General features: G+C 35.2%; 9 protein-coding genes, 1 long non-coding RNA gene, 1 other non-coding gene and 1 pseudogene across 15 annotated transcripts in view; 2 read left to right on the forward strand and 10 right to left on the reverse strand.

Annotated features, from left to right (window-relative positions):
* Positions 1 to 2,674, reverse strand: part of LOC109084186 (mitochondrial import receptor subunit TOM20 homolog) — a 3,375-nt gene extending 701 nt beyond the window's left edge. Inside the window, exons 1-4 of the mRNA XM_019098878.2 lie at positions 2,443 to 2,674; positions 2,000 to 2,046; positions 604 to 685; positions 372 to 514 (exon numbers count right to left, since the gene is read on the reverse strand). Of these exons, the coding sequence (XP_018954423.1) occupies positions 372 to 514; positions 604 to 685; positions 2,000 to 2,046; positions 2,443 to 2,566 (396 nt within the window). The 5' untranslated portion in view covers positions 2,567 to 2,674. The remainder of the gene's footprint in view (positions 1 to 371; positions 515 to 603; positions 686 to 1,999; positions 2,047 to 2,442) is intronic.
* LOC122147357 lies at positions 208 to 341 on the reverse strand. The gene has a single exon (XR_006161596.1). It is a non-coding gene; the product is annotated as a small nucleolar RNA SNORA14 (small nucleolar RNA).
* A 3,740-nt stretch (positions 2,675 to 6,414) lies between the features above and the next one.
* Positions 6,415 to 72,589, reverse strand: LOC109057750 (AT-rich interactive domain-containing protein 4B-like). The gene is made up of 25 exons (XM_042769537.1): positions 72,112 to 72,589; positions 65,350 to 65,409; positions 44,678 to 44,788; positions 41,838 to 41,903; positions 40,037 to 40,127; positions 38,294 to 38,373; positions 36,971 to 37,065; positions 32,990 to 33,131; positions 30,717 to 30,796; positions 28,280 to 28,356; positions 27,238 to 27,386; positions 25,202 to 25,274; positions 24,644 to 24,736; positions 24,608 to 24,611; positions 24,452 to 24,541; positions 22,883 to 23,096; positions 22,374 to 22,576; positions 16,733 to 16,915; positions 15,685 to 15,769; positions 14,937 to 15,141; positions 12,767 to 13,900; positions 11,540 to 11,650; positions 9,814 to 10,008; positions 9,170 to 9,316; positions 6,415 to 7,079 (listed from the first exon to the last, which is right to left on the reverse strand). The coding sequence occupies exons 2-25, from the start codon at positions 65,353 to 65,355 to the stop codon at positions 6,943 to 6,945; spliced, it is 3,771 nt and encodes a 1,256-aa protein (XP_042625471.1). The 5' UTR covers positions 65,356 to 65,409; positions 72,112 to 72,589; the 3' UTR covers positions 6,415 to 6,942.
* A 2,218-nt stretch (positions 72,590 to 74,807) lies between these two features.
* Positions 74,808 to 96,143, forward strand: LOC109105124 (geranylgeranyl pyrophosphate synthase). Its single transcript, XM_042769538.1, is given in 5 exon segments — positions 74,808 to 75,128; positions 78,553 to 78,650; positions 94,003 to 94,128; positions 94,130 to 94,198; positions 94,201 to 96,143. Coding segments are annotated over 3 exon segments (795 nt in total). The 5' UTR covers positions 74,808 to 75,128; positions 78,553 to 78,650; positions 94,003 to 94,023; the 3' UTR covers positions 94,822 to 96,143.
* LOC122147294 lies at positions 79,534 to 101,336 on the reverse strand. 2 transcript variants are annotated; one of them, XR_006161565.1, is made up of 4 exons: positions 101,109 to 101,336; positions 97,111 to 97,310; positions 89,196 to 89,391; positions 79,534 to 79,590 (listed from the first exon to the last, which is right to left on the reverse strand). It is a non-coding gene; the product is annotated as an uncharacterized LOC122147294 (long non-coding RNA). The 2 variants fall into 2 exon arrangements; XR_006161566.1 differs by lacking the exon at positions 79,534 to 79,590 and adding an exon at positions 87,090 to 87,128.
* A 3,074-nt stretch (positions 101,337 to 104,410) lies between these two features.
* LOC109096530 (guanine nucleotide-binding protein G(I)/G(S)/G(O) subunit gamma-4) lies at positions 104,411 to 115,710 on the reverse strand. 3 transcript variants are annotated; one of them, XM_042769540.1, is made up of 3 exons: positions 115,235 to 115,710; positions 113,704 to 113,811; positions 104,411 to 105,435 (listed from the first exon to the last, which is right to left on the reverse strand). In XM_042769540.1, exons 2-3 carry the CDS (start codon positions 113,800 to 113,802, stop codon positions 105,307 to 105,309), a joined length of 228 nt encoding a protein of 75 aa, XP_042625474.1. In that variant the 5' UTR covers positions 113,803 to 113,811; positions 115,235 to 115,710; the 3' UTR covers positions 104,411 to 105,306. The 3 variants fall into 3 exon arrangements, with proteins under 3 accessions (XP_042625474.1, XP_042625473.1, XP_042625475.1); XM_042769539.1 differs by having other exon boundaries at positions 115,258 to 115,696; XM_042769541.1 differs by lacking the exon at positions 115,235 to 115,710 and adding an exon at positions 114,761 to 115,214.
* A 574-nt stretch (positions 115,711 to 116,284) lies between these two features.
* Positions 116,285 to 196,564, reverse strand: LOC109112143 (lysosomal-trafficking regulator-like). The gene is given in 56 exon segments (XM_042769542.1): positions 116,285 to 117,925; positions 118,748 to 118,819; positions 119,049 to 119,205; positions 119,361 to 119,458; positions 119,675 to 119,814; positions 121,767 to 121,865; positions 124,379 to 124,499; positions 125,422 to 125,639; positions 125,801 to 126,031; positions 126,757 to 126,974; positions 127,973 to 128,113; positions 129,188 to 129,344; positions 129,645 to 129,711; positions 130,769 to 131,013; positions 131,154 to 131,306; positions 132,470 to 132,525; positions 132,616 to 132,677; positions 132,783 to 132,876; positions 133,657 to 133,802; positions 133,891 to 134,079; positions 134,163 to 134,239; positions 134,348 to 134,524; positions 135,822 to 136,011; positions 136,994 to 137,234; positions 137,448 to 137,639; positions 138,532 to 138,693; positions 139,750 to 139,902; positions 139,975 to 140,141; positions 140,227 to 140,457; positions 141,339 to 141,511; positions 142,344 to 142,524; positions 143,885 to 144,491; positions 145,048 to 145,155; positions 145,827 to 146,025; positions 146,585 to 146,722; positions 146,829 to 146,978; positions 148,006 to 148,209; positions 149,436 to 149,696; positions 150,258 to 150,448; positions 152,028 to 152,184; positions 152,309 to 152,486; positions 153,474 to 153,627; positions 154,388 to 154,754; positions 156,335 to 156,444; positions 157,158 to 157,224; positions 157,676 to 157,753; positions 161,629 to 161,777; positions 166,320 to 166,476; positions 168,386 to 168,547; positions 169,467 to 170,445; positions 171,100 to 173,188; positions 173,724 to 173,813; positions 177,446 to 177,633; positions 182,136 to 182,227; positions 195,796 to 196,028; positions 196,449 to 196,564. Coding segments are annotated over 55 exon segments (11,703 nt in total). The 5' UTR covers positions 195,877 to 196,028; positions 196,449 to 196,564; the 3' UTR covers positions 116,285 to 117,786.
* A 1,019-nt stretch (positions 196,565 to 197,583) lies between these two features.
* LOC109087167 (nidogen-1-like) lies at positions 197,584 to 228,549 on the reverse strand. 2 transcript variants are annotated; one of them, XM_042769543.1, is made up of 21 exons: positions 228,106 to 228,549; positions 223,415 to 223,723; positions 221,841 to 222,058; positions 220,298 to 220,578; positions 220,067 to 220,201; positions 218,953 to 219,204; positions 218,178 to 218,378; positions 216,815 to 217,048; positions 216,392 to 216,529; positions 215,886 to 216,014; positions 214,692 to 214,835; positions 213,524 to 213,643; positions 210,775 to 210,993; positions 209,523 to 209,561; positions 203,868 to 204,031; positions 202,318 to 202,444; positions 202,008 to 202,179; positions 200,288 to 200,445; positions 199,992 to 200,121; positions 198,194 to 198,306; positions 197,584 to 198,011 (listed from the first exon to the last, which is right to left on the reverse strand). In XM_042769543.1, the coding sequence occupies exons 1-21, from the start codon at positions 228,307 to 228,309 to the stop codon at positions 197,881 to 197,883; spliced, it is 3,618 nt and encodes a 1,205-aa protein (XP_042625477.1). In that variant the 5' UTR covers positions 228,310 to 228,549; the 3' UTR covers positions 197,584 to 197,880. The 2 variants fall into 2 exon arrangements, with proteins under 2 accessions (XP_042625477.1, XP_042625478.1); XM_042769544.1 differs by lacking the exon at positions 209,523 to 209,561 and having other exon boundaries at positions 228,106 to 228,548.
* A 4,222-nt stretch (positions 228,550 to 232,771) lies between these two features.
* LOC109067720 (G protein-coupled receptor 137Ba-like) lies at positions 232,772 to 243,281 on the forward strand. The gene is made up of 7 exons (XM_042769545.1): positions 232,772 to 233,622; positions 236,062 to 236,111; positions 237,020 to 237,245; positions 239,790 to 239,939; positions 241,038 to 241,166; positions 241,787 to 241,908; positions 242,455 to 243,281. Exons 1-7 carry the CDS (start codon positions 233,272 to 233,274, stop codon positions 242,558 to 242,560), a joined length of 1,134 nt encoding a protein of 377 aa, XP_042625479.1. The 5' UTR covers positions 232,772 to 233,271; the 3' UTR covers positions 242,561 to 243,281.
* Positions 243,282 to 246,463: 3,182 nt separating this feature from the next.
* Positions 246,464 to 260,246, reverse strand: LOC109057959 (interferon-induced, double-stranded RNA-activated protein kinase-like). The gene is made up of 8 exons (XM_019075182.2): positions 258,510 to 260,246; positions 258,371 to 258,397; positions 258,091 to 258,210; positions 247,916 to 248,096; positions 247,697 to 247,834; positions 247,474 to 247,575; positions 246,839 to 246,901; positions 246,464 to 246,729 (listed from the first exon to the last, which is right to left on the reverse strand). The coding sequence occupies exons 1-8, from the start codon at positions 259,055 to 259,057 to the stop codon at positions 246,601 to 246,603; spliced, it is 1,308 nt and encodes a 435-aa protein (XP_018930727.2). The 5' UTR covers positions 259,058 to 260,246; the 3' UTR covers positions 246,464 to 246,600.
* A 1,712-nt stretch (positions 260,247 to 261,958) lies between these two features.
* LOC109045255 (eukaryotic translation initiation factor 2-alpha kinase-like) lies at positions 261,959 to 266,809 on the reverse strand. Its single transcript, XM_042769546.1, is given in 12 exon segments — positions 261,959 to 262,258; positions 262,332 to 262,394; positions 262,535 to 262,636; positions 262,729 to 262,788; positions 262,790 to 262,870; positions 262,943 to 263,025; positions 263,028 to 263,116; positions 263,737 to 263,895; positions 263,970 to 264,080; positions 264,188 to 264,307; positions 266,032 to 266,073; positions 266,158 to 266,809. Coding segments are annotated over 12 exon segments (1,281 nt in total). The 5' UTR covers positions 266,403 to 266,809; the 3' UTR covers positions 261,959 to 262,132.
* A 1,635-nt stretch (positions 266,810 to 268,444) lies between these two features.
* On the reverse strand, positions 268,445 to 271,076 carry LOC122147315 (annotated as a pseudogene).
* Between the last annotated feature and the right edge of the window lie 1,423 nt (positions 271,077 to 272,499).

A 272,499-nucleotide genomic window follows, 5' to 3' on the forward strand; every position in this document is an offset into this window, starting at 1 on the left:
GGAGTTAGCATTATTATGGATTATGGACTTCACTTGTGGATTATTGTGATTTTATTCTGACGGCACCCATTCACATGCATTGGTGAGACAGTGATGCAATGCTGCATTTCTTCAAATCTGATGCATGACGCATCTCAGAGGGTAAATATTTTCAGGTTTGGGTGAACTATTTCTTTAATAACAGCATGTTGTCAGTGACATGTATGTCAATGTCCAAGAGGTGAAATAGCTAATAGTCACTGCGAAGAAGACATGTAGCTTTGGAAAGTTCTTGGCTTTCTCTTGCATTCCTTCTTGTCCCAGAAGCTACAGCAGCTCACGGGGGGTTTTAAGGACTGCGGTGATGGGTGTGGTGTGTATGTGGCGCTCACCTGACTGATCGTGGGCAGTTTGGTGAGCAGCATCTGGAAGACGGGTGGAGGCAGAGTCTGCTGGAGCACCTGCAGGAGCTGCTGTGGTTGGCCGCAGACGGCGATGGCGTTGGTCAGGTGATCAACACCCTTCTCATAGTCTCCTGAGGAACACGTATCACTTCCTAACTCTTCATGGCAGTCAGAGTAGAGCTAGAGACCTCGTGAAAAAGATACAGAGACAAACTCTCACCCTGCGCCAGCAGCTCCTCGCCCAGCTGGATCTCGTCCAGGAAGAACTTCTGCACGGCTGCTGCATCTTTAAGATCTGGCAGCTGAAAGATAAAGACTGACAATCTCCTGCATATGGCCACGCTTCATCGTCTTCATAAAGCTCTAGAGAAGCGTTCAAACTGAAATGCAGTGCTAGGACAGTTAGAGTAAAACATCTCAAAATAAATAACAATAAGATATGTCAAACTAAATCATTAGATTGGAAAAATTTTTTTTTAAAAAAAATTTATAAGATCTAGCTAAATTGTTAAATTAAAATAGATTAAAAATTATTAAAAGCAGAAAATGATTAAAAACTGATTACAATAACTAAATTAACAATAAGATCTAGCTAAGTTGTTAAAATAAAATATAAAAGTATTTAAATGAATAATTATTGAAAAAAAAATTCTAACTGTGATAAAAAATAATGAAAACTTAATACAATAAAACTAATTAAATAATAAACATTAAGACCTAAATAAATTTGATTAAAATAAATAAAAATTATTAAAATCAGAAAATGAATTAAAACTGATTAGAATAAACAAACAATAAGATCTAACTAAATTATTAAAATATAAAATGATTTAAATGAATAATTATTGAAATAAAAATGTAACTAAATGTGATAAAAAATAAAAAATTTATATGAGAAAATTAATACAATAAAACTGATTAAAATAAATCAACAGTAAGACCTAACTAAAATACATAAAAAAACTAAAAACAAAAAAAAAAATAAAACTAATTAAAACAAAAAATAATAAAAAACAAATATAAACAAAAAAAACAAACTAAAAAAAACAAAAAAAAACAAAATATAAAAAAATATAAAATAAAATAAAAAATTATAGAAACAAAAAAAATCTAACTATATTTGATTAAAATAAATGAAAAAACGAATGTGAGAAAATGAATACAATAAAACTGACTAAAATAAATAGACAATAAAACCTAACTATATTTGATTAAAATAAATGAAAAAAATAAATACAAATAAAAAACAAGATCTAACAAAATAAATTGCTTAAAATTAAATATATAAATAACAATTATAATAAAACAAATGCTTAAAGAATTACAGTAAAGTACGATAGTGATATAAAAATAAAACTATATAATAATGTAACAACAGAATCTAAATATTTTCTAAAGAATATTTTTCACACATTTATATACTTTTCTCATAGCATAAAGTGGGCCTTTATACATGAAAATATATAGCTTTCTTTTAAATTGAATTTTTTAAATTTTTAAGCATCATATTTGTGGGTCGGTGGTGTCTAAAAGCCTGAAAAGTACTGCTCTATAGGAACATCCATAATAATGACAAGAATCATAAACATCTAAAGGTGATCAGATGTTTGACCTACTTGAGCAAGTCCACATTTATTTTGAGCAGCTCTCTGTTTCTTCCTCCCTAAGAAAGAGAGAAGTAGCTGATTTGATTCAAATCTCGAATTGAACACATAAATCCAAGACACCAGACTGATTCGATTCAGCCAATATGATTCTTCATCATCTACAACACTTAAAATGAGGCGATATTTACACTTGGTGGCGACTGATCAGACAGCTTTGCGATTATGAAAGTATGAACACCTAACAGGTGAACCGTTCAAACGAACCGATTCAATGAATCATTCATACGCGCAGCCCATCGGGGGTCAAAATAGAGTTTATTATCTGAACGTGCCCGACCTGCTAGTTATTATCAATACACCGGGTTGTAATCTAAACACCAGCTGACTGCATTAAAACTAACCAGCGTTCTAGTAATGACCAGTGACCTAGTCTCGCCGATCACATGACTCACGTTCACGCAGTCTGGTTTTGAAGTTCGGATCGCTGCGTCGCTTTCTGTCGAAATAGATACAGTACCCGATGAAGAGCGCGCCGCAGACGCCCGCGGCGATCGCGCTCGGTTTGCCGCCCATCATCGCGGCGCCGTTAACGGAGATCTGCTGCCGCCGCCGCTCCTGGAGAACACGTGTTCACCGAGGAGACGAAGGACCCCTCTGATGACGAAAGCGCTGTGGGAGTGTTCGCTGCAGACGCCTGAAAGATTAAGATTTTACACGGAATACTCTAAATTGGGTAAAAAATGCTTTTATTTTTGTAGTTGCTTTTGTATTTTCCCTGTTCTTTTGTTCTGTTTAATTGTATAATATTCAATATTTGCATTGAACGAAAGTGCATGTGTAATGTTAATGTTTATTCAGTTTTATAGCATTTTATATGCAGAACACTAATAATAATAACAACATTATTACATCTAATGCTTCTCAGACCCTTTTCATTCACATAATTATTAGTGTTATAAAAATAAAACATCTTATTAATTTTTAATTTGAATTTCTATTAATTTATACGAACTTTCCAGGGTTCATGATTGCTTAGTTTTACAGTGATTCGTGTAAATATATTTCTATTTGTTAGAATTCTATTTTGTCTGACAGGAACCAAAGTGGACATTCGAGGTCACAAACTATGGCATTTATTTCAAAGGCTTTTCTGCTTACATTTGTACAATAAATTACACACGGTCCATCTTCTGATGAGCTTAATAAATATGACAGAACTTCCCGTTCAGCTTTGACACTCTCTCTCATGTTTACAAACATCTCTGAACATTCCTGTAAAGATCCATAAAACTTCACAGCTCGTGTACAGACTGGAAAACACCACGTTATAAAAAGAAAAGCACAGATTAACGGAAATGCACAAAGACGAGAACCAAAAAGTATGAAAAACTGAATCAAAACTAACTTCTATGCAAGAACGGATAAGAAAATGAACATGCTTCTACCTTCCGGAAGTACACGGACGCTACGGTAAAACTGTACAGAAAGGTACATGGTATTAACAGTGCAAGATATTAAATAGCTCGACTCAAACACACTTCTCAATATACAAATGTGTAAGAAAGGCACACAAGTGCCGACCTCCACAGACCTTCAGGTTATGATACAAGAGGGGGTCTATACAAAGATAACTCTGGAGACGTTTGAACACGTAAGCCTTCCCCTGGTCAGATCGCGCGGGACGAAACCACCGAGGTTTGGAGATGAGCGCGCGGACGATTTTAGAGTTAAGAGAGCCACATAAAAGATGTTTGATGGTCCTCATCGCTTCTCTTGGTGTTATGGTAGTAATTCAGCCCATAATGAACGAGTCATTCCTAACCACGCTGTTATTCTTCTGTGACGGTGATGCTGTGATATGGAAGCTTGTTTCTGCCGCTGAATACACGCAGAACTCTGAGATTAAAGCTCACAGTTCACGTTTATTTCCTGCAGTTGTGAGTTTACATCTAGCAATTACTGCCGTGTTTTGTCTCTCAGTTTTGTCTTTTTCCTCAGAATTGAGTTTGCAACTTGCAATTCTGACATTTCTGAGAAATCTAAATTTACGTCACAATTTTGACTTCGCATGGAGTCTACATTTAGCAGTTTTGCATTTTTTTCCCCTCAATTTTTAGTTTACATCTGGCAATTTCTTTAATTTCAGATTTATTAGTTTACATTGCACAATCCTGATATTTTTTTCTCAGAATTCTGATTTTAAATCTTGCAATTATGATATTTTTTCTCAGAATTCTGATTTTAAATGTTGCAATTATATTTTTTTTCTCAGAATTCTGATTTCAAATTTTGCAATTATTTTTTTTCTCAGAATTCTGATTTTAAATTTTGCAATTATATTTTTTTCTCAGAATTCTGATTTTAAATCTTGCAATTCTAACATTTTCTCTCAGAATTCTGATTTTAAATTTTACAATTCTAACATTTTTTTCTTAGAATTCTGAGTTAACATCGTAGCTTTTTTGAGGGTTTTTTCCCCCCTCAAAATTTTGAGTTTACATCTGCCAATTTTGACTTTAATCTCAGATTTATTAGTTTACATTACGCAATTCTGGCATATTTGTTTTCTCAGAATTCTGAGTTTAAATTTTGCAATTCTTACTTTTTCCCCCCTCAGAATTCTAAATTTACATCTCACAATTCTGACTTTTTACATAAATAAATATATATATATTATATATATATATGTATGTGTGTGTATATATATATATTATCCTGTGGTGGAAACAAGCTTCCACAGATAGATTTGTAAAATTGTTACGTTGTTTTTGGATATTGACAGTTCTGGAAATGTTGTTGTAGGGAAAACAAACATCTACTTTTGTGTTTGACAGGAAAATATCATCAAATGGTTATGGAACAACATAAATGTGTTTTCATTTCTAGGTGAACTATTGCACAAGCCACCAAACAGTGGCAATGAAGTTCTTTATAACTCGACATCCTACACTTACGGCACTGGAAAAAGAATTGGGAAATGGAAATAAGGAAGACAAACACACAAAGGCTTCGTACAGAACAGACCGGCATCTGTCATTGCACTTCTGAATACTGCCACATTAACCATTAAAACCCCACAGGGTCTGGATAGAATCAGTAGTAAAATACACTTAGAATCCTGGCTGCCAGAAAAAGTCATCAATTCTCAAATTGTCAACAATCATAATACATTTCACCTCCAGAGATACTGAACGCAAACTCTCTCCGTCTCCAAACGTGAGCGCGCGCCTCAATAGCCCTTATCCCGCCTCGCACCAAACTCATGAACAACCGGATCGAGCGGGGAACGCTGAAGATGACGGGCTGATCAATATATCTTTCATAAGGCTTTCTGAAATCATAAAAAATTGGGGTTTAACATTCATAAGGCGTGATCTGAACCAAAACATGTCCAGGTCAAATTTAACCCTAAAACTAAAGTTAAAACTTATCTTGCATAATGAAAGCTATTGGACTTTTTTCCAATAGTGAAATTAATTTAAATATATAATATATAATTATATACTCTCAATGGTGATTCTCATTACTGTAATATGTTTTTTTTTTTTATTTATTACATATTTAACAAATAATTATATACAAAACATTTCACAATGAAACCTGTTTTAGGGCCACTGAGATTTTCATTTTCATTTTGAAAATATTTATATATAATTATCAAAGGCGATTCTTGTTACTGTAACAGTGTTTTTGAAAACTGCATATTTAATAAATTATATATAAAAATGGCAATGTAAAGAACTGCACAATGAAACTCATTTTAAAGGCCATTAATATTCATTTTCTTTGTGAAATTATTTATATACAATTTTTATTAATTATACAATTCTAATTATTCCCAATGTTTTTGTAAAATTACTGTAACAGTTTAATAAGTATATAAAACATTTCATATTTAAAAAAAAAAAAAGAAACCTATTTTTTGGATCATTAAGATTTAGTTTTTTGTTTTAATGTGAAAGTTATAATTATTTATTAAATGTATAATTATTGTTGTCAGTGGTGATTTTCATTTCTTTTAAAAATTATATATTTAACCAATTATACATACAAATTCTACAATAAAAAAGCATAATGAAACCTGTTGAATCTTTCCATTCTCAGTGATTATCATAAATCACATTAATGTAATACAGTAATCACAATGTGAAATGCATTCACTGTGAAATTATTTACATATAATTATCTATTAAATTAATAATTCTCATTCTAATGAGAATACAGTAATTTAAAAAAAAAAATCAATAAATTACAATTACATAAAAAAAAAAAATCACAATTTAAAAAATGCAGTAATTATTTTAAAAATTGCTATAAAATCAATTATTGTTATGGCTTTGTTTTCTTTGAGCAAAAATTTATATATAATATTTTTTCTTTTAATTTTAGTGTGAAATATGACCTGGACAGACTCTTGATCCCTGTTATGATTAAAAAGAAAACCAGACATTCTCTTTAATGAGAGTTTGGGCTCTATGTTATGAAACACACATCTACCCTTCGATTACAGGTTACCCAGCATTCCTCACGAGTGCCCGAACCGTAAGGCACTGCAGCGTCGACTGACCCAGTGTTTCTAAACTCCAGCGGCTCCGGCCCGGGACCGACTTTACACCGGTGGTGGATCTGAGGGTGAATTACAGTGTTCAGCCACTGCAGATGAATTCATATTCAAAGACAGGATCAAATATTCATAATGGTAAAAAAAATGAAAGGGGTTGGTTTGGCTTGGTTTTGGTCTTTGTCCTGTTGTCAAACCCGACCCACCAGAAAAAAAGTGCACTTGAGTGCAATTAGCTTGCCAAGGAAACAGTTGTCGATATAAAATAGTGCTTGTTGCTGTCTGGTGGCTATGGTTTCGTCAGGTTTGCGCCCCGTGGCTGTGTCTGTCAGTGTCTCTGGGGCAGGTGCTGGTTAAGTGCTCTGTGCTGCTCGCCGGCGTCCCGCTGCTGTCACCTGCACTCCACGGACAGCCCCGAGGTCTGAGACGCGCCGGACACCGTGGGCTCGGCCAGCGTTAGCATGACCGCCGCCGTCAGAGAGCTGGAGGACGGCGAGGATGAGGACGAGGACGAGGCTGCCGCCGCACCTGCCGGGACACAAGAGGCTTCTGGGTTAGCTGTTTTTGAGGAACGTCTTGAAGTTATCATCAGAGGTTAGAAAGTCTTTTTAAAGATAGCTGTTCAAACTAGTCTCATACCTGCAGACTCCAGAGCAGCGTTGTTTTAGTATCTTTTTTTTCTTCATGTTTCCAATTTTCATTTTAATTTGAGGAATTTTTGTTGGGTTTTTTTCTAATTTTTTAGTTTTTGGAAATTGGAAACCAGCTGAAATTTTATTTCGGTTAACATTTATTTAAAGGGATAGTTCACCCAAAAATGAAAATTACCCCATGATTTGATCACCATCAAGCCATCCTAGTTGTGTATGACTTTCTTCTTTCAGACGAATCCAATCTGAGTTATATAATAAATGTCCTGGCTCTTCCAAGCTTTATAATGGAAGTGAATGGGTGTTATTTTTTCAATAGTCCAAAAGAAGTCCAATAAAGCGCATCCATAAAACATACTCATTTACCAAAACGACTCGGGAGTGAATAAAGTGCCTCCTGTAGCGAATCAATGCGTTTTTGTAATAAAATTATCCATATTTAAAACTTCATAAACCGTAATCTCTAGCTTCAGCTAACTGTCGTACACACGTTCGTTCATGATGGATGACGTAAGCTCCGGTGAGAATATGCTAGTCTCGCGAAAACCGACATTTGTTTAAAGGAGCAATGGAAGCAAAGTTTCTTACTATAGTCTCCCCAAATCCTACCTCAAAATCCTCCGTATTTGTCTTTACAAATCTTTGTTTTGTACTTTTAATTAGTGACTGGTGTTTTGTTTTGCTCTGAATGAATGCGCGTACAACAGTTAGGGGAAGCTAGAGATTACTGTTGATAAAGTTTTAAATGTGGATCATTTTATTTCATTTATGATGGATGGATGCACTTTATTGGACTGCTTTAATTCATGGGGTAATTTTCATTTCTGGGTTAATTATCTTTTTAAGTAACAAAATTGTTTTTTTTATGTTTTTTTGAAAAATGTATTGGAATCAGTTGAAATGAGAAAATTCTGATATTAGAATAGAACTAAATGTTGTTTGAATCCTAAACTGTAAAATGACTCCAAAAACTATGATTTAAAGAACTGTACAGGTTGAATAAGATTTGGCAAAAATAAAAAAAGTTTTATAAATTGATAAATCTCAGCCTAATAAATAAAATTTATATTGTATATAATTGGTCTGAATTGGTCCAAAAGGTGAAGTGTTTGCAGGTATGCAATCTATTTTTTTTTTCTATTTATTATATTTGTTGATTAAAAAAAAAATGGGCGCATTACTCTCCATATAAAGTAACAAATACTTTTTGTAAAAAATAATGCACCATTGTAACATGTCATTCCCCAATAACAGTGTTGTAATGTTTAAATAAAACGATTAAAAATTGTTTTCAGTATCTTAAAGAAAGAGTAAAATATAAAAATCAGATGAAGAACCTGGAACTTAAAAACTAAATTAAAAATGTTGCCATGGCAACTAACTGAAATAAGTTTAAGTACTAAAATTACTATAACTGAAATTAAAATAAAAGAAAAATATATTTTTTTTTTAGATTACAAAAGCAAATTAAATAAACATTAATAAAAAAAAATCTTGGCAACTAACAAATAAGATGAAGTTCTGAAATTACTAAAGCCAACAATGAAATAAAAATAAATGAAAGCTAAATAAATAAAATAAAATGACAGAAGTACATAACTAACTGAAACTAGATTTAAAAAAATACTAAAGCTAAAACTTAAAGAAAAATTAAAAAGCTAAAAATGAAAGCTAAATAAAAAAAATTTAAGTAAAACTAATAAAATGGCAAAAACACAACAAAATGATTCAAACTTAAAAAGGAAAAATGTTTCCTTGGCAACTAACTGGAATAAGTTGAAGTATTAAAATGACTAAAGAAAACCAAAAAACAAACAAACAAACAAACAAACCTGAAAAAGAAATAAATGCAAGCTAAATAGAAATAAAATAAGACACTCAAAATTTATAAATAGAAGTTAATTCAAAACGTTAATAAATCCTATAATAGTACATAAATGATACTATAATAAGGCTGCCCACACTCACTCTCTCTCTCTTTCTTCTTCATGCGCTTGCGTCTCCTGTCGATGGAGGCCACCTCAGATTTAAGCAGGAGGTAGTGATTCCTGATGTCCTGCAGTTTCTCCTGAAGGAACGCTATCCGCTCTAGACTGCTCATCTTTTCCAGGTCCGCTGGAGGGACAGAAGCAAAAGGCAATCAATGTCTTATCGATTCTTATTAAGGGGGTCATATGATGCGATTTCAATTTTTTCCTTTCTCTTTGGAGTGTTACAAGCTCTTGGTGCATAAAGAAGATCTGTAAAGTTGCAAAGATTACAGGACACACAGCCTGTAAGTACGTTTTCATATTTAAAGAATTTTAAAGGGGCGTAACATTTACGTCACACGCTTGAGGCATTCGGCCAATCACAACACTCTGGATAGCTGGCCAATCAGAGCACGCCTTGCTTTTCAGAACGATGAGCTTTGTAAAAATCAACGTGTTTCAGAAGGCGGGGCATAGAGGAGAAACAATAATGTACATTATGTGGAAAAAAAATGTGTTTTTTGAACCTTAAACCACATAAACACATTGCATTACACCAAATACATAAAATAATGTTCTTTTTAGCAACGTAAAATGTGACCCCTTTAAAAAGATAAGCTGCTGAGAATCTGAGGTACTTACACATCTGGAAGCTCCACTTGGTCGGGCCGTGGGAATGATCCGGGTCAGCGTGCTTGTGGTACTTGTGGCCTGAGGGGGGCGTCCGGCCGGAGCACTTGTGCGGGATGGCTGTCTTCAGCTCGCTGCTGCTTTTGGATGTGGGGGATTTGGCAGTGCTCTCACTCATACACTGGTCCTCACTGTCACTGCTGTGGGCTGCAGCGCCACCCGGAGGAGACAAGAGGCAAACACTGATCAACACGAACACAAAAACTTAGCTTACATGGTGCATTAAACATTTTACATTTGCCTTGTGGAAAGCAAAAGGCCAAATGCAGGGTTTCCCAAACTGGGGTTTGTGCTAATAATAATTCATAAAGCTAAGAAAAAGTAATTAATTAAAAATTAAACTAATAATTAATTTAAAATTTTATGTTGAACTTAAATAGTTCTAATAATTTTATTAAAATGTAATAATAAACTAATAATAACATTTTAAATAACATATAATAATTAAATTAAAATAATTAACATTTTATAAATAAAACAAATTTATAAATAAAAAATAGATCAAATATTTTATTTGTTAAATTCTTAAAATAATACATTAAAACTAGTTAGTGCTAGTTAAAGTAAATATTTTAGGTCAAACTTAAAGGACTTCCTTCAGTTTTCAGAAACCAGACTTTCTACCAATGCACTGAAAGTTGAAAAACTGCAGATTATACTACTATTGTATAAAGAAACAAACAAGAAATCATATTAATTAGGGCTACACGATCTTTGAAAATTAAAAAAAAAACATGCAATTTAAACTGCAATTAAAATACTTTTTTTGTTTTCTTAATTTTCTTTTTTTTTTTTACTTGTTTGTAGGCTTTATAGTAACAACAATAATAATAATAATAATAAATAATTGCTACTACTAATGAATAAAAATATACAAATTAGAAAATATTATAGTAGTATTTCATTGCATAATTAAAAATATAATCTGTATTTACAAAAAATAAACTACATTACAACCGTAAAATTTTGTTTTTCTCAACATTCTTTTTTTTTTAAAACATAACACCATCAAACTTTTATTTTGACAAAAAAACACAGGGAGCCCTTAAACCTTAAGTGCTTCTTCATTATAATTTTGGGAAGATGGTTGGAGCATGTTGCATTCTCAAATAATAATGCAACCCCAATTAAAAATAATCTAAACATAAAACAGTGTGCTGAGAGTTCACATTCATGTTCAGTTACAATGTGAACACAAAGAGAACTAGACTCTTACTCCACAAAGTTTATATTTGTGTCAACTGAAAGTGGTTTGAGAGGACTTAAGTGTTAAAAAAAACCTTGAGCAGTATCTGTTTTAACTGGCAGCTGAGAGTGAGCAAACCACAACTTAATTTGGAGACAAAAGCCATCACTTAAAGAGAGTTACTGAAGTCACTGAACTCCTACAGCTCTTCATCACAGCTGATTTACAGGATGCTGCTACACTGCTGCAATACACCCTCGAAACGCTAAAGAAATGGATGTGCAGAGACACTTGAACACGCTCGCATCCCTGCAGGAATAAAAGACTGGCAATCTGGAAGGACTAGAGAAAGACTGAATTACACAGGAGCTGTTTTATGTGGAAATAAAGCTCTTGAGTAATCGCGCTGAAGCTTATCAACGCTCCATTGACTTCTCTGAAAACATTAAAAGCGCTACACGAGCTCTTTAAGCAGATGCTGATTTCTGTTACCTGGTTTGCGGATCTTCTTGGGATGTAAGCTCAGGTTTTTATGACTGCGCTTGTGTTTCTTTGATGCTCCGCCGCCTTGAGACTCTTTGTGCCGCTTCTGACTGGATGAGGCTGAGATAGACGAGAACTCAGTGAGAACATGCGTTTCTTGGAATGATTATTATTATTTTTTAGACTTGAACCAGTCAAGGTTCAAAGAATATTCACATAATCAGTGAAACAAGCTGTTTTTACATTTAAAACCTCGATGCAGGGCACAGTTGAGTTATTAGCTGAAATGTAGGGTTGCTCGTTATAGCGCCACCTTGAGACTGATTTTCACAAAATTTGGTGCATGCATTTGTTTTACCATGATGTACAAATATATCCAATTTTATAATGGTAGGCCATTCAGATTCTATGTTATTAACTGCTGAAATTTAATTGTTTTTAGTTTTTTAATGTAGTCTAGTCATAACAGAGTATAAGGACGTCCAATATAGAATAGTCACACCAATTTTCACCTTCATGGATCATAAGGTTGTAGAATTATACCAAAATATTTTGTAGTTGTAGCGCCCCCTATTGGTGGAATTTTTAAAAACTTGGTGTGCATCCTCAGAATGTCCTGTTGTCTAAGTGTGTCAAGTTTTGTTAAGCTTGGACCCTGTGTTCAGCAGCTATGTAAAAATGGGCATCAAGTGGCCAATCAATCAACTAATATCTTTGCTACATTTTGACAAATTAAAATTATTTTTGTCATGAGTGTCTGGGCTTGATGCACGCTGAAGTTCTGGAAAAGCCAAAGGTCTAATAATAACATGTTTGTTTTTTTATTTTTAAGTTAAATGTCTTTAGTTAAACTTTGCTGTAAAAGAAGCAGGGAAAAATAATGTAAAAACATTCCTCTAACTTTGCTCCAAACCCAGTGAGCTTCCTCACTATCTACTCACACAGACATATTTTGATACTGAGCTTATCACAAAGCATTATTGTGGATAATCAAGATGTTTGCTGCTTGGCAGGTCAGAAATTATGAAGAATTAACCACATTAAATCATTTAAGAATTAATTTAGTTTATATATATTTAAAAAAAATTTAATAAATTAGAAATAAGTACTTTCAGAGACTTACACTGCGTTACGAATGTAAAGGACACATGCAACGTTGCCTCAGAATTGGAAAGAAACAAAACACAATCTCTGAAGCGTCAGGAATGTGCGTATGATGTAGACGATGATACGCACCTTTGGCTTTCTGCTCGCTCTCCTGCTGGCTGCTGTTGCTGAGCGTCAGGCTACAGTTGCTGTTACTGTTGCAGGACAGGTTTCCATCGAAGGCCTTGGAAGGGGAACCCGCCCCAACTTCTCGAGGAATCTCCTGGATTTCTCCGCCCAAGCTCTCCACCTCCACCGTGCTGCTGTCGGACTCGCTGCGCCCCCCCGCCTGCTCCTCCATCAGAGGTCCTGCCGGTGAAGAGACGGCTGGAGGACTGGCGGGCGGCGATGGCGCTCGGATCTCGACCAGAACCTCGGCGGGTCCTTCGCCCACGGCGGGCGACTCCGGCGACGTCGGAGGCGTGTTGAGGACAGAGTTGGTGCCGCTGCTGGGATGCTCCTGCAGCTTGTCCTCGGCGATCTCCTCGTCCCGGGAGGGTTCAACGCAGGGCTCGTCCGGAGCCGTTACGGCGGGTGGAGGCGAGTTGGCCGCCTCGGTATCCGAGTCCGAAAACAGCTCCTTTAGGGTCTTCTTGGGCCACTGAACTTGGATACTGGACCACACATCCTTCTGGCCTTTAGTACGACAGCCAGGTGACCTTTCTTCGATCGCTGTGGATACTTTGGCTCTTTTCTCCGGGATCTCCCAGAATCCCGAATGCCTGCTTTTATTCTTCTCCTTCACTCCGTTGTATTTCTTTGAAGGGGAGCCCTTGGTTTTGGGGTTTCCTCTTGGTTCTTCCTTGGTTTGTGGTTCTGTTGGAGGATCTACTTCGTCTTCAGAGCTGCTACACGACTGAGCGCCTCTATTCTCCAGCAGGCCTCGTTCCTCCAACTTTTTGGCCGAGCTACTTGGCAACCAATCGCCTCGGCTGCTGCTTCTAGTTTTGCCTTTCGCTGGGCTTTTCAAAGTGCGCTCGCCTTGACCGTCTCCTTTTTTTCTTCTGCCACCAGAACCTTCGACCTCCACCTCAAATTGGCCCTTTCTCTTGACCGTTTCTGGAGCGTCCTGGACGCTAGGCTCCTCGTCCACGACCGCGGGAGCTTTGAAGGCTTCAGACGGGCTCCCGCTCTCCCAGTGCTGTGGCGTATGCGGGCGCTCTTCGTCGTGATCAGCATCACCATCGTCTTCTTGCTCACTGTCGTCTGTGGAGCTCTCAGAGCCTGTGGGAAACAGAAGGATGGGCTTCAAACACAACTCTGCTGCAGTGCTAAATAAGACAACTGTAACAGGTTTCCCATTAGTGTTAATTTCATTAACGAAATCGATGGCGAAAATTGTTAGTCAACAAATTTTTTTCTCCTGACGAAAACGAGACGATAATAAGGTCATTAAATGATAACAGAGACTATATCAACATGCAATAGCTGTACAAGACTGTATTATGCGAGCATTCATTTCAATTTTTAACAAATATAAATAACACAAATCCCCCAATACACGATTTTTAATAAACTAACATTTTTTAAAAAGCGAAACATTAATGCAATTTGGAATTATGATATTTGAGAGTAGGTTTGTTACACCAGTTTTCATAACGTAGACCGAGCGAGTGTATATCTGAAGTGTTGGCGTTTATTTAGCCTCTAATTGATATCCTGATATTCTATTGATTTGTGCCTATTGGTGAAAGAGCAACTTCTGATGAAATGTGAAAATAAATTTTAATCACAATGCAATCACTGCAGTTAAATTTTTTTAATCATTTTAACCATTATACAGTAAAACGAAAATATGATGAAAATGTGTAAATTTCCACTGACTTAAACTACAGCGGTAACCAAGGAAACGCTGTATTATTGCTGTTCCATAAGCGCCCCCTGCTGGCAGAGAGTGAATCTGCGTCTCATTCAGCTAACCTTGTTCTATATAAAAAATTGTGCTATTGCTTGTAATCTGTTAATTTATTATTATTCTAAAATTTGTGTCATATAAGCTTATCTATTAGAATAAAATAATTTATTCCCAGCAAAAACATTGAAAATACAAACAAAAAAATTAAAAACATGAACCACCAAAAATATAAAAACAAAATATATATACACCATATATTATATTATACCATACTCTTCAGGAAGTCAACGTCCGGATGATTGACGTACAGTGAACACAAGAAAGCATTTTAGCATTGAAACACTGCACACTTCACCTTCAAGTAATATAGATCATAAGACTTAAGCAGTGTGAATATAAAGGTACCTGGGAGGCCGTTGAGAATAGAAGTGATCTCTAAGGGCTTGACGGGTGACTGCTGGCTTCCTTTATCACCACACTCCTCCATCTTGGAGTAAACATCACTGCCAGAGTTGGGTTTGGACAATCGACTGATGCGATTTTTGGATAAAGGAAGATCCTCTCTGTCTGTCAGTCGCTCTATTCGGTCTCTTTCTCGTTCTGCTTTATTCTGTTATTAAACAAAAACTTCACATTAATGGTGCAGCCCCTCTAAATATGCACTAATAAAAAAATACTTTTTTTTTACCTTTTATTCATCACCTATAAATCAAAATTAATAAAATAAAAATAAAAAAACATAAATAAAACCTCATATTCCTAAAAAAAACAAAAATAGTAAAAACAAAAATTGATCACTGTTTACACAAAAATATTGTGTTTTTAACATTGATAATAATCAGAAATGTTTCTTGAGCAGCAAATCATCATATTAGAATGATTTCTGAAGATCATGTGACACTGAAGACTGGAGTAATGATGCTGAAAATACAGCTTTGATCACAGGAATAAATTATATTTTGCAATATATTACAACAGAACACAGTTATTTGAAATTGTAAAAATATTTCAGAATTTTTACTGTATTATTGATTAAATAAATGCAGTCTTGGTGAGCAGAAGAGACTTCCAAAAACATTTAAAAAGTCTTACAGATCCCAAACTTTTGAAAAGCAAGTAAAGAGAAAACCTCCTTGAGGAAATCAGACTGTACCTTTATTTTTTTGCGGTGTTTTATTTTAGGGACGTTCTTATTGGCTGGTCTGACGATCTTATCGGCTTTGATCCACTCGTCATACCTGTTAAGAGAGACAGATCGGTCAACATTTACTAAATATAAAGCTCCAAAACTCATAAAACACTCTGTTTTGTTGCAATTGCGAGATGCAATGCAAAAATAACGAGATACTACATTGCAAAAGTCACAACTGCAAGATATAAAACACTGCAAAAGAGACAACATGACTACTGTAGTATAAAACCTCAAAGCTGCAACAAGGTTTTCAGAAGGTCCTGATGAGCTTCAGGATCAGAAATGTCCAATCAGAAATGTCCACACGACACACACTCAAATCCAAGCCTGGCTTTAAGGGCTGTTCATACTGACAGCGATTTGCAATGGCAAAGCAACCGAAATCATTCCTTTTCAACAAGAGTCGGAAGGAAAGAAGTACACCCCAGAAATGAAATGAAGATTGTGTACTTCAGTTTCATACGGCGGCTGAAAAACTGAAAAAACAGCAGCAGCGATGCATTTTTGTGTGCCGACCCGCAAGTTAGCGCCAACCTGGTTCCCTCCTCAAAAACCCAATAGGACTTTTCCATTGGCTCTTGGATTATAACACATTCAGCACATGCTAATCTTCACAAACGGACACATTGTAACGCCTCGGCGGGAGTAAAAAGCTAAACATAAGGTATAAACGAACTACACCATGGTTGCATCAACATCCCCTCCATTAAGCTTCAATAACTCCTTCAGTCTTTATTTAAACACATTCACCGGAAGTCCGAGTTGGAATAGTATGCAAGATCATAAACATGTGTAGATGAGTTTTCCTATGTGAAAATATCTTATAACCTGATTTCAGACATTTAACCAAAAACACTTCGACTTCAGGACGATGGAAGTGCTGAAAAATTCTACACAAACACGTCATCCCTGCAGACTTTCTGACTCCAGTGCCATAATCTGACTGGGGCTACCAGTGTCTTTGTAAATGCGAACGGATTAGGCGTGAGCTCCCAGGGTCCTGCCTTACCTGACGTTCCAGCCACAGTAGTGCACCAGGTAGAGCACCTCTCCCCCCTCCAGGTCTGACTCTTTCACAGTGGCTTCGTACGTCTTCTGATTGCGGCCTCGCCCATACCTCACCTGCACCTTCATCCCAGGAGGGTAACACTCAAACTCCTCCCCTTCCTCCCACTCCTGACTGCTGACATCCCTGCAAGAAAGACAATTCAGTACTTCCTGATTCCTGGCCCTAGACTCCCCCACCCTCCCCGAAAAACCCTCCCCAAAGTGATCTCGCTGTCTCAGCCTAGTGCTTCTGGAATCTAATTATCCTCATCTTTCCCTGTCGGATAAGTCTAGCAATCCTCCTGTTAGGATGAGATTATCGGAGGAAGACATTATGGGGTCATCAGCCGGCTGTCTGAACCTCAGCCTGGAATATACTGAGAACTACTGCCTGTTTAAAAGGAATGCTTCACCCAAGCATCTTTTACTCACCATCACGCTGTATTTCTTACGTGGAACATGTCAGAAGTTTTCCAAGCTGTTCTTTTCCACATAATGAAAGCATATGCTGACCAGTGGCTGTCAAGCTCTAAAAATACTGAAATAAATAAAAGTGCTCCATACAATATGTGCACTACATCCATGTATTTTAAAGTTGGAATAAGGGCTGTTGGAAATAAGCAACAACCATACTTTCTCAATTTAAATAAACATTTATTATTAACATAAACTGTAAGTGTCTTATGACAAATCTATATCTATATCTCTTATATATATATATATATATATATATATATATATAAATATATGATTATATAATATATATATATATATATAATACTCTGATTAAATAAAATAAATACTTGTATACTACTGAAACCTATTTATATTACTTTATTATATATAAAAATATTCTTAAGGATATATTATAAAATACTAAAATATTAAATCGTAATATTAATACAAATTATTATTATACAAAAATTAGTAAAAATAAAAATTACCACTATTAATCTTAAATAATTTATATAAGTAAATAATTGTATACTATATATATATATATATATATATATATATATATATACTATATATATATATATATATATATATATATATATGATCAGTTATTTAATTTATTATACATTAAAAATAATGTTAATTATTAAATAAAAAAAGGACAATCAATAAATAATTGTACACTAGTATTATAATATGTTATACAATAATGTTTCACTAATACCTAATTATGTATTCATTTATTTTTACAAATATATATATTATTTATTTTAAAAAGTTATAAAATAAATGAATAAATAACTGGAGACTGGTGAAACATCTACAATAATACAAACTGCAGAAAGTGCACAGCCACTTTAAACAGGTTATAAACGGAGAAAGATGCATTTTGCACCATTATGGTGTAGTTACGGCATCTACTAGTAAAGACTAACTATTCATACTAACCAACCAAACCCTGTACAAAATTCCTCAATAGACATAAAGCCCTTAAAATTACATATATGGTGTTTTTTCAGTCTTTTTGGAGCTTGACGGCCTGCGGTCATTATATGAACATGCAGCATGAACATTCTGCTAAACGTCTCCTTTAGTGTCCCACAGAAGTCAGACAGTCGTACGGCTTTGACGGTGAGTAAATGAGTTTTCTAACCTTTAAGATATTTCAAATGTGACTTTGAACTTGAGTTCAGGATGTGTGCGTGTGACAGGGAAAGGGTCAGAGTGCAGCGAGAGGCACAGCGAAGCTCAGCAAGGGGCAAATCACAATCACGTTAGAGAGCAGAGAGGAAGCCACGTTAGAGAGTTAGCACACCGAACCCTACAGCTCCGCCGTGTGTAAAGTCTACAGTGTGGACAGCTCTACCAAGACACAACCCTGGTTAATTAGCAGCAGACCACTCAACTAGTGATGCAACGACTGAGCTGGTGCTAGGCAGGACCCTGGTTCCACAGTTATTCGATTCACTCCGAGCAAAACAAAGAAGCATCACTGGAAAACCACCACTGGAGACGGAGGAGAAAAGCATCTATGAAGACCAGCTAACTCAAGAAGATTGGATTAGTTAGGCAGGTTTAATCTCAAAAGACAGTCAGATCAGAGTCAATGCAACCAGATTTAATTTATGGACCACAGACCAGCCGTTGAGGAGGGAGTCGTTAGAAATTCAATGACTGCGATTCCATTTTTAGTTCTGGTTCCTTAAAGGAGTAGTTCACCCAAAAATGAAAATGTACTGAAACTGTGCTCGACCTCAGAGCATCCGAGATCAGGATGAGTTTGTTTCTTCATCAGATTTGGAGATGTGCAGCACTGCATCACTTGCTCATCAATGGAGTGAATGGGTGCCGTCAGAATGAGAGACCAAACAGCTGATACAAAACATCACAATAATCCATCAGTTAATGACTTAAAAAGTGAAAAGATGCATGTTTGTAAAAAACCAATCCAATTTCAAACCGTTGCTTCCAGATAAAATATGAGTCCATAATCCATAATAACGCTTCATTAATAACTCTGCTGGACTGGAGTGCTGTGGATTATTTGTGGATTACTGTGATGTTTTTATCAGCTGTTTGGACTCTCATTCTGACGGCACCCATTCACTGCAGAGAAAGTGATGCAATGCTACATTTCTCCAAATCTGATGAAGAAACAAACTCATCCTAATCTCGCATGTAAATTATCAGCTCATTTTCATTTTTGGGTAAAACTGTTCCTTTAATGATTTCATGATTCTGTTAGTACTGTTGAGTTAGTTCAGAGTTCAACAGAGAGTAAACCATTAAACCAAATCAACTCTATAGCGTATGAGATCCATTAATGAACCAATAATGGCTTCTATAATTCCAGTACACTCTTAAAAATAAAAGGTTCTTCATTGACATCCATTGAATCCTTCCATTCCACAAAAGCTTCTTTAAAGTGTAAAAGTGTTCTTTAGATTATTAGAATCTTCTTCACACTAAGAAACTTTTAGGAACTGTTCACTGGAAGGTTCCAGAAATGGGTCCTTTACTTTTAAGAGTGTTTTTTTTTACTTTTTGGAAAACAGAACGGCTTCTTGAATCCCAACTCTAACCAGGCACAAATCTCCACATGATCTCAGCATCCACAGAACATCTCACAACACCACAGCAGAACACTGAAGGCATGATATGAGAGAGCAGAAGGCGTCAGGAAACATTTTAAACAGAGATAGAGCTCAACTAGTCAGTCCATCGCTTCAAAGTCACACCTGAAGAGTAAAAGACAAAACCTAAAACCCCCAAATCACAGATTTGACTAGAAAACAGGAATAATTCAGAACCAGCCTTGAGTAGAAACGTAGTCAGTTACATCTAATTTTTTTTTTTTTTTTTTTTTTTTTTAATTAATACTTTTATTCATCAAGGATGCATTCAATTAATCAAAGGTGACAGTAAATCTAAAATATTTATGTCACAAAAAAATTTATTTCAAATAAATGCTGTTCTTTTGAACTTTCTATTCATCTGTGAATCCTAAAAAATAAAATGTATCACAGTTTCCACAAAAATATTGTGCAGATCACCTGTTTTCAACATTGATAATAATCAGAAATGTTTCTTGAGCAGCAAATCAGCATATTAGAATGATTTCTGAAGATCATGTGACACTGATGACTGGAGTAATGATGCTGAAAATTCAGCTGCACATCACAGAAATAAATTACTTATTAAAAATATATTAAATCACAAAACAGTTCTTTTAAATTGTAATAATATTTCACAATTTTACTGTATTTTTGATCACATAAATGCAGCCTTGGTGAGCAGACGACACATCTTTAAAAGGTTTTGAATCTGATGAAATGTAATTATGGTCTTTTTCCGCCGCTGTGATGTAACAGCTGTGATGTGTTATATTATAGAAAACTCAGACGATACTTATTTAAATAAAATGATTTCAAACAGACGGGGGAGAAATAAATTGTCCAGCGCAATGGAAAACAAGAACTGAGGTTTTTTCGGCTGATACATTTTCAAGGTGCAACAACCTGCTGTTGAAAAAAAGTGGAAGAGAGAGAGAAAGCAAGCTAAAAAGAGTGGAAGCTTCGGCCAACGTGCAGTTTCCTGAAGTCCTGCTCATGCCAGACAACATCCACAAATAAAACCAGCGAGACATTTTCACAAGAACTGAGGTCATACAGTAATGAAGTGCTCGATAACAACTCCCTAACAACAACTTTTTGTTGATTTTTGCCTCCAGTCTGAAGAGCGGCTCTGATTTTTTATTCGTTTCTCACTCAGTCTTCTTCAGTTTTGTCTTCTGTAGAGCTGCTTATAGCTGATTTGAACTGGTTTCATAATCGATGAACTTCACAGCTACTGAACTGAATTGAGCTGAATAATGTTTTTAGAGCTGCTTCACAGTAAAATGTGTTTCATATTTGAAGATGTTTGCATCATTGATTTCTGTGAAGCTGCTTCCAAACACTCTGTATTGTTTAAAGCTAAATATACAGTACAGGTCAAAAGTTTGGAAACATTACTATTTTTAATGTTTTTGAAAGAAGTCTCTTCTGCTCATCAAGCCTGCATTTATTTGATCAAAAATACAGAAAAAACAGTAATATTGTTAAATATTATTACAACCTTAAAATAATAGTTTTCTATTTGAATATACTTTAAAAAAATAATTTATTCCTGTGATGCAAAGCTGAATTTTCAGCATCATTACTCCAGCCTTCAGTGTCACATGTAACATCCAGTCTATCACATGATCATTTAGAAATCATTCTAATATTCTGATTATTATGAGTGTTGGAAACAGTTCTGCTGTTCTAATATATTTGATGAATAAAAGGTAAAAAAGAACTGCATTTATTCAAATAAAAATAAAAATTCTAATAATATATATTCTAATAATATATTTTCTTTACTATCACTTTTTATCAATTTAACACATCCTTGCTGTATAAAAGTATTGATTTCTTATAAAAAAAAAAGAAAAAAGAAAGAAAAAAAAAAATTACTGACCCCAAATTACTGACCAGTAGTGTATATTGTTATTACAAAATATTTATATTTTAAAAAATAGCTTTTTTTTTTTTTTTTTTTATTGTTTTTTTTTTTACTTTTTATTCATCAAAGTATCCTAAAAAAGTATCACATGTTCTGAAAAAATATTAAGCAGCAGGAACTGTTTCCAACTTTGATAATGAATCATCATATTAGAATGATTTCTAAAGGATCATGTGATAATGATCCTAAAAATTCAGCTTTGCATCACAGAAATAAATGATAATTTAAAGTATAATAAATTTAAAACCAATTATTTTAAGTTGTAATAATATTTCACAATATTACTTTTTTTTTTCTGTATTTTTGATCAAATAAATGCAGGCTTGATGAGCAGAAGAAACTTATTTCAAAAACATTAAAAATAGTAATGTTTCCAAACTTTTGACCTGTACTGTATATATAAATGTGACTTGACTCTTCATCCCTCTTTTTTTCTGCACTCTCAGAATCTCTCCGTCTTCACCTCTCATGCACTGATCTCATTTCTGTCTCCGTTTCTCTCTCTCTCCCATGATAATCTCCTTCAGAGATCCACAGAGCCATGCACTGAAGCTCAGACAGGAAGCACTGATGCTCAGACAGGAAGTGAGGCGGATTCCTACCCTGAGAGATCTTTGTCGTGGGGTTCCTCACACGTTTCCTCCTCCACGCTCTCAGCGACGGGACTCTGCGCGGTCGGGATGCATTCTTTGGCCTCCTCTTTCGAATCGCTCTCCTCTTCATCAGCGTGGTCATCCTCCTCCTCATTCACACTGCTGATGTCCACTTTATCTTCACAAGGTGCGGTGGATTCTGCGTCCTCCTCCTGAGATCAAATAACACGTAATTTTCACTAATATGCTTTTGCTATAAATATTATCTGACCCTAATTAAACTCTGCTTTAGCTACATTTGTAAATGCATCATTGTTTGTGTTTCAGCAGCTTGTTCTGGGAAAAAAAAGCATGCTTTATGAATATACATGAGGTCAGACAGCCCTGCTGAGAGACTAAATGAACAGCTGAAGATACACTGCATATTTTGCCAAATGTAGTAGACAATGAGTGTATTGGATGCATGCAGCACAGATGCATTATGGGTAATATGAGTAGAGATGATGATGCTCCAGTACCTTGACCACATGTGGGCTGTTGGGGGTCTCAGGTTCTCCGAGGGCTCTCTGCTCCTCTCCAGCGCTGGATGTGCTTAAAGAGACAGTGTTGAGCGTTTCCTCCGCGTTCACCTCCTCGCTCTTTGAGCTCGTCTTCTCGCCCGTCTTATACGGCAGATCCATGCGGAACACGACCCCCGTGGAGGTGCAGTAGTCCTCAAAGCCATACAGGTACCTGCAGGAGGTCCAGCATCACAGATCAACATCCAGTAACCAGCTTCATGGTGTGCTTCCATGCTATCAGACGCTAATGGTCAGCTTATCATCGCTGCAGCATTAACCAACTAACTGCTAACAGCTGTGTCAATAATAACTCGACCAGAACGCTCTTCAGGTGATCTGATCCAAACAGAACAAAACTTTGAACTGCTGCTGGTGCTAATGAAACTTTGAACTGCTGCTGGTGCTATAGGCTTTGAGAGAGGCAGTGGTGTTTTAGCATTATTTATATACTACTGCAGTTTTTATTAATATTTTGAAATGGCTTTTACTTTATACTTTCATTTTAATTTGTTACATTTAGTAATTTACTTTTGCACTTTTGTCATTTTTTTTATTATTAGTAATGTTGATATTTAGATTTAATTAATTTTTTATATATTTTTTAATTATTTTATTTTATATTACTTTATAATTGTAATTTCATTTTTTGGTAATTTTAATATTTTTCTTTTTATTATTTTATTTTTTATCATTTTTAATTATAATCAGTATAAGTTTCCATTTCAAATAACATGAACTTTAAGTTTTTCATCAAAAAGGTTTTTGTTGTTGTTGTAAATGTATAATATTAAAATTTATTTATTTTTTTAATAAAATCAAACTAAATAATTAATTGTAAATTTATACTTTTTAAATAGTATTATTTATTTATTTTTTTACTATTCTCAGTTTTATTTTTTATTCTATGTTTATTTAGTAATTAGTTTACCAAGCAAAAAAAAAAACTAAAATTTTCATCTAATATAATTTGTTTTTATTATATAGTAGTATTTTATATATATATATAGATAGATAGATAGATGTTTAATATTAAATAAAATATTTATATTTTTATATATATATATAGATAGATAGATAGATGTATAGTAATCAGTGCTTTAACTTAAACTAAACAAACATTGTTTTTTTTTTCATCTAATATTTATATTTTTATTAAACGTTTTATGATTTTATTTTATTTTTATTTTTATTATTACCATTTTTTTTTTTTATGTCCAGTTAGTAATAAGTGCTTCTAAAAACTAAACAAAAATAATAAATGTTGTCTTGGCAAATAACTGAACTGAAGGTTTTCATATAATATTTACAGTTTGCTTTATTTTAAGCTTCAATTAATAAAACCGTTTTAATAGCAGTAAACAACAACAATAACCCTGGATAGAAGATGTGTGCCACATTTTACAGCAGCTCTGCGCTAACAGACAGAACAGAAGCATTCAGTGCTCGTTCTCTGAAACGCCAGCAGCTCACGGTTTACTCTCGCTGTCATCGTCTCTCTGTGAAAGGGCTTCTGAAGGATGTACGTACTTCCTGTAGGCGCACTTGACGTTGTAACCGGCTGCGGAGTTGAGCACGGGGATGCCCAGATCCTGATACACATACAGATCCGCTCTCGATCTGAAACACAGGGACAAACACATCAACACAAAGATACAAAACAACTTCACAACCCTCACACCCCACAGATCTAATCAGAAAAAAAAAAAAAAAAGCCAAAACCGTCAAATCCTCCGAGCTGATGCACCAGCCGGTAGAGTTTAAAAAGATTCAGGTTCCTGTAGCCCAGCACCGGTCGCTTATTGATAGGAGTTCCTGAGCAGAACAGCAAAGAGGCTAGTTAGCTTAAAAGTTAAAAACATTAATGCATCTGGCGACTTACATTACATCTCAAAACACCAATAACAAAAACTATTAACAAAACCAATTTTAGGAATAGGAATAGGAATAGGAATAAAATAAAATAAATTAAAATAAAATAAAACAAAGCAAAAAATAAAATAAAATATAAAATAAAATAAAAATAAAACAAAATAAAAAATAAAATAAATAAAAAATTAAAATGACTAAAACAATAAAATAAAATAAAAAATAAAATAAAAACTGAAAAAAGTTGAAGCATTAAAATGACTAAAACTATAAAAAAAAAAAAGACAAAAACACATAACAAAATCACCAAATAAACAAAAATTAAAACAAAAACAGAAAATCTAAAAATAAAAGCAAAATGTTAATAAATGCCACAATAGCATATAAAAATACTAAAATAACACTGTTCACCTCTGTCCTCCATAAATTTGTAAAGCTGCTGTAGGAAGTTGTCTTTCTCTTCTGGGAACGGCTCTACTTCCTCCTGCGTACAGGAAATACAAACACACAGAACTGGGTGTCATTCAGAGGCTTTTAAACAACTAGTTAGGCCACAATGAAAGCTGCTAATCAAAAGTAGTTAACTACACTGAAGCTATTTAAGGAGACAGTCTCTTCTGCTCACCAAGGCTGCATTTATTTGATCAAAAATACAGTAAAAATTGTGAAATATTATTACAATTTAAAACTGCAGTTTACTATGTGAATATCTGATAAAAATTAAATGAAGTGATTCACTTAAATGAATCGGACCTTCCAGTGCTTCATACACAAAAGTGACTGAATCGGACCTTTCAGTGCTTCATTTGCATGAGAGAGAACAGAGAGCTGATCGTTCGTAAAGCTGTGCACAACAGGAGATACACATTAGTCATGTAATGTTTGGTTGCTTCTTGTTACAGCACCGTTATGAAAACTGTCTGGCTGTGATGTGTTTTCCTCTGTGATCTGGTTTCTGTAACTATGACCGCTTTAACACAGGTCTGAGTAACAGAGAAACCTGCCATCACACGCACAAGCTGTTCATGAAGAAACCGGCCGCTCAGAGTCTGATAAAGGTGATATTTTGTGATTAATAAATCCAGGTAAACAGACAGCTGAGGCAGAGTTTTATAAAAGCCTGTTACCGCCAGGGAATCAAAAAATAAAAAAGTAATTGACTTTTATCTTAAAATGCAGACTTTTCCTCCTCAGAATTTGTAAAAATTACACATCTTCAAAAAAAAAATGTAAATTTTATTTAGTATCTAACCATACTGACTTACATTCATCACAAATAAATCATTTTCTTTTTTGTTTGTTTTTTTTTGTTTGTCTGACCCATAGACAAACAACAAAACAACAAAAAATTAAAATAACTAGAATTCTGAGTTTACATCTCACTATTGTTTTTTCATTTCTGCCACTAAATATAAAATAAAAACGGTCATTTCAATCACAATTCTGACTTTGGATACTCAGAATTCATTGTTTTTTATTGTTTCTGCCACAGAATAAAAACTAAAAAAGTAAATTGTGACTGTTTTCCCTCACAACTGCAGGTTTATATCTCACAAAAAGTTTTTATTTTACAATTCTTACTCGGAATTCCGAGTTCATATCTTCCAATTCTGACTTTTTCTTCTCAGAAGTTTCTTTGTTTCTGCCACATAATTAAAAATTAAAAGGCATTTGCTATTTTTGATCTCAACATTCAGAGTTTTTTCCTCAGAATTTTATGTTTATATCTCAGAATTCTGACTTTTTTCTTGCAGTTCTGATTTTAAATAACACAATTCTCTCTCTTTTTTTTGTTTCTGGCATGAAATAAATATAAAATGATAATTTCCAGTTTTTATTTCACTGGTTTTACTCACAACTGCTAGTTTATATCTTGCAATTCTGACTTTTTTCCTCGGAATCCATTCAGATTTTTATTTTTTATTTTTTTGGTTTCCGACACAATAAAACAAAGGTTTTTGAATCCGCATATCATTCGTTTATTTGATTTATGATTTAATATTGCAAACAGAAAAAGAAGAAAATTTTGCCCTTTTTGTTTTTCATTTGTTAATCAAAAAACAACTATTCTGCTTCATTTTTCGTTAAATTTTTCAAAAATTAATTTGTTAGTCTGGTCATTTGATGAGAAAGAGAAGAAATGTATTTGTCATAAACACTTTAAGAATCCATACAGCAGAGGACTTTTATTCTTTTATTTATAACGCAAAGCCAAAAAAAAATTGTTGTTTTTCAATTTTTTTTTTTTGAAGACGTGAAAAATGTAAAAGGTGCCGTTTTCTAAATTTTTTTTTTCAGTATAAACAAATGATACACAGATTTTTTTTTTTTTTGCTACTTTTTATCTCAAAATTCTGATTTTCTTTGTTCTCAGAATTCTAAGTTTACATCCTGCAATTCTGTTAGTTTTTTAGTTTTTACTCTTTTCTTGAGAGTTTATACCTCACCTCTTCCTCCTCGCTGCTGGCCTCTTCCTCTTGTTCCTCCTCCTCTTCCTCGTCATCATCCTCACTGCTGGAGCTTTCATCCTTCACCTCCGTCCTCCACGTGTTGGGCACAGTGCGGTCACGCTGGAAATCCCACGCTGCATCTAACGCTGTGTGAAACACACAAACAGCGACAACGGGATCACAATGTGCTCCGTGTGATTGGAAATTAGTTTTCTTTTTCATCGGCCCTTCAAACTTTAATCTGAAGCAAAAACATACAAGACATTAAATACAAGACAAAGTACAAAACCGCATTGTTGAGAGTGAAAAAAAAACAAACAAAAAAAACAGATAAGCTGCATCATTGTATGAGTGACATTACTACATTCAGAAATAACAAAGTGCAATGTAAATGAAACCAAAACATTATAAACATGTATTTCAGTTTCCCTTAAATTTTACAAATTCCAGAACACAACATGACTGAAAAATGCAAATATAAAACAAACATGAATTAAAGTGGCATTCATTGTAAACAATATTTATTATAAATGACGAGCCTAAACAGATTCATTTAAAGCCAAACTAGCGGCGTGTGGGAAATGCGATATACGAGTAACTTCTAAATGTGTGTTTAGCATGTGTTTTGTGTGCTTTATCCTAATTTCATTATATGAAACATTATATGATACATTAAAAAAATATATATATTGTTGTATTTTCTGTTTTCGTTTTAATTTTACTTAAAATTTTGGTCTTTTTTTTTTCATCTTTTAAATATGTTTTTTATTTATAAATATTAGTAAGTTTTTAAATATTTATATATTTTTAATTATTTTTTTAATTTGTAGTTTTAGTTGATTTAGTTTTAGTTATTTTAATACTTTAATTTAAACTAAACAAAAAATGAGAAATGTTGCCTTGGCAACTTGCTGAAATATCTTAAATATTATAATTATAATTATTTTATTTTATTTTATTATATATAACATTATGTTTTATAGTTTGTAATTATTCCCCTGCCCTGAATACACACCGAGTCCGTCACACTTGTCCTCACCTGGTTTGAGTGCTGCGTCCGCTTTAGGAGCTTTCTCTTCATCCAGCTCTCGAACGTCTTTCCGCAAAACTGTGTAACTAGAAGACAAAATACAACACTGTCAGACTCAGTAGAGAACACGTAATAAATCACCATCACCTCCGAGTCGATTACTGCTCATAATTCAACACACTGCCTGAAACAAATGCACCAAATTCACCAACAAAACCCTTATTCTGGGAACACAGCGGTTATGTAATCAAGCAACAGGCCATTTCTCAGCACCAGATATGAAGACTGGCTCTTTTTATTCAGGCAAAGCACCAAACAGTAAGTCTATCATCACTTACTTTTAAAGTATTTGGACTCCTAAAAATCACAGTTGAAATATCTACATGTCATTTATTACAGTATCTGTGCTGAAACAGTTTGATGAATTCCTCTTTAGTGAGTCATATACAGTACAGGTCAAAGTTGGAAACAGTAGCTCATCCAAGGGCCCCTGCATTTATTGTACAGTCTATTATTTCAATTTAAAATAAGTGGTTTTTAAATTTATTATACTTTAAATTATACATTTATTTACTGAATCAGCACATGATCCTGTAGAAATCATTATAATATGAGATGCATTGTATCAAAGTTGAGACAGGTTCTGCTCTTAATATGTTTTTCAGTAGAACATGTGATAACTGAATATTTGCATGAATAAAAAGTCTAGAGGGAAGCATGTTTTAAAATATAAATATTTTGTACAACTATATACACTGCTGGCTCAGTAATTTGGGGTTCAGTAATTTTTTTTTTCTTTCTTTGTTTTTTAAATAAAATCAATACTCTTTATTCAGCAAGGATTGTTAAATTGAATAAAAAAGTGATAGTAGAGACCAGACAATATATGCTATATTTAGTGTTTCTGTTATTTGATAAACAGTTACTTTTTAATCATTTTATACTTCTATATTAGACAGCCAGAACTGGTTTCAAACACTCATAATAAATCAGTGAATGATCAAATGCACCTCATTGGCCAGACATCGATGTTACACTAGAGGGACATGATGCTGAAGCTACGCTTTGCATGTAGGAATACTGTAACGATATTCAAATTAGATAACTTTGTATTCAGCTAACAATCTTACTGTTTTTGTTTTCCTGTATTTTTGATGCAAATAATTGATGTGAAGAGACTTCCCTTTCAAAAACATGTATAAAACTGTTGTACTGTAGTGATCTAATCTGAAGTTCCTAACAGTAAGAGAGCATGGTCATTATTAGCTACAGACATTTCTCATCATGCAATTCATACTTACAGAAACCCTGTGCAATTCACAAGCCTTTCACTGATACCTTACAAATATATTCAAAATTAAGACATATCAATACTCTAAAAAACCACAAACCAATAACTTTATACACCAAACAATCAACAAAACTACTAAAAATTAATACCTTTATCAGGCAAGGACATCAAATCAACATGTGACATGAAGACATGTACAATGTTACAAAAATCTTCTAAATTGAAAGGTAAATGCGTCTTTCTATTCCATCTGATGACATCCTGAACTGAGGAAATAAAATGCATCACAGTTTCCAGAGAAATATTGTGCAGCACAATTGTGTTTAACACTGATAATAATCAGAAATGTTTCTCGAGAAGAAAATCAGCATATTAGAATGATTTCTGAAGATCATGTGACACTGAAGACTCCTGAAAATTCAGCTGTGCATCACAGAAATAAATTACATTTTAATATAAATTCACTTAGAATATAAGTTATTTTAAATTTTAATAATATTTCACAATTTTACTGATTTTCCTGAATTTTAAATCAAATATATGCATCCTTGGTGAGCAAAACAGTCTTCAAGAAATCTTACCGACCCCAAACTTTTGATAAGTAGTGTAACAGTAGACTATACGCAAGGTTTAATGAGATTGATGAAGCGTGAGATATTAGCTCTGTTTGTTAAATAATGCACTACTTTTACAGCTGCTCATTAAAAAGAGAAACTCTAATATGACATATTAAACGTTTGCATGCAACGCAAACAAGAATCCCATAGAAATGCATTGAAGGAGGGACTATGCAACCACCCTAGCAACCCCAAACAAAGCACCTTAGCAACTGATTACCAGCATCCTGGCCATTAAGAGTTGGTTGTCAATCACATTAGAAATGTTTTTTTTTTTAGTTGTTGAATCTGCAGAAGCTTTAGTCGGTTCTCACATCTTCCATATCCCTAAAACAAAAACAAAAATCAGACATAAAAAACAAAAAGCGAGATATTCTCCGTCTATCCCTACTTTAGCATTCTGCTTTCTGTTTAATGGATGTTGTGAAAAAACACAGCTATAAAGCACACGTGACGCTTTCATAGCTTGACTTTTCTGCACCTCAAGAGCTTAAAGCAGAAGCACAGACAGAAATAACTTCATTTGAAAGTTACTCACAATTTTCCATCTTTGAAGGAGCGAACAAAAACGTTGTCTTTCTTCAAAGTCACATCGTCGTGACAGTCTGGAGAGATGACCCAGAAGATGAAGAGGAACAGAGGATGGATGAGCACGTCAATGAGAGTTCAGCACAGAAAACATCATCTGATGTCGCTTTAGTCACCAAGTCATTTGTGTCCATTTGCAAAGAAAAGTTTCACGCCTGAAGAAATGAATGCTAGACAAACTTTTAACTTCAAAATATTTAATTTATTATTATTATTATTATTATTATTATTATTATTATTGTAATAATAATAATAATAATAATGTGTAAACATATTACCTTTCCAGTTGTTTGTACTAATTAAGTTATAAAGAATAGTTAATATTTAAATGGCAGAAGTCTCTTTTTTCTTCACCAAGGCTACATTTATTTGATTAAAAATACAGTAAAAACTAAAAATATTTTTAAATATTATTACAATTTTAAAAAATAAATTTTCTATGTGAATATATATTAAAATGTAATTTATTCCTGTGATCAAATCTGTATTTTCAGCATCATTGCTCCAGTCTTCAGTGTCACATGATCTTCAGAAGCAAGCAAAGGCTGCTGAAAATTCAGCTTTGCATTACAGGAATAAATTACTTTTTAAAATATATTCACATGGAAAACAGTTATTTTAGATTATAATAATATTTCACAATTTTTTAACAAATAAATATAGCATTGGTGAGCAGAAGAGACTTCTGTCTAAAACATTAAAAGCATTAAAATTAATCCAAACTTTTGACCAGTAGTATAATATAGATAGATAGATAGATAGATAGATAGATAGATAGATAGATAGATAGATAGATAGATAGATAGATAGATAGATAGATAGATAGATAGATAGATAGATATTAATGTATTTTTCATGACTGCAGGAACCCATGACAATATTGTGAAACATACAAGCAAAAATGATTTGGTGCACCTTTAGCATCCACTAATAACAAAGCCTTAAAGACATTAGCATTCTGAAACGACTGATACACCCACGTCTTTCATCCGAAGTCACCTTTGACCTCAGTTGAGCAGCAGGATGGGCGTCACCGAACCCCTGGAGCACATGTCACAGCCATTCATTTGCTTTGTTTTCTTTCTGAATGCTGTGATTCTGGCCAGAGCCGTGAGGAGGAGCCAGAGAGCGACGCAAAACTGTACGCCAACAACAACACCACCTCACACAGAGCTAGCGGGGACATTTAAAGAGACAGCGTCTGGTTCGCCGTGACTCTGTGAAACATCAGCTACTGCATGCGAACGAGCGTCTGTTAGCAGTGAGGAACACATGCTAGTTCAGGAGAGAACATGACAAGACTCTCTCCTGATCGTGAGGTTTAGAGCTGAAGTATGTCATTTTCTGGAGGTTATAATAGTTTTTGAGGTGTCAGGTTACTGTAAGTCAGTCCTGAAAAGGGAAACACTGATCTGCTTCTGCCTCAGATAATGACGTGAGTTCTGGATGGGACTATATGGATGGCCAGTTAAAAATATAATGTAGCATAAACAGGCATGGAAAATACCAATACAATTACTAATAATAATAATATATTTTATTTTATGTGCAACAAACAAAGCAAAATTCAATATTATATGCAAGAAAAAAATTGAATAAAAATAAATAAATATACAGCACCATTTGAATTCAATTTTAAAAGTATATTTCAATTTCATTATTTTATATAAATATATATATATAATTTGTATATTTCAATTTTAATTTATAATATATATATAATATAAATTTCATTATTTTATATAAATATATATATATATATATATATAGAAATTGAAATATATTTTATAAATTGAATTCAAATGATGTTGTACATACCGGTAATATATTTATTATTTTAGTATAATTTTACATAATTATTACAATTTATAAATATTATTATATAATTTAATATTTTTAATTTTAAGTAACTTCTATACTATATGCAAGTAAAAATGTAAATATATATATATAAAATAAATATGTAAATTGAAATAAATGTATATGAATTATGTGTTTATGCACAAAAATAAGCCTGAAGAGGTTAACTATACTATATATATATTTTTACTACATCAACATTTCAGTTTTTATTTTTAATTAGAGTTATTTTTTTATTTAATATAGTTTAAAAAAATATATAATTTTAGAAATTTAAGTAATTAATTTTTATAATGTAAATATATTTTTTTTTACATAATATAGAATTTAGCTCCACCGAAAGGCTTGATGTTTGTGACTCACCAGCGCAGGATACCATGTGGTTCTCTTCTTGTCACTAGTGACGACTCCATCCACACACACCACTTTGCCGTAAAGCTCTTCGTTCTGTTGCTGATCGCCCTCCTCTTCCTCACTAGACGACGAAGATGACTCCTCTTCTTGACTGTAGAACAAGATCACGTTAATGTGAAATAAACCACAGACTAAAAGGTGTTTGAGTTCTAGCCTAGAAGACACAAGAACATATTTCAAATTCAGAGTGAGACATCGCTGCTGATAAACAAAGCAGAATCTGCCCTTTAAACAGCAAAAACGTGCCTCATTTACATTTATATATGAATTTAATGAAATCATGTTCAGGTCACATTTGACCAAAACCATTTTCCATACAAAAAAAATTACATATATGTTTAGGTAAATTAAGAATGATTGTATTATGACATTTTTTGCATGACAATTAAACAATTTATATTAAAAAATATTTTTTGTATTTTTGCTTTCAATAGTACAATACATTTTAATAAGTTATGAACTAACTCTGACTCAGCATATCATTAATTCGAAGGCAATTTAAAACGCAATTTTAAATTTTGAAACAATATTAAGTGTAATTAAAGGTTCTAAGCATTTTTAAAACATGGAAGCATAATGGTAATAACCAACAACATATTTCATTGATATTTAAGTCTTTCAGAGTTTCTCTCTTTCATCAAATGCATCTTGATTTGGCGTTTCGACTGAAGAACTGCTAACGGAAGAGAACATGCTGATCGTTTAGTTCTAGACTCTAACGAAGAGTCAGATAAAGCTAAACATGATTCAACCGATCCACTCACAAAAAGATAAGCATCACCTGTCTCCCAGCGGCTAACGAGCACGATAGAAGACGCTGCTTTTCTTTTCCCCACGTGTTCTGATGAAGATAATGAGTAATTAGGCTCTGTGAGCTGACGAGCGTCTCACTTGCCAATAATGGATATGGACTCGATTGCAGACACTCCAGCTCACCGCCAAAGAGAGATAATCTTGTTAGTGTTAAATGAGCCAATCAGCAGCCGGGATCACGAATAAACATGACCTGATAAACCACAGGGACTCCAAACACACGCCACTAATACATATTCACTGTTTTGTTTCAAGCTAAAACTTGATTATTGATTATTATATTATAAATGATGATAATATAATAATGATTATTATATTATAAAACTATAACGAAACTATAAAAACCTTTAAACTATTAGTAAAACTAAAATGACTGAAATCATTTACAGAAAATTAAAAATACAGCAAAAAAATAAAAAATATAAAGAAAAACATTAAAAACCTAAAAATTGAAATAATTAAATAAAAATTAAATAAAAGCTAAATATAAAAAAAAAAAAAAATAAAAAAAAAGCACAAAAGCAGATATTTAAATGACTAACGCTTAAACTAAAATTAAAATGAAAATATAAAAATAAAAGCAAATTCAAAATATGAATAAATACTATATTAGTATATAGATACTAAAATGACTAAAACTAAACTGAAATTTTTACAAAACCACATACACATTAATACTACTAAAAATAAAAAAAATACAAAAAAAAGCAAAACCAAAAAAAAAAAACCTAAATTGAAATATGAAAAAATAAAAAAAATAAAAAAAAAATAAAACAAAAAAAATAAAACCTAAACTAAAATAAAAAAAAATAATACAAATGACAAAAGCATACAACAAAATCACTAAAACTTCAACTAAAATTAAAATATAAAAATAAAATCAAATTCAAAATATGAATAAATACTATATTAGTATATAAATACTAAAATGACTAAAACTGAAAAAAAAAAAAAACTAAATAAAAATAAAAAACAAAAAAAATTAAAAAAATTGAAAAAAAAACCTGAAAATCTGAAATAAATAAAAAAAAATAAGTATAAGTAAAAATATTGCATGAAAAACCTGAAAATCTGAAATAAATAAGTATAGGTTGAACTAAAAAAAAAGAAAGCAATATGGAAAAATAAACTATGCAATTTATACAATTTGCTTCAAGCGATGTCATTTATTTAAAATAAAATATTAAAACTATTATTAGATTATAAAACTATTAGAAATCATTTATGATAACTGAAATAAAGTTGAAATAAAACTTAAATGCTGCAAAAAAAGCTTAAACATTTAAAATAATTTTAAGTTGAAGTAATAAAATGACTAAACCTTAAAAAAAAAAGCTATATGGGAAATTTTATAAAAACAACAAAACCATATAAAATTGCTAAAATTAAAATATACAAATAAATGCTCATTTAAAATATTAATAAACACTATAATCATAAATAAATACTAAAATTACTTAACTAAAACCAAAAAAAGAAAGAAAAACATAATACAAATGATAAAAGCACATAACAAAATTACTAAAACTTAAACTAAAATATGAATAAACTAATTCAAATGATTTATAAATACTATAATAGTATATAAATAAAACCCTACATTTCTCTCTAAATTTTTACTGCAAAATAGGCAAACATGCTTATTAAAGATCCACGATTATTTGATGTGCAGAACTAATTCAATCCCTTGTTAAAGTTCACGCGTGACCAGACAATTTAACAACTATAGACTAGTGTCATTAGTTTATGAATACAGAGCATCCCATGTCATAGTTTGTTAGACTCCTAAAATTGAGGGATACAAGGCAAAGTTTGAAACACTTTGTAAAACCCATAAAAAAAGCAGATAATAACTACCAAAACACACAAAAACTCCATGCAAAAACCAGTGACCCAAGATCCCAGAGGATCCCCGGAGCATCAGGACTATAACACACAAGTGCTTCATCCGTAATCAGTGACACTCACAGCGTGTCAAACCTGGGCTAAAGCTACAAAGATATGCTACTGACCAAAAAAAAAAATCTAAGCAACATCCATCCAACCTACCACCCATAAATAAACCAACAACTAAAATAAACACAAAAAAAAACCTACATAAAAAAAAAAAAAAAGATCATTTGTCTGACTTCATTAGCAGATATTTGTTCTCGTTTTAAGCATAAACTCACTTCATTTTGTTACTTTTCTCAGAAAACAGGACTTTATACGTTCATTTTACATCTCAGGAAAATGTGTCTTGATTTAAAGATGTTTAAATATTTGTAATGCAAAACAAGACTAAAATACTGATGTAGATATTTTTTGCAGCACATGCAATATTTAATACCATGACTTTATGAAATTATCTTCTCTCCTCACAGCACAAAAACTTAACACAAACACAAAAAAAAAAAAATTTCATCCCATTTTTTTTTTTTTAATTTAGTTTAAATTCAGTGTTACTTGCCAATGCTTTGTAATTATTTGTGACATTTACAAGCAATTTATGACTAAAAACTGTTTTGAAGTGAATGCTACACCAATTTCTTTCACTGTAAATCAGCCCCTTCAGGATTAATCCATTTTTATTGAGTTAATTATGTTTTTGTGCTATCAAAATGACTGCTTTTAGTGTTGTTAAATACAATAAATAAAACTATTATTATACCTTCCACCTATTATTAAAATTAAAACCATTAATAATTTAACTGAAAAGGTTGAAATAATATAAAATAAAATAAAATAAGTACTGCATGAACAACTCAAGCGAACATTTGAAATAAACAGGTTCTAATTAAGTACTAATTTCCAGAGTCTTGTAGACAATTTGCTATTATTTTCATAATTAGGGTGCCACATTTACCATATTATGTATTCCACAAGATGCTTCATAATAAACATACTTTGTTGTGGCTTACTGAGCTTCATAACTCTTATAACATCAAGCAAGACCCGAGCTTTATTTACTCACTCATGCATGTTTCTTTATCAGAGTAATGTCAATAACTTTAAGCAGTACTGTGCTTTTTGTGACTCAACGGTGAGATATGCACGATCACAAAAAAGACATTTTGTTGATTTGCATTGGGTTTGGCAGGTAAAAGCATGTTAATTTTTCCATGTAAAGACGCTCACATGGGGTTGGAGCGTCGGCCTCGGCGGTTTCCTTTTTTGCCGATGACAGGAGTGCCGAAGTGTTCGGGGTTTGTCAGAGGAAGCCTGTCGAGCGTCTGGAAGAGAAACACACCAGATTCACCAGACAGCACTACACTAATTACAATAAAAAAAAAAATCACACTTACTAAAAATTATAAAAAATAAAATTTAAAATTATCAAATGATTTCAAAATATTAATAAATTATAAAACCATCTCAATGATATTAAAATAACACTGTGCACCGAGCATTATTACAACACTAATATTTCTTATTTTGTCTAATTATTTATTTTAATGTAAACATAATGTACTAACAGCAAATTATTACAACACTAAAACTGAGAATTTACAAAAAGGATTTTGTCTAAAAGTTTATAGGTTCATTAAAACTTTAACCAAAAAAAATGTGCAAAAGTTTATAGGTTCATTAAAACTTTAACCAAAAAAAAAAAAAAGAAAATAATTTCTTCATTTTTTACTGCATTTTTTCTTCCAATGTTTACCTTTTTTTTATTATTATCAGATATTTCTCATTTTAGTTTGGTTTAACTTTCAGTACTAAAATAACTAAAAAAAATTAAATAAAAAATAAAATAAAATAAAAAACATGAAAATACACATTAAAAAAAAAAAAAAAAACTAGATTAAAATTAAATAAAAAATTAAAACTTAATTAAACATTAAATATACTTAATTAAAACATTAAAACCTCCACTAAAATTTAAGTGAAAACAGGACATATTAAAATAAAATCAAAATATTAACAAAAACTGTAAAAATATTTTAATGACACTAAATTACATACTTGTATAGAGTATGTTATAGGCCTTAAACTACTGACAATCTGTTTGAAATCATTTCCTAGCGCACTGTTTAGCAAACAGAGATGTGACACAGTTTCTAATAATTATCTGGGAATGAAACGCCTGCAATTTTGGGTCATTCCTACCACGCAGAAGAACAAACACATTATACTCAGGATGTCCTAATATACTGGATTAATTGCTAAACTCAAATAAAAAGCACAACAGTTGATAATTTCTTACTGTTTCAGTTTGAGCATGAAAAACACTTTTTTTCTTTCAAGTGAGAATGTTTTAAACAAAACACGTTTTCTTTGAAAACTGTTTTAATTAGCAGTAAATTGATCCTTAAGTTCTCAAGATCACCTGAGCGCATGTCTGAAAGTCTGCTAACCTTCAGTAAAAAAATCATCCTAAGTTATAAAGAGGCAAATTCACTTCCAGAACAGGATGAGATGTGAAAGAGTCGTGATTCTGAAATCAGAAAGCGGACTTGCCTCACTCTCGGCGAAGTGTCGCGCTCCTTTCAGGCAGAGAGACGAGCGCCTGAGGGTCTTCTCATCGCCATCATCAAACACTGAGCCGAGGAGAGAGAGAGAGAGAGAGAGAGAGAGAGAGATACACATAAGATCGGTCCTTTAAAAGAAGCTGCTCACTGCTCTTCAGCTTTAATGAGAAACTCACAGTGAAGGTGGAAAACCCACATGGGCCACCTCCTCGAGTGAAATATTAATCAGTTCTCTGATCCTTCATGGCTGAAGAGAGTCCGTATCACGTGTTTATGAACACTAAAACCTTCAGTAAATCACCAGTTGGCTGCATTAGGAGTCGCGACAGACAATATTGTTTAAACTGAACTGAAAGAACCACAGCGTCAGATCCAAACCATCTGCTGTGACTCACAGGTCTTCTGTCAGAAAGTGCATTTTCTCTCCATGTGCCGACACATATATGGACCATAATTCACATTAAGACAACAAATACGAAAAAATATGTTTTTGTGAGAGATGGAGACTGACGCATCTCATATGCTGCGAGTGACAAACTGTTGTTGTGTAGTGAGAACCTGTGATGCTGCTCGCTAACATGCATAAAACAAAACCATTCAAAAAATACTAATAAAAATATATAACTCACTATAATCAATATAAATATTTCACCAATACAATTAAAATCTGTGTCCCATTCACTGAGAGAGACACTATATGACAAAGTAAGGAGAACTCTACCATTTAAATGCTGTAATTTCACATATTTACATTGCATATAATAATGCATAATATTAGTACGTAATTAAATGTAATAGTAGCTTATGTAATTAAAATGAATTTCTATATATATATGCGCAAATGTATGCAGTGTTGGGAAGGTTACTTACAAGTTACCCTATTTAAAATGTAATAGTGCAACTTTTTCAATTACTAAAATAATGTAACTGATTACTTTTGACTACTTTCTGATTACTTTTCTAAATTTCTAATGAATGTTTATTTGCAACTGTTAATCATTTTCAACCATTTACACCATGCAGGGTTAACCTTACAATAGTGCTCAACACTGTCAGACTTTCACAATCATCACTTCATCACTTGAATTAAGATGATCAAACTTGAACACATCCACCACAAAAACATACTTTAGTACCTTTTACTTTGAGATCGATCTGAACTTCAATGTGTATGTGTGTGTCTCTGTGTGTGTATGTGTGTCTCTGTGTGTGTATGTGTGTGTCTCTGTGTGTGTGTGTGTGTGTGTGTGTGTGTCTGTGTGTGTGTGTTCACTGCTGTGTGCTGTGTGTGTGTGTGGTGTGTGTGTGTGTGTGTGTGTGTGAGTGTGTGTGTGTGTGTGTGTGTGTCTCTGTGTGTGTGTTTTTGTGTGTCTGTGTGTCTCTGTGTGTCTCTGTGTGTGTCTCTGTGTGTGTGTCTGTGTGTGTCTGTGTGTGAGTGTGTGTGTGTGTGTGTCTATTGATGTGTCTGTGTGTGTGTATGTGTGTGTCTCTGTGTGTGTGTGTGTGTGTTTGTGTGTCTCTGTATGTGTGTCTCTGTGTGTGTGTGTATTTTATTATCTTATTCTTGCGCCCTGAGATGAAGATTACCCAGCATCTCAGATTGACTGTCGCTCTCGCATATGATGCTATAAACTAAAGCAAAGCAAAGGTGTTTCGATCTCTGTCTCAGATACATGATCATCTGTCTGAAGAGATGTGCAGCGCTGGGTGAGATGAGACGAGATGGTCTTACCGACGGTGTACAAGCTAGCGTCGGTGAGTTTGGTGATGGTGGCCTCTTGATAGATCCCATCCTGGTTCCTGGCTTCGACCACAGCACCCACCTAAAGCACAGACACAAGCTCTCATCTTTACAGGGTTTCAGTGCTCCGGACCGGCTGGGACTGGATTCACACTCCAGCGGGTGTTAAAACACTAAAGCTGGAGATAAGCAGACTGGATTTATGTCTCTTCCCCATAATCACTGACATTACTCACGGAGGAACACCTGTGAGGGATTCTCAGGAGCCGTGTTACATTCATGGTAACGTGACGGTATCAGATGTTTCTAAATGATTAACAGATTCATATGAAGACGAGAACATGTCCAGGTCACACGTCATCAAATATCAAAAGAAATAAATTAAAATGCATGAAGAAAGTATGCTTATTTTAGCACCATTATGATTTTTTTGTAACATTTTCTTGACAATCAATCTGATTAATATGCAAAAAAACATATAAAAAAAATAGTATATTGCACAAAGAAATCAAGCTTATTTTAGCACTATTAAAAATGTTTTATATGCATTTTCATGACAATAAATCTGATTATTTTTTACAGCAATGCAAAATAAATAATTAAGTAAAACTATATACATTTCTATTGTATTTACATACATGGTAGTATCTGCTATACTGCCTTTAAATAAATTTCAATTATTTACATTAAGTAATTTGTAATAAGTGCTGATTTATTATAAAACACTTGTTTTATAATTAGATTATTCAATTAATGATTATTGCATTATTAAAAACACTATTAACAAGAATCAAATAAGAATTACCAAAGATAATTACAATGCAAAAATAAAATAAAATCAAATTAACACATACTTATGTAGATACACTGATCTTTTCTTTATGCAACATGATTTAATTTCTTCCTTTTCAGTCATTTGATTAACATGTTATGTTAAGCTTTAAGCCTTGACATATAGCATAGTTTTACCATAGTTTGCAAAAAAAAAATAAATAAAAAAATTGGCATTTTATTGCTTGTGTGCTCCAAGCGTAACGAATCTGATCTGTGACTAACCAATAAATAACTAGTTTTGTGCATTAGTCTAGTCTGAATCAGCCTCGTCCTCTTCAGATGAGCGTATCTGTTATTTATTCTCTCCGAAATGAATTATAAGTGCTTAAAGCAAACAGTTCTGCCAGACATTAGTGAGCTGTTTTCTGATGAGCTGATGGCAGGCGGCGGAGAACAATTACTGTCATATTCAGAGCCACAACTACAGAAGCAGCGGCTGCTTCGCCAGGAGACGTTCAAACAAATGACTGAGCTAAAAATAACTAATAAAAACAAACAACATCAGTATGAAACAGAGGATTATCCGGATGACTGGCATCAGAGGCACCATCAAACATCAACTCCAGAGTTTTCAATCTGAGCGATGTTTCTGAAGTCTGCTTTCATTGTATGCAAAAAGACTCTTTAACCCTACGGTATCATATTTGATATGCAGGCCTCCAAATGATTTACACTAGGGCTGAACGATTAGTCGACATTATCAACAACGTCGACAATTGTGGATTATTGTGATGTTTTTATCAGCTGTTTGGACTCTCATTCTGACGGCACCCATTCACTGCAGAGCAAGTGATGCAATGCTACATTTCTCCAAATCTGATGAAGAAACAAACTCATCCTAATCTCCGATGATCTGAGGGCGAGCACATCTTCAGCAAGTTCTACTATTCCTTTAAGAAGCAGTGTTTATAAACCATATAAATGTGCTCAAATATTTGTGCTGGTGTGCTCCTCTTACCTTCAGCGCTCCTCTGATGTGTTCATCGTGCACCTCCGCAGTGGACGAGCTGGGTTTGAAGGTGACCTGGAAAGAGCCACACACAGTCAGTGAGGATAGTAAACACAGAAGGGCTTTCCTAAAGGCCAAGACGCATCGATCGCTCATATCAGGCAGATGATCCCCACCAGAGAGAGCCGAACGTCCCTGTGCTGATATCAAAGCTAACGCACTGAAGACACACTGTGTCACCGAACAGAAGATAATTACACAGAAAGTGGGGCGGACAAAACATGCTGTGCAAGAGGATGGGATAAAAATGGAGGAACAAGATGTCATTTTTCCATAAATACCCACAACACTGCGAGACGCCAAAATTCAGAATTAAGACTCTGCGAATTCAACAAACCATCATGCAGGACGCTGAATTTGAATGACAGGAAGAATAATTACTGAATTGCAACTTGTAGAAATGCAAAACAACAACACAGACCAACACGAGTTTTGTGAATAAACATAAATAATGCATTCGCTAGCAACGCCAAGGTCACAGGTTCGATTCCCAGGAAATGCATGAACTGAAATGTGCATGTAACGCAAGTCGCTTTGATTAAAACATAAATGTATTAAAAATGTATAAATGTATTAAAAATGTATAAATGTATTAAAATGCATAAATGTAAAACTTAATCTATAATTAAAATTAATCAAATTATGCCAATTTATTCCTTAAGAAGAATGTATTTTTCTAAATTCACTAATACATTACATTTTTATAATAATTATTATTATATTATTTTAATTATTTAAAATTATATATTATTTCTCTATACTAAATTGATTATATTTACATTTATGCATTTAGTATAATAAATGCATAAAATTATAGCATATATTATTTTAGATTTTTTTTTATAGTTTTTATAAATTTATTACTTTACATGTATATTTTATTTCTCTAAACTAGATTTATTATATTATATATTTATGGATACATATGAAATTTATGGATTTAGTAGACACTTTTATAAATAATTTTTTATGCTTTTTTATTTATTTTTAAATAATTTTTATAATAACTTTTCTAATTATATTTTATTTACCTAAAATAACTTTATTATATTTACGCATTTAGCAGACACTTTCATAAATTATTTATGATTTGAATTTTTTATAATTTGTTTTTTATAAATTAATGAATAAAAAAAAACAAAAAATAAATCAAACAGCATCATAAAATGCCCAGTATTGTTCTAAGATAATCCCATATACAGAAATACTGACAAAACTTAAATACAGTGATTATATAATATACACAAATACACTAATAATATGAGAAAGTTCATAGTCCTCATAGTTCTCTCAGACGGCAGATGTCTGACACGACTGTTTCCGGGCCACACATCTATTTCTCCAGCTCAGCAGAGAGACGTGTGCACGCGTGTCTCGTTGTTTCAGGAGATAATGAGTCTCACACTTCAGCATGTCACGGCAGTCGTGTCTGATGAAGCTCTGAGCGCTCCACAGCGGGTCACACGCGGCCAACGCTGACCAAAAAACCTCCAATAACAGTCACTGTCTGGACACATGGAGGAGTCCGCAGAAAACTCCCAAACATCACCAGAATAAAAGACTAAATAAAGAACTGATGTGATGCACCGGGACATTAGTGGGACCGAAACGATGCGTATTTATTTGTTACATAAACACACACAAACATATATCGATCTATCTAAATAACAACTAAATAACATTATCTTGATGAGATATTTACATCAACAGAAATTGTAAAACATCACATTTCCATCTCGTTTTGCATTTGGCAGGCACTTCAATCCAAAATGATTTGTATATAAATAAATATATATATTAAATCAATTCATGCATTTCCTGGGAATCAAACCCATGACCTTGACATTTTTTGAGCTATAGAAACACAGAAAACCAAATATTGAAGTCTGGAAGACATAAAAAAAACATGCACTTGATCAGTGGATAGGAACATAAAACAAAAGCACGACGAGCTCCAATGCTCTGCTCTTATTTCTTTGACAATCTGAAAGTGTGAATGTGCCGCGTAAAAACCAATCTTTGACTAATGCATGAACACAGCTTCAGAGAGAGAGAGAGAGAGAGAGAGAGAGAGAGAGAGAGAGGCAATGATGTCATTAGTAGTACAACGGCAGGAATATGATTACAACCTTGAACAAGGTCTCTGGTTTGCGAGCAGGCAGCTAATCACATTTCAGGACTATGAGAGAGGAATTATAAAACATCAGAGAGCCATCAGGAGAAACACACGAGGAGACAGACTAGAGCAGACAGAGAGTGGGAAATATTTCATCAGGAACGAGGGCGATTCCTCGGAAGAGACATTCATTACGGGACTCCACTGGCTCTCGACTTCAAACATTTCAACACTGATGATAATCAGAAATGTTTCTCGAGCAGCATATGAGAATGATTTCTGAAGATCATGGCACTGAAGACTGGAGTAATGATGCTGAAAATTCAGCTGCGCATCACAGAAATAAATTACAGTGTAACAGATATTCACATAGAAAACAGCTGTTTTAAACTGTAATAATATTTCACATTTTTACAGTATTTTTGATCAAATAAATGCAGCCCTGGTGAGCATATATACATATTTAGAAACATCAGACTGACATTATTTACTTTCAGAAGTAGGGATGAACAATACATCAACAAACAAAATAAAGACCTCTCTTTTAATTTTTATTTACCATATTAATTTTTTGACACCTCAAACATGCATCAAAGTCTTCTCTAATCACTGACCATCTATACATTCAAAACATGTCTTCAAATGATCCCAAACAGCAGAAATAATGGCTCACCTTTGCTTTGACGAGTCTCTTGGCGGTCTTGATCTTGGCCTCACAGAACGCCCCTCTGTATTTGGCGCTCACATCAGTGCCAACGGTCAGGTAAGGGGGCTCCTCCAGTGTCTGAGCAACGACAAACACAGAATACATGCATGAGATTCACTGTAGATTAATGATAATATGGCGTAAGGGAGGAAAAAGCTAAGTCCATTTGTTTAAAGCATGGAAAGCCAGGCATAAGTGCTGAGAAATGAGTGTTTGGGACACTAAAGCACAGTAAAAAAACCTCTGCATGACTCCATTCACTTTACATAATACAACAACCGAATATGATGAAGTATGCATATCGCTGTAAACCTCTTAACATTGAACTGCTTCTAGGAAATAAAATGATTACAACAAGTAAAGTGAGACAGGTAAGAAAAATGAAGCCATAAGCAAGCACTGAGGGTGTAATAATGTAGCAACATCTGAATATGGAATATGGAAACTGTCTGACATTAAAATGCATCACGAGGAATCTGATTACAGCTAAAAAAAAAAAGAACAAAATTCTGAAGAAACTAAGAAAGTTGCTTGCCACGATATGAATTTTAATACAGCAGCAATAAGCGATTATCCTACTAAACACTCCTGAAGCTAAATAGCAACAAATGAGCATTATTTTATTTCTAAACAATTATTACATTTTATAAATAATTATGAATATTAAAACAATGACATGAAAAAATAAATAAAAATAGCAAGCATCTGAATAAACGTAAACAAGAAGTTCAAACAAAACTTGTTTTTTTTTTTTTAAGAAAACATCCAGAAAGTTAAAAACAAATACAAATACAAAAGTAATCAGATGTAAAATAACACTGCTTTGATTAAAAACAGAACTTTCAATAATATGTTTATTCACACTGTCATAATATTTTGAATATTGCATTAATAAATAAACAAACAAAATGAAATATATCTGAAAAGATGAGACTTTGTTTCTTATCAAAAGTAACAATATAAAAAACTGGAAGTTTCTAGCTGAGGTTAATTTTAGTTCAGTTCTAGTTAACTGAAATATATGTGTTCCTTTACACCACTAACGGTCGCAGATTCCAACATGTGTGCAAAGTTTCAACAGATTTTAAGAATGTTAAGGGCCCCAAAAGCCCCAGAAACCTTGAAAGAAAAATAACAATAATCCTTCGAAAAACAACAGGGTCCTGGGCCCTAATAAAGAAACAAATTACAAGCAATTAAACAAACATAAACAGCAAATTAAAGCAAATTAGCTGTTTTTCAAGTATCTATCAATTCAAGTAATACAGTAAACACTAAGAAAATAAAACAAAGTGATGTAATATAAAACTTTTTTTTTGCATAATGTTGAAATGTATGAAATTGTTGAATAAATATTATTTTAATATCACTGATATAGTCTTATAGTTTTTATTAATAGTTTATCAAAAGTTTGTATTTTTATATTTTTAATTTTCTGTTTTCATTTTAGTTAAAATTTTTTGTTATTTTAATTAGTTTTTGTTTTTTATTATGGTCTAATTTTTATTTCAGTTTTATTTTATTAATTTTTTTAAATCAAGTTAAACAAGAATTGTCACCTTGGCAACTAGCTGAAAAAATACACATTTTTATTTCTGTTAATGTTTGTGTGTGTGTGTGTGTCATTTTAATTAGTTTTTGTTTTTTAATTATGTCTAAATTTTATTTCAGTTTTAGTTTTTTTTTAAATCAAGTTAAACAAGAATTGTCACCTTGACAACGAGCTGAAAAAACACATACACATTTTTATTTCTGTTAATGTTTTGTGTGTGTGTGTGTGTGTGTTTGGCATTTTAATTAGTTTTTGTTGTTTATTATGTCTAAATTTTCTTCTGTTTTTTTTTTTTAATAAATAAAGTGCTTTTTTTAGTAAACAAAGTGCTGAAAATATTACACATTTTTATTTCTGTTATTTATTTATTTATTTTTTTCAGTTATGAATCACCAAATCAACTTTAAATTTAATTTACCCGAGTAAATTAACTGCACCATCTCACAGACTGCACTACACCATTAAGGCCACATATATGAGAAGAATAATCACAGATCATGTTAGAAACGCAGCAGCATTCATCTCCATGAAAACACAGCATTAATGCTCAAGTTATGGCGCTATCTCTGGCAATCTGTGATTACAGAATAATTGCACCTTACACATGACAGTCGGCCAGCACATTTCAGCTCTGAACACACAATAGTCTTGTTTTTTATTTATCTTCAGATGAGTGTAAGAGCGGGAGCAGCATGTGTAGGTGGAGCGGCTCGGTGTAGCTGAACCCTGATGACCCGTCTCTCTTGTTTGAAGAGTCTGTGCTTTACCAGCCAATAGACCGAGAGATAACCGACCCGCCCAACAGTTTCTGCAAACAAAAAGCTGGACTTTTCTTTAAGGGCTCCCAGGGCTACTGACTGTGTCATCCAGGTGTCTTCATTTGAAGTGTCAGTGATTAGGAATTTAGGATGATTGATTTCTGCAAACAAAAAGCTGGACTTTTCTTTAGAGCCAAGATTACATTTCTGACCAAAGAGTCAACAAACCTAAATAATGGACTGAATGATCAACACTGGAAAAATTCAAAAAAGGAGTAAAAAACTATTTTCACTAGTAAATTTATCTAGGCTTTTTTACTAGGCTATGCTTATTGAACAAAATTTTTCTTTATTTATTCTTAATCTTTAAAGTGCCCCATCATAATTACAGTTAAAATTAAACTAAAACAACCACAACTCAAAGTCAACTTTCACTCCCTGCAAAGTTTTAAATCTGAAAGTGCATTAAGTTATTGTCTTTCAAAAGAAAGAGTCGACTCTGAGTCATGAAAACGAGTCGTTTTTAAAACGAATCTTAAGCTGTTTCAAGTTGACGTCAAGCCAGTCATTAGCAAAATCAAATATAGCTGCAAGCAGCATTGACGGGCCCAAGCCTCCAGTGTCACCGCCACCCCGGGCATCAGGAAACAGACATTGCATAGAATATTTATGCTCGCCCACTTATTGCACGCGCAGACCCGGGAAAACTACAAAGTGAACATGCAAGGACGGTCAAACACCTTTTATTAAAAAAAAATAAAAAATAAAAAAATAAAGGTAAAGCAATGCTTTAGGACAATTTTGAAGTTGGAGGAGAAAAGTGTTGGGAGTTTTTAGACATACCCTGTCTTGAACTGTTGTACACAGACAGAGTACGCATGCGCCTCGCAGAGCTAGACAAGATGAGCGTTTGTGGTTAAAAAGCGTATAAATATTTTATGAAAATGACAGATCGTTTTGCTAGATAAGACCCTTATTCCTCGGCTGGGATCGTGTAGAGCCCTTTGAAACTGCATTTTTAACCTTTAATCCGTTGAGCACCACTGGAGACCACCATATGGAGAAAAATACTGTAATGTTTTCCTCAAAACCCTGAAATTCTCTGTGACTGAAGAAAGAGAGACGTGAACATCTTGGATGACATGGGGGTGAGAAATTATCAGGAAATTTTTATTCTGAAAGTGGAGTAATTCTTTTAAAAACTGTTGCTGTCGTACTCTGTACTGTAGCATGCAAAATACATAATTACCTGTGTGTTCTGTTTGCTCCACGCAGCTTGTAGGCCTCCGTCTTACTGGCTAACAGCAATATCTGTTCGCTCACAATGGTCTAGAAATGTGTCGATGAATAGTGAATGTTTGTCATTGTCATTATTTATAAGAAAAGAGTAATACGTTGGGTGTACAAACCTTGCATGCATGTAAACCTGTTGTTAGGGACTCCAAAAACCAAAATATGAACCTTTCATAACCCAAAATAGGGACACTTTAATTTTCGGGTTTGGTTTTTCTCATGCATCAACTAAAAACATCACATTAATCATCACGGTTTCGGTCAATGATTTCGGCCCTTCAAATTAATTTTCAGTCAAATATTTTGCCTCTCCACTAGAAAGAACTGCTGCATTTTTATTAACTAATGTTAAGAAAGATTAATAAACAATGCAACATATATATTGTTAAATGTTAGTTAAAACATTTGCATCCCTATGTCATTGCTGAAAAACTGCCATGCACGGAGAATTGCTTTGGACCTGTGAGGTGCTTCTACGTGTTACTAACTGTGAACAAATACTCAGTCTTTTTCATGCAACTGTTGCATTAACCTTCAGCAGAGAAAGTGAACAGTGAGAACAGAAAACCCCATCATACTAGCTCTAAAGCGTCAGTAAAATCAAGCCAGCTGCTCCATTTAAATTCCCAGCTTAAACAAACCCACGACGAACCACTGACTGCCAGACGACAAGAGCCTTACACCACAGAAGAGCTGATGATCACATGACGAACACCACGATAACATGTGCTTTCTGCTGTTAAACACAGCTGCACTAAATGCTCTGGAATAACCACAGAAGAAAAGACAGGAAAACCAAAATGGACGTCAAGCATTTCTACTAACGCCAGTCATTACATCGGGTCAACAAGAGGGTTTCCTTTACATAAAATTAGCCAAAGAAACACATAACGTACAGGTCTGATTCACACAGTCATCTAATACAAGAGAAACTTCACTGAATGTGGCTTACAACTGATAACAGAGCTGTGATTCTGAACACGTTAGCACTACAAAGAACTTAATACAGTGATGAATACCGTCATTTGTGTACAGTACTGTTGTAGAATTTCTGCAAAATTCAGTGTGAAACCATTTAAACACACAAAAAAATCCCTTGTCTTTCAATTAAATAAGTACTTGAATAGAAATAAAAAAGACTATTAATAAAAAAAATCTATAAAGTAGCAGCAATTAGATAGATAGATATTTAATATGTCAGCATAGTTTATATTAATTTTATTTCAGTTTTACTTTTTTTTACCGCATTAAGTTAAACTAAATGAAAATGAGAAATGTTGCCATGGCAACTACCTGTAATAACTAAAAAAAATAAATAAATAAATAAAAAAAAAATTGGTCATTGTATCAACATAATTCCAGAAACGTTACATCACTGACTCTGCTTATATGCCTATATATATATATATCTGACTAAATGTCATTAATTTTTATTTTAAAGTTATGTAAATTTAATTAATTTGTAAATAATTGAAACTCTTTTTTATTATTATTATTATTATTAAAAACAAAATATAATAAAATGAACAAAGTACCTTTAAAATTGGTGCAATCTATACAAACTACATAAAAATACTTGATTCATATAATGTGCATCATTGATTATACATGATATAACAGTGAAGACACTGATGCGCAGCTCAATAAGTGAGTCAGATTAATTCAATAACTGTTCTGATTGATTCAAGGGTCTTTGATTCACTAAAAAAAAGAAAAAAAGAAAAGTGTTGGGTACTATAATTGGTGATTAAGAAGCACTGAACAGCATGAAAATCATTTAGTTCTGGTTTTGTTAACAACCTTCTTCTGTAAAACTGAATGTTTTTAAAGTGAATTTTCAGTAAATATGCAGCTGATATTAAGTTGTACATACGATTCCCGTCAAATGCATGACATATTCCCACACTTCTCCGATGGTTTCTGTGCGATCGCCACAAACTCTCTCTCAGTCTCCAGAAGGAACGGCAGCGCTGCCAAAGAGTGAAGTACCCAGCATGCTCTGCCGCTGGCCCATCCTGTGGCTCTCAGCCTGACGGGGCACCAGCAGACACGCCACAGATGTTCATTAACATCACACAAACGGCCCTGACAATCTGCCATCAGTCCTCACGCGCTCCAGAGAAACAACGTGCGGCTCTACAGGCACGTCACTCTCCAGAGCAGCACCAAAACAACCACCAAACACATCTAACCGGAAGCGTGTCATTTTTATACTGTGCACAGACGCACCGTTTCATCTACTACACATACTGAAGCATGCGTGGTGCTCTTACTATACGAGGACATCTCCAGAGAGTCACTTTATCAGCATTTTTCCTTTTCATTTGACAAAAACTACTGTCATATCATATACACACAGAAACATACAGGTCTTCACTGCAGCCCATCAAAATAAAAGTCTGCTTTGAATTGAAATTGTGACAGAAATATTGCTACTTTACAGTATGTCTTAATGTAATAATACTAATAATAATACAATTATTTAAACAACTTAAGGAGTAGTCACACAATTTTTCTTCCATGTTTTAAATATAACAGTAAACCTCTGCTGTGCAGCACATTGTTTGCCAAAAAAAATGAAAGGGTTTAATTTATTTGATTAAAAGATAAATTAAATGCCTTTATTTGATTAGCAGAATAATTAAAATACACAATACAGAATTTCCAAAAAGAAAAAAAAAAATGAAAACAAACTAATAAATTAAATAAATTAATAAAAAAAATAAAATTGAACTAAAAAAATTATGGAACTCAAAAAAAATTTTAAAAGAAAAACAGAATTTCGTAAAAAATGAATTAAAAAATTACACAATTTCAGAATTTTTTTTTTACATTTCATAGGGCCCTAAATATGTAATTTTTAAAACACTTTTAATAAATATTTTTTAAATTGTATAGCTTCATGATTTTAATTCATTAGACTTGCTTTTTGATTAATAAACTTAAATTTAAAGAAATTCAGGGGGAAAAAAAATGCAAATTAAATAAATAAATAAATAAATAAATGTTTTTTTGGGGAAAAAAATAAAACCGATTTCATATGGTTTTACAAAATGTGCAATATACAAACATGCAACAACACAAAGCAATCCACTCAAAAACAACAATGAACTACTGTAATGATACTTATATGTTTAATCTCTACATAATTACTACCTACAACAGCTATAGACTTACATTTATTCACATTTAAAGATTTAGCACACTTTTATTCAAAAAGAGAAACAAACACAACAAGATTAGGAAGCAAGACAGAAGTACTTGTACTACTTAAAAATATAACCCTAGTACTGCAAATATAGCTAGTTGTTTCCATAATAAACTGGCATATGATGTAATTTAATAATTTACAACAGGAAAAACGTCACCGAGTATCAGATCAGGAGCGTTTGATTTAGTAAGCACTTACTAGGGCTTCATTTGTGGTGTTTAATAAATGATGGTTAGAGATGTTCAGCCTCAGAAACCCATTTCGGTGAATTTGGACACAGATGGTGACCAACTGGAGATGTGTGAGATCTGAAGGTCAGGAGGCTTACGCTGGAGCTTCTGGCTTCATATACTCAAAGCCCTTCAGGTGCTTTCAGCTCATGCCTAATGAGAGCGACCCTCCACTTCAAGAAGAGTTTATTTCAGCAGTTTTACTTTCACAAATCCTTTGAATCCCCTTCAGTGAGGTGTGCTGAAAAGAATGCATTGGCGTCGAGCATCTGAGTATCCAAAACCAGGTTTTTATGTGCATTATCTGATGAGTTCCTGAGCGTTACATCAGCTTTGAGTAACCAGTATGACTTTAATTTCTTTTAAACAAAACAAGAACAGCACCATGAAAGAAGTCAATAAGACTTGCAATATTCATCTGAAGTCATACAGTCATTCAATAGCTTTGCCTAAGAAATATAGTGCACAAATCAAATGCACTACTGTTATCTCCTTTTTAAAACTTTACAGATCAGACACTAGCCCAACTGTTGATGTATGGAAAATAACAGCTTGAGTTTGGGCTGCATGATATTGGAAAAAACTGATGATGTTTAGATTTTAAAGAAATACAGAAAAAAACAACAAAATTTTCACCAAGTGACTTAAATAGTCTTATTATCAAAACAATAAATAATTCTATAATTATTTTTGTAATTTCATCTACAAGAGAAATCAAAAAATAATTTAAAAAAAACTAATTAAAAAAAAAAAAAAAAAAAAAAAAAAAAAAAAAAAAAATAATATATAATATATATCTATATATATGCTATATAAGTATATATCTATATATATATATTATATATAATATATAAGTCATATATATATATATATATATATATATAATATATATAAAATGACTTTCCCTACCAAAAATTTTCAGTGGCCTTAACAAAAAAAAAATATATATTTTTTAAAAAATATTTTTTTAATTAAAAACAATTTAATAAAATTAAAAATAAATAAATAAAAAATAAATTGAATGAGCTTCCAAAATATATGAAAATAATCATTATTATTGGTGTTTTGACCAATGAAGTTTCTCAATTCTCGATTCCGATTTTGATTGCATAGCGCTCTAGTTTGGAACGGCAATGGATATTGAATAATCAAATGTAAAATAAAACCGCATATTCTTCATTGTAAAAACTGCACTAAACCCCATCACAATACCAATTTTATTTTGATCTCTCATGCAGCTCTAGTTTGGAACTACAAAATATAAAAAAGCCGCAATTAAAGCATTTATAAACCAATTAAACAAAAAAAAATGAAAAGTAAACTGAAAAAAGAACCGCAAAATGGTCAAACCGCAATTTATAGTGGTGCATTTTCTAAAAAAAAAAAAAATGTACTACTTTCATGCTTAGTTTTTAGAATGGCATGCACGAAAAAGATGCAATGGTCAAACACACCCATCTTGCACAAATATAAGCTATATCTTGTTCATACAAAAACAATGGAAAAGAGGCGAAGTGAAATACAAAAATGCATTGTGTGTTATCCAAACCTTCAACCACTTATACATATTAAATGCACCTGAGCTATAAGTGACTGAAAGCATACATTTATCATAAACAAATATAAAAATCATTTTGTGTAATCCAATTGAAAGAAGCATAAGACAGAACATCACAATCAAACCATTATGCATACTAGCTAATTTTTTCCAAAGATGACCAAAAATCAACCGCCCTAGCATGTCCAACAATCAGCAGTGGAGGTCATTTCCCGCCACACCTCACTGGGCCTTGGCTGTCGAACATAAACACTACAGAGGAGGCTACTGCAAAAACGTCAACCAGCAGTGATTACGCTTTATGTTAGAAACACAGAGCAATTTGAAGAAACGGAGTGAAACAAGCATAACAAACATAATGAGAAAGAACTTCAGTTAAGCAATTTGTTAGACAAATAAATGTAAAACGGAGTTGTTTACATCGTGCCGCATTAATAGGATTTATGCGTGCTCATGGCGACGCATGCATTCATCAGCGATTTCAGAACGAATGTTCCAATCAGAATTTCATTGGTTTTTACATTAGCTTTACTTTCACACATGATTACTGTAGCACTGAAGAACTGCATTCAACGAGTCACGTCTGTGAGCGTCATGGTAGGAGAGTAGGAGCTCTTTAGGTGAAGTATGTGGCTTTATTCATGGCAATTAGTCAATACTGGCAAATCAAGGCAGTGGAAGAGGGAGTCGCAGACACTTCATTCCAACATAAACACCATGTTTACATGACCATCCCTTGGCAATACGAGGCTGTGCTGGAATCGGTTCAGCTGTCTGTTCCCTAAACCCCTCACCTGCATTTTCACAAATCCCAACATACAATTTTCACACTGCCGAACTGAGACATGAGGAAAAGTTTGGGTTTGGCAAGATCTTCGAGACCAGAGCGGCCCGAACGAGTGACAAATCGACTGCGTTTTGCTACAAGAGCATTGGTTTGGTCTGGAACAAGAGTCGTAGGAACTCAAAAACCCTCCACTAACTCAAAAACCCCTCCACCTCTCTGCCTATAATTTTCCTATATTCCTTTATGTAATATGAGACTGTAACGGTAAGATGTGACATAACAAACATTCAATAACCCATTCAAAATCCATTGAATTCTAAAGAAGCAAATACAAAAGAAGTACTTTTAAGTGTCGTTCTGAAACATGAAAGGGCTTCGATGAATCTTTAAATAAATTGACCTTTCAAAACGCTTTCTAAATTATGAATCTTTAAATAAATTGACCTTTCAAAATGAAATTCAGATTAGGATGTCGGAAATGACAAATGGATATACCCTAGAAATTATTTTCACATAAACAAATCAAAAAATATTAATCCGTTATATAAAAATAAACAACAACATAACACACCTTAAGAATCACATATACTCAACTTACACTCAAAAACTGCTAGCTTGTGTATAAACATACGCCCACTTTGAAATTGAAGTATTATTTTATAACGTTCTGTGCTTTGTGGCTCAAGAAAAACGCTTAGTAAAATTTCAACAAATAATTACAACAAAATGGCAACCGGAACACACTGAATTAAGTTGTAAGAATGTTGTGAAGTAGAACGACTGAGAGACAGGAAAGGGTCTCTTTAGTAACACCATACTCCAATAAGCTTGTTTTTTTTTGATCCCTTCGTTTTTATACTGGTAAAAAGGTTTTTTTTGTAGCTTTTGGTTTTTTTTCAATTTAGTAGTATAGTTAAAAAAGAGAAGAGATGATAACCCCTAAAATAAAAAATGGATAAAAACCCGATTGGATACTTTTGATGTATTAAAGGGACAGTTGTCACACCCAAAGGAAAATGAAATTCTGCCATCGGTTTTTTTTACCCCCCAAAGCTGTCCCCAAACCCTGTAGCGCATTTGTTTTTTTTTTGGTCCTGATGAACACAAAAAAAGATGATTTTAATGAAGTTTGGTGATTCAAAACAAAACTGACCTTTTTGATTTCTTTATGGATACACTCCCAAGTTATAGCTGTTTTCCAAACCTGTACTAAGTTTTACTTCTCTATTCTTTTTCCCCCTTGTAATCAGATTACTTTTTTCATATTTTGAAGAAAACAGCTGACAAAAGCCATGGACTTCCATGGTATGGAAAAAAAAATACTACGACAGTCAATGGCTACCATTACAAGTAACATGAGTTATGTAATAAGATTACTTTTTTCAAGTTACTAGTAAAGCAATGCATTACTTTTTAAATAGTTCTAGACTAAATGTCAACATGCATTTATCATCTCGCTTGCACAAAAACAGATGCATTATTCTTCAAACTGAATAAAAACTGTGAAATGCAAACTCAGAATATAAAGCAAACCTGCAATAATTAAATGTTAAATATGCATTTAATCCAATTTTATTGACCAATGTCTTTGCTGCTGACCTTCAATGATTCAATTCAGCTGGAGGGTTTGTTTGAGCTGCGTCCTCTACTGTACAGATGTGAATTTACATTTCCTTCACTCCGAGGCTTAATCATTTCACTTTTGGTGTGAAAGGGCTTTTTACATTTGCCAAAAATAGAAAGTTTTTACATTAAAAATAAATATCAAGCCCAGCCCAGATTTAAAAAGTAAAACAAAAGTAACGCAATGCAATACTTTCCATAAAAAGTAACCAAGTTACGCAATTAGTTACTTTTTTAGGGAGTAATGCAATATTGTAATGAACATGCTTCAAAATATCTTCTTTTGTGCTCAAGGTTTGGAACAACTTGACAGTGAGTAAATGATGACAGAATGTTCATTTCTGGGTGAACTATCCCTTTAAAGAATTATCTAACTCTTACCTAATTTGTCTTAGTAATCACTTTGTTACTAACAAGTTGATAAATGACCCAACAGAGCAAATCTGTAATTCAATTGCCTTTGCTTTAAATGACAACATCAGCGTTGTTGCACTCTCATGAGTCACGCCTTTGCAGAGCGAGTATCCATTACTCTAGAACAGCTAACAAAGAACAGCACTCATGTATTTTCTGGATCGTGCAGCCAGACCGGCCTCAAAGGCAGGAGAGCGCGATTCCTCAGTGCTGCGATTTGCATTCAGGAACTTCGGCCAGCAGTGTAATGACTTCAAAATCCTGCACTGCGCTGCCAACGTTATTACAAACGCCGCTGAAGTGAAGGTTATATAACCTGAAACGCTGAAACGCCAGAAAAGCTATCGCAGTACTGGCGACTTCATGCATGGGGAAAACAGTTCCTCGCATTGGCTGTTTCACAGCTTTTTGATTCACCTACCTCTGCTGGGGTGGAAAAATCTTCCCTGCCGTCCACCGCCTGATTAAACACACGTGTGCGGATGGCCAGAGAAGATATCGAGCTGCTCTGTCCTCTGACACTGAGCATGTCAACAAAGGAAGAGCGAAGAGATACTGATAAAATAGAAGACACTGCACCAACATCATAATGTGGTGGACAGTTAACAAATATCAAATAAATAATAATAATATAAAAAATATAAAAAATGGGTTAAATAAACTAATTAAACCCAAAATAAACAAAAAAAAATAAAAAAAACAAACAAACAAAACATGGTACTTTCTTTAGTTTTTTTAAGTAACTGCAATAGAATTTAAACAATATATTAAATTATGAAACTTTGAAATCTGACTAGATGAGCCATGTTTGTAAAAAGCTTTTAACAAATGAGGGGGATCTGAATTTGAAGTCAAAAATAACTGAAGGTCATACTATTTATTATTATCATTTTGCTCATTGCGCCAACTGCAAATAAGTAAATGGCACTGATATAAATAAATGAATTAATGCATGAATAAATGAATGAAGGACCTTATATAAAGAGTGATGCAAGCAATAAATACAATTATTTTATTAACAGTAAATTATTTTTTTAATTATTAGATTATTAAACCGTTTATTAACCCAACCGCTGGGTCGCAAGAACATTCTGGGAAAAACGTGCATAGATATGACACTCTTATTTATTGAGCATTAATGATTGTTCTAATTATGCTGTATTTTTATTAGATTTTTTGGCAATATCGCCCCGTCCTACTGCTAAAAAAAATAATGCATACACACTTAAAATATATTTAAATGATTAACAATTAATATCAAGTTAATTGTTTTATTTATTAACATTTATGTTTATATTTATACTGTATGTGTCATTACAGTTCATTAGTTTAACTGTGGGTTGTCAACTTGAAAATAGAGTTTATTAATATATTATAGAATGTGCGTTTAAAGACTTTGAATAGTTCAGACAGTGAATGAACCAAAAAGTTCAATCACAAAATTCTGGACCTTGATTGTCCTTTTCTAAAGTCAGAAGTTCATGTGGCAAATCTTGAAAAGAGTAAAAGCATACTTTGTCGTGAACATGCGGGAACAGTGTTGAGCTGGTTCATTAATCCACAGTTTAGTTCAGTTAAGTCTGTTTCTGGCTTCAACATCAAACACAGTGATTAACAAGAACACAAGGCCAGCCAGCTTCCTCAGAACCACAAAATCTGTCAAACATGCCCCCCACCATCTCAACCAAACATAAAAATCTGTTCAGTTTCTGTGAATCACAACCTCTTCAGATGCTCTGTAGCTCCACGACACCTCATCACATGCATTCATCAGCGTTTGAAAAACAATACTTAAAAATTAACCAGGGCTAAAAAGACAAAAACACACAACTGACTAAAACACACACCAAACACACCAAATATTCAAATGTGGATAAAAAATTAGGTCCTACTCTAAATGAATACCTGCTTTTTTATCTGTAAGGCCATCCAAGATGTACATGAGTTTGTTTCTTCATCAGATTTGGAGAAATTAAGCATTGGATCGCTTGCTCACCAATGGATGTGAATGGGTGCCATCAGAATGAGAGTCCAAACAGCTGATAAAAACATCACAATAATCCACAAGTAATCCACAGCACTCCAGTCCATCAGTTAACATCTGGAGAAGACAAAAGATGAAACAAATCCAACATTAAGACGTTTTCAACTTCAATCCATTGCTTCTGGATAAATATGAGTCCATGATCCATAATTACACTTCCTCCAGTGAAATAGTCCATCTCCTGTTGTCTCTCAGATCAAAATCCACCCACATATTTGTTCGGAGCTCTCTACCAGACCACAAACTTCACTTTAACTTTAACCAATACCAACTCGTATTTATGCAAGAAGCAACGGATTGAAGTTAAAAATATCTTAATGCTGGATTTGTTTAGTCCCCCACCCAAAATATCTTAATTAAGGATTTGTTTCATCTTTTGTCCCCGTTTCAGAAAACCCCTGTTAACTGCGGAAAGTTTTTTAGAGTTTTAGTGCGTGTCCCTCCATTGATTACTTGTACCCGATTATTATAAACATGTTTTTATCAGCTGTTTGGACTCTCATTCTGACGGCACCCAAAAATAATCACTGCAGAGCAAGTGATGCAATGCGCTATTCATTTCTCCAAATCTGATGAACCCGGAAAGGGTTAAAGCATGAGTAATCCCGACACTGGAATTCCGTTTGAACGGTTCCGCAAATTGCTCATGCTTTATTAAAAACTTCATCAACCGGGTATGCAAACATATCTCAATTTTTTCCCTTTTCCTGTCGGACTTCACATTCCCCGGCAAATCAATAACTCAAAAAAAAAAAAAGCTGCACAACAAAAAGGCACAAAGTAAGCGACCAAATGAATCATGCATGGGTTTCCCCATGCGACAAAAAGTAAAAACTGGGATGAAATCTAACAACCGTAAAACAACAGCATGCTAATGTTTTTCCCCGAAAAGACAGAAACGTCCCCCATGCATTAATCAACCAACCAAAATAAACACTCCTTTAATAACTGAAAAATCAAACAAACATAGACAAACATGACCCCCATCACTTCAGAAAGCAACGCTAGCGGTCTTCTGTGTCATGCTTTATAAATAGAAACAGTCCCCGGAATCAGGTCATGCTGCCTGCGAAGGGCAAAAATAAACGCTAGCAGTCCCCAAAGTCTGTGTCCCCGCTTTAAAATAGAAAACACCCCCCCTAACGCCAAGAGATGTCCCCCCCACATGGCAAACTTACTTTTTTTGAAGAATTTTTTTTTTAACCGTCTCTCCACCCCCCCACACCATTCAACCCACCAGAAAAGCCTCCTCAAAACGAGTCATTATGTGGTTGCAAATAAAAAAACCCCGAAGCTAATCACGTAAGAGACAAACGGCGACACCGAACACAGAGACAAACCTCGCTGCTATTGCAATTTAAAGCAATCCTAACTGCAAACAATACTCTTATCTAACCATGACTGGGCTTATTCACCAAGCAAAGGACATGGAAAGAAATAAAATTTAAAACCTAACCTTTTAATCCTCTCTTTTGCTCAATAGTGAACTAAAACCATTTCAAACATAACTAATCATGAAATAAATAAGCATGCAATAATCTGGGTGAACTACAAAATTTTTTACTTGCTGACCTGTTCTCAGCCATCTTGAGGCAAAGCATTATTAAATTAAATATGAATTCAAACCTTTATTCAAAGAATATTATTAAATTAAATATGAATGCAATCTTTTATTTTAGGAGGTTTGCAGAGAATAACAGAGACAATTCAAGAATACCTTTGCTTTTAATTTTATTGTATATACAGTACAAGTCTTAAATTACAATTTTTGCCTGGTGAACAATAAAACAGGCAAATAATAAGAATAAGAATAATTCATAAAAGGACCTGAGCCGTATCTAGTTGTGTTGTTATTAAAATAAAAAAAAAATGTAAACAAACATTAAAAAATAAAAAAGAAACAAACATTAAATAACAAAAAAACAACAAAAAAAAAAAAAAAAAAAAGAAAATAAGATATAATTCATATATTTGGTGTTTTGGGTCCTTGAAATAAATACACGCTAAATTTCGTTCCTGAAAAATTAAAATATAAAAAATATAAAAAAATACAGATAGCTGCCAAGGCAACGTTTCTCATTTGAGTTTTAGTTTAACCTGATGTACTAAAAATAACTAAAACTAATAAAAAAAAAAAAACACTATATTAGAAATCTAAAAAAAAAAAAGACAAAAAAAAAAAAAAAAAAATAAAAAAAATAACACAAAAAAAAAAAAAAAACAGAAAAAAAAAAAAAAAAAAACAGAAAATCTAAAAATAAAAACTGATACAAAATATTAATAAAAACTATTTTAAAAAATGTATAAAAACTATTTAAACTAAAGTAAAACTACTAAAATATTTTTGTTAACATTTAATATTTTGTTAATTTAAATAAAGTGTGTAATGTAAATATTTACAATGGAAAAACTTTAAAAATGTTGCCTTGTCAATGCCAACTAAGTGAAATAAGTTGAAACTAAACGGGAAAAAAAAAGTGACAAAAGCACACAACAAAATTATGGATATGTTATATAATATAACAAAAATTAAAATAAAAACAAATAGTATAACAAAAGCTGATTAAAAATATAAATAAAAAAGCACACAACAAAATTAATAAAAATGTAAACAAAAATTAAAATAAAAACAAATAGTATAACAAAAGCTGATTCAAAATATGAATAAATACTACAATAGTATAGCTATAAATAATACTAAATTATAGAGAGTGGCCTCTTGTGATTAATAAAGAGACACCCTAGCAACTCCTTAGCAACGTCCAAACAACAACACTGATCACCTTAGCAACCACATAGCAATGCCCTAGCAACCACCCAGAACATCCTATAGCTTCACGACAATGCGTCCCAAATCGCGTACTTATGCACTATTCTGTCGTTTTGTAGTATAAATAATGCGAGTAGTGTTCACACTAAAAAAATCCAAAAAGAAAAAGTGCACTTTAAATACTCCGATGATGCATTAAAAAAAATCGAGTGTGAAATGTTGGACACTTCATGCACTCAAATGTCGCAGCTTTAATTACGTACCGAAGGGAGAGGGGCTATGAGACTCCGATTATGAATGTCAAAATAACCTTATATAATTCATACACTGCATGGTTGAGTACATAGTGCATAAGTATATAGTGCGTCATTTGGGACGCAGCTAATGTGACTTCTACAAACACTTACATTTTCTTTAAAAACACGAAACCTCTTATCACATTTCTGCTTAACAAATAGCTCGTCTTTATAGAGTCCACAGATGTGTTATTTACATTTTGAGAGCCAAGAACAGCAGATAAATGCTGATGTGCCGTCTTCATCCATCCACAGCGCTGCATGCAGTCACAGTAACGCTGAGGGAACTTCACTGTCAGCGTTTCTCACCACAAGGTGAAATGAAACGCCTCTCAGAATGGAGACGTCAACACATCCTGAGGGATGTTAACGCGTTCTGTGGAGTAGGGTGCCTTGTAAGGGCACTGTAAAGTGAGATAAACACCAGTCTTGTTGGACATTTCTCGTATTATTGTGTCAATCATCTCTTATGAACATCTTTAAATTAGCACACACACTGGCACTGCCGGTCTCCCTCACACCGCTCAAATGATTAAGCATGTGATTTAATGTCATATAATTACATGCCAAGACACTACAACAACTGGTGGTGCTCACTCAGCTGGCTAGAGATCTGATTGAGCTCTGGACAGTCTGGTGTCTGCTGCATACTGCATAGAAAAAAGGCAAGTGAAGACTGAAACCTGCAGCTATGCCACTTGCAGGAGATGCAACAATCGACCTGAAAATGACAAGGAACGAGGATGATTCAACGACTGAGGAAGAACCAGTGGCTGGATTTACCAAAGTTTTGTCAGGCGTCACATCTTTAAAAGACACTCAAATGCTGTTTGAGACTCTTAGTAGTTGGGTCGCCGGATTAATCGCATTTCAAGCACTAATGCAATTTTTGCTCCTCACGATCGTCAGCGATACTGGCTCACTGTTTATTTATCCTGAAAACACTGTTTTCAATTAACATGTGCATTATATTGCATTGCTAACAAGCCTCCGCAAGCTTTTATGCTTGCTGCATATTTGTTTCGATTAAATCTGCCAGCAAACCTTCTCTGAAAAACTGTAATAAATCCAATGAAAACAATCAGATTAAATCCACAATTATAGTCTATACAGTGTATAATGCAATTAATTACATCAGATGTAACTCAATTGTAATTTAATTACAGAAAAAGAGAGTAATCCCTTACTTTTACAAGGGAAAAGTATTTTAATTACAGTAATTAATTACTTAGTAATGCATTACACCCAACACTACTATAGCTAGTAAAATAAAACTGCATTATTATGCCTTTTCATGAAATATTCGGTTTTTGGTGTTACGTCTGAGAAATAATTTACTCAGTGCATTTGAATGAAGATTACAAAGTCTAATTTGGACCAACTTTTATCCCCAAACGGGCTCATTACAGTGATATATTTAATATAAAGCCATGATGACATGCAAAGACAAAACATTGCGTAACTGTTTCAATCCGTGTCAATCAGACAGACCTTTACCATTTAAGTGCCTGATTTATGGCCAGAATAAGATGCAAAGTGAACCAAAGTTTCTGCCGATAACAAGTCTGACAAATCTTTTACTTAACATAACATTGACTTAACATAATATTTATTTAAAAAATTACTTAAATAAAAATGTAAATCAAATAAAGCTACAAAACAAACAAATGACTACAAGTGTAAAAGAAACTACGAAATACTGACAAATCTAATGTTTAATAGATGTAGAGGCTTTGCACTGAAGTGGTTTGAACTTTTGCTGCGATGTACTGAGACATCTAGTGTTTAAGAATCTATGCAAGCGAGACTGTTCCAAAATGTAGTTATACCCAATGTAAGTAAATACCCAATGCTCTCACTAAAAGAGCAATACAAGCTCTCAGTCAAATGAGCAGCTTAATGAACAACATGAAGAGAGTCAAACTCTACAAAGACAGCCGTTAGTCAATGGAGCAGATGGGTAAATCTCATTGTACCACTTATGATCATTCAAATAACAGATAACAGAGAATCCGAGCGCCGCCACCGACCTGACCGCTAGTGCATGATGGATCTCTGTGATTATCTTCATGCTGGCCATGACCATATGTTACAGGGGTGGATGCAAAAAGTGTTGGAGTTTGCTAATGGAGCGTGACTCAGTGCCCACTTCTCCTCTATGAATTCTTATCATCTTCCCATTCACGGACTGACTTTGGTATCTTGCGCAAGTAGGCTCCGTTTACACTTATTAACATGCACTTTACGTTTCACATACATGCAATGACCAGATGCTTTACTTAATCTGATCACGGGTGCATGAAAAGCATGTTTAAACCAAGTGTGAATTAAGTCTTGCCCTCACAAAGCATGCTTTCGTTTCAATATTAGTTTCTGGATTACTCTCTTTCGCTGTACAGACATTTGCAATTTAACTTGGTTTAGTCAATAAAATATACATTAAGTGCACTTAGAATACCTCACTTTAAATCTACAGGTAACGATCTGGTCGCTAGTCACCATGGAAACAAAAGCAAAGCATAAATGCATTTCATTAAAAACAACTGCACAGCCAACTAGTATTACATTTTCTACGCTGATGATTTTATAGATAGAAACCGACCAAACGTCAAAGAAAACCGGGAAGCAGAGCAAAGTGTTCAAGTTTTCTGTACGGAGCACCAATCTAGAGTAAAGTTAAGCACCGGACAGCAGCACAATTGTAGGAAAATGTTTGCACTTCCAAGTTATCGTCATAAATTACTATGCAAAACTCAACAGTGTGACCATAAAATACCTGACTTGAATAAACAAAACCAACATTCAATAAAATACTACTTAAAGTACAAGTGTTTTTAGTTATAATCACCAAAGCAAACTTTAATACTAAGGCTTAAACTTTAAAAACAGACAATGAGCATCTAATAGATTCCATGAATTCACATTTGAAGGATGATGCATTCATCAAAAAAAAATCACCATAGCATAAATTTACACATTTGTCTTCCAACTCCTGGAAGACCAAGAATACTACTGCACTTACAAACCCAAAAACACAAATAGTGTAGTTTAATCAGAACATCTCTCCACAATTCAGACTGCAATCAAATGGCAATAGCAAATATCAAACCAAGGTTTTGTCTCAGTGTGACGTAACCCAACGTCTAGAGACATTTAAGTCTTTAATCATCTGCCCTACTTATGGCCCTATGAAATCCGTTTCATTTTTTTCCAAATTCCGTTACATTTTTTCTGGATTGCGTTTTTTTTCTTCTGTTTTTATTTTTCTGGCCTCCTTTTTAATGGTTAAATTAAATTTTATTAATCAAAAAGCATGTCTAATGAATTAAAATCATTAAACTTATGCTATTTGACATCAATATATTAAAAGTTTATCAAAAAATTACATTTTAGAGAACTATGAAATATTTTGTTTTTCTCACGTTCTGTTTTATTGCTACCAAATTCTGTGTTTAAGCATATCTAATTATCTGAATACAAAACAACGTAATTTATTACAATTTCTTTTTACAATAGCCCTATGCATTTTTTTGAAATTCTGTGTTGTGTATTTAAATTTTCAAATGAAGACATAAAAAGATACATTCAATTACTGTTTTATCAAATGAAATCAAACTTTATTTTTGGCAAACAAAGGGGGTTTAACTACTAAAATTAAAACATGGGAGAAATCAAAAGTATTATATGAGTATTATATAAAAAATATATTTCTGACAACATTCTACTGCACAATTATATATTTCTGACATAATTTATTTCAGTTAAACCAGACTTTTATTTTGACGTTTCCCCGAAAACACCTTCATCCTTCTGTATTTAATATAATAATATTATAACTCAAATCAAATTAAAAAATAAAAATCAAATGAAGCAAGCAGTTCTGGAGATGTTGTTCAAGTCCATGTCACGATTTGATTTAAGTGTAATGAACTACTTTTGATTAATGTATCCAAACTTCCGTGAAATTCCGTGTTATACAGTAAATTCCATTTTTATGACTGTATTCCACAAGTCTGTTCGCGTTTTCCACATCACAGAAATCATAGGGCCCTACCTACTCCACATCATCTCTATACAGCGGCTGTAAAGTTCAAGACCATTACCTTCATCTCCGTCCACGGTGACGGTGATCCTCTCGAGTGAACTCAGTTTCAGATCTTCAGCTGAAAGACAGGAAAACATATTTATAATGAAAACCAGAGCAAGATGCTGAACAGACGAGTGAAAAGATCGCTTTGCCGAGGTGTTGGATCTGACATTAAGTAGGACAGTTGTAGAAATCTCAGATGTAACCAGTTGAGTTGTTACAAAGTACACAGAAATAAAAAAATCTATTATATTTATCCATCACACTGGGCTTTTTGATACTAGGAAATGTGAAATACTCCAGATCTAAACAGAAACACGTGCCCAACAATATTCCCCAAAACTGTGCCCCAAATAGAAATGGTTCAGACTAAAAATATTTTAAATAACATGCGTACTGGCTGAAGATCTGGGTTGGTAATCAAATGGTTGAAAAGGTTCGTTTGTTAACTACAACCATTGTGCAATTCAATTCAGGTTTATTTACTCTTAATATCAGGTCACTGCAATAAGAGTACTGTATACTAGTTGGATAAAAGATCCCAAAAAATTACTAATGTTCCTGGTTCCAAAGAAATCTCCAGCTCGAGATATACATAATGCTGCTGGATGAAACCATTAAAGCTGTACGTTAGGGGTGTAATGATTAATCGATATGGATCAATACATCGATACGATGTCTGACGATACGATGCATCGATGCCACACGTATAATATCGATATCTGTAATATAAATAGGCAGCTTATTTGGCACTGTCTACATTTACAGTAATGTCCGTCTATGCATAACCGCCAACGCGTGCATTCTCGCTCAAACTCACGGATCAGGACTCGGTATTAGGACTGCTCAAAGGCACAAGACGCTCGGGATTTTTCGCGCACACAGACAGCCGCACCGCGCGAACACTAAATTGAGCTCTCTTCCACTTTTTTTTGTGCATGGATCAATAAATACATAATTACATCAAAATGCGCGTTTTGAGGAATTTCCTAGTAAACACAGTCGTTAGTCATATGTCTTAACGTAAACAGTTGAGAAAGAAAAGGCGTATGTGTATATTAAATCCGTGCTTGGTTCTTAAAGTGAAAGCAAACTAATAATAAATCTAATGCTGTCAAAGAAAAATACAAGTGCTCACTGCTCCTGACTAAGTAACCTTTGTAACATCAAAAATGATTAATCTATATTTAGTTTTATTTAAACAGTGAAGACTATGCAGTTATTTACATTTGATTACATTTCTGTAGCGTACCTTAACATGTATTTTAGACTGATCTGAAAACCTGAAAAGCAGTTTACTGAAGTTGTGTCTTTGTTGTATTGTATTTATTTCCTGTTATTGCTTATAATTTGGTTACCTGTCGAAAAGATTTTTTGCACTGAGCCCAAAGTAGCAACCAGAATTGTTTGTCCAATTGTTTATTTTCTTTATTTTATAAAAAAAAATTTAGTTTTTTGTGTTGTTGTGAATCTCCCAATTGAGGCACACGATGTGAAAATTTCAGATAAATGTTCATGTTATATACTTTGGTTGCATTTGTGAGTTAATAAAAATGTAGATGTATAATATCAAAATATCAATCGATATACTTCTGTATCAAATCGAATCGTATCGTAGAAATTTTTGAGGTATCGGCAAATATCGTATTGCTGGGTATGAGAATCGATACCGTATTGTATCGTGACGAACCATCTGATTTACACCCTTATTGTACGTGAGCAGTTTATAACACACTTTCATTCAGCCTCAAGATCTAATACATGATTAGATTAACATTTACATCTGCAGACAATAAAGACCAACAAGGAGCTTACAACAAGTCTACTGTGCTGCATAATATTTTCAAATTAGTTACAAAACTTGACAAGAGATTTATAGAAAGCCATGCAAAGTTAAAACAGTTTAAACGTTCAGAAAACACGTCATGAATTTGTGGAGGTTCATTCCTTTTTACTGCGTCTCATGTTTTTAAATGCAATCTGTGTGAATGTCCCTTCGGCTTTTTGGATAAAGCAAGGCATAAATACATGATGCCGTTTTGTTCATAATTGTTTATGTAATTTATATTTGATTTTTATGAGTTAATTTATACATAATGCACATTTTTTATAGAGTTACTTCCTTGCGTTGACAATTTGAATGCACTGCATCATTTTACTTATTACACCCTCCTGTGGCCTCGGGAGACAAGACAAAAGTTTCCGTAAGACCCATTTAATATAAATGGTTTTCGTTCTCATCAAAACGGTCTGTTGACTTCCTGGTTCTATGAAGCCCCTCCCTCAGAAATACACAATGGGCTCTGATTGGTTAGCTGGCTCAGTGTGTTGTGATTCGCTAACCTCCGAGTGCACGTTGTCCAGAAACGCCATGCCCCTTTACCATAACAGGTAGTTACATTTCCCAAAGGCAGGGTTCTAGACAACTCGAAATTCGGATTTTTCCCACCTCCTACTCGGAAATAACTTCTGGGATGCCGCTTTAATTCGGACATCTGACCTGTGAACTCAGGGCTGATCAATCAACCCCGACTTCAGCAAGACACGTCAGTGCTTGTAACGAGTATAGTGTGGAGCTACCTTATGTCAATCATTAAAACATAAAATAATTCCTTAATTTTTAGCTTTTTTCAAAACGAATGGCAGAATTTTATGTGTGAGGTTGAAAGTGGGACAATTAATATCAGATGTTCCCTCTTCGGACCTCGTCTGGAATGTGGCATTATTAATGCTGCATTCATGCCATGTTGTAATTACTGTGATTTCAAGATGAAAACACATGACTTCCTAGGCCTGCTCGATCATGGCACAAATCATAATCATGATTATTTGGTCAATATTGCAATCACGATTATTTAACATGATTATGACTGGGCCACATAACAAAAACTTTACACAAGTGATTTATTTAAAGATATATATCAAACATATATTTGCTGTAAATAAGGTTGCGATGACATGTACATTTTATAGACATTTAGACAAGTAAAAAACTAAACAATAAAAAATAGGAAAACTAATATAACTAAAAAAAGTAAAAAACTAAACAATTCCTCAAAAATGACTGAAAATAATTAAACCGTCAGTATAAAAAAAAGGAAAAATACAATTGCAAAAAGATACAAATGAAACAAAATGTGCTTTAAGTTTTTTTTATGCAAGTCTAAAGTATTCAGCTATAACAGTCTACTACAGAAATTGAATGTAAAATATAACAGCATAGTCTTCACTCTAAGAATTAAACTTCTTTTGTTTCTTATTAAAGCCTCAAAAGTCCTTCAGTCAAGAGAAATGAATGATTTTCTCTGTCTTTTGTTGTTTGATTAATATCAAGCACACAGTGAGCCTCAGGAATATTAGGCTGCTGTCACTTTAAGAGCCGCACAGATCCAATTTACTGTTATGCACATATTTTCATAATCAGATGTTTACATTCACTTATTTCATAAACGACGAGGGTTTATGTGAATAATCACCAAGCGCTGCATTTTGACATTTCTGCAATTATCGTTTTATCTTGATTATTGTATTTTCAGAATCTTAGGAGGCAGAAATTGAAAGCGAAACTGTATTTCGATTAATTGCACAGCTCTATAGTTGGAGCCGTTCACATCCCTGGACTCAGAACTATCCCACTATCAATGCGTAAACATAGCGCCTAATGAGTCTGAGGTGGTCAGGTGGTACAAGCTCTCAGAAAACTCCCAGTTTTAGTTTTACAAGGACGTGAACGCTCTTTACAAGTTGGTATTTCGTAATTACGGTAATTACGATATGGCGTGAATGCACTAGGGACTTGCCGGTAAGCCTTCGTTGCGAAACTGCACGGTATTATCATGGTATTGAAATTAAGTTTTAAAAGTGGTCATAATACAGCAAGGCGTACTTTTTTCTTATAAGAAAAATAAGAACATTTAAATACAATAAAGCATACAAAAATATATTTAAAGTTAAAAAAAATTTTACACCGATAAAGTGCATTTAAAGACGTATCACTTTACATAAGACTCATTAGTTACCTTAGATAATGCATTAACTTTCACAATGAGCACTTACATTGACAAAAGTTACTAAATCTTTGTTAAAAATACAAGTCTTAGCTCATGTAGCTCATTAAATAACAAAGTTGCAAATTCACTTCACATATGTGTGTTAAAAATTGAATACCTAAGATAGAAGACGTCATCCAGTTTGGTCACTATGAACCCTAATGTAAAGTGTTAAACAATAAAGAATCAAAACACTTTCAACACACAATATGGGCATGTTGTAGTCCAGATTAAAATGGAAAAAAAATTAGGGAAATATATAAATATTATTTTTATATATTTTAAATGTTGAGAAAGTAGCAGCTGCTTTTATTTATGGGGATTTCCAGGGTAGGGCTGGCATTTTCTGCAAGCTAGAGAGTGAATGTGCTTTTTCATTCAGTGGCATCCTCACGTGTTCCTCCATGTGCTTCCCTTGCGTGCTTGTTTACGTCAGGCAGTTCAGCGTTTTTAAAGTGGTGTTGTGCATTTTGACCAGTTTTATGGGAAAAGTATTCTTAAAATGCATTTCAAATTTCTGAATAATTTGTAATATATAATTATTCTCGGTATTTGGAAGTGCCCACGATAACAATATCGTACATATTCATTACCGCGATATATCGCATTACCGAATATCGGCACAAGTCTAGAATGCACCTTAAGCCTTCGACACACTGCACGATTTTAGCAATACTATAAGATAAGACATAGATCTGATAAATTTGGGTACGACATGCGTGCATACTCTACGATGTTGATGACACCTATTGACTCGTAGGCTACGACACACTTCACTAGTGAAGAATAAAACGTCATCAGCATATGCTAGTAGTAAACAAATCACAGTTTGGCAGTTGTAGTTTTTGTGTATGCTGGAAAAGAAAGTGGAAGCGGCAAAAGAGGAAGGGATAAGAGTTCGAGGTAAGATGTTTTAGCACTGTGTCGCATTTTTATTGGCTGTGGGTCGTAGCAGCAAACTCACACCGCGATGATCAAGCTGAATTTCTGACACTATCAGAAAACGATCGTAGGTCTTTGGTCGCAAGACCGTGTCTTTGAACCTCTCTCACCATACGACATAGGACCACCGCTTAGGAGCCACGATCACAGAAACCACGATTGTTTCACGATGTCAATCTTTCATCTGGGACAGCCGAAAATCGTGCAGTGTGTAGAAGGCTTTAAACATCGGGTTTAGTGACGTCGCAAACCCAGGAAGAAGCTCGCTGTAGTCCCTACCATGCTTTTTTTGTAGTCCTTGAACAGTGAAAAATCTTGATTTCTTCAAAATAAAATATCGCCCTTTGCATCGAACTTTGAGCGTCGACGTTGTTTATGCTCAAACAGCCACATTACACACTAACTAAAGTTAAAAAAAAAAAGTGAAATCATAATCAACCACCCCTTTAAGGCTTAAAAGTGACTATTTGCTCACGAACTAAACCAACCCCCATCTCTTTCCGAAACCCCGCCCTCCACAGGCATGCCAGCGATGTCACTTTCCGAAACCCCGCCCTCCACAGGCATGCCAGCGATGTCAATCATTGTCACAACATGATTGACAGGCAGAGCGCATTTCTAATTGGCTAAGACGAGGACGGGCCCCTCCCCCGTTTACAGAGCCTGTGGCCGTCTGTCACAGAGATTTGTGATTTGTAAAGACACCTATTAAGTGATAACACTCAGGTAATGGGGACATTTAATTTGTGGTGTTTGGAGGAAAATAGCTTACAGCACCTTTAGGCTGTAAGTGTTTAAGGCGTTTAAATGTAATGATCGCGAAGCTTTTCGCTGACACAGTTGAGGAGTGAGCATGACAATGGAGTAAAACTAGAGAAAGTTAAGCGTGGCGTTGATAAACTACAGTAGTTTGCGTCCGCGTAACGTCGACTGCGCTACAACATTATGACGCCATTTATGTGCCACACAAGTGCAGTCGCTTTGACATCGACATTCTTAACATTGCGACGTTCAGCGCTGCTTTGAACGTACAAAGGAACGAAATCCGCTCTTTATTACTGCGAGCCGCGTTGACTTCACGAAGTGAGACGACTGCGATTTCGAATGAAGCCAGACAGTCTGACGGTTAAAATCACAAAGAACTGACGCTGTTTAAATGCAGGCGACAGAGCTCGGCTACGAAACGCTTGCCACACAATGAACGATCCGAACAAGGTCAACCTAAAAGGGTTTGTACAACAATCGGACTTATTTGAGAGAATGGAAAACAAATGCGTCGCTGTGAGCCCTAGCGACAATGTCGCCTCAAACGATAACCGTCGCGTTCAGACGCTCTAACGTCGAAATAGAGACTTTAATCCTCGCAAACGCAACTGTCTTCGCTGACAACTAGAGATGAGATCGGCCAGCCATTTCTGCTCACGCTCAGAGATCCGCAGAAGAGACTCCCGAGATTTCAACGCTTGCGGTCGAAACATCGCTTTTCGATCGCACAAAGCCTTACGTAAGGCAGCGAGGAGAGAGTAACGTTAGCCGAGTCTCTCCGCGGATTCCAACACAACATCAGCTGGAGCCCAAAGTTGGCCAATCTGCTAATAAAGACGAACAAAAAGTCCCCCGCTGTTTGGACGCACGGCTACAAGGCTAGCGAGAACCTTAGATCGAGCGCGTCGCGGTGTCGCTGTCAAAACGCGCGAATAATAACGCGAACAAGTAGCTCGACGCGGCGCAGCGTTAGTTTTCGCTCGATCTCCGTCTCCATTATCTGATCAACACGACCGTCCTACCTGATATATATCCGGCAGGTCGCGGTCTTTCTGCGGTTAAATTAGTAATCCATTGGAGAACAGCGGGAAACCATCTACGGTCGGCGTTGGAAGCGTCGTCCGAGAATGTAGGAAAGGTGTCGGGATGCGAATCCGATGGAAAAATCGCTCTTCAATCGCACTCGGTTTCTGTGGTAATCCTCTCTCCGCTTCTGAAACGGACTGAAGGATACACAAACCAGGGTTGCCAGGTTTTCACAACAAAACCCGCCCAGTTGATCCTCAGAAGTAGCTCAGTCGCGTTTCGGGGGGGTTGCACCGGTGCACATCGCATTCAGGGGCGGGTAAACCAGCTACACGTTTTTAAGCGGGATTCTCCTTGTAAAATCCGCATTATCTAGTGGCTAGAAATCACGTTGTTAGGGTCGCTTCAACAAGCGAACATTAAAAAACGACCCGCGGCAACAGTGTGAAAACCGCGGATCTGGCAACACTGACACAAACCGCCCACTTTGGAAGCACCAACCGCCCCGTCCGTTTTCTATTGGAAGTTTAAATCGGAGCAAGAGTTCGTTAAAGCGCAAAGGCACATGGGACTTGTATGTTTTGAATGTGACTCTGTCACCGGGACAGTGGAACGCACAATGACGACGTGAACTACACTTCCCATAATTCAATAGTGAGTGGGGAAACATCGCCAGGCTCCGCCCACTTTCACGCGCCTGCTAATCATCTGATGATGAAAAGTCTAAATGTTTATTAGAATGAAAGAAATAAACAATCACTTGGTCGTTACTTAACGTTTAGCTATTTTCCTGAGGCCATAAAACGCAGCGTCATTTGTTGTCCTTAAAATAACTGTGCATTTTTTTAAATGTAACAACAACAACAACATCATTCAGTGTCAATCATTCTAAACAATATACTTTGTATTTTCTTCTAACACAGTGGTGAAGAAAAGCTCCCCAAATATCAAACTCCCCATCTTACATGGGTATTGATATTTTCTTTTAGAAATGAATGCTGAATTTTGTATTTTATTAGTTTTATTTTGCAGGGTTAGGGTTATAATAAACATTACTTACATACTCAAAGACATTAAACTGGGGTACTGTTTTCAAACCTTTACATTTGTGAATAAAGTATTTCAAAATAAACAATTTGCAACAAATTCTATACTGTTTCCCTTCCAAATTTACTCTAATTTTCACTGTGTCCCAAGTAACCGATGGAAAAAAACAGATATTCTTTGATTTATCCAGTTACATACTTGAAGTAACCAAATTATCATTATTACAGAATTGACAAATGTTGCAATCCACATTAAATCTTAATCACAGAAATTCCGTAGCAGGATAAATATCAAACATAATTTTAAAATGCACTTCTTTACATTTTGGTTTGAAGAGGACATCTGCTGAAAATTAAACCGTGTTAGATTTATTTTTTTATTTTATACTTTGTGTACCCTAATTCTACTCAAGTAGCCTCTAACTTGAGTAATACATTATATACATATATTTAAAAATATTAAATACATATGAAATATTTAGTAAAATATCTTATATTTTAATTAAATATACACACATACGTGTAGCTACATATATATTTTATAGGGCTGTCAAATGATTAATCACGATTAATCACATCCAAAATAAAGTTTTGTTTACATAATATATGTGTGTGTATACTGTGTATATTTATTATGTATATATAAATACACACACATGCATGTATATATTTAAGAAGAATATTGTTATGTTTATATATTAAATATATTTATATATAATATAAAATATAAGAATATAAATATATAAATGTATATACATGTAAATATTTTCTAAATATATAATTTATGTGTGTGTATTTATATATACATAATAAATATACCCTGTACACATACATATATTATGTAAACAAAACTTTTATTTTGGATGTGATTAATCGTGATTAATCATTTGACAGCCCTAATATTTTACTAAATATTATAGTATATTATTAAGATACATTAATATAAAAAAAATAATTTGCGCACATAACAAGAACAGTAGAGGATCAAAATGTTTTCAAATATTGTCAACTACATTCATAATAGCACCAAAGTAACATTTTCATAAGAATATAATTAAAAATTCTATGCATTCTTTCTGCTTTTTTATTTCTTAGATTTTTTAAGGCATCAATGTAATGCTTAATTTCAGTTTTAAATCATGTAATAGGTTTATTATTAGTTTTGTTTGTGTATATGGCATTACCCATACATAATTATTAAAATTAAATCATCAAATTTTGCTCAAAAACTCTTATTTTTATACAACAACAACAACAAAAAATATATTTATAGTCTTTAATTTTAAACATTTAAATGTTAGATATTCAATATAATTTGGGTATATACACAATCATAAAATAAGTGTTTTATGGATTCTTCCTCTAAATAAATAACTTTATATGTAACTTCTTTAATTTTATTGGTGAGACAGTATTGTCTGGGTCAATTCCATTCAATCTGATCATAACGAATTCCAAAAAGGGTTGCATTTAGTTGCAATATTGTGGTTCTGCATATTTTTTCATATAAAAAGTTATTAAATGTATAATTTTCACACCATTAATACTTAGCTTATTAGGGCTATATAAGGGGATAGGCTCAAAACAGAGAGGTTTCTTTAGGCTCCACCCACTTTCCGCGCCTGCGCGCTGTGGTCTCCGTGGCGTATTTAAGCGCCAGCAGCACGGACGAGTGAGCTTCCTGTCAAACCCAGACCTGACAGATCGACTCAAGGCTCTCTGGCGCGTCTTAAAAATCTATTTGACATTCATTTAACGGGATATTACAGTACTACGGATGATAATTCGCCGTTTCGATCGCGTATTAAATGAGCTGTGACTCGAAGTGGATTTAAATTGTCGTCTTTGGCTAACTGGCTAATGCTAGCGAGCTGGAATGGGAAACGCTGGGAAAAAATGAAAGCGGAAGAGTGACGTGTTGGATTACGAAAGCGGAAGTGCTGGAGTGCGGATTGTTGATCTGGAAGGTGGGTGGGGCAGCATTTTACTGTAACTTTACTGTCTGTTTTTTCTTAATACTAACATTATTATAATTAAATGTAAGCTTATAACAATAGTAACAATAAACATAATAGACATGATTGTAATTTATAATAATAATAATAATAAATGTAACAAAGACATTGTAATTATCTTGTTATAAATGTACATTTACAATAACAGTAGTAATACGTTTTTAATTTATATTATTAAATGATATTAATTTTAAATATTATATTTAATTATATTATTATTATTATTATTATTATAAATGTACAATAATAATAATAATAATTTTATTCAGTAAAAGTTATGTTAAAATTGTTATAGTTACCTGATATTGTAATTTGTTTTGTTAAAAATGTAAAAAAATAAAATATACAAATAAACAAAATAAAAATACACATATACAAACTAAAAAAAAAGAAAAAAAAAAGAAACCATTATCATTACAATTTGTTATTATTATTATTGTTATTGTTATCATTATAAGTGCACATTTAATGTTATTGTAGTTTATTAAATGTTTATTATAATAATTACACATTTGTGATTATTTAATTTTGCTAGGTGAAAAAAAATCAGTACAATTACATCATAAAAGCAAGTTTGATTATGAAGATCATCTTTTTTTATTTTTATTTTTTATTTTTATTTAGCACATAACACGTGATACACCTTTCCTTGGTAAAGAAGTGTCAGTGTGTATTTACTAATAATCCAGCATGAGGAAAATCCCATCTGAAAGCCATATGGAGATGCGTTTCTAGGTTTAAAACCGGTTTTGGGAAAGACTTCTGCTGTTCTAGACCAGAGACATGATCCTAGCATCATCCCCTTTCATCCTAGATCTCCAGTCCTTCACTGTGTTGAGAGTGAAAGCATCAAAGAAGCTGCTCGCCAGTGTTTTGTATTAGCTTCGTCTCTTTTCAACTTCAGGGATTAGGGAGTCAAGACTACATTTGTGTTCTCTGTATTTAAATGCCATCTTTGAGTTTATCATAACAGAACTGTGACACATTTTTGGGGTTTTATATAATTTGAATTTAGCGGTTGGCCCCAAATCACCCATACAAAAAAAAAAAAAAAAATAACACACACACATTTTTGGGCCCCAAATCACCAAAAAAAAAACAATCTATGCTTCTTTCACATAACAAAATAAAAAAAAAATAAAAAAAAAAAAATACAAATAAACAGGGTTTTTTTTTCAGTGTTGGTACGTTGGTTTAATTTTTCCTGAAAATTCAATCTTTTTTTCTGAATTGTGGAAAAAAGTCAGAATTGCGAGATTTAAAATAAGAATTGCGATAAAGGAAGTATGCGATTTCGGACGCGGCGCAAGTGTATCTGATTTTGTCCCGCAGTAGTACAACTCCCCTCCAAGTTACACCACTACACTTTACACTAGGGGTCGACCCATATGTGTTTTTCAGAGCCGATACTGATTATGCCAGATCAAGTAGACCGATAACCGATATATGTCTGGTGTAAAAATTAATAACAAAATTAAGAATAACAAGGGCTCTGACAAAAACAATCTTTAAATGCTTTGAAATTATTTTATCGGCAAATTGGTTTTGAAAATGACCGATACCGATAACCATAAAATGCTTAATATCTGCGGCGATAATCCGTCGAGCCCAACCTACAACGAAACAGCCGATTAGGGAATCGCCTAAAACATCACTTTCATCGCTTTTAAAGCTTCACTATCGCCACCTAATGATAGTTGCATAGCAGCTCACCAGACACCCCAAGTCCTCCTGTGTATTTGCCTCAGTTTCTAAAGTATTTTAATTATAAAACTCTATAGTAAATTAATTTTATGTAAGGAGTAGGGTTAGGTTTGGGGGTAGGTTTTTAGCTATGATTGCCATAGGTGTGTATCAATTTGATGATATTATTTTATGTTTAACTACTAGCTGTTATTTCACACTTTGTAAATTTCATCATTTGAAAGTGATACAAATAGCCTTGCAAACATTTCGTATATAAAACACAAGATAATTGACTTAAAAGGATTGTTTTAGTCAATAACATAACATCCATGCTTGTTTCTCAGCAGGAGGCGTAACTTGTAGTAGTAAGTTAGAGGGGGGTGAAAGGCCTGGAAGAGGCCGTGTCTGTTTGAGTGATGGGACGCGACTGAAGAATCATGTCACTGTTGTGTCCATGAAATTGTTTACGAGTCAAGCTCTGCAAATTGTTCCTAGTGATGCTTAAGCTTGCATCTACTGTTTAACTGTCACTCATATTACTCACTGAATGAAACGACTCCGTTAAATTTACTCTGAAGTTAGTAATCGCAATACTAGATCTGATGTTCTGCTCAGTTTGGTGAATTTTAGAGGTTGTAAGTAGTAATATAATCCAACTAATGCAAGTGCTGGTTTTGGATGTGCTTTAGTCATGCAGTGATTAAATAAGAATGACAATTAAACACCTGATGCTTTAAATAGCAACATTTTATCTGGTCACCATGTAGGGTGAGGATTATTCATTCAAAACAATGAGTCATTAATAAAGCAATAAGTCACTTGATTTGTATTGCTTTTATATAATGGCAGCACCAGCAATAAAACACACCAATATTCAATTAATAGTTAGATTTTAGTTATAATAATCAGAATAAACAAATAATTTCATGCATTTAAGCTTTAATGTTTTTTTTTTATACTTAAATAAATAAATTTTAAACAAAAACATTTCTATTGAAAAATATATCAGAAAAATACAAAAGATTTCTATTTCAAATAAATGCGGTTCTTTTGGATTTTCCATTCAAAGGATCCTGAAAAATCAAATGTGTCTCAGTTTTCACAAACATATAACCGTTTTCAGCATTGATAATAATCAGAAATGTTTCTTGAGCAGCAAATCATCATATTAGAATGATTTCTGAAGATCATGTGACACTGAAGACTGGAGTAATGATGCTGAAAATACAGCTGCGCATCACAGAAATAAAATACATTTGAACATGTATTCATAAAGAAAACAGCTGTTTAAAATTGTAATAATATTTGAGAATTTTTACTGTATTTTTGATCAAATAAATGCATCCCTGGTGAGCATCAGAAGAGAATTTAAAAAAATCTTACTGACCCCAGTAGTGTATTTAAAAATAGATTTTACATTTTGTAGACACTTGTACATTTCATGAATTCCTTTCAAGAGTTATTTAAATTGAGATCTACTAAAAATAGGTTTGTTCTGGAACAAATGGTAATGTTAGCAGTTTACCAGGAAGTAAAGCAAATCAAATTAATGACAACTTGACCAGAAATAATTGGCTGTTAGGAGCCACTGTGGCACGAATGCGTCGACCGTTTAGATACAAGAGAAAATACTGAGCGGTCACCTTCTGTGGAGGCTGTGTTTTTACTCTCGCTCTCGTTTCTCTCTCAGCAGGTTTCTTTGTAGAAACGGAGGGATGGACGGAGACGAAAGAGCAACTTCTGAAAGGATTCTTCTGGAACCGTACAAGTACTTGTTACAGCTGCCAGGTGAGAGCATCTGTAGCGCATTACACATTTATTTTTGGCTGCATGTACAGGAATAAATCACACAAAATACAAATTCATTTACTCACCATCATGTCATTCAGAAGCTGTGACTTTCTTCTGGTGAACACGAGGACAAGCTGACTTCGGCACGGACATAGACTGAATCTTAGGTTGTTGTTTGATAGTTTGAGACACAATTCAAACCGTTTTAAATATGCAAAATGAAGAATAAGATTATCAGTGAGTGATGGCTTCAGTTTTAGTTTTATATGAATGTTTGTTATGCTTTATTCAGAGAGAATACTATAGCTGTGGTCACCATTGTATGAAAGATCTATGTAAATATTCTTCAAATATTGCTTCTTTTACTGTTTTGTGTAGAGAGTAGACATTCATATGGGTTTGGAACAACTATAATTACATTTTTGAGTGAACGTTTGCTTTAATGTTGCTTGCATATCTTGCATATTAATAGTCTGGCTTGGTCTTGTCTAAAATGTAGGTTAAATGATATTTAAGGGATGGCATCGCTTTAGGAAAATCGCTTTATGGAGATGAAGGGGTTTTCAGTGGGATTTTATAATGAAATGAGTCTTGATCACTGAACTACGGTAATTTATTATAGAATTATGCAGCAGTGACGTTTGCTGAAATAGTGAAATACTTCCACATTTTGCATGACTTTATTTTGACCCGCACCATGCTGGAATAATTTAAAGGGATAGTTCACTCAAAAATGAAAATTAGCCCATGATTTACTCACCCTCAAGGCATCCTAGATGTAGATGACTTTCTTCTTTCAGACAAATCCAATCGGAGTTGTTTAAAAAAAAAAAATTAATGGGTGTTATTTTTTTAATAGTCCAAAAGAAGTCCAATAAAGTGCGTCCATCCATCATAAAAAGTGCCTCACACGGCTCCGGGGGTGAATAAAAGCCTCCTGTAATGTATATACATATGTACCAAAATGGTAAATATTATATAAATAACTTTCTTAATGTTAGTAAATTATAAATAAATATTATATTTTATTACACAATTAATTGTATTTTTCATTTAGTAGTAGTAGTAATTAACATGGAATCTCAGATGTGTACCATATTTATGCACCATGATCCAATGTTGTATCTTATACACATTTGTAAATTATAAACATTTTATTAAATGATGCGTTTTATTTTTCAATCGTTTAATAATAATTAACTTGAAAGCTCAAATGTTTGACCTTCTGTGTTTACCATATTTATGTGCCGTGATCCAATAGTGTGAATTATAAATGTTATATAAATTTGTAAATGATACATAAATATTATATTCTATTAAATAATGCATTTTATTTTTCATTTATTAGTAATAAATAACATGGAGTGACCTTCTGGGTTCACCGCATTTTATGTGTGATTACCAAACATGATGGAAAATTAAATCTGTCTGAACATTCTTTTTGAGTAAACGGTCCATGATACATTGTTGCATTTTTGCATTGTGGATCTATATAGTGACAGGATATATTGTTACAGCCCTATAAACAGTGATTTATATGTCACTGCTTGACATTTTGTGTCAGAAGCATCATGGTGCTACAAGTCACAGGAGCTCAGCAGCAGTCATGCAGGAAGTCTGCAGTCAGCACAATGCACAATAAATTACAATATATCATGTGTCTATTATTAGCTGCTACTGCTATCGCTTCATGAAGCATTTTATAAGCTGACGGGAATTAGTGAAAGGACAAATATTAGATTCTGTAAGTGTCACGTTTGGTGTTTAAGGTTTTGTTCCTCGTGGCTTATGTGCTTTTAGACATTTGAGTCGCTTGCATATTTAGAAGTAGCCCACTATCTAGTGATACGTCACTATGATGTCTTTTTGTGAGTTCATGTTATGTCATTTTTCAGTAAATTATAATGTCGTCCTTTACGGTCCACAGTTATTTTAGTATCATTGATAAACTACTATTGTTCAATATTTTGAATTTGAGTTTATTTTTATATTTTCCGTTTTCACTTTAATTTTAGCTAGTGATTTAAAATGGGTGAATGTTTTAAAAATGAATTTAATTATATTATTATTATTATTATTATTATTATTAAACGTTTAGTCTTCTCTCTTTTTTTAAAATTATAATACTTCAAAATAGATCAAATAAAATGTTTAAGTTTTTTTTCATATTCTCAATTTACATTTATATCAAGTAATGAAAATGTTTTTATGGTTTTATTTAACTTTAAATGTTTTAATAAATACTCCTTAAGATACTGCAGATTTTATTTTTATGTTTTCACTTTAATTTTAGTTTGTTGTTTGTCTTTTTTTCAGTGTATAACTAGTTTATTCATTTATTTATTAATTTAATTTATTTAGTCAGTTATTTAGTACTTCAAAATAGCTGAAATAAAATGCCTAGGTTTTTTTTTTCATATTTTATTTAATGTTTTTAATGTTAGTAATTTATTTACTTAGTTTACCACAATAACCCTGTTTAATAATAATTCCTTTTTTTTTTTTACATTTTCACTTCAATTTTGAATTCGTTTTATTTCTGTTAAATCTCCATATAATTTATTCTTTTTAATTTATTAGATTTCGTTTTAGAAACTAACTGAAAAGGTCTTATTATTATTTTTCATATTTTATTTTAAATAATGTTTTTCAAGATTTATTTGTATGGTTTTCGATTTAGTTTTATTTAACTATAATGAATGTTTTAATGAAAACTGCACACCCCCCCCCCCCATATTTTTACTATTTTTATTTCAGTTAACGTTTATTTCAAGTAACAGATTTGTTTTAATGATTTTAGTTAACTAACTGTTTGAATGTTTTAATTAAAACGTCTGAGATAAGATACTGCATATTTTTTTGTATTTTCTGTTTTCATTTTATTTTCAATTCGAGTTTTAGTAATTGTTTTTTGTAATTTTTATGTCTATATAGTTAAATTTTTATAGTTTTTTGTAATAGTGCTAATTTATTTTTAATAGTGTTATTAGTTAAATTTTTTATTTATTTAGTGGTTTATGTAATTAATATTAAATTTTTTATGTAGTAATAAGCCGTCTTGTTTTAATGAAACTTAGCTAAAATATATTTCCTAAGTTACCTTTTTTTTATTTATTTATTATTATTGGTAATTTTTATAATATTAATGTTTTTTGACTGGGAAAGGCTAAATAATTTTATGTAGCGATAATAACCTGGTCATCTCTCCCCCACTGTTTTGACATTCCGAAAACTTAAGATCCCACTTCAGCAAAGATGTGTGTTTATTTTTTTTATTATATTTTTACCTTAATTTTACCTCATTTTAGTAATTCTTAATTAAAAAAAAAATAATAAAATTTTTAATTTCAAAATAAAAATTATTAATAACTTAATCAAAAAAAAAACTAAATAAATAAATAATTCACAATAAAAACTTTTAATTACGTAAGGCTCAAATAATTTATAATTAAACACAACTCTATCTCTTCCCTCCGTTTTTAAACTAAAACAAATCCAAACGTCCGTGTTTGAGCTGCAGCTAATTTAGATTTCTGGTCATCTCTCGTGCTTTTCTCTGTTTTGACAGGAAAACAAGTCCCAAAGTGGGAAAAATGTCTTTTTTTTTCCAGCTTGAAATCTACAGTCACAAAGCGTTCAACCACTGGCATGGAGCATACGTCCCACTGAGGGCTCCTCCTACATGAGACTTCAGTAAGTTGTACTGTATACAATAAGCTTTTTGATGTTTAATTCATGTTCACTATGCATATAGTAGTTAGAGAAAGATTAATAAATGGTTCACTTGCCCTCTGAGGCGCTAAAGCGACCGTTTTTAAGGAGCGCCAAAACTGTATTGTTTGAATTTCGTTATGAATTCGGAATATTTTTAAAGCTGGTGTTTTTATTAAAAAGTTAGAGCTTTTTTGCGATTACTGTACGGCAACTTCAGTTTTCTTTGATCTTGTTTAGAAGAAGCTGTTAGTATCGAGAATTGTTAAATTATCTCTATTTGTTCAAGTTGAAAATAGCCGTGTGATTATTTTTCTTCCGTCTCCGCTCTTCGCTGAATCAGACTGTGTGCGTCAGCACTGAAAAAAGATGAGGACTGTCTGAAAACTAAAACTTTAATGCCATTCGTCCCAGTTTAATAAGCGTGAACATAACAAAAGATTTGTCGCAAAACATTAAAAAAAAGCTTAATTCACATTTTTAAGTTATAACAGCTGCATTTAGCAGATGCTTTTATCACATCGAGCATTCTGGCTGAAATCATCTCTTGAATTCAGTTTTTGAGAAGATCCAAAGCAAAAACTTTATGGCTGACAGACAGGTTATGGGCCGATCTCGGCTATTTTTGTAACACGCGGGCAGGTCACACTTCGTGTACTTTGTTTTATTAACCTTCGGCCCGAGTTCGTTTTATCACAGACGGGGCGCTGCTAAATGAAGCAAATCAGCCTGAGAAAACTTTTTATAGGTTAAATTGAGGTCGCTTTCGGCGGTAGTAGCCACTGGCGACCTCAGCAAAAACGTCACTCGCAAATTATATTTACTTAAATGCGACTGTTTTATCGCAGTTTGGAGCCCTTTTTAAAAAAGTTGTAATTACAAATATTTTATTTTTAAATATTTTTTATATTTATTTTATTTATTAATGTTATTACTTTTATATATTTTATATTTTTATTTTATTCTTTTATCTGATTTTGTTGTATTTAAACAGGCTTCTATAGATCTGTGCATGTTATTGACTGGTTTAGTTTAGATAGTGACTGTTCCTCGTGGTATCTTCTCTCTGCCATCTGAGGTTTCTGTTAGATTTACCATAATGTGCTTTGATTAAAGGGCAAAGTTTAAACAGACATAAAGCTGCAGATCTGTCACTTCTATTGTGCTCAAGAACTCACGACTTCAATCGGCTGCTTTATGAAAGTGTTTAACAACCCACTGTCTCAGTCGGCTAATTAAGAGAACAGATGTTCTCACGCAACATGCTCCTAATGTTAAATATGATTCATCAGATCATTTTCTGAATCGCTGCTGTACCTTTAAGCTTTTCTATGTTAATGCCCTGTTCGGATGTTGATGTGTGAATGTGATTGGTTACGGTGGTTGTGATGTCATAACCTCGATTTGCACGGCATGAGCATTGATTTCGAGTCATTTCATCAGTTTGCATGCTTACTTTTAAATGTCTGTCGATTGAGAGAGTTGCTTTGCGTGATGCATGGTGATGTAGTTACATCATCAGTCCACCCTTGGCAGGTTTTGGCTTTTTTTAGTATAGTTACGGTCTGTACAGAAGGCCCACGGTCATTCCTACACCCGGTTTGCACTCCAGTGACCTGTGCCGCTCTCACAGCCTAAAACTCCCATGCAAACCTTTTTTTGTGCAAACCGGCTATTTTCTGTTTTGTCTTGTTGTTTTTCTGCACTGGCATTGCAGGGACTGAAAATGATAAATGCAAGTAGATTTTAGCTCTCATCCATCACATTTTTTACTGTATTATAGTTTAAAATATTGTAATATGATTTTATGTGTGTGTGTATATGTATGTATGTGTATATATATATATTTTTTATATATATATATATATATAGTATATATATATATATATATATATATATATTATATATATAATATATATATATATATATGTATGTATGTATATATATATATATATATTTATAATTTTTTTTTTTTTTTTTTCTTTCAATTAATCTCAATTCATTTTTCTCAGTTTTATTAATATTATTGGTGTTATATAATCTTAATTATATAATTTTATAATAATAACAATAACAGCAATTTATTTTAATAAATTAATAATTTTATTATTTATATTATTTATAAAATGTATTATTAATAATTATTGCTGTGTAGAAATTAATACCGTATATATATATATACACATTTACATTTATATATTTGTGCATGTATAATTGTATATTTTTCTATTATATGACGATAATTACGATTAATACGGTGTTAAAAAAAATTTTTTTAAAAATTTTTAAAATAATATCACATTAAAATCACATAAAATAATCAAAAAAAAAACAATACAAAAAACAAAAAATAATAATTAAAATTATCATTATTATTATTATTATTGCAAAAAAAGAGTAAATCATAAAAGGAGTCTGTATGCCTCGGTTGCTTAAATCATGAAGTATGTTATCTTTGTGTGAGGAACAGATGGAAATTAAGTCTTTGAATGATGATCTTTTGCCACAGCTCTCAAATCTCACCCACACTTGTGTTCATTTAAAAAAATAGCCTTAATATGTCTTGCACCTGTTTGTGTCAGGTTTGATGCCATTTTCTCTGTCTGACCCAGCTGGACCATTAGTACAGAGGTATTATTGTGCTCCAGCTCAAGTATTTATATTTTTGTTAAATTGGACACTTTCTTTGCAAATGTTTTCAAGGTTTTTAATCGATCTGAAACCTTTGTAATATTGAGCCCTACTTTGGTTCTGACTCATGAATCATGATGCAGCAAGTTTAATAATGTATAATAATGCATCTTAAATGTGGGTCTGTTTCTCACACAAAGCTATTGTTTGCACGTACAGCACACAAGACAAGTGAATACGAGTCTGTATTGATTTGCTTGAGTTGTACAGCAGTTGTTTTTAAACAAATGTGATTGAATTACTTTTTAAATAGGTTAGATGACCAGATATGAGATCTGAATATCATCTAATGGCTGTTTTTGATCTTCACACACATGCAGCCTGTTAGCAGTGAGAATGTTTGGTGGGTTAAGTGTTTATGAAAAGGCAAAATCTCTTTAAAGCCCTTCATATAGTTATCTGTACTGCTGACTAGGAATCCCATTAACACAGCAGGACACTTTGCAGTGATTATTAGATGTTGTCAATGCCATATTGTTAGCGCAGGATTGAGTTGTGTTGGCGCAGAGGATACTTAATCAATAGAAAATCATTTGAGAACCACTGAAAAAAGTAAGGGCTGGACAATATGACCTAAAATCAAAAATCTCGATTGATTTAACATTTTACCTTGATTACGATTAATGAACGATTATTTTTTGTTTGTTTATTTTTGCCCACATAGTTCACTGACAAGGTTTGTACTATAAACATGCTCAACTATTAAAGGTGGGATATTAGTTTTTTTTTCTAATTATAGAGTGCATTTCTTATCTTTGTGATTTTTTTTTTTTTTTTTTTTTTTTTTTTAATTGAAGGAGAAACAAACTCTTTATGGTCATTTATTGAATATTTCAAACAATTGAAATCAAAGCAAACATTGCTTGAAATGAAAACGTCTTATGAAAAAAAACAAAGTTTCAGTTTTAATGTAAAATTCAAGTTTCCTAAAAAAAAAAAAAAAAAAATTAAAACAATTAATTAAAATGAATGATTTTAAATATTGCCATGTCAAAAGTAAAAAATAACCAGCCTCTTGTCATGCAAACAAAATGCATTTTAAATATTTTCATGTGAAAATTAGAAATCTCATTATTTTAAATAATGCAAAAAAGTGCTGCAGTGCTGCAAAAGACAAGCACGACGGTCATACGTGTCCATTAGTGGCTGTTCGACCGCTATCTTTTTATCCTGAATATTTGAGTAAAGCTCTTCAGACGGGGGAAAGTGCCAGTAACACTGTTTCACGAGGCTTGTCTTCTCCGTTTCCATGTTTATTTGATCTTGTGAATAGAAACTTGGATGTGTGTAATGCGGTCAGAGGCATAGTAGCTCTGCTTGAATTGTTATTATTCTTGTTTTATATCCGGTCCGTTTTACAGGGCTTTCATTTTTAATCATTCCAGCAAGCTTCACGTTCATAATGCAGGATTTTTTTATGCCTGTTGTGTTTGCAGTAACGCAGGCGGGAATCTTTTTCAAGACGTCCTTCAGAAGTCATTTGACGTGTTTCTAACGAAGCCGAGGATCATTCGTTTGTCTTCATTTTTGATTTGGAAGTAGTAATAAATATCTGGTCAAAAGTCAAGTCTGAAGCATTTAGCCTCAAATTGTCACTCATATCTGATACTTTTGAGTAATGATTAAATGATAAATATGCTTTAATGTGCCGTTTACTGGTTAAGTAATTAAGGGACGCATCTTGTCTTGGAAGTCACTAATAGGGCTTTTTTCTGCTTTTTGTGGTCAGATTGCTTGAACAATATGTGCACAGCTTTTTCATAGAGCAGCAGATCATTAATGTCTGTGGATGTTAAAGGGATAGTTCACCCAAAAATGAAAATGACCTCAAGCCATCCTAGTTGTGTATGACTTTCTTCTTTCAGACGAATCCAATCAGAGTTAAATGAAAATATGCCCTGGCTCTTCCAAGCTTTATAATGGAAGTGAATGGGTGTTGAGATTCAATAATATATAATACTGAAAATAAATTGTCAAAATTGTGCAGCACAGCAAATCCGCAATTTAATTTTTATCAGATTTTTATTTTTTTTTCCTCCCTCCAAATTGTTGTCAGTAATAAAAGATGTGACCCTGGAGCACAAAAGCAGTCTTAAGTCTCTGGGGTATATTTGTAGCAATAGCCAAAAATACATTGTATGGGTCAAAATTACAGATTTTTCTTTTATGCCAAAAATCATTAGAATATTAAGTAAAGATCATGTTCCATGAAGATATTTAGTAAATTTTCTACCATAAATATATCAAAACTTTTTGATTAGTAATATGCATTGCTAAGAACTTCATTTGAACAAATTTAAAGATGATTTTCTCAATATTTAGATTTTTTTTTTTTGCTCCCTCAGATTCCAGATTTTCAAATAGTTGCATCTCGAACAAATAATGTCCTCATAACAAACCATACATCAATGGAGAGATTATTTATTCAATAAAAAAATAATTCACAAAACAACAATTTAAACAATACCATTGTAACGACTTTGTTTGGTTAAACACTTTTAGGATTTACCATCCTAAAGATTTATTTAAACTTTTAAAGGAACATGAGCTGAAGACTGTTCTCATAATCAATCCTCCGAGTCTTTTCAGTTATATAATAACCAGATGATTTTCTGTTAAAGCAGTGATGATCAGTGGTCCTTCTGATCTGAACTTAGGGATATTTCTGTATGCTCTCAGTACACTGTAAAAAAATGGGACAAGCTATTTACTTTAAAAACAAAAATGAAGGTAACAATTTTTTTGAGTAGTTTTTCAGGCTTGATTTTTATTTTTTTTTTTTAATGGAATCTACCTGAATAAATCATGTGAAATCGCCTAAATTAATTAATCTATGACACAGTGAATTTAATATAATTAGTGAAATGTGCTCATTTATTTTAAGTCTGTGATTGAGTAATTTTGAGTTTATTTTATACATTTAAAAGACTGTATACAGCCAAACAGCTCAAGTAGGAAAATACTTGAGAAATACTAGAAAGTCCTGCACTAGTACTAGCAGAGCTACTGCTCTCTGAACGAGGCTTAGAGCCTTAGAGGAGTATTTTACATAACCATAAGCTCTACTCTTCTGCACAATGGTAACGATTGCAATGTGTAACAGAAACTCTTTCAAATGTCAAACATAATTAAACATTAAACATTAACTCTTTCTCCGCCATTGATGAGTTTTTACAGCTTTTTGTGTTTTCGCTGTTATACACTCGGGGGCGCTATTACACATCTTCTGAACAACTACAAAACCTCCTGAATTAAAACACATGTGAACAGGACAGAAAAACTAGTGAATCTTTTATGTAAAAGATGCATATTTAAATAATAATGCGCATCATCAGCACAGAGACAGCATATATAATGAAACTACATAAGTATGTTGATCCAGGAAGTGGTATATTTCTGTGCAAGCTTTGGAGGTGTTGATGGAAGCGATTTATGCTTTGATAATCATACTGAATATTGTCCAGATGTAGTTTTTGATAAAAATATGATTTTCTCACCTTTTTGCTCAAAATTATAAATTTTTATGAAACCTACCTATATTCAAGTGTTGAAAAAAATAAATAAAAGAATGCTTTAAGATAGAATTTAAAAAATTGTTTAAAAGTAGAGGTTTTGATCTTTATTTTGGTGTATTGCATATTCAAATATTCATACAGCGAAATATACTGTATGCCATCAAATTTGAGTGAAAATCATCAAAATCGCTGGCAGTGGCTGGCAACTTTCTCTTCACTCAAAAATGCTGGCGGGGAAAGAGTTAATAGATGCTTCTCTTCACTCAAAAACTTAAAATAGCATTTATTTTTAAAAAAGTTTACTCTCCATATCCAGCCATATGCAAAGCATGCTAGGAACTAATGATCACCTCTAAAATAAAACTGCAAAATTGAGCTTATTCTCTTAAAATAAATTTGTAGCCGCCTTTCCTTAATTAATATTATTATTTTTTAAATTTAATCAGATCCTCAATTCAAGTCCCAAAACTAAAGTTTCCTTTAAAAATAAAAAATTAAAACACATCTCTTGGTTTTATTAGTAAAAAGTCCTCTATATTTTCTATACAACACTGAATCACAATTTCTTTAATGAAATCTACACATTATTTTTAATCATCACCTTAATTTATTTAATGAAACTTACAAGAGCCATGAGTGTATGTGCACGCAGGGCTGCTTGATAGTCGAGTATTTCTCCCGGCGTGGTTTATCTGTCTGTGATCTGTTCTTGAGCCGTCAGCATGACCGCACATGCACTGAGCACATCATCACACGGCACGGACGCCTGCCAACAGATCGCTCCTCATCCACCGTTCACTTCAGCTCGCGTTCCACTGAATCTAAAAATATAAAGAGCGTGTTTGATATCAGCTCAGGAATCGGAAGAGCATTGAATAGTGTCGGTTTCCTCACAAGTGTTGATTTCCTGACCGTTCCCCACTGCCCCAGTTTCTCTTGTGTTTGTGTGTGTTTAGACTAGAGGGGTCAAAGTGGCAGGAATCCTGTTTTCCTGAGATGTTTTGGGAATGCTGGTGAATCGTAAGAGCTTGTGAGTTCAGTCAGAGAACAGAATGGAACCTTACAAAAAATGGGTGACCTCTTACAAAACAAGTTGTTGTTGTTGTTTTTTTTTAACCCAAAAAAGAAATAACGACTCGTTTTGCATAAAATAATTACTTGTTTATAAATTACTTAGGAATTTATTTTTGTATTTTTAATTTATTTGTTTATTTTATTTGACTATTTATATTTAAATATTTATATAAAATCATTGCATATGAGTCAGCATAAATTGGGACATCCTGAAACATCACAAATATTGACATAATAAATAATTACATTTATAAAATTTAAGTCAGCATAAATTGGGACATTGTGAAATGTTACATTTATTCAGTTAAAACGTATAAACATTGTTAAAATATATCATTTATATTCGCTTTATTATATTTAAGTGCATATAAAAATCATGGCACAGTTTAACTATTTGCTTCCATTTAAATAATTTAATGTATTCTTTCATTGTTTATACTGAAACACTTTGATGATGGATACTTTATTCTTTATTCATTTATTTTGCTTGCACACTACCAAAAAAAAAAAATCTTGTTCTTAATCAGTGTATTTGTCTTTATTTCATTACAAATATCTAAGCGTTCATCTGGAGAACAGTCCAGACATCTGAAAGCGAGCAACACTGTTGATGTCATCGCAGGATGATGTAATGTTTCTTGAAGGCAGACAGTTATGATCTTACTGTTTGTAAACTGCTTCTCAAGACTGAAGAATCAGTGCTCGTTCGTACAGATCTCACACTGATGAACAGAATCTCACTGTTTGCAGGATTGCGTGTGATTACAGGGTCTCTACAGGGGCAGAATCTCACTGTTTGCAGGATAAATAACGCCGGCTGGACTCCCAGCACACTATAACAGCTACAGTTTACCCTGAATGTCTTTAACTTCGGTGTGAGAGCATCTGATCCTCTTTTGTTGAGGTCAAACTTAGCAGTTCTTCAGTCTCTGAAATCTTCTTTCACTACACACACCATGTTTGAAGCGGATGCCAGCGCTGACGCCCCCTGCTGGTCGCTTCTTAGTTTTATAAATAATTCTTAAAAAAATAAACAATTAATGTATATAAAATAATTGTATTACAAAGTTTTAACATGAGGAAGAGAGTGAAACTGTTCATTGTGAAACACATTACATTTGAAACTATGAACATTGTGAAAATATGGCGTGTTAAAATTTCCATCAGTAATGTGTAATAAACATATGATTACACAGTTTTTTAACTATACAGGGTGGCTGTATCATAATATTCTATATTATATATATAATATAAATATATTAATATTATAAGGTTATATATATATACATATATATATATATATATATTAGATATACTTTTTTTTTTTTTATGAATAAAGTAGACATATATAAAGTACTAAAAATAACAAAAAATTATTTAACTTGACGTAATGAAATAAACTAAAATAAAAATGAATAAAGTAGACATATATAAAGTACCTTAAATAACAAAAAATTACTAAAATTCTTACTAAAATTAAAACAATGATATTAAAAACTGATTAAATATTAAATTCTCAATTATATTAAAATAAACTTAATTTGATGCATATTTGTCAGTTATACATAAATTAAATTTAACGATTTGCATCAATTTGCTTTCAATAAATGCATTTTGAAAATGATTCAAATCAGCATAAAACTAACAATCAATATAAAAAAATACAAATACACAATAAAAAAAAACTGGATTTATTCAGATATTGACAGTGAAAGTCCGTGACATGTGGCAATGGGTAACCCATATTTAATTGGTTCTGCATTAACCCATCCACGTGCAGGACCACTTGAAAAAACTGGAAAACCGTGAACACACACCCGCAGCATGGGCAGGCTATATATTGGATTCGGCTGTCATAATAAAATTATAATAATTAATCAACATTAAGGTTATTAGTTTGTTAAAATGCTTTTTTTTAGCATTATTGGGCTGTCATATTAAGATTTTATTACTGTTGCATTAAAATAACTTAAATTGGCATACACTTATTAGTATTAATGTAGTGTTTTAATTACAGTTGTTATATTTGAAATTATTATTATAAAATGAATTGCATTAGAAGAACTTTTAAATTGGACAACATATGATACAATTTTATTTTTCATTGAATAAAAATCTAATTCTAATAATTATATAGTATTTTAGTTATTAAAATTAATATTATAAATTATTATAAAATTAATTGCATTAAAATAACTTTTCAATTGGCCTGCATTGAGTTTGTTTGATGTTATGAAATAATATTTTATTATTTTAATTGATTGATTAAAATGTAATTCTAATGGTATTAATGTACTATTAGCATTCATTTATATTGGTCTACATTTATTATGTTTTTGATTTAATAAATAATATATAATAATTGTCAATTAATTTACCGTTTTAGTGGTACAATATAAATTACATTCATTCATTATTTTCAGTCTCTTATTTTCTCAGTATTACTAAAACAACTATAATCTACAAAAAAAAATCAAATAATAATCAAATATACTATTTGTGTGACAAACCTGAAAGTTTCTGTAGTTTTAGTCCAGCACCTTTTATCTACAATAATCAAGCTATTAATAATCAAAGATGCAGTTATGCACGTGCACCTTTGAAAAACTAGATGCATGATGCGTCTGCACAGAGCTTTACTAAATACTCAGATGTTCGTCTGCATTTCAGACACACCCTGATGGTAAACACTATCTAATGCACTGTGAGAAGCTGCTGCCCTCTGCAGGTCATCACATCCATTACAGTGCGTCTCTCTGCCTCTGTTTACATTACATCCAGTTAATATCTGTGAGTTTTTACATGACCTCGTACATCTCACACACTACAGCAGAAAGTTATTAATACACAAAGTAAATAAATAAATAAGGCACACTTGCTCCAGAATAGGCTTCACTGCATCCACATCCCTGATGTTCTGAGCAGAGTGCTTATTTTAGTTTTAACTGAACTTTAATATAATCTGTGCTACTGAGACGTTGATATCAGTCTTTCCATAATTGCAGACCTGTGCACGTGTATATTAAGGCTGTTTAATATTATTTATATATATATATATATATAGATATATTATATATATATATATATCGAATATATTATATATCTATATATATATTAGATACACACTATCCATATACAATACATAAGCCATATATATATAATATATATATATATATATATTAAGATATAGATTATATATATATATATATATATATGTATATGTATGTGTATATGTGTGTATATATATCATAATATATATATATATCATATACATATATATATATTATATACACACACACCACACATAATACATTGTATATGTATATATGTATGTATATATATATATATATGTATGTATGTATGTATGTATATTATATATATTATCTGTATATGCTGATATATATATTATACTATATATATATATATATATAATTATGTATATGTGTGTATATATATTATATATATATATATATATATATAATATATATTATATATATAATCTATATATATATATATAAGCAGTAGTGACAATCATAGTGTGTGTGTGTGTGTAATTCTAATAGTATTAATGTAATTGTAATTATTAAAATATAAATTTTAAGTGACGTAAATGAAGTTATAAATTAGCAGTAGTGACAATCATATTCAATATTTGAAATAAATGTTATTTAAATAGTATTGATGTAATTATCACAATATCCATTTTATTATAAAATATAAATTTAAGTGAGCACGAGTGACAATTACAACAGTATAATAATATAATTGTAATATTTTAATTGATTAAATGCAATTTGAATGGTATTAAATGTATAATAATAAAATTAAAACACAAAATACAATTGCACTATATATAGATATATATAGATATATATATACGGCCAAAATAAAAGCTTGTACATTTGCGCTTTTTTTTTTTTCTTTTTTCTTTTCTTTTTTTCAAGCAGTGGACTGGTCATATTAAGATTTGATTGTACGGATTTGATTTTATATATCACTTTACGTCTGTGATTTTAAATTGGTCTATATTTATTAAGACTATGTAATATTCTAAAATGATTTTAATTTAACTTCAGGTAACATCAGGCAGTTCAGATTTGATTTTATATATCACTTTACGTCTGTGTACTGTATTTATGCAGATAAAGTTTGACATGCATGATTTTATATAATTCTGTCTGTTCACAATACAAGTGCGATGCATTATATTATCAAAAAAATTGCAGTGCAATATATTATTGTCCAGCTTGAATCTGCTAAATGCATGTGTGCTTGTGTGATTTTGGACTCTGTAAAGCACCTTTAGACTGAATATCGGGGATCTGGTTTTCATAATGCTCTTCTGTTTGAATCCTCAGGTGATTATCGAGGAGACGGAGATGCTGCACAACGCCAGTCTGCTGATCGATGACATTGAAGACAGCTCCAAGCTGCGGCGCGGTTTCCCGGTGGCCCACAGCATCTACGGCGTGCCGTCGGTCATCAAACTCCGCCAACTACGTCTACTTCCTGGGCCTGGAGAAGGTGCTGACGCTAGAGCACCCCGAGGCCGTGCACGTCTCTTCACCCGTCAGCTGCTGGAGCTGCACCGCGGCCAGGGCCTGGACATCCACTGGAGGGACACCTACACCTGCCCCAGCGAGGACGAGTACCGCTGCATGGTGCTGCAGAAAACCGGCGGCCTCTTCGGCCTCGCCGTGGGCCTCATGCAGCTCTTCTCCCACTGGAAACCAGATCTGAAGCCGCTTTTTTGGACGCCCTGGGGCTCTTCTTCCCAGATCCGGGACGACTACGCCAACCTGAACTCGACGGAGCACAGCGAGAACAAGAGCTTCTGCGAGGATCTGACGGAGGGCAAGTTCTCCTTCCCCACAATCCACCCCATCTCGTCCCGAGACCAAGAACACGCACATAACATAACACCCCACCGCACCGAAAACAAAAATATCAAACCAAACTCCACTGACTATACTAACAAGATAAGCTCGTTCTCTTACACTTACACTCGTCAGACGCTGCTGGACCTGGAGGCCGAAGCCTATCGCTTGATCGCTGACCTCGGAGGGAATCCAGAACTGGAGGCTCTGCTGCAGCATCTGAGTCGCCTGTATAAAGAGCCCGGGGGCGGAGCTTCGGCCGGCCAATCGAAAGAGCTCAGGGGCGGAGCTTCACTGTGATTAAACTGTACTGTTACTTTGACTCCACTGCAAAGTGCCTTCAGTCCAAAGTCTGTTTTGTCTCGTTCATATTTCTGACACATCAAGTGTAACAGGAACTTTACTGGCCTCTTAGTCACAAATATTCAGTGTACTATAATTGGCATCTTATGGTGGACAGATGCTGCTCGTTTCATTTCATAAATGACAAACTTAAACAAACTGGCAGAGAAAAACACTGTTTAAATGTCTTATTTCACCAGAAAATCAAAAACATTATTTTGCTTTAAAAAAAAAAAATTTGTTGTTTTTTTTTGGTATTGTGACTATTTTCATGACCGATATTTGTAATACTACTACTACTAATAATAATAATAATTATAATTATAATCATTATTATTAAAACTGTCAGATGAAGCAACGTTTAATGTAATTTCACCACAAAATAAAAGCAAATACATTATTTTGCTTTAAGAAAATTATTATTTTGTATTGACTATTTTCATGACAGTTATTTGTAATACTAATATTACTACTTAAAATAATTATAATTATTAAAACTGTCAGATGAAAATTAAAGTTTTGTCATTTCAGCACAAAATCCAAACAAATACATTTTGCTTTAATGAAATGTTTTTTTTTTTATTGTACAATTATTTTCATATTAATAAGCGATTAATTTAAATGACATTATTATTATTAAGAAGCGTCTTTTGTACTGCCTTTAATAGAATTTAAATCAGCATCTAATATAGGTTACTGTAAAAGAGTGAAAATCTAATGATAATCACCACTGAGGCAGAATATTCTTAATTGGCATGATGTTCTCACAAGAAATAGATGTTGTTATTATTAATTTATAATTAATAATAATAATCTAATTTTTAATATTTTATTATATATATATATAATATATTATTGTTTTTTTTGTTTTTTTGCTTATGATTTTGGGGTGAATTCGACTTGGATTTTTTTTTTTTTTTTTTTCATTAAAATGTTATTAAATGAGAGCAGATTGCCTTCCCCATGTGATGAAGCGTGTGCTGATCAGCTGCAGTGACCGGGACGAGCTGTGCACGCTTTAACACTCCTCAAGTTCATGTCCTTCTCTATTTTAGCAGCTTTTGTTGTTTGTGACTGATATTTATGATGGGCAGAATCACAGACGGATCCATCACTTGATGCTCAGATAACTCTGAAATAGTGCATTCAGATGAGATCTTACGTGTTTGATGTATGACAGGTCACTGGGTTTTACCTTTGAACAAATATACTCTTATGTGCGTTTATCAGACTCGTCGTTGTTTTTTTATAACTGTTCTATGAATAAACACTTTCATACACTACAGTCTCCTGTGAGTGTGTTTTGTGCTGTTGTTATTCTCATGAACAGAAAATGGATATCTATTGCATGCATGAATGGATTTACTTCTGACAGTAGTTTTGCATTTACTGCTCCGATATGTATTGTGAGTGAAAAGTTGCTATTCTTGATACAGTAAATACAGTAATGTTTACTAATTTTGCATTTTCTGGTCTGATCTTTTTTTTTTCTTATGAAATGGCAGAATAGAATCAACCACATAGTGGTGCAAGAGACACAAAAGCAACAGCTAGAATGACTAGAACAGAGCGGAGCTGCAAATAGAGTTATTTCATGCTGCAAATAGAGTCAGGTTTTATTCATCTCATTACAGTTTTGCTTGTTTGTTCTTGGTCCTTTGCTGTGCTATTTCTGCAAGTTATATAAATGCCTTTTATTATTATTATTATTTTTTTTAAGCTATAATAAAAAAAATGTATATGATGGAAAAACAAAATCATACTTTTAAATCTGAAACTAAAACTGCCAGTAGGTGGCGCTAAGTCTTAATGAGCGAGTCATTTGAGTCATTCACTTGATCGATTCGTTCAAACACGCGATTCATTCAGTAATGAATCACCGCTGTTTACACTTTGTTTGTTTGGAACTACTTTCGATGACAAAATAGAGCAAAAACGTAAAATCTTGTGTCAAAAAATGTAATTAACTTAATATTAATCAGTTGTGATATTCACTTTATACAACATTTCGATTAAGATTTGCAATCCGTGTTGATATTCATACTCTTGCTTGTGTTTTATTGCTACACTGAAAAATACCACTTAAAAATGAAACAAACAAAATAAGTTATATTGACATTCAGCCTATTAAATAAACGGTGCTCCCTCACAAAATCGTGTGTGTCATGTTGGAGAGTTTCTACTAATGATGAGAGTGTTGATGATTATAGTGTTATTTAGGATTGGAGGTGTAATAGTGTTACTCACTGATTGTGAAGCGTGCAGTGATCCAGCATCAGCCTCTTCTCCTCTCCATCACACTCCTCAGCCCTCATGCTGAACACACACTGAAGCTGGTACATGTTTGAGGACTGCTGTGAAGATCCTCCTCGCTGCAGCTGCACATCTTCAGCTTCTGATTGGTGTGCTCATAAAGTCTCCAGCTCCTGAGCTTTCCACAAGATTGTCTTTTACAGAGCAGACAAAACGATAAAATTGCCCAAATGTGATCCCAAGTACAGACCCTGACCTCTACTGCAAATTAAAATCGTATGATTGTTTGATTTAAATGTTAACCTCATTAGAAATACACTCAGAAACTGCTGATCAGCCTCCTGCACACTACATACTCCAACCTTCAAATGACTTCAGAATTAAAACTCTATAAGGCTTCAAATGTGTAAGGAGTCTTTGTCAAGCAGATATAATAGGCCTTGAACTCCTAGATCTTCATTTTAGATTTAATATACACTGCCGTTCAAAAGTTTGGGATCAGTAAGATTTTTATTACTTTTTAAAGAAGTATCTTCTGCTCACCGAGGCTGCATTTATTTGATCAGAAATACAGAAAAAAACGTAAAATTGTTAGATGTTATTAAAATAACTGTTTTCTATGTGAATATATTGTAAAGTGTAATTTATTTCTGTGATACACAGCTGTATTTTCAGCATCATTACTCCAGTCTTCAGTGTCACATGATCTTCAGAAACCATTCTAATATAATGATTTATTATCAATGTTGGAAACAGTTTTGCTGCTTCTTTTTTTTTTTTTTTTTGGAACCTGTGATACTTTCTTTAAGATTCTTTGATCAATAAGTTAATTTAAAATGTTAATTAAATTTTATGTAAAATATAAATCTTCATTACCACCTTTTATCAATTTAACACATCCTTGCTGAATAAAAGTATTCATTTCTTTCAAAAATAGAAATAAAAAAATAAAAAATCTTCTGACCAAACCTTTTGAACGGTGGTGTATATTGTTACAAAAGATTCCTGTTTTTAATAAATGCTGTTCTTTTTATTTTAATTATTTTTTATCCTGAAAAAAGTATCATAGGGTTCCAAAAATATATATATATATATAAGTGGAGCAGCAAACTATTTCCAATATTGATAATAAATCAGTATATTAGAATGATTTCTGAAGATCATGTGACTCTGAAGACTGGAGTAATGATGCTGAAAATACAGCTGCGTATCACAGAAATAAATTACATTTTACTATATATTCACATAGAGAACAGTGATAATTTAACTGATCCAACTCTAAAATAATATCTCCAAATTTTATAGTTTTTTCTGTATTTCTGATCAAATAAATGCAGCCTTGACGAGCAGAAGAGACTTCTTTAAAAAACATGAAGATTCTTACTGATCCCACACTTTTGAACGGCAGTGTACTTTCAATGCATTTATAAATGTTGGAATTTAAAAACATGCCTGGATTGGTTTGGAATGAATTATGGGATTATATAATGTTGACTCCAGATGATCTGCATTAAGAGAAACTAGAGGCCCGTGTTGTCAAAAACTGTTTCTGGACGAGCTCTTCACGCTCTTCTCTCCATCCATTCACTAAAAGCACTGAGAATGATTTCACTCGGGTTATTTCCAGGTCCTTTCTTCAGCTGACATCATGAAAGAGACACCAGCAGCTGACCATCATGACTCATTTCAGTTTTGTTGACACCATGTGGAGAGAAACGATGAGAAATACCAGCGTGAACTGTGAGCTCGCTGCTGATATTTCCATGTTTGAGGTAAATCTGGATGCAGTGACGCATTAAAGATGAAACAAACCATATTACAGCATTTGATTTGGGCTCTGTAACCTCGTATCACCTCCTGCCAACATCCAAGAATCTTACAAAAATCCACAAATTGTTATTTAAAACACTTTTATTTATATATATATATATATTGTTTTTCATGCAATGGTCAATTTTGGGCATATATATATATATTATTATATACATATAGGCTATATATAATATATAATATATTATATATCTATATATATATTATATATATTATATACATATATATATATATACATATACATATATACTATACATATACATAATATATTATATACATATGTATATATGTATATATATATATATATGTATATATATATGTTTACCCTCATTTTCAGTGTCACTACAGACCAAAAATAAATAAACAAATAAACATTGTTTGTTCATGCAATGGTCAATTTTGGGCTATTGTGCTTTCGGACGAGTGGAAAGAAAACATCCAAAATACACCTTTAAGTGTTTCTGTTATTGCACGTTATCTGTTTGTGTCTGTAGATTTAAAACTTTTCCAAAATAAGCTGCTTACATCAGCAGCTACATTACATATACCAAACATTACCGTTTTATTCCTATCTATATTCTGAAGGATTTTAGAGGGGTTTGTACATATATCACTCACTTGATTTTATGTATCTCATTCATTAATAAAAAAACAAATCAATTGCAATACATAACATAGAAATTCTTTCATATATCAAAAAAAAAACCTTTCCAGTGATACTTGCACGTATTATTCCTATCTACAGTATATTCTGAATCGCTTTACAGAGCGGTTTGTTCATATATCACTCGCCTGATTTTATATCAAGTTTTATTCCTAATAAAAAAAAGTGTTTTTCTGCCTGTTTACAGTATTTTTACATTTATAGAACGATAAAAAAAGTGAACTCCAAAATTGCAAAACTTTAACTCTAAAAATCCAATAAGAATTTCAAACCTATTTTTTTCCGATGCTCAGATTTTTGTGCTAGAAGTGTATGCAAATGAGTGCATACTTAATTAGATAATGCATTATTTGCATATTTAAACAATCAACATCTTTTAGTGACTACCTTACTCACCTGTAGTGTCAGAAGAGGTTGCTATATGTCAGCACACAGACACATTTGCTTCCTGTTGTAATGTTTTATTGTTCATAAATGAATGTTTCAGTGCAACAGTTTTGGCTTCCAGCTAAGTTAAAAGCAGTGAAAAGGATTTGCGTGCTTTGCAATTTCAAGATCTCGCAGTAAAAGAGAACGCGAAGCGGCTGCGAAGTGACAAAGACACGCAACAAAAGGAAGAACAGGTGACGCTGTTTTATTATACGACCAATAACAGAGCAGGCTTAAGGCAAGTGATCACTCACAGCGATCCATCATTTGTCAGTGTTGAGTCCGGGCGCAGCCGCAGGGATCGCCACACTTCCTCTTCCTGTCCCAGAGCGAGCGCAGTTCCTGCGGCGAGTGCTGCGGTGACGACAGCATGTCCTCCAATGCATGCAGTCAACAATATAGTTCTATATGCACTGGGCATTATGTATTATATATATATATATATATATATATATATATATTATATATATATTATATAAGTATTCATTGTTCTATAAGAATTGAGTAATGCTTTATATATTATGGATCACTATAAATTATACTAAATGATATATATATATATATATATATATATATATAGATTCATGTGCAGACTATTAATACTGAATAATATATATATATATATATATATATATATATATATAGATAGATATATATATAGATTCATGTGCAGACTATTAATACTGAATGCATATGGAACTTTAATATATATAAAAAGTAACGTGCTCTATATAAAATGAGCATTAGTTTCTATATGCATTAATTTTCCTATAATAATGTATCATTAATGTCCTATGAGCGAACATTATTAATGTTATTTTTAAGCATTGATCATAATGCATTTATTTTTATGCATTGTACATGCATTCAGCGTTAAAATTCTATACACAACACACACAATAAAAATACACAATAAAAAAAATCTATACACAAAAATACACTATACACACACAACATCTGTAAAATATAGATCACACCCAAAAAACACCCTATATTCAGCACAAGCTGTCACGCCTGAAGATAACAGACTAACACAGAAGAACAGAGAGTAGCAGAAGTTGAGCGGTACCTGCGGAGCCGAAGCCCGACAGGAGCGCAGTTCTGTCCGTCCAGCCGAGCCAGTGGAGCAGCACCGCGACCACACATGGAACCAGCGCCGCCGCTGCGCTTCTCATGGACGGACGGCTGGATCCAGACACCGACGCTTAACGGGCTGCGCACACGACCGAATGCACTGGCGACCTAACGCGCATCGCGGAGCTGTGATGTGTGTCAAGCATAGACAGTAAAAGTCTAGCTGCACGCTGATGACGACGACACTCAGGCAGCCAATAGGAGTTGAGCGGTCGACACGCTATGCCTTCTGGGAAACGTAGTTCAATTAAGTTTCCTGTTGCCATGACGATCACGTCAAATTAGCGATTGATTATTCTTTTTAATAACAAAAAGTGCATTTGCGTTTAATCGGAATATTCTAAAACGTAAATAAATATCTTTTAGAATATTTTGATTTTTTTTGGTAAATAACTTACTGTTATCGGAACACTAATGTTCTGTTTTTATTTTTAATGGTGTAATTAATGTGCTAATTTTCTTGGGTCTCATTTCTGAAACAGGAGCTGAACGAATTTGTTAACTTACTTTTTGCTTTAAGTGTCAAAAAAAAAAAAGATTTACACGGTCAGAAATATACCATGTACTCATGAATTTGTCTCCTAATCATTTTAAAATCAAAAATACAGTATGCAATACTCTGTTGTACCGCTAGGTGTCTCCAGTGACCACACAATTTCACTACGCAATTCTATTTTAAACTTCATCAAAGATTTGTTAGTCAGAGCAAACATAAAATCAAGCACATCTTTCTTACAATGCAAGCACACTCGATATCGTTTTAAAATGTTTATTAATTTTTACAACTGCACAGATCTACACATTCAGACTTCTAAAAGAGAAAAGTGCAGAAAAGCACCAACAAATCCACACATTTAGGCATCGATTCCATTACAAGGTATCTCAAAGTTCTAATATTTAAACAGGGTAATCAGTCCATGCAAGTTATGTTTTTTTTTATAATCACATTATTAATAATAATCATAATATAATGTAAAAGATCATTTACATTTTGGGGATTAATTGTACAGTAATTCTGTAGAAATCAGCTGGACTCCACTGGCCTGGAAAACCAACAAACCCTCATTCTCCCTCACAACACATGGAGCATCAGCGCTGTTATAAAAGTAAATATCAAGCGTTTAGAACACAATATCATTTTCAATACACACTCTTGGCTTCCTCTGAATGTAAAGGCGATCTCGTGCAGCATCAGCATTTCAGATACACCTCTGTGCACTTTCTGAGGTGGATCTCCTGATATAAGATCCAGAAGACCCCCGTCCACCGTGGCACACTTTAAAGGGGCTTTAATACAGGTTACACAAGCAACACCTCAATCAGGAGCTGCGCATTAGATATAATAACACTTGGTTTCGTATAAATTAGCAAAGGTTAGACTAAAATTACAGCGATATAAAGAAAAACATTTGACATTGTGCTTTTTTTTGTTTTTGTTTTGAATAGGAAAGAGCCTGTGAAATAACAGTGTAGAGGACACGCCATAGTCACAGTACTTGGCACTCAGAAACCACCTCGACACACACACACACACACACACACACACACATATGCAGACTCTCCGTTTGGCATTTCAGTCAAAGGCCTTGCTGTTTAAATCAAAACACCTCTGAAACTATTGTGGAGCGTGTCAGTGTTAGTAAGGCTGTTCAGAAAGTGTGAAGAAATCCTCCTCATCAGTGGGATGCGATTTTAGGAACGAATCACTGGATTTTCACTGAATGAAAAGGTCATTTAAATCTAACTCAGACTGAATTTGAAGGTGGTGTGTGTCTTGTCTTTTATATTAACTGATTTAGTCACCCTCAGTTCATCTGAGATCAGGATGAGTTTGTTTCTTCATCAGATTTGGAGAAATGTAGCATTGCATCACTTGCTCTGCAGTGAATGGGTGCCGTCAGAATGAGAGTCCAAACAGCTGATAAAAACATCACAATAATCCACAAGTAATCCACAGCACTCCAGTCCATCAGTTAACATCTGGAGAAGACAAAAGATAAAACAAAAACAAGCACTTTTAACTAAAATACAAGTCTATAATCCATAATAACGCTGCTTTTGAGTGAAAAAGTGCATCTGCTGTTGTCTCTCACATCAAAATCCAGACACATATTTGTTTAGAGCTGTTTAAACGCTGCTTGATCTGTGCAGATTTCTCTCACTGATTCACACCAGAACACTTTTTCACTGGAGGAAGTGTTATTATGGATTATAGAACTCCTGTATTTTAGTTAAAAAAACATCTTAATGCTGGATTTTGTTTCATCTTTTGTCTTCTCCAGATGTTAACTGATGGACTGGAGTGCTGTGGATTACTTGTGGATTATTGTGGTGTTTTTTATCAGCTGTTTGGACTCTCATTCTGACGGCACCCATTCACTGCAGAGCAAGTGATGCAATGCTACATTTCTACAAATCTGATGAAGAAACAAACTCCTCTACATCTAGGAGCAGATTATAGGCATATGTTAATTTTAATATGAACTGTTTCTTTAAAATACCCATTTAACATGTAGACTAGGGTCACTTATAAGTGACTGTTTGTAGGTTGATTTCAGTGAAAAGACTGTGACTTTCCCGTTTGGGATACCTGTTTGAAGTGTTTGCAGTTGTGAAATGACCCACTTCAGCTTTGATTATCATGAAATATTGAAATAACTTTGTGATAAAGAGGAAAATAATGTGACCTCACAGTAATCGGCACAAACTCCTGTCCTGCTCGATTTTATATGCCAGATGGGGCAAAAACACATCTGAACGGTGGAGACCTCATACAGACGCACCACCTCGAGGGCAAACCAGCATGAAGATTACTGCTGAATGTTTGAGTTCAAACCGAACTGATTCAGATTTAATATCTCAGGTCTGAAGAGGTGGAAGCTGTTTTCAGATCACTAATGTTGAGAAGGCCTTTTCAGCGAGGAGAGACTGTATTTAATCACAATGCAATTTGGAAATTTCGCATAAGCTGATTAGAAATATCTCAAATATCACCATACCGGAAAACGGGGAGAGATGGGAAATGATCCAAATGAAAATGCATTACAGATACACTACAAGTCAAATGTCTGGACACTTCTGCTTGTTCTTTATTATGACTATTATTTCCTCTGCTCACCAAGGCTGCATTTATTTGATCAAAAAGCACAACAAAATAAAGTAAAAAAATATTAAAATTTAAAATAACAATACACTATTTGAATAAATTTAAAAATGTAATTTAAAACTCAAATTCAAAGCTGAATTTTCCGCAGCCATTGAAGGAGAAATTTAATGAAATGTGAATTTAAATCTAATTTAAATCTAAATTCAGATCAAAATCAAAAAATGTTTGGATGCATCTACTCAATCTTTATTATGACTAATATTCAAAAACAGAAAATAGTCATGAAACCTATGAAATACAGCAAATTTGAGCTGCTTCTCTCTTGCTTTGGACATTTAACAACCAAATTCAAGTTTTAGTTTTGTAAACAAATTCATACAAATCACAATTTGACATCAAAACTAATTTAAAACATGGAGAGAATATTTTTTTTAAATTAAATCTATAGATGGATAATTAATTGCAATAGCAAGAAAAATTGATTGTTTACAACTTCTTAACCACTGTATGATTTGACATACATTTCCATCGTTATAATTCATAATGAGTTCTGTTGTTTTTGTCCCTTAGTTTAAAGTAATATATATATATGATTTCAATTACTAATGTGTGTTTGTTTGAAGCCTCGCTCAAGTGTGTCCAAACATTTGACCAGTGATGCATATCAAATATAGAGCAAGTTTCTAAAAATGTCTAAATATATTACAAAACAGCCACCTGTTGGTGTTTCACATCCTCTGTGGCACGAGAAATGAGTCGAAACGAAACGAAAACACAAATCTCTCATCCCATAAGCAGTGAGAAAGGCTGTTCTCTAATTACGAAGCAATAACAAACCTATTTAACGAGACATGAGACGCTCTGACTGGGTTGCCAGTTAATTGACCCCCCCCCCAAAAAACCCCTCAGAGGCGTCCAGGAGGGATCGGACCGTCAACAGATGCGGCGGCTGCCACTCAAACACAGCTCAACGGCGGCAGCCAGAGACGCGGAAACCTCGCGGCAGAACCTGCAGCCCGGCCCGGCCTCAGAGGATGGTGCAGAAGAACTTCTTCTCCCGGAAGGGGTTTTCTGAGGCCGGGACAGGCACGATGAGCGGATCCTCTCGTATATGAGCGTCACAGTACGCCATCAGGTCCGCCGCGGCCTTGGACACCTGAGGACAGAGTTCGGGGTTTAGATTAGCCATAGATTTTGAAAGAAGTCTCTTCTGCTCACCTAGGCTGCATTTGATTCATTAAAAATACACTAAAAATTCTGAAATATTTTTACAATTTCAAATAACTGACATCTATTGTAATATAGGTCCAAAAGTTATTTATTTCTGTGATGCACAGCTGTATTTTCAGCATCATTACTCCAGTCTTCAGTGTCACATGATCTTCAGAAATCATTCTAATATGATGATTCGCTGCTCAAGAAACATTTCTGATTATTATCAATGTTGAATACAGTTGTGCTGCTTAATATTTTTGTGGCAATATTAATGAAAAGTTGGAATAGAAGTATTTTGTAGCATATAAATGTGGATAAAATGTGTCCTTGCTGAATAAATTAAGTTTTTTTTTCTTCTTTTAATTTTACTTTTTGAATGGTATTGTGTCATGGTTTCAAAAAAAAATAATTAATAAACTATCGTGTGACACTGAAGACTGGAGTAATGATGCTGATAATTAAATTAGTTTTGCATATATTCAAACTGGACATTTAATTGTTATACTGATATATTCAAACAAAACAAAACAACAACATATTTTGGATCAAATAAATGCAGCCTTGGTGAGCGGTCTCTAAAACATAAAAAAAAAAAATCTTATAACTTCCACCTTTGTTATCATAGGTAAACAACAAAACAAAACAACAATAATAATAATATTTTAATCTTACTTATTGTTTTCCCCACATCACATTACAATGCTTTGGATCATCCAGGACATTATAGTTCAGCAAACAGCCATGAACATAATCTGTGCTTAGCTCTACTGTATAACTGACCATCTCTATTCTAATAAAGAAATGAAAAGAAGAAATGAAAGAGGCGGATTTTATTCAGCAAATGTCACGCTGAATAAACACGCCAAAACATGACATTTATCACAGTCCATTATGTTCACTGCTATTTCTAGGCCCCTTTGTAGAATTCTGGCCTAAAACAGTGAAGCACACAAACATACTGCCTCTTTCTGATCTTAAAAAGTCTGATAAAAAATACAAACTATTAATTTCTTATTCATTTGTTCATTATTCAAATTATTCAATACTGTTTTGCCTATATATATATATATTACTTAATATATATATATATATATATATATATATTATATATATATATCATATATATATATATTAAAAAAAAAGATGAAATGTCCATACTTCCAACAGATATTAATATATACATTATTAATATATATATTATATATATATATATAATATATATATATATATATATATATATATATTACTTAAAATTAAAACGAAGGAGAAACATGAAAGTAAACTGGAGCTTGGAAAAGGACGACGGTGATTTTAGATGACCTTTCGGATGTATTTGATTATAAAGCCCTTCATAATCTATAATAACATTCAACTTATTTCATATTTTCTTTAAACCTTCTTGTATATCAAGACAGACACCCTGCAATTCTGGCAAAATTAAAGACACGTTGTGTGTGAATTTCCACAAGTTTTATTGTAAGCATCATTAATGACCCCTTGTGTTTAATAAAAAAAAAATGTATTAGAAATGAAAGAATGATTTAATAATATGAGAATGATTAGTAATTGTCTCTAGTTGGGCTGATTAGCTAAGCCTGCAAAACACTTCTTATTTATTTATATCCCTAAAATTGACCTTTGTAATGCCTTTATTTCAACTTTATTAAATGTGTCAACTTTTGGGTCAATTTTTTTTTATTTATAAACTTTTATCAAAAATTTTAAATTAAACAAACTTTTAATTAAAATAATAAGATAGAATCAGGAAGAATAAGTTACCAGTCAAATGAAATCAACATCGACAATTTATCTTTTGACCAGAAAGTGCACAGAACACAAATTAAGGAATATTTACAGACTGTGTAACGAGATTCAGAGGTGAATGTACTTAAATTCATAACAACAATGTTCTGAGATGTATGTTTGAAATATAAAGTTTTGAACATAGAAATATTAAAGGATTTAAATAACTCAATTTATAGTTTAAAAATGAAACCGCAGGTAGGTGGCAGCAGATCACTGTCTTTGTCACTAAATCATTCATTAAATCGATTCATTCAAGATTCATTTAGGAAGAAGTGAACTGTCCGAATGAATCAAACTAAATCACAAACCAGTTCAGACCCGTTTGAGTTATACAAAGAATCGATTCAAAAGAGTGAATCTGGAATCACTAGTTCTGATTCTAAACAGCTGATAGAAAAATGATTAGGTCGGTATAAGATTATTTATCAGTAATACAAAAATAATATGAGTAATATAAGTCGTATTTGATATTACTTAGAACAATATTTTCAATACAAGTAAGTCTAGGGATGCCACTAATGGCAAGACTGTTTTATGGTTCTTTTGGTTCTTTGAAGGTCAGTTCAAGTGAAATTTTATAAAAACTGATATGAACTTATAACTTGGCCAACAACCTGTCTGTTCAGAATGACGCAGTCAGTGGTATATATTTTATGAAAAGCTCATATTGTGTTGTTTGTCAGAGGATCACGAGCGCGTGTGTGGTCCAGTGAGAGACGCAGCCGTCGGATGGGAATCATGAGCTTCAGCGGTGTGTGTGATGCTCACAGCCAGATGGTACAAAAGTCACAAACACACAAACGTCACGCTGAACAAACACACTACATTTGCCTTCTCACGCACTGGAACACTTACATGAAAGAACCAAAATATAGCACAGTATTACTATGTTTTTGGACATGCACCATAATAATTCCTCGAAATACAGTACATTGGTGTACCAGACAGACAGATACATTTACATTTTTTACATTTATGCATTTAGCAGACACTTTTATCCAAAGCGACTTACAACACATCATACACTAAAACATTTTTTTAAGCAAACAAACATTCCCTCCCAATTAAACCAACAAACAACCTTTCTGCCAACTAACGCAATGCTCTACCACTGAGCCACAGGGACACTCAGCTAGACAGAGATATAGATAGATAGACAGATAGATAGACAGACAAACAGAGAGACCAAGACAGACAGACAGATAGACAGACAGATAGATAGATAGACAGACAGAGAGACCGAGACAGACAGACAGACAGACAGAGAGACAGATAGATAAACAGACAGAGAGACCGAGACAGACATACAGAGAGACAGACAGAGAGCAGACAAACAGAGAGACCGAGACAGTCAGATATCAGATAGACCGAGACAGACAGACAGATAGACAGATGAACAGACAGACAGACAGACAGACCAAGACAGAGACAGACAGTCAGACAGACAGAGAGACCGAAACAGAGACAGACAGACACAGACAGACAGACAGAGACAGACAGACAGACAGACAGACAGAGAGACAGATAGACAGACAGACAGACAGACAGATAGACCGAGACAAACAGACAGACAGACCGAGACAGACAGACAGAGAGACCGAGACAGACAGACAGACCGAGATAGACAGACAGAGAGACAGACAGACAGACAGACAGACAGACAGACAGACAGACAGACAGAGAGACCGAGACGACAGACAGACAGACAGACAGACAGAGAGACCGAGAAAGACAGACAGAGAGACAGAAAAACAGACAGACAGAGAGACCGAGACAGACAGACAAACAGAGAGACCGAGACAGACAGACAGACAGAAAGACAGACCGACCCAGACAGACAGACAGAGAGACCGAGACAGACAGACAGACCGAGATAGACAGACAGAGACAGACAGACAGACAGACAGACAGAGAGACCAAGACAGACAGACAGACAGATAAACAGACAGACAGATAGATAGACAGACAGACAGAGAGACCAAGACAGACAGACAGACAGACAGACAGACAGACAGAGAGACCAAGACAGACAGACAGACAGACAGACAGACCCGAGACAGACAGACAGAGAGACCGAGACAGACACAAACAGACAGAGAGACAAGACAGACAGACAGACAGACAGACAGACCGAGCAACAGAACGACAGACCGACAGACCGACAGAGAGACAGACCGATATGCTCACAATTTAAAATAACTTTTCTATTTGAATAAAATGTAAAATATATTTCAAAAAAAAAAAAATACACAAACATAAAGACAGACAGACAGACAGACAGACAGACAGACCAAGACAGACAGATAGATAGACAGGACAGACAGACAGACCAAGACAGACAGACAGACAGACAGACAGACAAACAGACAGACCGAGACAGACCGAGACAGACAGACAGACAGACAGACAGACAGACCGAGATAGACAGACAGAGACAGACAGAGAGACAGACAGACAGAGAGACCGAGACGACAGACAGACAGACAACAGACAGACAGACAGACAGACCGAGACAGACAGAAAGACAGACAGACAGAGAGACCCGAACAGACAGACAGACAGACAGACAGACAGACAGACCGACCGAGACAGACAGAGAGACAGACAGACAGAGACAGACAGACAGACCAGACAGACAAAGACAAAACAGAGACAGACAGACAGACAGACAGACAGAGAGACCGAGACGACAGACAGACAGACAGACAGACAGAGACATAAACCGAGACGACAGACAGACAGAGAGACAGAGAGACCAAGACAGACAGACAGACAGACAGACAGACAGACAGACAGACACAGACAGACAGACAGAATCACAATTTAAAATAACTTTTCTACTTGAATAAATTAAAAAATATATTTTAAAATATATAAAATATTCTAATATGCTGATTTTGTGCTCAGTTATTATCAATTATTATTATTTCTAAATAATAAAAAAATTTTTTGATGCTTAAAACAACAGTTCTTGATGCTTAATATTTTTATGTTAAAGGGATACGTTTACAGCATTCTTTAATGAATGCAAAGTTATAAAAAAAGAACAGCATTTATTAGAAATAGAAATCTTTTGTAACAATTTAATGCACTCTAGTTGAAAAATAGTATTTTTATTCTTAAAACTTTCAATGGTAGCGTATCAGTTTCCACTGAAATATTGTGCAGCACAACTGTTTTCAACATTGATAATAATCAGAAATGTTTCTTGAGCAGAAAATCATCATATTAGAATGATTTCTGAAGATCATGTGACACTGAAGACTGGAGTAATGATGCTGAAAACTCACAGGAATAAATTACATTTTACAATATATTCACATAGAAAACAGTCACTTTAGATTGTAATAATATTTCAGAATTTTTTACTGCATTTTTAATCAAATAAATAGAGACCTTTCAAAAACATTACTAAATATTAATCATTCAAAAAGGTTTACATGATTTAAAGTGTCATTTGTTCCTGTCCGTTTCATGGTAAAGCATGTAAATTTACAGCAGTAAGTGTCCCGTCGAGCTTTACGGACTGTTACAGTATTCTCATGAGCTGCGGTCGGGCCGCTGTGAGTCTGTAATTACAGCACAGCAGCCACTGATGAACGAGCCTCACTAATTAGCACATATCACATTCCACTGTGATTGAGAAATTAATGAACGCGCCGAACCTCCAATCAAACCGGCCACTCGCTCTCGCCCTTCTGATGAGCTCGTCCACACAGAAACATCTTAATATGATTTAGAGAGCCGCGACTTTCTCTTTAACTTTCTTTCTTCGTCTTTCACTGCTGCTGCGGAGTCTGGCGTCACTGACAGTTCATAAAGACCGCTGTAGGTCACTTCCCACAATCCCATTTAATCCTCCGCTTACTGCTCTGCGATAAAACAAGCTTTGTGAGGTTGAGTGAGACATAAAGGAGCTTCAGGACGAGACGCCGCGAGACACGAGCACATGAGACGCCTCACAGCAGTCAGATGATGAGAACGTTTCTACTGATTACTGACGACACGAGGAAGAAGAAGACCACTCACACAATCCTGACACGTATTTACAACCTACAATCACATGAATCAAGATTAACTCCATTTACATTCTTAGTTCATGTGCCTGGTCTTAATGTGAATGATTCATCAATGCAAGTTAAGTCCAGCTAACTAACTAAACAAACAAAATCACAACCTGCTTTACTTCTTATGTATTTTAGATATAATCAATTATTTAGAAATGTTATATGCATATATATGTGCACACTATCTGCACACAAACATACACACTATATACACATGCATGTATAAAAGACTATGAAATTATATATTAAATGTGTGTGTATCAGTATTCTTTTGATTTTTAGTTAGTCATTTATATATAGTTTTGGTTTTAGTTATTTTAGTATATCAAGTTACACCTCATGAAAATAATAAATATTGAAAAAATAAAATATTTAAAATATTTAATCAAATAAAATATGAAATAAGTATTTAATTTCAGTTAATGTTTAAGTAACAAAAAGTTTTTTTTAAAGGTTTTGGTTAACTATAATATCCCTAGAGTGTGTGTGTGTGTTTATGCGTGTGTGTGAATGTGTGTGCGTGTTTATTTGTGTGTGTGTGTGTGCATGTTTATGTGTGTGTGTGCGTGCGTGTGTGTTTATGTGTTAATGTGTGTGTGTCTGTGTGTGTGTGCATGTTTATGTGTGTGTGTGTGTGTGTGTGTGTGTGTATGTATCTGTGTGTGTGTGCATGTTTATGTGTGTGTGTGTGTGTGTGTGTGCGTGCTTGCGTGTGTCCATTTATGTGTGTGTGTGCATGTTTATGTGTGCGTGCGTGCGTCCATTTATGTGTGTGTGTGTGTGTGTGTGTGTGTGTGTGTGTGTGTGTGCGTGTCCGTTTATCTGTGTGTGTGTGTGTGTGCGCATGTTTATGTGTGTGTGTGTGTGTGTGTGTGTGTGTGTGTGTGTGCATGTGTCCGTTTATGTGTGTGTGTGTGTGTGCGTGCGTGCGTCCGTTTATGTGTGTGTGTGTGTGTGTGTGTGTACGCGTCCGTTTATGTGTGCGCATGCGTGGTGTGTGCGTGCGTGTCCCATTTAAGAATCAGTCTTCAATAAAGTATATGTGTGTGTGCGTGTGTCCGTTTATGTGTGTGTGTGTGTGTGTGTGTCAATAAAGAATCAGTCTTCCTATAGATTGCTTCGTGTGTGTGTCAATAAAGAATCAGTCTTCCTATAGATTGCTTCCCAAAATATTTCCCAGTGGTTAAAAGCCGAGGTCATATCTGATGTCAGTCAGAAAATATCTGCCATCTGCAGGAGGACGCTGAAGCACACAGATGAGAAACCTCTGCAGAATAGTCCAAATCCATCTTTCTTCACAGCTAAAGGCCACAGCTGAGCCCATGCTCCTCTAAACGCTTGCTCCGTCTCTCATCCCTCGGGTTTACTCTCAGCCAGACCGCACTTAACTACAGCTAATAGCCACATTACGCTTACTTAAAATGCTCACTTAGTCTTCTGGGCACATTAGAGCAGATAATGAAACAAATTCACTGCAAACATCTCCTAATGCTGCTCTCATCACACGTCATACATGATGGCATATGAAGTATGATTTACAGTAAACAGGCCATTGATTGAAATACAAATCTCCACCATAAATATAACTGTTTTAGAGGGTTAATGAAGAGACACTAGATGGGTTACAATAGTTGATCTGTTTGTTTGACTTGTCAAGCTCTGACTCAATCACGTGAGATTGGGGGCGGGACTAAGTGGACACATGACAGTCAAAAAATGACAGTCAACATGAAACATGAAGTGTTTTTACTTCCCTAGTCAGAGGTACTCTTAAGTGAAACAGGATATTCAACAAGAACAAAATAATATCCATCATGGGCTTCAGTGACATCAGCTAAAAAGGAAGGTCATGCTTGTTGTTTTAATGCATCGGTATGATTTTTTTCTTCATATAACATGCACTGATTAATTAATTAATTTATTATTTAATGCTAGATCAGCATCAAAGGCTATATTCATGGCAAACTAAAGAGTAATACAATTTAAAATAATCATAACAATAATACAGTACTTCAATGAATTGTATACAATACTTTTACAATCTTATCTTTGCAATAAAATAAATAAATAAATAACAACTGTGCACTGATTAATCATTCACAACTGTTTGTATTTTATTGCCATACCAGCTTCGCTGGCTATTTCGGGACAGAAATTAATCGAACATTTCTTAATGCAGTTACCACTGTTCCATACAAAAGGAAACTATAAAAGATTCATTAGTTGTACTTACAATAAAAATCATGTTTTTCTTGTGCTCATAACAGTGAAGTCAATGGCTGATTTTGACATTTTCACGGGTTGGATGCATTTAAAACAGAGAAACGCACACAGACCTTTATCCTGTCCATGCAGGCCTCCATCTTCAGCTGCTCCACGGCTTTCCGGGCCTGAGAGATGCTGGCGGTGCTGTTATTAGCCATTCCGTCCTTCATGATTGAGTCCTGCACACAAAACACACACAGAAGAGCTCCTGAGAGTCTGTGAGCTCAGGAAACCAACATGCTCCTGCCTCTGTATTATTACAGCACATCTGACCTGACACTAACACAAAACACTCCCTTTGTATTCTTATGAGTACCTTGGCGTGTGTGTGTATACACACACTATTAAAAATGTTGTGGTCATTAAGGTTTATTTATGCAAGAAATGAATACATTTATTCTGCAAGGATGCATTAACTTGATCAAAATTGACAGTAAAGACATTTATAATGTTACAAAAGATAACATTTCAAATAGATGCAATACAACTCTTTTCTTGAGCAGCAAATCAGCATATTAGAATGATTTCTGAAGATCATGTGACACTGAAGACTGGAGTAATGATGCTGAAAATACAGCTGCATATCACAGAAATAAATTACACTTTACAGAACATTACATTAAAAGTCCATTATTTCAAATTGTAAAAATATTTAGCAATTTTTACAGTATTTTTGATAAAATAAATGCAGCCTTGGTGAGCAGAATAAACTTTTAAAAACATTAAACATTCTCACTGACGGCAGTGTATGGATGTGTATATATATTCACTATAGAAATGTCCATGACTTATGATTTTATTTACATGTATTTCCATGCATTTTCCATAACTATAAACCTTTCACCATTTCTCAAGTCTATGCCAATGCTGTGATATAACAGCTCCAATAACACCAGTCAAAGAGCAGCTAAAAGGTTCATTTTGAGTCAGTTTTACACATTCATCACTACACAGCGTTCAAGTGAATCCCAACAGAACATAAGGGTTAAAAAGGCGTTTATGAAGCATCCATCGTGCTCCTGTGCATGCAGCGCCACACCAATGCTGAAGAAAGGCCAGAAGCACTGGAGCACTCGTGTGAATAACCTGCTTCATAATTCAGCATCACAGAAATAAACCAATATTCACCCGAAACCGTTTTAGTTTTCATATGTAATGCTCATCATCTGTAGGCGACCTGTGCTCAAAATCTAGAATCAGCAAAAAACCACACGAGGGTCGTGATTATGACTCCTCCATCCGTTCATTCAAGGCCATCTCGAGAATTATGACAGAGCTGCTGAAGCTGATCACTGAACGCTTCGCGCGTCTGGATCTTTACGATCCTCAAAGCCGAGCGTTTCGATATAAAGGCGCAATTCTAGCCCAAGCTTCCAGCATCATTCCCCCAAAATCCTGCGGGATCCATCCATCATCCCGCATCCCCTCACACTGGATCTACAGCAGCACAAGCGCGTTTAAATTCGACTGTAACACAACGAGCGCATCCGTCACCCGTGAAGCCGCGGTCGCGTCCGGAACGCTGGAATTTGTAACAATGTTGCAAAAACGCTCTGATGCAATAGAACAGGGAACGCGATTGAAGGCAATTCGCACAAATACCTGCTGCTGAAGTCAACACCCACCTGAAGTGTGTCACAGCTCAGGCTTCAGTATGTGGCTCGACTCCACCCGAACGCGACGAGGAAAAACCCGCAACACCTCGAACACGGTCACCGTCCGTCCGTCCGTTCGCTCGCGTTCATTCGCCGCACGTCGTTAAACGTCGAGTGTTTCCCCGCTTTCTGCTCCGGCGCTCGCGTCGGTGTCGGTTCACGAGATGTGAGGGGAACCTCGGTGTGACGCGAGGAGGACGCAGGTGTCGCTGCGCCTTTAAGAAGCCCGACGGACGCGCCGCGGCCAGAGCGCGCGTGTTAATGTCAGAAGACGCTCGGTGTCGGCGGCGCGTCGTTAGGGCTCGTTTTTGCGGGGCGCACCGTGAGGTTTCCCTGCTTAATGTGACATCACCGGGTCTCCCGGTCACCCAGATGACGTAAACGCCTCGCGCCGTGACGTAACACCGTGAAGAGTCTCTGTCGGTATTACAGCAAGTTTCACGAATTAAACAAAGACACAAATGCAGTTGGGAACTTGTGGTTCTGTAAAGAACTGAAAGATTATTTGGGGAACCAAAAATGGTGTGGCTATGAAATTCCTCTTTTGGATCCTTTCCAAGACTGAGCAATATAGAACAAAATAAAGGTTCTTTACTGGGATATGATTCCATGAATCAGGGTTACTGCAGATTTTATGAAGGCAAATGTAACTTTTTTTAAGATCTAGTGAAGAAAACTGAAGAAATAAAATGAAGGGAACCCAATACATCATGTTCTTTAAATCTAAAACATGACTTCATGTGTTCAATTTCCAACTCAAATAAATGCCTTGATCAAATTAAGACTTTTTAAGATCTGCAGAAACTGATGAAGAACCTTTAACATCCATCCAAAGGTGCTTCATAGTGGAAAAAGTTTTTTTTTAGATATTCAAAAGTTCTTCACACTAAGAAAAAAATGGTTCTTTTAAGATCACCGGATGCTTCTTCTACAGAATCTCTGTAAAAAGGGGAACCTTTATTTTTAACATTGTATAGAAGAAACAAGTCCAACAAACTCAATCAAAATGTTTTGAATATATTTATATTATATATATGTTTTACATTTTATTACATATTTCATAAATACAAAAAAAGAAAAAAAGGAATAAATGTCCCAGCCAGGCCTTGGTGAACATATCAATCTTAAATCACAGAAACCATTAATTCAACAACGATAACAATATGCCTTTTCATGATAGTTATGTCAAACAAATTCACACAATGACAGTAACATCAATCTCTTTCTGAGAAAACACAAACATGACAATACTGTGCATGATAATTAGGAGATAAATGTGATGCAAGCATGGAAAACAGATTCAAAAACAAAACACAAACACATAACCAGGGCTCTGTGAAGCTCTGCACTGACTGAATAACTGCATCTGAGGGTTGAAGCGATTCGTACGGTAGATATTTCTCAAAACAAAGGTGAACGCATTCCCTTTCTGGTAAACACTAAAATGTTAGATGAGATAATTCAATTAGATGTAATGGAAGACTCAAACTAACAGCAAACACAGAACAGGAAAAAACAAACACAAAGGCATACGGATCATGTTTAGTTGGTGCACTTCAATTATTCTTCCTCCACTTTTAAAGCTCGACACTTCTGACAATTCAGAATCTGAATGTACTGACATCAAACTGTAATTTTTTAGGGATATAGTGTCGTTTTCGTACAATTGACTAAACTTTATATTGTATCGCCAATGTTAGATACTGCTTAAGTGATCATAACATGCAACACATAAAACTAGAACAGAAAATAAGAAAGTAGCATGTTTTTAATGAACTATTATGAATGTGATGTTGTAACTGGGACGTGTGTGTCTGTTTAAGAAAGTCAGGCTGAAAAGCACAGGATAAATATTAGCACAGCCAACGATTCATGAGTGACACACCACCACCTCTGACATTCATAAGATCTCCCGATCATCCCGAGTGCATTTTATAATGAAGAACAGGGTTTGTGAATGCGGGATGAAGTTCGAGAAGGCATTGCGTGCACACATTCATTACGCCGCTGCATGTCACTCATGCACGAGTCACACATGCTGAAAATGTCCCGTTTAAAGCCTGCCGCGTGGATCAAGAATTCACTTTCAGCAGGAACACAGACGGACGGTAGTGTTCAGATGATTTCAGTCTGGTTTGGCTTCGAAAGCAGGATTTCTATTCTCAGGATGGCGACGGGTGGGTGAGATGAGGGACAAAAAGAAGGAAAGGCCTTCAAATGTTCAGTCTGGGCAGACCAGTTTGTAGCAGCTTTCAAAATCAAACATCACGAACTCAAAAACAAATACTACATGAATCATCAGTCATAACAGACGCTCGCTCCGCCTCACGACCCCCTGCTCTTTATGGTGCAGTAGCTTCAAGTGCCGTGCGTTCCGATGGCGTTTCAGAGGGAGGGGTCTGTGATGATTGTGGGCGGGGCTTTGTGCATGCTGGCTCCTCCTCTTCCTGGGTCAGCTCAGCGTCCGTCCTGTGTGGGTAACGGGCGGCGGACGCAGGATCAGCCTGCAGCGTAGCTGCTGAGGAACGAGTAAAACATGGGCAGCTTCATGCGCTGCTGGTCTCGGCGGCACCACGCGATCACTGTGCCCTCGCTGTTCGTCGTGTACAGGTGATGACCGTCACATGAGAACGTGAGACTGAGAGAATCCAGAGGGAAACATTATTAACCACGTGACACTTACATTACCAGTGATTTAAGTCTCTTCTGCTCACTGAAGCTGCATTTATTTGATCAAAAATACAGTAATATTATTGTAATGTAAAACAGCTGTTTTCTATGTGAATATATTGTAAACTGTAATGTATTTCTGTGATGCGCAGCTGTATTTTCAGCATCATTACTCCAGTCTTCAGTGTCACATGATCTTCAGAAATCATTCTAATATACTGATTTGCTGCTCAAGAAACATTTCTGATTATTATCAATGTTGAGCTGATGAATATTTTTCTGTAAACTGTGATACATTTTATTTTTCAGTATTCACAGATGAATAGAGAGTAAAAAAACAGCATTTGTTTGAAACAGAATCTTTTGTAACATTATAAATGTCTTTGCCGTCACTTTTAATCAATTTAATGCACCCTTGTTGAATGATAGTGTATCATGGTTTTCACCAAAAATATTTACCTTTGAATGGTAGTGTATCATGGTTTTCACCAAAAATATTTAAGATTTTATTTTCCAAAAATATCTTGATTTCTGAAGATCATGTGACACTGAAGACTGGAGAAAGGATGCTGAAAATACAGCTGCACATCACAGAAATACATTACATTTTTCTATATATTCTCATAAAAAACAGTTGTCAAACTGCAGTAATAAGTGTTTTTACTGTATTTTTTATCGAATAAATGCAGCCTTGGTGAGCCGTAGTGACCAGTAGTGTATAGGTGCATGTAACTTTTCTAATAAAGATATTAGATTAAATCCACGTGTCATGTGACGTAAAAGTGTGTACCTTCTGATAGGCCTGTTGGATTTTGGGAAGGTGATCTCTCTGACTGGCTTCAGGTCCCATGTGCTCCACAACCTGAAATATGAAGGCAGAGAAAAAGGATGGAAAGCATTGATGAGAGTTTTCTAAATATATGATGATATAACCACTGTTTTTTAACCCATTTTATAAGATGCGTTGGTGTAATATATATATTAATATACAGTATATAAACAGAGTTAAAAAAACTCTCTCTCTACTTTATTTGTAACCACTGTTTTTTAACCCATTTTATAAGATGCGTTGGTGTAGGTGTGTGTTTTACCTGACCACGCCGTTCTCCAGTCCGCCAGCGATCACGTTGACCGACATTCCCTCCGGCTGATTGGAGAAGGCCACCGAACAGATGATCTCTCGACAGTGAACATGACCAATCAGATCTCCGTTGATCGTCCACAGCCTCAGATCACTTCCTCCACCCACTGTACACACACACATATGAAGAAAACATGATTACAATTCTATACAAATTAATATTTGCAAATATTTTTTACCATCTTTAGCAGCCGGTTACACTGTAATTGAGAACTTATCAACAATAAAACAAGGATTTATAGTGACAGGAACAGCAGCACACCTGAATCACACACTGTGGCGATATCTCCGGTGGTCTCACTGGCTGACACGGCGTTCACCGGACTCTTGTGACCTGTGAGACTCTGAACGTAACACAACCTAACACAAAAGAAATCATCTTTATTTGATCATCATGAAGAAAATACCATATTAAAGTAATTTACTGCTACTTTGATGTAAAAGTACTTTAAATACACTCAACAAAAATGGGTGTAGGATTAACACGGAAACAACTTCCGCTCAGAAACTGCACAAATAATTATAAAGCAGGTCTGGTAAATACATAAATGTACTTGTGCTCTGAGAAGCACAGACCTGTTGAGGTCCCACAGGATGCAGGTCCCGTCTCGACTGACACTGATGAGGATGCTGTAGGGTTTACAGACGAACAGACCCGTGACCTCCGCCGTGTGACCGTACAGGTGAACCTGCGTCTCCACCTCCATCTCTGTCGGCTGAGGAATAACAGACTTACCATCATCACACGTCTCAATGGAGAACGACTGTAATCACACAGATCTAGAGGGTAATGGCCTCATCAGAGAAGGGATAATGGCCTCAATAAGCAGAAGTGAGCTGAAAGACTGCTTTAACAGACGATTCTGATCTGCTTTTATGGAGCAGAGTAAACAAACCAGCACATGGCTGTATGGAGAGTGTAGCAGCCAAAAATTCATATTCGCCACTTTTATGGTGCTTTTGACAAATTCTGGACTTGAAAAAAAGCTGTGAGAACAGTTTTTAGACTATCTTATTTCTCACTTTAATTTACTTTAACTTGATGTACATATATAACTAAAAAAAGAAATAAAAATTATAATTATTTACACACACACACACACATATATATATATAAGAAGGTCTTAAAGGGACATAAAGGGACAAAAATAAAAACTTTTCACATGTGCACACGTTACAATGTCTGATTTTTTTGTCTGAAAATAGTGTCACTACTATTTTTACTGTGAAGAGCTCGATGCACATTGCTCAAAAATGGGCTCTTCTACCTGTATCACAGCCTTGTGTCCACTTTAAAGCATCCTGAGACAGCCGCGCCTTGAAATGGGCTAATGGTGCAATACTGTGTGCATTTGCCAAGTTCAAGTCTAATATCATGGCCTTATGTCGCTTTAACACATCCTCTGTAACAGCAGACAAACCTCGTTGTGAAATGGGCTGATGCTGCAATACGGCTGCATGTATTGAGCTTTAATTATGGATTTCATTTGAGCAGTTCGTGGAGTCTGGGGCTGAATCCAGCTCCTTATTCGTTTGTTACTTACTGAAGCAAATTTATATAATGAGACGCTTTGTCCATATACAGCACTGTTCACAATATGCGCTGTTAGAACTGAATGAAGAAACTCAGCACTTCTCCACAATCTGAGAAGATGCATTAAATCCAACAAAGTGCTCAAACTAGGATATTTTGATCTTGTGAAATATATATCATATACTGTATATATTATAGCATTGAATATTCCTCAGAATACCTTATTTTAGTTCAGCTAGTTGCCAAGGCAACATTTCTCATTTTCATTCAAGTACTAAAATAACTAAAACTGAAATGAAAATTAAAAATAGACATAATAAAACAGACATAATTTAAAAAAAGACAAAAACACAACAAAATTGCTAAAAAAATTAAAACTAAAATATTCAAAATATTAATAAAAACTCAAAATATAAATAATAAATATAAATCTTGATACTAATTGTAATACTGTTTGATTGAACTGTAAATTAAACAATATTTCTAAATATATACTAAAATATTTAATCCTTTATATAAAATTATGTGCATTACAGTAACAAATTCTTGACTAATTAAAGTTAACTTTAACTTATATTAAAAAACTACATCAATTAAAGTTAACCCCAATAGATCTACTCCATCTACATTGGACGTTAGAGTTAAATCACTGAAAAATTTACATTTTCATCATTTTTATGATTTTGACAGCCGCTGGTCTTCAGAATATCTTCTTTTGCACTCCAACAACAAAAACTAAAAAACACATAACATAAAAAATACCAATATCTTCAGAATATCTTCTTTTGCACTCCTTGGACAACAAAGTGACACACGTTTGGAACAACATACATGAATGATGACAGAACTGAAATACTCCTAATATCAGAAAGATCCATTTAAACAAACGTGAGAAGCAGAACGGCACCTGCGTTATCAATGAGAGAGCCGTCTGACGCCCAGACTTCAGCCCACCTGTGGGCCGCAGGAAATGTGTTTCTAGGGCAACCAGGAGATGACTAACAAGGCCACTACAAACACTGTGTGTGTGTGTGTGTGTGTGTGTGTGTGTAGGTGCTCTACAGGGAGTGATAATGGACGTGGGCAGCCGCGTGGGTGGGGGAAGAGGGGGGCCGTGTTGCCATGGTTACGTACCATCGTGGTGGTGAAGCGGTTGCTGTAGGCGGTTATGACTCCACACTTACTGCCTGTAAACAGCTGACAACTGTCCGGCACCCAGGCACAACTAGTCACCTGAGGAGAGAGCAGAGGTTATAGAGAGGATAGCAGGAAATCATGGGTGAATCTCATTAAACCCATCAACACCATGTCTGCCTCATATTCTGAAGCACAGTATAAAAAACTTAAATGAGAAATATGATCAAAATTACAGAACACTTTTAGATACTGCCAAGTTATTGGTGTTAATCTGGTAACTGGTGCTAATTTCATTAATTATATGACTAATCTTCACTGAGATTGCTGGATGGGGGGTCGCTCTAAGGTGACTGAAAGCCTGAGACAGGAGGAGGTCCAGATGAAGGCCAAAGGGACGAACCTTTCAGCCGCTGCAAGAGAAGCTGGTCGTTCCAAATCTGTGATTTCTCGAGTATTGCAGCTTTACACAGACACTAATTCATTCAAGTCCCCCAAAAAGGCTGGTCGTCCACGTAAGACAAATGAAAGAGAGGACAGGATACTGAGACTCTCAATGAGGAATCGGTTCAGCACTGCAGCTGGAATTGCTCATCAGTTCAGCTCTGAACAGGGTCTGGATCTGTCTCGGTTGTTTAAGAGAAGTCAGACTGAAAGTGTACTCTGCAGTGATCAAGCCTCTCATCAGCAGAAAGAATCAAAAGACTAGACTCTCCTTTGCTGAGGAGCATGTTGTGTGGAGAGAGGAGAACTGGTCTAAAGTTCACTTTAGTGATGAGAGCAAGTTTAGTTTATTTGGGTCTGATGGAAACATTATGTTCAGCGTCAAACTGGAGAAAACTGAAGCTGAGTGTGTAAAGAAGTCAGTGAAAGCTGGAGGAGGAGGTGTGATGGTTTGGGGATGTTTTCTGCAGCAGGAGTTTGGTCTCTTATACAGATACACGGCAGGTGAAAGTTCTGGCTTAGAAACCCACTACAGTCTCTGAACTATAGAAGAGACTGGAAGAAGAGCGGAGCAAGATCACAGCAGCGCAGTGTGAGAAACTAGAGATGTGCTGAAGTCACTCAAAGCAGGGCCTCGACAATTCTACTGATTTCTGACAGCTGTGACCAGAGCCGGCCCAAGACATAAGCGGACTAAGCGGCTGCTTAGGGCCCCATAGCCACCAGGGGGCCCCCAAGAATACATGAAATGGCTTGATTTTTGTGCAAATAGAATAAGTGTTGGCAGAGGCTATTTACATGAACTCTGCCCACCAGTGTGTGAATCAGCTAGTGAACACTACAAAAGACAGCCATCACTCGGCAGCTCCTCATTTTGATGCGATCGAATCTGCCTTTTGGCGAACTTTTTTCTCCCTTTTCAAATTTCAAACCACATCAGCATTTATTTACAATGAAAATTAAGGAATTAATCAAAAAGTTAAAATTAAAGTTTCAGATAGTGTTAGGGTAGGTGTAGGGAGGGCTTTATTGTCTCAATAAGGTGGCATCCATTTAATAATCTGAATTAAAATTATCATTTACACTCAATCCGTTATTACTGCATACTGTTTTATAATGTACTACAATACTGAGGTGCAGGTAACTACCACTATTTGCAATAAGTTTTATAATTAGTTTTTGTCTACTGTGTAAAATAACTTTCCTGTATATATATTTTTTGTAATAAAACAAATCTGTTTAATAAACTTGGTACTGATAACAGTTTAACATTATTTACCTTTGCCTTCCTTTGGGGTCTTTGCTTGTATATTCCAGTATCATTATGCCTCAATCAGTCAGTTACAGATTAAGAGTTTTTTATGTACAGATGGCTTGCTGTGGTGTATAATAATTTATATTGTTAAAATAACATTCTTTTCCATAAATGCATTGCCTACTGGGTTATTTAGCTACTTTTCAGTACACCACATTATATACCACTTAGTACTGTAAGACTGAATGTTAAAGTGCAAAGTAACACCTGAGCAGTCTTGTGGGTTTGCTACTGTTACAATTAAAAAAATAAAAAAATCACAGAAGGGTAAAACACTGGTGTGATGTAAGCAACACAGCTACAACAAATAAAACTGATAATGGGTGAGTTAGATTTATAGCGTGCAAATAATCAAGCACTGACAATAATCAGTCGTATTGGTGACACCGAGGCGCCCCCAAATAAAATTCTGCTTAGAGCCGGCCCTATTTTTATGACTAGTATGATTATTGCATTGTGACATTATTTACATGACAATTAAAAACAATTGCTCAATTATGCAAAATGTCTTATTTCATCAAAACAAACAAACTATATATTAAAAATCATATGATGTGTATATATATGTTAGACCCATTGTGACAAAGCAAATGCACAATTATGCAAAATATAATGTCTTATTTTGTTCTTTTGATTTAGGGTGATAAATGGGGTATATTTAACCCAGATATGTTTTTGTGAGGTATGTCTTATGAGAGTAGTTTACAGTAGAGGGTGCTGTGGACGTCTACATATAGCAGATGACTGCCACAACACAAAATGCTGTACAAGCTGAAACGTCTCAGACACAGATTGATCTGAAAACTGTGCAAGCGTAGCCTGCAGGTGTGTGCGTGGTGTTTCTGGCTCTGACCTGGTGCAGTGGTGAGCACTGGATGAAGTTGATGGGCGGCTCGCTCTGTTTGCTCTTCAGACGCAGCATGTTGTCGGTGTAACCCCAGCTCAGAATAGCTGACCACTCAACATCACTTCCACTCAATCCCCATACACCCTAGAGATAAGGGGAAACACTTCATTCGTACTGTGACGGCACATTCAATCATTTTCATTTCCTCTGGTACAATGGGAACTGTGTTCATTCATGCGGATGATTGTGATAAGACACAAATGCAGATGCAATAAAAGCACTAGTAACTGATCATGGACCAAAACACAGTCAAGATTAGTAATTGGCTGATACACAGCTGTGCTGATTAATCATTCAATATTTTCATTTTCAAATTATGGCTGTTGTTTGATAAACTGTGCCTGCTTTTCCCATTAAACCAGAAAAATCTTGTTTTTTGTTTTGTTTACATCTGGCATTAACATCTGCTTTACTGAATAAAAACATCTGCTAATAAATGTATGAACACAGATAAATAAATGAAAATCTAAAATTCATAAACACTAGCATTCTTTTTTATTTTTGTTTTTGAACGAAGACATTATTTGATTTCTTATTATTTATGATTTAAAAAAAAATGCAGTGAAAACAGTAATATTGTCTAATATACTAATTTGCAAAATTTAATGTAAATATCTATTAAACTGTAATTTATTTCTGTGATGTGCAGCTGTATTTTCAGCATCATTACTCCAGTCTTCAGTGTCACATGATCTTCAGAAATCATTCTAATATACTGATTTGCTGCTCAAGAAACATTTCTGATTATAATCAATGTTGAAAACAGTTGTGCTGCACAATATTTTTGTGGAAACCGTGATACATGCTATTTTTCAGGATTAACAGATGAATTGAAAGTTATTTAAAAATAGGATTTTTTTCAAACATTTCTTCACTGTCACTTTTCACTGCATCCTTGTTAGAAGTATTAATTTCTTTCATAACAAAATCTTACTAAATACAGAGAGTTTATATCAGGTTTATAATTTCATATTTAAGCCTGATGAAGCGGTTTTGTGCGTGTGTGTTCTCCTTCACCTTGCTCTTTGCTGTAGATCATCATGAGGCAGAACTTGCGCGAGAGGCCGCAGATGGCACGCGTGGGCAGCGCCAGCAGGGAGCCGAAGTGTTCTCCGTGAGGTTGACTGAAACAGACCACGGGGTCCGGAGCACTGGGGGATCCCACATATTCGCCCCATTTCAAGCCCTTTATCCACGGCAGAGGACTCTAGAAGCAACTAAAGATATTACTTTAACCACAATCTTAAAAAAACAAATACATAATAACCCACCCATAATAAACAACAAATAGGCTAACACAAAATTTCATATGAATATTCCTTTAATGTCAATCTGAATAATAAGGTCAGCGCTGTATGTTTGCCGTACCGGGTAGACGGTGTCTTTGGGCTGCTCGCGGCTCTCTCTGAAGGCCAGCTGCACCAGGAGGCCCATGGCTGCGGGCAGCTCTGCCTCTGACAGGAGTTTGGTTCCGGCTCGGCTGATGTGCGAGGCGTTGAACAGCTGTCTGGGTGTTTGGCCGTACGTCTTGATCATAGTTTCTAGAGCCCGACGCTGCACAGGGTCTTCAACGGCAGATACGTCCATGCCAAAGTACGTCTAAAAAGAGAGGGAGAGGAAAAATCAGTCAGATACTAGCTGACAGGCCGAAGAGGATGGACGTGTCTGATATGGTTTAACAATATCTGCTGGATTAGAGAAACATACATTTCTGGCATCTACACTACCATTCAATAATCAGAAATGTTTCTTAAGCAACAAATCACCATATTAGAATAATTTCTGAAGATCGTGTGACACTGAAGACTGGAGTAATGATGCTGAAAATTCAGTTTTGATCACAGAAATAAATTACATTTTACAATATATTCACATAGAAAACAATTATTTTAATTTGTAATAACATTTTACAGTTTTTACTGTATTTTTGACCTAATAAATGCAGCCCTGAAAACACATTTTAAAAAAATCGTACTGTCCTTAAACATTTGAATGGTAGTTTTTGTAATCTAATGGTCATAAAATAATCTTTCTTAATTTTTTTTTCTTTTTCTGCCTACTCTTCTCTGTCTCTCTCTCTCTCTACTTTGGGTTGAAATATTATCCAGACATTTAGCTTTCAGGCTTTGAGCTCTCTCTCTTCTCTGTCTCTCTCTCTCTCTCTCTCTCTCTCTCTCTCTCTCTCTCTCTCTCTCTCTCTCTCTCTCTCTATATATATATATATATATATATATATATATATATACACCTAAATATATAATATATAATTTATTTATATCACTTGCAGTAAGTGTGCTGTAGCGGTACATAATAAGGAATCGTACTGCAGGATGAAAGACATTGATGGCGTGGACCGCAGCTTTGCCCTTTTGCTTGAGTCCAAACACCAGGTCAATCCACTGGCAGAGCGTCTGCGAGACTTGATCTGACTCCAGAGCCTGTCTGTGGATGAGGATGAAGAGTCGCGGGTCATTCCTGGCCCACGGCGGCAGATTCACGTGGTTCACCCGCTCGCTGTTCTGCCGCACGCCAAAGTCAAAACCTGCCAGAAGGGAAAGTGGGAAACATCAAGCGAACATTAGAAGAGGGAAGATGTGTTCAGATAATATGATTCTAATGTGCTGAACAAGAATGTTTTTACATTCATCTTGAAGATCTTGGTTACTTAGAGGTCATTTATCTTTTTTGATTTTGACAGGCATTTTTATGACAATAAGATTCACAGGCATTTTCATTTGCTAAAAACTATCGTCATATCAAATATATGAAGAAGCCTTCACGACAAAGGTCTTCAAAATAAAAGGTTGGTTTAACTTGAATAAATTATGACAAATATATTAGTATTGTATAGTAGCATGTACCTCTCAAAGAAATAATAATAATAATAAATTAAAAAATATAAAAAATTTTTTGTTAATGTTTATGTTTTATGCCTTCATTTGATAACCACTATTTTTATAATAAATTCATTTTAAATTGTGTATCCAGGCAAACACACAATTCCCAAAAAACAAACATTTCATAGGGACCCATTATAAAACAAAAACAATTAAGAAATTATTACATTGTTAAAGTTTTGTGAATTAATTTGATAAGAAATACTTCTTGACTATAACAAACTTTTAATAAACTGTTGTTAAATGATTTCAATGAATTAAATATTATTTATGATTACTAACCACTACCATTAAAATGCAATCCAGAAAAATTTAAATGGAATTTGGGAAAAAATAAAATAGAATCTTCAATCAATCAATAAAATTGATTTCTTATGGCCCTAAAATTTTAATTAATTTAATTTAATGTTAAACTTTTAATAATGATTTCTACTTATAAGACATGCTTTATGATTAATAAAATTTAATTTTAAACATTAAAACCTAATTTTATTTTAATTAAAATGGATTTTGGGAAAAAAAATAAAATGGAATTGGGGGGAAAAATGGATTTCCTAGATCCTACATTTTCGTCATTAGATCTCATGAGAAGTTGAGTGCTAGAAGAAAAGGTCAAGAAAACCAGGAGTATAAGAGCACACACCTTCTCTGTTGACCAGAAACTCTGGCAGGTAGAAGAACTCTGGGATGAGCTCTTTGACATCCGTCATGGACTCGTAGGACGACAGACGCCACGTGGTGTTCATGGAGTGGAACGTTCGGTCAGGAATATCAAAGCTCTGGTCTGTGAGGGACACAAAACCTTTCATTAGTTTCTCGTGTAACCTGATACGGATGAACCAACTGAACTAAAAATAGACTGAGAAAGAAGGAAAGATGAATAAAGAGGCTGGATGAAAGGCCTGATCATCTTTCTGAAGCTAATGCATGTAGCGTGAGACTTCAGAAAGACCCTTGTCAATGACAGCCTTTAAAAGCATCGCACTGACGTGTTTGAAGACCTTGCTGCAAACACAGGGAACGCAGGTGCTGTTAAATATTAAAAAACGGAGAGATGCAGAATCCTAATTATGATGCAGAATAAACTCGACGAGCTTCAGCTGTGCAAGCTGTGTGTCATTCGGCGTTCTGAACATGCATTCAGTCTTTATTAAGGGCAGCTGCATTAGATTTTAAGTATTTGATTTTAAGTTCCAGAGCTTCTGTTTTCTTGATTGTGCAAATTATAAACAATTAATCAAAATACAAAGTACAAAAAATACAATCAAAATGATAAAATTATGTAATAAGGTACAAGTATTCATGTTAAAGAATGATGTTATGCACACAGCTCAGTGATTTTTCATATATAAAAACATTTTAGTAAAACTATAAATAATAGATATTACTATTTATTAACCCTGTTAAAAGACTGCCAGAAGTAATGATAGTCCGAAGAATCTAATTTTTAATCCGTTAAAAAAATCAATCTATATCTCCAATAATCTGTCTTAGTAAGATGAGATGCTTAGTTAGTAATCAATCATATAATGCAATGCAATCTAATGATGGTTGAGAGATGAACAAATAAACGCTTCTCAGAAGCCTGATGATCAGATTGAGACACTGATTTTTCCACAAAATGACTGAAGTAAAGCCAAGCTGCTTCATTTGGAAATATTACCAACAGTATCAAAGATATTCTAACATTTACTTTATAAAATCAGTAAAGATTTGACAAAAAAAAAGACATGAAGCTCGAGCTGAATGTGGACGTTTGCACAATTATACTAAACTCAATTCTTACTGCTTTGGTTTTTACATTAAACATTTTGAATCTGCATGGAATAAGTTTGGACTAAAGTCAAGTCAAACGGACCTTGATAGGCCAGAAACATCTTGGTGAAGGGAGGCAGCCGGACGAGGAAGTGCAGGACGGTGCCGCTGTTGGAGTAGTGAGAGCCGTAGTGATAGGGCTGGACGGGGGGCATGGGGTCATCCTCTACCTTGCCTTTCTTATACTCCTCCTCCAGGTACTGTGGAGGAAATCAGTGTTAGATACACTTACACACACTAATGACACTAAACATGGACACTCATAAAGCAGTAATGCAATGCATTATGGATACAAATTATGCATGAAGCAGGCTGTGTTCCAAAACCTTGCTTATGTAGGCAGCTGTCTTCTAAGGTCGCATCCTAACTGAAATAGTGTCTTATAAATGACTAATGCATGGGACACTTGATTCACAAGCAGGTTTTGGAACAGGGCCACAATGTGATTGGTTAACAGGCGCTGCTGTAAACAGAAATTAAAGCCTGCAGTGCTGCAGTACCCTGTAATTGTCCACATAACGGTCTTCCTTCTCTTTAGACTGCACTGCAATGGGTTTGCTGAGGATCCTGTTACATCAAAAAGACAAACAGAAAGCAAAACTGAATGTCACTTTGTTAATTTGCATACATTTTCATTTCCTAATGGCAATACTAATATATCTATATTAAAAGCAATAATATAGAACAAGTGAAAGTACATAAATTCCATATTGATCAACTTCATCTTTTCACAACATAGAACTATAAAAATTACATATTTAAAAATAATCCAAAAATATTTTATGAATAATCTATTTCTTATATAAATATATTTTCAACAAAAACCTTTATTTAGTGGGAAACACAGTGATCAAAATCAGAGAACAGTAACCACTGTAGCAGGAAAGAAGATTACGACTAAGTCACAGCTGTCAGAAATCAGTAGGAATGTCGAGGCCCTGCTTTGAGTGACTTCAGCACATCTCTAGTTTCTCACACTGCGCTGCTGTGATCTTGCTCCGCTCTTCTTCCAGTCTCTTCTATAGTTCAGAGACTGTAGTGCGTTTCTAAACCAGAACTTTCACCTGCCGTGTATCTGTATAAGAGACCAAACTCCTGATACAGAAAACATCCTCAAACCATCACACCTCCTCCTCCAGCTTTCACTGATTCTTTACACACTCAGCTTCAGTCTTTCTCCAGTTTGATGCTGAACATAATGTTTCCATCAGACCCAAATAAACTAAACTTGCTCTCATCACTAAAGTGAACTTTAGACCAGTTCTCCTCTCTCCACACAACATGCTCCTCAGCAAAGCAGAGTCTAGTCTTTAGATTCTTTCTGCTGAAGAGAGGCTTGATCACTGCAGAGTACACTTTCAGTCTGACTTCTCTTAAACAAGCGAGACAGATCCAGACCCTGTTCAGAGCTGAACTGATGAGCAATTCCAGCTGCAGTGCTGAACCGATTCCTCATTGAGAGTCTCAGTATCCTGTCCTCTCTTTCATTTGTCTTACGTGGACGACCAGCCTTTTTGGGGGACTTGAATGAATTAGTGTCTGTGTAAAGCTAAAAAAAAACATAAAACACAGATTTGGAACGAGCAGCTTCTCTTGCAGCGGCTGAAAGGTTGTGGGTTCTGACCTGTAAATGGAGGTGTCCTGCAGGTCCAGCGTCTCACTGGTGTAGTCTCGCAGGATGAAGGGGAAGACGGGATACTGCATGAGGTCGTTGAAGGAGCGGCCCGCGTGCTTGTTGAGGTGGGTGAGGTACTCGAAGTTGGTTATCTGTCCTGAGCTCCACAGGTGTGTGAGGGCAGAGATGTTACCGTACTCCAGCAGGTTGGGCAGCTCTGAGCTCAGGATGTTGTGGTAGACGTCATCGCGGAACTGAGACGGAGACCAGAGAGAGGATCAACAGGAAGTTGGGCAGAATTGACATGGGAATGACAGGAAGAGGAATTTACTGAATCGCACATAAGAAGTCATTCAGCAGCTAATGCTCATGTGTTTGACAGCGATGTCGTTACCTTGGTGGTATCAAACGCGAGCAGCAGCGTCCTGCCGTTGGTGAGGAAGATCTCCATAGCATTGTCTCGGAGCTGCCACCAGCGCTTGTGTACCTCCTTTATCTCCTCATACGTCCAGGAGAAGGAGGCCGGCTCCGTCTCTCCATGAGGACTCTGGTGTGAAGACACATTATCAACCTCTAAAACATACATATGCCTCATCAAATCTATTAGGGGTGGTATGACCAAACTCTTATATCATGTTATGAGTAACTTCACAGTAGCAGAAAAATAAATAAAATCACTGTTAGTTACACTTGCACACACCTACTGACAGCTGCAACGCTATGCTTTATGGATACAAATGAATGATTAAAGAGTGTTATGCGTGTGTAGAATGAAACAGGCTTTGTTCCAGGCAGCTGTCTTCTAAGGTAGCATGCTAACTGAAACAGTGTCTTATAAATGACTAATGCATAGGACACTTGATTCACAACTGATTTTAACAGAGAAAAATAAATGACACTCCCACAAGCAGAAAAATACACAGTATATACTGTATATTGAGAACAATATTGAGTAATAGCGGAGTAAACGTTCAACAAATTTTATTAAAATCACATTATTCATTTATTTATTCATATTATAAATTATATATATATATATATTATGAATAAAATAATATATTTCAAAAAACATTATTTAGATATTTTTGCTGGGGGAAAAACAAAATTGGTTATTATTGAGTTATTATTGTTAACTAAAACTAAACAATGACTAAAAAAATAAACATTAACTGAAATAAACTAAAAAGCATAACTTATTTTATGTTGCCAAGGACATATTACAACCCCAATTCCAGAAAAGTTGGGACGTTGTAAAATGCAATAAAATCAAGAATCTGTCATTTGTTCATTCTCTTTAACTTTTATTTAATTAACAAAAGTACAAAGAAAGGGTTTCCAAAGTTTTCACTGACCAACTTAAATGTAGTTTGTAAATATAAATAAATGTAGATTTTGATGGCTGCAACACACTCCAAAAAAGTCAGGACGGAAGCTAAATAGAAGTGAAAAGGTTATAGAATATCCACGTTAAACTGTTTTGAAACAGTTCACAGTAAGCAGGGGAATTGGTAAAAGGTGAGGGTGTCATGTTTGGGTATAAAAGGAGAATCTCAGTCTCAGAAGTACTTCAGAAAACCACTGTCACTTAACACAGTCTGCCGCTGCATCAGTAAATGCATCCTGAATCTCTGTTACTCGAGGAGAAAGCTATACATCTATTCTATGCAATGATGCCGCAGACTAACCCTAACGTTTAGCAAAAGAACTTACTTGGTTATCAAATGTCTCTGCAACATTATCCTCCACAAAGTACATCCCAGATTTTCCTGCCGACCCATAAAACAAGATTTTAGCGTTCAGTGAAGACAATTAACAGCCAGCACAAGACCGGTGTTATGGATGAGGACGAGTCTTACCCAGCAACAGCTCTCCTGCCGTCTCTCTAGAGGGCGCCACACTTACACACTTTCTTGTAAACCTAAACAGAAAGAAAAAATGTTTTGGGTATTTTAATTCTTTGAAATTCTGCAGTGTGAGTCTGAAAACAGACTAGTGTGCAGTGAGACGCGAGTTGTGTCAGTACCTGATGGGCTCACTGGTGGCTTTGTCCTTCACTATGGATGAAGAGGAGTGAGTTTTGTCCTCAAACAGGAATGCCAGAGGAGCCTTGATGGCATCTGTGACAAACAAACCACATGCACGAGACCAATAAAACCAACAGCATCAAAAGTGTTAGAGTTTTTAAGTTCTGGTAAAGTTCTGGCTTTCCAGCAACCCCTTTCTGTACAGGCCGTACTGTGGTGCTATCATGGTACAATGATAACACTGTATGATAAAACAGTAATAAAAAATACTCATAAAACATCACTACAAAACATCACAAAAAATCACATGAAAATAACACCATTTTATAACATTTTTTTGAATCTCATATGCAACTGTCATATGCATTTGGTCATCTAGAAAGCATGTGCAGATCACATTTCAACCAAAACAATAAATAATAACAATTTATATTAACAAATTAATTAAATAATCATGTACAAATAATTACAAATAAATACATATAAATATTATCAAACCATTTTCAATTCGTTTTTTTTACTCATTAATTTACTTCATTTATTTATTTACTTACTAATTTATTACTTTATTTGCTTGGGTATATGTTTATTTATTTACTTAATTACTTATTAAATGTACTCATTTACTTGGTAATTTATTTATTTACTTATGTACTTATTCATTTGACTTTTATTTATTTATTTATTTATTTAGCAGTTAATATACTTCTACTGTATATATCTATTTACTTACTTGTCTGGGGTAAAAAATGACCCAAACATGTTCTTGAAAGATTTCCCATTTGTTTATGCTTTTGGTTAAACAAACTGGATCATGAAAGTGCTGAGCAGATGTTTTAAGTGCTTCCTCCAGTCAGAGGGCTGGAAGCTCACCGTCTAGTTTGTGTCGGTCTTTGAGCAGATATTTGTTAGGGATGGTCAGGTAGCAGCGCTGCAGGCGTCTCCGCTCTCGGTTGGGCCCCTCGGTGGGATCCAGCTGCCAGGAAGTGGGGTAAGATGACTGATCGTACCACACCGCCCTGTTCCATGGGAATAAACAACATCATACAACCTGAGGATGAATAAATGATGACATGAGTGAACTATTTTAGCTGTGGCGATGCTGACCGGTCGTGAGTGAGCTGCTGCACGAGCTCCTGCCAGTGACGGCTGGCGCTCAGGTCAGTTTTATAAAGGCCTCTGATGTGCTGCATGACCTTCTTGCGCTCCATGCCCTGCCTGAGAGACACGTTCTGAGTGACGTCAGCCGCGATCTTCGAGATGTCCTTCGACTTCCCATCTAGCCTCTGCAACAGGCTGGAACGCAGGACGAAAGAGCTCAGTAAAAAACCTAAAGCGTGTGTTATTTTGAGATTCTGTGTTTCTCTCGGAGCGCTCACCTCTTCTCAGTGTTAGCCAGCTTCTTTTCCCAGGCTCCTTTGCTGGTTCTTGCCTCTGACTCGTATTTCAGTTGCTCCTAAATAAGGAATAGTAAAACAGCTTCAGATGAACATTAATAAGATGCAAACACAACAGAGTAGCCAAACAGCGTATAACCTCAGAGAGTGTGTCTGGCCATGCGCACCTCTTTGATGGCTTTGAGGAGGTCTGGTTTGGCGGGAGCGCTGGGTGGGATGCAGCGGTGGCCGCAGAGTTTCAGCGCCGTCATGAAGGTGTTGGCAGCCGCCTGCTCTTCTTTGCTCAAGGCGTCTCTGTGATCATGTAACAGCTCGTACAGATACAGAGCCAGCTTGGGCCCGTGCTAATAATAAACAACACAAAAGGAAGGATTTTGAGGAAATCTAATTAGTGGTATACACAATATATCAGTTTAATTTCTGCTATTTATCCATTGAATATAAAAAAATCAACATAAATACATTTCCAAACCAGATTTCCCTTTATTTAACCACTGAAGTTATTTAACCATTCATTAGAGATTAAAGCCCTTTCTTTCAAATTTGCATTGGTGTAAAACTTAGAAATATGTAGCAAGATTGCAACAATAAGCATTTACGGTTGCAAAGTTTCACCACTATTTTTGATAAAGTACTGCAAATTTTGAATTCACAACACAGTTCAGCACACAGATGCATATATTTCAACCAGTACTTAAAAGAAATTGCACTATATTTTCATAAATTATGATATAAAAACATTTTTAATACAATAAATTTTTCACATCACGTAATTAAAATATACATATTATTCTTGCCTTTATTTTTTAAAATCATCATGATGTACATATTTTCTTAATTGTGTAATAATTAGATGTTTGTATTAAGTTTGATGTTTTTAACCAATCAAAAAGATCCATCTTTTAAGAGTGTTTCTGATTTAGCCTTTAATAGTAAAAATGGTCAGTTGGAAAGTTTGATTCATTTTCATGAACCGAATACATTATTATATCACTGAGAAAATAATGACAAAACAGCTCAGAAAATACCTTAAAATAAAAAAAGAATAGATTTTTATACCATTCAGTGAATAGACTCAAAAATAAAAGTTACAGAAAGACCCTTTATCAAACATTTCCGCAATGCTTAGAAAAAAGGCCTCAAATTTATATAAAAAACTTGTTCCAGAAGTGTTTTGTGTGATTGATCATTTGTCCCTTTAGCAAGCTGTGGCCATTAATAAAAAAAATTCCCACCAAAACTGCTGAAATTCCAAATTACAAACTACCATCAACTGTAATTTTTAGTTACCTACCCTCATTTAGTCAAAATTAGGTGTTAGTTAATTGCTTTATGCAAATGTTGCAGTTCTGTTATGCTGGGACTCTGAGGGTTAATGTCTGCAGTATAATGGAGAAAGGACGGCACTGCTGCTATGGAAACAGTATCATGAAAATGTTTCTGTGGGTTATTTACTGTATGTCAGAAGCAGAGCAGTGAAATGTCACTGTCTTCCTCCCAACAGAGGATGTGTGTATGTGGGCTGTGCTTTGATTGGATACACAAATCTGATCAGCAAATAACTAAAGCAAAATGTCACACCGTCTCTGGTCGGCATGTAAAAACAAAAAGCCATTTCTGTCAACATATCAGCGTCCTCACCTCGAGGCCGGGACTCAGGCTTTCTCTGAGGATCTCTGAGTAGCTCTGCTCGTGGACGAACTCTAGCGCCTCCTTCCTGTCCTCCAGGGGAACGGCGGGGCTGAGCGTGTGCACCAGCATGCGGCCGATCTGGACCCTGAACGTGTCACGGCAGGACCAGAGGATTCGCTTCCACACAAAAAATTCCCCTCTTAGGTGACTCTTGTCTGCCCTCATTATATCAACCATAAAAAAAAAAAAAACAAATAATTCACTCAACCGGGGGGCTTTTTTTGTTGTTGACATTTTTCAAAAATAAATAATTCTCTCAACCTTTATGTTTAATCATGCAGTGCATTTTTGTTTTTACAATGGGGCAACAGCTGCACAACAGCATACACACAGCACAAGCCTGAACTGGTGAGCTGTGTGAGGTGGCCTTATGTGTGTGCGCTCTGAGTGTGCATCAGCGCCGATCAAACTTCCCAAAGTGATCATCGGCCAATAGCGATCGGTAGCTGATCAATCGGAGCACCCCATTTATCAAAGTTTTTGCGTTTTTATTTGCCTATTAGGTATTGCAAAGACCATGTAAAATAAAATATGTAAAAATAAAATCTAATTCAAAATATGAACAAAAACTATAATAGTATATCAATCATACTAAAATAAGACCGCAACAGACTAGTTTCACAACCCTTTCTTGTCACAAGATTCAATTAATGTTTACTTTATTTCAACTAACAATTAAAGTTAAGTTTAAGTTAATGATAATAACACTGGTCTATTAACAGTCTTTGCGCCACCCAATGGCCAAATAAAAAAGCAAAAGACCTGAACATGTGATAAATGCATAGTTTTCATGGGTAAATGTATTTTTTATTTATTTAATTTAGTAATATATATATGTGTGTACTTGTGTGTGTGTAAATATCGCTGTTTATTAATTATAGGAATGTCAATAACTTTTTTTTTTTTAAATAATACATTTAATGAATTACACAATGCACTAATTAATTAATCAATTAATCATATATAATCATATATATTTGTTGAGAAAGGCCCACAAATGAAGACCATTAAAGGCAACGGTGTCATCAATTGTTGATTCAAAGGCAGAGTTAAACTAAAAGAGTTTAATCTGATTTATCTGAGTGCACTGAATCAAAAATAAACCCAGTAACAAAGTAAACAAAAGGGTAATTTGATGCCATGGTGATGTCTGCTGTAAGTTAATTACCAAGCCGATCTTTATGCCCTCCATCATTAGTTTGAGAATATCTTTCCGGAAGCTCTTGATGTTTCCCGGTGGGATCGGGGTGGACGGTGTGGAGTCGTTCTCATCAGTCGAGTGCTCGCAGGGTAACGGCACAGACATCGAGTGATCGGGAGACTCGGGAAAGTTCAGGAAGTCAAAGAAATCATGTTTGATGTCTGGAGAATAATGAATAAACTGTCAGCGTGGAACAAATTTATTCAGTCCGCATGGATTGTTTCTTGTTATCACTTATGAAAAAGAACGATGGTAGACTGCATATACGTTCAGAAGTATGTAATTGTATTCAAGTGTTTTGTAATGTGGCTCACAGCGGATGATAATGTTTATGAGCAGATATTAATCACAGATTTGATGTTTGTCTTCTGTACCTTGATAGATGAGTCTGTTAACGGCCAGAACCACGAGCCTCTGCAGTCTCTGGACCAGCTCCGTCTCGCTGGCTCTGATGGGGTTTTCTTGACTCATCCTGCGCTGCATCATCTGGTTAAGCTCATCGCTGGCCACCGAGCGCATTCTCGTCATCAGCGAGTCTGACTGGGCCACCGTGAACCGCCTCCGACCTGATGAAACACACAACATGCTTACTGAACTAAAGGAACTGTGTCTAAACAGCAGAGCATCATAAATCACACAAACACACAGAGATTGACAGACAGACAGACAGACAGATGCAGGTATTAACATCCGCCTTAAGTTATGATTAAGAGGTTAGCCTAGGCAGGTTATCATTTACACCTGAAACGCAACATGCATCCTAGTATAATTTTATTTTCTGCTCAAAAAAGCTGTATTTATTTGATCAAAAATACAATAAAATTGCAAAATATTATTACATTTTAAAATGACTGTTTTCTATTGTAATATCTGTTAAAGTGTAATTTATTTCTGTGATCCGCAGCTGTATTTTCAGCATCATTACTCCAGTCTTCAGTGTCACATGATCTTCAGAAATCATTCTAATATGCTGATTTGCTGCTCAAGAAACATTTTATTATTATTTTTGTGTTGAAAAAAGTTGTGATGAGGCAAATATTTTTGTGGAAACTGTGATACATTTTATTTTTCAGGATTCACAGATGAATAGAAAGTTTAAAAAGAACAGCATTTATTTGAAATGGAAATCTTTTATAACATTATAAATGTCATTACTGTCACTTTTGATCAATACAATGGATCCTTGCTGAATCAAAGCATTAATTTCTTTTACAAAAGTATGATGTTAATGCCAGGTGTAAATGAGAGAGAATGTGAATGATTAATCAACAGGCAGAGTTGCAGGAAGAGTCTTAGAGTCCTGGAGCAACTCTGAGTTCATTGAGGATAACACACACAGGCACCAGTAGTCCAGGACACTGGGCGGATCAGCAGCAGACACGCTTTAATCAGTTCACTGCACGCGCTCAACATCCCTGAGAGAGCCAGGATGTTGTCGCCTGTAGGATCGATGGCTACCTGCGTCTGAGGGGAACATGTAGGAGTTTGCTCCGGTAGGGGAGGGGAGGGGGGAATCCTGGGACAGGAAGCTGAACGGGGAGGGCAGAGGAATCAGGCCGTACGAGCTGAAGCGCTGCCGGGGAATACGGGGAATTATGGAGTCTTTCAGCCCCATTGAACCTTGGGAGTGTGAGGGGAGGTGATAATACAACAGAAACACATGAACGGTGAAGTGTAACATCCAGAGCTGATGGTTAAGACAAGATGAATGAGATATAACAGAAATATGGATATGGAAATACATCTTTTGTTTGTTTATAGTGTGTTACTACATGCATATTAAAATTTACCAACAAAACTCTGTACTAAAAAGTGTGTGAGTTATGGGAAAGAAATGTATTTTACATCACAATTTCAAACAAATCTAACTAATAGATAAAAAAAATAAAAATAAAAATAAATAATCAGCATAATTTAATGTATAAAGTCACCTGGATATAAAACGTGTAATATTTTAGTTTAAATGGTTATATCTCTTAATTAAAAAAAAAAAAAAGTCTGAAAATAAATAAATAAATTATTAATAATAATAAATTATGTGTATCTTGATCATTTTATTTAATTTTCAAAGTTTTTCCCATGATAAAATCTATGGATTTTTTTTTTTTATGTACTGCTTCCGGGTCAAAATGGACCCGAATGAAACGTTAACTAAAACCATCAAAAAACATTAACATTACTTTTTCAAAATAAGTTAAAAAGTATATATAGTGAATATAATGAAACTATAATAATAAATAAATATAATAAAATAAATAATAAAGGATAAATGTAACAAAAATAAAAAAAAAATAGCTTGGAGTCCTAAAATAACTAAAACTAAAACAAACAAAAATGAACAGAAACTAAACAGACATTTATATAGCTAAAAAATGCACAACAAGATTATTAAAACTGCAACTAAAACTAAACTTAAAAATGAAACGGAAAATACAAAAAGAAAAACAAATTCAAATACTAATTCAAAATATTAATAAAAACCATAATAGTATATTAATGATACTAAAATAACACTACTAAAATAACCCACTAAAATAAAATAACAACATTAGGGTGAGTAAATGATGACCAAAGTTTAATTTTAGGGTGAACTATGCTTCTGAAGGCATTTCAATAATCCGAACCATCACATAAATGAGACAAACACCAACTCCACTGAGCTCTAAAGCTCCTCACCTGCGATGCTTCTGCGTTTCGGCTGTAGAGCGTTATGCGGTGAAGTGGGCACGTGGACATAGCTGCTGGATTTCTGAGGGTCCTGATTGGCCGTGGTCTTAATGAAATCGATGGCTGCCTGGACCACGCGGAACTGCAGTGCTGTGGCCATTTCTGAAGCGACAACAGAGAGTTTGAATGACACGTCACATATCATTGCCACATAAAAACATTAGTTTTCTTTACCCTGTGTGCGCCGGACTTTGCTGGTCTGCATGTAGCCCAACAGGGTGATCAGGTCTTCAATGATGCGGAAGTACTGAGATCCCGAGGAGCTGCAGGAGTGGATGGTGACGGCCACCAGCAGCTGCTGAATGTCACACACCACCAGCTTGTAGTCATTCGGAGGAATCCTACAGAGCAACAACATCATGTAGACTGGCCAGATTCAGTTTCAAAGCAGTTTCCCCATCGCTGATGTTAAATATGGTGCATTACCCGTTCTCCAGGCCATTGAGGGTGGACAGTGTGTTGAAGAGCACGTAGAGCAGGCCGTGGTCCAGCAGGATGTCAGCCAGCTTCGGGCAGGCGTTGAGCAGCTGCAGCAGCAGACACAGACTGTTGTGCACGAGCGAGTTCTCATACAGAGAGTTCTCCAGCAGACCCAGCACAGGGATGATACAGCGCTTCCTGAACGGGGAGATGTTCTCCATATCCTCCAGATCCAGACTGAGACAAGAGGGAACAGTGGCTGTCATTAACAAGGACGCTGCTGGGTTCAGTTAGTAGAAATTAAGCAAGTTTCATGTAGCAGAAATCTTGCAGGAGCTTCTTGAATGTGTTTCTTCATTAACATAAATATTCAGCACCATTAAAACATTAAGAATCTTAGAAGAAAAAACAAACACTATTGTCAATGTGTCTTCACAAAAAGATAAATGAATAAATGAATAATATATATATTCTATATATATATATATATATATATAGATATATATATATATATATATACATATATATACCACAATACATATATATATATATAATTTAGTTTTGTTGTGAAGACACATTGTGCCATTTTAATTATTTTATATATTTTACTACTAATACTAATATATATTTTCAGGTTAATTTTAGTTAATGTTTTAGTAAACTTGTTATTTGTTTTTGTTATTAAAAATGTCTATTTAGTTTATCTATTTAAAACTTCAACTTAAAACTAAAATTAGAAATGTTTTAAACTAAATTAAAATAAGTGTAAGTTTTTTATATTATAAATAAGAAAACACACACAGACATACACATATATATAAATTATTATATTCTTATAATAATAATATAAATATTTAATATATTATTATTATATATTACTTAACAATATATTATATAATATATAACAATAATAATGTTATAATATAATACCAGATAAAACATTCTAATATTATTATTTATTTATTTTTTTGATTCCATTTTTTTTTTTATAAAAATAATACAAATTTCAATTTAATTTTGCAAATGAACAAAATAAAATAAACATTTATAGCTGGCATCTTATCAGGCTGTCAGCACTCAGGGTCATGTCTTCAGTTCTAGATGGTTGGCATACTCACTCTTCCTCGATCCCGACCGGTCGTCCCAACAGCATCTCCAGGAAACACTCCAGCAGACCCTGTGAGCCCTGGTGCAGGTACAGCCCATCAGCCAAAACCCAAAACCCATCATTAACCACTAACTCCTCCCTCTCCTATCTCTGATCAAGTAGGCTTAAATAGGCATCCACAAGCTGCAAGAATAAATGTACATGTTTGTGTATCCATGCATGTATGAGATAATACATAAAACCCATTACTCAAACTCCCATCTATCAGAGTGGACAATAAAACTGATCAATCAACTAACAAAGTATTTCCATATCAGCTTAAATAAACAAACCAAAGCAGCAGATGTGATAAACAGTAACGGAGAAACAGTGAAAGGCCAGTCCTAAAGGAAATAGTGTATCTTATATTTTCATAATTTGTCCATAAACAAAGTATTTACTCAAATTGCTTTTTAATTCTGAGAAATTTAAAAGATAAAATGTAAAAATTGCCCTACAGTGTGAGTGTGATGATCCTAATCATAAACAGTGTGAAATACAGAAATGTAACAAAATGTTAATAGAAATATTATTTACATTATCGAATACAATTTCAAAAACAACTGTTCATGAATTAATATACTCCCAAAAAGTAGGAAAATAAAAAAGTAGAGGGAGAGTTCTTTTTATACTAGGAATATTTAATTCTATTAAATACACACAGTGTATAATATTTGTGTGGAAGTATGATTCATGTTTATTGATTCAGTCCTGTCCTCATTATAGAAAGAGATTTTCCAAATTAATAAGCATTAAATAAATTGGTGTGGATGTAGTACACGGGAGTCTAACAGTTCAATTGAAAGTGTGATCTAAAACTTTACACAAGCACAAGTATTTTGCATTAAGTTTTCGTGAACTCATGTGGCTTTTTTTTTTAATACTTCTGTCATGCTGCAAGACCTTTAAAATGAACTGTTGAAAAACAGCCCTGTTCATTTGTCAACCACCCAAAGACAACTAAATGTGAGCGGACCTTCATGACGCCCTGCTGTATGAGAGGAGAAGAGTGGTTGACCAGGACAAGAAGAGCCTCCGGCTGGATGAGTTTGTCCATCACCTCCTCCAGCAGGAGGTCCGGCAGCAGGAGCAGAACTCCTCTCAGCAGATCGTACAGACCGCAGCAGATCAGAACCAGACAGTCTTCAGCACTGGACCTGAATGATTCAGAAAACACACACATGAAATCATCACTGTGGAGTGGACAAGCGTCAGATCTTCAGCGCTGACTCAGAGACTGTTAACCAGCATTTTTAGAATTGGATAAAAAAAGAAGCAAAGTGTTTCCCAACAAGATCTGTAAGGCCGAAATATGGTTTGTGGATTGGAATTTAGAGTTAAAGTGATTATTCAGTAGATGGGATTTATCTTTAGTTCAGGAAAGGCAATGACGAAGACAGGAGGCAATTACCCAGCAACCGTTGACTGAAAGAGCACATTAAAGAGATGATGTAACTTATAAATGAAGGCTAATATTACAAGTCATTCATCTCCAAAACTCAGCGGCAGAAATTAGCATAATTAAAGAGTGTTATTCATCACAAGGAATTTAAAAGAGCTCCCTGGATATATTACACACATCTAGAACAACTACACACACACACACCATGCAACGCATTTGAGAAAGGCTAAACGATTTTGAGGTGTCTCAATTTGCTCCCTAGTTCAGTAGTGAGCACACTACCTAGGGACTCTTCCATTTCTAGGGCTGTCCTTAAGTCAAAATGGTTTTTCTTACTGAAGAAAACTGTACATGAAACTGTTTTGCATGATTTTACTGTTAGTGCCTACTTTTCACAGACACACTAAATTAAAAAGCATTACAAACCATTTAAAAAGCTTATTGAAATGTTATTATTAAAAGTTATTTTTATTAGCTTAAACTAAAAACAACAGCAAAACACTTTGTTACTTGAAATAAACATATAAAAAAAAAATAAGAATGTTTTATTTCAGCTTGTTGCAACATTTTTCATTTTCTTTTAGTTTGTAAAATAAACTAAAATGAATAAATGAAAATTAAAAAATGAATGATAATAATAAAATTATTAATCATTTTAATTATTAAAATACTATATTAGTATAAAGTTAAAGTGAAAACAGAAAATAAAAAAATAAAATCTAATTCGGCATATTAGATGTAGACGAAAAAATTAAACTACAACAGCAACTACTAAAATAACACTGAAGTCTAATAATTTGGCCTGAAGTATTATCACGACAACCATGAATATAAAAAAAAATTATATTTTGGTTAATGCTGATTTTTCTCATGTTGCTTGATCATAATTACATTATGAGACATTTACTTCTTAAATCATCTGCTGTGATTAAACTCCACCCACATCTCAACATCCAATCATCAAATAATGCACAGAACTGAGGCACTACCCTACATTTTTCGCATATACAAAAAAAGATATTTCGCTTCTTCAGTTTTATCTTGTTTAATATGCTGGCTACAATTTTTTCACCTGTTTTTCAACAATATAAAATCCTCTGGTGTTTTCAGAGTACCTGTCCTTACTGGAGTCCGTCTTGCTGTGTCTGTCATACCCCGGAGAGTAGGTGTAACTCTCCCAGTCGTCCGGTGGAGCGGCACGGTCAGCCACGGTGGGCCAGCGAGCGATAGTCAGAGAGCCGTTCTGTGCGGGAAAAGCCAAACCCAGACTGGCCAGGTTACTGTGGCTCCTCTGGAAGGACTGGATTCCCTTCAGGCTGTCCGGTCGGCGTGGCGCTTCCTCGCTGGTCCAATCGAAATGGTCCTCCGAGTCCGGCGGGCTGCCCGCTGGGCCGTCGTGCTCCTCCTCTACGCTGATAGAGGGCGTTCGGGTTCCCGCGACGCTGCCCTCGTCATCGCCGCCCACATTCTGGGAATCACAAATGGTCTTCGCCGACTCACAGCTGCTGAGGAGCTCATCTCCTCCTCGCTTCAGGGTCTCCGTGCTGCCCAGGTCCTGCTGGGTACTCCAGGACGTCCCTTCTTCAGGCTCGGCGGTCCCTGTCACGCTTCCATGGGTCAGACGGGGCGTCAGGGCGGGAGAAGAGTGCAGAGACGGGCCCATGCTTGGGGGACGCAGTGACAGATCTTCATCTCCATGCTCGGGGGACGAAGCGTGGCGTACTGTGGGACAAAAAAAAAAAAACATCTAGTCAGAATGTACGTTTTCAGGACAAGTTTGACAATGACAAGTTTTCCGTGCATAATATACAACAATAATTTCCACAACACTATTTGTGACATTTTGAAATCATAAACATAAAAATAAAAAACAAAAACTAAATAAAAAAAAAAAAAAAAAATTGCATCAATAAATGGCATTTCCCTCAGCTATTTCAGTAAAAACTGATGCACTAAACTTCCTTCCCAAACAAATCCTTATAAACTTATAAAGCATGAAGATAAAATAAATATTAAAATCATGATTTTCTCTAAAGGTGCTTCAAATGAGGCATACTGTGAAAACCACAATATAAATGAATTTGATTTGTCTTGACAGGCAGGTCAGCGCTGTAATTGATTTGTATTTGTCAAAGGTCACGCGTCTCAAAGCTTAATAAGGCGCAGCAGCGCCATCCAGTCAGACGAGGACATTTTCAATGAATAATGCTTGTAAAGTGCGACAAAATGAGTAAGCATGACTATTTTTATTTTGACCTTCTCTTCAGTGATGCGTTACCTTCAGCGGGCGTCTCTGTGAAGACGGAGGGAGACAGTGAGAGCACAGAGCTGCTGGAGTGCCGCAGGTACATCATGGACTGGACCTTCTCCTGGTACAGCTTACCGTCTGAGGGATAACAACAAAACACATGCATGAACTAAAACGTTTTTGTTTACTATCAAATCTACACAGGATATCCAGCAAGAATGATTACTAATGAGGAAGAAAGAGCTGTAAGCTCGATGCTAGACTGCTGCGACCAGAAAATGAAAATAAATGCAGGTTAGCTTGCTTCTCTTGACATCAACATGATCTATGCATTTTGTTTCCTTTTGACTGTCAAAATAATATCAGTATTGCTATAAATGCTTTTAAATATGGTTCGAAACGATATCTGATTTAAATCAGAAGGACAGAAACATAGCGTCACGTGAAGCCAAATCACGATTCTGGTCTTTCCGTCCCCAAATTTAAGAGATCTTGAAATTAAGTCTTTCTTGTACTATTTAAGAATTTTTATGGCCTTAAAATTGACGCAACTAAATTTAAGACTTTTTAAAGACTTGCGGAAACCCTGAGTTAAGGTCAAAAAAGTTTTCTCTGTCTCAAAACCTGTATAATTTTTCTTCTTCTGTGGATCAAGAAGGCAAAAGCAGCATGAACATTCTGCTAATCATCTTCTTTTGTGTTCCACGGAAGAAATGAAGTCATACAGGTTTGGAAAAGCGCAAATGATGACAGAATGATCATAAACGACTCATTCTGATCAGACGGGGGTTTTCTGAAGGTTTGCTCACCGATGTGCAGAGAGAAGTAGAAGCTGGTGGGTGTGTGGCACACGTAAGTGTTGGTGGGGGGGTGAACGGCCAGCAGGAAATTATAGAGCAGCCGCAGCAGGTCCAGGTCTGGAGGAGACCCCAAAACCTCCTGGATGATTTTGACAAACGAGAGGCAGACCTCCTGCGGGATTGAGGTCAGGTACTCGTCCCGATGCTCCTGTGAGAATAATAAAGATGATGTTCCAGAACGAGCCACACACTGAACTATGATTGCTCTTCTTTCCTGCATTAATTACATCGTGAATAGCACTCGGTTGTGTTTCGTACTCTTTCTCTACGATGTTTCTAGTGATGCGCTGAAATCTATTTTTTATGAAACCTGAAAGTTTTCATTTAGCAGAAAATCAATTAATTCATTAAAACATTACCCTAATTTAACGACATACTCATAAATCCACATTAATGCCAGGCCACAATAAAGACAAAGCTACAGTAATGTCAGGCCACAATAAAGAGCATCAAAACCACATTTATTGTTCTGAATTATAAATAAAAAAGACTGAGACTGTTTCATATAAGAAATAACAAAGAACAGCGCTTATTGCAATAACTGGATAGTAGGAACACCAAAACTGTTTCGGCCAAAACTGAAATTTTGTGGCATCACGAGTGACTCATGAACAGCTGACAGAAAAGAAGACTCAAGACCACATTTCAAAAACTACAAGCTACACTCACTAGACCTCGTGTGTTTGTCTGTGTAATGAACGTCTCACCTGAAGCACCTGGCAGGCGAGCAGGAAGCGATGAACCACCTGCGCCTTGAGAAGCTGGCGTATGTTGAACATCTGCTGAGGATGATGCACGCGGATGAGGATCTCTAAAGCGGTCAGCAGCGTCTCCCACACGCCACACTATCACACACACACACACACACACACACATACAGCCACTACAATAAGCTCTCTTTAAAAATAACCAAACTCTATGGTATGTTCTCATTCAGATGTGAGTGTGTACCTGTGCTTTGGCCCATATCTTCCAGTCCAGCAGTATTTCAGAAAGCAGTCTGAGATCTTGCAGCACCACAGTGGATTCGGCATCCAGATGGAACTGACCGTCTTCTCCGATCGTCAGGATTGAGCCGCTGCAGCAGCCGTCCAACAGCGTCTATCACACCACACAGACACATATTTGCTGAACTGCAGTCTAAAATCAAACTCCAGCTGTTTTTCAGAAGGCTAAAACAGAGCTAGTATTTTTCAGACTCATTAATCTGAAGTATTTCAGAAAACAAGAATATACTGAGAGAGGGACAAAACATTCTCACTGTCAGTCTGCATTAAACATGACAACCAGCAGGGGGTGCTGTTTAGTATGACAACAGCACAAATGCACAGATTTATTAGTTAATTAAAACTAAAACCATTAAAAAAAAAAAAATATTTGCTACTTGAAATAAAAAAGTGAACTCAAATAAAATATAAAAAACTATATAGACATTTTTTTACATTACAAAAACATATAACAAAATTACTACAACTTTAACTAAAATTAAAATGAAAACAAAATCTAAAAGTAAAATATAAAGTTTTTTCATTCTCATTTTTATTTATTTTAAATTGAAGTACTACAATAAAATCACAACAAAAAAATAAAAACTATATAGACATGTTTTTTAAAAAATAATTACAAAAACAACAAAATTTAAACAGAAAAATGTAAATGTAAAATTAAATTAAAACTAAAAAAAAAAAAAAAATATAAAATTTAATTAAAACTAAATAAATTTAAAAAAAAAAAATAAAACATAAAAAAAAAAAATAAAACAAAAAAATATTAAAATAACTAGAGCTGGATCCGTATAAAAATAAAATATAATTAAACATGTAAACAAAGATTATAATAGTATATAAATTATATTAAAATAACTAGAGCTGGATCCGCTGATGTAGTAAAAAAAAAAAACTACACTTTAGTTTTTTTCAGCTAATTAATGCTATTTAATATTTATATATATATATATTTTTTTTTTTAATTAGGGTTTCTAGGAACCCTATAAAAAGCAGAATAAAATATTATTATTAAACTTCAAACCAACAAAAAAAAAAATATAAAAAATTAAATAATAAACACAAAAAATCGATCGTAAAAGATGCGATTTTTGAATCAATAAAAGAACATCCTTAAAACTCACCTTCAGAACGTGGTATCCCACGATGCACTTGGGCTTGATGAGAACCTGGTGAATCATGGAATAGCCGTGGTAACACATGATCATTCTGTGCAGGCGCTGCTATCACTCCATCTCATGAGTGCGATGCTGGTTGTTCTTAACCAGAGACAGCAGCAGCTGCAGCGCCAGAGCTTGAGTTTCCTCACAGTCGCTCAACTCCACCACCTACGAGAACCAACAGACAGACAGACAGAGTGATTCTGACGCTCCTGCTGCTAAAATCACTGTATGCGTGAAATACATCACATAGTGAAAATGAAGTGGGCTATCATTGTGCTTTCATGCTGACAATCTTAGATCTCAGTGTTATAACACACAGACCAGACGCCGCAGCGAACAACACTTGATTATTAATATTGCCTTCAAAACAAACATGATGAGCGCCAAACTAAACAACCTAACTCAATAGATCCATCTGCACTGAATTATTTAATCATTTAATAAATGTCAGTTATTTGGCATCATACCCAAGGATGAGCATCTGTTGCTTTTTTAATTAGCACTGCTCCTCAATTATTAAAAATAATTATTCTGGTCTCACTCAGCATGGTTCTCCCTTGTAAACTTGTAGCTGCTTTTCAGCATACATGGTTTAGATCATGTCAATATTTCTTTCATACTTGAAAGTATGGAGCAAATGCCACAAATTTCATGATTCTTTGCTAAATAGAAAGTTCAAAAGAGCAGCAGTTATTTGAAATGGAAATCTTTTGTAGCTTTGATTAAAAAGCACAGTCACCAGGTACAGTCAGAGCTTTTGGGAATCAGCATTCAAGAAGTTCACAGAAATGTAGTCAAAATTCCTGTATTTTTTTATGTGTATATGACATTGAAATGAAATAAAATATAGAAAAACAATCTTATTTTAATTCAAGTTGCAAAGGCAACAATTCTCATTTCTGAGCACTAAAATTACTAAAACTAAAATTAATAAATAAAAAAATTATAATAAAAAAAACTACATAGACATACTTAAAAAAACACTCAAACTTTCAAATTAAAATGAAAACAAAACAGAAAATATGAAAACAAAAAATTATTAAAAATATAAAAAATTATAATAGTACATCAATTATATTTAAATATCACCGTGTGGCACTGGTATAACTAATATAAATAATGTTTTAATAAAAAAAAAAAAAAAAATAGTATGAATGACTGATTCAGAGAGTAAGAAATACTTTCACCTGATCATATCTCTGATTATATGTTGAAACAAATACTGTTTTATTTTTTAAATCCCTCTTGTTAAAAAGCCTCAATAAAACTAAAAGATCTGGTCAAAACGCATAAGCAGTGTGTGTTTGTGTGCAGTAAAGCAGAAGTGACAGATAACTCATTCCACACGTTCCTGGTCTCTTCTGGTGACGAACATGCAGACAAACACATACCCGAGCGAACAGGAAGACAAACGCGCCGGTGCCTCCGATCTTGTGCAGGACGCTGTGTAGGCCGAGAGCCTGGCAGGGCATCATGCGTTTTTTTTTTGTCCTGAGGAAAGGAGGCTCCAGGATGGAGCTCTGGACCTCTTTGGCACTGAAGGGCCGCTGGGAAGCCATCGCTGACTTGGCCTGGCCCTTCAAACGGATCACCGGCTCATAAATGGTGTAGAGAGACGGCGTGCTGGGGGCATACACTACTGCTAAACTCTCCTGCAAAAACACAGATGCACATATGTTGAGATACAGGCAGAGGAAAAGTATTTTTCTTGTTCTGTTTGAAATTAAAATTCAATATTGCATGCAGGCTCTAACATAGCGGTCTAAAGGTCTGATCAGATTTACAGTGTGGGACTAAATGTGAGAGTTGTAAGTAGAAGCGAGTGGTTAATACTTTATATTAACACTAGATATTGTCAGAAAATATGTGAAAAAGAAGCATATTCATCCATGAGGAATGAAGGTTGAAATGACTTTTTCTGATGGCAGTAATTTCCGAGCATGTAATGCATTAGCATATGAACACCTGGTACATCATGCAGACACAAAAAAAACACGCAAAAAAAATATCACAGTGTAAAACAAAACAGAAAAGACAATTCAACAAAAAAAAAATCAAAAATGTACAAATGGACAAATAATGTTGGCTGCTTTTCAGTGGCAGTGAAGGAGATAAACAAGCTATTGAACTGTGTCACTGCCTGATACATTAGCATAAAAGCCTTCTGGTGAAATATGGGACATTTGGGAAAAAACTAAGGTGCAGTGGCTTACAATAAGAGGTGCGATGTCGACGTCTGTATTCCTCATGAGGAGCTCTCGTATCTGCTCACACTGAAGACCCTCCTGTGTCACGTACTTGGACAGTGTCCCATGAGGCTTGCCGTACTTGCAGGGCATGATGGAGGTGAGGTCAGGACCGCTGGCATACAGGTAAAAAGCCTCCGCAGTGTCAATTCTGGAGCCTAAAACAACCAATAACACGTTCACATGTAGGCAAATATCACTGTTTATTACTGTATGCTGTATTGTTGCATATAAATGAAATGATTAAATATCATTCTTCTGTGTTGTTTTATTTGAAAATACAGTTAGGGTGGAAAACATTCCTTGATTGATTTAAATGTGTCTGCATTTTAAAAAAAAATGAAGAATGTTTAAATGTTTTTTTTTTTTGTTACTATTATAATTATTTTTTTTTTAAATAGTCATTAGTTTATTTCATTTTTAAATATTAGTATTTAGATTTAATTTATTTGTATTAAGTTTATTAACTAACTTTCAAATTATACTTTAAATTAAACCCAATTTAAATTAAAACACAATTCACAACACTTCAAATTTTTGTTTAGTTTAGGTTTTGAATCTAACGTTTATATTTTACTGTATTTTATTTCAGCTTCATTTCAAATTATGCTTCTAATAGTTATAATAGTTGCCATATCAGCTTCAACAAATAATAAAGGAAATACAAACATTTCATGAAATTACATTTTGGAAAAAAAAGACAAACTAATTTGTTTATGCAACGCTAATAAAACTCTTATGATAAAAAAGTTTTTCTTTGTCCATTTTACAAAGTCATTCAAAGTTTGAAAATATAAAAACCGACAAAATAAAAAAAAAAAAAAAAAAAAAAAACAGACACAAAACATTAATAAAAACTGTGACCAAAAATAACAGACAGTCATTCATAAGAAAAGCTGTGACCTAAATAACCTCAGCACAGCACCATATAACCACAACAAAATTATACTCAATCTCAAGTTAACAACTGCACTACTCCCACCATTATAATATGATTAGTAGCAACAGAACGCCTATTCTGTTAAGAAAAGTGTGTTGTGTGGAGGGAATGTGGAGAATGTGTGTCTCACACACGGAAACTTCCAGCAGCAGGAACATCACTGCATACAAATAATCTTCCCAACCACACTCAGAATCATATCCTCGAAGCACTGATATTTCATTACTATTTATATACTATTATTGTTTTTTTTGTTAGCAACATTTGACAACATTATTTAATGCATTAGCTAACTATTTCTTACACCTTTTAATAATTTTTGCTTCACTTTCCACCACAATAAAAAAAAAATTTCTTTATTTTTAGGCAATTTTTGTAGGACTTTGAAATATAAACTGAAAATTCTGACTTTTTTTTTTTCACACAATTGCAAGTTTCTCTCTCGCGATTCTGACTTCTTTTTTTTTCTCAATGGAATAAAACATTTTTAAAAAAAGGTCATTGCAAGTTCAGAATTGCTAGAATAAAACAAAACAAAATCTGAATTGTGAGATAAAAAGACATAATTAACTCATTTCAGTTAGTTGCCAAGTCAACATTTCTAATTTTTGCTGAGTTTGGATTTTTCAGCTTTTTTCAGCAGTTTATTTTCAGCTTTATTTAATTTAATAAGTATGTTTTAGATTTAATCATTTTTTTTATATATACATATTTGATTGATCTGATGAAAACCACAAACATTTCAAAAGGGGAGATCATTATGCTGTAGGGAAGGTCTTTGAGAACTGGTTTCATACCATTAAAGAGCAGCAGTGTGCCTATATCCCAGCGTGCACTTGGGCTGGCCTGCTCCTCTGAGGAGTGCTGATAGTGTCCAAGCATACAGTAGGTCTTATTACTGTCCGATGACAAACTGGACTTCCTGGGCAGAGTGAAGTCTAGCGAGACGTCACACTATCGCAGTGGCAGACTCAACAAACACCTCACATGATTAAAACATTCTGACTGCATAAGAACGGACGTCTGCAGCCCTGGTTAAACTATTTAAATCATCCACCAACCAATCGCAGTGGCAGACTCACCGAATGCCGCCCACCCAGAGGGTCAGCTGACCGTGGATGTTCTTCTTGCCCTCGGGCTGCTGTGTGTACGTGAGAGCCAAGTGCTGCCACCTGCCTGACGTCAGCACACCGTCTCCAGACTCCGCCTGGGCCAGCAGACCCGCCTTCACCTCATCGTTTGGATCGATGCAGATCCTGAATTCATAAACAAAGAGTTACTTTAGAATTGATACTTTTTGGAGCTCATGCACAGAAACTACAAGCAGCAGCAGAAAGATGCCAACCTAGCAAATTAATCATTTTTCCAAAAGCACACACAATGACATTCTCAAGCCAGTGTTATTTTACTATTGTTTATATACTATTTTTTTTTTAAATAATTTATTATTTGAAATAGATTTTATCTTCATGTATTTATTTAGATTTTATTATTATTATTATTTTTAAATATAGGTTTAGTATTAGATAGTATGTTGGAAATCTAAAAAAGAAAATTAAAGTTGCACAGACTATTTTTTACCCAACACAAAACAGCATTCACAACCTATTTTCTTTCCAAAAAAAAAAAGATTACTGTAATTACATTTAAATGTATACATTTGAAAGACACCTTTATCCAAATTGACTTACACTGCATTCAAAATACACATTTTATCAGTTCATGCATTCCCTAAAATAATTGGTAACACTTTTATAATAAGGATGTACTAATAATAAGCAATATATTTTTACAGCAATTATTAACCTTTGTTAATTTAAGTTAATATAAATGTGCATGTTAGTTCACAGTGCATTAACTACTGCTAACAGATTCAACTTTTGATTTTAATAGTGCATTAGTAAATGTTGAGATTATTATTGCTGTATTTTTCATTGCTACTTCGTGTAGTTCATGTTTACAAATGGAGGCTTACTGTAAAGTGTTAACCTCACCGTTAAGTTTTATTATAATAATAGCTACAGGAATGCTATTAGGTATTCAACACGAGGAAAGAAATGTAGATTAATACTTAAATCTGTCCATCAGGAGTAGCTAAAATGATTCAAAGTAGTGTTTTATATTAAGGAGTTGATTGCAATTTGCAGTGGATTGTGTAAGATCTCCTTCCCTCCTGAAACAACACTGTGTTTGAGGGGAAAAATGTACTTGGTGCAACTTTAAAGTTTTGCCATGTCACTCACCTGAAGGTAAAGGCTCCGGTGGAGATGTTCACCCACACCTGAAGCATCAGCGCCTTAGAGCCCATGGAGAGGACATGAAGACATCTGTCTGTCTGCTGCTCCGTGACATGTGCGGGACCATGCAGGGCCTCCTCTGCCAGAGACGCCTCCTCTTCTGCAACACAGACAAACTAACTCCTCAAACCTCATCTTAGATATAGTGGGATGCTGTTCATGTTTCAGTGCTGTTATTGTTAACTAAAACTAAATCTATTCCAAAAAGATTTTTGGTAATTAGATTGAAGCTGAAACAAAATAAAACAAAAAACAAAATAAAAAAAACATAAAAATAAAAAAAAACAAAAAAAAAAAAAAATAAATAAATAAATAAAAAAATAAAAAATAAAAAAATAAAAAACAACAGAAGACCACATTACAATTAAATTAAATTAAATTAAATTGCTTTAATTTAATATAAAAAATTAATTAAAACTATTAAAATGTTGTTGCAATTGAATGAAATATTATATGAAAAACAAAATTTGCCTTGGTAAATAACTGAAAAATTATTTTAAGGACTAATATAACTAAAACCTAAATAAAAACAATTTAAAGAAAAAAAACTACTAATAAACACAAGTAACAACATTACTAAACCTTAAAATAAAAATAAAACTATGAAAAAATATTGTCCATAATTGGATTAAAGCTGAAGAGAAAGTTCAAGTATTAAAAGTATTAAAACTGAAAAAAAGAGATATCTGCCAAAAACAAAAACAAAAAAAAAAACACAATATTACTAAAATTAAAATGAAAAAAAAGAAAATGCAAAAAGAAAATAATTCAAAATATTAATAAATGCTATAATATACAAATAATGCTAATCTGCATTATACACTTATATAAAGCTCCAAAAATAATGCTCTTCTTCATACCGTTCTTGTAAGGCCCGTCCTCATCCTTCCCCGCTCGTACCCACAGCGAGGCGCTGAAGCCACTGGCCATGTGAGGCCAGCAGTTCTGTCCCACTAGGGGCAGGTGGAAGGGTGCCGTATGCCAGGGAGAGGTGCACAGATGACCGGTCCTGCTCAGGTCTGCTTCACCACGGCCCAGGGGTAATTTACCCCTTAAAAGAGTGTTTACTCCACCCTTACCACCAGCCGTCCCATGAGGCCTCATCCCAGGAGAGGAGCTCAAGCCAGGGACCCCTGCGCCGGGGAACATGGGAAAGGACATGAAGCAGAGCGGCTCTATGTCTGCATTAGCCTCCACAATCTGAAGCAAGCCTCTCAGCAAGATCTCCTGCGGGTGATGAAAACAAAATTTCTGCATTTCATGAAGAAAATATGAGCAGTGTTTGCTGAGCTTGCAAAATTGTAAATAACATATCCAAATCATATAAAATTCAAAAAATTATTAAAATCCAAATAAAAAAAAAAAATATATAAAAAAAAAAAATACTGTAAAAATTAAATAAAATATATATAGAATTTCCTTTACTTGTGAAGAAGTCTGATATACTGTGCAAATAAACTACAATTCAAGAGTTTAGGGTCAGTTGGACTTTTTTAATGCAAGAATGCATTAAATTAACCATCTAACCAGAATTAATGCATCTAACCAGAAGTGCAATAAGCAGTAAGTACAGAATATACAAGGTATATATTGTAGACCTTGTATATGGTCTCATGAGGCTCCAGGCACCACACTTAAAATACTAAACACATCACATAGGCCCAGTAAATCACATTAACACACACAATAAATTTCAATAAAATCTAACCTAATCTAAATTAATCCAAAGATTTTTATTTCAAATAAATGCTGTTTCATCTGTGAATCCTGAAAAATAAAATGTATCACAGTTTCCACAAATAAATGAAGCAGCACAACTGTTTTCAACATTGATAATAAATAGAAATGCTTCTTGAGCAGCAAATCATCATATTAGAATGATTTCTGAAGATCATGTGACACTGAAGACTGGAGTAATGATGCTGAAAATACAGCTGCGCATCACAGAAATAAATTACATTTTCAAATATATATATAAAAAATTAACTATTTTAGATATATAAAGGCAGCCTTGATGAGCTGAAAATACTTCTTTCAAAACTTGTAGAACACGAACAGCAATCCACAAATGTGCTGCCCAACGTAATGCAATCTGTAATGAATGAAATGAAATTTATACACTGATGACATTCACGCCCTTCACCGCTCTACACACGGGAGCATTTGAAAGCCGCGTCTATCAGCGGATCCCTAATATATCTGCTCATAGAGGGATCTGCTGACAGACGCAGCTAGACGACACTAACAGTAGGTGCCAAGAAAGAGCCTGGAAATACAAGGATTAGATACAGCAGTTAAACGTAAATCAAGAAAACACAAAATTCACTATGTTAAATGTCAAGGTAAAGGTCAGGATGAACACCTAGCTGACTAGTTGATCACTGAGATCATTATTCTAAAGCTTTATATCTAGATTTATAAAAATAGTCTTTGTGTTTTGCATCTTTAACCTAAAGTATGTAGAAACCAGATAAACCAGCAAATTAGGGTGTTAAAAACAGGAGTGAGAGGTGCTTAGAAGTAAAGGACTATCAAAAACAAAGAACAAAAAAAATAAATAAAAGAGATAAATAACGAACCATGCATACTCACACAAACAATCACAAACAAAACAAAGGCATTCATCATCAATCAACCCACTTACACACACTTAAAAAAAAAAAACCTTATATATAATTTGTTTGATCACACTAATCACATTTGTATTGTGTAGTTTCAAACCTTTTCCTCTTCTGTGGAAAAACATACAGATGAAGTGCTTTTGGTACACAATACCATATTTAAATGCGAAGTCGGGTTGCACTTACAGTGGGCGGAGTCTTCTCAAGGAAGAGGCGTGTCAATAGGGCAAGTTCCTCCGCTGTGATCCTGTCCCTCACCATGGCAACGAGCAGCTCCATCAGTATTGTCTGGCACTCTGCATAGAGCAATTAGACCAATGTTTAACTTGGGCTTATTAACATGATTGCTCTCAACAAAACAAAAATTTTTGATCACGATGAAAGCAAAATGGACAATTCTTTTTTTTTTTTTAATTGCACTATTTATTATAAATAATTTATCTGTGCACTTATTTTTTTTCATGTGCCCTCGTTATCAAAAACATTAACTTCCCAATAATCTCAACTATATATATATATATATATATATATATATATATATATATATATATATAATATATATATATATATATATATATATATATATATATATATAAATAAAATAAAAGTATGTATATGTGTGTATGTCTATATTTTAAATATTTATAAATTAATAAAAAACTGTATAATATATTTTAAGTAATATTCAATATTAAAAAGAAACACACATACATAATATATATATATATATAGGACCTTTCACACATAAATAAATAACATTTTAAAAATCTGTATAAATAATTTTTATTAGTTGTACTGCCTTTCATTAAACTGTGATTTTTTTTATTTTTTTTTTAATTCATTGTATTGCAGTATTTTTGTGCAGTAAATAGTAAAATACTGTAAGGAACCCATTGAGAATAATAAGAATTACGATTAAACTAAAAAATATAAACACAAAACATCAGGACACATTACAGTAATGATAATTTGAGGAAATATGCATAATTTCATTATAAATAATATACACCTTTGTAGGAGGCATCTGATTGGCTGAGAATATTCTGAAATCCGGTGAGAATGGCTTTCACACCCCCCTGACAAGAGAAAAAGAGCATGATGGGTCACATTTCCTCATAAATACAGTAAAGATGATTTAATCTGGCTGGTCACAGTATTCAAATCATTACTGACAATGGGACAAACCAGCAACACTAAATCACAATACTTTCATAAATCCTGTAAAGACTTGTCCCACATAAATTATAAAGTACCGTTAAAAATCCAGGATTCTCCTGTTTAGAGCTAAAATAACAAAAAATCTCAAATTACTAAAAGGCTGGCATAAGGTCATCTTGTTCCTGCTACGTAGATTCTTTGGTTTCAAGTATATTCTTTCAAATGGTTACTGGAACAAAACTTTCTACCAACTGAAGGTAGGTAACTTCGACAAAAGGTCTTCTGAAATAAGACATGTCACTGTGTAGCATCAATATGTAATAGCAGCATACATAACTAAATCAGTTTGGCATGAGATAAGAGTCTGACCTGCTGGTAGAGCAGCTTTGCATTGTTGTGGTGGCCTTTCACGGCGTCTAACAGACTCTGCAACACATGGCACAAAACCTCCAGGTCCGGAGAGCCGCTGGCTAACAGCTGCAGCTCCATCAAGCAGATCTCCGGGAACAGCAGACGGCCGCTGCCCGAGCCCTGAGGCACTCCTGCCATTCCTAACGTACATTCCCCAACGAGACTCCAGCCTCCACCTTTACCCCTTGTCACATGAAGACAGAAGACGGACTATAAGCAACACAATAATAAAATAATAAATGGTGGTGGTGCAAGAGTGCATACAGAAGGGACTGAGGAGCAAGTACTGTGTGTACAGAGAGCCGCTCACTGCGCTCCGAGCAAAATGAATTAAGCTGATGGAGGGTGCCACACACCGGAGAACCCGGCATGATTTAACTGTGGGACTACTCTGCAGCTCCTACGCAAGATCTGGGTGCTTTTCATTAGTGATGTTCTGCCTCACACACACACACAAACACAAACACAGAACAACACACAAAAAACATAAAAACACACAGACAGAAAGACAGATAGATAGATATATAGAAAGATAGAGACAATGTTACAGATAGATAAAAATAAAATAGAAAAAATGGAAAGACATTTAGAAACACATAGTGTTGTTGAAAGCACCGATGTCTGTACCAGCTGGTACTGAAATTTTAAAGACGTAATGATGCCAGCATTTCCCGCTACTGTATCGGTTTCCTGTGTGTATCTGTGTAAGCGCTCAGTGAACAGCATGAAGCGATGATCAGTGTAGGGCCAATCACAGACCATATCTGTTGAGCGCGTGAACCCAAAAGGCCAATGAGAGGGTGTTTGAGAAATGCTAGCCCAAGACATCGTCACTTTTTTAAAATTTCAGTACCGACATCTGTGCTTCTGACAACACTAGAAACATATATAGACAGACACAGCAAAAGAAAAGCGAACAAACGAACGATACACACAGTAAATAGATAAAACAATAGAAAGACAAACATGATAAACAAATAAAGACAGAGAAAGACGGATAAAACAATAGAGAGAGACAGACAGTAGACATGAGTGAGAGGCTTGTTTATTTGTCTAAATGAATGAAATTACAGTATTGTTACATCAGTGGATTAAAAAAGAACAGATTCATCAGATGCAGACACAGACCGGACACTTTGCCTTCAGTTCCCTCCATTATAAATTAGATCAACTACAAGCCCTCGTGTGAAAGTGAGTGAACTTACAAAATCATGCACATATCTGTGTACGTACTAGACTGGTCAGAACTGCTGCAGTCACAGACACGGCTCAACACGGCGGTCTTGACATCATAGCGAAGGAAAACAATGACACCATTATCAGGGCGAGGGCCAGCGCTGCAGTGACTAGAGAACAGACCACGTACGCGACCAGGACCAGAGGTTCACTCAAGCCTACCTGACACTGACCAGCTCAGAGCGGCTAACGCATTCTAGAAACTTCCCCTGCTATCAGTTACTATGCACTTCTCAGCCTGGCTAACTGTGATGATAATTAGTTTGCATTCTCATTTTCAGGATGTTAACGTGGGCTTTTAAAGCCAACAAACTACACAAGATACTTTTGGCTCTAGATAATATGCACATACACTCTACACAAGTCAGCACACAAATGACCAGCACAATGCATGTCAGTATAAATGGATGGTGTTACTACCTTCCTCCTGACGGGTGGAGTCCTCAGGGTTACTTTCACTGTCTGCGTCATAGCCTTCCTCTTCTCCCAGCGGTGAAGCGCCACTCACCTGAGCTTCATCCACCTCCTCTGACAGATCACCTGCTGGAGGAGCCACCTCTCCGCTGACTTGAGACTTCTGCGCAGAGGGACAGAAAGATCAGTACTACAAAGAAGGATGGATTATAATATAAAATAAAACAAACAGAAATTAAGAAATAATTAATATTATAATATAATAAAACACAACATTTATTAATATGATTACTAATATATAAATATACTCTATCTTAAATAACAACTAAATACTAGACTGAGAGAGCGATAATATAAAACAATATAAAGTAAATCTATAGTTAAAATATTAAATTTGATGATAAGAATATAATCTTCATTATTATACTACTACTACTACTTTACGAGAAATGGAGGGATGAACTTAAAATAATATAAAGAGAAACTAATTGAGAAAAAAAATTAACTGTTTAATTCAATCAATTAAGAAATAAAAATAAAATAAAACAATATTTGTAACACATAATATCATAAAAATATATCTTAATGAATTATAAAAAATATTAATAGTGTTATTAAAATTGTCATTATTATTATTGTTTTGGTTTGTTTGATCCTAATTTTCAAGATGACCGGAAATTTTATAATTTTTAGATCAATAGTGGCACCAAATAGAAACCCTCAGTATCCACACGTATGTTTGTATTGTGTCGTTTCAAACACCTTTTCCTCTTCTGTGGAAAAAGTGTTTTTTTGGTACACCATACCATCTTTAAAATGCGGAATTCGGGTTGCACTTACAGTGGCGGAGTCCTTCATCAAGGAAGAGGCCGTGGTCAATAGGGCAATTTCCTTCCGCTGTGAATCCTGTCCCCTTCCCATGGCACGAGCACTCCATCGTATTGTCTGGCACTATTCTGCAATAGAGCCAATTAACCAATGTTTACCTTGGCTTATTAACATCATTGCTCTCAACAAAACAAAACATTTTTGATCACCATGAACGCAAATGCCAATTTCCTTTTGTTTTTTTAATTGCACTATTAATTATAAATAATATCTGTGCACTTCATTTTTGTTTCATGTGCTTCATTATCAAAAACATTAACTTCCTCAATAATCCAACGATATATAATATATATATATATATATATATATAATATAGATTATATCTATATGATAATATATATATAGATATATATAAACTAAAAGGATGTTATATGTGTGTATGTTATATTTTAAAAAGGAAATATTTATAAAGAAAAAAACTGTATAATATATTTAAGTAATTTCAATATTAAAAGAAATATTATATAAACACAACACACATACAACAGAAAAAAAAAGTATATTATTTTATATATATATAAAAAACCAATTGAAATCGGTATAAATAATGTTTGTAAATTAGTGTGGACTGCCGTTCATTAAACTGGTGAATTTTTATTGTTTAATTCATTGTATTAGTAGTTTTTGTGCAGTAAATCGTAAAGACTGTAGGAGCCCATTAGAATAATAGAATTACGATTAAACTAAAAAATAAAGACAAACATCAGGACACATTACAGAATGGATAAAGGTGAGTAAAATAGCAGATTTCATTATAAATATTCACCTGGGTGTTAGGAGCATCTGATTGGCTGAAATATTCTGAATCCCGTGAGAATGGCGTTCACACCCCCCTGACAAGAGAAAAAGAGCATGATGGGGCACATTTTTTCCTCATAAATTCAGGAAGATGAGTTTAAAATCTGGCTGGTCACAGTATTCAAATCATTATTGACAATGGGACAAAGCAACACCAAGCAACAAGCTTCATAAATCCGGTAAAGACTTGTCCCCAGTAATTTTCAAGTACCGTTAAAATCCGACTCTCCCTGTTTAGAGCTAAAATAACAAAAAAGCTCAATTGCGAAAGGCGGCATAAGGAATCCTTGTTCCTGCGAACGGTAGATGCTTCGGTTTCAAGTATATTCTGTCAACGGGTTCGTGAAAAAAAAAACTTGCTACCAACTGAAGGTAGGTAACGTCGCAAAAGTCTCTTCTCAAAGTAAAGGTACCTGGGGGGGGGTGGAGCCATCAAGAGGTAATGCAGCAATACAGAACTAAATCAGTTTTGGGGCAGGAGATAAGAGTCTGACCGCGGGAGAGCAGCTTTTGCATTGGTTGCCGCTGCCCGAGCTCACGGCGTCTAACAGACTCTGCAACACATGGCACAAAACCTCCAGGTCCGGAGAGCCGCTGGCTAACAGCTGCAGCTCCATCAAGCAGATCTCCGGGAACAGCAGACGGCCGCTGCCCGAGCCCTGAGGCACTCCTGCCATTCCTAACGTACATTCCCCCAACGAGACTCCAGCCTCCACCTTTATCCCTTTCACATGAAGACAGAAGACGGACTATAAGCAACACAATAATAAAATAATAAATGGTGGTGGTGCAAGAGTGCATACAGAAGGACTGAGGAGCAAGTACTGTGTGTACAGATGCAGCTCACTGCGCTCCGAGCAAAATGAATTAAGCTGATGGAGGTGCCACACACCGGAGAACCCGCATGATTTAACTGTGGACTACTCTGCAGCTCCTACGCAAGATCTGGGTGCTTTTCATTAGTGATGTTCTGCCTCACACACACACACACACACACACACACACACACACACACACACACACACACACAGCACTCTGTCACAACATCACTACACACATAGCCTATATAAACAGACAGACAGAAAGACAGATAGATAGATATATAGAAAGATAGAGACAATGTTACAGATAGATAAAAATAAAATAGAAAGACATTTAGAAACACATTGTTGTTGAAAGCACCAATGTCGGTACCAGTTGGTACTGAAATTTTAAAAAGGCAGCTAATTACTTAGGCATTTTATCTGTCTACTGTATCGGTTTCCTGTGTGTATCTGTGTAAGCGCTCAGTGAACAGCATGAAGTGATGATCATTGTAGCCAATCACAGACATATCTGTTGAGCGCGTGAACCCAAAGGCCAATGAGAGGTGTTTGAGAAATGCTGGCATCGTCACTTTTTTAAATTTCCAGGCACTGACATCTGTAATTCTGACAACACTAGGAACATATATAGACAGACACAGCAAAAGAAAAGAAAACTGAACGTAGATACACACACAGCACATAGATAAACAATAGGCGCAAACATATACAATAAAGACAGAGAAATATGGATAAAACAATAGAGAGAGACAGACAGTAGACATGAGTGATAGTCACATCAATTTATCAAAATAAAAGATAAATCACATTATCATAAAAACACCGGACAAAAATAACTCAGTTCCCTCCATGCATTACAGACCGACACTTTGCCTCTCAGTTCCTCCATTATAAATGGACAACTACAAGCCTCGCGGTGAAAGTGAGTGAACTTACAAAATCGCGCACATATTCTGAAAGGTCGCATTTCAGACTGGTCAGAAGCTGCAGCCTCTTCACAAGACATCGCTCAAACAACGGCCGGCCTTTACATCATAGCCGGCGAAACAATGACACCATTATCAGGGCGAGGGCCAGCGCTGCATGTGACTGGAGAACAGGACCACGTACCGCTTGACCAGACGTTCACTCAGCCTACCTGACACTGACCAGCTCAGAGCGGCTAACGCATTCTAGAAACTTCCCCTGCTATCAGTTACTATGCACTTCTCAGCCTGGCGTAGTTTCAAACCTTTTTCTCTTCTGTGAAAACATATTAGATGCAGTGTTTTTGGTACACATACCATATTTAAATGCCAAGCATCGGGTTGGCACTTACAGTGGGGGGGGCAGTCGTCTGACTCAAGGAGAGCTTCCAATAGGCAAGTCCGCCGCTTGTCTCCTGTCACTCACCATGGCAAACGACAGCTGCCATCCAGTATGTCATGGGCCCACTTCTGCCATAGAGCCAGTAACCAATGGTTAACTGGGCACTTAGATAACAGGATTGCTCTCAACAAAAACAAAACAATGTTGTGGTATCACCATGAACGCAAAAATGCCAATTTCCTAGTGTGGTTTTTTAATTGCACCTCTGAGCTATAAATAATATCTGTGCACCTCATCTTTTGTTTTTTTTATTTTTTGTTTGTTTTTTCATGTGCCTTCCTCATTAATCAAAAACAGTCACTTAAACTTCCTGCCCATAATCTCACTATATATATATTATATAGATATATCATCTAACTGATAGATATATCTATAGATATATAGAAGACTAAAAGGATGTATACTAAAAAAACGTTGTAATCTGTATGTATGTTCTAAAAAGGAAAAAATAGTTATAATTAAATATAAAACAATAAAATATTTAAGTACCTGGGTAGAAAGATTAAAAGAATAGTCATTATATAAACAGAATATACATTACACACAGAAAAAAAAAGTATATTATATATCTATATATATATAAAAAAATTATTGAAATCGGTATAGAACCAATAATTGTAAATTAGTTGTACTGCCTTTCATTAAACTGTTGTGTTATTTTTTTTTTTTAATTCATTGTATTGCCCGTATTTTTGTGCAGTAAATCGTAAAATACTGTAAGGAGCCCAATTGAGAATAATAGAATTACGATTAAACTAAACCAAAATATTAAGACAAACATCAGGACACATTACAGAATGATAAAGGTGAGGAAATATGCATATTTCATTATAAATAATCGACAACAAATATGCACTTTGTAGGAGGCATCTGATTGGCTGAGATATTCTGAAATCCGTGAGAATGGCTTTCACACCCCCCTGACAAGAGAAAAAAGAGCATGATGGGTCACATTTCCTCATAAATACAGTAAAGATGATTTAATCTGGCTGGTCACAGTATTCAAATCATTACTGACAATGGGACAAAGCAACAATAAATCACAATACTTCATAAATCCTGTAAAGACTTCTCCCAAATAAATTATAAAGAACCGTTAAAATCCAGATTCTCCTGTTTAGAGCTAAAATAACAAAAAATCTCAAATTACTAAAAGGCTGGCATAAGGTCATCTTGTTCCTGCTACGTAGATTCTTTGGTTTCAAAGTATATTCGTTTCAAATGGTTCCTGGAACAAAAACTTTCTACCAACTGAAGGTAGGTAACTTCGACAAAAGGTCCTTCTGAAATAAATAGGTCACTGGTGTAGCATCAATAATGTAATAGCAGCATACATAACTAAATCAGTTTGCACTGAGATAAGAGTCTGACCGGCGGGTTAGAGCAGCTTTTGCATTGTTGTGGTGGCCTTTCACGGCGTCTAACAAGACTCTGCACACACATGGCACAAAACCTCCAGGTCCGGAGAGCCGCTGGCTAACAGCTGCAGCTCCATCAAGGCAGATCTCCGGGAACAGCAGACGGCCGCTGCCCGAGCCCGCGAGGCACTCCCTGCCATTCCTAACGTCATTCCCCCACGAGACTCCAGCCTCCACCTTATCCCTTTCACATGAAGACAGAAGACGGACTATAAGCAACACAATAATAAAATAATAAATGGTGGTGGTGCAAGAGTGCATACAGAAAGGACTGAGGAGCAAGTACTGTGTGTACAGATGCAGCTCACTGCGCTCCGCAAAATGCAAAAGCTGATGGGTAAGCGGGGGGGGAGGGTGCAACACACCGGAGAACCCGCATGATTTAACTGTGGACTACTCTGCAGCTCCTACGCAAGATCTGGGTGCTTTTCATTAATGATGTTCTGCCTCTCTCTCACACACACACACACACACACACAGCACTCTGTCACAACATCACTACACACATAGCCTATATAAACAGACAGACAGAAAGACAGATAGATAGATATATAGAAAGATAGAGACAATGTTACAGATAAAATAGAAAGACATTTAGAAACACATAGTGTTGTTGAAAGCACCGATGTCTGTACCAGCTGGTACTGAAACATTAAACACTAAATTATCCCATCACTTCCCGCAACTGTATAAGCTCCCAGTGAACAGCATGAAGCGATGATCAGTGTAGCCAATCACAGACATATCTGTTGAGCACGTGAACCCAACTGTTGACGCGTTGAACCCAAAGGCCAATGAGAGGTGTTTGAGAAATGCTGGCATCGTCACTTTTTTAAAATTTCAGTACCGACATCTGTGCTTCTGACAACACTAGAAACATATATAGACAGACACAGCAAAAGAAAAGCGAACAAACGAACGATACACTACCACAGTAAATAGATGAAACAATAGAAAGGCAAAACATGATAAACAAATAAAGACAGAGAAAGACGGATAAAACAATAGAGAGAGACAGACAGTAGACATGAGTGAGAGGCTTGTTTATTTGTCTAAATGAATGAAATTACAGTATTGTTACATCAGTGGATTATAAAATAACAGATTCATCAGATGCTGAAATCAGACACCAGACCGGACACTTTGCCTTCAGTTCCCGCCATTATAAATTAGATCAACTACAAGCCCTCGTGTGAAAGTGAGTGAACTTACAAAATCATGCACATATCTGTGTACGTACTAGACTGGTCAGAAGCTGCAGTCACAAGACACGGCTCAACACGGCCGTCTTACATCATAGCCGAAGGAAACAATGACACCATTATCAGGGCGAGGGCCAGCGCTGCATGTGACTGGAGAACAGGACCACGTACCGCTTGACCAGACGTTCACTCAGCCTACCTGACACTGACCAGCTCAGAGCGGCTAACGCATTCTAGAACCGTCCCCTGCTATCAGTTACTATGCACTTCTCAGCCTGGCTAACTGTGATGATAACACTCTCATTTTCAGGATGTTAACGTGGGCTTTTAAAGCCAACAAACTACACAAGACAATATACTCTCTACACAATATAACATACACATAAAAACTACACAAGTCAGCACACAAATGACCAGCACAATGCATGTCAGTATAAATGGATGGTGTTACTACCTTCCTCCTGACGGGTGGAGTCCTCAGGGTTACTTTCACTGTCTGCGTCATAGCCTTCCTCTTCTCCCAGCGGTGAAGCGCCACTCACCTGAGCTTCATCCACCTCCTCTGACAGATCACCTGCTGGAGGAGCCACCTCTCCGCTGACTTGAGACTTCTGCGCAGAGGGACAGAAAGACCACAAAAAAATAAAAATAATAATAAAAAAAAAAAAAAAAACAAAATAAAAAAAAAAAAAAATAATATTATAATATAATAAAACATAACATTTATTAATATGATTACTAAAATATAAATATACTCTATTAAATATCAACAATACTAGACTGAGAGATGATAATATAAAAACAATATAAATAAAACTATAGTTAAACATTAAATTATGATAAAATAAAATATACTTAATTATTATACTACTACTACTAGATGGAGAGAAAAATAAAAAAAAAAATTAAAATAATCAATTAAGAAATAAAATAAAACAGATAAAACAATATTATGTAACAAAAAAAAAAAAAAAAAAATATAAAAAAATATAAAAATTAACAATTAAAATATATAATAAAAAAAATTATATAATATAATGAAATATAAAAAAAAATATTAATATTGATTATTAAAATTGTATTATTATTATTGTTGTGGTTGTTTGATCATAAATTTTCAGTGACAGGAAATTTATAATTTTAGATCAATAGGTGGCACCAAATTTAGAAACCATCAAGTATCCAACTGTATGCAGCATTATCAGGGAATTGTGCCATACAAGCTTTATGTGGATATTCAAAACCTTTGCTCAGATACTGCCTCACTTCCTGTTTTGTCTTCACTTGCTCTTTCATTATGGTTTTTCTGAAGAATTGTGTAGAATAGATGAGAGAAGAACTGATTATGATTTGAGCCTTTTTTTATACAAATTTTGTAAGACCAGTGAAAATAGTGTGTAAAATGCTGCACAGCAATGATAAGCATCATCCTAAAAACACAAATCACACCAAATACAAAAAAATAAAAAATTCATAACAAAAAAAAACTACATAATATAAAAATAAATAAATAAAAAAAAAAAAAAAAAATAAATAAATAAATAAGACTGTGTTCATCAAAGTTAAAAATCACAAGCACACAAAGTAACCACTTCTCAATTTTAGAGCTTTCATTTCCCTACAGCACAACATATCAGAAGCCTAAAGAATAAATGAAAATAAATAAATAAAAAAACAACAGTAGCAAAGTAAATTAAAGCAAAGCAGGCAGCAGCGTCTTACCTTCTAGAAAACGAGCGCTTTTCAGAATAATGTACCGTTGCATTGCAAAAAATTTAAGTAAACAATCCTAATAACATCACTTCTGGTGTTGTATTTGTTAGAGAGACAAAGTTTGTGATTTCAAAAAGCTGGTAAAGTAAAAAAAAAAAAAACAAAAACTCAGTACTCATAGGATCACATCAGCTGACTGTTTCCACATAAAATATATCCCCATAGTTCACAAAACAAATCTACTTAAAGAACTAAAGAGCGCCAAAGTAAATCTTACTGTGTCCAAATGATAAGTTTTATTTGGGAATTATTTGGTGATGTGTTCCACTGCTGGCTGTCCAACGGAGCTCAACTAAGTAGTTTATTTGGGATATTATTTCGGAGGTGATGTATTCCACTCTCTTTTACAAGGGAAAGAAAAGCCCTTAACACAACTGAACAGTCACCCAAACGTACATTTTATTAACTTTCCTAAGTTTTTAAACAACTATCCAAATATAAGAAAACCATATGCATTTATAAGAAAAAAAAGTGGCTATGTGATAAGAAACAGACTCAAACCTGAGACAACCAAACTCAACAGAGAGAGGTTAAAGGGAAGTGGAAATTTGCCATATAGCTGGTTGTGTGCAGAAGTTTGGTATTTAGTCACAAAGTTTATTATTAGTACGTACAGCATGGATGTACAGGTCTGGAACACTACAGACAACCAAATTACCTTGTTGGTGAGGATCAGACTCAAACCTGAGTCACCCAAACGTACAGCATGGATGTACAGGTCTGGAACACTACAGACAATCAAATTACCTTGTCAGGTTTCTCCTGGATGTCATCTGGACTGACGAACATCTCAGCCAATGCCACATGTAGTAAGGAATCAAACAGAGGAACTGCTAGTTCAGAATTCACAACTCCAGATCGAGAGAGCTGATCCCTGACCTCACACAGCGTCTCCTCTATGGACTGAAGCTATGGGATAGAGCGTGGGAAAATTACATTAGTTGAGTATGAGAACAGGACATAACAGGACATTTTTGTGTGTCTGTGTGCATTAATTACTTTGTTAAACAAATGAGACAAAAGTACAACAAACTACTAAAGACGCAACAACATGAACCCACGTTTGTGACTGCTTATGGGGTTCAGAGACACCCACAACTGTAGTTTAAACGAGAACAAAGTCAGGTATTGCACGCTATCAAAGATAAACGAGAACAAAGTCATGTATAAAAGGTCAAAACTTCAAAGACACTGGATAAGGATGATGCTTTCTAGCATGCATGTGTTGAGCACCTGTGTTTGTGCATGCTATCAAAGAGAGTATACTTTAAAAGCCTATGCTTTCAGCTGTAAGTGTTCTCGTCAAATCTGAAGTATACTTTGGGCTTTAGGTAGGGTGACCATATGTCCTCCAGGCCGGGATTTCTAAATCATCTAAAACATCTGGGCTTTGGCTTTATTTTCCTATTGTTTTCATTCTTGCTGAAGATAATGACTGAAAAGTAGTTTGACCAAAAATGTACAGGCATTGTACAAGATAGACTAAACGTGGAGTGCAAGAAGGTGGGATCTACAGAAAATGGTCAAAGAAATGCAAATACATGCATGTATTATGTAGGAGGACTCTACAGAGAGTACGTCAATAGGAAAAAAAGTCAAAACGGAGACCTTTTAGGCAATCTAGAAATCCCGATCAGGACATGTCCAGGACAAAGAGGACGTATGGTCGCCCTACTTTAGGGGTTACGAGTTGTTAGCTTCGCAGCATGCTAATGTCACCTGTACAGAAATCATGGGCATTTAATTTGAGTATTGACCTGTTCACACAGGACTCGGTCCAGCCCCTCACTAGGGTTCGAAACAGAGCTAGCGTGTGTGTCCACTGTACCTGAAAGGAAAGGTCTGGTTCAAATCTCTGTAGGGCTGAACTGGCACTGTGGAGGCAGATTGCCAAAAGCGCCTCCAGCAGTCGGATGCTCTGGAGAGGCCATTCCTCTTCAAGCCTTTGCGTTGGGTCAACTGAGTTGCTCTCGGCCTGAGAGGGGCTGTGTGTGTCATGCAGGTGGGTTTCCTCTGTACCTGCAGCCGACGCTATATTGTCAAACTGTCCTGTAAGAGCTTGAGTGGGAGAGCCTACATGAGATGGACTGCTTTTGCCCTTACTCTCTCTCTTTTTCTTAAATTTACTGTCTTTGATTTTAGACGTGAGTTTCTGGATGACCATTGTCATTAGACGTGAACAGACGTCTAGTCCTCCCAGTCTAAAGAACTGCCTCTGGAATACTGGACTGGACATGTACACCCAACGGCATACTGACCAAACATCGGCAGCCCTCCTTATCTGTTCTTTAGAGGGAAGAGCCACACTGTCTGGGGAAAGGCAGGGCAGTCGGCCACCCAACGGCTCACTAGCCGTACTATCATAGCCTGAGGTGTCTTCAGAGTCATTAGCAGAGTCTCTGTCAGAGTCTGCCTCCTTGCTTACACATAGGAAGGCAACACACAGAAAAAAGTTGATTGTGTTTAAATGCGCCTCACCTCGGTTACGCCCTACTGCAGAAAATGCACTTTTGCCCTTTGGATGAGGGCATGCCTCTTTCAAGCCTTCATAAAACTTAGTGAGGCTCTGAGGTCCTTCACCAGCCCCACGTGAACTCAGTTCCTCAACAAGCCCAAGAACAGCTTCCCTCTCCTGCGCTTCGGCTCTTTCTGGCTCATGCACAGCAGAATCCACGTGATGGTGCCACGCATTCAAAATGAGTGTTTCGAACACTTTCAGTGCCCATAGACGAGTGCAATCCAAGTAGATCAACTCTGTGATCTGGTTCAGTCCGTTACAACTCAGGAACAGGTCACGTACCACCCGGCTGAGTTGGAATACAAAATCAGAAGTTATAAATTCAGTAAGGACATTGGAATCTCAGATTATTTTAAATGCTGATATAGGGGACTTTCACACTGGCACTTTAGTTCAAAATAGAGGTTGGGTTGCATGAAAAATTGTTAATGTGAGTTTTCATGCAGACCTGGGAGTGCACCACAGTATCGAACTGGAAACTACCTTTAGGAGGTGATCTGAGTTCAGCTGTAATGGAAATGAATGACACGGATACAAGTGAGAGTGAACATGCAGTGTAATCAGGCAGCGTGAGAGCAATCCAAGCAGCAAACGAGTGGCTCGCAAAAAAACAAAAAAAACTGTCTCCACAAAAGAGACTGTTTGCAAGTAGCAGAATGGCGTCTTCATGCGATGCACATACAGTAGGCACAAGCATTGTTCATTCTGTTGTGCATAACAGCACCTATTAATAAAAATATATTGACCCAGGTTGTGTTTTTGATCATGCGCAGTGAACATTTGCGATGGCATACGATGAACTCAAATGCACCAGGGTTCGACCGAATCAAGTGAGTCTGAAACCGGACCAACACTACAGAAGGTCTCACTCAGATTCGGACCGCAGTAAACATGCCAAGTGTCAAAGCCCCCTTAAAGAAAGAGAGAAAAAGCATGGTCATACCTTGACTTTAGCAGAGCAGGCAGGGTTTGAAGATAAACCAGTAGTACCTCAACCGGGAGGCAATTGGTATGGTAACTGCAGACTTGGCTACAAGTAGTTGACACACCAAGTTGCTGGGCATGATGGGTTAGTTCCACACCCCGCTGAAGTACTGGGTTAAAAATATGAGTGTAGAGTTGCCATTGCACTACTGCATTACCTCGTAAAGTCAACTGGCATACATGACTGGCAATTTGTTGACTCAAATGCCAGTCTTCCCCAAACACAATTTCTTGATAGGCCTCTAAAGCATCCCACTTCCATAGCATGTCTTCAGCCCCTCTACTGGGCAGAATACCTTGGGAACGATAAGAGGGAGATTGGGACGTGGATAAGTTCAATTCTTTCTTAGGTCCATAGCCCTGCAAAGTCTCTTCAAGGCCAGGTAACTGGCTACTATCCAAAGTGCAAATGTTGCAGGAGGAAAGCTTGGCCTTTTCAGAAGGTTGACCACCTCCAAGCTGTTCTAAGACTAGTCTACTAAGGACGCTCAACACATGGGACTGATAGCTCCGAAGTCCTGGAGCCTGAAATGCCTGGAGCATTGGTCCAATTATGGACCTTGGATCCATGCAGCAACAGATGCCAACAGCTTGTACTCCTGCTAGTACCTGCAGCACAGCAGGACCTGAGGGTGACAGGCGCTGGAAAAGATGCAAGCACTGGTGGACACAAGCTGCAAGGCAACAACAGCGTTCGGGGTAACGCACTTCCCCGTCATGACCCTCGGAGTCCTCTTCAAAGGGGTTACGTCGGGCTGCCTGCTTGAAAGTGGATACCGGCAATCCTGAGAGGTCACGGTGATGGTGCAAAAAATAGGAGTATTCGCAATGACGATGTCGACGACGTGCACAAACAGACTGGTGTAGCTGCTCTGACTTGGCCCTCTTGACAGCACTGATTATCTTAAGTACATTAGCTATAAGACAACGAAGATGCTCTGATGCATCACTACCGACTTCTGAATCTCGAGCTTCTGCTAAGGCCTCAAGGCGCAGAGCTGTTGCCTCGAAGAGCTCCAAGCCACGGTGTTGGACAAATTCATGAACTAACTCAAGAGACTGACTGAAAAAGAAAGGGTTGGGAGCAGAGGCCTGTAAACAGCCTAGTAGTAACTGCAGGACACCCTCCAAGAGTTCTGGCAGTAGCAAGGCCCGGTGACGGTACTTTGAAAAGGAAAAATCTTCTTGTATCTCCTGCAGAGTTTTCTTTGGCCTTGGTGCAAAAGGGTCAGCTTGCCTTTCTAAACAGGTACGAATCTTTAAAGTTGCTCTGAAGAGGTCAGTCAAGCTTCGACGCAGATTATCAGGAAGTGTCTCATTTTGACCCACGTCTACAAACATCAAGTGCAGAATTGTGCGTAAAAGCATCCTTTGAACAAGTGCAACTGGCTCCTCAGTCCAGCCTCCAGCTAGCTCATCGATCCCACCTCTACCACCACCACCGGGACCACAGCAGTCACCAAACTCTGTGAGTATCTCTGTGAGCGTGGGTACAACGCTGACCGCCAAGCCTGGGTTATGATTGATGGTCATGTCGAATTTGCAGACTTTTTCCAGAAGAGAGAGTAGAACATGGCAAAGGTCAAAAGGCGAGTTCTCCATGCGGTTGAAGATGGAGAGAGTGGTGGGGTCTGTTAGCATGTTAGGATCTAACGTGTGAGATCCAAACAGTCTGTGAGGTTGGGATGGCTCAATGGTGCTCATGGCATCAAGAGTGGGATGTTGCGATGCTGGCTGTGATGGATTGTTGGACTGGTGAAGCTGGCAACTAACACGAACGGCCGAACTGTGGAATCTGCGATGTTTGCTCCCAGTATTTGTGGTCTTATCATCCGAGTTGGCTTCAGAATCTGATGTGGAAAGCTGAGATTTGCGTGCATCCCTCACAGAGTATCGCTGAGCTGTTCTTCGTGAACGACGTGACTTCGAGGAGCCAGATAAACGCTTCCCAGAGTTCTGCACATCACATCTATTTTGCCCCGCCTTTTGAGGGATGGTCCTTCCCTCTTGGCATAGAAACACCTCTAGTAATGAAGGCAGGGTGAAATCTAAGATAAAAAAAGCAGAGTAGGAAATTTAAATTGATTAAAATGATTGTCCTGACTAGCATCAACCAGTTATACTAACTGGTTTCATCAGAGCAAGTCATAATGACCTCGAGAGGTCTGTTTACAACACAATTACAGAAACTAATAACTCAACAATGTGGAAAGGAGCTGCTGGAAATGATTAGCATGCCTGCACTAAATACCTAAGGTCTCAAGATCAATGAAAAGCCTTATCCTTTCCATCATCCTTTTACCGTACTGTTTCATAATTCAAGCCATCTCATGGTTTCACTTTGTTGTTCCTGCAGGCAGCTACTTAAAAATTCATGGCGTCCTTGTAAGATCACTGCCATCATATGCTTTATAAAAACAATTTTTTTAAAGGTATATCATCTTTCCAACTAAATGCAATCCCAGAATGTCATTTAATATTAGCATATAAGTATGGGTTACAGTATACCTCTAGTGCATTCTCAAAATTAAGACTGTTAATAGCATGCATTATTAAAGGGCTTTATAAAATGAAGTGACTCACCTGGGGCTTTATCCTCCTGAACAGGAATCTTCCAGACCAGAGGTAGCAGAGACAACAAGAGTGTAAGCAGCTCTTCCCGACAGGTCATTCAGTCCCTGCAAATCAAAACAAAAAAAGGATTTGAACTGAAGTCTTCACTCAGTCCCTGCAAATCCAGTCAAAATCCAGTCTCCTTGTGTTGATGACCACCTAGAAGCAGATTATTTTTCTCACTTCTGCTTCATAGTGCCCTTCCTCTCTCTTGCCAAACTAGTTTCCAGAGATACGCAAAAGGTGGACAATTGCAGACAACAAAAACAGTGGTATCTAGTGGTTTTCTTCCAAACGCTTAAGTCAAATGCAGGATATGCTGGACATGAGGTACGACAGCAAGCCTCTAAATTCTGGCTCCACCCTGAGCAAGAAAGCATTCCTCACAAGGAGAAGCAAAAGCACCCTGACACATGTGAATTAAAAGCAAATACAGGGGGCTGCGTGCCACAGAGCTGTGTGACCCCAGGTAAACAAGCATCTGGCAGCATACTCGTAAGCTAATTAGAAAAGTGGCTAGAGAGCCATATTGACCCACCACAATGCAAACACACAGGCGATTAAGGTTTTCAAATATATTTTAATTAATTAATTATTTCGGGTAAAAAAATATTTCATCTAACGTAGGCTTTTTTTATGGTTTTAGTTTGTTTTAGTTAACAACAATAATCCTTGTCTACACCGTAATATAAAGCAACAAACATCCCATTACAACAATTGAAGCCATCTGCATTTGCATACATGCAAAACAACACCACTCGCTAACTGAGTCTTTCAGTTTTGCTGTAACATTGTGTAGCTCTCTTGCAGTGTGTCTACAAATAAATGGATGTCTGTATTTAGGCCATCACTGCTCTAAGTAGGGGTGCTCCGATTGATTGGCTACCGACGACTATCGGCCAATAATCATGTTGGGATGTTTGATTGGTGGTCTCTATAAAGGCGGATCTAAGAAAAAAATGGTCTCAAGCTGATGCCGTGAGAGGTTTGGCACGACATGCAGCGGCACCGTCTCAATCTCTGTCTGGCATGGGTGAAATAATTATAATGCTGAAGGTGAGGTACTCACCCTCATATTTCTTCATTAAATAACTTAAAGTAATTTGAAAACCTTGTGTGAGACGTAATTTCACAAACAGCGTGAGTGAACCACCGCACGCTCTCACTGTCTTTCTCTCTCAAAATATGCAAATGACTTCAAATCACCACACATCGCGTCTGTCTATAAGCGAGCTGCACAGCTGACACAGGAATTGTCACTTGCACAGTCGAGGCAGTGTCACATTGTCACTAAAGTTTATAAATTGCATTTCTTTTTAATTCTTACCAGTGTTCAACCATTAAGCGCCCTGGAGACCGTACGCTCATGCACACTCGCAGCGCACACACATAACGCCACGTTCACATTACTCCATTTGCAGTGCATATGTGGTGCATATTTTTTCCGCGCTCATGTTAATGGATTAAAGCTTTCACTGAACATGGTGGCGGGCCGGGGCAGTGTGTTCAGGAGCGGTGCGTCTGCAGATCGTTTCCGCACCGAGTCTATTGCTGCGCTGCAAGCGCTGAATTAAAGTAACAGTGCATTGTCTGCAGTAAATATGAACACGGATTGACACAAAAATGTAGTAATTACACCATAAATGCATATTATTAAAGTCTGCTGTGTTTCACAGTCAACACATATGGCTTTTTGGCTAGGTTTAAAGGGAAAGAGCACTTTTAGATAAAGAATGCAATAGATGGCACTCGTGGAGGTAGAAAAACAAAGTTCTTTAGGAACCGCAGTATTGCTTGTAATAAAGATTTAAATGCAAAAGGAAAGACAGTAGAGCTGAGTATTTCTGTCAATGGTAAGTTTGTGATAACGTAAAAAAAGTAGTTTAGATGTTTTGCCAATTGCTTGAGCAACTTGATATATAAATCTAGAATTAAATGCAAAGTAAAAAGCATTGAATGATGTGTTGCTTATATTAATTGTGTTTAAACAGGTCTGTGAAAGATTGTATGACTGTACTGTGTAAAATAAGAATTGCAATGCATGCATAGAATTCTCAGTGACATGTTTTGGATTTGAAATCAAATAACGGAATGATTATCATGTTGGAATAAATGTTGTGTTTGTGGTAAATAACCACGGATCAGTAGCGGACTCTTCTGTGAAAGTACAGTCCGTGCTGCTTCCCCACACACAAGAGACACTTAAGAGGGGAAATCCCTCAATTTAAAAAAATGAAATTCAGGCCCTGAATAAATGTCTACAAATCCTGATTGGATTATCACTGTAAATAGTTATAAATGATAAAAGAAGGATTTAAAAAGATCGGTATCAGTGATCAGCCTCAAAAATCCTGATCGGAGCACCCCTTGCTCTAAGCAAAGACTTTCTAGATTTCCTTGTGTCTCAAAAAAGCAATGCATAGAAAAGACATAACAGCATGAACACAGATCTAATGTCAAGCTTCACTACAAAACAAACACATAACAAATAGAAAAGACATAACAGCATGAACACAGATCTAATGTCAAGCTTCACTGGCAATCATTTTTGTCATATAGAACTGAAAACTAAATATCTATAGGCAATTCATCAAAGCTCATTGAAATTTTGAGAGTTTAACGCATTGACACTTAAGTCACTGCTGAAGAAAGTACTTTTAAGGTCCACTGTATGCAGTATTTATGTAAATGCGTGAGGCATTCAGGAAGGTTGTTCAGCTCTGTTGTGACTGTGACATATCGCCATGCTATTTCTGAACAACGCCTGCATCTGGAAAGAAATTCATTCCCTAAATAACATGTGCTTTGACTAATACATTTCCATGACTTGTCCAGGAATCATCCAGTCATTTGTCCCAGAATAAATAAAAACGGACACATTCTGCACTGTATTTTTTTGAACTACTCTTGCTTCTCTGTCTATCACATGTGTAAATCACAAAATATCATGTGTATTGCTTTAACCCTGTAAAGCCTGACACATGAAATAATCTATTGTTATATGGAACAGTTTAATGAACCTTTAAAAAATCTAAAAAAGATCATCTAAAATAGTTAGAATATGGAGCTCATCTTCAAGGAGGAAACACCTCAGTTTTATTTTATTAGTGCAGATGCTGATATTTATATGCCCAAGAAATATGATGAAATTCTGACGCTTGTAATGTAAATAAATGAGATCAAGATAACAGTACAGCAATGACAAATTTCAGTCGTCACTCTATCTCCAATAATATGTCTTACTCCGATGATATTTAAATGATCAAAACATATAATGCAATGCAAGATGATGATGACTGAGAGATGAACAAATAAACGCTTCTCAAAATCTGATGATCATATTTGGGACTCACTAATTTTCTAAAATGATTCATGGAGAACTACGTAAAGCCAAAATGCTTCATCAGGAAATATTACTAACAATTTCAAAGTTATTCTTACATTTACTTTATAAAAATCAGTAAAGATTTGACAGCAAAAAGACACGTGAACCACGAGCTGAAGGTGGACGTTTGTACAATTATAGTAAAATACCTTTTACTTATTAAACAAACTATCAATCAGACGACAGAAGGCATGAGTAGATTGTGTGTGACAGGTTTTTCAGTAAAGTTTTGATCGTTTTGATAATCCAGATGCTTTAGTAGGGTTTATAGGGTTAAAATATCTTCAAATGAAGCTTCTTTGACTGACCTGGTCAATGACAAAGTCCAGGGTGCTGAGGAGCAGGAACCCGCGTCCGCGCACCAGATACTCTCCCAGCGCCACCATGTGACTCTCCTCCTCGTCCTCGGCCCGCTGGGCCACCGCACTACACAACTGGTGCACATCGGTCAGGAACTCCCGTGCCAGGGTGTTACTGGCCCCACTCATGTCCGAGCTGATGGAGGAGAGAAAGCAGGAGCATGAATACATGTAATCATCTGCTAGAACCAGCTAGAGCCCAGCTTTAGTTTCACCATCCTTACAGTTCTCTTTTTGTATAAATCAACAAGAAAATAAAACAAGTGAAACTGCTCAGGCGGTTTCATGTCCCATAAGTACCTTTATATAAACTGATTTAAATACAAGAAAATCTGCTATCCTTATAATCTAGTGTGCTTCTACTGTTTTTATATTTGCATGTAGTTAATTATGCACTCTGTCTATCTGTCAACAGCCTTTGCAGATCAGATGCTGCTCATTTAAGGAGCTTAATATTTAGCAAAAACACAGATTGACATTATTGACAATTTCATTTAGTATGTAGCAAAAACATACATTGGCATGTTACTGACAATTTCATTTATAGTATTAATGTATAATCATAAGGGTAACTGATCTCAGATCTTTTATTAGCACAGTTATTGCTCATTGAGTGAATCAATGAAGCCACCAGCACCTACTCTTCTGCACAATGGTAGCCTCAAAACTTTTTCTAATTTCCAAAACCCTCTTCTAAATGTTCAAAATAACTCACCATTACATGTACTGTACAAAACTCTAACATGTAATTTTCTTTCATTAAAAAAAACACTTAAAATGACAATTATTTTCACAACACAAAATGATTGACGTTCACTTAAACGTTTGCAAATTTAAGTGGATTGAACATAATGTAAAAATTGTTTCAAAATGTAGTTGTTTCTGATCATTTTAACCAAGTATTAAAAATCTTAAAGTATTACAACAAGTTCAATTAAACAAATAATGTTTTGTTGAACCAACTTAACATTATTTGTTTAACTGAACTTGTTTTAGTCTTGTTGTATGGACCTGAACTAATTCCGTTAAAAAAAGTTTTCCGTAATTTAATTAAGTTCTCTGAACAAGCTATTTATTTGAGTGTAGGTTTTGAAAAAGAAAAAGGGATCAACATCATAATATTTCACAAAGGCTGGCAGCCCATTTGACCCCACCCTCTCATTCATATCAATAATGCAGCTAACCAATCAAACTTGATCAGTGAAATGTAGGTTATGGTATGCACACACACTGTGATTATGTGAGGCCTGACAGGAACTACATTGAGGTTACACAACAAGATGTTAGGCTTCATGGACACGGACAGCAGATCCTGTCATCAGACACTGCTGCAGCGTACTGTATCACATCAACCAGTTTTCCATCCACCACATCAACCGCTGGACAGGATTTCAGCCGTCTCACTTTACCAAACCACAGACAGCAGGACAAACTCTCACAATAAGCTAACAATTCCCAGACACTGATTTAACCTCTTTTCTTCTGAGACATTAAGGATGATTGCACTAATTATCCATCAAATTAAACCCCAAAAATCTAAAGAAAAAAAGAAAAAAGATATTTTCACAAATTATATTTTATATAAAGACAATAATTATATGTAAATTAGGCTTGCATGAGTTGGAGAAAACAATCCAATTACAAAAAAAAATTGATATTTTAAATGCATTTTCTACAAAAAGAAAAAAAAATCCAGGCCAAAATTTTGTGATTATAAATATCAATATGACAATATTACTATTATTATTATTTATTATTACCATTAACAATAATAATAAATGTTATCATTTTTATATTAAACATCAAATATTAATACATTATATTCCATGGTTAATTAAGTGTATTTAAGAAAAATAATATAATAAAAATAATAATAATTGTATTTTACAGTACAAGTGTAAAATTACATAATTATGTCTTAATTTGTCTCTTCATTTTCAAACATTAAACCATAAATTGAAATTGTTATTTTTATATTTGAATGAAAACTGTGTATGTGTGTGTGTGTGTGTGTGTATGTATATATATATAAAATTGATCATTTATTTCTTATTTTAAATTATTATTATTTATTTTAAAAAAAGAGCAAAACATTTTCTATAAATAGTCTGCATGGTTATTTAATATGGCCATACTGGCCTCCCAAAGACACACATGCTCTCTGTTGCACAATGCTCAAATACACAATTTCAGCAGAAATTAAAATATGTTCCCTTTACATCACAGCAGCTCCAGCACACGTATCATAAATATACCCATACGGGTCTTTGAAGACACGCCTCCTTCAAAATCTACAATAATCTACAGTACCTCATATGAGCAAGCCAATAGTGGAACTCAAAATCTCCATCATCATCCGCAGTGTTTCAGCCACATATTCCACTCATGCTCGTAGTAACATCTCTGCATGAACCACAACGATCAAGCCTGCGTCCGCATGCCTCCACACTTCACTAATGACTCAATTTTCTGTCCTGCTCTGTAAATTTCATTAAATTGGAATTTCAGATGGAAGCTTTCCAGATTTTGAGTTGATCAGTGCATCACATGAAAGCATGTGATGTCACATGGTCACACAGAGGCAGGCTGGGAAGCAAACTTCTGGTCAGGTCTGGAGGTTACTCAGAGTAATTCGATTTTGTAGTAAAGCTTAGATGATGAACCTGCCATTTTCCAGATGCTGAAACAATCCTGTTATGTAAAAACAAATCTTACCCCTCAGCAAACCATTTAATCTTATTTTGCACAACCATGCTTGCATTTCTTTAAATGACTAAACCAGATTTTAGAAATGGACTCTTCTATGGACTTACATAGAAGGTATTTTGAAGACATAGTCGGGTTTGGAACAACAAAATCAAATTACGACAGGGCTGCACCGATTGTGACAAAAATCATAATTGTCGATTATTACCTTGAAACTGTAATTGCGATTATTAATTACGATTATCACAATTTACATCGAATGATGTTTATACCATTGTTTGATGCAACTGCATGCCATATTTTTATATGAAAATAAACAAGCTGAAAACACTCTAGCTGAAAAACTTTTAGTGCTTTTCCATAGAATAAAGCCTCAAATGCCAACTATACATTGGACTGGTTTCTTCTTTAAATTATAAAAAAGTGAAAATATGAATGGTATTATAATGTTCTACTAAAACTAAAATTAAAATAATGGGAAAAACCCATAAGATAACATGTAGAAAGAAAAAAAACGCAAATTAAACATTCAGAAAAAAATTGCCTAATCGCTTTGAATGATTACATAATTGTGGAATCCATAATTGTGATCGTGATAAATTCGCTTAATTGTGCAGCCCTACTTTAAAAAAAAACACACAAAAATTGAAAGTCAGTCGGGTTTGGAACAACATGAGCAAATGATGACCGAACATTAACATTAATGTTATTAACTAACATTAGTTAAAAATATAACTAGTCATTATTATTTCATGTTACAAATATTAAATAATAAAAATTAAAAATACAATAAAAAAAAAGATTTAACACAAACAAATACAAATAAACACGTTAGAAGTATTTCTCAGTGTTAGTTCATGTTAACTAATGTAGTTTACTAATGTTAACAAATGAAAACTTGTGAAGTGTTATTTCTTCATTTGGTCAAATCCAAATTAAGAAATATTAGTTACGTAGTAATTTTAGTCCAAGTAGGATTTTCATATTGGACAATAACAGATTATGAAAGCTTGTTCTGTTAGTTTAGGGCAGCTGTTGCACAAACCTTACACTGGGTGGTTGTCTAATAAATTTGTTAAACACTGCACATTTCATGAAATGTAAATACTCTGCACTGTGCAATACACACATGTAAATATCCTATATTATATATATGGCACTACACTCCCATTTTATTATCATTATAATTGCGATGCAAGTTAATAATAAACACTTTACCAGTGTCTCCCTGTCCCAGTTTGCCAATATGCCACTGGTAAAGTGGGACAAAGGAACAATGAATTAATATCCATGGAAAATAAGGAAATCAGACAAGTTTGCAACAACAAAAGATGTGAATAAAGACAAGTTTTTATTTCTGGGCGAACTATTGCTTCAACAAGTTAATTACTTTATTATCTCACTCAAAGCAGATAAAAGATTTGAAAGGGTTAAAGGGATTCATATGCATTCACATCGGAAAGGGTTGAAGCTTTTGCCAGTTCCTGTGTTTCGGCTAAAGTTCCAGGAACTGTACATGATCATGAGATAAAGATTAGGAGCTGAGAAAACACACTTAATTGAGCACACAGCACTGGGCCAGACAAAGAAAGCCTTTTATCACTCGCCTCAAACAATCAGCTTCTCTCAACACAATGCTAATTAACGTAAGCTCTAGTCACTGGCTGCTATGATTTTAGTTCATCTAAACAAGGTTCAACTGACTGAGGGCGGATCAGTAATTGAGTAAATTACACAAAAAACACTGATCAGGAACTGTGATCTGTGCTTAAAATATCTGACAAAGATGCAGCGAGTCAAAACAACAAAGATGTTATTCAAAATTCTGCTTGACAGTCGTGATCAAATGAAAAAATGATTTCCACAATTTTTGGGCAACTGTTTCTTTGAACACAGACTGTCAACTGAAACATGAAAAAGAAGATGGCTTACCAGAATTTGAGCGCATCCTTTGCTCTCGGGTCACTGAGTTGTCGCACACAGTGAAACGTGCACAGAAAACTCTCCAAGCACTGAAGACTGACCTGAAATCAGAAAAAAACAACAACATACATTTCTGTAATGAAGGAGATCTCACTGATGAACTACATGTTTGCATTTTCTGATGAAAGCACCGTTTGTAGCACAGGACGAGTCAGGACACTCGGTTAGGAGTCTGATCAAACATATAACTTTGAATGATAGTAATAATAGGGCTGATTTAATTTAGCAGGCACTAGGAAAAATGCTGTTGAAAGGGAGCTTTGCATTGTGAACTTGAATGTGTAATATTTCTACACTAACGTATCAAAATGAGACACGCATAGCCTTTGACCAGTAGGTCTTTCCCTTCATCCAGTCCACCAGTGAGCGTTTCTCCAATTACTGGAACAGACACAGAATAATCACATGACATGGAGCAACTTCCACTCACATGAGCGAGTGAGAACGAGGACAGATGCAGGGAAATATACTACAGCTGCTGCATCTACATGAGTGTGACTGTGCCTCAGATTACATGATAGCCAAAATAAATAAATAAATAAATAAAACAATATAAATAAATATTCTTCTTCATTCATTGTCATTATGATTATTTATTTATTTATTTTCAATATTGGGTTGAAACATGACCCTTGAATAATTCTTGGCAGATTTTGCGGGATTCATCCAAATTATTATGGATAATAATCACATGAAATCTGTCAAGATTTCCGTGAAGGGTTATAATTTAACCCAAAATGTAAAAAATACATGATACAAAATAATAACCATTTTATATTAAATACACTATTAAAACTTAAATACTTTTAAAAAAAGTTTATGAATCTCTGAAAAACCTGTCAAAAGATGGTCACGGATAATATTTGACAAAAACCTGATTCGATTACTGTTAATGATGCATTATTTTAATTATAAAATACGTATATATCAGAAATCACAGGCATGTCTGGAATGTGTAATCTTCCCAGGATTTCCATCTGCAGACGGCTGGTCACCTGACCTTTTTAACTAGTAACCATGGGGGATGTGTGTTAATGCGGTCACAGGCTCGACAGCAGCTTTGACTGATCCTCCAGCTGTCAGAAAGCTTCACTAATCCACAGCTTCCACAAAAGCATTTCACAAAAAAAAAAGATGCCTGAGATGCTTTAATCAATCTTTAAACTGCTGCACTGTCATGCTTCATCACCTACAAACTCTCATCACTGAACTGCTGAAATGATTATGTTTTGGTTAATAATCATGGCAAAATATACAACCAAACAGGAGCAGAAAATTTCCAGTAAATTTCTGGAAACTTTCCAAGGTTTCCAAACATGACCATAAAATCCTGAGAAGTTTCCCAAAATTCTGGAACCCTACACAGATTAGTAAATCATTTTTTTTTGTTACAAGTTAAGTGCCAAACCAATAAAAACTAAAAGTTATTATACCCACAGAATAAAATTATTCTGAACATTAATTATTAAACTTATTTAAATCACAAACATAATTTCCTTTCTGTGTGAATCTCAAAAATAACTGTCAAGAACACAACAAAGTTATCTTTCAGGCATAAAATAAGTTGTTGTGCATAAAATGTACATTTTACATTTTCTATTCTCTGCATTATTCAGGAGACATTGTGATAGAAATCATCAATCTTCTATGAAAATACTGTTAAATTATGTCTAGATCTTCAATGATTCAAGTCAGTGACTTAATTTCCTACAGACTAGACCTGTTTCCACAGCTCTGTACAAAAACAAAACACTTCCTAGTTTTCGTGTTCAGTCACCTCAAATGACCCCTCATAATAATTTTCACTTAAAGGAGTCATTTGACGTTGCTAAAAAGAACATTATTTTGTGTATTTGGAGTAATTTTCCACATAATGTACATAATTGTTCCTCCTCTATGCCCCGCCTTCTGAAACGCATAGATTTTTACAAAGCTCATCTGTCTGAAAGGCGAAGTGTGCTCTGATTGGCCAGCTATCCAATGTGTTGTGATTGGCTGAATACCTCAAGCGTGTGACGAAAATGTTACGCCACTTACCACAGCGGTTCTCAATTCCAGTCCTCGCGCCCCCCTGCTCTGCATATTTTGCATGTCTCTGCTAGTTAACACACCTGATTCATATAATCAGCTCGTTAGAAGAGGGCTACGTGCATGAACTGCGTTCCGATTGATATGATCCCTGCACTGTGTTCACTGCTCCCTACTCCCGGAGCAGGGGAAATCCGTTGGAGTTTACTTCACTTCTGAACATTTATTCATGGATTTGCGCTGCGTTGCTGCTTGCAGCGTCTTCACACACAAACGATTGTGACATCATATAAATAAATACATATTCCCCTCACCCAACAAATAAACAAACAAACAAACAAACAAACATGTATGAATTTCATGAAACCGATCGAGAACTTGTCAAGATTCATGTTTCAACCCAAAAATAGATGAAGTAAATGAAGAAAATATTCAAACAACAAATAAACAAGCAAAAAAATTAATAAATAATATTTATGAATCTCATAAAATCTATCAATAACTTGTCAAGGGTTATATTTTAACCCAAAAATAAAAGAAGGAAAATATACAATAAATAAACAACAAACAAATAAATAATTTGCATGAATCTCATAAACCCATCAAGAAATTGTCAAGGGTCAAATTTCATCCCAAAAATAAAAAAGGGAAATAAATACATACATACATACAACATGCATACAAACATTATGTAGAAAGAAAGAAAGAAAGAAAGAAAGAAAGAAAGAAAGAGAAAGCAAAGAAAGTGGATGTAACTCACAAAACAAGTCAAGAATTTGACATACTTAAATCCAACATAAATACACACAAAGGTGAGTAAACTATGACAGAATCTGCATTTTTAGATAAACTGTTCCCTTAAAATATTCTGAAATATCCCAAAAAGGCAAGTCAGAGAACACAAGCATCAGAATGTTTGAAACTCTTTAACTCAATTTGTTAGTAGTAACAAGGTTTCAAGGCAGGGTTATTGAAGGTGTCAGAGGTCATGACCTTCAGCAAGCTTCAGACACTCACCAGACAATCAGGGTCCCACTATCTGAATCAGAGCAGAAGATGATGTGAGGGACTCAATGGACAGCGAGAGGCTGGAAACACGGGACACAGGAGAGAAAGAGACAGACGGGATGAGACGAACAGAAGATGAACATGACAGGAAAACAAAAATTAAACAGAAGGACAGAGAAACATGAAGGCAAGGAGGATGCAGCTCTAACTAGTTTAAGAGAGAGAGAGAAGTTCATGCAGAATCAAAACAAGGTTCAATCTGACTGAACAAACAGATCATGGGATGCAAAGTTCCTCTGCTTACAGGGATCTGTTACTGCTAACAGACAGACACGCAGTTCCACACACAGATTTCTGAACCAATCACCTGAGCTGTAAATGTCATGTGACAAATCACTCTGGAGATGCAGGAAAATGAAGTCAACACTGAATGGCTCTCCACTAGAACAAACAGACTCAAACCCTCACTACAGTAACTACAGTAACATGAGCCGTGACATCAAATATAACAGAAAGTGAAATGTACTTTTAACACTTGTAAGAGCTCTTTAAACAAGTACTTACATTTAGCACCAGGTCCTGACTACTAAAACTTACCAGCCTAAACTAAAAACCCTGAGACAAATAATCTACAAATATTAGAGCATTAAAATATACACCAATAAACCACGGATTATAGTTATGCAGTACGTGCAAACTTCATTCATACTACATAGAACTTCCAGTAAATTTTACGGTCACAAAGCAAATGTTCAAACCAAATGTAGTACCTACTATACAGTATTTGACTTTGGATGCAGAAATAGTCTCATGACTGTAATGATTCAGACACTGCTACCCTTCACAAGTCTTAATTACAGTGTTTTCCAAGAGGTCACAACGGATCAAAATTTCCTAAATTTCATGTGACCCAAGAGCTGGGCTTCTCAAAGCACTGATAGAGAATCTCTGGATGGACACTGATGATATTGATGGAAATACATTTGATGCACAGACACACTTTTCTCAAATAAACAACATCATTCAAACTCAAATGTCTTTTAACAACCTCTAACAAGATAGTAGCTCATCTAAAAAAAAAAGTATCCTGTAATGAGTGTTCTTTAGAATTATGTAATATTGGAGTATTTAATAATATTTTTAATTAACTTTTGTTTTTACATTTCAAATTTTAGTTTGTTTTTGATAATTTTGTAATGTGCTTTTGTCTTTTTTTTTTTTTACATTTCTACTTTTTTATTTCAATTTTAAATTCTGATTTTAGCGATTTTAGCATTTCCACTTTCAGTGTAGTTCATTTTCAAAGTAAAATATAAAATTTTAGTTTAAGTTTTTGATATTTATATTTTATTTTATTTAAATGAACAAAACTATCTTTAATAGTTTTAGTTTAAAATAACACAGATTTCAACAGTTATTTCACATACCCCTAATTTATGCTCCATACTACATTTGATATTCATGATTTCAAATGCACATTTTCAAAGAACAGACCTTTTGGTGTTTTTCCTCAGCTCAGTATCTGGGTTTGAGTCATCTTAGCACTAGTTCATTAGTTGAGAGACTGCCGCGGATTGTATGTTTTCGTGAGCCTTGCAGGAATACTGGGCAGCATCTAATTAACACAGTGTTTCCCAGATTGATTTATTTGTGACGGCCCGCCACAGTATCAAATAGATTTTCCAGAAGGCTTTGACTTCATTAATTAAACATGAGCACTGCACGTTTCCAAATTGAAACCCAGTGCGGGTGTTTTTATATCACTGTATTTCTGAAGGAAACCAACTGTCTTCAGAATATTTTGCATGTCATTTTCATTTCATCTTGCATGTAATGTCTGAAAGTAGCGCTTGTGAGTGGATACGGAATATCCGCTAAACTGTTACTTGTATCTGATTTGGTAGATAATTTGTTTCTGAATAAAATGTTGACACAATGTAGAGTACTTGCTCTGGTCCTTGCTTTGGATGGAGGGGTGGTTGAACCACGTAGAAAGAAAGGATGGTCCCGCCAGTCTGTGTGGGTTCATGAGATTTTGGGCGCACTAAAACAGCTCGGTCAGTATCGTTTGGTCCAAGTGCTGAAGTTGGATGGAAGCCGGTTCAAGGAGTATTTGCCCCGCCCCTTCTGCACTCTGATTGGTTATCTGACTAGAAAGTGACAGCTAAGAGCCCAGAAAAAAATCAAAACCTAAAAAAAAATCAACTCTCGGCGAAAAAAAAAAAAAACGCTCAGCGATCAGCGCGAAAAAGACGCTCAGTGCTCGGCACGCTCCTGGCATTTTAAAAAACGTGGCGCTCCCATTGAGAACAACTGAAAAAATACGCTAGCCACGGGGGAAAACACTTTGGTGGACACAGGGACTTCTGGCTGGCAGAGAATAAATTTGCATATATTTGCCGCCACAAATAGAGTGTAAGTCTATGGGAAACACTGTAACACATAGCTCAGACACGCATGCTGTGCAGGAAGTCACACATGTTAGTGTTGACACTGTTAACTTAAGTCACTCGCAGTGTAAGTACAGTGGGTTTGCAGAAGTGTCATTTTCCTTCTGCTATTGCAAAAAGCAGATCTTGTTTTTGCTTGTAGTCTTTTGTAAATTAATATTAAACATTAAAAGAAAAGTTAACAGTCAACAGCATGTGCAGCGTGCAGAAACCAATTCAACCCTTAGTTCGCATGTACAGTAAAACAGAGTTTCAAAGAAATTTAAACATCATATTTTTGCCCTAAAATTAAGTATATTCTATAGGGCTGCACGATTATGACAAAAATCCTAATCATGACTTTGGTCAATATTGCGATCACGATTATTTACCAGGATTATTCACTGACTTTGGAAAAGTTATTTCTAAAACAAATCGTCTTTTTTTTTGTTGATTTCCTTGAACTTTAGCTCAACTGAAAAACTAATAAAATATATAATATAAAATTAATGTATAATTATATGCTTACTTTTTTAAATAAATAATTTAAAATACAAAATAAATTAGATCAAAAATAACTGTTTAAATTGCTTAATGTTGATTATCTCATTTTAATAATCGTTGGAATGCAAAACTTGCAATTGAATAAATAAAATTAAATTAATTGGCTATGCACCCCTTATATTAAGTGATCTGTAAAGTTGCCTAAATTGCCTAAACCTACTTCATAAGGTCAATAAATTTGTAAATCCAGCTGATTTGTGCCCCGTGATGGGGACAGCTATGAGAAGCGCTTCTGCCATATGACCCCGTTCTTACAGAGGATGACCGTTATGTAACGTTTTTCCGGTCATAACTGTCTGTGACTGATCTAATTTGGCCTTTGCTTTTATGATGAAAATCATGAGGAGATTTGAGTTCCACATTCCTCCAGGAACCAGGATTAAGAACTGCAGAAGTGAGAATGAATACCATAGAGATCCTACCAAAAACAAACAGGTGAGTTCATATGAGGGCTGTGCAGTATGATGGTACAGTACACACAGTATGGTGGTAAAATCTGTATCACAATCACTTCTTCTGACCACAAACTGCGTCTCAGTGACATCACTTTGGTATAGTGACTCGTATTTTGAATTATGCATGAAAATACAGCGGATTTGTGTTCAAAAATATTCAAAAGTAAGTTAATTTGGTGTATAAACTGAGTTAGTAACAGCATATACACACACAAAATCTGAAGTCATTTAAAGAAATGAAACCAAGAACAAGCAAAGGACTTTTCTGAACAACTAGTTGACCAGTTAAAATGAGTCGGAGCAACCTCTAGTTGAAAAAAAGCATCTATCACATCACAGCCATTGGTAGAAACGTGACTCAGCAGAGAGAAATTGAGAGAGATGAATTATGCAGAGCTGAGTCAATTAACTATTCTACTAAGCAAAACGTGCAATCTGGAGGTAAGTGGATAGTATAGAGCTCACACTAGAGTTCACAAAAGCAGAAACACAGGATGTGTAACCAAACATTTGCTTAAACGTCTGTGGCAGATTTAAGGATGAACTTCTATATTTAGCACTGCAGATGTTGATTTAAACATCCTGAGCAAAATAATACAGATGCATCAAAAGTTCGGACACACCAAATTGGTTTTCTTACAAGTCAGAACATAAATCATTTTTGGTGTGTGAAATGTCTGACTGGTGGTTTTTCAGAGAAAGATCTGATGAGATTGATCAGTTGATGCAAATATTAAAAACCCATGTTTCTAATTAACTCTGATGAACTGAGATGCTGGTGGAGTTTCATTGCACACTACAGGACATGTGACACTAAATGAACCACAGGACAGTTTACCCAAGTAAAGATCTGAAGTATTGGCTGGACAGAATATCATATTATCCCTCTAATCTCCAGCCAGTAGCTCCAATCTGGATCAAAACCCAGCCTAACATTCTGTGTGTCCTAAAATCACTGTTTGCAACAACGAGGGTGAGTACATGTAATGCCCTATGAAATTGGTATTTTTTTTTTCTTTTTCATTTTAATGGTTAAATAAAATTTTAATAATCAAGAATATCTAAGCCATTGAATTCATAAAACATTAACAATTTAGTCATTTTTATAATATATATTTGTCTAACATAATATTCAATAAAGCCTCATACTTTTTTTTTTCTCCAAATATTATTACGTCAATTAAATTTATTTCAACGATCTCAAGAAATCAAAACTGCTACTTCATCAGGACTCTTCACATTAACATCAGACGACCTCACGAAACCTTTAAACCACTACAAATGAGACTGAAACAAACATTTTAAATGACTAACTTACCCACAGTCGATTGATGTGATCATAGAACAAATCTTGTGGGAAATAAAAACTCTCTCCTCAGGTGTACGAACGAATCGCTACTCATACAGACAATAATACAGAAAGAAGCGAGAGTAGCAAGCATCCTGTCAGCGAACAACATCCCCCTGATCAAATCTAAAAACATCTCACGCAAACCTCAACTGATTTAAAGCAATACTGACATGCTGAAAGTCTCTTCCAATGAAACACCAGTCTGTATAGAGCAAAGGAGAAGTGTGTGGTTAGTATACCACATCTAGATAACGGCTGAACTTTTTCTCCAGAATTCAGTTTAACCAATCATCTCCACTGCACGCTCAGCATGGCTCAAATCTGAACTTTCAGACATAAAGGACCATTTACACCAAGGACAATAACTATAAATTATAATTATAAAGTTATAGCTAGTTAGAACAATAATAGCTATAACTCATAGTCATTCTAATTCTATGAGAACAGAAACCATCACAATACATAAAATCAAAATTTCGCTGGAATTACTTTCAGAATGATTCCTTTTTGGTTCGTGAACAATATAAACATTTGACAGCCAAATCAAAAACCATATGTCTTTAAAGAACTTGAGCATTTCAGGCGGCAAATGACAAAACTGCAGCATGCTTTTATAATAAACAGAACGTTATATTGTACATATTACTGCTAATATAGTTATCATTCTTGATTTGAATGGGCTTTGACTCTAAAACTAATCTTCATCTCTTACAAAGGCTCAAAATTTTACATCACACTGAAAATGAAATGGCAAACACATTGCATTATGGGATACAGTTTCCAGTGTAGTGTGCTTTGGCTGTATACTGCAAAAGCAAATGTAGTGGGTCATCTGTAAACAGAAAAATCTACGCATATACTTCAGTGTATCCCTCAGGATTTTGTGAGACTTGTGTCGGCAGATGATGTCACATTAATTAGCATATTTATGACGTCATGACGTCAGGTTTGCGCTCAGCACCTCGGATCTGTTCTACTCTGAACTTTCACATACTGAAAACAACTGAATGCTCAAAAAAGCCGTTCACATTTTTTCTGTTGTCATACATAAAACAAATATAAATACATTTTAATTTTATTAATATCCAGGAGTCACTCTCACTTTACTCCTTAAATCCTGATTTATAAGAGCGACATCATCTGATAAAATCCACATACCTCTAACTGTTACACTAAAGAGTGACTACATGCGGTAGGTTTGGCTAGATTACTTTTTTTGCCTCATGCAGCGCACTGCCTGCATCTGAGTAACAAACTGTGCACATTAACAGACGAACTATGTTCATGTTTATAAGCCCAGACAGTCAGTAAGAGACAGGTGCTTGGAAACACCCTTTCATACTCATTTACTGATGAGTCTGCTGCGGAACGGCCGGCTGAACGCGTGCTTCTCTCCCGCTCACTGCACAGAACAGACGCCGAGAGAGACGACACTGCGCTGGGGAAGTCAGACCTCGCGCTCGCGGGGCAACAATGGAGAAATCTTCCATCTGAACAGAACCATATCTAAGGTTTATCCAAAAAAGTCGCTAGGTTTGTCAATATGTACCTTTTATGGAAAAAAGTTGCTAAAAGGGTCTGAAAGTTGCAAAATATAGTGCCCTTATGTGTGTGAGACGTGGGAGCTGATGGCAGGGGCGGTGGTTATTTGTGTCAGTCAACGTGGATATTGTGGCGGGCCGCCACAAATAAATAAATGTATGGGAAACCCTGTACTTACTATAGAGTGTTTATTTCATTTCAGTAACCTGAATAAGATCAACTTCTTCACACGAACATTAATGAGCAGTATACCTGATGGGGGACGGTAAATAATTCAAAGGAAATTGGCTGAATGGATGAAAACAGTATCACAACGGGGAGGGAGACACAGTCTTCACACAGCGCTCACTCGTCAGCTGTCATCGTGGTGTAACCATATTGCAGGAAACTGAAAATGTGAAGCGCACAGCCACAAACACATGAACAGAAACATACCCACATGGTTACATAAATATGAAGACAAGCAGACCCTCTACAGTGGTGTACAGTGTGATAAACACACAAAACTGTTGGGGCGGGGCTATAGAGTTGCCCTATACTCTATCTAGATATTATATGGTAGTGATAGATTGCAGAAATGACGCACATTAAACCTCAAACTAGTTTAAATTTAGATTACAAAAGTGTCACAGAAGCCACCTCTGAGCAGCATTAAACACTCTGTGTCACAGATGCCTGAACGCCGCTTCTGTGCAGTGTACATTCAGCACAGAGACCCATCTTCAGGTGTCTCATGTTCAAGTTCAGGATTCAGTAAGAGGAAAGTCTGTCACAGTTCAATCTCAAAACCTAGTTAAGCCGGGTTGACAGGCTTTTAACCCTTTAATTCACTCCACCCAAACAACCAGAAGGGCTTTGACAGTCCAATCTGGATGTGTTTTAGCTGCTTGAGCCAAACACTCACACAGTGAAATTGAATTAACGTCCACCAACCCGTCCATCAAAATGAATTAGACGAAATGGCCACAGGCTGACCTCGGCCTAAATGCACTGAACCGTCAAATCTGACCAAATATGTTTCTGACACTTTGCTTATGCATCTAAAAATAAAATCACACATGAATTCACAGTTAACTCCACATCACACACCAACCTAGCAAAGTACAGTCAGAATCAGACTACACAATCCAAACTATTCTTGGCTGTCACTCCATGACAGCTGCTCTCAGCAGAGACGCATAAAGCAAATATGATTAAAAAGTGCTTTAGCAGGATATCTCGGTTTATTTATCAACATATTTATATATTTGTGTGTTCTTCAAATTGTTTCTTGCTGCATGATTTTAAAAAGCTTAAATTGCAGATGTAAATATTCACCATACGGATAAAACAGTCATCGCTATTAGGGCTGCAACTAACGATTATTTTGATAATCGATTAATCGGTCCGTGAGATATTATCGTGCATGGGTGGGTGGGGCAAGAGAGACTCTCTGTACTTGTCATCTGCTATTTCATAACTGTATGTTGTTTTAAAACCACGTGTGCTTGAGACAGCTAGCCTATGGAAGCACCAGTAATCGAAATAATATACTTTCAAACATACTGATAAACATTGTTAAATATAAAAATAATTGTAACAGCTAGTTTTATATTATGTGAAAATTTTGCTGCTTCAGCGCACGGAAGTTAAAAATCTAAAACAAATTTGCTGCTTCAGCGCACGGAAGTTATCAGTCTAAAACGTCTGCAAAATCAATCAACAGTGAAGATCAAAAGTAGATTTATTTTAAAGACCAACAGTTTAACACTAAATATTGGACATAAACAAACATGTTCAAAGTATTTAAAACAGTTAAGTTCATATATTTGATATACATATACATATATATAAGTTTATACATTGAGTGAAACGGATACATTGGTCATACAGCACTCCTCATTTGTGTGTGTGTGTGTGAAGTGTGGTGCTGAATAAAATAGTGGGGTAATTTGATAATAATAATAATAATAATAAAAGTAATTGAATACATTAATAGGAGAATGAGCCTGATACCGTCTTGAGTATCGACAAAGACATCTGCTGTCATGGATACACGATACTATCGTCTATCGGTACAACCCTAGGTTATACCATACAATTCTTTCAATTATTATTGAATACCATGAAAATCCATGGCAATCATTCAGCAGTACCATGGTAAAAATTTAAGTACCATGGTATCATAACCTCATGCAATCACTATACCATCAGAGTGCTACTTTAAATGGGAGTCCGGGAGGGTTGGTTGTAACTCATGATTCAACTGGAAATTTATCTAGTAACCCACACACCCTACTAAATCTAGATCTAGTGAATCAGAACTAGTTCATCTGTTTGTCTAATAGTAGCCCTGAACATCCTAGTAAAAGATCTAGTGAATCAGAACTAGTTAATCTGTTTGTCTAATAGTAGCCCTGAACATCCTAGTAAATATACAAATTTAAATCTACATTAGTAATTCAGAACTAGTTAATTTTGTCTAGTAACCCAGAGCACCCTAAATCTACAGATCTAGATAATCAGTACTAGTTAATCTGTTTGTCTAATAACCCAGAATACCCTAGTAAGTCTGCAGATTTAGGTCTAGTAAACCAGAACTAGTTAATCTTTTTGTCTAATAGTAACCCTGAACACCCTAGTAAATCTACATATTTAGGCCTAGTAAACCAGAATTGGTTAATCTGTTTGTTCTAGTAACCCAGAACACCCTAAATCTACAGATCTAGATCTAGTAAACCAGAACTAGTTAATATGTTTGTCTAATAGTAGCCCTGAACACCCTAGTAAGTCTGCAGATTTAGGTCTAGTAAACCAGAACTACTAAAGTTGTCTAGATCTAGTAAACCAGAACTAGTTAATCTGTTTGTCTAATAGTAACCCTGAACATCCTAGTAAATATACAAATTTAAATCTACATTAGTAATTCAGAACTAGTTAATTTTGTCTAGTAACCCAGAGCACCCTAAATCTACAGATCTAGATCTAGTAAATCAGAACTAGTTAATCTGTTTGTCTAAGGCCCCATTTACACTGCATGGTTCAAGTGACCCAATTCTGATTTTTTCCTCTCATGTGGCACAGATCAGATATGACCGGTGAACGTGCAAGCAGGAAAAAAAACGCATGGATTCCGATTTTCTCAGATCGGATTCAGGCCTCATTCATATGTGGTAATAAATCGGATATGAATCGGATACGTGCATTTGCGTGTGCCATGTAAGCAGACAAATCGGATATTCCCCAGTAAATGCGAGTCGTATGTCATTAAAAAAGTGACGTCAACTCAGGTGGACACCACCGAGATCACATGACTTATTATAGGTGCGATGGAGGATGAAGGATACACACAGTGGAGCAATGCGGAGGTTTCATGTCTTTTAAGTCTTTGGGGCGAAGAGACAGTGCAGGCTGATTTTTTTTGTTGACTTTTGTAAATTATTGTGGAAAGCAAAACACTGTATAATTTTATTTGCATCTGCATCCATTGTATTTCGTGCTGTTTTACTTCCTTTTCCGGGTCAGAACGTCTACGTTTGGTAGTTTCAGCAGTGAAAGTAAATGCAAAAATCGGATAAGGATCACTTTTAAAAGATGATGTAAGCGGGTCGTCAAAAAAATCGGATATAGTCAGAAAATCGGATTTGGGCATCAAGACCTGCAGTGTAAATGCAGCCTAGTAGCCCTGAACACCCTAGTAAGAAAGCATAAATATATCAATTAAACAACAACTAGTAATATGTTTGTCTATAGTAGCCCTGATTAGTACTATAATTCAGAATAGTAAACCAGAACTACTAAAGTTTATATCTATTAATTCTATATCTATTAAACCAGAACAAGTTAATCTGTTTGTCTAATAGCAACCCTGAACGCCCTAGTAAATATACAGATTGAGTACTATAATTCAGAACTAGTTAATTTTGTCTAGTAACCCAGAACACCCTAAATCTACAGATCTAGATCTAGTAAATCAGTACTAGTAAATCTGTATGTCTAGTAAGCCAGAACACCCTAGAAAATCTACATCTAATAGATCAGAACTGGTAAATCTGTTTGTCTAGTAACCGAGAGAAAGCACTAGTAAATACACAGACATATCTAGATCTTGTAAACAGAACTAACGTCAGTTTATCTGCTCGTCTAGCTTTCAAATTTAAGGTTTCCCTCCCGACTTCCAAGTAAATCTTTGACAAACCCACGTACAAAGTTTGCTCATCGTCTACTTAGTAACTAGCTCTCTCTCGGCTCACCTGCAGATCTGCGCCCTGCGCGCGGCAGTCCATGTAGTTGTCCCAGGCCTGGGACAGATCAGCCAGGTGTGAGCTGGCCATGTCCAGCTGACCGCCGCCGGCTCCGGTTCATCCACAGCAGTGACCTAAACTCTAGAATCCAGCGGTGAAATTCGAGCTGCGGGAACCGCACATCATTTCATTACGTGTCCGTCCGGATTAGAAGACGCGAAGTCCGTTAAATCCGTTACTGCCTAGAGATGAAATAACGTTAGAATTTTTGAATTCACGGCTGGCGCGAATTGGGCTCTGCGCTGGATCTACAAATGACAGTTAAGTCCGTTTATTCCAGTCTGGCTGACAGTAGCTGACAGTAGCTGTAAGTTGGGGCTTATATTAGCTTCGGCGTCAACATTAGCGTGAAAAACCAGCCAAACTGCATTAACTAAAAAAAATGGTTAGTATTTGCAGACAGAGACTTTATGTTTGCGTGAATCGGGATCATTTCACGCAGCGGCAGACGCAGAATCTCCCGCAGCACAGCTTAGGCTAGCACTCACTGAATTAGTTCTGTCAAATATGAGGTAGAACGAATGCCAACCAGACATGTTTAATCATCTTATCAATATTATACATTTGAACGCAAGGTCTGAATGCAATTACAGTATACGTACCTCGCCTCAGGTCTTTCTTCTAACATATACACAAGCAATTTAGAAAAAAAAATGAGATGCAAAAGAGTACAGGAAATAACGCCCACAAAACAGAATCCTTAGCGGGTATTGGTTGGATAGACTGTCATTCAAATCAGTGGCCTATGAGGACGCTTCTTCTCGCCAGTCATTTGGATGACGCCAATTGTGTCCCTTAGGCGCTTACGTTCTTGTTCCCGCTGTGGGCGGGGCTGACGTGATGACGCCACTGCGCAGCGGCAACGGGGAGCTCCAGTCACAGAGCGTCTCTTTTTGTGTCTCGTCAGATTCACACATTTCTCTTTATTGTGGGAATAAGAGGATGTTTGTGGGGCTGTTTTTAAAGCACACTACAGGAAATTATTCAGACGGATCTCTGATCAGATCTGAGCCACTGTTCCATGACGTCACAGCTCTTTTGTACCCATTCATTCATATATTTATTGCACATACAAGTCATATTCCTATTTTCTTCTGTAAATTTGCATGCAATTCTGTGTTATTGTATCTATTTTTTTTTACTCCTTAAACATTATGAAAATTATTTTTCAGTTTTACCTTTAATTATTTGAATTTCCCCATACTGTAAAACATAAATGTATAATATTATGAAAGGTATTTATCAAATTTTTCCATTTAAAAATATATTTGACTTTACATTTACAATTGAAATATACTTTTAAAGGTCGCAAACTGTTCTAAAGAAAACTTGTAAATGTTTTACTGATTTGATTTCTTATTTCTGTGTTTTTTAAAACATATTTGATAATTTCTGTCATTAATTAAAAAGTAATAAATTTCCTGTTACTATAGTAATATCTGCAGAAATATATGTATTTGATAGTGGCAAGAACACCTGATAACACAATAGTAATAAACATAATAATAATCATAATTATAATAACACATTTTTGAAAATGCTATGAAGAAATTAATGACCTATACAGAGTCATATGGTTTGTTCAGGGAGTGAAGAAAGACATTTTCAGATGATTTTTAGGCTGTTGCTGCGCTCTGGTGGTTATTATTTTCTGTGCACAAGGACTTTATCACAGCATGAGTCTAAGTAAGCACAAAAGAAGCACTATAAGAATATATAAAAAAAGGCAAGGCTAAATAAACAAAATATGATTTTATTGAAAAGATGTCAATTTATGTCACAAATGGTTATTTCACAATTGTATCATTTCTTTATCTTTTAAAAAGTATACTCTCAGTATTGGGGTAACAATGTTAGTTTTGCTAAAAAATAGTTTGAAAAGATATGAAGCTATATTTACAATGACCTCTTTAACATTTAATTGCTCTTTAAAACACCATGACCATATTTAAGGCACGGATGCATTTAAAAACTTTAAATAGTGAGTGCGGCTTTAGTGCATCTTTCAGACAAGACACGGTGTAACAGAAGCATTCAGAAGGACCTGCCATGCTCCACACAGCGCAGTCCCACAGCGTTATCTGGACACCTGCACGAGCGCCCAGCAGGTGTCGCAAGACATAAGTGAGAGCAGTCGCCGTTATTGCTGGAGCAGTAGTTCTGACCTGATGGGAAACAGTGAATATCTTACATTAGCTGCAGTAATGGTACAAATGTGTTTTGTTTCAGGCATTATGATAGCTTGAACTTTTGATCTGGGATCCAGTTGTTTACAAAAGTTAAACTACCATCATTTATGAAGAATTTAAGAATAAGAACCGAAGCACATGAGAGAGAGAAATCATACCAGACGGGCAGTGAGCGTGTGCCGTGGTGATCCCGTACAGACGTGTTCGTTTCTGGGGCTGGAACTGGTCCACCTCTCGCCTCGCATATCGATCGACTACAACTACTGCACCCCTGCTCAACACAAACACAAACACAAACACACACACCATCAGGAAAACACTAGGTGATACATATGCATGTCTGAAAAATTAAGTCTTCTGCTCATTCAAATCTGCTTTTATTTATTTTTTAAATACAGTAGAAACTGTAGAATATTTTTACTATTTAAAATAGAAAATTTAAAATTTAACAATAATATGCTAAAATGTAATTTTTTTCAGCATCATTACTCCAGTCTTCAGTGTCACATGATCTTCAGAAATCATTCTAATATGCTGATTTGCTGCTCAAGAAACATTTCTGATTATTATCAATGTTGAAAACAGTTGTGCTGCATAATATTTTTGTGGAAACCGTGATAGATTTTATTTTTCAGGATTCACAGATGAATAGAAAGTTCAAAAGAACAGCATTTATTTGAGATAGAAATCTTTTGTAACATAAATATAAATATCTTCACTGGCAACTTTGATCAGTGTGATGCGTACTTGATGCAGAAAAGTATTAGTTATATTATCATTATTATTTATTGACTAAATAATAATTAATATTTACAGGTTTGCATCACAGGAATAAATTACATATTACAATAAAAACACTCATTTTAAATTGTAATAATATTTCACAATATTACGTTTTTTACTGTATTTTTGATTAAATAAATGCAACCTTGGTGAGCAGAAGAGACTTCTTAAAAACACACACACACACACACACATTAATATATATATATGAACTATTAAGATTTTTTGCATAATTTTCATTATGCATATTTTCCTCCCAAATTCTTATTATTGTAGTGCATCCTGGGTTATCTGAGTGCTGCTCATTATTTTTAATTGCTATAACAGCTCCATTGTGATTCTCCACTAACAGAGAGCAAAAGACTGTAAGAAGATCAGAGAGAGACACTAGATGGCCCGTGAAATTACACACAGCTGCCACAAGCCTTTAAACAGGCCTCTTGACCTGACCGCCGCATAGCAAACACATTCAGGGCTAAAGCGCCAAATCATGCTGCTGTTGAGGAAACCCACGCTAGCAAACAGACACATCAAGGCCTTAGAACAGAGAGCTGCTGAGCTCACAGGTTTAGACTGAACCTTGACCTTGCTTTCCCATCCTAAACCACTACCAAACAACACGAGCAAGACCAGATGAAATCTTAATTAATTTATTAACTAAGTTAATTGGCATTTTCTGTGAATATCCAGACCCAGCAGTTATTATAACTATTATTCTGTTACAATACACTACCATTCAAAAATCTGCAGTCAGTATGAAATTAAATACTTTTATTCTTTAAGAATGCATTAAATTGATCTAAAGTGATCTCAAAACATTTATCATGTTATAAAAGATTACTATTTTGATTTATAATAATCAGAAATATTTCTTGAGCGGCAAATCAGCATATTAGAATGATTTCTGAAGGATCATGTGACACTGAAGACTGGAGTAATGATGCTAAAAATTCAGCTTTGATCACAGGAATAAATTATATTTTAACAGATACTCACATTGAAAACAGCTGTTTTAAATTGTAATAATATTTCACATTTTTACTGTATTTTTGATCAAATAAATGCCGCCCTGGTGAGCAGAGGAGGCTTCTTTCAAAACATCTGAAGGACCTGCCACTCAATAAATATCCTTTAACTTCTCATTAAAGTGTGATGTTGTTTAGGTGAAAGCACCTTGTCCAGTCCGTATAGTAGAGGTTCTTTCCATCAGTAGTCAGTCCGAAGGGATACTGAATTCCCTCCATAAGCTGCCTCCGACTCCGACGGCCCTGCTGCGGATTCATGCACTCCACTTTATGTGTACCTGCATCAGAAACACCAAACACCATCATTAACACTAAAGCTTCAACTAAATCAATTGTTTAATGGAGCTTGTGGCTTTAATGAGTTAAACAATGAGTTGTTTTCCCCCCCAAACAGCTGTGACATTATTGCACTTGTAAATGTTTCTCGGTGAACTGGAGCCATACCAGAATCCGCCCAGCACAGCAGAGACGTCTGAGGGTCGTAAGTTAAACCGTTGGGGAGGCCCAAATCATACTTGGCCAGGACTCTCCGGTTTGTGCCATCCATGTAAGCCATCTCAATTTTGGGGGCGGCCCTGTTCCAGTCAGCCCAGTAGATGTAGCTGGGGGAGAAACAGACCTTCAAAACACTGTGCAATAACTAACTCACTGCAGAAATGAAAGGTACTTCGGGAAGCACTCAAATTCTTAATCCCAAGGACGGGTATAAACATGGTTTTGTATACGAGTATATAAACGAAACTGTAATCTTTGTCTAAAACTAATGCAGGTGAAATGAGTAAATGCATGAATATCAGCAATGAAACTGTATTTTGCATTATTTTTAATATAACATTTTTTGTGATAAATCTTTACACAGCCTAATTAAGGCTGCACAGTGCCTGCTCGCAATTCAGTGTAAAGACATAATGCAGCATTAAAGCCAGATTAGATTATGCCTGCTCTGACCCACTTTTACCTCTTCTGTCACAGTATACAAATGCATTTATGCCACCTCTGAGAAGCATTAAACAGTCTTTGTAAAAACACATAAATGCCAATTCAGAAGTACTTCTGTGCCACATTTGCAGAGTAAATTTGGCATTGCACAGCAAAGGTGGCACAGAAGCGCTTCTAAACTGGAATTTATTTGTCTTTACACGATGAGTAAATGCAGCTCAGAAGTGGCATAAATGCATTTACACAGCAATATTGTGATACTAGGGACAGCGCAGGTATAATTTAGTCAGGCTTTTATGCAGAATTATGTATTTTGAGCTGCCACAAAGCAGCCTTAACTTATGTATTAGGCATGTTTACATAGCCGAGTTGAGGCTGCTCAGTGCCTGCTCAGTGTAAATACATAATGCAGCATAAAGTCCAGACTATATTATGCCTGCTCTGACTCACCTTAGCCCCTAGCATCACAGTACATAGTTGTGATTGTTGTATCAATGCATTTATGCCACCTCTGAACAGCATTAATCGATCTGTGTAAAAATACTTTACATGCCACTTCAGAAGCGCTTCTGTGCCACCTCTGAAGAGTAAAGTTGGCATTACACAGCAAAGGCTGCACAGAAGCGCTTCTGAACTGGAATTTACATGTCTTTACACAGACTGTTTAATGCTGCTCAGAGGCTGCATAAATGCATTGACAGCAATTTCAACTGTATAATGATACTAGGCTCAGAGCAGGCATAATTTAGTCTGGCTTTTATGCAGCATTATGTCTGTACACACAATTTTGAGCTAGCACGGAGCAGCCTTAATTCATCTGTAGGTGTCTTTACACAACCGAGTTAAGACTGCTCAGTGCCTGCTCAAAATTTAGTGTAAAAATGCAATGCTGCATAACAGCCAGATTAAGCATTAAACAATCTGTGTAAAAACACCTCTAAATTAATTAATCACACCACTAAGCAGCATTAAACAATCTGTGTAAAGACACTTAAATGCCACTTCAGATGCGCTTCTGTGCCACCTTTGTTGTGTAAATTTGGCATGTGTAAAAAAGCCTTTATTAATGAATCACATCACTTACAATCGTCAGATTTTCATTATTAACTCTTATCAATCTTATTGATTAAAGATGTATTATGTTGCATTTCTGTCCAACTATCTTTACTTGTCAAATCACTTGTTGTTAATTTTAGACGCTGGTTGTTTCTAGTTAGTCACGCACCCATTGGTGGGATCAGTGAGGATGGCTCTTGGGTTAACCAGGTCTGTGTTAATCAAGACACGGCGCTTCGATCCGTCTAATGAGGAAACTTCAATTCTGTCCTTCATGGAGTCTGTCCAGAACACGTTTCTGCCCAAATGGTCAATAGCGATGCCTTCAGGACTGCTGAGATCTGAAACAAAAATCAACTTCTTAAGATCCATTGCAATCAAAACTGATCTTTTGTGATCCACAGAAGATGGTGAATTAGTATGGAACGATGCAGTGAGTCTTTTTGGGTGATCTATTGGTTAAAACTGACTAAAACTACCTGATTTAACAATGTGGACAGGTTCTCCTCCTTGTAGACTAGCTTTGCTAATGGCAGGTGTGCTGATGTCTGTCCAATACACCATCTTCTCCACACAGTCAAAAGCAATTCCAATCACCACTTTCTCCTGCAAAAACCATAGAAAAGACTCACAAACATGCATGGAACTGTTTATGATGATGACAGCCGCCTTCAGGCATTCACATATCTGTCTTTCTGTGACTGGCTGTCTAGACAAGACATGAAACCACACATCCAGAATCTGAGCGAGTCAAATGACTCTCAGGCCAGTTTTGTTACTAACGCATGGTTGAATTTTCCCTTGGTTAATAAGCTTCACTGATGTTAGTCATTACAGTAAATGTTCGCATGTGAGCAGTAAATAAGAGCAGATGGGATGAAAAAGATTCATTCGGATTTATGATTTCCCACAGTACTGCACTCAACATACCTAAAAGTCCATTTCAGGAGTCCATAGATGAAAATATAAACCATGTGTATATGCTGCATGCCTAGCTAAACACAATCAATTGGCAGTAGAATCAGAAATAGTGAGAATCCATAATATTTACCAGAATATTTTGAGTCGGCTAGAATATTTTGAAAGAATCAAATCAGAAGTGACAGTAAAGACATTTATAATGTTACAAAAGATTTGAAATAAAAAACTTTCTGTTCATCAAAGAATCCTGAAAAATAAAATGTATCACAGTTTCCACAAAAAATATACAGCAGCACAACTGTGTTCAACATTGATAATAATCAGAAATGTTTCGTGAGCAGCAAATCAGCATATTAGAATGATTTCTGAAGATCATGTGACACTGCAGGCTGGAGTAATGATGCTGAAAACACAGAAACAAATCACAGAAAAAAATAAAATAACACAATAAAAACAAATATAAAACAGCAAAAATAAATCAAAATAATTACTCAATTTTTAATCAAAAACATTCATCGTGCAAACGCAGCCCTGGTGAGCAGAAGCTACTTCTTTAAAAAACATTAAAAAATCATACATTTTTATACTTAGGTAGCAGTTTAGTCGAACAGAAACCGCGTGTTAACATCATTTTCTTTTGTAAATATTCTGCTGTGTTTCTTCAGGAACCTCCTCACATACTTAGGGTTAAAGGCTGATGGAAGTTATGTAATCAGCAGAGGCAGCATATGGCTCTGATAAACAATTTCTCTCACAAATATTTCCAAGAGAAACAAAGTTAAGCAATCCTAAAATTCCCCAGCAATCCCCAAGCAGTTCTCTTGCTCGGTGTTATCCACGATTTAACCGTGAGAGACGAACTATGAGCAGAACACGAACCACAGTGACTCTGTGTGCTCTGTAATTACTAACATTACTAAACAGGCTCTGCATTAATGCATTCCAGAGCTTCAAAACAGCAGGGAAAAAATCAGAGCAAAGACCTCTGGATGAATCTACAGAACATAACACAATTTTGTGAGTGATTCAGCCTGAGACACTTCATAACAATTCATAACCAACACAAGTATGTGCTGCACTTTTGTGCATTATTGTAAACGATCTTTACCGGGAGGTGTAGTGCAGTCCTGGCTTTGTTCTTCTTCAGGTTGTGACCTTCCAGAGGAATATACTCAATCTTCCCGCTCTGTGCGAACAGGATGTGACTGCCAGGAGGCAAAGGATTGACGTTAGGATCGGGTGTCGGTCTAATCGGGCCGGGCACATCATGACCTGAAGAACAGAAGATGCATGAATATAAATGACTTCATTTATAATAAACTGTTTTATCCTGATTAAAGCTTTAATACAGTACGGCAACTGCACACGCGTCCATGTTTAATGCTTCTCATAGCTATGTGAAAATAAGTGTATAATTGTAACAGTTCATTGTTGGAGCTGAGCTGAATGAGAGAGAGAGAGAGAGAGAGAGAGCGAGAGAGAGATGCAGAGCGTGTGCACAGAAGGGGGACGTGTGGAACAATATTAAGAAACGCTGCTTTAGAACATTGATTTTGAACCTATTAGAATCCTTAGAAGACAGAATCGCGATTCATATATGACTAGATTTTTAGGTGCACCTCTAGTTTTCTCTTCCTCTTCTCTAAAGCAGCACAGCATGGCCTCGCCCCCTTTGCTGTCTTTTCCAGAATTTTAAAAGACAATATCTCTGTTTGCATTGAACTTTCAGCTTCATAACTTTGTATATATTGTTTATGCTCAGATAGCAACATTACACACTAACTAACGTTAAAAAAGTGAAAATGCAATGAACCACTCCTTTAAAAAACAGGATTGAAAAATCTAGATACATAAAAAAAATTATAAAAGTGTTATTTCTAGACCTGGAAAAGTCATGGAAATTGATAAGATGTTAAGAAGTCATGGAAATATTAGAAATGATAAGCTTTTCAGGTGGTGTCAAGCTTTAAAATATTTTAATTGGGTAAATTGGTATTAGCTTGTTTAAAAAAATTATTTAAAAAACCCTGGAATCATAATGACAAGATAGATAATATAATAGGTATCATAGGTATTAAAGTGTAAACCCTGAAAAACAATAAGTTCTTTAATCTTTTAGAATTTAGTTTTTTAAATTAATTATAATAAATGTAATTATTATAATATATTACCACTTCTAGTTTCTGTGAATATTTATAATATTAACAGAATTTTTATATATATATATATATATATAAATTCTGTTAATATTATAAATATTCATGATATTTATTTATAATTCTGTAAATTGTCACGACCGGCTCATAGCCGTGACAAATGATTGGATGACATACTCAGGTTGGTTTGGTTGCAACAAAAGAAATTATTTACATATATAAAAAAAAAAATAAAACAAGAAAACACAACCAAACACAATTTCTGTCAGACACATGATTAATCAAAGCATTAGACAGAACCACATTTAAGGTAATGGCAAAATTCAAAATAAACAAACAAAGACCAAAATCAAAACAAAAGCAACCAGGAGCAAGCCCCACCACCACACCAACAAAACCTAAGCTTTATAGACGGAAGAACAGGTAGACATTGTTCACTTGATGAGTCTCCCAAGCAGGGAGCAGGAAGAACAGGAGTGTACTCCAGAAAGCACGGTTAACTTACCGTCACCTATACCCTGAACTTTCGGTTGTTTAACCCCAAACCTTACTTACTCGAGGTACTGTAAGTGGTTCCAAAAACACATCCAGGAGTAAGTTAATTCAACTCATAGTATGTTCCTGGTTAAGACTCGAGACATTCTCAACAGAGCGGCGAATCGACGAGTCACTATGGAAACGGACGCTAAGAAAAAGCGTGCCATGCTGTTTCTTTCTTCTTCTTTTGTTCAATGGTCGTTTACATGCTTAGTGCATATCGCCACCTAATTAATGGTTTTACAATCATTTATATCAAATGCTACACATTCCAAAAAAGTTGGGACAGGTAGCAATAAGAGGCCGGAAAAGTTAAATGTACATATAAGGAACAGCTGGAGGACCAATTTGCAACTTATTAGGTCAACTGGCAACATGATTGGGTATAAAAAGAGCATCTCAGAGTGGCAGCGTCTCTCAGAAGTCAAGATGGGCAGAGGATCCCCAATTCCCCCAATGCTGCGGCACAAAATAGTGGCGCAATATCAGAAAGGAGTTTCTCAGAGAAAAATTGCAAAGAGTTTGAAGTTATCATCATCTACAGCGCATAATATCATCCAAAGGATTCAGAGAATCTGGAACAATCTCTGTGCGTAAGGGTCAAGGCCAGCAAAAAACCATACTGGATGCCCGTGATCTTCGGGCCCTTAGACGGCACTGCATCACATACAGGAATGCTACTGTAATGGAAATCACAACATGGGCTCAGGAATACTTCCAGAAAAACATTGTCTGTGAACACAATCCACCGTGCCACTCGCCGTTGCCGGCTAAAACTCTATAGGTCACAAAAAAAAGCCATATCTAAACATGATCCAAGAAGCGCAGGTGTGTTTTCTCCTGGCCGAGGCTTATTTAAAATGGACTGTGGCAAAGTGGAAAATGTCCTGTGGTCCAGACGAATCAAAATTTGAAGTTCTTTTTGGAAAATAATACTGGGACGCCATTTCATCCAGACTTAAGAGGACAAGGACAACCCAAGTTGTTATCAGCACTCAGTTCAGAAGCCTGCATCTCTGATGGTATGGGGTTGCATGAGTGCGTGGGGCATGGGCAAGCTTACACATCTGGAAAGGCAACCCATCAATGCTGAAAGGTATATCCAATTCTAGAACAAACATATGCTCCCATCCAGACTTCGTCTCTTTCAGGGAAGACCTTGCATTTTCCGACATGACAATGCCAGACCCACATACTGCATCAATTACAACATCATGGCTGCGTAGAAGAAGGATCCTGGTACTGAAATGGCCAGTCTGCAGTCCAGATCTTTCACTCATAGAAAACATTTGGTGCATCATAAAGAGGAAGAGGCGACAAAGAAGACCTAAGACAGTTGAGCAACTAGAAGCCTGTATTAGACAAGAATGGGGACACCATTACTATTCCTAAACTTGAGCAAACTTGTCTCCTCAGTCCCCAGACGTTTGCAGACTGTTATATAAAGAAGAGGGGATGCCACACAGTGGTAAACATGGCCTTGTCCCAACTTTTTGGAGATGTTGTTTGATGCCATGAAATTAAAAAATTCAACTTCTTTTTTTCCCTTAAAATGATACATTTTTCTCAGTTTAAACATTTGATATGTCATCTATGTTGTATTCTGAATAAAATATTGAAATTTCCACATCATTGCATTCTGTTTTTATTCATAATTTGTACAGTGTCCCTACTTTTTTGGAATCGGGTTTGTAGAATTTAGACATTATAGAAAATGCCGATCCATGTGTGAGATGACAATATAAAATGTAATAAATAAATATATATAATATAATAAATTAAAAATTGCCTTGTCATGGTGTTTTATAATTTATATAGATAACTGTTATATATGCCAATAAAATAAATATAATACCCATATTAGAATAATATATTACCTTATTTATTACTTATTATTAGCGCCTCATAATTAACATATCATGCATGCATATATATAGTAGAGAGTATAGTATATAATATTACGGTCCTTCTCGAGAAAATTAGCATTATTTTGAAAAAGGTTCAGTATTGTTCCATAAATGTAATAGAAGGCAATTAAATTACAAGCTTTCATATATTTTAGATTCATTCACCCAACCAAACGGAAATATTTCAGGTTCTTTATTATTGTTTTAAATACTGTATGATTTTGGCATACAGCGTCATGAAAACCCCAAAATTTTCCCTATCTCAAAAAAATTCTAGCCCATATTTCAATCCGAGCCAATAAAAGAAAAAGTTTTCTAATACATACAAAAAAAAGTGTCAACCTTCAAATAATTATGTTCAGTTATGCACTCAAACGTTGGTCGGGGGAATCTCTTTGTGCAGAAATGACTGCTGTCAACTGCGGCGTGCATGGAGGCGTATCAGCCTGTGGCACCTGCTGAGGTGTTATGGAGGCCCCACGATGCGTTTCGCTAGCCGCCTGTAAGCTCATCCAGAGTGTTGGGTCTTGCGTCTCTCCTCAACTTTCCTCATTCACAATATCCCACAGATTCTCTATGGGGTTCCGGTCAGGAGAAGTTGGCAGGCCAATTGAGACCAGTACGTACCCCTGGTCAGTAAAACCATTTTACCAGTGGTTTTTGGCACTGTGAGCAGGGTGCCAGGTCGTGCGTGAAAAACGAAATCTTCATCTCCATTAAGCTTTTCAGCAGATGGAAGCATGGAAGTGCTCCAAAATCTCCTGATAGCTAGCATGCATTGAACCCTGCCCTTGATAAAACACAGTTGGACCAACACCAGCAGCTGACAATGGATCACCCCGAGACCATCACTGAACGGTGGGTACTTGACCACTGGGGGGGGACGTCATGCCATTTTGGCAGTTTCCTTCTCCCCAGTCTTCCTCCGAGACTCTGGCACCTTGATTTCCGAATTGACATGCAAAATTTGCTTTCATCCGAAAAAGTTACTTGTGGACCACTGAGCAACAGTCCCAGTGCTGCTTTCTCTGTTAGCCCAGGCTCAGGCGCTTCTGGCCGCTGTTTTTCTGGTTCACAAGCACATGCTGTGCACGGTGGCTCTGATGTTTCTACCCAGACTCAGTCCACTGCTTCCGCAGGTCCCCAAGGTCTGGAATCGGTCCTTTCTCCACAATCTTCCCTCAGGTCCGGTCACCTCTTCTCGTTGTGCAGCGCTTTTTGCCACACTTTTCCTTCCCACAGACTTCCCACTGAGGTGCCTTGATACAGCACTCTGGGAACAGCCTATTCGTTCAGAAATTTCTTTCTGTGTCTTACCCTCTCGCTTGAGGGTGTCAATGATGGCCTTCTGACAGCAGTCAGGTCGGCAGTCTTACCCATGATTGCGGTTTTGAGTAATGAACCAGGCTGGGAGTTTTTAAAAGCCTCAGGAATCTTTTTTGCAGGTGTTTAGAGTTAATTAGTTGATTCAGATGATTAGGTTAATAGCTCGTTTAGAGAACCTTTTCATGATATGCTAATTTTTTTGAGATAGGAATTTTGGGTTTTCATGAGCTGTATGCCAAAAAATCATCAGTATTAAAACAATAAAAAGACCTGAAATATTTCAGTTGGTGTGCAATGAATCTAAAAAATATATGAAAGTTTAATTTTTTATCATTACATTATGGAAAATAATGAACTTTTTTTTTTCCACAATATGCTAATTTTTTGAGAAGGACCTGTATATAGTATATATATATATATATATATATATATATATATATATATATATATATATATATATATATATAAAAAATAGCCTATATTACATATTGTAATATTATATAATGTTGTGCGCTATCTGTCACGCCCACTGAAGGCTTGTTAGTAGATCACACGTACTGAAGTGAACTAACCCTGGAACAGAAGCTGCTCTGGAGCAGGTTATCTTCAGAGAGCAAGTTACTATGGTTACTTACATACCCTGAAAGTAACCTCCGATTTTGGAACCGAAAGATGAGGTTATCCGCTCGCTTATCCTCAAACATACCTAGATATGTCACATAACCTGCTTTTTGGAATACCCCCCAGGGGACCCATCACACACCCAAAATCAAAACGAAAGCAGCCAGGAGCAAGTCCCACCACCACATCAACAAAACACTTGATGAGTCTTCCTACCACACTCACTGGCTGGCCGCAGCAGGAAGAACGGGAGACCTGTCACAAAAGACAAAGATAATTCTGTTCTTTTGAACTTTCTATTCATCAAAGAACCCTGAAAAAATACAATTTCTCAGTATCTCAGTTTCCACAAAAATATCGGGCAGCACAACTCTTTTCAACATTGATAATAATCAGAAATGTTTCTTGAGTGTCAAATCATCATATCAGAATGATTTCTGAAGGATCATGTGACATGTTAGGTGTTTAAATAGGGATAGTACTGTCTGACATGATTTAACAGAGCCCAGTCACTCACCTGTGAATAAGAAGGCAGGGTGTGTGTGATGGGACGGGGAACAGAAGCGACACGCATGGGTTCATATCAGAGATTAACACACCTGTTACCTTTTATCATGCTCCTCTCACTTTTGGGATGAGAATTTGTTTTCATTTGCTTTGTGACTATCACCAACGCTGTGTTTTAAGAAAGTTAAAGAAAACTTGAACGAAAACTATATCCACGCTTGACACAGGAACACAAACTCGCCACTGCACGCAGGTGAGTGGCTTCTCTCTGGGCATTCATTATCTTAAAAAACAAAAACACACAAAAAAAAACACACATTCTGTATGAAAATTCAGCTTTGCATAAATTATATTTTAAAGTATATTAAAATAGAAAACCATTATTTTAAATTACAATAATATTTCACAAACAGTTTTTTTTCTGTATTTCTGATCAAATAAATGCAGCCTTGATGAGCAGAAGAGACTTCTTTAAAAAACATTACAAATCTTACTGATCCCAAACTTTTGAATGACAGTATAGAAAACAGCTATTTTAACTTGTAATAATATTTGTTGCAATTGCAATATTACATATTGTGTATATTTTGTACAGTGCATTTTATTATTTATTTTTATCTGTTGTATTTATTTTGTGTTGTATGGTTTATGTTTTGGCTGCTCATGCAAACCAAACTAATATCCTATCCTATTTCACAATATTATTATTTGTACTGTATTTTTGACCCAGCCTTGCTGAGCAGAAGAGATTTCTTTCAAAAGTATGTTAAAATATTTGTTCGTCCTTGGAGTCAAAAAGGTTGCGAACCTCTGTTTTCGGCAATCCTGCTCCTGACACCTGCTTCCTTCCAGAATGCATTGCAACAAGCAACATGTGTGTTTTATGTATTTTTATGCTTACAAGAATATTGCAACAAGTTTTTCAAATGATTCTGATGAGTAAAGCATGTGTAGGACTCACACACTGGAGAGCGTCCGGGTCCCGTTCGTGTCCCAGAGATCTCCAGTCCATCGCGGTCCACGCACCAGCACTGTCCACTGCTGGCGTGACACTGTATGGGGTCGTACTCGCCCTGGGCGTCACAGGTCGGCACATACTGACCGGGCACAGGACGGGGGCCACGGGGCCTAGAGCCCAGAACTCTCTCCCTGTGCAGCTGGCAGCGTGTCTTCGCACGTTCTGCACGGATACAAATACACACGCAGTTAACCCTATAAAGCCTACGGTATTATATTAGATATGCAAATGATCAACAATCATAACTTTGCTGTTACACCTGTCGCACACAATCATAACAAGTAAAAACTCTTTTAGTGTAGTTGTGCAAACGTCCACTTTCTGCTTGTGTTTTTCTGCTGTCAAATCAAAGCCATTCTCTATTTTGCAAAAGCTTTACATATCTTCACTGATTTAATAAGGTAAATGTAAGAATAACTTTGACATTGTTAGTAATATTTCCAGATGAAGCAGCTTGATTCTCCATGAAAAGTCTCAAATCTTTTGGAGAATGTTTATTTGTTCATCTCTCAGTCATCATTAGATTGCATTGCATTATATGTTTGGATCATTTAAATCTCATCTTACTAAGACATATTATTGGAGGTATAGAGCGATGACAGATATTTATATAATTTTATGTAAGTATCTGCTACTGTTATAAAGATCTCACTGATTCACGTTACACATTGTGGTCATATAAATATTAGCATGTGCACCAAAATTGCATGTTTTTGTTCAGTTTGAGTCTCTGAATAAAACTGAGCTGTTTTTTTCTCCATATTCTCATTATATCAGACTCTATGAGCTATAAACTAATAACTGTCTTTACTGTATTTTGATCAAATAAATGCAGCTTTGGTGAGCACAATATCATCAGACTTCTTCCAAAAAAAAATAAAAAATAATAAATATATATATAATGTGATTATATGATATATAGATATATATATATATATATAATTTTTTTTTTTGAAGAAGAAGAAGAAGTCTGATGATATTGTGCACCTGCTGCATTTATACTACTGAGTCCGTCTCTCCCATTTACGTAACTGATTTTTCATTAATTAATGTGGTGAATTATCATTGCATTGATGCATTTCATGTAGGCTAATCATCAGCATGTTTCAGTTCAAACACTGTCCTACATAAGACTCGATAACTGTTAACAAAAATTATACAAGCAAAATTCATGTCTAGATAAATTCATGTTAGAGCTAAACTGGGCAGTCTTCTTTCTTCAAACATTGTGCTCCGGAGAAATGTCTTGATCACTTTCAATTTCGAGAACAAACGATTAATTGCATGACAAAATCTGGTGACAAGTCGTAAGTGAACCGCTAAACCGTTTGCCATTGAAACAGAGAAGAGCAGCAGTGGACCAGGGCACAAAAACACATAAATATACATTCACATAAATCATTAACAGATTAAAAAAAATGAAAGGGGAAAAAAATTGTGATGAGTTTCTATTCATTATGAGGGGATCCACAGTTCAGGTAAAGGAAAATCAGGCGGAAAGCCATTCTCTATTTTGCAAAAGGGAAAACAATGCAGTGATTGTTCTTTCTTTCTTTATTATTATTTTGCCAAGGCGTTAGAGTGATGAATGATGTCTTGCTTGTATGATCAACCAGCGTTGGTATTTGATTAAATTATGATTAACAGTTGGGAAAACAATGCAGTGATTGTACTGGCGCCTCACTCGAGCACACATCATTTTTGCTACCTTGAAATCGCAGCCAGTTCATCACCAAAATATAATACATATAAAGAAACATATAAAAGTTACAATGCTCAATTGAAATAGTCCGTTGTTGCGTTCAGCTTGAACAGAGCATCACTGTGCTGTTATAGCCTTTGTGAAGGATGATGATTGACATCAATAATGCGAGTTAAGTGTAAAACCTATATGTAATTAATATTATTTTAGCATATGTCGCATATGGAAACATTTGTATTGGTGCCGAACGAGAGAAGGCTTCAGTTTGCCTTTAAATTAATTTGTTTTCGGCTTGAAGTTTACATAGCCTAAATACTGTTAACTTAGAGGATTTGTTGTGAAGGGAAGGGAATAAAATAGCCTGTGTTTATAATGTTTTGTTCATAACATTTTGATTTACCGGTATTTTAGTCTACATTATTTCTGAATGTAATTATAAAATGCGACATGTTTTTTCCTCTCAAAACACAATTTTATACAAGTAGCGTTATTTTTAACTATGCAGCAAACATTTTAAATATCTTGAAAAAAAATACTTTAATGTCTTTAAAGCCTTGACAGTTTTTTTTTTTTTTTTTTCGTTTAAAAACTTTGGCCAAAATCTAGAAGAGATGATGCTGGCTATGACTAAGCGCAATTTAGGCTATGAGATTTTTTTTTTTTTTTTGATTTGCAGATTTTGATTTACATTATTATTATTATTATTATTATTGGCAAAGACAAAGTTTAAAAGGCTGGGGCCCCCAAGCACAGCGGAGACTGCGGGGGTGTCCCGTACACCACAGTGCTTATGCAATGGTGCACAAATATTCTCCAAACCACACTGTCCAAAAACCAAATGAAATTCTCCAAATATGCCAGAAATTACTTTATTGGTATCTACCAGAACTATGAATAAACCAGCAAAGCAGTTTGTGGAGGTTATTGGTCTGAGTAAATGAGAACAAAACCTAAAGACACAACTGATGTTCATTTACAGCTAGAGTCTACCTGGAGAGCAGTGGAAACCGTCGCCATGGAAACCAGAGTTACACTGACAGGTGAAAGATCCAGGTGTGTTGAAGCAGACAGCGTTTTCATGACACGGATTCACCTGACACTCGTTCTTGTCTGTTTTCAAAATAAAAAAATCCCACTAATATTTATTGTTTTGAAAAAATGTTTTGAATATTTATTGTAAAAAAATGTTTTCAAAATAAAAAAATCCCACTAATATTTATTGTTTTGCAAAAAAAAAAAAAAATAAAAAAAAAAAAAAAAAAAAAAATATATATATATATATATATATATATATATATAGCTATATATATATATATATAGATATATATATATATATATATGCATTTAAATCATTCACAGTGCTTTGTATAGTGGAAAGAAAGAAAAGAAATGTAATTTTCCTTAGTGAAGATTTTCGAGATAATTTTTTGCATTTAAATGACAATTAAGCACAGTTAAATGTTTAATAAATCTAATAAATAAAATAAATTTTTAACACTTTTAAAAAGAAAATATATTATTATAAATTAAATAATTAAATAATAAATTTATTCTATTTAAATGATAAATATGTTTAAATATTTAAAAAATGTATTACATTTAAGTAATAAATAAAACTAAACATCAATGAAGTTAAATTTGTAAGTAAAGCAAGTACAAAAATACTGAAAAATGAATGAGTTGGGAAACAGAAATGAAAGCTGATCTCAACTCAGTGTCTGTTTTCCCTCTCGGCTAATAATCACACTGAGAGGTCAGATCTATTAACATCATGTCAAATCATTCACAGCAAAGGTCAAGTGCTCAGCCACATATTTTTCCGACAACTACTGAAGATTTGCAGATGTTAAAAATCCTGCATTTACAGTAGCGCCTGACCAGTAGGAGTTTTTATTGGCCAATATGCAAATGCAATTTAACAATAACCAAGATTTTTGAGAAAAAAATTGCTGTTTTCAAAAGAAATTAAAATTTAAAAATATTAATATTAAATATATCAAAAAGCACTATCCATTGACCAGACTGTTGAATAGAAACTAGGCAGAATCGGGAAAATTAACTGACCAAATATCAGCCTAGTGGACATTAAAATGGAGTGTATTCTTCTAATAAATCGTTTAAATGAAAGCATGTCTGTGACAGAGAGGCAGAGACCCACCCTGACAGCTGCGTCCATCTCCCATGAATCCCGGCAGGCAGGTGCAGATGTAGGACGATCCTCCGATGTAGCTGCAGCGAGCGCGTTCAGGGACGTCACAGTCATGAGTGCCGACGCGACACGGGTCCAAGGGACGCTGCACCTCTACATCACAGCACAACCCATTAAATAAAACCCTCACGATTATCATCTAACTGATGTGAAACACACAAGTCTGAATATCCCTGCAGCAGTGATACGTCACAAAAGAGATCTCTTAAATATCTCAATCTCAATTCTCCAGACAGAAATTAGAGTGAGACTTTTGATGAAGCCTATCGCTTGCTTCTCTGATCCCTCTAATCTGACACGAATCTGCTTTAGAGATCCTTTCCTTTGCAAACAGTGACTTACGAGTCACAAATCTCAGTATGACCTCAAACATGTGTCTATTGTATACACATATTATGGACATGATGTCAGATGAAAATCAAGTCTTCTGGTTTCTTTAGATTACGTTTAGTATTTTACACTAGCAGTGTTTTTACAAAGTGTTCATTTCAAACAGAGAAAGAAAGAAAGAAAGAAAGAAAGAAAGAAAGAAAGAAAGAAAGAAAGAAAGAAAGAAAGAAAGAAAGGAGACATAATACATCAAAGCAAAAGAAATTAATAACACATTAGTAAGAAACTTCACTGTTGGACTTTTTTTATTCTTCATTTAAATGACTATTAAGCACAGTTGAATGTTTAATAAATACATTTAACACATACATTTATTAAAATATTATTTTACATTTCTTAAATTTCAATAGCAAATATTTATTACATTTAAATAATTAAATAAATTAAATAATTGTACTACTACAAAATAAAAAAACTACCAAAATCTTAAATAAGGAACCACACCTAGGGTTTTTTTTTTCTCCTATAGTAACATCATATCCCAAATAACATCACAACCCAAACACAAGCTTTCCATTTAATCCCGATCTTTACTTGGAAAAGCAACTGAGATCTTAAAGATCTTTTTCTTAATGAAGACCAGACTAAACAAAGAATTTGAAGTCACTTTCTAAATTTCTCTCATGAAAATTGGATTTTAGATACTTTATCATGGAAACAGAAAGTGTTTAATTTTATCATCTAAGTAGCAGGATTTTGTCAACAAACACAAGCAGACATAAACACGTCGTGACTCATTAAACTCTGACGTACCAACACACGTCTGTCCATCGCTGGCGAACTGGAATCCGTCCTGACACTCGCAGCGATACGTTCCCGGGTGATTATTGCAGACGGCGTTCGGGCCGCAGATCTGAGGCGTTTCCCAGCACTCATCAATGTCTGATGAGAAAAGAGAAGCACACCAATCCTGAGGATTTCCTCTAGCTTTTTCAGACAGAGACGAACTGCTTTAATGCAGTCGTGAACAAAAAGACTTGCCAAGGTTTACTAACGATTGTCATAATTATAGCTTTTTAAGATAACATCTGTCCGATTTATGTGTAATTTCCTTGAAGCATTAAGGGATGGGTCACATCCTTAGAGGTCTGGTGGAATATTCAGACAAATTTGACGTCTGATTAGAAGATTTCTTTGGAAACGACCCCCCTAGGAAGCCGAGCTGTACTTTCCCTTTGGAAGGAAGCAGATTGGTGTATGGTTTTAATTGCAATGATGGACTGAGGATCGATTTAATTATGCAAAATATCTAATGGTACCATAGCAAGTGCGTCCGTCTCCAGTAAAGCCCGCGGCACATTCACACGTGTACTGGTTTCCTTGTCCGGGTCTGCAGATGGCGTTGGTGTCGCAGCTGTGTCTGCCAGTGAAGCAGGCGTTTTCTTCAGTTTGTCCACCTGCGGATGTGGTATAAGAACCATTACTACTTCCCCAGATGATGAAAATACATTAAAAGAGAAAAAAGAATAACAAAAGTAACTGCAATTTTTTAAGCACACAATTCAGACTTTCACATATAAGTCAAATTATGTTTAATTAATTGAGATACGCAGAAATTAATTAAATGAGTTACAAACATTTCCAGGATAAATAAGTCAAATTATGTTTAATTAATTGAGATATGCAAAAATCGTGGTCATGATTAAAATACTATCCATCGTGCAGCCCAGATCTGCCCTCACCATTGCCGTCTCCAATCTTGTTTCTCGTGGCATAACGCATGAGCTGTTCGTCAATATAGTACTTGACGAACACTTGGTCGACGCTGAGCACCTGTGTGGGCGGCATGGCTCTGACAGCTTCATCGTGCTGGCACCCCTGAAACGTGATGGTCTCTCTGAATTGGTAGCTTCGGCTTTGGGTAGAACCGTCCTGTAGACTGATCACATATTTCCGTGTGGATGAAGCGGTGATCACTGACAGAAGAGACATACATGAGTCAATAGGTTTTAGAATAGAATTTAAATGCCAAGCATGATACTTTATATGCATACTTTCTGCATCCTTATGCATGTTTTATAATGCATACTCATACATACTAATGCATGATTTATCATCCACATCCATGCATACCCATGCATTTTGTAAATGCATCGTCATGCATGTTTTATCATGCATACTCATGCATGTTTTATCATCAATATTAATGCATACTTATCAAATGTACTCACACATATTCATGCATGTTTTATAATCCATCCTTATGCATGTTTTTTATGCAAACTCTTACATACTCATGCATGTTTTATCATACATACACATATGCACACATTTTATAATGCATACTCATACAAATTTATAATGCATCTTCATATATACTCAAGCATGTTTTCACATAAATATTTTACAATGTATAATTATGCATGTTTTATGATGAATACTCATACATATTTTATAATGCATCTTCATATATACTCAAGCATGTTTTATTATGCATACTCATAAATACTCATATATAATAAAAAAATACATATACATACGTATACATTTTATAAAACATAATGAATACTCCTAAGTGCTCATATATATTTTATAATACATATTTCTATATACTCAAGTATGTTTTATGATGCATATGCATGCATACTATGCATGTTTTAAAATCTGATATATATTTTATAATCCATGTTTTATAATGAATACTCATACATACTGATATATATTTTATACATACATACTCATGCATGTTTTATGAATGTTTTATAATGAATACTCATATATATAATGCATACTTATCCATGTTTTATAATGAATACTCATACATACTGATATATATTTTATAATGCATATTCATATATACTCAAGCATGATTTATGATGCATTCTTATGCATGTATTATTATGCACAACAATATTTATAAATCACACTTATTAAAATTCAAAAATAAACACTCATATAATGAAAAATCATACACACACATATATAATAAATAATACACACCAATGCATAATCACGCATGTTTTATTCTTGCATACATTGTTGTTTTATCATGCACACTCATTATTGTTTTATGTGAGTATATATTTATATGATGGTTTGACTCACAGTTGGTGCTGTACTGGTAGATCTCTGTGTAAGGGTCGATCTGAACTGTGGCTCCCTGAGGAACCTCAGGAATTTGTCCTTCAAGTCTGGTGTCAACCATCAGGTGGTCGTGCTCATTAATGCCTTTGAACTCCTGAGAGATGGTCAAGCGTTCCCCGCCCGGCTGGAAGGTCACATCAGCCTCACGTCTGAACTCTCCGCCTGACAGACAGGTGAAAGTGGGAGTGTGAGGCTGGATTTCCATCACACAAACTGAATCACTGCACAGCAAACAACTCAAACTGATGCGTCAAAGCTGACACACACTGTTTTGAAAACACTGATTTTAAAAGGGATGGTTTGTTGCAAGACATACTTGCTGTATTCTGGCTCTTTCTGCAGCCTCACAACTCATCTAACAACTTCCTATACATCAGTCACTCCTTCATTAAATGTTTAAGCACTTTTACACCCAAATAACTGCTGCGAAAATTGTTCACATCTAATCTTACGTCTGCAATACATTTATGAGTAAAGCATGAGAAAAAAGCATTGCAGGATTTTATAAATTGCCAATTGATTAGATGGTGAAAATACTCTAAAAATCTTAATATAACAGGTGGATTAGAAATAAGGGGGATTGAAATTACAAAGAAAAGTATTAATAATACTACTACAGGCAATAGTAAATGTTTACAGCTCACAAAATTAAGTCGCACCGGCAGAAAAAATGGTTGCAAAATGCGCCTATTTGTTCGCAGTCTGAAGCCCTGTGTGAAATAGCTGAAAGTCTCACCGATGATGCTGAAGCCGTTCCTGAAGCCCGGCTGCTGAAGTGCAAACATCCAGCCGATGATTTCTCCGACGGACGACAGCGGCTGCAGAGAGAAGCCGATGATCGCTGGAATGTCGCTGATGGCCACATACGCTCTGCCGTCATTCAACACCACATACGTGTGGAGACTGTTGCTGATGAAGTCCACGGGCACCGGCGAGTCTCCCACGAACACCCTGCCGCTCACCTTACCATGCATCCTCTGAGGAACACCTGTGAAAGACACCATTCAGAATCCAATCTCCTGAGAAAAGCCACAGCTCAGAACCCAACACTGTACCAAAACTCTTCATTCTATGAAAGTAACAAAAATTTCATTAAACAGATTTCAAACATGAAATCTACTAGCATTACCATAATTGGCTTGAGCTCAACAATATGATTAAGGTAAGACAGACTGAAGATACTGAACTTTACCAGCTCAACATGGAACATTTTAGTCATATTCATTTTAGTCATATTATATTCAAATAAGACTTAATTTTTTTGTCCTGCAATACTATTAAGACACAGTCTTTGAGGTCAACAACAAATAAAATGTGAAACATTGTTTATTCTAATAAGTAGACTAATTAATTTAATCAGAAAACATATTTTAATAAGTAAATATTTTACATAATTGTAAATATTTGGCTTATTAAAAAGGTTTAATACAAACAAGTAAAAAATATTTAAAAAAAATTAAATAAATATATAGATTTTTAAATAATAAGAAATAACAATAAAACAACCAAAAATATATATATTTTTATTTATATGTCAGGAAGTCTATTAGTCTTTTTTCTGCTGTCCAAAATATATTTGATTACTTGAATTAAATATTGTGCACTTTATTATTTGCATTATAAATATATATACTTTTAAAAATCATAAATACCAACCATAAAACCCTTAATAAAAATATTTTTCATCCTCAAATCATGTGACCATTAATGTGTTTCTAAATGCATATTTACTATATTTATTATTATTTATTATTTTTCTCTGCTGTCAGTGATCATGACCCGCCATAAGAAAACACTTCTATAAAAGAAATGAAACAAGTAACAACTCGAGTCCATTATAGAGTTATTACCATCAGGTACACACTGAACTCCATTGCCGCTGTATCCAGGTGTACACCGGCAGCATCGTCCGCTCCGATAGCTCCTACATTCACCAAATCTTGAGCACTTCTGTCTGCCACATTCACCAGAGTTGTATGTAAATACTGCATGCAAAGAACAAGACAAAAAATAGGATCGTTTTGGCTCAAGAAAAGTATGAAGTTGTTAATTACTGTAGAAAATAAACCACTCATGCTGACCATTATCCTCGAAGTTCTCTTCATTTTCGATTTCCACGACCGCCGGTCGCTCGGGCCTGAACTGGACCGTGTGCACCTGGATGGGTGGAGGGTGTTCTGGACGATGGTAAACTTCATCCAGGTCAGGATACACCGGGTGTTGATGGCTGTGGCTTCCTGTGCTCCTGTGCAGGTGGGAATCCAAAGGAAAATCCGGCACTTCTCCAGGAGCGACGTCTGTGAAGTGAGGGAACGTCCCTATTTCATACACCCACACGCCACGCTTTCCGGAGTTAGTCTGCCTGGAAAAGACATCCAGCAGCATTGTGGGAAAACATGGGCGAAGTACACTGACACAAAAATGTTATTAGTTCACCTAAAAATTATTTGTTGCTCCAAACCACTATGCTGTTAATTTCTGTGGAACATAAATGAAAAATTCTTGATCTATATTTACATATTACATTTTCATTACAACAAAAATGCATAGTGAATGCATCTGTCAAGCCCCAAAAAGCAATAAAAATAGCTAAGCTGCAAAAAAAAAAAAAGTATATATATATATATATATATATATATATATATATATTATTTAGTATTTTTTTCACATTTTGCCTTCCATTATAAATATCAAAAAATTATAAAATCAAGATTTAAGAACATTTACTTGAGAAGGAAAATGACTTCAGATTTTAGATATAACGGGTTTAAAAATACATAAATCAATCAATAATAAATATTTACTTGAGAAGGAAAATTACCAGATATCAAGTCTTCTTTTCTGAAAAATGTATCAAAATTAAGTGAATATATGCTTAAAAAATTTAAAATATATTTTATCTTATTTATCAAACTCACTTAATTTTAATACATTTTTCAGAAAACAAGATTTAATATCTTAAGTCATTTTACTTGTCCAATAAATGTATCTTGAATGTTTATATAAAATACAGAAGAATATATATTTGCAGATCTCAAGAAAATATTTTAGATCAAAAAGGTTCAAGTCCATTTATTTTGTTTTCCTAAATATACTTTATTATTTGTAACAAACATTCATAAATCAATAAGAATTCTTAAAATCAAGATACATTAACTTGTTAAAAAGAAAATACTTTAGATATTAAGTTTTGTTTTCAGGAAAATGTATCCAAAAAAAAAGAATTTCTGTCAATGGCGAAATAAAAATAAACATGTTTTTGAATTAAGCATTTTAAGCATAAACTCATTTTTCAGAAAACAAGACTTAATATCTTAAGTATTTTAGCTTAATAAGTAAGTGTATCTTAGTTTGAAGTGCCCTTGTTATGCATTTCAAATACTGTCTTTCATGCGGTGTGTAATGTAGCTGTAAACAATCTTTAAAGTTGTAAAACCAAAAGTGCACAATAAATAAAGTTATTGTCTCCCAAAATAAAGAATTGACTCTGAACATCTGAAACGAGTCGCAAGCATTGCATAATACAAATGTGAACAACTTGGGTTTGGAGCATCATTAGTGTGAGTACATGATGACAATATTTCCATTTAGGTTAACTCCAACACTAACAGCAACCAAACTTACTCAGCTAATTTCTTGACAGACGCCTCGGTGTCGTCTGTGATGCGATAGTACGGTCCTTGCTTCTTAGAAAAGAAAAAGTGTGTCTCCTGTCCTTTACTAAAGCCGGCGTGCATCGTGTAGCTGCCGGTGCTCTGGAACTGCATCGCCTCTCTCGGGTAGAGAAGAATCGCAAAGGACATCGTCTCCAGAGAAGCGATGACCAGCTGAAACGTATTTCGCTGTAAGGATAAAGAACAGGATTCATTAACTCTTTAAGTGTATTTTATCCAATCAATTAAATCCACGACTCTTATAATTCACACATACAGCAAGATGCAATGATAAAGCCATCAGAACTTATTTCAGTTAGTTGCCATAGCAACATTTCTCTTTTTTTGTGTAGTTCAACAAAACTTAAACTGAATATTAATAAAAAAGTATTCAGACATATAAAAATTACTAAAAACTAAGTTCAAGTACTAAAATTACAATATATATATATATATAAAAAAAAAAAAAAAAACAAAAAAAAAAAACCAATTCAAAATATGAATAAAATGTAAAAATTATATTAAACATAAAAAACACTAGATTCATATGTAAAAGAAGTGAAAAGATCTTCCAGTGGAAAATATATTAACATATTTAAAACCTATGAAGCCTTAAAATATGATGCAATTATGCTTTAATTAAGTTAAATATAAACACACATATATATAAAATAATAATAAAAATGGGAAAAAAAATTACTAAAACCTTAACTAAAATTAAAATGAAAAAAAAAAATCTACAAATAAAAACTATATAATAATTTATATTATATATAACTTATAAATTATAATAGTTTATTAATTAAACTAAAACAAAACAGGATTTTTTCCCCAGTAGTTTTTAACTATTTTATAGTTAAAATAAATGAAAATGATCTGCCTATGCAAAATAATTAAACAAAATTATGTATATTAAGTATATAATATAACAAGATATATAAAAACAACAAAATGACTAAATTTGAGCTAAAATTAAAATTAAAACAGAATATTAAAAAAACTAATTCAAAACATTAATAAAAAAACTGTTATATATAAATTATACTAATGACACTGGATTTTTTCCCCACGTTTTTAACAAAATTGTATATTTAAAAAAGTAAGAAAAATAAATAAATAATAATAATAATAATAATAATAATAAATAAATCTGGCCCAGCAAAATACATTCTATTAATATATTCAAACTACAACCTATATGGAGCCTTAAAATTGTATGCAATTACTTTAATTTAACTTCTTTTTAGAATTTTTAGATATTTCAATCGGAAAATAAGGCAAAAATACTTGTTAGGAATATGATTTTTGTAGTGCAGGTGAGTTTGACACATGCATTTGATAATTGTGATATGATGCAGTTTTCTTATGCCTAAAACATATCCGAACACAGATGTTATGATTCGATTTTCAAAAGCTATGGTGTGTTATGCAGCCTACCAATAATGCAAAGCAACCAGCAGTAGAAAAGACCAACAGTACATCAATGAAAAATACATGCTGAAATCTCTGTATGTGTGAACGGCCCACAAATAAACTGAACCTCACTCTTCCCGGGTGCTCCAGTCCGTCTCCTCTGCTCTCAGTCCGATGGGACGCCACATCCACCCATGTGACCACCACAGCGTGGATGGGGTTCACCACGTCATCCTCAGGAAAAGCTCTGTTGATGTGATCGGCCGCCTGCTGTAGAAGAGCCGGACTGGAGTCCTGGCGGAAGAACACCTTTCCTTCACCGTCGCTGGTGTCCAGGTCGCCCTGCAGAGCAGCGATCATCCCAAAACTAGCCGGCATGTCGCCCAGATACTCGGATTCTCCTGTTGGCTCCTCCAGGGCAACAAACCCATTGGTGTTGATCTAAATGTGAGAGATGGTATATAGAGAAACAATAACTGCCAATGGGAATCAACAGCCATAACAAAAACACTACAATACATTTATTTTTAATGACATTCAGTTTGGTTTATTAAAAAATACACAACAACACCTCAAAACATTGTTTTATATTAATAATTAATCAAAAAAAATAATAATAGTGAAAAATAAATAAAATTAAATAATAAAAAATTAAATTAAATTAAAAATAAAAATTGATTTTAATGAGAGCCAGATTTGATTGAAAAACTAAACGAAAACAAGAAATTTTGTCTTGGCAACTTACTGAAATTAAATAATTAATACAAAATAACTATACAGACATATAAATATAAATAAATATAAAACAACTAATAAAAATTACAAAAACACACAACAGAATGACTAAAGCTTTAATTAAAACATTAAAAATATTAATTAAATCTAATTAATAAATAATATTAATAGTATTATATAAAATGTATTATATATTATTTATTATAAATATATTATAAATATAATATATATTTATTTCATTATATTTCAAATAAAAAATATAAAAATTAAATAAACAAATAAAATTAAATAAAATATGAAATAAATGCACATTTGTGTGTTGAAAAGAGCTACATTAGTTCCCTATCTTACTGAAACCTTGATATAAAAACAGAGGAAATACTCTTGAAATGTGCACTGAAATCAACAGAAACTGAGTTGGTGTTTGTAATGGTTTAGAGAATAAAGTCCATTGCCAAACACTCACATACAGTACATACACACACAAGTGTAAAAACACAGAAACTATCTTAAAAACTAAAAACAATACTGGTCAGGAACTTGCAATGCAATGCAAACATCAACAAAACATACACCTCAACTGCTGATTTTGACTTATTTTGTATATAACAACATATTAAAGAGGATAAAGCAACAAAGTCTCCACACTCTCAGAAAAAAAAGGTACAAAAGCTGTCACTTAACAGATGATTAAAACTAAACAGCTACAACTTGGACTGCAAAAGAAGGACTTTTTAAAGCAGATTTAACATGAACACAGCTTAGTGAAGAATGAATGAGGAAATGCTTCAGTGGTTTAATAAGGAATATCATGCACATTTTGATCGTTTGTACAATGACTGTTCAGCACTTCACTAACTAACAGCTGTGCACGCTTAGACTAAATTTACAGATGCTTTTCACTTGTATTCAGCAGGAGAACCTATAAATCCTGATGAAGGAAAGTTTCATTCTTTCTTGTGATGTTGTCACTCATTCAATCTAGAAACAATCTGCTCTTAAACACTGGCGCTATTTCGGCTTTACAAACAACAACAACACATCATGATACACAAACATACAGCCATGAATAGTTCTAAAATATTCCTGCCAAGAACCAAAACAAATCAAAAAAGGAAAAGGAAACTGGCAAAGGAGACCTGTGGGAAAGGAAGCATTCAAGGGATTGTAATTATGAATGTTATTGTTAGTGGAGTCCTCTCACAATATCCTACAGACAGACGTAAAAGTCCTAAAAACACATTTTCCTGTTGTGTCTGCGTCAGTCTGACCCTTCATCACTTTTTTAATTGGTTGAACTATTAATTTCCTCTTAAAATTTGTTGACTTTTTCTCATTTACGGTCATGAATGTGCATGCAAAGTTTAGACAGATAGATGTGTTTTGGAAAGGCTGTACAGAAATTGTTATGACCTCAAAGTGACCCTCATTGGTGTCCAAGCAATTTGCCAAAATCAACACTTTGAAAAACGCTCAAGAATCAGGTAAAAAAAAATTGTAACTTGTCAAAAACTAAAATATGAAATAGGGGTCGACCAATTATCGGCACCGATATTAAGCTTTTTTATGGTTATCGGTATCGGTCATTTTCAAAACTGATTCGCCAATAAACTTATTTAAATGCATTTAAAAAAAGTTTTTGTCAGAGCCCTTGTTATTCTTAATTTTGACATAAATTTTCATTTTTACACCAGACATATATATCTCTTCAAAATAGTGGTTATCGGTCTACTTGATCTGTAATAATCGGCCCTGAAAAACACATATCGGTCGACCCCTAATATGAAACACATTTATGAAATATAAGAATCAAAGTTTACTCAAAACTGAGACTTGTCTTCTGAATCATCCCCTGGAAAACATCGTCTTCATGTAGTTTCACAGTCTAAAAATCTGACAAAGGTTATTTTTTAATTATTTATTTATTTTTTCTAGCCTGTTTCAGCACTGAAAAGAAGTATGAGAAACCCATTTTACCCTGCCAAGACTTTGAGAAATAAACAAAAAGCCAGAGGAAGTACAAATATTTATACTAAACTGTAGTTTATACACATATAGTGTTGGTGCAGCTAATTTTGAACCTAAAAATATGTGGGTCAAACTGGCCCCTAACACAATAGAAATAACAAAAACTATAGGGAGTTATAAAGTTTCTGACATATTTAATATTCTTTAGTAACTGACAATCTATAACAGACGGTTTCCGTTTTTACACATATGATTTTTGCCTATTTGGTGATTTTTTTTTTTTTTTTTTTGCATGGAAACCAAAGGGTGTCTGTTTGACCCCAACACAAAAATAGTACTGGATTTCAAAACAACATGAGGGTTAAATCATCTGAACAGTCCAGGATCTGATTCACCCAATCAATACGCACTTATTCGGGAATGTGTCTGGAGTATTTCACTACAGGAGTCACTCAAAGTCAACATGAAAGCAAAACTGATGCTATACCTTTGTGATAAACATTCCCACACTAACTGTTAATGATTCATCAATCAATCAATCAATCAATCAATCAATCAAGCAATCAATCACAATGCCATTTCAAAACCTCTTCAAACAATACTCAATTAGTACTGGATCACAGCATTTCTATTTTAATAGAGTATAATGAGCAGTTTTGTCTGTGCTGCTGTAGTAACTGTGTCCAGTCAATCAGATGGGTGAAAAAACACAGCAAAACAAACCGCAGAGCATTTGCATTATGAAACCTATTCATCTTTCATTTCTGTTTATTTTAGAAAACACCCCCTGACAGAGACTAATCTAGTTTTAAATATGTTGGCATTAGGCAGGTGTTGGGAATTTCAGCTGTGCATCTCAATTAGACTCATCAGGTTTCAGTAATTCATTCTAAAGACACAAACATGCATATATGTGTGTATTTACAGTATGCTATAAAACGCTTTAAAGCCAGCTAACAAAAATATGTTCCAAGGACATTTTGCTTACATTCACATTAAGTTATGAAAACATTACTTCAAACTTCATTCATTCAAAACGTTTCAAAATGAATATTTTTTTCTTGGTTATGTTAACGTTGGAAAAAAATAATTGAGGGAGCACTCAATTTGATCATTTTGCAAACATTATGGGAACGTTACTTCGGAATGTTCCGAAGTAGTAACGTCCAACTAAAACGTTTCAGCAAAAAGTTCCATGACTGATGTATAAATTCTGCTAATGTCTCGATAACGTTATTAAAGACCAGATAACTCTGAACAGATGTTCTATTAACGTTACTGTAAGAATGTTTCTTCTTAACTTTGCCAGAACGTTCTGAGAATGTTCCCTTTCAGCTCAGAAAACTGTATGTTCTTCATAAATACTACTATGTACTAATATATTTGAACGTATATGTGGCACTGACCTTTGGCATTACTGAAGTGACCTAATAAAAAGTAGCCTATTTCAGAGTGTAACTAACGGTATACTTATATATTTAACAGACAGATCCAGCTTTTATAGTTATAAATCATTATTATAATAATATATAATATATATAATAAAAACACATCTCTTCCATCTTTATTTGACCCTCTAACTCCAGCACTCTCTTAACTCCTAGCACTCTCTATTCTACTTGCACTCTATTCATTAAGCAAAAAAGAACTCTAACACTAGAAAAACTTACACTAGCTTTCTAATCTTTTTGTATTCTATCGGTTTTCTTTTCATTTATTATGCAATTAACAAACGCAAAAAAGACCTCTAACACTAGCTTGCTCTATTCTTTTTCTATTCTATCTGTTTTCTATTTATTATACTTTTTAAAAAGCCCCTACGTATACTTCGTTTAAGCTTGTTATAGCACTTGTATATCATTGCTCTTTTGTTGATTTTGATTGCTTCTGTTGTCCTCATTTGTAAGTCGCTTTGGATAAAAGTGTCTGCTAAATGACTAAATGTAATGTAAATGTAAATACATCTTTTATAATCGCCTCACTATTCTGGACATGCACCGTGGTAAATTTCTCTTGGAGTGCATGACTATGGCTATAACTTTTTAACATTGTTGAGATCAAAGTTTGTCATGATATTATTACTGAAGCTATTGTATGTCACTAATAGCTGAAACACTCACGTAAATCTTGTCGAACTGTCCGTCGTAAAAAGCCAGTGGTTTCTCGAGCCTGAGCTCGTGAGTCTCGTCCTCTCCTTCATCCAGAGACTGGTCCCCTGCGGTTCTCCCGAACGGAAAAAGTTCCTGTCGTGTTATCCCGCTGACACACACTGACAATCCCAACAGTAAGATCCACACTGGCCATCTCTGCCCCTGCCGACCCATCTCCAGTCCAGACCCGACCCTGCAGCTGCCTGAGACTCACTGACCGACTGATGACCGGTGGAGGATAGTGACCGATTTAACCAGCAGCGCTCCTCCTCCCCTTCCCCTTCTAGCCTATTTCACATGAGGTCACTCAGCTTTTTTCATGTTTAAAAAATAAAATTTGTTAGAATAAAAATGAACCTGTTATTCCGCAAACGCGAAGTACACCTGTGCTTCTCCCTAACCCTCTGGTGTTGTTCAATTGGGGGTCACACCAGTGACGTCACGAGGGGGGTGGGGCTTAAGCCCCTGATGTTTTGTCAAAAGCCCTTGATCTTTAAGCTTGAACATGTTTCACTTACCAAATAAATTATGTTTAATAACTTGTATTAGAAATCCATGATAAATAGTGTAACGGTTCAACATCTGTGTGTGAGATCCATCCATCCAGGGGTTTTCCTCACCTGTGGCTCAAGACTCTGGGTTACGCTCCTTACAGAACTGGGCTGATAGTACTCAACATCACACTTATAAATGTTGCAGGGAAATCATTTCATAAAAACTTCAAAGGCCAAGACATATTTTAAAATTTACAGGACAAAATCAAGTTCAAAAAGTACAAAATCAAAATCATGTTTGGTGTAAAATCGATGAAATACAATGCAGAATTACAGTAAAATAATACTTTATAATCATAAGAAGATAACAGAAGATCATCATAATAAAAGTACAGCCTCATATTATAACCTCCTGAAGCACAAACACGTGTGAGATATTTCAGATTTGTCTGTAATTGTTCAGACACAAGAAGCACGAGTCCTTGAACATACAAAAATCACTTTGGTTGAACTCTTTTTACAGGTGTTTTACCAATCAGAGAGATAATAAAAGACAATACAATGTTTGTTTCAACATACTGACTAAAAAAAATTTAGTCAGACTTATTTCTTACTCTCTGACTCAACAAAAAGAAAAAAAAAGGAAAAAAAGGATTATAAATGCTTGCTTCAAAACATACGATTACATTACACAATAATACAAGTAGAAATACTAGTAATGTAGTATGCATGTACAATATGGTAGCAATATAAATAAAATACAGCAAAGACTGTAAATATTACTAAGGAAAGAAATCAGAAAAAAGAACAAACTTTACACCTTTTTTAACCAATCACTGCCATCTGTCAAGAAAACCAAATACAATTTATTTCCCTTTTTTTATGTACTCTGTGTCTTAAACAAACAGGGACGAGATAGAGAGGACAAAAACAGCTAGGGTCAAATGCAAAGGAGTGGTTACATAAATGGTTATTTATATACAAAAATCACCCTCTCTCCATCACAGTGTGAGTAAAACATCCCGTGTGACTCCAAACATCACAGTTCAAATAAAACACTTCAAATATGTGTGGTCACATCAGTTTTGTTTAATTAAGGTTGTCTTGTGGCTAAACCTAAACACATTCTCAAAACAACAAGTTTGGAAAGGCATGCAGTAAATTACAATTGCCTAGACCTAAACATTTTTTTAATAGATTAATTTAGTGCTTCAAAGAAAAAAAAATCATACAGGTTTGGAAAGGCATGCAGTAAATTACAATTTTCATTTTCATTTCATGACGTCACCAAAACATAAGGCTGATTAAGAATGGCTTAGCAACATTACTATATAGACAATATTAAACCGTACATTATGATGCTGATATACTTTGAAATTTTCATGTAGCTTTCAGTCAGCAAATCAGTTACTAGTGATAATCATTATGTTATAGAATTAATGCTCATGACAGAAATGTTCACTACTACATCATCAGAGCTTGTCTTTTTGATAGTATAGTATAATTAATCACCATCCTCAGAGCATGAGCTTGATTTTGGCACAATGTCTTTCCCTTTGAAACCGCACAATAATTGGCAATAATATCCTGAGTTGACTGTATTGTGTGCAAATGAACAGTGACATGAGAAGACTGAGAGATCACGGTTCAGTGTCAGCGGATAAATCTGAATGTAACTTTAGTTAATTAGGAGTTAGGGGTTAGTGTTAAACTACTAGATCAAGGGAAAACATCAACTAATGTAGTCTAGAGGTGCCTGTGTTGCTGTAATATTGAAGGACAGCGCCATCTACTGCTCAATCACTTCTCTACAACAACAGCAAGAATGACGTTTTGACATTTAAAGAGGTAATGAGCGAAGGGGATGCAGAATTGCATTTTTAAATTAAAATGGAATGAAAGAAAATCTTAATTTTTAAAAATTTAAATTTCTTTTTTATCAGTCATTTGTGCTATTTCTAGAAACATTAAATTATAATAACGCTCAGCATCTGAAATGACACTTTGTATTTAATAAAATTTGTATTTAGTTCAAATATATTTAACTATACACTCACATTTCTCAGAGACCGTGATGAAAGAATGCATAGTGTGGGTTTTCCAGATGGAAAGCTTGAAGAAAACACAGAGGACATCATCTGCTCTGGAACTTTTCAGTTGTTATGTTGAACTAATGACATTCTTCTGTTGGATGATCTTTAATTCAGCTTCCTGTGCGCTGTGGCCTGGATTGAAAGGGAGCCTGTTTTTAATTATGAATTTTTCTCAATCCTGCTACATGAGCTTTTAAGTATTGCAAAAGCATATTCGTGACTTAAATTCAAATAATAATGCAAGGATAGAGCTAATATATTTTATCATTAGAATTTACTGTCAATAATCAAGATCATGTCTACAATATGATATATTTCACCCGAAACATTTGTGAAAACATAATAAGAATGACATTAATTTGAACTTTTAAGAATGATTTGCTGCTCATTTATTTAAATTTTTATTTTTATTATCAATCAACATTTTTTTTTTTACAGTCAGTTTTTTACTGTCACTTTTAATCAATTTAATGCATATTTGCTGAATAAAAGCACATATCCATTTGAATGGAAGTATACTGTGGTTTCTGCACAAATATTAAGTACAACTGTTTTCAACACTGATAATAATCAGAAATGTTTCTCGAGCAGCAAATCAGCATATTAGAATGATTTCTGAAGATCACGTGACACTGAAGACTGGAGTAATGATGCTGAAAATACAGCTGCACATCACAGAAATAAATTACAGTTTAACAGATATTCACAGAGAAAACAGCTGTTTTAAATTGTAATTATATATCATTTTTTTCTGTATTTCTGATCAAATAAATGCAGCTTTGGTGAGCAGAAGAGACTACATTTACGTATAAAAATCATAATGTTTCCAAACCTTTAACAAGTAAAATATATAAATATGCATTTAATTCCCTAATAACCAGATCACATGACCTCTGAGTGATTATTATTGCACTTTTGATTGATTTGTCTCACAGCTGTCCTTTGCTGCCCTGTCTCAGAGTAGATGACGGCTTGACCTCTGACCTCTGGGCCATGTGAATGAGAACCTAAGCTGCAGCAGCAATAATTCACAAATACAGTCTCAGACACAGAGAGGTTCTCATGGCTAGAGGAGCGTGTTAAAACCTCAGCGACAAACAGTTATAAACCCTTCAGACCAGAGATTTCATCAGACTGTAATGAGATTATAGCAATAACTGGACTTCACACTTGGGGCTTCAAGTTTGTAGACTGGGTCCAACCGTATAACAGTAATACAGTAGGTAATACAGTATAAAGTTGCAATAGTTAAAGAAAGAGGTCCAACCGAAGGAAAATGATAAAGAAATTCCAAAAATTAAGATTAATAGCCTAATTAAGGGTATACAATACATAAAAAAATTAATCACCTAAGTTGAAGCATATAATATGTTATATATTATATTAAAAGTATTAAAATAATAAAAGCAAATAATCTGCTCTATTGAATCTTCAAGGTTGTAGACTATTATATATTATATATTTTAGTAAAATGATTAATACAATATTTATACAATAACTTACACAATAGTTAAGATTTAGGTCCAACTCAAATAAAATGAACGAATGAACAAATTAATAATAATATTAAAAAAGATTTATACTAATTTCAAAAATTTAATTTAAGATAAATGTCCTAATGAAGGAAAACACACACACACACACACACACACACACACACACACACACACACATACACAAAAGAAAATAAATAAATAAAAAGAAAGAAATTCTTTATACTAATTCCAAAAATTTTGATCTTGGTACTATTGAAGGAAACAAAAAACTGCAATTGCCCCTGGTTTATGTGAAAATTAAAAATAAAATAAAAAATATGATTAATTCTATATTTTAGTAAAAGGATTTATGCAATATTTAATAACTTTTTAAATAGTTAAGATTTAGGTCCAATTGAAGAAAAATGCAAACAAACAAACAAGTGAATGAACAAATCAATGAACATTAAAATGAAATAAAGATTTATACCAATTCCAGTCATTAAGATGTAAATAAAATGCAAATAAATAAATAAATACTCTAATTCCAAAAATTCAGATTTGGTCCTACTTGGGGGGATGGAAAAAGAAAGAAATTAAAATTGTCCCTGGCTTATACAGTATAAAGTTGCTTACATAAATATGTAAACTGTGTTTCATTATGTATTACATCTTCACACAAACCTGTAAACAGCCATACCGGCAGAAAAAGCAGCATAAGCATCCCGTGGGAGCCTGAGCGCAGGGTTAAAGGTCATCACGGCGTCAAAGGGGCCGTCCTCCTCCTCCTCCTCCTCCTCCTCCCCTCAGCTTTCACTGCCCGCTGCACAATGCTCTTCCTGCAGCTGAGTGCAGCTCAGACTCGCACCGCGGGAGGAAGTGCTGCTGGCTGTCTCTTCCTCTTTCTCCCTCTTTCCTTCCCCTAAACCCCCAGCCGCCCGCGGACGCTGGTTTTCTCCAGCACAATCAGTGCTGTAGTGATTTTAACACGTGAAGGAGGAGCTGCAGAAGCCGCTGGAGGAAGAAAGCCCCCTTCTAGACTTCCTTCTCCAGGCAGCGGGAGGAAACAGAGTCATGGAGAGCGACTCGCTCCCTCCTCCGCCGACCTTCAGCCCGGCCGTGCCTCCCTTCGTCAAGCTGGGGCTGACGGTGGCCTACACCATCTTCTACTCGCTGCTCTTCGTGTTCGTGTACGTGCAGCTCTGGCTGGTGCTGCGATACCGACACAAGCGCTTCAGCTACCAGACGGTGTTTCTGTTCTTGTGTCTGCTGTGGGCGGCTCTGCGAGCGCTGCTCTTCTCCTTTTATTTCAGAGACTGCGTGACCGCAAACACACTGGGACCCTTGGCTTTCTGGCTGCTCTACTGTTTCCCAGTCTGCCTGCAGTTCTTCACCCTCAGCCTCATGAATCTGTACTTCGCACAGGTGAGTTCGACACGAGCGTCCTTTGCACCTCGCAGCTGTAAAGTCTGGGTTTAAGACTACAGGTCACATGTGCGACACAGTATTTTGGACGTCAAAATGTAAGTCTGTCCATTGTCTTTAGATATGGAAACTCTTTTAAAAAACTTATAACAACTCTCTGTTCCTGGTTTTATTAAGCATATTTCATAAAGCATACCTGCATAGTTAATTTTAAGGTGAAATTATCTTTCACTGAAACTTATTTTGACACTGAAATAACTTTCCTTTTCTGCTGACATCAATCCGTCTTATTTATCCAGCAACCTCCAGTGGTTTGTTTTAGTATCACTGCTATACTATTATAAAATAACATTTATTTTTAATTGTTCTGCTTTTTTTTATTTTAATTTTAGCTACAGTTTTAGTAAGCTTGGTTATTTTAGTATTATTGAGATGATATTCAGTTTTTTTTTGTATTTTGAATTAGATTTTATTTTTCTATTTTCGGAATCTATTATTATATAATAATTGAGACACCATTTTTAAATTTATTATAAAATATTAAAAAATAACAGTTTATACAAAAAAACAAAATTAACCAAAAATACAAAATAAATATATCTTTCTTTCTTTCAATTAATTTTAGTTAAAGTTTAATAATAATTATTTAAACTTTAACTATCAAACTATAATTATTAAAATAAGAAAATAATTCAGATTTAGTAAATTTGATATTTTTGTATTATTGGTATACAATAATAGTTTTTATTAATATTTTTAATTATATTTTATTTTTACATTTTTATTCTATGTTTTTCATTTTATATTTTTGTTTTAATTTGAGTTCATATTTTACTCTAGGTTTTTTTTTGGTATACTATTATAGCTTTTACTCATATTTTAAATTAGATTTTATTTTTATATTTTCTGTATTACTTTATTGTTTTATTATTTTAAAGTTTTAGTAATTTTGTTGTGTTTTTGTCATTTGTATTAGTTTTTTTATATATGTCTATATAGTTTTTTTTTAATCATGTTTTAGTTTTATCTTATTTAGTTTTAGTGTTTTTTAATTACTTCACCTTAAACTAAACAAGAGAATGAAGAAATGTGGCCTTTTCAACTAACTAACAAATATATATATATATATATATATATATATATATATATATATATATATATATATATATATATAATTATTTTTTTTAGATCATGTTTATTTTATGTTTTTATATATATATGTTTTTTTTATATATATATATATATATATATATAAATTATATATATATATATATATATATATATATTAAAAAATATTTATATTTTTTTTTTTTTTTTTTTTTTTTTTTTTAGATCATGTTTATTTTATGTTTTTTTTATGGTTTTAGTTTTAGTTAACAATGATAAATCTGGCCACCTATTAATACAGAAAAACTTTTCATCATCCAATCAATATCTGATGGATAAAATAAAAAAAATATAGCTCAGATTGATCTCATTAGTGAAGCCACACGTCTTTCTTGCAAAAAGCATCTTGACCTCTCAGTGTGGATTATGTAATCATACTGCACAATATAGAAAAAAAACACTCTCCAACCATGATTATCGCTGCATATATCATAATAATATGACAGCGAAGGCAAGGCAGAGCAGCTTGAGTCATTATTGATTCACACCCACAGTGCTTATGTCAGTTCAATATTATGTGTATTGTATATTCTCACAATGCATATTGTTCCAAAGCAGAGATGTTACAATATAAAACTATTCTTCCTGTTTTTGCTATGATCAAAGCTGCGTATGTAAATGAATCATTCATGTGGGAGTTCAGCGTGATTAAAAAAAGAGAAGTGAAATCATTCGCTGCGGTCTGAAGCGTTTACACTACACTATAAAAAACACTACAGGAAAAGCTGTGAATTATTTACAGTAAATCACCATATACCACATAGAATAAACAACTGATTGAAAATGCAAGTTATTAACATGAAATGCATGTTATTTTAAACGTACAACAAGCACACGTGGGTTTCCACATACATACTTTTGTCATTTAGTGTACAGTATATATGGTTAAGAACTGTAAATTGTGCATTTTTGGAATAAACAAACTCAATTTGGAGGATTTTTAAATCTAGTTTAAATCAAGTCAAAAAAGGATCATCTTTCTTTCACACTAATGTCATATTTTAAAGGCCAGATCATGTTGAAATAGCTCAGTAAGGTAACTTTTTAGACCCCAAACTTGGCTGAATCAGATCTTCTGTAATGCTGATCGGTCAGTGTTTATGATGGAGGCTTGCTTTTCAGTCTGGTTTCTGTTGCGATCAAAATGTTTCGACAAGGGAACTTGTGACTTTTATGATCATACATGTGTCATTCTTGGTTTAATAATTCATGAGCTTAAATGCTTTATGCATGCAATGTTTACACTAACTTACGGCTTGTTTTCTGGTGCAGGTCATTTTCAAGGCGAAGTCTAAATATTCACCAGAACTTCAGAAGTACAGGTGAATATATGGACCCCAAAAATATATTTGGAAACTTCTATACTCCTAAAATACATGTTGTTTATGATTTTTTTTATCATTTTTTATCATTTTAAAAGTAATATTTTTTTCTTCACTTTGGAATAATCTACCCTAAAATATCTCCAGATGTTCATAACTCACTTATTTACACTATATTTATTTCTTCTGCTTATGTTTTTGTATTATGTATTGCTTTTGTAAAAATTATATTATGTATTATATATTACTATTTGGGGGAAAAAAAATCAATATTATAAAAAAAAAATAACAATATTTACTACTTAAATTTTTTTTAAAATTAAAAAAAATCAAGTTTATAGAAAATAATGAACCATTTTTACTACAATAAATTTTTTTTTAAATTATGTTCGATTGGCCGCTGTCAGTTAAAAAAAAAAAGGCTAATAATTTTTTTTTAATAAATACTATAATTTAATATAATGTTAATTTATAACGTTAATTTTAAACATAATAATAATTTTTAATGTTATATACTGTATAATATTGATAGATAATATTTTTTAAATAATTAGTATCAAGATATTATATTTTTATTAATATTTTAAAACAGTTATTTTTATATTTCCTGTTTTAATTGGAATTTTAGTTACAGTTTAAGGAATTTCTTCTGCGTTTTTGTCATTTTAAATAGTTTTATATATATAAGATAAACTCAATTAAAATGAGAAATGTTCCTTTGGAAAGTAGCTGAAATAAAAAGTTATTTATTATATATTTTTTATGTGTTATATTTTATTACGGTTAGTGTTTATTTTATTTTCAAGTTATGAACATGTTATTTTATGGTTTTATTTTTAGTAAACTCTAATAACCCTGCACGCATGTACTGTATTTGATTCAGTATTCCTGTATTCTGCACACGTCAGGCTGCCGCTGTACCTGCTCTTCCTGTGCATCAGCATCATCTTCCTGCTGGTGAACCTGACCTGTGCTCTGCTGGTGAAGATGCAAACGAAGGCTGACACAGAGACTGTAGTGCTGGTGCGTGTGGCCATCAACGACACGCTGTTCGTCCTCTGCGCCGTCTCTCTCTCTCTGTGTCTCTATAAGATCGCCAAGATGTCTCTGGCCAACATCTACCTGGAGTCCAAGGTAACGAATAAGATGAAAATACTACAATATACACAGAAGACGACAGCTGTGCGGGTGTTTTAGTTTTTTGTCTGGAATTTCAACAGGCAAAGCATTTGAACGAGTTTACCAGCAGGAAACAGTTTCTTTACAAAGGCAGCATTTACAGTGATTCTTACGTTATCTTGTTTTCAGTCTTTGAAAGCTTGTTGTCTTTCAGCAGTGTGCCAGTCTTCCCAAGTCCACTGTATGTCCATCTAAAGAGGCTGAACTGGACAGCTGGACACTTTCCTAACTTTCCTTACACTTTATGATGTAATGCATATCAGGGTTATTATCATTAACTAAAACTAAAAATAAAAACCATAAAAATAAAAAAAAAAAAAAATTTACTACAAAAAAAAAAAAAAACATTAACTGAAAGTACATAAAATATTAAAAAACTTGAACTTGCTTTATTTCAACTAGCTACCCAACAGGGTCATTATAGTAAACTAAAATTAAAAATAAAAAAAAAGTATATATATATATAATATAAATAATAGATATATATATATATATATATATATATATATATATATATATATATATATATATATTATAAAAATCGTCACTTGTATATATATATTTCACCTGGTGGCCTAGGCAACATTTGCCATTTCCATTTAGTTTAACTTGGTCACAAACCATTAAACATCAAACATAAAAAAACTCTACCAAAACTAATAAAAACAACAAAATTACTAAACTTCAAACTTCTTCAAATATAGTCAAACTCGATCATAATTCAGTTTCTAGCTAGCAGTAAACCGGTTACCTCACCTGAATATGTTCATAGATTTGCATTGGATGTTATCTTTGGAATGAAAACTTGGATATTTTATTTGTAAACATCATACCTTTTCTCTTATTTCAGTTAATGTCGTAAAACTAGCGAGTTAAGTCAGTAGTAGTAGTGCTGACAGTGTCGTGTAAACATGACTGAAGACGAGAAAAGCAGAGCAACATACGAACCGTTTCAACTGAGTGAGTCATTTCCGCTGGAACCGCTACGATTGATTCAAACTCATGACTTCGATCATTCAGTTCAATCGATTCATTATCAAAAACCAGATCAAAAGAGACATTCATTTTCGAAGTTCGACATAGCTTGTGATGATTTTAAAAAGCACGTAGTTAAGGGAGAAACTGAGTTTTTTGATACTCCGAATCAGTTAATCATTGCGTCGCAAAATGATTCAATGTTTCGAAGAGCTTCAATCGGATCGCGTATCGTGAATCATTTGATTCAGATCTGATGGCACACAGCAAAAGCTACTGGGCATGCGCACATCAATACAGCGTAGTCTTCCTCACACTGTACAACAATAATTACTATTTTTGCATTATTGTAATGGGTAGGTTTAAGGTTGGAGTAGGTGTAGACGTTAATAAAACACAATCTAATAGGTAGAAAAATGTAATTTATTGTTAGCTTCCGGTTTTTGCTGTATCCCTTTTTGCCACAACCACTTGGTTCGATTTTTTTATTTTGTATTTAAAAAAATAAAAATAAAAAAAATAAAAAATCACACCATTAAGGCAGTACAGTTCTAAAAACAAAGAAATTAAAACAGTTAAAGAAAACAGAAAGTATACACAAATACAAATCCCTTTTGGGTTCTTATTAATTATGCAATTAATCATGGTTTTATTATAGTAAAAGTAAACCTAAAAAAAGTAGGCTAAAACCATGGTTAATTGTAAGGGATGTGTTGCCAGGTAAAAAAAAAAAAAAAGTAATACATTAACACGTTAAAAGGACATATAAGATGAATATCCAGGGACACAGTTTTCACTGCTTTAGGATAAAGATAGTTTTAGATAGTTTCCATGTAGGCCTACTTGTCTAGATCAACTTTCAATAAAGAAAAGAGATTTTTGTTTATGTATGTGAAATTAGCTATATATTTTCCTGTATTCTCTTTTGAGTAGTCAAACAATCCAAAGAAAACATCAACGTCCAGAAGCTTTTCGTGAAGCTTGGATGAACTCATTAATAAATTAATATAAAAAAACAATAATAAAATATAAAACAATAGTTTCCAAAATTGGATATCGCTTTTTAAGAATTAATATAAAAAAACAATAATAGTATCACAAAAAAAAAAAAAAAATACACATTTTCATTTAAAATGATAAAAAAAAAAAAAAACAAAAAAACTAAAATTACTAAACAAAAACTATATATATAAATACTATATAGACATGTTTTTTTTTAAATCACGTAAAATGAACGTAAAAACATCAAATATAAAAATTAAATCAAAGAAACAAACATACAAGGTTGCAAAGTTGTCAAACATCAAACCAGTTATAAACTATATCCAATTTATATGATTGTTAAAGTAAAGTAAAACAAGATTAGTTAATGTTAAACTGAGTTTTAGTTAACAGTTTAAACACTCACGGAGTGGAACAGATCATAAAGTCACCTGTTCACAAACAGTATATTTTATCCACTGTGAAATGAATTGGATGGTGTTTCGTACCAGAATTGAGTCCGAGCTCATCTTCTCTGTCCAGGGAACATCAGTGTGTCAGGTGACTATAATCGGAGCGACGGTGATCCTGCTGTACTCGTCCCGTGCGTGTTATAACCTCGTGGTGCTGGCACTGGCCAAAGTCAAGAGCATCCACTCATTCGACTACGACTGGTACAACGTATCAGACCAAGTATGTTCAATGCTATAGTTTTAATAGAGTTTCAACATTACTTGTTCTTCAGACATTCCTCTTTAAAATAAAACAGGTATCATCTGTATGCAAAGTGATCCAAATTTGGTTTTTGACCACTGAAGATGTGTACAATTTAACTATTTACTCCTGGAGCCACATTGAGATCAACATATCTCTGGATTTGAACCATATGTGACCCTGGAGCACAAAAGCAGTTTTAAGTCGCTGGGGTATATTTGTAACAATAGCCAAAAATACATTGTATGGGTCAAAACTACACATTTTTCTTTTATGCCAAAAATCATTAGGATATTAAGTAAAGATCATGTTCCATGAAGATATTTAGAAAATTTCCTACTGTAAATATATCAAAACTTAACTTTTATTAGTAATATGCATTGCTAAGAACTTCATTTGGACAACTTTAAAGGTGATTTTCTCAGTATTTTGATTTTTTTTTTTTGCACCCTCAGATTCCAGATTTTCGGCCAAATATTGTCCTCCTAACAAACCATACATCAATGGAAAGATTATTTATTCAGCTTTCAGATGATGTAGAAATCTCAATTTCGAAAAATTGACACTTAAGACTGGTTTTGTGCTCCAGGGTCACATATAAGGCCTTATAAATGCTAAAAGCAAAGTTTGTTAAGAACCAGTATCTAAAAGGATATTAAGAAATCTTTAATGCTTCTTGAGTTACAGGCATGCAAACTTTGAGGAAAAAACATTTTTGAACGGTCACCATTGGCATTTAATGCAACAAAGATTGCTAAAATCAACAGATTTTGCTAACAGTCTCTGTGTAAATATAACATTATGATACTGCCATCTTTATGAAGTCATTTTTATCCTCCTGTAATTTGGCTCTGAATCATCAGATTTTGTCATTTTGACCTACTCTGCAAAATAGTGGATTATTCAGTATAAATGCATCCATGGTATTTACTATTTTGGCTTTCATTACTAATCATGTTTTTATTTAGAAACATTTAACAATTTTACCATTTCGCTGATTTTTTTATGCTACAGGCAGATCTGAAGTCGATGTTGGGCGATGAATTTGGCCATTTCGCTGATTTTTTTATGCTACAGGCAGATCTGAAGTCGATGTTGGGCGACGCTGGATATGTGGTTTTCGGGGTGATCCTGTTTGTTTGGGAGCTGCTGCCCACTTCACTGGTGGTCTTCATTTTCAGAGTCCGTAAGCCGGCTCAGGATCGGGTAAGAGATTTATCTTTTTTAAAGGACTTTTCAATTCTTAACATACAATATTTAAATTGCCATTCAAAAGTTTGGGGTCAATAGAAAAGTAATACTTTTATTCATCAAGGATGCGTCAAAAGTGACAATAAAGACATTTATAATGTTACAAAAGATTTCTATTTAAAATAAATGCTGGTCTTTTGAACTTTCTATTCATCAAAGCATCCTGAAAAACTAACTGTATCACGGTTTTCACAAAAATATTGTGCAGCACAACTGTTTTCAACATTGATAATAATCAGAAATGTTTCTTGAGCAGCAAATCATCATATTAGAATGATTTCTGAAGATCATGTGACACTGAAGACTGGAGTAATGATGCTGAAAACTCAGCTGCGCATCACAGAAATAAATTGCATTTAAAAACATATTCAAGTAGTAAACAGTTATTTTGAATTGTAATAATATTCAAAAAGATGACTGTACTTTTAAGAAACTAAATGCAGCCCTGATGGGCACAAGAGACTTCTTTTAAAAACTCGAAAAAATTTTACCGACCCCAAACTTTTGAACAGTATTGTACATATATACAATAATATAAACAATATAAAGCTGAAGACTCTCTCTTTGGCTTGTAGAGCGTGTCAGTGATCCCCGGCCACATGTTCTCATCTAGAGCTTATTTCTTTGACAACCCGCGGCGTTACGACAGCGATGATGATCTCGCGTGGAGCATCATCCCACAAAACATTCAGGCCAGGTATGACAGGCATTCAATGAATCACCATATTTAATAATCTACTACATGCCATCTGATTGATACTTTATATATTTAATCAAGTAAAAGGTCTTTTAATCATTGTACAAACGTCCACCTTCAGCTCAAGCTTCACGTGTCTTTTTACTGTTAAATCTTTACTGATTTTTATCAAGTAAACATAAGAACAACTTTGATATTGTTAGTAATATTTCAAGATGAACACTTACTGGACTGAAGCAGCTTAGATTTACTTGATTATTTAGTGTACATAACACCAAACATCATTTTGTTTAGAAAAACCATGTTCAAATGTGAGTATCAAATAGCATTCAGAACTTACAATGTTTACTTTCCATTTGCATATTCTTTGTTTTATTGTCTACAACTAATCTGTATAAAAACATCAGAAATTACATACTTCAGTTTTAAATTTCAAAGGAAAGTAGTATCTCTAAATTTAGATTGATGTTAGACTTAATGTCATGCATTTAATGCATTAATCTGAGCGTAAAAGGTTAATTAATGACCTATTGCTTTCGTTCACAGTCTTACGCCGGACAGTTATGATTGGGGTGGTCGAAACAACAGTTTCACCGCAAACGCTGAAGGTGAAGAGTCCCATCTAGCACCAGAGGAGCTGAATCCCCACTAGAACATTCCCAATGAGGAGTGGTTTTATTTTGCACATTCCCCATCACTGATGGGTAATATTACATACCACAGATGCCTTTACCGCTATTTATTACGGTATTTAATACAACAGTACAGCTCTGGAAGCAAAACTACCAATCATTTTCTCCAAAAAGAAACTTCTTACCACTAATGTGCAAAGTTTTATATGTGATAATGTGTTTTTTTTTTGTGTAAATGTGATTTCAAGTGCACTACCCAGAGATCAATCAGATAAGTCACTGTTACCATGGAAACGGTTTCGCTCACTCCCATGAAGCCTTGCGAATTGATCGAGTCGACCTCCCTACGTTCTACATAGTAGTACTTGCATATTTAAATATTTTTGATTAAAATATTTGTATTAAGTATTTATATTTTGTATTTAAATATTTTAATTTAAATATAAATCAAAAATTTCAGCACTTATAATCAATGACTGTACAGTTGTTTTATATTTTTTTTTATTTGCGATGCATCATGGGAATAGTAGTTGAGTGCCTCATTAAATAAATGAAGCATAATTTCTAGTTCAAACACAAACTGAAATACTAATTACATTCATTAAAATTATTACATCCTCTAATATTTATAATCAATGACTCTAAGCCAGTAGTTTAATATTGTAGTTGTTTTTGATTCAAATTATTTGCAATGCCTCTGGGAAGAGTAGTGCATTGCCTCATTAAAGAAATGAAACATAATTTCTTGTGCATAACTAAATTGAAATCCCTATGGAGAAAATGAATGGGAAAAATATTTCCAGAATCAGTGCTGTTGAAAATGTTGAAAATCTTTCCATCCTTCAATACCTTCAAATTCTATAAACATTAATACTAACAGACCAGTAGTTCTTATTTCAGATGTACAAAACGTCTCTGAAGTACTCTGTACAAGCTATATTTCTGAGTTTGCACTGTCAATTATATACAGAAGAATATAGGTGAATTAATATATTAAGTATACTAGATAAGTATGCTAACTTTCCACTGTGTGAAACATAGTTTTTGTTGCTATTTTTGTACCGCTGCTCCATAAACAAATCTTCATTCCAGTTCTGTTCAGATTCGGGACACAAACCTGTTTAAAAAAGCCTGATGAAGGAAATAATTTCATATTGACTTGGCCTGAACTGTGAAAACATTGTTGGCACTCTCCCACAGAACATTTAGACAACTGCAATATAATGCATTAACAGAATGACCACTATAGACAAAAATAAAATAAAAAGTATATATTTTTAAATGTTGAGAGGTGAATAAAGGGGTTTGGTTTGTTGCACATTGTTTTTATAAATGCATTTTTAGTGTTTGATTGTACGGTTTGCAGCTTTTGCACTTTGTAAAACTTTGTTTTCTACATTAATAAAAGATAAATTCTCTATATTACAGACATTGAGATCACTTGTCTAGAGATCGAATGAAACCTATTGCAGATTGACACGGACTGTTTATCACTGCATCAGAGTCTTAGCAATGGATGCTCTGCAGTGAATGGGTGCCGTCAGAATGAGAGTCCAAACAGCTGATAAAAACATCACAATAATTCTCAACTTAAAAGTAATCCACAGCACTCCAGTCCATCAGATAACATCTGGAGAACACAAAAGATGAAACAAACCAGCATCATTTTTAACTTAAAAATGATACTTCCAGCTAAAATACGAATCCATAATCCATAATAACATTTTCTCAATGAGTCTCATTCTGACGGCACCCATTCACTGCAGGGAATCACTGATGCAATGCTACATTTCTCCAAATCTGATGAAGAAAACAAACTCATCCTAATCTTGAATGGCCTGAGAATAAATACATTTTCATTTTTGGGTGAACTATTCCTTTAAGCAACCTGTGCTCTCTTGTATATTAAAAAATGGCAGTGATGTTGTTCTCGCCTAGAATATACTCATTCATATCTTTTTCTTTAGATACATATTGCATCTGCCTATCTATTATAAAAGAGTGTTGTCCTCGTGTCTAATGCCTCCATTCATTCAGACGGACAACAAAACTTTAGGGCTCATAGTGATGTGTGCAATCACAGTTTGCCATTTGTTACTCTGGTAAATGAAAGCTACATACAGAAACTCATAAACTCATATCTGCAATAAGTAAATATTATACAGTAGTTCCAGGACACTGATTTGAACAGACAAATTATGTTAGAGAGATATTTCTCATTGTTTACTCACCCTCATGTTGTTCCTAATATATGACTTTCTTTCTTCGGTGAAGCACGGAGGGACAAATTCTGAAGAATGTTCATGCTGCTCTTTTACATGAAAGGACAAAAAAAGCACTGTAAGTGTTGAGTTTGCACCAAAAAATAAAATAAATGAATAAAATGTGCAAGTGTTTAGATTTTAAAAATTTTTTTATATCTAGTTCTTTTATACATGTTTTATGACATGTTGACATTTTATGACATTAATTTCAGGGTTGTTAATATACTTAAATAACATATTTGGCAACTTAAAAGTATGAAGAATCCATGTTATAAAACAGAACCTTAAAGTCTCTTGCAGTAATGTTAAACACACAAAACATATTTTTTTTTCCAAAACTGCTATTCTAAAAAGTTCACAACAGTCGTACTGAGACATATTTATATGTAATATCATTTAAGTACTGCTAATGTCTTGACTTTATAGGATTGTTCAATGTGCATTAAAAATCAAAACCGAAGACATATAAAATATAAAAAATATTTTTGAAATTAAAGGCAAAACCAACAGCGAAGTCTGATATGAATCCATTTAGGCCGTATAATAGTGACATCTTGCAATTATGATAATTTTGACATGAATGACTAGATGAGTGAAACAAATCATTTACAACCATGCCAAAACATACATGAAGGTTTTGTAACAGAGCTCATTATTATTCTTGTGCTTGTGTACAGGTTATATGTGCAAATGAATATGCTTGTGTTATAGTTTGAGCAAGTAGGCCTACTTCATTATGTCTAACTGATAAAAGTTAATCATTAGCTCAGTGATTACATAAGAATACAAAACATTTATTTTGCTATTTTCAATCAGGATGGATTGTTTTGGAGTGAAACATCCCATCGTTTAACACAATATCACAGAATTCATCAGACTTATTATTAATACTTACTGATTAATACTTGCTTGTTTTCCCCTTAAAATGATGTCACTTCCTGGAGAATGATGTCATTTAAGTCAATAAAGTAAATAAATAAATAAATTCTCTCTCTCTCTCTCTCTCAAAAAAAAAATCTGTTAAAAATTAAAACAAACAAACAAACAAACAAACACCTGGATTTTTTCTTGTAGATTTATTAATAAACTGCAAGTGTTTCATTTGACAAGGCACATTGGTAACATCCTCTCAAACTAAAGCATTGAAATACAGTACAAATGTAACCCTATGATTGTCTGTTGATATTCATAACACATTTTCTCTTTTTCTTTTTATTTCACTCAACATGCACAGTATATTTGTCAAGAAATGCCTGATGGCAGAAAGTCTACTTGAGCAGCAATCTTCCCAGCCAGCACTAAATGTTTTCACTTTATATGGTATTGCATATTGATTGTAGCTTGGTTACACTGTAACTACAGTAAACAACTGTAACTTTAAGAAACATTATATTTTAGTTGCAATTACATCTATGATGCAAATGCATCTTTATTGTATGCAGCCAACATTTCTATAATGTTGTGAACTTACGTTCTTACTCGGATTTCTGCAAGTAACCTCACAACATTATTATTTTACATTTTTTATGCATTTAGCAGATGCTTTTATTCAAAGCGACTTACAGTGCATTCAGAGTATACTTTTTTTTTTTTACATTCCTGGGAATCGAACCCACAGCCTTTTGCGCTGCTAACGCAATGCTCTACCACTGAGCCACAGGAACATTATGTTTTTTTTATGATGAAAAAAAATAGACTGAACTTTTGAAACTTTTGAAATATATTATATTAAATATATTTGAAATATTTAAAATATATTAGAAGAAATATAGTAGAAATCTGAAAGTTATTTCACATTATTGGTCTGAGATTGATCTTGGCGGTTTCTGACCCAGAGAGAAAAACTTTGAAAGATTTTCTTTCATGTCTTTTGCATGTGGCCTGTGCTCTGGTGAATATGACAGCATCTTCTTGATGAATGTACACTGTAAAAAAAAAAAAAAAAAAGAGGAAAAGAAAAGAAAACCATAATAAAGTTAAAGGCTCAACTTGGTCCAACCAATATTTATCTGAAGATAAAATCAAGTTCCTTACCTCAGTTGAATAAACATCACGAAACCCTTCTGGAAACCTTTGATTTCTCAGATCTGGCCACAGCTGGAATAAATGAATGAATGAATGAATGAATGAATGAATGAATGAATGAATTAATGAATGAATGAGAAATTCAAAATCAAAGGATTTTTTTTGTTTATTCATAAGAACACATCTGAAAATGTAGCATTGCATCAGTGTCTCATCAATGGATGCTCTGCAGTGAATGGGTGCCGTCAGAATGAAAGTCCAAACAGCTGATAAAAACATCACATTTGTTTCAAAAAAACATTTGTTTCTTACAAACACGCAGCTTTTGTCTTCTCCAGATGTTGACTGATGGACTGGAGTGCTGTGGATTACTTGTGGATTATTGTGATGTTTTTATCAGCTGTTTGGACTCTCATTCTGACGGCACCCATTCACTGCAGTGCATCCATTGCTGGATTTCTCCAAATCTGATGAAAAAAACAAACTCATCCTAATCTTAGATGGCCTGAGGGCCAGCACATTTTCAGAGAATTTCCATTTTTGGGTGAACTATTCCTTTAAAATATGTTTGTTTGTTTTTTGCAGATATGGGTAATAACTGTGCATACTATCACTACGGATGATTGTCATGAAATAGTACTGACCTTCTCTCTCTCGCTAGCAGTATATATTTCCCAGATCATTTCAAACCATACGAGTCCAAGGGGAAATATGTCTGTTTTTTCATCATAATTCTTCTTATTTTTCTAAGGAAAACAATGATTTTTTTTTTATTCATTTATTTTGCAAAAAAAAAAAAAAAGGACATAAAATACATTTCTAGAAGTCTTAGGGTGTAAATATTAATCTTAGAGAAAAAAAAGTCACCTGTTCAGGACTCATATAAGATCTTGTTCCTATGTTTGACCTCTCTAAAGGTTCACCCTTTTGATCGGTCTGAGCCGCCACCAGCCCAAAGTCTCCGATCTTCACTTTGCCGTCAGCACCAAAAAGTATGTTATCAGGCTTAAAGGGAAAGTACATATGCGTAAAATATTTATCTGTTTAAACACGTTAAGTTGCCTCCTAGCAACAAAAATGAAACACCTTCAAGTCTCTGTGGATGAGCTTTTTTGCATGGATGTATTCCACTCCAGTGATAATTTCATCAAATATTTTATGGATTTCCGCTGTAGTTCTCTGTTTTTCCATCTGATTTCTCGCCTGTATCCAATCAGTCAGTGTTCCTCCCTCACAGAACTCCATCTGAATAAATAAATATGTCCTGCTGCCAATGCACAGTATCGTCTTAAATGAGTCATATATGTTTTTTAAGCCCATTTGGAATGTAAAATGAGTAACAGCATTTAATCAGGGTTTGCTGTTTTTTTTTTTTCAAATCATACATTTCATATCATCATTTTGTCTTTATTATAAAATGAGTAACAGCATTTAATCAGGGTTTTTTTAAGCCCATTTGAAATGTGAAATGAGTAACAGCATTTAATCAGGGTTTGCTGTTTGGTTTCATATTATTTAAACTGCTCCACCCTTCAATAACAGCCTCTTTCATCACATTATGACAGATTCATAATTCAGATTTAATGTGCAAGTCAAATAACTCAAAGACTGAAATGCACATACTTTTTAATAAACCTCATTATTTTTAACACTTTTATTTGTCAGAGGAAAATGCAGAGCAGGAGTTTGGTTTCAACAGATGAACATTTTGGGATCAATTTAATTAGGACCAGTTACAGTAAAATTAAAATCTGTTATTTATTTAAGAGCATGGGAAATTTGATTCCTCATTATGTGAGCCCTTTGATGCAGTTGTCATGTCATACATTTCAGTCAAACAAATAAACTCCCTGATCTGAAGAGTTTAAACTGTCAGTTCTGAGAACAGACACGGTTACATTCACATCCATGCATTTGGCAGACACTTTTATCCAAAGAGACTTAAAGTACATTAGAGCAACATTTATCAGTAGCTGCATTTGCTGGGAATTAAACAAGATGGCAGCGCGTACACACGCAGTGGCTTCTCTCTCTCCCATGAGAACGGTGTTTTCGTGTTTTTTGTCTTGTGAGTCGCAGTGTTTTTGTACGTCTTCATCGCGTTTACCTGTCTTTAAGCGTGCATACAGTCGTGAGTTTCTGTTCGATGTCAGCAGAACCACTTTTTTTAGACTCTGCGCACGCCGGAGAGCTGTGAGATCTCGGTCTGTTCCGGAGGCCTTCACCATCACCGACCCCCACTACTGCGTCTCACCCACAGCGGAGGCACCACAAGTGGCGTGAGAGGAAGCAGAAGAGGGGTAAGCGCGGAGGTATCCGGGCTAGGCTAATGGCTAACCCACACAAACCAGCTATCCCCACCATCGTACTGGCTAACGTACGCTCTTTGGACAATAAACTGGACTTCATCCGATTACTACGCTTAGCTCTGAGGACTGTAAGAGACTGTTGTGTTTTTGTGTTCACGGAAACATGACTCAGCAACAGCGTTCCAGACTGCACTGATTATTAAGTGCCGGCCGTTCTATCTACCGAGGGAATATTCAGCCATACTGCTCGTTGCTGTATACATTCCTCCCTGCCCCAACAGCAACAACAGGAGCGAGGCACTAAATGAACTGCACCAGCACATCAGTGAGCAGCAGACAGCCCACCCTGATGCTTTTCTCATCTTAGCTGGGGATTTCAACCATGTAGACTTAAAGAGTGTGTTCCCAAAAATACACCAACACATTAACTTTCCAACACGAAGTAAAAACACTATGGACTTTGTTTATACCACACAGAGAGGAGCTTACAAGAGTTGCACTAACTCCTATTCTCATGAAGAGCTTTGAACGGCTAGTCATGCATCACATCATGTTGCCCCCCCCCCTCCCCGTACCCCTTCCAGTTTGCATATCGGTCCAACCACTTGACCGATGATGCCATCTCAACTACCCTCCACTCAGCACTCACACATCTAGAGAAAAAAAGACTCATACGTCAGAATGCTGTTCATAGGCTTCAGTTCAGAATTCAACACAATCATCCCTCAACAGCTCATTTACAAACTGGTCGAGCTGGGGCTCAACACTTCGCTGTGCAACTGGCTGTTGGACTTTCTGACTGGAAGACCTCAGGCAGTACGGGTCGGCGCAACAAACATCCCAGCACCATCACACTGAACACTGGGGCCCCCCAAGGATGTGTGCTGAGCCCCCTCCTCTTCACTCTGCTGACCCACACGACTGCACACCGTCACACAACTCCAACCTCTTTCATTAAGTTTGCGGATGACACGACTGTGGTGGGTCTCATTAGCAACAAGGATGAGACAAAATACAGGAGCGAGGTGAGCCACCTGGCCGGGTGGTGCAGTGACACAATCTCTCTCTGAACATGGAGAAGACGAAGGAGATTGTATTGACTTCAGGAGAGTGCAAACTCAACATGCTTCTCTGACCATCAACGGTGCAACTGTGGAGAGAGTGAGCAGCACCAAGTTCCTGGGTGTGCACATCACAGAGGACCTCTCCTGGACAGACAAAACTGCAGCACTGGCCAAGAAATCACAGCAGCGTCTCTACTTCCTCTGCAAACTGAGAAGAGCTAGAGCCCTGGCCCCCCATCATGTACACCTTCTACAGAGGCACCATCGAGAGCATCCTAACTAGCTGCATCACTGTGTGGTATGGCGCCTGCAACACATCCTGCCGCAAGTCCCTTCAACACATAGTGAGAGCAGCTGAGAAGATCATTGGTGTCTCTCTCCCCTCCCTCCAGGACATTTATGGAACCGTCTCACCCATAAATCCCACCCACCCATCACACAGCTTCTTCAGTCTGCTGCCATCAAAAAACTGTACTTTTACTTCGTTACTGTGGGCCACGGTCCTCTCGTTACTTTATCTTAATGCAATACAAGTTATAAATGCTTCAGTTCATTCCAAACGTGCCGTCTACATTTCTCTTGGCAATGAGCGATGCCCATTCGCGAATGATTCATTCTTTTGAGTCAACTCTGTTCAAAAGCTTGCTCAAACCCAGTTGGCAAACCAGTGAATTGTTTCGCGAATCAGTTTGAATGATTCGTTCAGTTCCTTGCCGCGCGCGCTGAGCGTCTGAAGCGGTTCACTCAGAGTTGTAACAGAAAGTTTGAGAACATCAAGAGCGTTGAAGACGTGGCTTTGGATCTACAGTCAGTTGAAAGCAAATCTGCAAAGGCTATTGTTTGCTAGCGATGAAGATCTTTATTAGATGAACACAGCTGTCTACGGTTTGTGGAATTACAAATTTATAAAATGTTAAATTCAGGTTCCAATGTAATAGTGTATATAAACTGAAAAAGTTATGTACATTGTGTTTTACATTTTGAGGTAAAAAAGGATCAAACCAGGAAGCCCAGGTGTCTGAGATAATGACCTTTTGTCTTTGGCTCTTCCTTGCCATTTGGCTTTTAAGACTGATTTGATTAACACCTTATGCATTTGAAGACATGTTTTGCTGATGACACGGGATGGGGCAAAATCCCTGTAACAGGAGTTTCCTTGAACTGCATTTGCATGCTTTTTTTAGATGGTCTCCACCTCTATGCAGGGGCGGACTGGCCATCGGGAGCACCGGGACATTTCCGGTGACCTGTGGTCCTTCTGGTCCTGCCGGCTGCCGCTGTGCAGTCGTCAGGCTGACGTGCAATAGGCTGGTATCAACTGCGAAATAATTGACGGATATGAATTCGAATCAGGCGATCGCGGAGTGAAAACGAGGCTTCATCTTAGAAAACCGTAGCAAAAAATGGCGCGTAAAAGCAAAGGGAGCAGAGCAGGGAACGTATAAAAAAAGAGAAACCCTGGCCACAGAAGCATTAAGGTGATGCAAATCCAGCCATGTTCACCAGTAGAGGGAGCAGGTCGGTTCAGCATTCCATTACATGATATTACAAGGGTGGGACGGATCATGAAAAAAATCAAACGTTTGGTTCTCCCCACACGGCGGACAAGCACTGGAAACGCTGTTCACTAAAACTGACAAAAGATCTGGATTATGTACTTAAATAAAACGGTTAAAACAAACAGGGTTCAGTTAATATACTGGGCTGTTGATGGCTTGAACATTCTGGGCTCCCAGACATTACAAACAACAGCATGAAAAAAAAAAAAAAAAACCCGTGCAAAACATTCACTATATATATCAATATAATATATTAACAGTGATATCTATACCACACACAACAACAAAGTCCTGCTACACGGAAAAGCCGTTCGTAATAAAGGTTAACTTCATTAACGCAATTTCAATTCTCATGTATATACCTACCTAAAAAAACCTGAATAGTAGTTTATTTATTTGATTGACTCTAATCTATTTATTGGGGGGGGGGGTGTAGTTAGAAGATTCAATAAAACAGACTTCGTTTTTTCCACTGACATTAACTTGAAAAAACCCCTCAAACCGACCAGTGGAAAAAGGTGCCTGTCACACTTTAATACTAGTTTACCCTAAGCTTTCATCAAAGAGGAGCAATATATACAAACATTCTAAAAAAAAAATACGCAAACATAATGACAGTGTCTCGTAAGAGAATTCTTATGCTTGACATACTCTTTCCATGGGGGGGTCACACATTTTTTAGTGCCCAGACTTTCCATTTCGCACTAGATGTTTGTTTAACAAAAAGCGGTGGACATCATCCATCATCATCACAGTCATCAAGCTACATAATGCCTCTCTAGAACAAATATGAGCTGCCGATGTATAAAGATCCTAGTAGTAGACTGTCAGGGGCCATACAATTGCTGGCTGCACAATCTGATATTGAACCTGGTTCATATAGCAGAGAGAGGAAACATATGTGCAGAGTGAGGAGACGAGAGATGATATAACGGTGTATTCCCTATGAGTTTTTGAGAACCATTCTAATGTATGGTAGTCAAAGATGTACACAACTAACAGGGTAGAACAAGTTTAGCAGTCCCTGTTGGACATGACACTTGGTGTTTATGCACCTAAAGAGGTGGTCTGGAGCACCTTCCCGGCCTTTGTTCAGTCCGCCTACGCTCTATGTTTCTTTCGCACCTTAAAATGTATACAAAACACAATGTATCAATGACAGTTAGACTTTTGATATACAGCGCCAGCAGCGCATGCTCAACTGGCCTTATGTTTCTGAGTTTCCACAAAGGGTTCAACTATAAGTCAAGTGGGTTAAGTCAAGTGCCCTCATTGGGCCCTGTACAGTACATACTACAGGAGATCGAATGCTGTACCTCAGACCCCCGGTAGATACAGATTCCTGTACCAGTAGAAGCCTAAATCAATAAATTAATATAAAATACAATTAATAAAACGTAACAAAAATAAAAAATAAAATAAAAATATGGTTTGAATTAAGATGAAGTGCAATACATTTTTTTTTAGTACAACAAAATAGCTTATCAGTTGAAAAGGACCTGAGGTATAATCAATATAAGATAATTGGGTACAGTCCCGATACTTTTGTGTATGGTACTGCACAGTCAGGTGAAAAGAAATCGCAAAGGCTATTAATCATTAATTAAGATCAACTACAGCTGATTCTTAAAACCGATAATTCATAATTTATAAAGCATTAAATATACAAAGTAACAGCAGTTTATAAATACAGATATCAAACCAGGAATGCTGACCTTGTGGTCTCCTGGCCATACGGCTTTTTAAGACGCATTGGACAAACACTCTGCATTTGAAGACACTGTGCTGCTGATGAGATCAGGGAGGCGGAAAACTCCCGTAACAGGAGTTTCCTGTACTGCATTGCTAACATGCTTTGTTTAGATGTCCCACCATATATTGTATCAGTGAGTCCACATTAAAATGTACATAAACCCCAGGGTGCGACTTTTGCCGGCGGGGGACGAATGGGCGGGATTATAAAACAACCCCCTAAACAAGCTGAGAAACCACCAGTGTCAGTTGCATCGCTGCCACTTGGAACTTGAATAAGCTTGTAATCGCGGTAGGAGGATGTAAGCAAAAACATGCAATGGGCAAACCCGCTATGAAACGTCCAATCGAATACAAAATGATTCCGCGAATACGCGATCCGTGGAGCGCTCGAAAACCCAGTGCAGCAATCACCTTATGTGGACGCAGAACGGGTTTAGAAGGATTCGGTAGTCACAGGAAAAAGACAAGAACCGATTGAGAAGGATATCTTTGCTCGCTTATCTCTAGGTAATTTGTGGTCTGAAAACCGTGGACATTAAATCATTGTGAACAATAAAGGGCCCAACGTAGGCTTACAATGTTTTATTAAACTGAGATCACACTAAATCCAAACAAGTGTCTCGTAAGAAGAATGCTGGAAACACCATCACAATAAACAAACTTCCCATAACAAAAATTCTTCACAAACACCATCACCACCAACACCATCAACATCATAATCCCTCCATCAACATCATCATCACGTTTCATGTGACATGAAGATCGGTAATCGAGGAAGTCGATCATATAATATATCATCACCACTCTCTCCAAGGGTCTGCCGCACTTTCAAGTCTCTGTCAAGGTCCACTACGAATCTGATGAAGAAACTGGTCGTGACTGAACGATGAATAACAACCCTGCCACTCCACCGTCCCGGTTGAGTTTACCCTAAGCGGACCTAAATATAAGCACAGTTTTTCTCGCACAGAAGTGCTGGGAGACCTGGCTTACTTGGACATTCCATTCTGATTGTAATAATAATCATCATTCATCATCTCGTCTCCTCGATCATACCCTGGCTCACACTGCCGGCTCTGTCAATAGGCTACATGTGATTGAAGACACCTGGTGTGCTGAACATAAAACAGGGTGATCTAGAAGACCTGGGCCAGTGCCTGGTACTGGACCTCAGGTTTCTTTCTAGATGAATCCAGTGGTTCAGAAGCTGCAGCATGTATCACGCACTGCACTTAATACCATTCCTAAATCAGATTTCCATGAATCAATAAATTAATAAACAAAAATAATGTTTGAATTAATGAATAATACATTAATACACAAAAATAATGAATAAATCAATAATTGAATTAATAAATAATACATTAATAAACAAAAATAATGAATAAATCAATTAATAATTGAATTAATGAGTAAGAAATAAATAAAAACAATGCATGAATGAATTAAATAAAACAATCACTAATAATTACATAATAAATAATGAATTAATTAATTAATTAATAATTGAATGAAGAACAAACAAATAAATAAAAACAATGAAAGAATGAATGAATGAACAAAGAAATTAAAATGAATGAATGAATGAATAAATAATTGAATGAAGAACAAACAAACGAATAAATAAAAGCAATGAAAGAATGAATGAATGAACAAAGGAAGGAACTAAAATAAATGACAGCTGCACATAAGTGTTTTGCGTAATACTTGTTTATAGATCTGCTGTTTGAATTATTACTTGCTGCTAGGAAGGAATATTTCGTTTCCTGCCTAATTCTACTTTGAATTTTCGTTGGCGTTTGTATTTTTGATTGCACCTACTGGTAATTTTAATAATAACTGCCCTCAGGTAAGAAGGAGCCTGTGTCGTTTGCATTGCGCCCTTCTGGCATTAAAGTGCAAACTGTAGATTCGATTTGAGGAACTGCCCTGCTATAGACTATTGGCTGTGATAATTAGAAGGCGGCCACAGCTGTGTTCACTTTAGTGTATTAGACTGTGGATTTATCTGATGTCTGTGTGATGACACAGAAGCATCAGCGGAAGCGTTCAGCCCCCCTTGTGTAAAGACCAACGAGTGTAAAGACCTGCGACTTCACCGAGCAACGAAACCGGCAAGGCAGTTAAGTATATTTTTTATCTCCCCTATACTAACACTCCCTTTCTGTCCTCTCTTTTCCACCTCTATCATGTGTTTCCAAACCATTCCGGTTGTCTCTCGACAACGCTCCAACGTCACAGACGTCACAGACGGCAACACAATGAAATACTCAACCCACTCTCCCCTATGCAATTATAACTCATTTGAATCTCATGTGATCACTGTAACAGCTCCTATAAAACTCCAGGTTGTGGTAATTTACCGGCCTCCTGGGCAAATTCTATCCACCTTCCTAGAGAAGCTGGATGGGCTGCTCTCCACACATCCCAATTAAAACATTCCACTACTTCAACATTCATTTGGACAAGCCTTATGCTACAGACTTCCATTCACTCCTTGCTTCATTCGACCTTAAACGACTTACCTCTACGAGAAACACCCTACCTCTACGAGCACGCACAAATCAGGCAACCAACTTGACTTAATTTACACACGCAGACAACATTCTGGTAAAACCCCTACATATCTCTGACCATATATAAAAAAAACCCAAGTATACACTTTCAAGATGGAGGGGTATAACCACCTCTTCGGCCTTTCCTCTGTAGTATCCTCCTCTCTTCCCTCACCTACCCACTTTCCTCAGTAGTATCCTCCTCTCTTCCCTCACCTACCCATTTCTCTCTTTCTGGATGTGAATGCACCAACTTATACTTTATGCTCTACTTTAACCTCTTGTCTAGATGATATTTGTCCTCTGTTCCAGGCCAGCATGGGCTGCCCTCTCTAACCCCTGGTTTTCCGATGTTCTTCGTGAGCATCGGACCAAAATCAGGGCAGCAGAGAGAAAATGGTGCAAATCAAAAGATCCGTCAGACCTGAGGATGTATCAGTCTTTGCTTTCATCTTTCTCTGCTAAAGTCCATACTGCCAAATCTTCATACTTCCACAACAAGATCAACAGGTCTCTTCTCACAGGCACCTTCCCCTCTGCATTCAAGCAGGCTCGGGTAACCCCACTGTGCAAGAAACCTACATTAAACACTTCACTTACAGATAGCTACCTCTATCTCTCTCTCCTTCCATTCATAGCGAAAACCCTCGAAAGAGTTGTTTTCAACCAGATATCACAGTATGATTTCTCCATCCAGCTAGGTACTTCTTCAATTACCCCATCAACTTCAGTCATTGGTGTAAGATGACCAGGCTGACCTTCAAAGACCAACATGGCAAAGATGCTCGATCTTGGAGGTTTGCATTGCACAACATTCAGGCCCTTTCTAACATGGCATGCTGCACTACTTCTTGTCAGGCCCTCTAGGCTGGACTACTGCAATGCTCTTCTGGCTGGACTTCCATCAAGCACAATCAAACCTCTACAAATGATTCAGAATGCATGGTCTTCAACAAGCCCAAAAGAGCCCATGTTACACCTCTCTTTATCTCCTTGCACTGGCTACCGGTTGCGGCTCGCATCAAGTTCAAGACATTAATGCTTGCATATAGAACAGCCACAGGCTCAGCACCCGCCTACTTCCACTCACTACTACGAATCTACATCCCCTCCAGAAGTCTGAGATCCGCAAGTGAGCAACACCTCATGGTACCATCACAGAGAGGCTCAAAATCACTTTCCAGAACATTCTCGTTCGCCGTTCCTGGCTGGTGGAATGATCTTCCCACCCCTATCCGGAATGCGGAATCCCTGACAATTTTCAAGCGACAGCTGAAAACTCATCTCTTTTGAAGCTACTTGACTTCATCATCATCATAAAAAAAAAAAAAAAAAAAAAATTATGTTTCTCTTTATTTATTCCTTCTCTTTCTAGCTTGTACTTACTTGAACAATGTCTAAAACTTGGTATTACAAGCACTTCCTGTGTCTGTTTGCCTCTTTAAGAAGAATCACTTTATGTATCCCCCCAATTGTAAGTCGCTTTGGATAAAAGCGTCTGCAAAATGACTAAATGTAAATGAATGAATTAATGAATAAATGAATTATTGAATAAATGAATGAATGAATTAATAATTGAATGAAGAATAAAAAAATAAATAAAAACAATGAATGAATGAATGAATGAATAAATGAACAAACAATGGAATGAAGGAACTAAAATGAATGAATGAATGAATGAATTAATAACCGAATGAAGAACAAACAAACAAAAAAATAAATAAATAAAAGCAATGAATGAATGAATGAACGAACAAAGTAAGGAACTAAAATGTATGAATAAATGTATTATTGAATTAATGAATGAATGAATTAATGAATGAAAATCAAACAAACAAATAAATAAAAACAATGAATGAATGAATTAACAAACAGGAAGGAGGAGACTAAAATGAATGAATGAATAAATTAATTATCGAATGAATTAAATTCTTCTGTGAATTTTTTGTGTGTGCCACATAATCATTACAACTGTTCTTTTTAAAATTAGATACGACTTTATGACGTGTATAAACTTACCTGGTTAAGATCACCCTCTTTACAGCATAGATCTTCTCATCATATTTATGTGTTACTTTATAAACGCTGCCAAAGCCACCCTGGCCAAGCTTTGCAATCACATCAAAGCTATGAGACAATCTATAGATGATAAACACAGTACACACATCAAAAAGCAATATACAGCAGAACATCATGCATTATCCTACAACAAAACATTGATTTAAAATATTTCTCTTTGTTATATCGGAATTAATTAAACTAGAGGTGGACACAAAACTGTAAGGTCCAGTATGCTTACCCTGAGTCGAGTGCATGATCACTGGAACTAATTAAAAACAAATCATTAGAATTATTATCTAAAATACTGGCACACTAACAGTAAATACTCATTATAAACCACAGCTGTTGGTGTTTTTAATGAAATACACAACACAAACCTCTCTTGGCTGAAACTTTCCTCGCTCCACTCCTCATTCAGACTCCACAAGTTGCTTACGCTACATTTCTGTACTCTTCTCTTCTCCATCATACTGTACAGATGTTTGTTGGTGGTTTGTCTCGACTGGCCCAGGTCTCTGGCGATGTGACAGGCTTTCAAACCTCCTGATTTCATCAGCAGATCCTCCACACGTTTCTCCTCACTTGTGTCTCTTGTCGTCTGAGGCTTTTGCTCTGCTTTGAGTGTCTGTTTGATCTCCCTCGTCTTCTCCAGAAGATCCCAAACTGGAGGTGTCTCGTTAGTTACTGACATTTGATTTGATTTCTGTAGGATGTACAAATGTTTGTTCACGATGCGTTTATCTAGTCTGATTTCTTTCGCAATTTTCAACGCGGTGCTTTTGCCGTTTCGCCTCAAGAAGTCACAGATCTGTTTCTCTATTTCAGTGTCGGCAGACATTTCTGTCCGAGAAGTTTTAGTGAGTTCAGATGCTGTCAGATTTAGTCTTCTACCTTCTCTGCTTGGTCTATAGACCGAAAGTCTCATCGGTAGCCTATTTAAACCTGCCTTCTTTAACTTTCTGTTTCGATCTACACTCTTTCCTCAGTGGTAAAACTTCCTGTTATAACACGCCCAGTTTTGAATTGTCACCATCATGAACTTTTTTTAAACAATGGCAGTGATGTTGTTCTTGCCTAGAATATACTCATTCATATCTTTTTCTTTAGACACACACTGTAGCTGCTCATCTATTATAAAAGAGTGTTGTCCTTGTATTTAATGCCTCCATTCATTCAGACGGACAACAAAACTTTAGGGCTCATAGTGATGTGTGCAATCACAGTTTGGCATTTGTTACTCTGGTAAATGAAAGCTACATACACAAACTCATAAACTCAAATCTGCAATAAGTAAATATTATACAGCAGTTCCAGGACACTGATTTGAACAGAACGTGCTGTGTGGCACTGTAGTCATCAAAAGTCTAACTAATCATTGATACATTTGCAGTTTATATACATTTCTAGGAGGAGGGATACATAGAGGTGGAGACAATCTAAACAAAGCATGCAAATGCAGTACAGGAATCAGCCCGACACTGGGATTTTCCCAGCCTTGATCTAATCAGCATAACAGTGTCTTTCAAATGCATAGGTGCTAATCCAATCAGTCTTAAAAAGCCAAATGGCAAGGAAGAGCACAAAGACAAAAGGTCATTATCTCAGACACCTGGGCTTCCTGATTTGATCCTTTTTTACCTCTAAATGTAAAACACAATGTAAATAACTTTTTCAGTTTATATACTATTACACTGGAACCTAGATTTAACATTTTATGAATTTGTAATTCCACAATTCCCCCTTTGAGAGTTCTATTAACTCTCACAAAATACAAATTTAGACACTTAAAAGTTCATTCTTGTAACCTGTGATCGTTACAGGCACATAGCACTTGCTCTGTGTTGACTGTCTTTACTGAAGAACGACATGTTGACACAGAAACAAACATGCAGCTAAGGTTCGTGTAGTTCTTACAGGTAATAATCTTTTCTGGTTGGAACTGTAATTTCCCTGTGATGGGCATGGGTTAGTTGTTGAATTAAACACTTGATACTGTGGACACATAGATAGAACACCAGTAGGAAAAACAACAACAGAATTGCTGTTTCCTTGATCCACAGCCAGGGTTTACCTAACAGGTTTCCGAACCATGTAGAATTGTCATCAGTCATCTGGTGTAAAGAAAGATCAAGAATGTCTTGTTGGATTTTGTTCAAGTTCTCTGTTGGATTCATTAACCCGGTGCAGCACTCAGGTCCGATAATGGTGCATGCTCCACCTGCATTGCAAGACAGAGTAATCCAAGGCCACTCTGTTCTGTAAGTTCATTATCGTGTTCCAAAGCTGAGAGTGTTGCCCCCAAAGCCGTATCATTGGCCAGTTTCTGTACAGAATTTGATAAGCTTCCTGACTTGAGCTCTATGACACCATAAGACGGGACCCAAAAGTTCTTGACCACCATCTTTGTGTTTCCTGGAAGGCAGCTGACACTGATTTACTGCGAAGAGTTTCGGGAAGAGGGTGTCCTGTGTCCATAAAGAGGGTACTCCTCAGTTGGAGATGGTCACCATGGGATTCCTGGCCTTACTTACATCCAGTGGCTCTATGTTGTTGTGATGGAGCTAGCCAGAGACTACACTCAGCACTGATCAAAAACGCATGGTCGAGTTATATTTACCTCTCTGATGTTCCTGTCCATGCTTAAGCTTCAGCTGCAGAGTCATCAGTCTTGGTGGCAGGCCTTGCGGTTGCATTTCTAGGAGTGGCAGTAGTGATGTTTTCACAGCGAATCCAACTCCAGCCTGCCTTGGATGACCCTCAGGCAGCCCAATGCAGAAGAATGTATAGCCAGCGTTGACTTCTGTAAGTTCAGTCTCTCCTGAAAATCTTGTCTCACTAAAAGCAGCAATGCCTACTCTGTATCTCGCCAGTTCACAAGCAATAATTGCAGTTCTTCTTTCATGACAACCAGCAGAGTCTAGGAGTGTACACACATTCCAAGAGGCAAGTCTCAATTTGCAATTCATCCTTTGAACCTTTCGTGGACAGCAGAATTGGATACTCAGCTGGTCGCGGTGTACTAGCAGAGTGGATGGAATGAGCAATGTTTGAGAAACCTTTTCTATCCCCATGGAAGAGAGCAGTGCTATCCATCAAAAGGGCTGCTCTTTCACCTGGGCAGGATACGGATGGTACTGTTGTTCCAGGTCAGTATCAAACGACGATCACACCCAGGCCGCCTATGTGCAGGTCAGTGACTAAGTGCTACCAGTGGTATCCTCCACCTGCACCCGTCGCCACTCACCTATCGCCGCAGGTGTGGCATCTGTGACATACCATCACAATGAGTGGATTATAGTGGGAAAGGGTTGTGTGACCAATCCCACTCCCTCTTCCAGTAGCGTCCGCTGCCGGCAGGCTCAGAAACTAAGACGTGCAGGCAGGAGGCCGCTGGCGCAGCAAGTTGGCCTTAAATGGTCCTGTGATAGGAAACATAATGCCCTTAAGAGTGACTTGCGACTGCTCTGCTGCTATGCTGTCTTCGCCAATGTCGTGACATGCAGAGTTATAGCCGAGGAACACCATGGCAGTCTTTGCCGGAGCCCACGTTGGCCAATTGTTTTCAGGGTTCCCGCTAGGCCTGTCCACTCCCGAAAACCTCGCGAAACGCCCTAGGGGATTCTTCAGTGCGAGCACCTTCATCACTGATGGCATAGCCCTAGCGAGCAATCCCCTACTTGACCGTTCACCCCCTCACTGCGTTGAGGTGTGGGTCGGACTTGGACCCACATGTATGTTTATGATGAAAACTAAATGAGACTGGAATTTTGAAATATTTAAAATATACTTGAAGAAGTCTAGCTCTTTCACGTAAAAAATTTTTTTTTTTTTTTTTTATAAAATAACTCCCCAAATGTTTAACATTTTGTTTTATATTATCAACTGAATCATTAAATTATGAATAAAACAACAACAGCTTTAAAACACAAGTGGTTCCCTGTCAGTAGTAATATGTGGTAAATTATTTAATCGAGAAGACTCGACTAAAACTGCAGAGACCTCAAATTGTTTTCTGGCTTAACACATCATGTTCCAGAGAGAAAAACGTCTGAAGATCTCTTTTTATATCTTTTGCATGAGGCCTGTCCTCTGGTGAATATGACAGCATCTTCATGATGAATGTACTCTGAGAAAGAAGCAAAACAGCATTATTCTTGGTCCAGTCAATGTTTATTTGAAGGTAAAGTCAAGTTTCTTACTTCAGCTGAATATTTGTCACTGAACCCTTCTGGAAACCTTTGATTTCTCAGATCTGACCACAGCTGCAATGCAATGCAATGCAATGCAAAAAAAAAAAGGATGAAAGAATGAATGAATGAATGAAATTAAAGATACAATTTTTGCAAATATCTGTAAAGACAGTGAATACAGTCACTACTGATGATCATCAAATACTGCTGACCTTAACTCTCTCCATACCAGTAGATATTTTCCAGAGCATCTCAAACCATATGAGTCCAAGGGGAAAAATGTCAGTTTTTTCATCATAATTCTTCTTATTTTCCTAAAATAAACAATTATATATATATATATCTTATTGGTATAACTTAATTAAAAAACTAAATGTGATAACACGTGTCAATAAAACAGTGTCACCTGTTCAGGACTCATATATGGTGGTGTTCCTTTTCTCTTTGACCTCTCTATAGGGTCACCCATTTTGATCGGTCTGAGCCGCCACCAGCCCAAAGTCTCCGATCTTCACTTTGCCGTCAGCACCAAACAGTATGTTATCAGGCTAAAAGGAAAGTACACATGAGTAAGATGCTTATTTGAATGCTTAAATAATGCAGCAACTAAAATGAAATACCTTTAAATCTCTGTGGATGAACTTGTTTGCATGGATGAATTCAACTCCAGTGATGATTTCAGAAAATATTTTGTGGATTTCCACTGTATTTCCATATGATTTCTCGCCTGTATCCAATCAGTCAGTGTTCCTCCCACACAGAACTCCATCTGAATAAATAAATATTTCCTGCTGCTGAAATAAGAGAGAAAATAAATGTCACATGGGTGGACATTTAACATTGTGTCATATTACCTTAAAGGGCCCATATAATATATATATTTTTTTTCTCCAGAACTTTGCTTTTAATATTAATACAATTAAGCTATAAGCAGTTCTACAAGGTAGCACTGTCATTATTCAGCAAGAGTCAAGTCAGTATTGATTTACTTCAGTTCAGTACCATTGTTGATGTTGCAAGATGCGATTCAGCTGCAGCTCTACAAAATACAATAGTGCTGGGGCGTTTTTGATAATATATGCATACACACACACACACACACACACACAAAAAGTTAATCATAAATACATCAGAAAATAAATATGATAACATACGATTAATACACGTGTTGCACTTAGTGCACAGGCTGAAATCAGTCATGGGGTGTGTGTGAATGGACAGAGACATTTTAATTAGCAGTCAGTACTCATACTGTAAAAAGAAACAGCACTGTACTAAGTTTAAACAAGCGATATTGAACCATTTAAAATATTTCAGTATTGACATTTATCAAAAAAAATCTTTATTTTTGACAACAATACATTATATAAGAGCAGACCGAACAGCTATCTCATTAGAAGACTGCTGGACATACTCTGTTGTCACACGCAGACTTTCCATTCCTGATGTGTTGTTATCCTCATCTTCATCATCATCATCATCATCATCTTCATCATCATCGTTGTCAGCATCATCATCTTCATCATCATCGTCATCATCATCATCTCTCGCTTCCTGATGTGAACCTAACGTGCTGAACATAAAACATATAAACGTCACTGCTGAGAAACACTGAATGTTTCTGTAAAAAAAACACTGGAGACTTACTTTCTTTCTTGGTTTGACGCCCAGTTGGCCGGACCAAGCCAAGATGTAATGTAGCGTACTATGTTTGGGTGATCTAGTCCAGCCAATGCCTTCACCTCAGATTCAGCGTTCCTGTTCACAACAGAAAATAAATAAATAAATGTAAACATTTTGTTCCACATAATCATAGTAAGTGTTCTTTCTACAATTATATGACTTCATGGCATGAACAATCTTACCCAGTTAAGTTGACTTGCTTCAAAGCGTAGATCTTGCCATCAAGTTTATGTTTCACTTTATAAATGCAACCATAGCCTCCTTCAGCAATCTTTGATATCATTTCAAATAATTCAGATAGCCTATAGATGATACATACAATAAACAACAGAAGTGAGTACATCACTATGCACAATGACTTAATGTCAAATGATTCATAATTGTACCCCCTCCTAATAAATGCATTTTTTTTTTTAAGTTTTAAGTCCTTATATAAACAACCCAAAACCAATACTTTAAAATGACTGTATTATAAAGTATTAACTTTAGCCACAAAGGAAAGAATATGACTTTGAAAAGAAGCCGAAAGTTTGGGCACCCCTTGCAGAATATGTGAAAATGTGAATAATTTACAAAAAACAAGAGAAATAATACAGTGGGGATCGAAAGTTTGGGCACCCCTTGCAGAATATGTGAAAATATGAATCATTTTCAAAAAATAAGAGAGATCATACCTAAATGCATATTATATTTTATTTAGTACTGTCCTGAGTAAGATATTGTACATTAAAGTTGTTTACATTTAGTCCACAAGACAAAAAAAATGCTGAAATTATTAAAATAACCCCATTCAAAAGTTTGTGAACCCTTGGTTCTTAATACTGTGTGTGGTTACCTGATGATCCACGACTGTCTTTCTGTTTTGTGATGGTTGTGCATGAGTCCCTTGTTTGTTCTGAACAGTTAAACTGAGCTCTGTTCTTCAGAAAAACCTCCAGCTCCTGCAGATTCTTCAGTTTTCCAGCATCTTTGCATATTTGAACCCTTTCCAGCAGTGACTGTATGATTTTGAGATGCATCTTTTCACACTGAGGACAACTGAGGCACTCAAACAAAACTACTAAAAATGGTTCAAACATTCACTGATGCTCCAGAAGGAAACGAGATGCATTAAGAGCTGGGGGGTGAAAACTTTTGGAATTTGAAGATCAAGGTAAATTGTACTTAATTTGTGTGAAACATGCAAGTATCTTCTGTTGCTTACGAAGGGCAGAACTAAATGGAAAAAAAATTATATTTCAACAAAATCAGAAAAATTTGGCCATCTTCATCATGTTCAAAAGTTTTCACCCCCCAGCTCTTAATGCATCTTGTTTGCTTCAGGAGCATCAGTGAATGTTTGGACCTTTTTTAATAGTTGTGTTTGAGTGCCTCAATTGTCCTCAGTGTGTAAAGATGGATTTCAAAATCATACAGTCACTGCTGGAAAGGGTTCAAATATGCAAAGATGCAAAGACGCTGGAAAACTGAAGAATCTGCAGGACCTTAAAGATTTTTCTGAAGAACAGTTCTCAGTTTAACTGTTCAGAACAAACAAGGGACTCATGCACAACCATCACAAAACAGAAAGACAGTCATGGATCATTAGGTAACCACACACAGTATTAAGAACCAAGGGTTCACAAACTTTTGAACGGGGTTATTTTAATAATTTCAGCTATTTTTTTTTGTCTTGTGGACTAAATGTAAACAACTTTAATGTACAATATCTTACTCAGGACAGTACTAAATAAAAAATAACATGCATTTAGTATGATCTCTCTTATTTTTTGAAAATTATTCACATTTTCTCAGATTCTGCAAGGGGTGCCCAAACTTTCGAGCCCCACTGTATGTGAATATAGCCTAAGCCTACCAAAATACAGACAAGATGACTCCCAGTCAAGCGAAGGAATATCCCAGCATGATTTTGTGATATTGCACAGGAGTATTAAACACGTTCTTCCATATAGAGTTATATCTGAATTATAAAAGGTAGACATACAATTATTTTGGATGACAAAATAAACAGGTCCAGTATACTTACATTGAATTTGAGACCTGTCTGCCATCTGGTACAGTTGATTCACTGCAAGAACAAGAAATAACCAATAATAAAAAATCAAATGACTATCCAAAACACTGGCACAGCAGACACAAAGAGTCATCATACATCAAATGTTTCTCTTCACACATGTCTTTACTCATCTGAGACTTTTGCTCTGGTTCGAAGTCACTTTTCTTCTCGATAAGATCCCATAAAGGAGGATTTTCTGTAGTTCTGAACACCTGGTTTGATTTCTGAAGGCTGTACAAATGTCTGTTCACAGTGGATTTATCTCGTTTGACTGCTCTAGCAATTATCAACGCCTTGCTTCTTCCATTTTGCCTTAGGAAGTCACAGATCCTTCTGTCCATTTTGCTTCTGCCCGAAAGGTTTTTAATACAATTACAGATGCTGTCAGATTGTTGTCTTCCTCTTACTTTGAGGTGCGTTTCCCGAAAGCATCGTTAGCCAACTATGGTCGCAAGTCTATATAATTCAACAATTTGACGTTTCCCAAACTGCATCGCAAACTTGTGTGGTTGGAACGATAGTTAACCTGTCGTGATGTTCGGTTCTTAAAGGAATCATTCTTTCTGAGCCGGTTCACAAATCGAACTGAATCGAACTTTAGTTCCGGGATGATGATGCAGGACGCACAGCCGAAGTTGCGCGTCCAACTCCAAAAGAACCGATTGAGCCAGTTTAACCAAGTGTCGGAGTTTGCCGAGGATTACCGAGGACTCAACAAAACCGAATGAGCAGTGTCGAAGTTTGCCGAGGATTACAGAGGACTCAACAAGAACCGAATGTGCAGTGGCGAAGTTTGCCGAGGATTACAGAGGACTCAACAAGAACCGAACGAGCAGTGGCGAACTTTGCCGAGGATTACAGAGGACTCAACAAGAACCGAACGGAGTGGCGAACTTTGCCGAGGATTACCCGAGGACTCAACAAGAACCGAATGAGCAGTGGCGAAGTTTGCCGAGGATTACCGAGGACTCAACAAGAACCGAATGAGCAGTGGCGAAGTTTGCCGAGGATTACCGAGGACTCAACAAGAACCGAACGAGCAGTGGCGAACTTTGCCGAGGATTACAGAGGACTCAACAAGAACCGAACGAGCAGTGGCGAAGTTTGCCGAGGATTACCGAGGACTCAACAAGAACCGAACGAGCAGTAGCGAAGTTTGCCGAGGATTACCGAGGACTCAACAAGAACCGAACGAGCAGTGGCGAAGTTTGCCGAGGATTACCGAAGATTCCAACGAGTGGAAATATGCTTGTTAGGACTGTTATTAATTTACATTTTATTAAAAACTTTCTGTCGAGTGATGTAAATACATTTTACAATGTTTATTGTGCATGCATATTATATTTAAAGTTGCTTAAGCGAAATTAAGGAGTTTATAAGACTGGTTTATTCATTCTTTATACTGTAGACATGTAGAACATATCCGCGTTTGTGCATCAGTGTCTGTCATGTGTGTTGTAGGTGTGAAACTTTTAGGAATCTTATCCATATCCAAGTTGTAGGCTAGTCAGTACTGGTCAGTCAATCGTATCTATGACATAAAGGATCCACGAATGAAACTGTGACCACAAACACCATTAACTTGTTAATAATAAATCAGCAATATGCTATGCTTTCACACAAATAACTTTTTTTTTTTGAATGTTTCAATATGTGTTGACACAATTGACTCAGGCTATTTGATTTTTTCATTGATACAATATTGCACTGAGTTGTTTAAAAGAAATGCGTAGAGACGCTATTGACGTCAGGAACCGATTAATCGGATTTTTGAACCGGTTCAATGAGCCGATCTGTCCTAAAAGAACCGGTTCGCGGAAATGAACCGGACTTTGCATCACTAGTTAGCCTACTACATAATTCAACAATTTGACAAACTGCATCCCAAACTGGTGCGTGTCAGGAATGATAGCTAAGCTCACCTGTGATTCTTCTTCTTCTGTGAATTACTGGCGCGTCACATACCAACATTGTAGGTTTATTCCGCCACCTGCTGTGTTGGAGTGTGAAGTGATTTCAGTCTAAGTGTAGGCTACATTATGAGATCTAAAATCTATATTTGAGACCACAATCTTCCTCTTTAGTTGTTTTACTAGTATTAATACTCTGTAATACTGCTGCTGTAATGCAGATGGAGAGCGAATGCTGTTTTTTTTTTCATTCATGTTCATTCGAAAAGCAATAAAATACACAGAGTACCCAAATGATGCTCTGCATATCTCGCATGTATCTCAGGATTACTGGTGCGTTTCTGGATCTGTTGCTTGCTTGTGCAAGTGTGGTGGATTATGATACTGTTTTCACTCTATAAGTGTCTCATTATCAGAAATGCGAGCTCTCTTTACACTGTCAGAACACATATTGATGATACTAATGATACATATTTTCTTTCTTACTTTCTTTTTATTCCACCCCACATATACAGTATTTTTGTCAAAAAATATACCTGATGGCTGAAAGTCATTTGAGCAGCGATGATTCCAGCAACCACAAAATGTTTTCATATTATACAACACTGCATTTTAGGTGCAGTTTAGTTGCAACATTATGTTGTAAAAATTATTAAACATTATGTTTTAGTTGCAATTACATCTAAGATGTAAATACATCGTAATTTTATGCAGCCAACATTACAAAAATGTTGTGAAATGACATTCATGTTCATATTTCTACAAGAAACCTCACAACATTATTATAATGTATGTTTATGATGAAAACTAAATGAGACTGGAATTTTGAAATATTTAAAATATACTTGAAGTCTAGTAGAAATCTAAAAATTATTTTTTTAAAATAAAATCACTCCCCAAATGTTTAACATCTTATGTTTTATATTATCAGTTGAATCATTAAATTATGAATAAAACAATAAAATCTTCAAAACACAAGTTGTTGCCTGTCAGGAGTAATCTGTGGTAAATCGTTAAATCGAGAAGACTCGACTAAAACTGCAGAGACCTCAAATTGTTTTCTGGCTTAACACATCATGTTCCAGAGAGAAAAACGTCTGAAGATCTCTTTTTATATCTTTTGCATGAGGCCTGTCCTCTGGTGAATATGACAGCATCTTCATGATGAATGTACTCTGAGAAAGAAGCAAAACAACATTATTCTTTGTCCAGTCAATGTTTATTTGAAGGTAAAGTCAAGTTTCTTACTTCAGCTGAATATTTGTCACTGAACCCTTCTGGAAACCTTTGATTTCTCAGATCTGACCACAGCTGCAATGCAAAAAAAGAATGAATTAATGAAATTAAAGATACAATTGTTGCAAATATCTGTAAAGACAGTGAATACAGTCACTACTGATGATCATCAAATACTGCTGACCTTAACTCTCTCCATACCAGTAGATATTTTCCAGAGCATCTCAAACCCAGATGAGTCCAAGGGGGAAAAATGTCAGTTTTTTTTTCATCATAATTCTTCTTATTTTTTTTCCTAAAGTAAACAATTAAATATATATATATCTTATTGGGTATTAATTAATTAAAAAATTAAATGTGATTACACGTGTCAATAAAACAGTGTCACCTGTTCAGACTCATATATGGTGGTGTTCCTTTTTCTCTTTGACCTCTCTATAGGGTCACCATTTTGATCGGTCTGAGCCGCCACCAGCCCAAAGTCTCCGATCTTCACTTTGCCGTCAGCACCAAACAGTATGGTTATCAGGCTAAAAAGGGAAAGTACACATGAGTAAGATGCTTATTTGAATGCTTAAATAATGCAGCACCTAAAATGAAATACCTTTAAATCTCTGTGGATGAGATTGTTTGCATGGATGTATTCCACTCCAGTGATGATTTCAGAAAATATTTTGTGGATTTCCACTGTAGTTCTCTGTTTTTCCATATGATTTCTCGCCTGTATCCAATCAGTCAGTGTTCCTCCCACACAGAACTCCATCTGAATAAAATAAATATTTCCTGCTGCTGAAATAAGAGAGAGAAAAAACAGCCATGACCCATCATACACTTTTTAAACATTTTATTTTTCTCCTGATTGCATTTTAATTTTCTCCGCCCTTAAAATGAAGCAGTATGTGTTTGCTGCTGTGCCTCATTGAATGAGAAATGACTAACAGCATTAACTCAGAGTTTGCCTTCAGTGGTTTCATAGTGTTTTAAACTGCTCCAACCTTCAATAACAGCCTCTTTCATCACATTATGACAGATTCTAGAAGCAATCTGTGTTGAAATGTGCCACTCAAAGTGTTCAGATCTTTTTTAAACTAAACTTCCGCTTTAATGTTGGCATACTTCAGAGCGAATGGCAGAGCAGCAGTTTGATTTAATTAGATGTTGTTGTTTTTTGAACAAGTTTTGAGTTATATATATATATTCATTAATATTATTATTGAGAAGCACTGTATGCTTTGATTAAAAGCATCGGAGGCTTACTTGGACACTTGGTTTCTTTTGCTGGTTTGATGTCCAGATATTGGGATCCATGCCAAGATGTAATGTAACGTACTATATTTGGGTGCTCTAGTTGGGCCAGTGCCTTCACCTCAGAATCAGCTTTCCTAAAAATAATAATAATAATAATGAAATAATAAACAAACTTTTTTCTGTGACATGATGAAAACTGTTCTTCCAAAAATGTATTGTATAAACTTACCTGGTTAAAATGACCTTCTTCAAAGCATAGATTTTGCCATCAATTTTATGTTTAACTTTATAAACGCAACCGTAGCCTCCATCACCAAGCTCTGTGATCATTTCAAATAACCTATAAATGATGCATTCATGTAAAACATTTTAACATACAGCAAAAATTAATTGCACGTTCTTAGGTTTTATCACTATAAACATATCATTTCTTCCTTCATTAAAAGAGTTATGCTAAAGTCGGGTTCTGTTTACTTACTCTGAATGTGAGCCCGGTTTACCGTCTTGTAGACATGAATCACTGATAAACAAGAAAAGGAACTAATCAATAACAATTTTAAATTTATTTCCAAACACTGCCTAGGGTGACCATACGTCCTCTTTCCCCGGACATGTCCTCATTTTGGACCTAAAATCTCCATCAGGGAGAGCTCTCAGTGCGCAGAGTATTTAAATCTCTGATAGTTTGCGCAGTTCACTTTTGGTTTCGTGATCACACACACTCTGTGTAAAGGGCGCACATCTTACAAGATCAGATATTTGTCAATGAGCTCAGGATCTGTTGAGCAGCAAATACTCCAGCATGGTCTTGTCAGTCATCTCTCCTTATTCTCGATCAGTCAAACCCAACTCCATCAGCTCTTCTTGGGTTGCAGGGTTAAAAAGTCTGTGTTTTTCCACAGATTCGGGCTAGTTTTAAACTGTTGCCATGGGGTGATTTTCCCAAGTGGGTTAAAGGTTTGAAATATTGCAAAACTTAACTTACATTAACTTAATGACCTGCCCAACTCAATCCAAGCAGCTGAGTCCTTAATCATTTTCAAGAAACCACTGAAAACACATCTTTTTCATCATTATTTGAACCTCTAGGCCTATTACACTAGAGCTTTTCCATTTTTTGTTAAAATGGCGTTATAGAATGAAAACGATCCTCGTCTACACTGGCGTTTGAGCTGCATTTCAGAAACATTCTCAGTCTACACTACACAACCTAAAATGCATGTCACGTGACCATTCATGCAGGTACAGCCATAGATATGAATAGGTAGATTCCCTATTACAGGTGCATCTCAATACATTAGAATGTCATGGAAAAGTTCATTTATTTCAGTAATTCAACTCAAATTGTGAAATTGTGAAAAAAAAATTAAATGCACACAGACTGAAGTAGTTTAAGTCTTTGGTTCTTTTAATTGTGATGATTTTGGCTCACATTTAACAAAAACCCACCAATTCACATCTCAACAAATTATAATATGGTGACATGCCAATCAGCTAATCAACTCAAAACACCTGCAAAGGTTTCCTGAGCCTTCAAAAAGACTCACGCCTGTTTCACACATACTCCGTCTGCAGTGCGTATGCAGTCCGTGTGTGTGTGGTGCAGAAGCAGCAGGGACTCATGGTGCTTTCACACAGGACGCGTTTGCAGTCCGCTACTGATCCGCGGCTGTTTAGTCCACAAACACAACATTGTTCATTATTCTATATTTCAAACCCATGTTTAAAAAAAAAAAAAAAAAAAAAAAAAAAAAAAAATAAAATTGTGAATCTTATCACAGAACAGTAACAGTCTTTCATAATCATAGACATTAGTTTAAACTTAATAAATATAAACAACATATTATTTTCATGCATTTGACTTTCTAGGTTTGTATAATAAGCTGCTCCCCATCAAGCGCAAAACATTTAAACACAACAATTAGCCTAATTGTCTTGTTGGCATATCGCAAACCAAAATTTAAAATAATCACAATTAAACAACCACTGACAGAAACAGTCCCCCCGACTCTCGTTGCCCTTTTGCATTTAATCTTTTATTATT

Source organism: Cyprinus carpio, chromosome A13 (genome assembly GCF_018340385.1).
Source record: "Cyprinus carpio isolate SPL01 chromosome A13, ASM1834038v1, whole genome shotgun sequence".
NCBI classification, from domain to species: Eukaryota; Metazoa; Chordata; class Actinopteri; order Cypriniformes; family Cyprinidae; genus Cyprinus; species Cyprinus carpio.

Bases quoted from the DNA above. Each gene is read 5' to 3' on its own strand.
- LOC109057959 (XM_019075182.2), bottom strand. From the start codon at position 259,057: ATGAGACTTTCGGTCTATAGACCAAGCAGAGAAGGTAGAAGACTAAAT. The intron at 247,576-247,696 runs GTGACTTTTTTT...TGTTTTCCTTAG, and splicing joins CTTATATGAGTCCTGAACAG to AAAAATAAGAAGAATTATGA. The intron at 246,730-246,838 runs GTAAGGAACTTG...TTTTTTTTACAG, and splicing joins GTGATGTTTATTCAACTGAG to TGTACATTCATCAAGAAGAT.
- LOC109096530 (XM_042769540.1), bottom strand. From the start codon at position 113,802: ATGAAGGACGGAATGGCTAATAACAGCACCGCCAGCATCTCTCAGGCC. The intron at 105,436-113,703 runs GTCTGTGTGCGT...CTCTGTCCTCAG, and splicing joins CCTGCATGGACAGGATAAAG to GTGTCCAAGGCCGCGGCGGA.
- LOC109057750 (XM_042769537.1), bottom strand. The intron at 27,387-28,279 runs GTGAGGACAAGT...TGTTTCACACAG, and splicing joins GGACGCAGCACTCAAACCAG to CGTTAGATGCAGCGTGGGAT. The intron at 10,009-11,539 runs GTAACAGAAATC...GTGGCGCTGCAG, and splicing joins CAAGAAGATCCGCAAACCAG to CCCACAGCAGTGACAGTGAG.
- LOC109067720 (XM_042769545.1), top strand. From the start codon at position 233,272: ATGGAGAGCGACTCGCTCCCTCCTCCGCCGACCTTCAGCCCGGCCGTG. The intron at 237,246-239,789 runs GTAACGAATAAG...TTCTCTGTCCAG, and splicing joins ACATCTACCTGGAGTCCAAG to GGAACATCAGTGTGTCAGGT. The intron at 239,940-241,037 runs GTATGTTCAATG...TTTATGCTACAG, and splicing joins GGTACAACGTATCAGACCAA to GCAGATCTGAAGTCGATGTT.
- LOC109087167 (XM_042769543.1), bottom strand. From the start codon at position 228,309: ATGGGTCGGCAGGGGCAGAGATGGCCAGTGTGGATCTTACTGTTGGGA. The intron at 213,644-214,691 runs GTGGGTCTCTGC...TTTTGAAAACAG, and splicing joins AGATGGACGCAGCTGTCAGG to ACAAGAACGAGTGTCAGGTG. The intron at 202,445-203,867 runs GTAAAGATCGTT...TGGTTTTTGCAG, and splicing joins GGACTGCACTACACCTCCCG to GAGAAAGTGGTGATTGGAAT.